General features: G+C 44.4%; 1 protein-coding gene across 3 annotated transcripts; it reads right to left on the bottom strand.

Moving 5' to 3' along the window:
* Positions 1-31,113: 31,113 nt before the first annotated feature.
* Positions 31,114-168,746, bottom strand: TAB3 (TGF-beta activated kinase 1 (MAP3K7) binding protein 3). 3 transcript variants are annotated; one of them, XM_077482567.1, is made up of 8 exons: positions 168,724-168,746; positions 92,874-93,063; positions 65,401-66,799; positions 60,503-60,663; positions 53,261-53,351; positions 41,633-41,713; positions 37,327-37,434; positions 31,114-32,781 (listed from the first exon to the last, which is right to left on the bottom strand). In XM_077482567.1, exons 2-8 carry the CDS (start codon positions 92,973-92,975, stop codon positions 32,642-32,644), a joined length of 2,082 nt encoding a protein of 693 aa, XP_077338693.1. In that variant the 5' UTR covers positions 92,976-93,063; positions 168,724-168,746; the 3' UTR covers positions 31,114-32,641. The 3 variants fall into 3 exon arrangements, with proteins under 3 accessions (XP_077338693.1, XP_077338692.1, XP_077338694.1); XM_077482566.1 differs by lacking the exon at positions 168,724-168,746 and adding an exon at positions 168,498-168,717; XM_077482568.1 differs by lacking the exon at positions 168,724-168,746 and adding an exon at positions 168,498-168,717 and having other exon boundaries at positions 92,943-93,063.
* Positions 168,747-237,096: the final 68,350 nt, after the last annotated feature.

The raw sequence follows: 237,096 nt of genomic DNA, 5'->3' as shown, positions 1-237,096 counted from the left end.
TTTTTCCGGGAGCAGTGATTTTAATAATGCTTAAAGTGAAACAATAAAACCGTAATATTTCTTTACATTTCGTACCTGGGGGGTGCCTATAGTATGCCTGTAAAGGGGCGCAAGTTCCCCATGTTTAGAACAGTCTGACAGCAAAATGACATTTCTAAAGGAAAAAAGTAATTTAAAACTACTCGTGGCTATAATGAAATGTCGGTCCGACAATACACATAACAGTTCATTGAAAAAAAAAAGGCATGGAATTTTCCCACAGGGGAACCCCGAATCAAAAAAAAGCGTGGGGGTCCCCGCTAAAATTCCATGCCAGACCCTTCAGGTCTGGTATGATTATTAAGGGGTACCCCACACCAAAATCTAAAAAAAAAAAAAAAAATGGCGTGGGGGTCCCCCTCAAAATCCATACCAGACCCTTGTCCGAGTACGCAACCTGGCAGACTGCAGGAAAAGAGGGGGGCGAGAGAGCGCCCCCCTCCTGAACTGTACCAGGCCACATGCCCTCAACCTTGGGAGGGTGCTTTGGGGTAGCGGCCCACCCCAAAGCACCTTGTCTCCATGCTGATGGGTAGAAGTCCTCATCCCCACAATCCTTGCCCAGTTGTTGTCGGGATCTGCGGGCGGGGGGGGCTTATCGGAATCTGGAAGCCCCCTTTAACAAGCAACCCCCAAATCCCACCCCCTCTGTGTGAACTGGTAATGGGGTACAAATGTACCCCCTACCATTTGACAAAAAAGTGTCAAAAGGTTTCGAAAACACAAGAAAAGTACTTTATTAATTTCTTATTTTTTCCACTTCTTCCATCTGGTCTTCCTTCAGTGTTGTTCTTCTCCATTCGCTCTTCTCGTCCCGCATCTTGCTCCGGCTTCTTCTCAGCTCCGTCCCCACGATCCACTTCAGTGGGAGTCTTCTGCCGTGTGACGCTTCTGTTCTTCTGACACTTGTTATAGAACAGAGGGTAGGGCCACCCGGTGACTGCACCCCCATCTGACGCACGGGAACTTCCCTATGGCTTTCCCCGTGTTGTCAGAGGGGTGCAGGGTCACCCGTTTACGTTTAAGGGGAGCCCCACGAATTTTAATTTTTTTGTTACATTTTGGTTCAGGGTTCCCCTGTGGGGAAATTCCATGCCGTTTTTTATCAATGAACTGTTATGTGTATTGTCGGACCGACAATTCATTATAGCCGCGAGTAGTTTTAAATGACTTTTTTCCCTTTAGAAATGTAATTTTGCGGTCAGTCTGTTCTAAACACGGGAAACATGTGTCCCTTTACAGGCATACTATAGACCCCCCCCCCCCCCACCGAGGTAAGAAATTTAAAGGAATATTACACTTTTATTGTTCCACTTTAAGCATTATTAACCACTTCCATACCGGGCCATAGTCAAATGACGCCCACAGATGGGATCTCCCATCCTGGTTGGGCGTCATATGACGTCCTCGGGCACGTACAGAGCGGCGATCTGGGATGTGGCTTGTCACCGTGACACAGCCCAACCCCGATCGCAGTAAAGAGCTAATGAAATGTTACAAGATGTTACCGGTTTCTCCTCACGCACTGATTGTGTGCAAGGAGGAGATTGGGATAACATCTCGTTACCGCCTAATGTACACACCAACAACACTGATTACCCCCCCAATAAAGAGGGCATGTCATCACCCATCACAGCCCATCAGAGTACCCGAGTACCTGTCCCAGCCCATCTGAGTACCCAAGTACCTGTCCCAGGCCAGCTGAGTACCCGAGTACCTGTCCCAGGCCATCTGAGTACCCGAGTACCTGTCAGCCCATCTGAGTACCCGAGTTTCTGTCAGCCCATCTGAGTACCCGAGTACCTGTTCAAGCCCATCTGAGTACCCGAGTACCTGTCCCAGCCCATCTGAGTACCCGAGTACCTGTCCCAGCCCATCTGAGTACCCGAGTACCCGTCAGCCCATCCGAGTACCTGTCCCAGCCCATCTGAGTACCCGAGTACCTGTCAAAGCCCATCTGAGTACTCGAGAACCTGTCCCAGGCCAGCTGAGTACCCGAGTACCTGTCCCAGGCCATCTGAGTACCCGAGTTCCTGTCAGCCCATCTGAGTACCTGCGAGCCCATCTGAGTACCTGCGTACCTGCCAGCCCATCTGTGTACCCGAGTACCTGTTCAAGCTCATCTGAGTACCCGAGTACCTGTCCCAGCCCATCTGAGTACCCGAGTACCTGTTGCAGCCCATCTGAGTACCAGAGTACCGGTCCCAGCCCATGTGAGTACCCGAGTACCGGTCCCAGCCCATGTGAGTACCCGAGTACCTGTCCCAGCCCATCTGAGTACCCGAGTACCTGTCCCAGCCCATCTGAGTACCCGAGTACCTGTCCCAGCCCATCTGAGTACCCGAGTACCTGTCCCAGCCCATCTGAGTACCCGAGTACCTGTCCCAGCCCATCTGAGTACCCGAGTACCTGTCAAAGCCCATCTGAGTACCCGAGAACCTGTTCCAGGCCAGCTGAGTACCCGAGTACCTGTTCCAGGCCAGCTGAGTACCCGAGTACCTGTCCCAGGCCATCTGAGTACCCGAGTACCTGTCAGCCCATCTGAGTACCCGAGTTACTGTCAGCCCATCTGAGTACCTGCGTACCTGCGTACCTGCCAGCCCATCTGTGTACCCGAGTACCTGTCCCAGCCCATCTGAGTACCCGAGTACCTGTCCCAGCCCATCTGAGTACCCGAATACCTGTCCCAGCCCATCTGAGTACCCGAGTACCTGTCCCAGCCCATCTGAGTACCCGAGTACCTGTCCCAGCCCATCTGAGTACCCGAGTACCTGTCCCAGCCCATCTGAGTACCCGAGAACCTGTTCCAGGCCAGCTGAGTACCCGAGTACCTGTTCCAGGCCAGCTGAGTACCCGAGTACCTGTCCCAGCCCATCTGAGTACCCGAGTACCCGTCAGCCCATCCGAGTACCTGTCCCAGCCCATCTGAGTACCCGAGTACCTGTCAAAGCCCATCTGAGTACTCGAGAACCTGTCCCAGGCCAGCTGAGTACCCGAGTACCTGTCCCAGGCCATCTGAGTACCCGAGTTCCTGTCAGCCCATCTGAGTACCTGCGAGTAGTGATGGACGAACTTCCGACGGGACGTTTCGCGAACGCGAAACGCGAACGGACACAAACGTTCGCGAAAACGACCGTTCGCCGCGGGCTCCATTGACTTCAATGGGAGGCGAATTTCGCAAACCTTTAGGTCGAATTTGCGGCCACGGGGTAATTATTAGGGGGTAGCACGTAGTCCCACCACCTGGACAATAGCATAATACATGTATGAGGTGAATTTGGGATCGATAACTACAAGCATTTTTTTTTTATTTGGGAAATTGTTCTGACAATTCAGGACTATGGAGCTAATGAAGGCAATGGAGGAGAGGGAAGGTCAGGGACCAGGGTAGGCAAACAAGAGGGTGCAGGAGATACAGAGCACTGACAGCAGCACCGTAATACAGAGCACTGACATCAGCACCGTGACATACAGCGCTGACAGCAGCTCCGTGACATACAGCGCTGACAGCAGCTCCGTGACATACAGCGCTGACAGCAGCTCCGTGACATACAGCGCTGACAGCAGCTCCGTGACATACAGCGCTGACAGCAGCTCCGTGACATACAGCGCTGACAGCAGCACCGTGACATACAGCGCTGACAGCAGCTCCGTGACATACAGCGCTGACAGCAGCTCCGTGACATACAGCGCTGACAGCAGCTCCGTGACATACAGCGCTGACAGCAGCACCGTGACATACAGCGCTGACAGCAGCTCCGTGACATACAGCGCTGACAGCAGCTCCGTGACATACAGCGCTGACAGCAGCTCCGTGACATACAGCGCTGACAGCAGCTCCGTGACATACAGCGCTGACAGCAGCACCGTGACATACAGCGCTGACAGCAGCTCCGTGACATACAGCGCTGACAGCAGCTCCGTGACATACAGCGCTGACAGCAGCTCCGTGACATACAGCCCTGACAGCAGCTCCGTGACATACAGCGCTGACAGCAGCTCCGTGACATACAGCGCTGACAGCAGCACCGTGACATACAGCGCTGACAGCAGCTCCGTGACATACAGCGCTGACAGCAGCTCCGTGACATACAGCGCTGACAGCAGCTCCGTGACATACAGCGCTGACAGCAGCTCCGTGACATACAGCGCTGACAGCAGCTCCGTGACATACAGCGCTGACAGCAGCTCCGTGACATACAGCGCTGACAGCAGCTCCGTGACATACAGCGCTGACAGCAGCTCCGTGACATACAGCGCTGACAGCAGCACCGTAAGCAGCCCCAGGAGGAAGTCAGCACAGCACAGGGATGGTGTGATCCCCTCATAATAAGAACCCCCAGGAGGAAGTCAGCACAGCACAGGGATGGTGGGAGCCCCTCATAATAAGAACCCCCAGGAGGAAGTCAGCACAGCACAGGGATGGTGGGAGCCCCTCATAATAAGAACACCCAGGAGGAAGTCAGCACAGCACAGGGATGGTGGGAACCCCTCATAATAAGCAGCCCCAGTAGAAATATGACACCGCTCAACCTCTTCAAAGAGGAGGGTAGGGGCATATAGTACGGTGTGCTTTTTTGGGTCAGGGAAGTGAGCCAAATGAATTAAGAAGGTCTGTGTGCTTGATTCCAAAAATTGTTTATAGACATATACATGGTCTACTGATCACATGTGTTGAATTCCTCCGAGATCCATGCCTCATTCATTTTTAGAAATGTGAGGTAGTTAACACTGTCGTGAGCTAGGCGAGTACGCTTATCGGTCACAATCCCCCCTGCTGCGCTGAACGTCCTTTCGGACAGGACACTGGATGAGGGGCAAGCCAACAGTTCGATTGCAAATTGGGCAAGCTCTGGCCAGAGGTCAAGCCTGCCCACCCAGTAGTCTAGGGGTTCATCACTCCTCAGAGCGTCCACATCGGCCGTTAACCCAATGTAGTCGGACACCTGACGGTCTAGGCGTTCCCTGATGCTGGATCCGGATGACACCTGTCGATGGGTCGGCTGAAAGAATGACCTCATATCCGAAGTCACCAACACATCTTCAAACCGGCCTCTTCTTGCAGGCGCTGTTGGATTGGTACCCGCAAATCCTTCTCTGGGAGTGGGAATTGCTCCTCTGCCAGCGCACGCAAAAGCAGAATGCAGCATTTCTCGAAGCAAGGCCTGGAAGTGCTGCATTCTGACAGCCCTCTGCGACGGCGGTAACATTTCCGCCATTTTGTGTTTGTACCGGGGATCTAAGTACGTTGCCACCCAGTACTGGTCCTTGACCCTCATGCTTTTTATACGGGGGTCCCTATTAAAACACTGGAGCATGAAGGCCCCCATTTGCACTCAAGCGGAAGGTATGTGGTGGTGGTGGTGTTGTTGGTGGTAGTGTCTTTGGGGGTGCACATAGCAGAGAGTGAAGAAGAGGGTGCAGATCGAGAGGATGAGGAGGGTGCAGAAGAATAAGGCTGAGTGAGCCACTCAACCAAGTCTGGTGCGTCCTTTAAAGTAATTGAACGCACCTTCTGCAACTTCCCACTTTGGCTCAAGGCTGTTGCTCCTGCCCTACCCCTACCACCCCTGCGGAAGGGCCTGCCTCTTCCTCTGCCTGTCATTTTTTAAATCACCCTGTGACAAAACTCTTAGTCCCTATACCGCTGAAGGACTGCTGCAGTATAGGGCAGCGGTCAGCAGTAGTGCACGTCAACCCTATGTATTGTGGACCGATAGCGGTCCTTACAGAACAGCAGACTGTACTGCACTCAGGCCTATGTACCGTAGCACCCTATACCAAGTTACCAGTCCTTATAAAAACTTTTGTGGACCAAGCAGGTTGTGTGTTAGTGATTAGCAGACTGTACGTCAGTCCCTATACCAATGAAGGACTGCTGCAGTATAGGGCAGCGGTCAGCAGTAGTGCACGGCAACCCTATGTATTGTGGACCGATAGCGGTCCTTACAGAACAGCAGACTGTACTGCACTCAGGCCTATGTACCGTAGCACCCTATACCAAGTTACCAGTCCTTATAAGAACTTTTGTGGACCAAGCAGGTTGTGTGTTAGTGATTAGCAGACTGTACGTCAGTCCCTATACCAATGAAGGACTGCTGCAGTATAGGGCAGCGGTCAGCAGTAGTGCACGGCAACCCTATGTATTGTGGACCGATAGCGGTCCTTACAGAACAGCAGACTGTACTGCACTCAGGCCTATGTACCGTAGCACCCTATACCAAGTTACCAGTCCTTATAAAAACTTTTGTGGACCAAGCAGGTTGTGTGTTAGTGATTAGCAGACTGTACGTCAGTCCCTATACCAATGAAGGACTGCTGCAGTATAGGGCAGCGGTCAGCAGTAGTGCACGGCAACCCTATGTATTGTGGACCGATAGCGGTCCTTACAGAACAGCAGACTGTACTGCACTCAGGCCTATGTACCGTAGCACCCTATACCAAGTTACCAGTCCTTATAAGAACTTTTGTGGACCAAGCAGGTTGTGTGTTAGTGATTAGCAGACTGTACGTCAGTCCCTATACCAATGAAGGACTGCTGCAGTATAGGGCAGCGGTCAGCAGTAGTGCACGGCAACCCTATGTATTGTGGACCGATAGCGGTCCTTACAGAACAGCAGACTGTACTGCACTCAGGCCTATGTACCGTAGCACCCTATACCAAGTTACCAGTCCTTATAAAAACTTTTGTGGACCAAGCAGGTTGTGTGTTAGTGATTAGCAGACTGTACGTCAGTCCCTATACCAATGAAGGACTGCTGCAGTATAGGGCAGCGGTCAGCAGTAGTGCACGGCAACCCTATGTATTGTGGACCGATAGCGGTCCTTACAGAACAGCAGACTGTACTGCACTCAGGCCTATGTACCGTAGCACCCTATACCAAGTTACCAGTCCTTATAAGAACTTTTGTGGACCAAGCAGGTTGTGTGTTAGTGATTAGCAGACTGTACGTCAGTCCCTATACCAATGAAGGACTGCTGCAGTATAGGGCAGCGGTCAGCAGTAGTGCACGGCAACCCTATGTATTGTGGACCGATAGCGGTCCTTACAGAACAGCAGACTGTACTGCACTCAGGCCTATGTACCGTAGCACCCTATACCAAGTTACCAGTCCTTATAAGAACTTTTGTGGACCAAGCAGGTTGTGTGTTAGTGTTTAGCAGACTGTGCGTCAGTCCCTATACCGCTGAAGGACTGCTGCAGTATAGGGCAGCGGTCAGCAGTAGTGCACGGCAACCCTATGTATTGTGGACCGATAGCGGTCCTTACAGAACAGCAGACTGTAACGCACTCAGGCCTATGTACCGTAGCACCCTATACCAAGTTACCAGTCCTTATAAGAACTTTTGTGGACCAAGCAGGTTGTGTGTTAGTGATTAGCAGACTGTACGTCAGTCCCTATACCAATGAAGGACTGCTGCAGTATAGGGCAGCGGTCAGCAGTAGTGCACGGCAACCCTATGTATTGTGGACCGATAGCGGTCCTTACAGAACAGCAGACTGTACTGCACTCAGGCCTATGTACCGTAGCACCCTATACCAAGTTACCAGTCCTTATAAGAACTTTTGTGGACCAAGCAGGTTGTGTGTTAGTGATTAGCAGACTGTACGTCAGTCCCTATACCAATGAAGGACTGCTGCAGTATAGGGCAGCGGTCAGCAGTAGTGCACGGCAACCCTATGTATTGTGGACCGATAGCGGTCCTTACAGAACAGCAGACTGTACTGCACTCAGGCCTATGTACCGTAGCACCCTATACCAAGTTACCAGTCCTTATAAGAACTTTTGTGGACCAAGCAGGTTGTGTGTTAGTGATTAGCAGACTGTACGTCAGTCCCTATACCAATGAAGGACTGCTGCAGTATAGGGCAGCGGTCAGCAGTAGTGCACGGCAACCCTATGTATTGTGGACCGATAGCGGTCCTTACAGAACAGCAGACTGTACTGCACTCAGGCCTATGTACCGTAGCACCCTATACCAAGTTACCAGTCCTTATAAGAACTTTTGTGGACCAAGCAGGTTGTGTGTTAGTGTTTAGCAGACTGTGCGTCAGTCCCTATACCGCTGAAGGACTGCTGCAGTATAGGGCAGCGGTCAGCAGTAGTGCACGGCAACCCTATGTATTGTGGACCGATAGCGGTCCTTACAGAACAGCAGACTGTACTGCACTCAGGCCTATGTACCGTAGCACCCTATACCAAGTTACCAGTCCTTATAAGAACTTTTGTGGACCAAGCAGGTTGTGTGTTAGTGTTTAGCAGACTGTGCGTCAGTCCCTATACCGCTGAAGGACTGCTGCAGTATAGGGCAGCGGTCAGCAGTAGTGCACGGCAACCCTATGTATTGTGGACCGATAGCGGTCCTTACAGAACAGCAGACTGTACTGCACTCAGGCCTATGTACCGTAGCACCCTATACCAAGTTACCAGTCCTTATAAGAACTTTTGTGGACCAAGCAGGTTGTGTGTTAGTGATTAGCAGACTGTACGTCAGTCCCTATACCAATGAAGGACTGCTGCAGTATAGGGCAGCGGTCAGCAGTAGTGCACGGCAACCCTATGTATTGTGGACCGATAGCGGTCCTTACAGAACAGCAGACTGTACTGCACTCAGGCCTATGTACCGTAGCACCCTATACCAAGTTACCAGTCCTTATAAGAACTTTTGTGGACCAAGCAGGTTGTGTGTTAGTGTTTAGCAGACTGTGCGTCAGTCCCTATACCGCTGAAGGACTGCTGCAGTATAGGGCAGCGGTCAGCAGTAGTGCACGGCAACCCTATGTATTGTGGACCGATAGCGGTCCTTACAGAACAGCAGACTGTACTGCACTCAGGCCTATGTACCGTAGCACCCTATACCAAGTTACCAGTCCTTATAAGAACTTTTGTGGACCAAGCAGGTTGTGTGTTAGTGTTTAGCAGACTGTGCGTCAGTCCCTATACCGCTGAAGGACTGCTGCAGTATAGGGCAGCGGTCAGCAGTAGTGCACGGCAACCCTATGTATTGTGGACCGATAGCGGTCCTTACAGAACAGCAGACTGTAACGCACTCAGGCCTATGTACCGTAGCACCCTATACCAAGTTACCAGTCCTTATAAGAACTTTTGTGGACCAAGCAGGTTGTGTGTTAGTGATTAGCAGACTGTACGTCAGTCCCTATACCAATGAAGGACTGCTGCAGTATAGGGCAGCGGTCAGCAGTAGTGCACGGCAACCCTATGTATTGTGGACCGATAGCGGTCCTTACAGAACAGCAGACTGTACTGCACTCAGGCCTATGTACCGTAGCACCCTATACCAAGTTACCAGTCCTTATAAAAACTTTTGTGGACCAAGCAGGTTGTGTGTTAGTGATTAGCAGACTGTACGTCAGTCCCTATACCAATGAAGGACTGCTGCAGTATAGGGCAGCGGTCAGCAGTAGTGCACGGCAACCCTATGTATTGTGGACCGATAGCGGTCCTTACAGAACAGCAGACTGTAACGCACTCAGGCCTATGTACCGTAGCACCCTATACCAAGTTACCAGTCCTTATAAGAACTTTTGTGGACCAAGCAGGTTGTGTGTTAGTGATTAGCAGACTGTACGTCAGTCCCTATACCAATGAAGGACTGCTGCAGTATAGGGCAGCGGTCAGCAGTAGTGCACGGCAACCCTATGTATTGTGGACCGATAGCGGTCCTTACAGAACAGCAGACTGTAACGCACTCAGGCCTATGTACCGTAGCACCCTATACCAAGTTACCAGTCCTTATAAGAACTTTTGTGGACCAAGCAGGTTGTGTGTTAGTGATTAGCAGACTGTACGTCAGTCCCTATACCAATGAAGGACTGCTGCAGTATAGGGCAGCGGTCAGCAGTAGTGCACGGCAACCCTATGTATTGTGGACCGATAGCGGTCCTTACAGAACAGCAGACTGTACTGCACTCAGGCCTATGTACCGTAGCACCCTATACCAAGTTACCAGTCCTTATAAGAACTTTTGTGGACCAAGCAGGTTGTGTATTAGTGTTTAGCAGACTGTGCGTCAGTCCCTATACCGCTGAAGGACTGCTGCAGTATAGGGCAGCGGTCAGCAGTAGTGCACGGCAACCCTATGTATTGTGGACCGATAGCAGTCCTTACAGAACAGCAGACTGTACTGCACTCAGGCCTATGTACCGTAGCACCCTATACCAAGTTACCAGTCCTTATAAGAACTTTTGTGGACCAAGCAGGTTGTGTGTTAGTGTTTAGCAGACTGTGCGTCAGTCCCTATACCGCTGAAGGACTGCTGCAGTATAGGGCAGCGGTCAGCAGTAGTGCACGTCAACCCTATGTATTGTGGACCGATAGCGGTCCTTACAGAACAGCAGACTGTAACGCACTCAGGCCTATGTACCGTAGCACCCTATACCAAGTTACCAGTCCTTATAAGAACTTTTGTGGACCAAGCAGGTTGTGTATTAGTGTTTAGCAGACTGTGCGTCAGTCCCTATACCGCTGAAGGACTGCTGCAGTATAGGGCAGCGGTCAGCAGTAGTGCACGGCAACCCTATCTATTGTGGACCGATAGCGGTCCTTACAGAACAGCAGACTGTACCGCACCCAAGCCTATGTACCGTAGCACCCTAGACAGACCAAGTTACCAGTCCTGATAAAGAGCTTTGTGGAACAAGTGAGTTGTGAATGATTAGCAGACTGCAGCAGAAGGGCAGCAGTCAAGTATAATATTCTTTCTATATTTGGAAGAAAGAATATTATACGTGTACAAGCCTATTACCGTACCACTGATACCAGTCCTGAAAAGAACCTTTGTGGAACTAATAGTAACAGCAAGTCTTTAAAATTATCCTCACTGCCTGACACACTGCTTCCTGCCTGTCCCTATACAAATTGGCAAAAAAGAGTAGGCTGGAACGATTAGCTGGAACAGCTCTTTTGTGGACCTGATAGTAACAGCTAATGATGATGATGATGATGATGATGAAGAAAGACTAATCTGGCTGAGCTGTCCCTAAAATAGCAGCATACAGCGCTCTGTCCCTTTATCTAAACTGACAAAAGAAACTCAGGCTGCTGACCTAACACCTATACCAGTCCTGAAAAGAACTTTTGTGTACCAAATAGCTAGCGTTTTCTCTGTCCCTACTCCACACAGGATCCTTTCCCTACAGTGACAGAAGAAAGAATGTAAAATGGCCACCGGATCGGGTGTATTTATAGGTTAGGGGGAATGTCCAAGTGTCCATGAGCTGTCATGTCTCAATTGGTTGTCCTGTAACACATGATAAACGTGTCACGAAAGGTTAAAGTTCTTGTATACATTAAACACGTAAGTCCGCCGGGGCGAACGACGGAAAAAGGCGTTCGAACCCGCGGACGGCGAAAGTCGGAAATTCGCCGCGAAACGACCGCCGGGCGAACCGTTCGGCCATCACTACCTGCGAGCCCATCTGAGTACCTGCGTACCTGCCAGCCCATCTGTGTACCCGAGTACCTGTTCAAGCTCATCTGAGTACCCGAGTACCTGTCCCAGCCCATCTGAGTACCCGAGTACCTGTTGCAGCCCATCTGAGTACCAGAGTACCGGTCCCAGCCCATGTGAGTACCCGAGTACCGGTCCCAGCCCATGTGAGTACCCGAGTACCTGTCCCAGCCCATCTGAGTACCCGAGTACCTGTCCCAGCCCATCTGAGTACCCGAGTACCTGTCCCAGCCCATCTGAGTACCCGAGTACCTGTCCCAGCCCATCTGAGTACCCGAGTACCTGTCAAAGCCCATCTGAGTACCCGAGAACCTGTTCCAGGCCAGCTGAGTACCCGAGTACCTGTTCCAGGCCAGCTGAGTACCCGAGTACCTGTCCCAGGCCATCTGAGTACCCGAGTACCTGTCAGCCCATCTGAGTACCCGAGTTACTGTCAGCCCATCTGAGTACCTGCGTACCTGCGTACCTGCCAGCCCATCTGTGTACCCGAGTACCTGTCCCAGCCCATCTGAGTACCCGAGTACCTGTCCCAGCCCATCTGAGTACCCGAATACCTGTCCCAGCCCATCTGAGTACCCGAGTACCTGTCCCAGCCCATCTGAGTACCCGAGTACCTGTCCCAGCCCATCTGAGTACCCGAGTACCTGTCCCAGCCCATCTGAGTACCCGAGAACCTGTTCCAGGCCAGCTGAGTACCCGAGTACCTGTTCCAGGCCAGCTGAGTACCCGAGTACCTGTCCCAGGCCATCTGAGTACCCGAGTACCTGTCAGCCCATCTGAGTACCCGAGTTACTGTCAGCCCATCTGAGTACCTGCGTACCTGCCAGCCCATCTGTGTACCCGAGTACCTGTCCCAGCCCATCTGAGTACCCGAGTACCTGTCCCAGCCCATCTGAGTACCCGAGTACCTGTCCCAGCCCATCTGAGTACCCGAGTACCTGTCCCAGCCCATCTGAGTACCCGAGTACCTGTCCCAGCCCATCTGAGTACCCGAGTACCTGTCCCAGCCCATCTGAGTACCCGAGTACCTGTCCCAGCCCATCTGAGTACCCGAGTACCTGTCCCAGCCCATCTGAGTACCCGAGAACCTGTTCCAGGCCAGCTGAGTACCCGAGTACCTGTCCCAGGCCATCTGAGTACCCGAGTACCTGTCAACCCATCTGAGTACCCGAGTTACTGTCAGCCCATCTGAGTACCTGCGTACCTGCCAGCCCATCTGTGTACCCGAGTACCTGTCCCAGCCCATCTGAGTACCCGAGTACCTGTCCCAGCCCATCTGAGTACCCGTCAGCCCATCTGAGTACCCGTCAGCCCATCTGAGTACCCGAGTACCTGTCCCAGCCCATCTGAGTACCCGAATACCTGTCCCAGCCCATCTGAGTACCCGAGTACCTGTCCCAGCCCATCTGAGTACCCGAGTACCTGTCCCAGCCCATCTGAGTACCCGAGTACCTGTCCCAGCCCATCTGAGTACCCGAGTACCTGTCCCAGCGCATCTGAGTACCCGAGTACCTGTCCCAGCCCATCTGAGTACCCGAGTACCTGAGTACCCGTCAGCCCATCCGAGTACCTGTCCCAGCCCATCTGAGTACCCGAGTACCTGTCAAAGCCCATCTGAGTACTCGAGAACCTGTCCCAGGCCAGCTGAGTACCCGAGTTCCTGTCAGCCCATCTGAGTACCTGCGTACCTGCCAGCCCATCTGTGTACCCGAGTACCTGTTCAAGCTCATCTGAGTACCCGAGTACCTGTCCCAGCCCATCTGAGTACCCGAGTACCGGTCCCAGCCCATGTGAGTACCCGAGTACCGGTCCCAGCCCATGTGAGTACCCGAGTACCTGTCCCAGCCCATCTGAGTACCCGAGTACCTGTCCCAGCCCATCTGAGTACTCGAGTACCTGTCCCAGCGCATTTGAGTACCAGAGTACCTGTCCCAGCGCATCTGAGTACCCGAGAACCTGTTCCAGGCCAGCTGAGTACCCGAGTACCTGTCCCAGGCCATCTGAGTACCCGAGTACCTGTCCCAGCCCATCTGAGTACCCGAGTACCTGTCCCAGCCCATCTGAGTACCCGAGTACCTGTCCCAGCCCATCTGAGTACCCGAGAACCTGTTCCAGGCCAGCTGAGTACCCGAGTACCTGTCCCAGGCCATCTGAGTACCCGAGTACCTGTCAACCCATCTGAGTACCCGAGTTACTGTCAGCCCATCTGAGTACCTGCGTACCTGCCAGCCCATCTGTGTACCCGAGTACCTGTCCCAGCCCATCTGAGTACCCGAGTACCTGTCCCAGCCCATCTGAGTACCCGTCAGCCCATCTGAGTACCCGAGTACCTGTCCCAGCCCATCCGAGTACCCGAATACCTGTCCCAGCCCATCTGAGTACCCGAGTACCTGTCCCAGCCCATCTGAGTACCCGAGTACCTGTCCCAGCCCATCTGAGTACCCGAGTACCTGTCCCAGCGCATCTGAGTACCCGAGTACCTGTCCCAGCCCATCTGAGTACCCGAGTACCTGAGTACCCGTCAGCCCATCCGAGTACCTGTCCCAGCCCATCTGAGTACCCGAGTACCTGTCCCAGCCCATCTGAGTACCCGAGTACCTGTCAAAGCCCATCTGAGTACTCGAGAACCTGTCCCAGGCCAGCTGAGTACCCGAGTTCCTGTCAGCCCATCTGAGTACCTGCGTACCTGCCAGCCCATCTGTGTACCCGAGTACCTGTTCAAGCTCATCTGAGTACCCGAGTACCTGTCCCAGCCCATCTGAGTACCCGAGTACCTGTCCCAGCCCATCTGAGTACCCGAGTACCGGTCCCAGCCCATGTGAGTACCCGAGTACCGGTCCCAGCCCATGTGAGTACCCGAGTACCTGTCCCAGCCCATCTGAGTACCCGAGTACCTGTCCCAGCCCATCTGAGTACTCGAGTACCTGTCCCAGCGCATTTGAGTACCAGAGTACCTGTCCCAGCGCATCTGAGTACCCGAGAACCTGTTCCAGGCCAGCTGAGTACCCGAGTACCTGTCCCAGGCCATCTGAGTATCCGAGTACCTGTCCCAGCCCATCTGAGTACCCGAGTACCTGTCCCAGCCCATCTGAGTACCCGAGTACCTGTCCCAGCGCATCTGAGTACCCGAGTACCTGTCCCAGCGCATCTGAGTACCCGAGAACCTGTCCCAGCGCATCTGAGTACCCGAGAACCTGTTCCAGGCCAGCTGAGTACCCGAGTACCTGTCCCAGGCCATCTGAGTACCCGTCAGCCCATCTGAGTACCCGAGTACCTGTCCCAGCCCATCTGAGTACCCGAATACCTGTCCCAGCCCATCTGAGTACCCGAGTACCAGTCCCAGCCCATCTGAGTACCCGAGTACCTGTCCCAGCCCATCTGAGTACCCGAGTACCTGTCCCAGCGCATCTGAGTACCCGAGTACCTGTCCCAGCGCATCTGAGTACCCGAGTACCTGTCCCAGCGCATCTGAGTACCCGAGAACCTGTTCCAGGCCAGCTGAGTACCCGAGTACCTGTCCCAGGCCATCTGAGTACCCGTCAGCCCATCTGAGTACCCGAGTACCTGTCCCAGCCCATCTGAGTACCCGAATACCTGTCCCAGCCCATCTGAGTACCCGAGTACCTATCCCAGCCCATCTGAGTACCAGAGTACCAGTCCCAGCCCATCTGAGTACCCGAGTACCTGTCCCAGCCCATCTGAGTACCCGAGTACCTGTCCCAGCCCATCTGAGTACCCGAGTACCTGTCCCAGCCCATCTGAGTACCCGAGTACCTGTCCCAGCCCATCTGAGTACCCGAGTACCTGTCCCAGCCCATCTGAGTACCCGAGTACCTGTCCCAGCCCATCTGAGTACCCGAGTACCCGTCAGCCCATCCGAGTACCTGTCCCAGCCCATCTGAGTACCCGAGTACCTGTCCCAGCCCATCTGAGTACCCGAGTACCTGTCCCAGCCCATCTGAGTACCCGAGTACCTGTCAAAGCCCATCTGAGTACTCGAGAACCTGTCCCAGGCCAGCTGAGTACCCGAGTACCTGTCCCAGGCCATCTGAGTACCCGAGTTCCTGTCAGCCCATCTGAGTACCTGCGTACCTGCCAGCCCATCTGTGTACCTGAGTACCTGTCCCAGCCCATCTGAGTACCAGAGTACCGGTCCCAGCCCATCTGAGTACCCGAGTTACTGTCAGCCCATCTGAGTACCTGCGTACCTGCCAGCCCATCTGTGTACCCGAGTACCTGTCCCAGCCCATCTGAGTACCCGAGTACCTGTCCCAGCCCCTCTGAGTACCCGAGTACCTGTCCCAGCCCATCTGAGTACCCGTCAGCCCATCTGAGTACCCGAGTACCTGTCCCAGCCCATCTGAGTACCCGAATACCTGTCCCAGCCCATCTGAGTACCCGAGTACCTGTCCCAGCCCATCTGAGTACCAGAGTACCGGTCCTAGCCCATCTGAGTACCCGAGTACCTGTCCCAGCCCATCTGAGTACCCGAGTACCTGTCCCAGCCCATCTGAGTACCTGTCAGACCATCTGAGTACCAGAGTAACCAAGTACCTGTCACAGTCCATCTGTGTATCCGAGTACCTGAACACCTGTCAGCCCATCTGAGTACCCGAGTACCTGTCACAACAAATCTGAGTACCTGTCACAACCCATCTGAGTACCCGAGTACCTGATACAGCCCATCTGAGTACCTGTCACAGCCCATCTGAGTACCTGTCACAGTTCATCTGAGTACCTGTCACAGTTCATCTGAGTACCTGTCACAGCCAATCGGAGTACCCAAGTACCTGTCACCAGCCCGGAGTAAACGAGTACCTGTCACCAGCCCGGAGTAACAGAGTACCTGTCACCAGCCCGTCGGAGTACCCGAGTACCTATTTGCAGACCAGGTCTCATAGAATACACGTTGAGGTGTTTTCTTTCCAAAATGGGGTCATTTTGGGGGTAATTCCATTGTCCTGGTGCTCCAGGACCTTCAAAAGTGTGATAGGTAGGAACAAAATGAGATGTGTAATTTATGCTCCTAGAACGCCTGAAGGTACTACTTCCATGTTGGACCTCTGTACATGGCCAGGCTGTGTAAAAGTCTCACACATGTGGTATCGCAATACTCAGGAGAAGTAGCAGAATGTGTTTTGGGGTGTAATTTTTGCCATATACATGCTATGTGTTAGAAATATAAATGGACAACTTTGTGTAAAAAAAATAAAAATAAAAAAAAATTTTTTTTATTTTTTTATTTTCTTTCCACGTTTTCTGAAGACTTGTGTAAAAAAATTAACCATTCAAAAGTCTCATAATGCTTCATAGAATATACTTTGGGGTGTTTGTTTTCCAAAATGGGGTCATTTCGTGGGTAATTCCATTGTCCCGGTGCTCCAGGGCCTTCACAAATGTAATAGGTCGTTAAGAAATTTGAGGTGTCATTTATGCTCCTAGAACACCTGATGGTGCTCCCTGCATGTTGGGCCTTTGTAGCCAGGCTGTGTAAAAGTCACACACATGTGGTATCTCTATACTCAGGAGGAGTAGCAGAATTTATTTGTGTAATTTTTGCTATGTACATGCTTTGAGTTAGAAATATCTTATAAACTGACCACTTTGTGTAAAAAAAAAAAAAAAAAAACAAAAAAAAAAAAAGTATGTTTTCATTTTCTTTCCAAGTTTTCCGAAGACTTGTGGAAAAAAATGAACTGTTCAAAAGGCTCATGTCTCATAGAATATACATTGGGGTGTTTGCTTTCCAAAATGAGGTCATTTTGTGGGAAACTCTACTGTCCTGGTGCTCCAGGGCCTTCACAAATGTAATAGGTCTTTAGGAAATTAGAGGTGTCATTTATGCTTCTAGAACCCCTGAGTGTGCTCCCTGCATGTTGGACCTCTCTGTGTGGCCAGCCTGTGTAAAAGTCCCACACATGTGGTATCGCCATACTCGGGAAGAGTTGCAGAATGTATTTTGGGGTGTAATTGGAAGTATGCATATGCTATGTATGAGAAATAACACATTCTTCTTGTTCCCAAGAATTGTGGGAAAAAAAATCATAACTTCAAAAAAACTCACCATGCCTCTTACTAAATACCTTGGCCTGTCTACTTTTCAAAAAGGGGTCATTTGGTGGGTATTTGTACTTTCCTGACATTCCAGAGCCTCAAGAAATGAGATAGGCCATCAATTCTCAATGATCAATGATCAATTTTCAATGATTTGCACCATAACTTGTAGACTCTATAACTTTCAAAGAGACTAAATAATATCCACTAATTTGGGTTACTTTTACCAAAGAGATGTAGCAGTATACATTTTGGCCCAAATTTATGAACAAAAATGACTTATTTGCAAAATGTTATCATAGAAACTAAAAAAAAAAAAAAAGGGTTTTTTTTCAAAATTTTTGCTCTTTTTTCACGTATTGAGTAATTGGCATTCAAAGTGCGAGAGCTCTGAAAGCTAAAAATTGGTCTGAGAAGGAAGGGTGTATAAATGCCCTGTATGGAAGTGGTTAAAAATCACTGAAAAATGTCAGTTTTTAAAACTTCTTTTTTTGCATTGATACATGTCCCCTGTGGCAGGACCAAGGTCCCCAAACACGTTTTAAGACAATAACATGCAGATATAAGCCTTTAAAATTAGCACTTTTGATTATTCATGTTCGTGTCCCATAGACTTTAATGGTGTTCGTGAGCTCAAACAAATTTTTTGCCTGTTCGCATGTTCTGGATGCGAACCAAACAGGGGGGTGTTTGGCTCATCCCTATTCCCGAAGCAAAAATACCAAATAATAAAAATGTGACTTGAGTGTACCTTCAAACACCGATTATTGGTATCACACAATGGACTTTTTATTCTAATAATTCAATATTCCAGTTGCATTAGATTATGTTGTTTGTACACAAATTGGTTACTTATATCTGAATAGGTACACATTACACCATTTAAAATTTTCTGGATCACCATTTTTATATTATCGCTTGTTCTCTGTACCTGTGTTCACACAGATATTGGGTACATATACCTTATAGTTTGCACATTTATTGGGTACTCACCTTATCTGGGCTGCCCCAACTAATTAGTACACTCATTCACATATTTAATGCGTTTCTTGCTGGATTTTATTCACTAGCTGACACACTGCTCGTCACATGTGGGATATTTCTCCCTTGTATCCCTTTACATTTACCACACGTTAGGCTCTCATATTTTGTCACACAGAACAGCGCCAATTTCTCTTTATATATTTATATTTGTTGATTTTGTGAAGTCTGTTTTGGGGAGGCATCAGTTCATCTCATTCCTAAGCGCGGAACTCTTGCTCATTTTAGTCCCGATTTAGGTCCAGAATTTCACTTACAAATCTGCCACCTGTCTGAGGTGACCTGTCTCATCCCTCCCCAGCCATTGTCTGGAAAATTTAAAGACAATTGCTTGTGCAATACCAGCAGATACAATTGAGTCAGCAGAATAGGGGGCTGTGAGATGGTTTGAAGAAATGTTATACAAAGACCAACCCTGGGAAACTTGATAATTCTCCTTTGCAGTAAACAGTAAAAAATAAGTCTGTATATGTAGTAAAATATGCTTGCTATACACACTGTGGAACCTAAGGGGATAACCCTGCACATTGTGTAAAAAGGCTGTTTAATCCTGTCTTCTCTGATCCTCCCCCGTCTTCCACAGTCCCCAATCCATATCCTTGCAGGTACTCTAGCAATACATATCAAACTGAGCATGTGCAGAGTTTTTTTTTTTTCTCTCCATTTTCTTTTTGGGAGAGTGCATGTGATCAGCACAGGGCCAGGAGTCATGCAGCCTCATAGGACAGAGGAAAATGAAAACTCTCCCTACAAAGCTTTAGACAGTGCTCGGCTGGACACTGATAGAAGTCACAAGACTGCTATATAGTGCTGATCAGTATTTAGCAGTTTATATTTAATAAAATAATTGCATTTCCAGGTTATGTGTACTGTGGGAGACCAGATATAGTGATTGGAGGGTCCTGGGTTTAGTAACACTAACTGCTCATTTGGGTAAATCTTTTGTGTGCTCACTATACCTAATCTTCCACACTGCTGGATCAGGCCCCCATCGTGTGTTCTCTGCTAAGCTCCAGCAACCTAGGGTCCTGACATCATAGAGACGCATGGGTCCATATCCCTGCACTGGATGACGACACCAAGGGACAGTTTACTGCTGGAACATACAGCATCGTTCGTAATGGAAGAGTAGTATCGGTACGTAAAAGTTATTTTACTCTACCTTAGAATAAACGAGCAGGTAACCCTTGCAATGTGGGGATTTTCAGGTTTCCTGTAGTTGGGCTTTTATGATATAAATGTATAAGTAAAAAGAGAAACATGCAATGAGAAAGAAATAAAAGTATATACGTATATATTTTGTTCAGGTTATTTTGTTAAGGTCCCATGTTTTGTAGGATTATAGGTACCACGTCTCTGGTTGTAACCTATGACCCAAAGCAACTGTGCAAAAGAATATTTTGGAACATTCAGAGGGAGCAGAAAATAGTTAAATTTGAGCAAGTCTTGTAGTTATTGGATGTTGAAATAAGCCCAATTTTAACAGACACTTTTTGCCAGGCCAGCCCAGCTAGTTCCCTTTTATTATTTTTTAATTTTGTTTGCTATTGAACACGTGATTTTTTTTTTTTTTACCATAAAAATACCATTACGATTAAAAAAATATATAAATCAGTAAACAATTAAAACAATCAAGATACAACATTCGCCAGGGATGTTGGTTACAATCTTTCCCTTAAATAAAATGACAAATCGCTAATCAGCTATTTTAGTAAAGTGTGGAATGCTACATAAAATAAATATTTTCAGTAATTCTCCTACTTGTCCTACAACCTGCTTAAAACCTTTACAAGGTCTACCTGTTTTGCCACTAATCAATTTCAGATACCAGGACCTCCAGGTGGATTTAGTGCTCATTTCTCCCAATACAAAACCTCTGCCCCTTCAGCACCCTCCACTGCCGGTTGGGAGTGGCTGCTGCACTAATAAAACATGTTCACAAATTCATCTTTAACCACTTCAGCCCCGGACCATTTTGCTGGTCAAAGACCAGACCACTTTTTGCGATTCGGCACTGCGTCACTTTAACTGACAATTGCGCGGTCATGCAACGTGGCTCCCAAACAAAATTGGCGTCCTTTTTTTCCCCCACAAATAGAGCTTTCTTTTGGTGGTATTTGATCACCCCTGCGGTTTTTATTTTTTGCGTTATAAACAAAAATAGAGCAACAATTTTGAAACAAAAGCATTATTTTTTACTTTTTGTTATAATAAATATCCCCCAAAAATATATATAAAAAAAACAAATCGCAATAAGCGATTATTGATTGGTTTGCGCAAAAGTTATAGCATTTACAAAATAGGGGATAGTTTTATGGCATTTTTATTATTATTTTTTTACTAGTAATGACGGCGATCAGCGATTTTTATTGTGACTGCGACATTATGACGGACACATCGGACATTTTTGGGACCATTGTCATTTATACAGCAATCACTGCTATATAAATGCAGTGATTCCTGTGTAAATGACACTGGCAGTGAAGGGGTTAACCAGTGGGTGGCAGTGTAGGGGTTAAGTGTTCCTAGGGGTGTGTTACTAACTGTGGGGGGCTGGGCTTTCATTTAGTGGTCTGGTCTTTGACCAGCAAAATGGTCCGGGGCTGAAGTGGTTAAAGATGAATTTGTGAACATGTTTTATTAGTGCAGCAGCCACTCCCAACCGGCAGTGGAGGGTGCTGAAGGGGCAGAGGTTTTGTATTGGGAGAAATGAGCAATAAATCCACCTAAACTTATTGTTTCCAAGCTGGAGGTCCTGGTATCTGAAATTGATTAGTGGCAAAACAGGTAGACCTTGTAAAGGTTTTAAGCAGGTTGTAGGACAAGTAGGAGAATTACTGAAAATATTTATTTTATGTAGCATTCCACACTTTACTAAAATACTAAAGTACTGATCTCTGCTCCAATCACATGGAGCAGAGATCAGCGTTACTAGTTGCTAGGCAGAACGGGGAAATGCTGTTTACAACGGCATTTCTCCGTTCAGCCGCCCCGTGAGACGATCGCGGGTATGCCCGCGGCGATCGAGTCCGCGGGACCCACGACCGGACTCACGGGGGTCCCGACCGGCACGCGGGCGCGCCGCCTCACTGGCAATGGCAGGGCGGCATTAAAGATTGGATGTACCTGTATGCCAAAATATGCCTGCCCATGCCATTCTGCCGATGTACATCGGCGTGCGCCGGTCGGGAACCGGTTAATGTGTATTTTCACTGCTGCTGTCAAATGTGAGAAACTCCCACTATATGTTTGCTGTGTTTTCTAATTTACACAGCATATCTAAAAAAGATAAAAAGATGTCTTACCTTTCTAGTAGCGTCTCTGGAGCAGAATTACACACAGAACTGAGAATTTTAACCCTTGGTTAAGATTGGCAGTGTACACAGCTACATTACAACTGATAATAAAGATCTGCTAGAAGAGTACAAACAATTTTAAAGAGATTGTAAAAACTTTTTTTTCTCCTCTTCTTCTGGGGTCCCCTGTCAGAGCTCCCGACACCCCCACTTCTGAGTGCCTCCATAGAAAGCCGCTTTCTATGGGGGCAGCACTCTTGTGGGCTTGATTCCGAGCCACCCTGTCTGTGTCTATGGACACAGGCAGGGTGGCTCTGCCCTGCCAAGTCACAGATTTTGATTGATCAATCTGCCCTGTGAGGAAGGATAGAGTGGAGAGAGCCACTGCTTTTGGGCAGCCCTAGACCGAAATCGGGCTCATGTAAGTATAAAGGAGGCAAGGGGTAGATCCTGTAGCACAAAAGTTTCACTCTAAATGCATAAAAAATAAAAATAAATTCAAGTTAGACTTACTGGTAACTTGTTTTCCAGAAGTCTTTCAGGACAGCACCTGAGAAATGGTGACTCCTCCCACCGGACCACAGGAAACACCTTCTTCCTCCAGATCTTTAAAGGGAGGCACCTCCCTACCCCACCCCAGTTGTAGATGAGAACCTCTGGCCCCGGCTGGAACACATAAGCACATACGTTAGTCACAGCACAGTACATCAAACTAATAGGGTGGTTTGTTGCTGTCCTGAAAGACTTCTGGAAAACAAGTTACGGTAAGTCTAACTTGAATTTTCCCAAGGTGTCTTGCAGGACAGCACCTGAGAGGATAACAGAGACTTACCCCTTAGGGCGTGACAACAGCCTGCAGGATCTTCCTGCCAAATGTCTGATCACTGGCAGATGCGAGGTCCAGTCTGTAATGTAGCACAAAGGTGCAGACATTTGACCAGGTTGCTGCCTTGCAAATTTGTTCAGGGGTGGTACCAGCTCTTTCTGCCAACGTGGTCGCAAGTGCTCTGGTTGAGTGCACAAATTCCCTCTGGTGGAGACAACCCTGCATGCGAGTATGCTTCCAGGATGGATAACTTCATCCATCTGGTTAATGATCCTTTAGAAGTCTGGCAACCTTTCTTGTTGCCCGAAAAAAATAAAAAGACAAATAACAAGCCTGTACGTCTCAAGTCCTTTGTAATTTCTAGATATCGTAACAAAAGCCCTTTGACATCCAATGTATGAAAAAAGGTCTCCTTCTCCCCCAATGGGTTGACACAGAAGGTTGGGAGCACAATCTCTTGTGAGATCTCGTGTGATTATATATAGAAGCTAACTTTGGTAAGAACTTTGGGTCTGTCCTAAAAATAGCTATCCTGAAATACTGACATGTAAGGTTTATAATACAGCGCACTAGGATATGCCAATAGGACAATAACCTGGTTCACTACTGGAAAGGGGGGGGGGGGATACTGGGAAAAATGGGCAGTGAAAAAAAAAATAAGCTGGTTCAATCACCAATAGTCATTGTAAAAGCCTGATGAAGGGACACGCATGTCCCGAACGCGAGCTCCCCGCCTACCCGACCCAGAAGTGACGTTGACCTGCTGCAGCAGTGCACGCCAAGGACTGCGTTCCACACCACCCAGAAGCATCATGCACCAGCGGTGTGCCCAGACTAGCGATCGCTCCCGAAAGCCTCCTTCACTGCTGAAATTACAGCTTATGGCTTCTCCTTCCTGTTCGCCACAGCAGATGATGCCTATACATGCCTAGCATTTCACAAAGTTTGTTTAATAAAAATAAAATAAAATTCACTCACAAAGACTTTTATACCAGCGGTTCAGAGGCCACAGATTTTTCAAACACCACCTATAGCGCTGCAACCTATACTTTCAAGGTACTGACTGCTAGTCCCCTATCTTCTCCATCTTGCAAGAACTCCAAGATAGAAACAAGGCTCCTTGGGTTTTTGGCAGATGAATCGCACCATGAATTATAGACCTTCCAGATAATAGTATAGATGGCCCTTGTTCCCCCTTTCCTACTTAATTGTAATGTTGTAATCAGATGGTCAGAAAAGCCCTTGCTCTTTAGGAGCTGATCCTCAGATACCAGGCTGCGAGAGATAGACTGGTCACTTCTGGATGATTTACTGGACCCTGGATTAGCAGACCCTGCCAGAGAGGTAGATGCCAACAAGGCTTGGTCGCCATTCCCAGAACAGTTGAGAACCAGGTCCCTTTTTCAGCCAAAATTGAGTAATTAGGATGACTGGTAGTTTTTCCCATTGGATATTCCTTAATACCAGTGGGATTAACAGGAACGGGGGGAAAGCGTAGCAAAGGTGAAATCTGCATGGATGTGCCAGAGCGTCTATCCCTAGCGATCTGTTGTGATTAAGATAAAGAACTGAGGAACCTGTGCATTCTCTTTTGAGGCAAACAGGTCCACCTCTGGCTGTCCCCACATACTGGCAATTGTTGCGAAGACCTCCAGACTCAGGAGACCACTCTGCTTCCTGAATGGGGTACCTGCTCAGGAAATCCGCCATTCTCTTCAGGGTCCCCTTTAGGTGGATTGCCGACAGGGATAGCAAGTGCTTCTCTGCCCACAGAAGTATTTCCGTTGCCAGTGCTTGTAAGGACCTGCTCCTTGTGCCCCTCTGTCTCTTTAGATAAGCCACAGCTGTGGCAATGTCCGTTAACACTTGAACATCATGAAACCGGAGACCTTCTGCAAATACTACTAGAGATAAAGTGATCGCCTTCAGTTCTCTCCAATTTGAGGAACATGTCGCCTCCTTCTTGGACCAACTTACTTGAGCAAAGTTTTTCTCTAGGTGGGCCGTCAACCCCCAATAGCTAGCGTCTGTTGTAAGTTCTTTTCGACTGGAAAGGCCCAATCAAGACCCCTTGATAGGATCTCCTGACTCGGGTTGGAATCTTCATCTTCGTTTCTTAACCTGTGAACCCATGACCTCAAGAGGAAAATTGTAGACACCTGAAGTGCAGTCTTGCCCACTGAATGGCCGGAATTGTTGAGGTCGGTACCTGTAATGCCGACATAACTTACCTTATTGTTGAGGGCTGGTTGGTCTGCAGCATCGACAGTGCACTGAACCTTGTCCCGTCTCCGGCCAGAGAAAAATCTTCTGTTCTATTGAGTTGATTTGACAGCCAGTTAGGTTTAGGGAGGATTTCTGAAGGTGGTTGCATGCTTTGGCTAAGCTGTCCTGCAACCTTTCCCTTGAGGGGGCAAAAATAGTAGGTCATCCAAATAGGGAATTACTGCGATTCCCTGAAAACGAAGGGCTAGAGCTTCCGCCATCACCTTGGTAAAGATCCGAGGTGAGGATGACAGCCCGAGCGGCATGGCCTTGAGCGGCAGATAAGGAATCGCCTTCCATCTTTACTGCTAACCTGAGATACTTCTGGGACTGGAGTGAAATTTTACATATGCAGGTATGCATCCCTTAAATTTATTGATGCCATGTAGCAATCTGGGGTCAGCAGGTTTCTGACAAAAAAATATATAAATAAAATCGAGTCCATCGTGGAACTTTCTGTACTTGACAGATTTTTTTCTGAGGTTTTAGATTGAGAATCAAATCTGAATTCCCCTGTTGGCTTTCCTACCAAGAAAATGTGACTAAAATGTGACTAAAAACCCTGTTGCAGTTTTTCTGGTGGTATTTGGATTACTACACCTTGCTGCATCAGTTCCCTTAACGAGGGCCTCATGGCCAGAGCTTTTACTGGATGCTTTGGGGTATTCATCACAAGAAATCTTCTTGGGGGGGGGGGGGGATTCTGTAAACTCTATTGTGTAGCCCTGAGAAAGAGTGGTTAGTATAAACTGATTTGATGTTATGCCTGACCACTGTGGAAGGAATTTTTTCAGTCTTCCACCCACCTGCAGGGTCGAGTCATTGGGATTTTTTTGCATAGGAGGATGAAAAAGAATTCCGTTTTTCCACTAGCTTTTTGTACAGACCAATTCTTCCTCCTCCCCTGGGACTTGTTGTCCTGCTCCTGAGCCCTTTGAGGTTGAAAAAAATAAAATAAAATAAAAAAAGCTCTTCTGGGGTTGTTTCTTCTTCCTATCGGCAGTCCTGTCTAGAATGGTATCTATCTAGATCAGGGCCAAGAGAAGGTCACCCGAAAAGCAATCCCAAAGAGTTTACTCTGATGCTGCATCACCTGGCCAAGTCTTCAGCCATAATGCTCTTCTTGCTGAATTTGTTAAGGCTGTTGATCTAGCCGACATTCTAATTGCTTCGACTGAAGCATCTGCTATATAGGCTACCCAAGAGGACAAGATAACAAAAGGAATCTAAAATCTCGTTTGGGTGAATTTGCTACTATGAGCTTTAAGCTAGTTAACCCAATACTCCAGGTTTCTGGCCATAGCTGGCTTTATATTGCTCATGAACAATTGCCAAGATCTCTTGAGCAAAAGATCCATATGCTTATCCATTGGATCACTTAGGACCTTAATGTCTTCAAAAAGCCAGGTTGTGGATCTTGTTCCATACTGCAGAGGGGTCTTCCTCAAAACGGAAAGAGTCTCTTGTGGGCTCTTGAGAAAAAAAGTTTTTTTCCGCTGGTTCGTGCCATTCTTTCCTTATGGAGTCCAAAATGACAGAATGAACCAGAAACGAACTTTAGGCTCACTTAGACCCACTTAAATGCAGCCGTGCAGAGTTAATTCCTGTTTTACTTCACTTAGGCCAAGGGTAACATGTATGGCTTTAAGAAGCCCATCAACTTCTTCCAGGGATAGCTTAAACTTGGAGGGGGCCACTTCAGCCCCTTCACCTTCCTCTTCTGAACTGTCAATGGAAGGTGTGGGAGATTGTTTATCCCTGGTAGAAGGACCTTCAGACAAAGTCTAACACCGGGACAGGAAGTGAACCCTGGGAAGACTATGATGTGGAGGGCTGACTAGCAGACAGACTAATGAGTCACAGAATTACTAAATGGTGGCATATAATTCCTTATTTACGGAGGCAACCAAGTCATCACAAACTGAAGCAGATTCCTCTTTGACTAAAGTAGTAATGCAAGTACTGCATAGGGCTTTTTTCCCCCATTTTGCATGAGGGGCATCGTTTTGGGTCAGAGCTTTTGGCCTGAGAGAGAAGAAAAAAGGGGAAAAAAACCTTTAGTGAGACCCAGTCTTCACTTATGGACCACCCAACAAGGTGCACTAAGGAGAAAACACAGCCACCAGGGGTAGAGAAAAAAAAAAGACAGGAAAACACAGCTAAAGGAAATGGGCACACTTAATCCACTACCCCCTACCTGAGCTTGATTAGGCCTGTCCCGCCACTGTAGACGCCGTGTCCTCCATAGTGGGTGTGCTGAGCTCCACTCGTGGCTTTGTGTTACATTGTGTGCTGACCTGCTATTAGGAAGTGTCACTTCCAGTGTGGCCAAGAACTCCTCTCGGCCAATGCAAAATGGCGGTGATGTGCGCGCAGCCGTCACTCCCAGGACACTCGAGCGGGCCACTGGATCTTCTGCGGCTCTCCCCAAGCACCTAGGGGGTAACAGGAGCCCGAACCTACCGCTGCCAAAGCCCTGGTAAAACGGGAGGGCTGAAGGTCTCTAAAAAGGAGGAGAAAATGAGAAGACCTTGTCTCTCAGGAGCACCTAAGAGATCCTGGCTCCCCACCAAAAGATGTTCCCTCTGGGTTGGATGAAACACAAAGACTGAGGTGTGGTAGGGAGGTGCCTCCCTTTAAAGATCTGGAGAAAGGTGTTTCCTGTGGTCAGGTGGGAGTAGTCACTATCTCAGTTGCTGTCTTTGGGAAAAAAAAAACATAAGGCTTTAGAACCACTTTAATTATGGAAATCACAACTTCCCCCTTAACTTTACATAAAAGGGGAAAGCTAGGTAGCAAGTGTCAGTAAGTAAAAGGTGAGTAGCTGTATAGCTGCCTAATCGCCCCCCTTGGACCCCTGGTATGTGCCCCCAGACATATTTTCCAAAGTCTGCTGCCCCATCTCAGGGCCCTGGACACATGGTAGGTGTCACTGGGTAGAAGAGTGCGAGACCAGAGAATGGATCTCCCCTAGCTAGAATAAACAGAAAACTACAAGTATTACAGCACTTCTAGGTTGAGATTCTGTGTTCTATTACCTTTAGTGGAACGCAGATGAGACATCAAGGGTCTAATAGACCCCCGATGTCTCATTAAAGAGGACAGGTCACAGTAATATGCTTTCACATAGGAGAATCACATTTTGGTCACCTATGTGATAAAAAAATCAAAATATTAGAAAAAAAATGCAAAAAGTTAAGTTTACACTGAAGCACTTAATTGCCTAGGATTCCAAGGTCAATGTTCTTTCAAAAGCAACTGGAAGCAAATCGGGAGAGAATATTGGAAACAGGCTTCGTATTTACAACACAAAATACTTTGTGGGAAATGTCTTGCATTTGATTTGTTATGGAGATGGTTTTGTTAACATTAACAATGACTTTAGCAGTTCAATTGCAGGAGACTAGGGCATGCTACTGAAAGAAAATGCAGCAACACACAAAAAACACAGCATTTTACATTCCTCTAAGCGGTTTATGTTTGAGATCATTTACCATGTGTTTACCTCATCACATAAGCCTATATGCACTAATCTTAAACTAGCCCAAACCCAAAAGAAACGTGAATAAAAAAAAAACTATGCCCACATACTAAAACCCTAAATACAGATTTTTAGTCAAACAGCTTACTGCAGAATTCATGCCATCTCTTTCTGTGGATATAACCACTCTACAATATTGCACTTGCATCTCTCAGAACATTGTGGAGTACAGCTTCAAAACTATTTACTATTGTCTGCATTTTGTTGTGGGGAAGGCACTGGAAATGGAAAAATCTGAACCTTGGGCCTGTGGTAGGAACAGAAAACCATCTTGCAGAGCATAGTCTGGGGGCTTTAGACGCAAAAAGCAATCCCACCCCCCCCCCCAACTGTGGCCCTCCCCTATTAAAGCCAAAATGCTGGCAGAAATAAAAGGCATAATATAATTTAATTAAACTCTGTAGCCCTTAATAAATAAATGCATGGCAAGACCTGAATTTGGTCCCTATACAACAAGACCTCAGACAGTGCCCATGTCCACAGGAAATGAGAGAAATGTTAAAGAAGTAGAAGCACAATCAGTCACTGCTTCTTCTTCCCCTGTTCACTCACAAGCTGGGATAGTTAGACTTATAGATTCTACTTAACTGTAGTAGAAAAAATAAAAAATAAATCAGGTCTCCTGCCATGACAGACAGGTCAGTGCCATGTGGTAGAGGGGTGAAAAATCTCAGGACTCGATTGGACAGAAATATAAATTCTTTAACGGGTAAAACAGCTCTCTTACATACAGTGGAGTAAATTATTTGGCCCCCCTACAGATTTTGTAAGTTTACCCACTTACAAAGAAATTAAGGGTCTATAATTGGTTATCATAGGTGTATTTTAAATGATATAGAGACAGAATATCAACCAAAAATCCAGAAAGAAAAATACGATACAAATATTATAAATTAAGTTTCAATTCAGTGAGTAAAATAAGTATTTGATCCCCTACCAACCAACAAAAATTCTGGCTCTCACAGACCGGCTACAGTATGTGCTCATGTGGTACACAGATTAGTCCTGTCATTTTAAGAAGGTGCTCCGACAACTTGTTAGGTGTATAAGAGACACCTGTCCACAGAATCTTTTCTATTCAAACCTCACAATCATTGGCAAGACCAAAAGAGCTGTCAAAGGACATCCGGGACAAGTTTGTAGATCTGCACAAGGCTGGAATGGGCTAAAAGACCATCAGCAAGAAGACAACTGGTGGGAAGGTGACCACTGTTGGAGCGAATATTCACAAATAGAGGAAATACAAAATAACCATTGATTTCATGGGTAAGGATGATCATGAGAAAAGTGAGGAATCATGGGTGGGGCTTGTGAATGATCTCAAGCCAGTTGGGATCACAGTCAAACAGACCATTGGTAACACAATACACTGCCATGGATTGAACCCTGCAGTGCCCACAAGGTCCCCCTATTCAAGAAAGCACATGTATGGGACTGTCTGAAGTTTGCCAATGAACATCTAAATGATTCAGAGAAAGGTTGTGAGAAAGTGCTGTTGTCGGATGAGGCCAAAATTGAGCTCTTTGGCATTAATTTGACCCGCCATGTTTGGCGGAAGAAATTACCCTAAGAAAAGACCCCAAGAACACCATCCCCACAGCCAAGAACAGAGGTGGAAACATTGTGCTTTTGGGCGGTTTGTCTGCTAAAAGTACAGGTCTGACTTTGCAGCATTGAGGGACCAATGGAAGGGGCTATGCATTGTAAAATCTTGGATGAGAACCTTCTTCCCTCAGCCTGAACACTGAAGATGGGTTAGTGGATGGGTCTTCCAGCAAGAGAAGAACCAAAAACATACCACCAAGGCAACAAAGCAGTGGCTCAAGAAGAAGCATATTAAGGTCATGGAGTGGCCTAGCCAGTCTCCAGACCTTAATTCTATACAAAATTTACAGAGAGAGCCAAAACTTCGAATTGCCAAGCCGGCCAAGAAACCTTAAGGGAGTAGAGAAGATCTGTAAAGAAAAGTAGACCAAAATCCCTCCTGAAATGCGTGCAACCCTGGTAACTACAAGAAATGCCTTACCTCTGCTTGCCAACATAGGTTTCTCCACCAAGTACAAAGTCATGTTTTGCTTGGGGATCAAGTACTTATTCTACTCCCTGAATTTCAAATCAATTTATAACATTCATATCATGTTTTTTTCTGGATTGTTAAAATACACATGATAAAAATGATAGACCTTTCATTTCTTTGTAAGTGGACAAACTTAAAAAATCTGCAGGGGATCAAATAATTATTTTCCCCACTAACTTAACATATGTATTTAGCTACATGCCTGGAGTCTAGTTTTAATAATATACTGAGAGAAAACTGGTTTTCTAGAAACCTGAAGTGTAAATACACCATTATAAATGTGTCCAGGTAATTTTTAGGCAGACAGAAGTTTTAACAATGAAGGTATTTTGGTAATGTTTGAGATTTAAGGACATTTAGATAACTCTGGGCAGCCGTAATCAATTTTTGTAGCTATTCATGCCTTGGGGAAACTGAGAACATGTATGAACCTTTACCCATATCACACCTATTGCATCTTAGATAACAGAACGTAAACAAGACATTTACTAAAATGCGAATATTGTGATTCACAAAACAATTGGGTGCTTTATTATTTCAGCCACTTGCAGGATGCAAACCAATCACCTTTACAATACAGGAATTTAGATGCATTAAAGTACCAGCATGATATTTTAAAACCATATATTCTTTTCAGTTTTATGTATTTTTTCTAACAAAAAAAAGTTAAAAATGATACCTTAAAAAATGCAGTGCACAACATTTCTAAATCTGCCTTCCCTTTTATAAGCAGGTTCATTAACAGTGTGCAAATAACACAGCTATTTCGACTCTGGCGTTTTCATTTTAATTGAAGTCAAGTGGGTCCATTGAGGGCACAAAGTACCTTCTGTGCTGTAAACATCGAGCAATTTTCACAAAATGGGAAGCTCAAGAGCAGGTTGGGAGGAAGAGACTGGGGGATACGGACAAGAGGGAAAATCAGGGAGGAAGAAAAATACACAGAAAATGTGCATGCCTGTGTATATGTGGATGTATAAACTCACACGCGCACATACATACATACACATATATATATATATATATATACACACACGCACGCAAACACACACAAAAGACTGGACAAGTCCACTTATCCGTGAATTATCACAACTAAGTGAACGAATTAAAAATAATAATGCTGCCCTATGTAAAAGAAGAATATGTGGCCCGTTTTTTTTTTTTTCACTCTTGTCTGGTAAGTATATATTAGTGTATACATTTCAATGAACGCACTAAAGTAAAATGAGCGTTTTGGCATAGGTATTGCAGACTCTTTAGGGAGTAATCATACATAATGGTCACATTGAATGTGACCAAGAACTTTTGGGAATCACTTCAACAGGAATACAGACTGAATACATGCAGTAAAATGTCCATCTTCAGCTTGTTATATATTAAATGTGTGAACATAACCAGTAGTCTGACAATATAGCTTTCTTGACACAACACAAACAGAAGAGGACTGCATTATTACGTTGGATGTGCTCTAAAAAGGTAAGGCTAAAACCTTGATTTCTCACAGCAACATTTAATAACAGCATATCGTTTTAATTTCATATGGACTTAATTACCCTGAAGAAAGCAGCAATTAGTTCTCTCTGAATATGCTTCATAAGATATCATATACTACAACACCATCTCCCCACCAAAGTCTTCATTCAGTAGGATACTTCTGGGAAGCAAAAAAAAAAAAAATACTATGTTCATCTCATCTGTCTTCCGCTTCATTAATCCAAACAATTGGTCTGCAAAATGTTGACTCCCGTCTGCCCCTCTGCTAGATCTCGTCTTCTGGAGAAGAAACCAAAATGACCAGCATTTTGAGACCTCCATCATTTACGCACAAAATGCAGAGAGGCGATCTGGTAGATTACAAACAGGGCTGACCTGCAAATTATGAGTCTTGCTTGCGAACAAAGCATTTCCAACTGCGGCACTGGAGTTGGGCTCAGCTTGCCGATACACTGAAGTAAGGTCCCTACTTTTCCTTGCATGCTAGATATTATCTGTATAAAACCTCAAGCAAAGTGAAGCAGCTGGCAGCAGATTCAGGTGAACCGAGGCATCTCGCACTGCTCGCAACGGTTTAGTGCTGGGTGATTGAGAAAAGTACAGCTATTGCAATTCCATGGAGACCCTTCAAAATCTTCATCTCTTCCTTGTCTCTGGTTGGGTCTGTGCCGATGAGCTGGAAAATAGGCACGTTTTCAATTAGCTCTCAATGAATTTAAGAGTCACAGAAATATCTCAATATCGTAACACAATTTTCAAAGTAAAGAGATCAGAATTTGTAGCTACAATCAGTGGTTAATTTTTTAAAGGTGGAAGTTTCTGGCCAATTATCCTTCTTCTGGCTTCTCTACAAAGTGTTCGCAGCCTGGAGCAAACTTGTGGGGTAGGAGTTAGGCCGCGTACACACGGGCGGATTGTCTGCCCAACTTAGTCCACTGAAACGTAGGCACGTTTTCAATTAGCTCTCAATGAATTTAAGAGTCACAGAAATATCTCAATATCGTAACACAATTTTCAAAGTAAAGAGATCAGAATTTGTAGCTACAATCAGTGGTTAATTTTTTAAAGGTGGAAGTTTCTGGCCAATTATCCTTCTTCTGGCTTCTCTACAAAGTGTTCGCAGCCTGGAGCAAACTTGTGGGGTAGGAGTTAGGCCGCGTACACACGGGCGGATTGTCTGCCCAACTTAGTCCACTGAAACGTGTTTCAGCGGACAATCCGCTCGTGTGTGGGCTTCAGCGGACTTTTTCAACGGACAGTCTGACGGACTTAGTCTTTCGGAATTTCCGTAATTTTGTCCGTCCAAACTTGGTTTCAGCGGACAGTCCGCTCGTGTGTAGGCAAGTTGGACGGACTAAGTATGGCGCATGCTCAGAAAGGATTTACCGAAGGTTGCATTGCAGTGTATTGGACGTCGAATTTCTAGTCCCGTCGTACGTGCCGTACACGTCATCGCGCAAGCTTTCGGCGGACTGTCTGTTCATCGTGTGTGGTCAAGTCCGTTCATTCGAAAGTTGGACGGACTGTCTGTCGGATTGTCTGACGAACTTAGTTGGCCAGACAATCCGCCCGTGTGTACGCGGCCTCAGAGTATTTTTTACTTTTGCAGTAATCTTCTTAAATGACATAGCAGAACTAAAACAAATAATTAGCAATTGCTACCTACTTATAGCGTACCTATCTTTTTCCTTCTCTTTAATGTTAAGGAGAGGGTTTTGGAGGTAGGTTTACCAAAATTAACCCTGTTTGTACTGTACTGGTAAATCTCATTATCAGTTGTTAACTACATTAGAACACAGTGGGGTTGATTTACTAAAACTGGAGGGCAAAATCTGGTACAGCTGTGCATGGCAGTCAGCTTCTAATGTCAGCTTGTTCAATTAAGCTTTGGCAAAGAAACCTGGAAGCGGATTGGTTTATATGCAGATCTGCACTAGACTTTGCACTCTCCAGTTTTAGTAAGGCTGGATTCACACCATCTTCGCATGTGGCTCACAGTAGGGATCTGGTGCATCCCTGTTTATCGTTTCAGGTCTGATTTCAGCCTGAATTTCTGGCTGAATTCGGACCTGAATTGCACCAAGAGATACGTGAACTGGCTCCATAAAGAGCCAGTCGAAAACTCCTGCTATTACGAACTGGATGCGGAGAACCAATAGTGTGAACCCAGCCTAAATTTGGGGGACACAGCAACCATGTGGAAGAAGGTGCTCTGGGTCAGATGAGAAAATGTAAAAATTTAACTTTTTAGCCTAAAAGCAAAAGGCTGTGTGTCGGAAAACTAACACTGCACATCACCCTGAACACACCATCCACATTATGAAACATGGTGGTGGCAGCATTATATTGTGGGGATGTTTTTCTTCAGCAAGGACAGGGAAGCTGGTTAGAGTTGATGGGAAGATGGATGGAGCCAAATATAGGGCAATCTTAGGAGAAAACATGTTAGAGTCTACAAAAGACTTGAGACTGGGGCAGAGGTTCACCTTCTAGCAGGAAAATTACCCTAAACATACAGCCAGAGCTACAATGGAATGGTTTCGATCAAAGCATATTCATGTGTTGGATGGCCAAGTCAAAGTCCAGACCTAAATCCAATTGAGAATCTGTCGTATTGCTGTTCACAGATGCTCTACATCCAATCTGACAGAGCTTGAGCTATTTTGCAAAGAATGGGCAAAAATGTAACTCTCTAGATGTGCAAACCTGGCAGAGACATCCCGCTGTAGCTGTAGTGAAAGGTGGCTCTACAAGGTATTGACTCGGGGGCTGAATACAAATGCATGCTACACTTTTCACATATCCTGTCACTTTCCTATAATGCATTGTTATGTGGATTGTGGAAATTAGCTGTCCCATGAACAGCTTCTTTGATCTCAGCTGTGTATATCTGAAACTCAAATCTTCTATCAACATATAAATGGCAAGCTGTTATTTTCTCAGCACCATTTATAAATGTGGATGGAGAAAATACCTTTGGATAGCTGTCGAGTCTACTAATTGCTGTGTGCTGAGCCATTATTAGACATCTCTTTCTAGTGTAGTGAGCCAATTAGAGTTTAGTACCTTGCGATGGCTGTTATAGTAAATCACAATGATCATGTGCTATGGTTTACATTTTTGATCCTAGTCCATTATGAATTGGATATGAATAAATGGGCCTGTAGTTTAATATGATATGAATAGATGGGCCTGCAGTTGAATGGGATAAGAATAGATGGACCTGCAGTAAAAGCTGGTGATCCATTTATTAAGTTCTACTGAATATGAGATATTTTTTTTAACCCTTTCACCCCCACCTCTCCTACAAATCTATCACCAACCTTTCTCTCTATGTGACCTGTACATTAACCCTGTGTATGACCTGTACAATAAATGCATCTAGTGCACCATTACAAAGCTCCAGAGACCCTGAACAGCAGTAAACCTTTAGGCTATCAGCAGATCTTGCTAAAACAAAGGAGGATAATAAGAGATTTTGGGATTGCTTTCATTACTGGTTCTACAAAGATAATGATCCAAGATTCTACCTAGCAAAAGACCAGTTTATTTATACCAAACCTCCTACCCTAAGGCTCAAATTGGCGCCTAATATTGTGGACCCTTCAAGGAAGTTGTGTACTTTATTGGATCAGGTTGGTTTCTTCAGCTGTGGGAGATGTGCCATTTGTAGAACATCTAAACATAGGTTGAGGAAAACCACTGAATTCACAGTCCGTTCCATGGGGGAGTCTTTTAAAATCAACAAGTTCTTCACGTGTGGCACTACCAATGTCATCTACCTCCTATCCATGTGGGCTGCAGTACGTGGGTAGGACCACTAGGGCACTGGGAGTGAGATTAAGAGAACATGTGAATAGGATTAGAAAGGATTATAAGAACCATAGTTTGTCCAACCACTTTAGACTTTTCCATGGAAGGGACCCTCGTGGTCTTACCTTCTGTGGCATTGATAGAGTGGAGGGACATTGGAGAGGTGGTAATCTGAAGTGAGCCATCTCTCGTAATGAGACCCAGTGGATCCATCGTCTCAAAACGATGAGCCCCCTGGGGTTGAACATTGAATTAGATCTGAATTGTTTCCTGTCCAATTTTTAATATTTTAAATATTTTATAATACACATTTTTATTGCTTTCATTGTATTTGTATTTTTTTTTTTCATATCTGATTTTATTTATTTTTTATGTATTATTAGTTCCAATAGAAAACCGGAATTGATGTTTATGGTTTCCTTGGAAATTGTTTGATGTGATCAAACCAGAAACATGGCGTTTTGTCTCTCCTATGGACATTTTTTGATCCTTAGGAGTGGCATTTTTACATTTATATCCAACCAACAATATGGCCGTTGCGCTCATGTTGACTGGGTATATGGAGGGGCGTTTACTCCTCTGCCCTTTATTTAAGCTGGCTCAGCCTACCGGAAACTAGGTCCTTGATGATGCCCTGTGGGAGGGCAAAACGTTGACGCTGTTTCTGGCGGGAATACGGACGTCAGTTTCGGTTGTTTGGAATGCATGCTACCAACGATGGTTTCATACGATCTGTTCCATGCTTAATGCTTGTTTAATCCCTTCATTTTGTAAGTACCCATCTTTTGTTTAAATAAATTTTTTGATGCTACTTCACTATTAGTTCCCCCTTTTCTTACTTCTGGGTACGTGTCTATTTGGCTCAAACTCTTCATTGAGGAATCCTGGATCTGCTGACCTGGCTTTCCACAAACCATCCTAAAGACATCCATACCAAGCCTTAACTGACCCTCCAGACTGAAAAGCTGGGGGTCATGTGGATCTGGTGAGTGGGGACTCTTAAGGGGGTGTTCTGCACCTGAAGTTTTTATTCATTCACTTTGGATTGGAGCACCTTCAGGGATTTGTTTTGGACTTTGAGTCGGTTCATCTTATATATAACTTTTTTCACATATATTTTTTTATTTCCATTCAGTATGTTTGCGAGCACTGTATTTATGTGTCTTCTGTCAGCAGAATGGCTTCTATATTTTCGGCACAGTGCCAAAAAACAGAGGAACTGAGCATGTGCAGAGCAGGGTGAGACAGTGTATTAGTAGCTTTTGAACAGTACAAGCACTTCATTTTTTATGTTTTACATAACTAACTGCAAAAGTGGCCAGCCTGAAGTGATCTAGCAGGACATAATTTTCTGACTAAAAGTTGCACTTTAATAAATGCTAGGAAAGAAAAGCAGCAGGATACATACCAATATCCCCAGCACCAGGATTAGGGATATCAGGGGGCTCAGTTTTTTTATTTGAGGTCACACTGATTCGTCTTGCTTTTCTTTCAACTGATGAAGAATCAGATGATTCTGAACAAAACATACAAAAAGATAAGTTACACCTAAAAGACAAAGCAACAATATCACATATGTTTCTTTTAAAAACCAAAAAACAACGCCAGATCTTCATACTCCCAATTGGGAGCACTATGGGGTTCATTGGGCAGAAAATCTCCTCACCGATGGAAAATCAGATGACCCAGACACTCTCGTAAGGTGGTTGTTGCAATACTTTTTGTCACACCGTATTTGCACAGCAGTCTTACAAGCTACACTTTTTTGAATAAAAAAAATAAGACAACAGTAAAGTTAGCCCAATTTTTTTCAATATTGTGAAAGATAATGTTACGCTGAGAAAATTTAACCTACATGTCACGCTTCAAAATTGCGCCCGCTTGTGGAAGGGCAACAAAACTTTGGCACTTAAAAATCTCCATTGCCAAATTTTAAAAACTTCTACAGGTTACCAGTTTTGAGCTACAGAGGAGATCTAGTGCTAGAATTTTTTGATCTTGATCACGAGGTGATACCTCACATGTGTGGTTTGAACACTTTCATATGCGGGCTTGACTTATGTATGCATTCGCTCCTGTGCACGAGCTCAGCCGGACAGGGCGCTTTCAATTTTTTTATTTTTTTATTTATTTAACTTTATTTTTACACTGTCCTTTTAAAAAAAAAATTAACAAAGAATTGGGTTCACTTTTAGTCCTATTACAAGGAATGTAAACATCCCTTGTAATAGAAAAAAAGCATGACAGGACCTGTTAAAAATGTAAGATCTTGGGTCAAAAGACCTCATATTTCATATTTACACTAAAATGCAATTAAAAATAAAATAAATGCCATTTTAATTTACTAAAAAAATTAAAAATAAATCCCCTTTAAGAGCATTGGGTGGAAGTAACGTCTGATGTCGCTTCCACCCTCCAATGCTATGGAGCCGAGTGGAGGCCATCTTTCCTTCAATTGGCGTCCAGGCTGTGAGGGGAGCAGATGCGATAGTCTCCGCTGCTACTGAGGGCTCCGGGAGGGGTGAAGATGACCAAAGCGCAGCGGGAAGGGGGCCCCTCTCCGGCCCTTGATAAAAGTGATCTTGCGGCGGATTTTTATCTGAAAGAGGACCGCTGGACGTTTAGGGGTTAAGGCAGCTAGCTGCTGTCATCACAACGGTGTTTAGCATCAAAGTACCATCATAAAACTATGGCACTCGGGCCTTATTACATTCACAATAGTCTAAATATTTCATTAAGACTATGAGCACACTAGATTTTCAATTTCTTTGTCTTTTAAAGTACAAAAAAGGTGTTCATTAGCAGTGGAGTTTTCTTGGAATTAATTTTAATGATCAACAAATGTTACATTGGTGAAGTCTACTGCAGCTGCTGATAGCGCTTTGGAAGCTTCTCTAGATACAATTATGCCTCATGCACACAGACGTTTTTACAGCCGCTTTTTTGAGCTTTTTTTGCAGCTTAAAAACGGTTGTCCATGTTAGTCTATGGCTTCATGCCCACCTAGGCGTTTTTGAGCTGCAAATGGCATAGGCGTTTTTAAGCTGTAAAAAAAACCCAGGACCAGTGCGTTCTGTGGCGCAGAGCTAGAGCTGTAAAAACGTGAATCGCGGAAAAAACGCACATAAACGCGTAACATATTTTCTTTGTTTTCTGTGGCATTGTGGGAAATTTGGAAGTGCTATAGCCAAGAGATGTGTTTCTTTAAAAAACGCTACTTAACGCTAAAAAACGCACAAAAACGCCAATGCAAAACGCAGTAAAAATCAAGTTTTTAACGCCGATTTTTCCAGGTGTCAGAGCTAGCTTTGCAGCCAGTTTTTTTAAAACGTCCGTGTGCATGAGCACTTATAGAAGGGAATAAGGAGAACATCTATTATGTTTTTGTTGTCTGTGTCCCTGAGAGTGTGATTTAATCACTTAAGTTTGCTTTGCTGCTGGAACCGGAATAGGAGGGGAAATTTTCCAATGAGGATTATGTTTTCAGATGAGAACTGTTCAGATATTTCCTTATTACTGGTTACTTAGACAGGAAACGAAGGGAAATCTTCCACAGACTAAAAAAACTGACAGGGGTTTCAACCATTACCCCATATATAAACAAGGGAAACCGCGCCAACTTCAAACTGGTGCAATAATGCATGCCAGTGCTGCTCCTAAAATTAGTGTTTACTAATAAATAATGAAAGGATCAAAAAGGGAGCTAACTGGACAATTTAGTCAAATGTAAACCACATTAAGAGAATAAATAACCTACCGTATTTATCAACATATAAACACACACTTTTTTACCTTGAAAACAGAGGCCGATACGCCGATATCTGTTTTCTTTTTAATCAACGGTCCGCCTCGGGTGTCAACCATTGGGAGGGTGTCAGGCCGACCGTCCGCCCTCTCCTGGTCCTGGGACAGAGCTGTCAGCACACCCCAAACTCCAGAAAACACCACTGCCAGCCCCTTCTACACACAGCTCCCCCATGCCACTATCAATGCAAATCCAATCGTCCAAATACCTGCACCAACGCTGCTCATTCTGGCCACTCTCCTCCTCCTGCTTTGCTCCCTCCTCAAGTGTAGCTTTTGATTGGAGGAGAGCAGTCAAGTGATAGTCAATGAAAGGAGAGCAGTCACATGACCGGGTTCACAGCACCAATGGAGGTATTCAGAAGCTCTGAGTGACACAAGAGGAGCGGCACACCAGAATGCCCTCTATACTCCAGAGCATGCTGGCAATGCCGTCGCAGGAGATTGGGGGTCTCTTGGGAGTGCAGAGAAGGAGGGGGGGGGGGGCTTTATAATGAAAGGGGTCCGTGTTATGCAGGGGGCTCAGAGTACCATGCAGGGGGTTGTGGAAAGTTTTTTTCCTGAAACTTTAAGAGGAAAGTTAAGGTGCATGTTATAAGCCAATAAATACGATAATTAAATTGATAGGTGAATAATTACATGAATAAACAAAACTAATATACAATAAAATTCATGCAATGAAATGTGCACAATAATCAAATTTCCAACCTATACAATGTGTAATAAATTATCATTGATTAAAGTTTATGATTTCTGTGTATGGTCACTCTGAAATTAATTCTCCAACACCATGATCCTAAAAAAGTGCTCCAATACTACAAAACAACAGTGCTCCACCCAAGTGAGATGTGAATTGTACTCATCAGATGTATCCGGCCATTAAACCATTAGACCATTAAAAGTGAGTATTAGAAATGCCAATTCAATCAACTCATAGGTCAATCACCATATTCGCCATCCACCTCTTCTCCTCATATGGTATATGGATGGAAACAGCCACAACCAGATCACCATCAAGCACGAGTGTGCAAGTCAAAATTCTCCAATTTAATGCATCATCCACAATAATCCATATTGTACACGTGTCTAAAGCCTCTCTTCTATACATTTCACGCAGTGCACGCATCATCAGGAAGTGCCTTCCTAAAGACGCATGCACCGTGTGAAATGAATAGAAGACAGACAGTCTTGAGACGCATACACACTGGAGTCCTTTACTTCTGATGGGTCGTTGGAACGCACGCCGCTAGTCAGACAGCGGTGCAGGATAGTTTTTTTTTTTTTTTTTACAGACCTCAGAGCTGCTAATGTGCCAATTCTCATCGTATTGTACACAGGTAAGTGCAGCTTTTTTTTTTTTTTTTTTAATACCAGTAATAAAAAATACTACACTATACCTGCCTTTTGTGGCTCATTTCACAGAGCCTTTTGATGGGAGGAGACTGATACTGATTATTGTGGATCACAGTGTTGGAGAATTTATTTCAGAGTGACCATACACAGAAATCATTAACTTTAATCAATGATAATTTATTACACATTGTATTGGTTGGAAATTTGATTACTGTGCACATTTCATTGCATGAATTTGATCATATATTAGATGTTTTAAGCTATTTATGTAATTATTCACCTATCAATTTAATTAGGTTCTCTTAATTTGGTTCACATTTCACTAAATTGTCCAGTTAGCACCCTTTTGATCCTTTTTCATTACTCCCAATATAACACACACACACAAAAAAGCTTTGGCTTTAGCTGTATACATTAATTGCAATCTCAGGAAAAGCGGTCTTCGAGATATGCCAACACTGAACTAGCAAGGAATGTAAACACATGTATTTCATTCATATAAAGGCAAAAAAAAAAAAAAAAAAAAAAAAGTAGAACTAAAGCAACAGGCCACTTACCTTTTTTACAAGTATTGGGGGGTACAGCAGGACCAGGAGCTATGTTATCATAGAAGTTGCTCAAATCAAGCTTTCCCACACCTATAAAACAAATCTGTTAACTACAATTTTATATGGCAAATTTAGCTCAACATCCAAAACAGAAAACAGGAATAAGACATTCCTAATTATAAATTACTCTCGTTTTCTAGACCTAAAGTCTTTCAATCCTTAAATATACCCACTGAAGTGACCAGCCTCAAGTGATACACAGAGATGAAACAAATCCTCTCACATAAGTTGTACCTGTTTATTTGGACCCTTTGTCCTCTATAGACTCCTAAAGCACACATTTTACACAGCATTTCTGAGCTGCAGAAGGCAGGGGGTGGGGATCTGATGTCACACAGCACAGCTCTGAGACTTGAATGGAGGTAATAGATGCACCCCCTCTACGAAGTCTCATAGGGAAATATGAATAGCTGAGGCTGTCAATCACTTGCGTGTGTTTGGGGCTGTCTCCTGATTGCCTGGTGTCCAAAACTCAGAAGTGACTCCTGCAGATAGCAGAGGAGTAAAAAAGGAGACAGAAATCACAGTAGGTGCCCTGGACCAAGGCAAGGATACACTATAGAAGCACACGATATGTTAATTTTTCATTTTAAAAGGTTTACCACTTTAAAAAAAAGGTAACAATATCATAAATGAGCAAGCTTTTAAAAAATATAATTTTAATGAATTCAGTTTAAACAAGTATATAAAAGGTTTAACGTGTAATGGACACTATACTGTATTTTGGACTACGTTGAAGAATAAGGCCTTCACTCCTACACCAAAAAAAGTCCATTACTTTGTCCTACCCCTCTCCTTCCCTGTCCCTACTGGGTCCATGTCACCACTCCAGTGCCGTCTCCTGCTCCAGTGCCACGCCTTCCTTCATACTTTCATAGGAGAAACTAAGGGAAGTGGAATTTTAGGCTGTGAGGAGGGAAGAAAGGGCACGGCTTATCGTCACTGTGTCTAGATGCACACATCTCGGCACAGGGCCAGATTGGAATATGCATGTCCCAGTGCTTCTTTAGCATCGTCCATGCTTCCTATAAAAGGCATCTCAAGGAGGGTGAGCCTAAAGCACCAATGGGGACTGTGAAAAAGAGAAGGAAAGTAATGCATTTGTGCATTATCTTTCTACAGACCACGTAAGCGTTACCTTTTTTTTATCTTTAATGTCTTTTTAAACCTGCCAATGCCTGAAAAAGCAGAAAAGGCAGATGAGAGCTCCCGGCAATAATTAGTTGTCAAAATATATAGCAGTCTACCCAGAAATAGGAAGAAGTGGTAGTTACAAGATTACATATTCCCCCACATTTTTTTTTATTTAATTTTTTTTAACAAGGGCATCTACTGATGCTGCAGATAAGACACCTGCAATATGCTCAACACCATCTAGTGGTTGACGGGAACAAGCACAGCCAATTGGGTAGGTATATGGGCAGCCTTTCTCAATTTTTTTACCCTTGAGGAACCCTAAAAAAAAAGGTTGAAAGTTGGACCTCTGAAATAATTTTCTAATCCATGTCTTATTATATACGTTTGTGTGTTCAGGGAGTTGTAAAGGAATAAAATAACATTGATTCCAGTGCAAAACCCACCAATTGTCATTATAACCTATCCTAGAGAAACTGAAATGTGGTGGAAAACTGCAACAGTTTTTTCTCTTGCTTCTACATTTAATTAACTGATAAAACCATGCGGACCATCGAAACACTAGACGTTTTCATATAAAGAGTGTGGTTGTACCCTTTGAAACTGCAGGCATACTTTGCTCAGGGTACAGTCAATAAATAAACAGTGCTCCACAGAGTTCTTCCTTACATCAATGTCTCCTATTAAAGCACCGATTTGGCCATTTAGTACTGGCTATTTTTCCATTCCCAATGTTCTTTATTAAGTTAGTGTCACTAGTCCCCTTGCAGGAACTTCCAGAAGAGTTTAAAGGTAAAAAGGTATTCTAATGTCAAGTCTGGCTGAAAGTAAAAGACTGTCTGCCCTCTGCATAAAACGAAGGCGATGCAAGCTTTAATTGTATAACTAAACTTTCACCATAAAAATATTCTTCTTCCTAAGTTACCCTTTATTGACATTGAAAACACTGACAGTTGTTGACAGTAGGCCTATGCTTCATATTGCTGCACATTCTTAAGAACATGCCCCGCTGCAATGACAGCTTTTTAACCACTACAGATCCGCGCTATTGCCAAATGACGGCATTAGCGCGGACCTACATTTCCGGGACTACGTCTATTGACGTAGTCCTGGTTACGAGCGGCCTGCGCGCCCCCTGAGGGGCGCGCGCGGCGCGCTCTGTGATCGGCGAGTCCGTGAGACTCGCCTGATCACCGATCCGTGTAAGGGGTCGATCCCGACCCCTTATCACGTGATCAGCTGTCAGCCAATGACAGCTGATCATGTGATAGAACGGAGCCGGTAATCGGCTATTATTCCTCCTCGCGCTGACAGCGCGAGGAGAGAAAAAAAAAGCCGATCGCCGGCGGCCGTGATCGGGACATCGGTCCCGATCACGGCCATGAAAAAAGGGACCACCTGCCACCTGCCTGTGCCCACCTGCCTCCCGCAGTGCCATCCTGAAATAAAATAAAAGCAAAAGTAAGTGCCCCCCGTCAGTGCCCCCCCTCAGTGCCCACAGTGCCCACAGTGCCACCCACAGTGCCACCCACAGTGCCACCCCACAGTGCCACCCACAGTGCCACCCAATCTGCCTCAAAGGTGCTGCACCCCAGTGCCGCCCATCAGTGCCCAGCAGTGCCGCCCATCTGTGCCCAGCAGTGCCGCCCATCAGTGCCCAGCAGTGCCACCTATCAGAGCCACCTATCAGTGCCACCTATCAGTGCCCATCAGTCCCATCTATCTGTGGTACCTATCAGTGCCCATCCGTGCCACCCATCCGTGCCACTTATCTGTGCCACCCATCCGTGCCATCTTATCTGTGCCCATCTTTGCCCATCAGTGCCGCCTTATCTGTGCCCATCGGTGCCGCCTTATCTGTGCCTATTAGTGCCGCCTTAACTATGCCTATCAGTGCCCACCGGCGCAGCCCATCAGTGCCCACCGGTGCAGCCCATCAGTGCCCACCAATGCAGCCCATCAGTGCCCACCAATGCAGCCTATCAGTGCCCACCAATGCAGCCTATCAGTGCCGCCTAATCAGCGCACTTCAATGAAGGAGAAAAATGACCCGTTTGCAAAATTTTATAACAAACTATTAAAACATGATTTTTTTTTTTTTTTTTTTTGCATCTTTTTTTGTTTGTTTAGCAAAAAATAAAACTCCGAGCTGTAACTAAATACCACCAAAAGAAAGCTCTATTTGTGGGAAAAAAATGATAAAAATTTCATTTGGGTACAGTGTTGTATGCCCGCGCAATTGTCATTCAAAGTGCATCAGCGCTGAAAGCTGAAAATTGGTCTGGGACTGAGGGGGGTTTAAGTGCCCAGTAAGCAAGTGGTTAAAGAACAGTCTCAGATTGTGCACGTTTCACATTTTAAAATCCAGCATTATGAGTAAGCATCCATCACCCAGCCAAGAAAATGCAAGCAAGTGGACAATTTATTATCACACGAATTGCAGACTTTTCACTGAAGGGCTTTTGAGACCATTACCTGCTGTGCACCAAATACAGACTGAGTGTTTAATGTAGGATGTTAAAAGATTTAACGCAAAGCCAGTTAATCTTAATGAATACTTAAGATTAGGATTTTGCAGTTCACTTGCAAATTAATTTCCTTTGACTCAAGTTAATAAAAAACAGTTTTGTAATCATTCACTAAGCTGTGCACAATTTCGAGTAATTCAGATTACATTTCTATACACCAGAACTGTTCAGATGTGTCAGAAATGCAGACACAGATTAATGTAATGCTAGAGCCAAGTGCAAAGAGATGGCAAACATTGGATTTTTTTTAAATAATGAAAATACATTTGCTTTGTAGCTTAAAAGGCTGCAAGCTAAAACTAGATACAGAAAATTCTGTGAAAATGGATGCGTTTGGAATGTTTTAAAAGAAAAAAAAACTTTTGCGTGTTAAAGTTATGCAGACTGTAAATATCTAAACAACACTGGTGTTAATATTTATATTCAGATCAGATGGGAAAAGGGACTGCTGGAAACTAGCTGCTATGAGCTACTTTTGTTAGGTTTGATGAATGCCCACCTCTGACACTACAATAATGACATCACCAAAACATTTGTAATGGTAATAAAATGCTGATCTGTTGATATGCTGATCTGTTGATATTTCTGCAAGCAAATATTTTTTTATAAAGCTATACAATGCTGTATTAGCATTGAGAAAGGTACAATTACCAGAATGTAAACTTTTTATTGCAAAAACAGTTTACTCTTTCACATAATTAACCGCTTGCCATCCAGCCACCGCAGTTGTACTGCAGCAACATGGCTCGGCTGCGCGAATCACCGTCATGTTACATGTCCGCCATAATGTCGCATAAAAATCGCAGATCACCGCCATTTATAGTAAATTAAAAAAAAAGGAATAATAAAAATGCCATAAAGCTATCCCCCATTTTGCAGATGCTATAACTTTTGCGCAAACCAAAATCAATATACGCTTATTGCATTTTTATTTATTTTTTAACAAAAATATGTAGAAGAATACATATCGGCCTAAACTGAAGGAAAAAAAGAAAATTATTCTATATTTTTGGGGGATATTTATTATAGCAAAAAGTAAAAAATATTGCATTTTCAAAATTGTCACTTTTTTTGTTTATAGCACAAAAAATAAAAATAAAACACAGAGGTGATCAAATGCCACCAAAAGAAAGCTCTATTTGTGGGGAAAAAAGGACGTTGATTTTGTTTGGGTGCAACATCGCACGACCACGCAATTGTCAGTTAAACCGAAGCGGTTAAAGAACATGTAAAGCCAAAATGTCATATTCCTGGTATGTGCCTGCTGTGCCATGTACTTGTATGAGAAAGTGTCCTGTTCTCTTTGTATTTCTTCCTTTGGCTTCATGCACACTATTGTTTAAGTTCTTAGAAGCAGTTATTAGCATTTTTTTTCCTGCTCCTAGACGCCAATATTGTTATGCTATTGTTATCCTATGCATCCATGCACATTAGGCTTTTAGTGTTTTTTTGAGCTTCAGGGTCTAGGAGCAGATAAAATAGAATTTTTTCATCATACTTACATGTAAAATCCTTTTCTTTGAGTACATTATGGGACACAGAGTCAGGCTAATATTCATTACCTGCTGGGTAATACTTGATCATCAGATGAATGGACACTGGTAGACAAAAGGTACTCAGACAGGAAGTGATCCCCAATATAACCCCTCCCATACAGGAAGTACTTTTGTAGCAAGCACTAAAGCCTCAAAAAAGAGGGGAGGGATCTCTGTGTCCCATGATGTACTCAAAGAAAAGGATTTTACAGGCAAGTATGACAAAAAAAAATCCTATTTTCTTTTTCATACATCATGGGACACAGAGTCAGGCCAATATTCATTACCTGCTGTGATGTCCCAGAGCAATAGCCTTGAGGGGAGAGAGTCACCCTGCCAAACAATAGCCATAAGAACTTTTGCGGCAGCCCACAGTATATTGTGGCAGAGAGCCGAATCCTCGGCTGCTCGAACATCCACTTGATAACATTTTGTGAATGTATGCACTGAAGACCAGGTAGCAGCCTTAGAAATCTGAGCCACAGACACCCAATGGCTAAAAGCCCAGGAGGTTCCTACACCTCTGGTAGAATGAGCTCTAACCCTAAAGGGAAGAGCTTTAGGTTTCAGACCGTAGGCCTGAATGACCAATTGACGGACCCAATTGGCAATGGAAGCTTTGGAAACTGCCTGCCTCTTCTTGGGTGCTTTTGGTAAAAAAATAAATAAAAAAAAATCCTAGATCTAGACAAATAAACCTTGACTGCCCAGATAACGTCAAAAGAATGCAGTTGTCTCTTTCCCCGAACAAGGCAAAATAATGTCCTGATTTAAATGAAAGGCCGACACCACTTTTGGCAAAAAGGATGGAACAGGTCTAAACGTCTCTGTCGTGGTGATGGATTAAGTATGGTTCCCTGCACGAAAAGGGCCGCAAACACCCTTTTAGCCAAGGTGATAGCCATCAGGAAGGCTAGCTTGCATGACAGCAAGTCTGGTTGTTTCTGTAACACAGACTGCACCAAGTTCAAGTCCCATGGACACAAAGGTGACCTAATGGGGAGAAGCAAGCGAGTTGCCCCTTGCATAAAGGTTCGGATCAGTGAATGGGAGGCTAAAGGCCTTTGGAAGAATACTGATAGGGCCGAAACTGGCTTTGAGTACAATCAGAGGTCAAATTTGATTTCCGAAGCTGACTGTAGAAAAGAGAATTCTCCCAATCACATATTTCCGAGGATGCCATTTTCTGGCTTCACACCAAGCAATAAAAGTCTTCCAGACCTTATGATAAATCTTCCTAGTTACAGCTTTTCTAGCATTCACTAGAGTAGACACCACTGGTCCTGAGATGCCATGGTCCTTTAACACCCTGGCTTCAATAGCTATGCCGTCAAATTTAGAGACTGTAAATTGGGGTGGAATATAGGACCTTGAGACAGAAGATCAGGATGACCTATAAGCATTCATGGCCGTCTATTGTCAGTCTCACAATATTCGGGAACAAGAGCCTTTTGGGCCAGGCTGGTGCCACCAGAATGACTGGAACCCCCTCTCTGAATCCTGTGCAACAAATGTAGAAGGAGAGGGATCAGAGGGAAAGCATAAACCGGGGAGTACTGGCTCCATGGAACTATCAGAGCATCTGCTCCAATTGCCAGAGGATCTCTTGTTCGAGGCACAAACTGCTGTAGCTTTTTGTTGAACCTGGATGGCAATTGGTCGACTTCTGGCCATCCCCAACATTTTTCCTGAAACACCTCTGGCAATAGGGCTCATTCCCCCTGGGCAGATCTGAGATAATCTGCCTTTCAGCTCTCTTCTCCCAGGATATGGGCTGCCCATAGAATTAGCACATGTCCTTCTGCCCAGGCTAGTATGTAGTTCACCTCTTTAAGAGCTGAGCTACTCCTGGTACCACCTTGGTGGTTTATATAGGCCACTATATAAGACTCATACAGAGCCAAAATAGAGGTTTGTCTGGTGCCCCTTATCCGACGCAACTGATCTTTCAGGGCACATATCCTTACGGATGGGCAAGAATACTCTTGCTTGGACCGTGTTTTAGGATCAAACCTAAATACTTTAGACTTTGAGCTGGTCTCAAGGTTGACTTTTCGGTATCTATGATCCAGCCAAAGCTTTTCAAATAGTTTACTGTGTATATTATGCTGTTCTAGAGCCTGTACGGAGTGATCTCTGAGCAGGTCGTCCAGATCCCCGAGCACCTAAAATAGGGCCAGTACTGGTGCTAGGACCATTGTGAACACCCAAGGAGCTGTAGCAAGCCCAAAGGGTAGAGCCACAAACTGAAAAATGTAGGCACCTCTGATGAGGCTGAAAGATAGGTACATGTAAAAACACTTCTTTTATATCGATGAAGGCTAGAAAGTCTCCCCTCTGAAGTGAGGTTACTACTGAGTGGGCAGACTCTGAAAGAACTGTATCAATAGTTAGTTTTTCAGGGACCTTAGGTCCAAAATGGGCCTTGTGTCCCTGTTTGTTTTCTGAACTGTAAACAGGTTTGAGTAAAACCCTGTGCCCCTTTAGAATACAGGAACCTCTACAATCACGCCTTGATGCACTAGATAATTTAGTGCCTGAAGCAAGAAGTTTCTTTTTGGAGGATCCGAGAGAACGCTGGATCTTAGAAACCTCTGAGGTGGAACCTCCCGCAACTCCAGCTTGCAACCGAGAGATATAATTGAGGTGACCCACTTGTCCTGAATGGTTGTTTTCCAAATGTCTGCAAAGTGCAGCAGCCTTCCCCCCACCCGATGGAGTAGGGGCGTCCCTTCAAAAGGAGGGATTGGTGCTGGGTTTACAAGAATTTTGGACCCAGGGCCTTTTCTGGCCCTAGAGCTGAGACATTTGAGGAATAAGTCCCTGGGTTTTTAAACGAGAGACGTCTGGTGCTTTGCTTTAAAGGAAGTAGAGAACTCTTCCCTCCAGAAATCTTTTGGATATATTTGTCCAAGTGATCACCGAATAAATGTTCCCCATGAAATTGGGAAACCTGCCAATAACTTTTTACAAGGAAGCTCGGCTGACCAGTTCTTAAGCCATAAAAGTCTGCACATACAGTGGGGCAAAAAAGTATTTAGTCAGTCACCAATTGTGCAAGTTCTCCCACTTAAAAAGATAAGAGAGGCCTGTAATTGTCATCATAGGTATAGCTCAACTATGAAAAACAAAATGTGGAAACAAATCCAGACAATCGCATTGTCTGATTTTCGAAATAATTTTTTTGCAAATTATGGTGGAAAATAAGTATTTGGTCACCTACAAACAAGCAAGATTTCTGGCTCTCACAGACCTGTATCTTCTTCAAGAGGCTCATCTGTCCTCCACTCATTACCTGTATTAATGGCACCTGTCTGAACTTGTTATCAGTATAAAAAGACACCTGTCCACAACCTCAGTATAAAAAGACACCTGTCCACAACCTCAAAACAGTCACACTCCAAACTCCACTATGGTGAAGACCAAAGATCTGTCGAAGGACATCAGAAAGAAAATTGTAGACCTGCACCAGGCTGGGAAGACTGAATCTGCAATAGGCAAGCAGCTTGGTGTGAAGAAATCAACTGTGGGAGCAACAATTATAAAATGGAAGACATACAAGACCACTGATAAAAAACAAAAACAGTGAGTAAAAATCCCAGAACCTCACGGGTGGGCCTAGTGAATGATGTGCAGAGAGTTGGGACCAAAATAACAAAGGCTACCATCAGTAACACACTACGCCGCAAGGGACTCAGATCCTGCAGTGCCAGACGTGTACCCCTGCTTAAGCCAGTACATGTCCGGGCCCGTCTGAGTTTTGCTAGAGAGCATTTGGATGATTCAGAAGTGGACTGGGAGAATGTCATATGGTCAGATGAAACCAAAGTAGAATTGTTTGGTAGAAACACAACTCATTGTGTTTTGAGGCGAGAGAATGCTGAGTTGCTACCAAAGAACACCATACCTACTATGGCATTGAAGATGAAACGTGGATGGGTCTTTCAGTATGACAATGATTCCAAACACACCCCCCGGCAATGAAGGAGTTGCTTCCCAAGAAGCATTTCAAGGTCCTGGAGTGGCCTAGCCAGTCTACAGATTTCAACCCCATAGAAAACCTTTGGAGGGAATTGAAAGTCCGTGTTGCCCAGCGACAGCCCCAAAAACATCACTGCTCTAGAGGAGATCTGCATGGAGGAATGGGCCAATATACCAGCAACAGTGTGTGACAACCTTGCAAAGACTTACAAAAAAGGTTTGACCTCTGTCATTGCCTACAAAGGATATATAACAAAGTATTGAGATGAACTTTTGATATTGACAAAATACTTATTTTCCACCATAATTTGCAAATAAATTCTTTCAAAAATCAGACAATGTCTGGATTTGTTTCTACATTTTGTCTCTCATAGTTGAGGTATACTTATGATGACAATTACAGGCCTCTCTCATCTTTTTAAGTGGGAGATCTTGCACAATTCGTGGCTGACTAAATACTTTTTTGCCCCACTGTATGTACAAACATGAGAGCCAGATAAGAAACCTGCTGTATTGAATCCTTTAATGCGTCAACAGCAAAACACAGCACTCGAGGAATACGGTATCTGTCTTACTTTCAGGAAGATCATCCTCCTGGTTAGGACTATCAGGCCATTTGACCTGATCCTTTACAGACTTTACAAATACTAATTGCGGGCTGAATAGCTGAACTGGACAAAGAAAATTAAACCTTTAATAACTGCAATTTCTTGTCTGGGTCTTTCAAGCCCTGTGCGTTATCAAAGAGACTGCTGCATCTACGGCTAGCATGCTCCATTTTTTAACAAACTTTTCATCCACGGGATATAAAAGGGAAAACCTCTTAAGAGGAACAAAAGTCCTGTCAGGATGTTTCCAATCATTGTACCTCTACACCCGCCTGTTCCAACAGGGGGTGTAGAGGGAAAGTCTGAAAGTCTGTGCGATCTGAAGAGGCCTCAGCAATCCCACAGTGGACCAGGGGGGCTCAGTCACCTCTGCAAGAGGCAACTTAAAGGCAGAATGAACCATTTCAGTGACTGAGAGGCAGACATCGACTGGATATCTTCTTGTCCAGATTGCTCAGAAGCAGACTCATCTGCTGGGCACTCCACTGAATCCTGAGCTTTAAGCTCTTCCCCATCCTCAACCCATTCCTGCTCCAGACTAGGAGACTATGGTGAGGGGGATCTATCATGCTTCCTGCCACCCTGCAGGATGGAGGCAATTATGCCAGCAATCCTGTGCTCTAACCTGGCTAGGGCTGAGGACAGTTTATCTTTGGTGATAAAGGGTAAGGCAGCAGAGTTGATTGTAGGCACAATCCAAGCAAGGCGCAGCAGCTCAGATTGCCCGGAAGCCTCTGGTCCTTCAGGGGATACAACACTAGGGATATGACTAGGTTTATCAGGAAATACTGGCGACATAGGTGTGCCCTTCATTGTGGTGTTAGTCCCACTCCTCTTTTTAGAAGACATTTAAAAGCCACAAAGAGTACTTGGGTGTAGTATTAAAACACCTCAGAAGGGAGACCCTTTAATAGGGCTCACCAAGCCACTATGCAACAATCCTGCCAAGCAACACCTCTGCAAGTGTCTGTTCAGAGCCTGCTCTGTGTTCCACAGCTGCCTTCTGGAAGCACCACATGCTTGGCCTACAAAGCTTAAAATAAGTCGGGTGTGTGCCGTAACGTTCTGTGCGTGAGTGCGCATGCGGTCTGGCCTTTCTATACTTGCTGAAAATGTTCTTAGACTAATAAAAACAAATGCAGCCAACAAATACAAGGACTGGTAAGCTGCATTATATTATGTTTTTGGATTTAAGCCTCATACACATGACCGGACTTTGTACAAACTTTCCTGTGGACTTTTGTACAAAGGGCGTTGGTATTGCATACACATGATCAGACTTTTTAGGCAACAAACACGAACGTAGTGACGTTTCAACATACTGACGACACTTCAAAAGACACTCCAGTGTCACCTTTGGTCAACTTCTGTATTGTTGTCTGATCTTTCGCATTGGTTCTGAGCATGCGTGTTTGTAATTTGTACAAAAGTCTGATGGTTTTGTGTACACACGATCAGACTTTGCTCCATTGGACTTATGTTGTCAAAAAGTTTGTCCGTTCGCACAGCCAACAAAAGTCAGATGAAAACCGAAAAAGTTTGTCTGATGGAGCATACACACGGTCGGATGTTGCTCAAAAAACAGCTAATTTGAATGTTTGTTGTCAAAAAGTCAGATCGTGTGTATGGGCCTTTAGATATACTTTAACCTATGTATCATCCCCCATAATGAAATTCTAGGTTGACTGCAATTCCATTAAAAAACAAAACAAACAAAAAAACAGACAGGCACCCAGAAAAAGGATAACAACATAGTTTCAGTGTTACACTTATTAGCGCTTTGAGCTTTACCCCTGGACTGTAGATCAACTTCTTTCAGTGTACAATCTATATTTATTTGCAGTTGCCTATTCAGGCTCCTCAGTCTGGTCATCTCCTCTGGCTGAAATCAAACAAAAACAAGATAACATGTGGTAACAGGAAATTAAAGAAAAATAATCTAAAAGTTAAATGTTAACACAAAGTCATCCGAATAGAATTTATGTACACAGGCACTCTGTTTTCTCTGCTCCTATAAGTGGCAGTAAACCTAAATTAAGCACCTGTCTAAAGGTGCAATTTTTTAAAAAATTTTTGCAAAATGTTAAAATCTGCATTTTTTGCTAAAAACTACCAGTAACCTCCCCCCATATTTTCTGAAGGCAGAGACCCTGGAATTGAAAATGGTGGTAGTTGCATTTTTTTTTATGTCACATTATATTTGAGCAGTTATTAAACGCATATTTTCAGTGGCTAAGTGGTTAGCAATTCCACCATCTAGGGTCATCAGTTAAAATCCCAACCACAGCACTACCTGCCTGGAGTTCAACATAAAGAGGAAAAACACACACACACACACAAAAACGATCGAGTGAGACTCAGCGCTAAAAAGACTAATGGTTTCAAGAATGGTGAAAAACCAACACACTCTTGATTATGATTAATAATAAAGAGGCATTAAAAGGAATAGAAAATGTTGACTAAAAAATAAAATAAATAATTTTGTTTGAAAATAAAGATGCAGATAAAAATGCAAGAAAGTCAATCTTGATAAAGTTCTAGGGGGTGAACCCCTTTAAATATGTCTTTGGTGTGAATAATGCAGATGGCTGCGAGGCTGCTGCGGGCGCAGGCTGGGAACCTGGAGACTGTAAGAAATAGGAAGCAGGAAAAAGAAAAAGAAGAACCAGGGCAGGACTAATGCAGCATTGAATCATTTTATGAAAAAGCAAAGTTTGAAACAAAGTGCCATGCACGCACATATTGCCAAGTTGCTGTCGCGTTGGGGAGGCGCCTACTGCTGTGTTGGCGAATCAGAATGCGTTTCGGAAGCTAAGCTACGCCTCCCTTCTTTAGCTGATCCTCTGACGCTGGCAGCAAGTTTAAATAGGGGGTGCGGTTAACCCAGAGTGTGACGTGGGAATGGCTTCACCTGGTTTTGTAATCACATTAAAGGTTGCCATTGCGGTCAGAGCACATGTATAAAAAACAATGACCTTTTTAGGTCATGATGGTGGGAGTAAGTTTTCATATGAAGTAATTATGTGTTCTAGATATAAAAGTCTAAGTCTCTAAGATGTGAGAAAATGTTATAAAAAAAAAAATGCATTAGTACTGCCCAGGGGCTTCTTTTTCTTTCTCCTGCTTCCTATTTCCTGCCTGGAGTTTGCATGTTCTCCCTGTTCAAGTTTCCTCTGGGTACTCCAGTGTCCTTTTATACTGTGTACAGACGATCGGACTTTCCGCCAACAAAACCGTGGATTTTTGTTCTAAGGATGTTGGCTCAAATTTGTCTTGCATACACACGGTCACACAAATGTTGGCCAACAATTACGAACGTGGGAACGTGGTGACGTACAAGATGTACGACGAGCCGAGAAAAAGGAAGAGTCAGTACGACTCTTTCCGCTTGATTCCGAGCATGTGTGAACTTTTGTGCGTCTGTCTTGTGTACACTCAATCGGAAATTCGGACAACAAAGTTTTGTTGCCGGAAAATTGGAGACCCTGCTAGCCAACATTTGTTGGCGGAAAGTCCGACAACAAATGTTTGATGGAGCATACACATGGTCGGACTTTCAGCCCACATCCAACATTTGTTGGTGGAAAATCCGAACGCGTGTACGGGGCAATACACTCAACAAAGTCATGCTGGTAGGTTAATTAGCTCCCGTCTAAACTGGCCCTAGTATGTGTATGTATGAATGTGAGTTAGGAACCTTCGATTGTAAGGTCCTTGAGGGCAGGGACCGACGTGACTGTATAAAAAATGTAAAGCGCTGCTTAAATGGAGAGTACTATATACAGTAAGTACCTGTAATAATACGAATATTTTCAAAGAAAAACATAAAAATGAATTTCAGTGCAAACACATTTTATAATATATATATATATATATATATATATACACACACACACACACACACACACACAGGTCATCAGTTTAGAGCAGGGATATGCAATTAGCGGACCTCCAGCTGGTTGCAAAACTACAAGTCCCATCATGCCTCTGGGTGTCATGCTTGTGGCTGTCAGAGTCTTGCTATGCCTCATGGGACTAGTTCTGCAACAGCTGGAGGTCCGCTAATTGCATATCCCTGGTTTAGAGTTAAACTCAAATTACTGCAATCACCCCAACATTTGCTGTGATAGCTCACATGTGGCGTAACTGATGTTTACATACACATGCTTGGCCTACGCTGTGCTTTATGGGGTGTGTTTGGGGTTGACAAGGGTGCTTGAACTTTTTTTATTTATTTTATACAAAAAAAATTTCTTTCACTTTGCTATTCTAAGTGTCCTAACAAGCCTTGCTGTTTTAGCATGGGCAGGTGACAAGTCTTCTTTATGGAAACATATGGGTCTATTAAACCCCCAATATCTCTCCTGCCCTGCCCTCTAATACTAAATTGCACTGGAATAGCTACATCCTCAGCTGCACTGCACAAGGAATGACAGCTGTAAGCCTAGACTAAATACAGTACTTTACATGCTAACTGAGTCACACAGGGGAATCAAAAACAGATGCTTTAAGGGGCCCCCCTTTTGAAAGCTTGGTAAAAATCACTTATTGGCATTTTCCTGCCAGGAGTTCTGGTGTTCAGAGGGTCTTTGACAGATGTCCTGTAAGCATGAGGTCTAAAGCTGGTCATAGACTGGTAGAATTTTGAACAAACTTTTTTTTTAAAATAAACGTTTGAATAAAGTTTGTTTTTCAAATCTTTAGTGGGTTAAATTGAAGTTTGTTTTTGACTGCAGTGACAAAAAAATTCTAAGGAGCATGATGGAAAAGTTGTTAGTGTATGTAGCAAGTGCTTTAACCCTAACTTGGCTTTGATTTCTGCTGTGGGCATACCCCGTAGGGGTTTTCAGAGACTGGCCAGACAACAGCGATGGACCTGCAGAGCACCCTGCAGATGACCCCATATGTTACATTATGCGTGTCAAGGGGAGTACTCACACCAGGAGCGAGTATAAAGCAGCATTACAGGTCAGCCCCACGTTTTCGAGCATGTGGGGTCCTGGTGTGGTCCCACAATGCTCTGCTGAGTAGTCTGCCAATCCACAAGTTGAATAAAAAGTCGCAATGACTATGGTGCAACTGAGTGATACGGGAAACATCTGGGGAGAGATAATTCAGTAAAAGGAATAAAAAAAACTTCCTTAAAAATAATCTAGTCTTGCCTTAGTAGAGATGAGAGGTTCATCACCTAAGGACACTAGGGGAAACACTATGGCTACCTTGAATGAGAGGTTATTTAGGTGGATGTCTATTTTGGCAGTATGCAGTCATCTGAAGGTAGCTGTACATGTTCAAGCCACAATAATTTAAAGAAGTCTGTACTGTACAATCAGGAAATAAACTAATGGCCAAAAATATTGGCACCCCTGCATTTCTGTAAGATAATGCACCCATTAGCATAGAAAATTGTTGCAATTACAAATGTTTAGACATTCTCATGTTTATTTCTTTTGTGTGCATTGGTATGACACAGTGGAGAAACAAAGTCAAACCTGACACATTCCACACAAAACTGCAAAAAATGAACTGGACAAAATTATTGGCACCCTCATTTTGGTAGCAGACCCCTTGGAAAAAAATAACTGAAAAATGAGTGGCTTCCTGTAACCATCAATGAGTTGCTTACACTTCTCTACCGGAATTTTGGACCACTCTTTCGCCAACTGCTCATCAGATTAGAAAGGTGCCTTTTCCCAACTGCTGTTTTGAGATCTCTCCACAGGTTCTCTAAGGGATTAAGATCTGGACTCATTGCTGGCCAGTTCACTGCTCTCTAGTTGTGAGTTAAACCATTTCTGGGTGCTTTTTAAAGTGTACTTTAGGTTATTGTCCTGCTTTAACTTTCTGATACTGGGCCCTAATACTGTACCCTAGAATTCTTTGGTTGTCTTCAGATTTTATAATGTCATGCCCACGGTCAAGGCATCTACTGGCTAAAGCAGCAAAGTAACCCAAAAAATAAATTAGTAATCCTTAACCATATTTGACTGTAGGGACTTTTAGAGGCCTCATTTATTTTTCTGAAAACAGTAGAATCATGGGCTTTACAAAAAAGCTGTAAATTGTGTTTCGACTGTCCACAGCACATTCTCCCGAAAGGATTTTGGCTTCCTCAGGTAAGTTTTGGCAAACGCCAATCTAGATTTTTTTGTGTTTGAGTGTTGGCAGTGGGGTCCTCCTAGGTCTCCTACCATAGCATCCCTTTTCATTCAGATGGCGATGTATAGTGTGAGCTGAAGCCAACGCAGTTGTACCCTGTGCCAGAAGGTCAGCTTGAATTTGTCTGGAAGTTGATCGAGCTTCTTTATCAACCATTTGAAACAATCCTTTATTGCAATCTGATCAATTTTTCTCTCTCGTCCACCTCCAGGGAGATTAGTTACTGTGCCATAGGCTGTAAACTTGACAATGTTGCGCACAGTGATCGCAGGAACATTAAAATCTCTGGAGATGGACTTCTAACCTTGAGATAGTTCATGCTTTTCCTAAATTTTTGTTCTCAAATCCTCAGACAATTCTTTGTTACATTTTAACTGGTTGCTGGTGATTTCTATAGTCAGCCCTTGTTATTTGATACAGGCGAGTTTAATCACAAATTACAGGAGCATCACAAACTTGGAATGCAATTATTTCTTACAATTTTGAGAAGGTGCCAATAATTTTGTCCAGGCCATCCTTGGAGTTTTGCGTGGATTTTGTCAGATTTGGCTTTTTGTTAATCCACTTTTGTGTCGTGCCAATACAAACAAAAGAAATAAACATGAGAATGCCTAAACATTTGTAATTGTAACAATTTTCTGGGCGAAGTGGTGCATTATCTGATGGAAATGTAGGGGTGCCAATAGTTTTGGCCACAAGAATGAATGAATATATATATATTTTTTTTTTTTGCATTGAAGTACTCTTTAGTTTAAAGTACACCTCAGTGGATTTTGCATCTTTTAATAAAGGAGCCCAAATACTACACATATATTTTAGGAAAATAACCAGAAGTATTACTCGTTTTAATTTTGTCCTAAAAGTCTGGTATCGGTTCTCTAAAATTGGCCCTCTTCTTCTTAAGAAAACATTAGCTGAAGAGTTTTGCTAGGGCTATTTAGGGATTTTTTTAATAAATTTTTAGCATCATGTATTGTTTAGAAGCTAAGGCTCAGGACAGGAAATGACACTACAGGAAGTAGGGTAGGGGAGAGAGGACTTGAACAAGCCATGCCCTGAAGAAGTAAAGGACAGTTGTGCTGTGCCCTGTTGCCTATAGAGATCGTGAAGCACTATAACCTGAGCTAAGTAACTTTTTAGCATATTCTTATTGTATAGATAAGTAGTATATTTGTATGTCAATTTTGTATTGTATTCCTATAAATTGTAATAGTTTGTGCAGCAATTTGTTTAGTAAAAACACAGTAATACACTACAGAGGTTACTTTCAATGCAAAGAACCTTTAAAAGACGCAAAGCAAAAGTGGTCCCAGCAAATCAGAGAAAAGGACTAGCTTTTCCTTGAGAAACAATGCCATTGACTTGATGGAAGAAGAAAATCAGTCTGTATATGCAGTAAAGCTTGCTTGTTATACGCACTGTGGAGCCCAAGGGGTTAATCCTCTGCATTGTGTAAAAAGGCTTTATCCTGGCGTCTGATTCCCCCCTCCTTCCACTGTCCAATATCCTTGATATTTTCCTGATAACACAGAGCTTTTATGTGACTTTTGATGCAACGGATCCAAAAAGTGTAACATTGAATCAAAGCTACAATCAGTCGCATCAAAGTTGCACTCTAAATCATGCAGCTTTGTGGTTGCAATAGTGGAAACACGACTTGCCATGCGACTATGTGTCCAAAGTCGCTTCGCAAGTCACAACTCATTGATTTTAAATGGTATCTGTTCCCATCTATGTGACTTTGAAAATCAGTCACTTTGAAAGGGTACCTGCAATGCTTTGATGCGACTTTGATCCAGTGAGTGCAACGTTTGATCAAAGTCACTCCAAAGTCGCACTCTAGCCTTAGGCTACGTTTCCACTAGTGCTACTCCAAAGCTGTGCGATTTAAAGTGCAACTTTGAATACAGCTTTGATTCAACTTTTACACTCTAGATCAAAGTCGCATCAAAGTAGTGCAGGCACCTTTTCAAATTTGGATAGATGGCAATGTTTGCCGTTGAAATCAATGGGATGTGACTTGTCATGCGACTTTATGTGTCCAAAGTTGCATTACAAGTCACACTAGTGGAAATGGAGCCTTAAACTCATCTGTAGCTAACTTACTCCCATGCAGCTCCATCAGCTGGGCGTGTGCCACACCATCATAGTGCCCATCACAATGCCATGCAGAACCAACCACCTGGTTGTACACTGTAGAAAATCCGCAGCGTGTTGCATTGTAATCTTATAGTTTCAAACAGAACGTACTTCCAAAGCCTGCCCTCCACCTCTCACAGGAGAAACTGCTGGCCATAACAAGGCTATGAAGACCAGCGATCTCAGGAGGGATGGGGGTGGGGCTGGACAGGTCTAGGCATGCCTGTCTAAAAAGGAGAGGAGGGATGGGGGTGGGGGCTAGAAAGGTCTAGGTATGCCTGTCTAAAAAGGAGGGATTGAGGTGGGGCGTGTAGAAGAGAAGGACAATGTTTTCAGGAAGTGAGAGGCCCCCCATGCAGAATGCAGAAATAAGGTTGTCCCTGAAGAACAGGAAGAAGCCGATTGACTGGCTTTGATTATACTTTCTAAGCGACACAATCAGCAATACAGAAAATGAATAATGTCGAAAGATAAAGATATTTTACATATAATTAATAGAAAAATGTTTTATTTTTGACTGGACTTCCACTTTAATTATACATGTAGGAGCCAAACACTTAAAGTAAAGCAAGTAATATTTTACTAAAAACGACTAAATTTTTCACACACTTTCAACTGAAAAAGGAATACTGACCTGGTATAATAAAGTAAGGGCTGGCGTAAGATTTAATTTAGCCATGAAAACAATCAGCTTTTGTATGCCTCCAAATAGTACATTATTCTAGTTCGACTTACAGTTGGAATTGCTGTGGTGCAGCTCACTCTTCTGAGGCGTCTTTGCATCAGATCGTGTTCCATTCCATTCACTTCAGCCTTCAGCAACTCTAGCCCTTCTTTTTCAAGTTTCAGCTCTTTTGCAAGTCTTTCCATCCTTGCCCGCTGGTGCAACAATAAGGCTTTGAACAACATATGTTTATTAAAAACTAGCATGGTAGACCACACTTCACAGATTTTGTTCAAAATTGTAATAAAACTTAGGAGACTTTAACAACTTATATAAAAACCAGTGTCCTGCGTCTCACTCCAGAATTGGTTTCCGTTACTACTCAACAACCTACCTACAAACCAAGGAGCAAGTAAACGCTTCTGCTTGGAAATACCACCTCGAAAGACATTCTCAAGGCAAAAAACTACACAGTTGTGTACTGCCCTACCTGCCAAAGGATTTGTATTGTTCAGCAAGGGTAATTCACAAAATCTGCCACCTGGAAAATATTTAAACCAAAATTGTATTTGCTCCCATAAGCCAATGTATAACCAGCTTCTGTCCCCATTTAAAACCTGCAATTAACCCCAGGATGTGTTGTCTAAATTCAAAAGTTTAAAAGAAGTTTTTGGGAGTTTTTTTTTTTTTTTATTACAGCCCGTAAACTCCCCTCTAGGTTATCCTATGTGTCCATGCACACATGGACGTTTTTTGGATGTTTATCAGTGGTGGAATTTATGGGCTGTTTTCTGAATGGCATAAAAACGCATTTAGGAGTCGTTTTTCTGACCACAAAAAACACCAAAGGCTCAAACGTTGATAAACACTCAAAAACATGGCTCAGAGTTTAAAGTTTTTGATGCATTGGAAAAAAAAAAAAACGCAATTGCAAAAACTTAAAAAATAATAATTTAAAGGCTCATTGCAAAGCTACTGACGTTTTTATAATGTTATTTTAAAGTTCGGTGTGCATGGAGCCTTATATGTAAGCTGTGTGAGGAAAAAACAAACCTATCCATCCACACACAAACAATTTTACCAATATATACTGTAAACTGTGTAATGTCATATTAAAAGCATTGAAACAGAAATAATGATCATGTACAGTAGGGTTGCACTGTTACCTATACTAGTATTGCTGCCCATACCAAGCATTTGCATGAGTACTTATTCTCGTGCAAATGCTTTGATGCCCAATCCGATACCTGGGCTGTCAGGGGATGATCGGTGCAGCGGCAAGGCCATTACAAGTACCGATCTCCCTGTATAGATTTCAATAAAGCAGCTGACAGCCGCTGCTTCTCTCCCTCCCACAGCTTTCAGCTGTTTTATTGAAAGCTATGCAGGGAGATTGGTGCTTGTAACTGCCCCCACCGCTGTGCTGATCGTTCCCAACTGTCCCCCATGTCTTTCTCTGCTCCCCCTCCGTGTCCTCCCTGCCTCAGATCTGTCAGGATGGAGAGCGGAGGAAAGATCCAGTAAATCTGTCCTTTACAGGCTCCTTTGTTTTTCTGAAGGCACAGAGTCAGTGATCACTGACTTTATGAATGCAGTTTATGAATGAATATGACCCTCTGTCTCCTGTCCATTCATTTTTAGTGCAGCTGAGGCTGCAGAAAAAGGGACTGGAGGAACCAGTGTCCTCAGTCCCTTTCTCTGGCTCCAAGGGGAAAGGCCAGGGGACATCTCACCAAAGCATTGTGGGCTGAAAGTAAGAAGCATGCATTTTTTCCCATACCGAGAAATGAAAAAACAGGCAGTACATGTAAAAATGGAAAACGTGGAAAAATGTGAAGGAAAGTGGTATGTGCTAACATCTTATGACTGTAGCTGCCTGATCTTTTGGATCCTAAAGCCTGGTACAATTTTTTTCCCATTCAGCAGGGTTGAATGAAAGAACAAAAACAAAAAAACTGACAGCTCAGGAGGAGCCACTGTACTAAGTATCCGACGTACTGTTGTGTTCTGACAGGGTGCCGGCCCCCGCAGAATGGCCGGGTTCTGTCAGGTCTACTGTAGTACACATGAACCGAATGTCAGCCGGTTTTTGTTGAACCAGGCTGATGTCGCCCGACACTTAGGGCTTGTGTACTAGGCTTAAAGCCCGTTACACACAGGCCGAATGTGGGGAGACCGTCTTCTAAAAAAAAAAAAAAAAAAAAAAAAAAAAAGTCTGACATTTTGCCTGTGTGCATGTCAGACGAGCATGCAGAAAAACCAGCAGCTGACCTACTCCTGATAAGCGCTCTCAGCCTATGGCAGAGAGTGCTGATCGGAGTGTTCTGGTGGGGGGCTCTCCCCCTGTTCGAACACAACAGCTCAGTGGGGGATATCGCTGTACTAACTTTGCATAGAGAGTACAGTGTCTCCGATCGGAGCAGTCAGGTTTTTTAAGTTCAACCCTCTGTGTTGAACGAAAAAAAACACGTGTGTCCCAGGTTAAGATTCCAGAGGTAATGCAATTTTAGTTTTCAATCTCCCCCCCCCCCCCCTCATGCCAACTGCTGATTAAAGGGTAAATTAACCCTATCAGAGGTATAAAAAAAGAAAAAGTATGAAATTAAATCTCTGAATGTAAAAAGCCTGAAAAGTATATATGGCTGCCTGTCTTTTTTTGCCAAGAGCAATGCCAGAGACTGGAATCGTTCCTTCTGAGAGGACTTCAGCCAAATCTACATGCTCACAGCAGGATCTTGGCTCATAAGATTTGCAAAGCATTCTGAGCAGCAGGTGGGGTGCCGATCTAACTGCACTCAGCACAGACTGATGCATGAAAAGTTTGGCTGGCCTCTCTAAAAGTCAGCTGCAGAAACTTTTCACTGTATTTGACAGTCGGTTTACTGAACCTGAATGGGGGGGAAGTTTCGATTAACATAACCAATTAAGTTGATCTGGTTACTATGATTACCAATGTCACTTTTGCACTAGTTTATTTTGGGGGGGGGGGGGATGATGGGGGCATTGCCCAATCTGAAAGGAGACATTACCAAACCTTCCAATGAAGTTTGACTTGCATTCTATGCATTAAAGTAAAAAAAAAACAAAAAAAAACCTTCTGGGTGCAACTCCCCCCATATACTTACCTGAGCCCCATCTCAGTACAGCTATATGCAGGAGTCTCCTCACTGACTCAATCACAGCAAGTAAACCAATGAAGATAGAGCAGGGGGTAGGGTCGAGACACCGCTCTGTGTGTGAATTCATGGGAGCGCAGCTCAGGAGCAAGCCTGCTCGAGTGCCCCTACAACAAGAGGCTTGCAATTGAGGGCACTTGGAAGGGAAAAGGAGCCAGGACCCCTGAAGGGGGACCCAAAAAAGTTTGGGGCTACTCTGTGCAAAACCATTGCACAGAGTAGGCAAGTATAAAAAAAATTCTTTAAATAAACACCACAAGACAACCTTTAGAATCACTTTAAGCCTACTTTCACACTGGGGAGTTGGGGGGCAACGACGGTAAATCGGCGCTAGTCTTAGCGGGAATTTACCGTCTTTTTGAGGAGCTTTTCGGCCGCTAGTGGGGTATGTTTAAACCCCGCTAGCGAACAAAAAAAGTGTTAGAACCGCCCACAAAGCGTCAGAGGTTCAGTGGCACTTCCCATTGAATTCAATGGGCAGGGGCCCTTATGTATACACCGTTAATGCAGCATTGCAAAGATGCAGCTTGCAGGACTTTTTCTACCGTCCTGTAAGCGCAACGCTCCAGTGTGAAAGCATTCAGTCTTTCACATTGGAGAGGCTCTTTACAGGCGTTATTTTTAGCGTTATAGCACCTGTAAAGCACCTCAGTGTGAAAGTAGCTGCAGTCTCATTGGCTGCAATAGCCAATTTAAACCCAATCAAAAAAACCAACACAACTTAAAATTACAGATCATCAAGCCCAAAGGAAGTATAGATTCCTATTAAAGCAAGTATTAACATTTTAAAATAACTAAACCTATTTTTTCCTTACAAAACAGTCTCAAAAAGAGAAAGGCATAAAAAAAACAGCTTGCTTTCCTTTTATAAACAGTGTTTAGTTTTCAGCTGCAATGACTGCCATCAACGTAATACTAGATAGATGTCAGCGAGTCTCCGACAAAACTATTTCAGCATCTAGGAGGGAAGCTCTTGTTTGAAACCCACTCGTGCTCCGACAAATCTCTCTTCGAGCATCAGAGCTGCTGTCCAATATTCATCACAACACAAACAAATCCATGTCTTTAGCAATAAACCAAAATACATACCCATTATATCCACCCGAATCTCTTTAGCACAAATGTAATTCATATTTATTTTCACTGTGCATACATGATAATGCATTAGTGGCATAATCCCACATGGATTATGGATTAAGGAAAGCGCATACTTCTGACTCACTGGAAACATTACACAGCACAGACACACCACACAAGCACTATAGAAACATAACAAGTTGCTTGTTGAGTCAATAAGAATCTGAACTCTTAGATCAATGCGTATGACATTTTCAGAACTGAAATAGATTGTAGAGATGTTCTTCAGTGGCACAGCAATGTACATTCCAGGACATTCAAGGATTATATTTTGTAAAATGGCATTGGTGAAGTAAGCATAGTTAACTATTTTCCAAGCTTCTGGTCTACCTCTATAAACCTATCTACTGGGTTTTATGTATTGATAGTGCCTATAAAATAAGACTTTATTACGAATAGTCAGTTTCTCCATTCATATTGCTAAGGCAAACTGGAAAAATGACTAGGAATTATGGACAATGCAGAGTCCTCCTTGTAAGCAGTTACCATAATCTGGTCTTGTGTTGAAGACAAGTAAAAGAACCAAAAAACAGTAAGGCAGCCTGAATATGAAATCAATAGCACAGCCCTACCAGAGAAATCATGCAGAGATAGGAGAAGGAAAACAGTAGTGTCTCTCTAGGACTCTAAGGTGTAAAATAAAAAAACGACAGTACCTTGGGTATATGCGTAATCATCTGATCCAGAACTGGAACTTCGATGGTATTTGTGAACTCCCTTTTCAACTCCTGATGATGGCATCAGTGAAATTGGCTGTATAGGTTCTGGAGCACACGGATGCTGCTCTTGGTCCACAATATTTAGAAGATTTTCAGTAGGAGCCCGTGCAACAGTAATTTTAAAAACAGTTGGGTTTGATGGAGACATCAGTACACGAGGAGAAGGAGTGGGAGAGCCACAGGTGGTCGGTGGTTGCGAATAGGTAATATATAAGGGATTAACACCATATGGAGTCTTTGGCTGGCCTTGTATCGCCCTTGAAGGTGAACCTGGTCGTGCACTTGAGGCATATGCAGAATGTGGACTCCGCTGGGAGGGTTGATTACTAATTGGCGAAGGACTTCTATTTATTGCATTTCCTGGTCTTTGTTGAGATTCAACTGTAATTTCTATTTTGTTCATCCCAGGAGCCTTGTTCATGCCAGAACCATAGGGAAGATAAGATACAGAATGGCTACTTTGCTTTGGATAGGGAGGTGGAGCTTGTGAATAAGCATGAGGAGAAACTGTTGAGGGACTAGGGGGCATGAACACATGTGAAGTCTGGTGACTAAGCGGATTAGGCTGCACTTGATGCTGTGGGGAGCTATAAGGAGACGAACATTGTGACGTAGGAGGGGAACGAAAAGCAGACTGTGGCATTTGAGGCTGTTTAGGTGAATACTGTGTAGGTTGGTAATTCTGAGGAAACACTGGATGAGGGCAAGGACTGTAGTTTGGGTGAGGAACTGGAGAGGACTGGGGCCATGGTGTGTTTTGTGGGGTTTGTCTTCCTGGAGAATTTTGGGAAGACTGTCTAATGTAAATAGAACTTGGAGACCCATAAGGATTGCTCTGCACTTGAGGAAGAATTTGTAAAGCTCTGGGCACATTGTGAGCAGAGGGTATATTCTGTGATACTGTTACAGTTATAGGATTTGTACTGTAGCGAGGTATGTGCATATAATTTGGCAGGGAAGCTTGCATAGCTGACGCATTGACACTTTGCTGCTGAATAGGCTGCGGGGGAGGAGTTGGCGAGTTTCGTTCATTCAAGAAAAATTGATTGTAATTTTGTGGCACAACTGCTGGGGCAGAATGAGGCTCCTGAACCAAACATATAAGCTTTCCAGAAGCGCGCTGAGGATCAATATGCCCATCACTTGAGCTATGAACCATTGGACGACCATTCATTTGTGTTACTTCACCATGGAAATTGGTGCCTGGGTGAATGCCAAGATTGATGTGCAAAAGATTGTTTGTTCTAGTGTCTTCTGGATTGTGCCCCTCCATATAAAGGTATTTACAGCTCTCTTGTGTCAGGGCTCGGCAGCAGGCATCAATGTTGCTGTTATTCTTCATAAAAAAAAAGATAAAAAAATTATAATAGGAATTCGAAAAAACGTAATAAAAAAAAAAAAAAAGAAAAGCAGATATTAAGCACGTATGTGTATTTTATGCCAATTAAAGGATACCTGTACTGAGTAAAGACTGCCATTACCAACCTTCTAAAAATGCTAGTTTCCTACCACTGTTTGGCTTCAATATTTTCTGAATCAGAAACCTGGAACCTGCATGCACACACCAGAAGTCATACCGTTTATACACAATTGTTCTCGGTGGGTGCATGACGTTATCAATATGCCTTTTCCTAAAAAAAATTTAACTCGATGGATCAAATAAAAATGTTAACTTGATCATCAAATGGTGATAATGTAAATAAGCTGCATCCATGCAAACAAAGACTCACCCCATGAAGACACTGTATACCGACAGCGGATGGATCTTTAAAACATTTTTCAACATGTCCCTTCAACCGAAGTCTATTAAACCTCTCACTGCCATCAACATAAGGGATACAGCAGCACAGAACTGCAGCTGGTCAGTATCATTTACCCAGCAGTCTCAGCTGCAGTTTGAGCCCTCTCATCTCTGCTATAGGTCACGTTCTGAACCCCCCCCCCCCCCCCCCGTCTTCCCATTCCCTCGCTGTCTTTGTCAACTTCTCCCCCCCTGACTGTGGGCACACAAGGGCAAATTGGATCAGGTCAGGATGGCAAGCAATATTTACTGGCTTCATAAACACACAGGAAATGCTCTGTATAGAGCACTTCGAGTTAATTCATAGGGAAGGACATAGTAAACATCAGTCACATGTTTACTAGGTCTTCCTGTTTTGTGAATGAACACAGAGTGCTCTATATAGAGCATGCCTGTGTTCATTACAGTGGTGCAGGAGAGAAGGAGATCCTCAATATCTTCCTTTAAAGCAAAGGTGAAACATACAGTATGTATTTAGACCTCTGATATTTACACAAAGTCCCCAGTACTGTAAAAATATAAAATAAAGCACAAAAGAAACAAAAACAGGAATACACCCCCCTGCACACACAGACACACAATGTGGTAATGCATGCCATGCGTGCAGGGCCAATATACACCACTGGGCATGCATTATGGTGTGTACACATGCACTGCAGTGTGCTGTTACAACACAGTGCTTATTTATTTTTTTAAATTGCAAGCAATCATTAAACTCTATGCAAAGGAGCACATTGCAACACATTGACAGACATTGTAACTGCTAAGTGCTGCATCACCAAAAAAATACATGCCTGTAATATTTTTTTGCAAAGCACAGTAACACAGCACACATACAGCACTGCACATAGGCCATTATCACAGCACATAGGTATGCGTTTAAAAGTGTAGCACAGGGCCTGGCAGCAAAAGGGAGGGGGAGCCCTCACACTCTAAAATTGTCAGATCCATGCTGGAACACCTGAATTTCCATCAGTGTATGGACAGCAAGATTTGGTATAATTGCTATTGTGCTTCTCACTGTTCTTGCTAAAGGCTAGGAACTTGAGGTGGCAAACCTTTGCCTTCACTGGGATGGTTGCAGACAGAAATGCTAAAGGGATGTTTTTCAAAGAGATTTCTATGCAAAATAAAGCATGGAGACATCGATGCTTCATGTGGCATTTGTTTCTCCTTAGACCACTTTCACACTGAGGCCCCTTTCAGGTGTTTTAGCACTAAATAGCACCTGTAAAGCACCTCTCATGCCTCCCCAGTGTGAAAGCCTGAGCGCTTTTACATTGGGATGGGGCACTTGGAGGATGGGAAAAAAAGTCCTGCAAGCAGAATCTTTGGGCAGTTTGCTAGCGGGTATACACCGCTCCCAAAACGCTCTGCCCATTGAAATGAATAGGCAGCGCTGTAGTGCCTGCAAAGCGATTCTTCAGCGCTGCAACATGGGTGTTTTAAACCCATTCTTTGGTCGCTAGTGGAAGTTAAAAGTGCCCTCTTAGTGGGCAAAATTTGCCGCTAAAGCGGTGCAGCCTTTATTTTACTAAAAGCCTTTCTTTTACAGAAATGTAAAATGAAAAAAATAAAATAAAAAAGGATTTTTAAAACAGCTTACCTGTAAAACCCTTTTCTTTGATGTACATCAGGGGACACAGAGCCATAGTACTTACTATGCGAGTTATAGGGCCACTGATAGGTGATGGACACTGGCACGTCCTAAGACAAGAAGTGTACTTTCTATATAACCCCTCCCACTACTGGGAGTCCTCAGTTTTGTAGCCAAGCAATAAAAGTGTATAACCAAGAAGGGAGGGACCGCTGTGTCCCCTGACGTACATTAAAGAAAAGGTTTTTACAGGTAAGCCGTTTTAAAAATAGGATTTTTAAAACAGCTTACCTGTAAAATCCTTTTCTTTGATGTACATCAGGGGACACAGAGCCATAGTAATAACTATGTGGGTTATATTGGCGTATCAGGTGCTAGACAATGGCACGCCCCTTAAGGCATGAACTTCCCCCATATAACCCCTCCCATTACTGGGAGTCCTCAGTTTTATAGCCAAGCAATACAAGTGTATAAGAAGAAGAAGGGAGGGACCTCTGTGTCCCCTGATGTACATCAAAGAAAAGGGTTTTACAGGTAAGCAGTTTTAAAAATCCTATTTTCTTTTCTTACATCAGGGGACACAGTGCCATAGTAATAACAATGTGGGATGTCCCATAGCAATGGCAACTGAAGGGGGGGGGGGGGGGGCAAAAAACAGGAGGCCAAAGGATTCGCACTGCAGCTGTACCCAAGGGCAATATCCTCATGACTTTTAATATCGATTTGATAAAATCAGATAAACGTATGAACAGAAGACCATGTCACGGCCTTACAGATCCAAGCCATAGAGGCCTGATGATGCACCTCCCAAGATGGGTGTGCTCTTAATATGAGAAGGAAGAATTTTCTTCTTTAAGCTGAAGCTTGAATAATCACTTGACAAATCCATTTGGAAAATAGTGGACCTTGACGCTGCCTGTCCACATCTTGGACCCTCTGGCAGTACAAACAAAACCTGTGTTTTGCGAACCTGAGCGGTCGCCCTTAAATGGACTCTGATCACTTTTACTACATCAAGAGAATGTAGTTCTTTCTCTTCCCCAGATTAAGGCTCTGGGGAGAAAGGAGGAAGAATAATATCTTGGTTTAAATGAAAACCTGTTGCCACTTTTGGTAACAATTCAGGATGAGGACATAAAACCACCTCATCCTTATGCATGATGAAATATGGCTCTTACAAGACAGAGCCATTAGTTCCGAGCAGAAGAAATGGCAAGCAATAAAGATTATCTTACTTGTCAAAGAACCAAGGGAATCTCTCGTAAGGTTCAAACGGCTGATTTAACAAAGCCGATAAGACCACTCTTAGATCCTAAGGATTTAGAGGTACCTTGATAGGGGGGAATAAACCGTGTTACCCCCTGAATAAGCTACACACCAAGAGTGGGAAGCAAGAGGCCATAGGAAAAGACACCAACAAGGCCTGGATCTAGCTCTTGATAGAAATCAAGGCCAGCTTCAGATCCCATACGCAAGAATCAGGAATCCTGTCTATTGATATACTTCCTGGTGTGCCAACCCCTGGATCCATACCAAGAAACCTATGCCTTCCAGATTTTAAAGTAAGTGATTCTGGAAGCCGGCTTCCTGGCATTAGTCAAAGTAGACACAAATAAAAGGGGATCACCCACAATCTTTTATAGAGTGGGATTCAACAGTCAAACCTGTTAAACTGTTTGTCCATAAGGTAGGATGAAATAGCGGACCTTGTGCAAGAAGGTCTGGCTATAATGGCAGAGTCCAAAGGACTCCTACTGCCATCTTTATTATCTTGATAAATTAAGATATTCTGGGGCCGCCAGATTCACCTCCTTTTGTTCCTGCTTAATCCTGCGGAGAAGGCTCGGAAGTAGCAGAACTGGAGGAAATGCATAGATCAGTGAAAACTGATCCCCTGGGAAGACTAATGCGTCCGTTCCGCCTGCTAGTGGACCCCATGTTCAACATAAAGTTGTCGACCTTATTAATGAATCTGGACGCGGTAGGTCCATGTCCGGAGTACCCCATCTGACATATTGCTAGGAAGAGGTCAGGGTGAAGAGATCATTCTCCCGGAAATAATTGTTGGCAGCTCAAGTAGTACGCCTGAAAAATTTGAATTGCCGATAGGCAAGGAGTGTTGTGTTCTGCCAAAGCTAGAACATTATTCACCTCTTTTTGGGCTGCACGCCTTCTCGTGCCTCCTCTGGTGATCGAAGTAAGCCACCATCGTGGCCCTGTCAGACTAAATCCTGTCAGAACAGTCCCGTATACTGACCTCCAAGATTCTAGGGCCAGATGTACTGCCTAAAACTTCCAAAAAAGTTGATAGGCAAGGTCCTCTAACCTGGACCATCTCCCCTGGACAATCTTCTTCCAGGGCTACTCCCCAGCCTAGAAGGCTGACATCTGTTGTTAACACCTCACAGGATAAAGATTTTTCCTCCTGCTGGATAAAACCACCAATTTGGGCTCTGACCTATGTCGGGAGCCAAGCATATTGGAAAAACAAGGCCTGAATTTTCTTTATTCCAGACCGACAGGATGGTGTCTTGAAGCAGTTTTTGTTTAAAACTGCGCGTAAGGGACGGCCCTGAAAGAGGCCACCATTTCTCCCAAAAATCTCCTGCAGCCAAAATAATGAATTTTCCTTTATCCTGATAAGTTGATTTAATCCTACAATGGAACAGATTCTCGTCTGGGTTAAGAATACCTTCTTCTGTATGGTATCTATAACCAGCCCCCAAGTAACCTCCTTGATGATTTTAAGGAGAATCTTCCTAGGCTGAGAATCCAACCTAGAGATTTCAGATATCTACAGCGGAGATCAGACCTGAGCCTGAATGATCTATTAAAAAGTAGATCTTCTAATAGGCTAGGACCGTTACGCCTTGAGCCCCTAACCTGGCTAAAGGAGGTGCCATAATTTTTCAGAACACTCGTGGTGCTGTGGCTAAGCCGAATCGCAGTGCCACAACTGAAAAAAATAAAATTATATTTCAAACCACAGAAATTTTTGGTAAGCGGGAACCTTTGACACATGGAGATATGCAACACCCCTCCTTGCAGGATGTACACAGGTGATTGAATTATGAAAGGATTGGATGTTTAAGTGCCGATTCAGATCTCTGTGATCTAGAATGGGTCTTACCTCTCCGTTTGGCTCTGGGACCTTAAAAGGTTTGAGCCAAAAAAACACGTTCCACTAAGGGAATCTCTGATATCACCGACTGGGATAACAGCTGATCCAGAGGCCAGAGAGAGAGAGACATTTTTTTTTTTTTTTTAACCTTAGGAGCATTCTCCGAGGAGACAGACACTCTTGCATAAAGACTGCTGCATCAGCAGCCCCAAGGACCCCACAGGCAGCACCCAAACAGGACCCAAACCCTGGACCCTCAGATCCAAAGCCAACCGAGCCATCCGGGCTCTTGAAACTCTAGATGTGAGCTAGAGAAAAAAAAAAAAAAAAACGCAGAAATCCCTCTGCTCTTAACATTGTTCCTGCCAGACTTTAAGAATCGCAGGACCTTTCCCCTCACCCAAACGAGTGGGGGTGCTCCTTCATGAGAAGGCCTTAGCATTCTGCTTTATGGGCCTTCTGCCCCCAAGATCCTGGTGCTGCCCTTGGGAACTTTCTCCTGAACCTGACGATTGAGACAGTCGAGACTGCCTAAAGGCAGATGCCCCAGGCATAGGAAAGGCTGCACGATTAAAGGAGAACTGTTTGAACCTCCTTTTACTGGTAAAGAGAGCTTTACCCCCTTTTGGATGTACTTATCCACTCTAAATAGTCATACCCCAGGAAGGGACACAGACTATTTAACCACTTTCAGACCGGACCATTTTGCTGGTCAATGACCAGAGGTCTTTTTACAATTTGGCACTGCGCTGCTTTAACTGGCAATTGCGCGGTCATGCAATGTTGTACCCAAACAAAATTTGCGTCCTTTTTTTCCCACAAATAGAGCTTTCTTTTAAAGGTATTTGACTGACTCTGCGATTTTTATTTTTTGCGATATAAACGTAAAAAGACCGCAAATTTTGAAAAAAATATGATATTTTCTACTTTTTGTTATTAGAAAACTCCAATAAACTCAATTTTAGTCATACATTTAGGCCAAAATGTATTCAGCCACATGTCTTTGGTAAAAAAAAAGTCAATAACTGTATATTTATTGGTTTGCGCAAAAGTTGTCACATCTACAAACTAAGGTACGTTTTCTGGAATTTACGCAGCTTTTAGTTTACGACTGCCTATCTCATTTCTTGAGGTGCTAAAATGGCAGGGCAGTACAAAACCTCCCCAAAATGACCCCATTTTGGAAAGTAGACACCCTAAGGAAATTGATAAGAGGCATGTTGAGCCCATTGAATATTTTATTTTTTGCCTCAAGCGATTGAATAATGACAAAAAAAAATATATATTTTTTTTTTTTTTACACAAAGTTGTCACTAAATGATATATTGCTCACACATGCCATGGTTATATGTGGAATTGTACCCCAAAATACATTCTGCTGCTTCTCCTGAGTACGGGGATACCACATGTGGTCGACTTTTTGGAAGCCTAGCCGCGTACGGGGCCCCAAAAACCAAGCACCGCCTTCAGGATTTCTAAGGGCGTACATTTGTAATTTCACTCCTCACTACCCATCACAGTTTTGAAGGCCATAAAATGCCAAGATGGCACAAAACACCCACAAATGACCCCATTTTAGAAAGTAGACACCCCAAGCTATTTGCTGAGAGGCATGTTGAGTCCATGGAATATTTTATATTTTGCCACAAGTTGCGGGAATATTACAAACTTTTTTTTTTTTTCACAAAGTTGTCACTAAATGATATATTGCTCACACATGCCATGGGCATATGTGAAATGACACCCCAAAATAAATTCTGCTGCTTCTCCTGAGTACGGGGATACCACATGTGTGGGATTTTTTGGGAGCCTAGCCGCGTACGGGGCCCCGAAAACCAAGCACTGCCTTCAGGATTTCTAAGGGTGTAAATTTTTGATTTTACTCCTCACTACCTATCGCAGTTTTGAAGGCCATAAAATGCCAAGATGGCACAAGCCCCCCCCCAAATGACCCCATTTTGGAAAGTAGACACCCCTAAATTTAGGGGTACACTAGTGAGACTCACAGGTAAAAAAGCACCTAGGCTGTCAGCGACTGTATCAAAACGCTACAAAAAAAACTGTTAGCGATCGCAGGGATCAAGCCCGACTCTGCGAACGCTGCAGTTATGTGTGTTGTGTTTTGTAAGTGACAGTGATCGATCGATACTGCACCTGGTCTGGGCTTGGCAGAGGGGCTAAACGCAGGTGCTAGCAGGTATCTGGGCTGATCCCGCTAACAATGCGTTTGGGAAACCTAAACTGCTGGCGACGCTAATCAAGATCTGATCAGATACTATATTACTAAGGGAGGTGTATGCTTTGCGCGTGGGTGTTAGCGGTACTGGCACTAACCTGACGCTGCCTAGGGCGACGCAGACCTTATCTGACCCTCAAACTTATATCACCCGCCGGGTGATCAGGGGGTTAAACCTTTATTAGGTAATAATGGCGGGTGCCCTGAAACTATAAAAAAATAACTAACCAACCAGCGTCACCTGTAACAGTTATATGGTGATCACTGGTGAAAGGGTTAACTAGGGGCAATTAGGGGGCTTTATGCGGTAGTATATGGGGGTCCCTGGCGCTATAAAAAGCTGCAGCGAATCTAAATACCTACCTGCCTAACTAGCGTCACCTGTGACACTAATACAGCGATCAGAAAAACGATCGCTTATTAGGCTGGGTTCACACTGGAGCGATGCGGGAACGCCACGAATCCGCGGCGGGTTCCCGCATCACACTGCCCTATGCGAACTGCTGGGAGTGTCAGTGAAATGTTAATGACACCCCCAGATCAGTTCGCATATCGCAGTGCGATCTGCAAACTCGGACAGGAATCGGATCACATGGTGTGAACACCCATGTGATCCGATTCTGCTGCGGACCAAAAAAAGGGTCCCGTGCGAGTTTGCGGCGGGTGCGACGCAAATTCAGCCATACTATCTGTATGGCTGAACTCGAATCGCACAGAGATCGGATGTGATTTGCACTGCAGTGCGGTGCGAATCACATCCGTTCTCATAAACAGCTGCAATGTGAACCCAGCCTTAGTGACACTGGCGACGGGGGGTGATCACTGGGTTAAACCTTTATTGGGGGGGTTAGGGGGGTACCTTAGAACTAAAGGGGGCTAACACTAACTGCCCTAACAGTTATTAGTCACAAATGACACCAATGCAAAAAAAAAAAAAAAATGCAATTGGTGTCACTGTGACTGGGGGTGCAGGGGTGATTGGGGGGTGAAGGGGGGGTGAGTATGCCTGGCATGTTCTACTGTACGTGTGGTGTGTTGGTGCAACTCACCGGTCCTCTCTCCTCGGTGCCGGAACGAAAAATACCGACACGGAGGAGAGATTACATCACTTCCTCTGGGATGTTTACATTCCTTGTAATAGGAATAAAAGTAATCAAATGTTTTATTTTTTATTTAGTGTCAAACTAAAAAAAAGTAAAATCAAAAAAAATTTAATAAAATTTAAAGCGCCCCTGTCCCCGTGAGCTCGTGCGCAGAAGCGAACGCATACGTAAGTCCCACCCACATATGAAAACGGTGTGCAAACCGCACATGTGAGGTATGGCCGCGAACATTAGAGCGAGAGCAATAATTTTAGCCCTAGACTTCCTCTGTAACTCAAAACATGTAACCAGTAAAAAAAAAAAAATTTAAAGCGTCACCTATGGGGATTTTTAAATACCGAAGTTTGGCGCCATTCCACGAGCACGTGCAATTTTGAAGCGTGACATGTTGGGTATCTATTTACGCGGCGTATCTTCATCTTTCACATTATGCAAAAAAATTGGGCTAACTTTACTGTTTTGTTTTTAAAAGCATGAAACTTTTTTTTTCTGCAAAAAATTGCTGCGCAACTACCGTGCAAGATAAAAAGTTGCAACAACCGCCATTGTATTCTTTAGGGTCTTTGCTAAAAAAAAACATATATAATGTTTGGGGGTTCTATGTAATTTTCTAGCAAAAAAATGATGAATTTTACATGTAGGAGAGAAATGTCAGAATTGGCCTGGGCACGAAGTGGTTAATAGCTGGAACCCCACATTTCTTCATAGAAATGTTCCCATTCAGAATACATAGCTATGCATGAATAGGAAAAAACATCCCCAGGTGGGGGAGATTTCAAATGAACCTTATTAGAGATAGATACCTCAAGAGCCCGTGCTGCAGGCAACAAAAGTGTTAAGGGAGTAGACAAACACCTGACTTGTGCGGCTACTGTTAGGATCCTCCAAAAAGGAAAGACAAGTATCTTCCAATATTTGGGAAGATCTACCTGACCCCCAGCCTCCTGCACCTCAGCAAAAGGGCCCAGCGGACTAGATGAGAATCTGCTATGTTTAGTCCTACTATGGAGAGACATCAAAGCAATAATCTTTTAAATGGTAGAAGAAAAAACCTGTTTGTATGAAATACACAGGGACAGAAGTGTTCTACCCTTGACGGCTCATCTGACTGGCCGTATACCTCCCAGGGGAGGATGACATTTTTGGAAGGGTTTTTAGTTTGTTGTATACCATTAACCCCTTAGAGGAGTTTCTGGTCCCTTTGTCACTCATAGCTTACAGTACAAAGAGGCACTACCAGCAAAAGAATGTTTCACTTGCTAGGCTATAGTACATGTACGAAAAATGCTATTAATCCTAGCTATACAGTACAAAGTTGTCAAAAGGGAAATGCCTGTTTCACCAAACCTGACCAGCAACCACACTGCTCTGTCCCTCCACCACCAGGCAGCAGCTTCTCTTGCAGAGCTTTAAAATACTTCCTACACGTGTGGCCGGTGTCTAACGCCGTTTAGCCACACCCCCCTGCACGGAATACCGCCCCCCTTCTCTTTCAAACAAGGAAGTTGAATCTCTCGCACGAGCGCCGGAATCGCCAAAGCGCCAATCTGGGGGCCCAGGAAGTGATAAGAACCCCCTTTCACTTACCTGAGGGTCTGAGCTGGCTTAGACGGAGAGGAAAGTGGAGCTTCTGCTGTTTCCAGCATCAGAATGGTGAGTGCTCCAAACAGCCTCCAGTGGTGACACAGACATGACAACACAATACATGGAAGGAGAGATTCCTGAGAAAATCTCCCCTACCTTATCCTCGCAGCAAGGTTTTATCAGATGAAAACCCAATCTTCGTCCTTCACGGTAGGCTCCGAGACCTTAAAAGGAAACCTTCAGGAATCAGGGAACACTCAGGTTGACCCACAATCCTGGACCTGTGAGAAGACCCTGCCAGTAAACTTTTATTGGCCTTACTACCAAAAAGTACTGGATCCCAGGGCCCAGCTCTCAAAGCATTCGCAAGCAAAACCTTGTGTCTTCGGATTACGAGGTCTGGGTACCGTTCATTTAGTCCATTACGGAGACATCAGAATGGATCCAGTCAGGATGGATAGCTCTCATCAAGGATTACTGCCCACAACACATCCTTACACGTGCCCAACACCTTAGACACCGGCGAAAAAACTGAGGACTCCCAGTAATGGGAGGGGTTATATGGGGGAGGTATACGCCTTAAGGGGCTGCCAGTGTCCAGCACCCAATACGCTGATATAACCCACATAGTTATTACTGTGGCTCTGTGTCCCCTGATGTAAGAAAAGAAAATCCTGTTTTCTTTTCTTACATCAGGGGACACACAGCCATAGTACTTACTATGTGGGATGTCCCATAGCAATGGCAACTGAAGGGAGGGAGACAAAAAACAGGAGGCCAGAGGACTCATACTGCAGCCTGCAGTATACTGCACCCAAAGGCAATATCCTCATGACCTTTAATATGGATTTGATAAAATCCGATAAACGTATGAACCAAAGACCAAGTTGCGGCCTTACAGATCTGAGCCATGGAAGCCTGATGCACCACCCAAGAGACACCAATTGTTCTGGATGAGTGTGCTCTAACATAAGAAGGAAGAATTTTCTTCTTTAAGCTGAAGCTTGAACAATCACTTGACAAATCCATTTGGAAAATAGTGGATTTTGACGCTGCCTGTCCATATTTTGGACCCTCTGGCAGTACAAACGTGTTTTGGAAACCTGAGTGGTCGCCTTTAAATAGACTCTGATCGCTCTTACTACATCAAGGGAATGTAGTGCCTTCTCTTCCCTAGATTGAGGCTCTGGGGAGAAAGAAGGAAGAATAATATCTTGGTTTAAATGAAAACCTGTTACCACTTTTGGTCGAAATTCAGGATGAGGACATAAAACCACCTCATCCTTATGCATGATCAAATATGGCTCCCTACAAAACAGAGCCACTAGTTCCGAAACTCTTCTAGCAAGAGAAATGGCAACCAGAAAGATTATCTTTCTTGTCGATAAGAACCAAGGGAATTTCTCGTAACGGCTCAAATGGCTGATTCTGCAAAGCCGATGAGACCAATTTTAAATCCCAAGGATTTAGAGGTGCCTTGATAGGGGGATTAATCCGTCTTACCCCTGAATAAGCTACGCACCAAGAGTAGGAAGCAAGAGGCCATTGAAAAAACACTGACAAGGCCGGGATCTGGCTTTTGATAGAAGTCAAGGTAAGCTTCATTTCAGAACCCATTTGTAGGAAATCAGGGATCCTGCCTATGACATACTTCCTGGGGTGCCAACCCCTGTATCTACACCAAGAAACATATGAATACCCAGACTCTATAGTAAATAATTCTGGAAGCCGGCTTCCCGGAATTAATCAAAGTAGACACTACCGAAGGAGATCACCCACGATTAGAGGTCGACCGATATGGGTTTTTCTCTGGCCGATGCCGATATTTCGAAATCATGGTGGCCGATAGCCGATATATGATGCCGATTTTTTTGGGCCGATATGTTAGGCCGATTTTATTTTATTTATTTTTTTCCTTTATTTTTTTTTTTTTTTTTTAATCCCCCTTGATCTAACACACCTTTCCCACTGGGGCGTTTTTCAGGCGCTTTTGGGCTAAAAATAGCGCCTCTAAAGTGCCTGCAAAATGGCTCCCCTGCAGTCTGTGTGAAAGACAGAGTGCTTTCACACTGAGGCGATGCGCTGGCAGGATCTTAAAAAAAAGTCCTGCAAGCAGCACGTTTGGAGTGGTGTATACTGTTCCTCCACCACTCCTGCCCATTGATATGAATGGGCACCACTGCCGAAGCGCATGCAATGCGATTTGGCAGCAGTGCTTCATGGGCGCATTTAACCTCTTCCTTGGCCGCTAGCTGGGTTTTATGTGCCCCACTAGCAGCCAAATAGCACCGCTAAAATGATGGTAAAGAGCCGCTAAAACTTGCGTTTTACCATCAACGCCTGCCTGCTCCAGTGTGAAAGCGGCCTTCATAAGTGATACAGAAAATGTCTTACATTTAGTGCCCGTTCACACTACCGCGACTTGTCAGGCGACTTAGCCGCCTGACAAGTCGCGCTCCGTTCTGTACTATGGAATCGTTCTAATAGGAGCGACTCAAGTCGCTCCGACTTAGAAAAAGGTTCCTGTACTATTTTTGGGGCGACTTCAGGCGACTTGCATTGACTTCTATACAGAAGTCATTTTGCAAGTCGGCGCTGAAGTCGTGTGCAGGTCGCGTCTGTGAGTCGCGCTGCAAGTTGCGTCGCCCCTGTGTGAACGGGCACTTAAACATTTATTAAACAAAACAAACCTCCAATCAGTTTACTTGTATGTATGATTTAGATTAAAAAAAAAAAAAAAAATAACCTATGTATTAAATAAAAACAGGTAGTCAAAACTTTTGGACGAAAAAAAAAAAAATGGGCTAACTTTACCGTTTTTATTTTATTTTTAAATAGTGTATTTTTTTCCCAAAAAAATGCATTTGAAAGACCTCTGTGCAAATGCCGTGTGACATAAAATATTGCAACAACCGCTATTTTATTCCCTAGGATCTCTGCTAAAAAAATATATATAATTTTTGGGGGGTCTAAGTGATTTTCTGGCAGAAAATACAGGATTTTTACTTGTAAGCAACAAGTGTCAGAAAAGATTTAGTCTTTAAATGGTTAAACTGAGAACTTCTACACACAGAGATGACTTCATTCATTCAAGTGTAAACATTGTATCATTTAGTTCTTTTCTTGGCAGTCTGCCCAGAGAGGAGGAAAGTGTTGCTATGACGACTCAGGCAACTCACACTGACTTCTTACAGAAGTCATTTCAACGTCCCGCTGTAGAATCGGCTTTTTATCAGAACAAATCGGCCGATGCCGATTATTTAAAAAACGCCAAATATCGGCCGATATATCGGTCGACCTCTACCCACGATCTTTTATAAAGTGGGATTCAACAGTCAAACCTGTTAAATTTTTTGTCCGTAAGGTAGGATGAAACTACTGGACCTTGTGCGAGAAGGTCTGGCTATAATGGCAGAGTCCGAAGGGCTCCTACTGCCACCTTTATGATCTCAGTAAATCAAGACCCACCGGGGCCACCAGAATCACTTCCTTTCGTTCCTGCTTAATCCTGCGGAGAAGGCATGGAAGTAGCAGAACTGGAGGAAACATAGATCAGTGAAAACTGATCCCATGGGAAGACTAATGTGTCTGTTCCACCTGCTAGTGGAGCCCTTGTTCTTGACACAAAGTTGTCGACGTTGTTGAATCTGGACGCGAGTAGGTCCATGTCTAGAATACCCCATCTCTGACATATCGCTAGGAAGATGTCGGGGTGAAGAGACAATTCTCTGAGAAATAATTGTTGGCGACTCAATTAGTCCGCCTGCCAATTCTCTATTCCTGAAATGAAAATTGCCAATAGGCAAGGAATGTTGTGTTCTGCCCAAGCTAGAACATTATTCACCTCTTTTTGGGCTGCACAACTTCTTGTGCCCCCGTGGTGATTGATGTAAGCCACCGCCGTGGCCTCGGACTGAATCCTGACAGGACAGTCCCGTAGTCTGACCGTCCCAGATTCTAGGGCCAGATGTACTGCCCAAATCTTCCAAAATGTTGATAGGCAAGGTCTTCTAACCTGGACCATCTCCCCTGGACAGAATCTTCTTCCAGGCCTGCTCCCCAGACTACAAAGCTGACATCTGTTATTAACATTTCCAGGATACAGGTAGAAAAGATTTTCCCTTTTGCTGGATAACAGCCACCAATTTAGGCTCTGACTTGCGTCGGGAGCCAAGCGTATTGGAAAAAACCAAGGCATGAACCACCATTTCCCCTAACAATCTCATGCACAGACGAATGGAAGGATTTTTCTTTGTTTTGATAAGTTGAATTAGTCCTACAATGGAACGGATTATTTTCTGGGGTAGGAATACCTTCTTTTGTACGGTATCTATAACCAGCCCCAAGTACTGTAATTTCCTTGATGGTTTTTGAGGATTTTTCTAGGTTGAGTATCCAACCCAGAGATTCCAGGTAGTTACAGCTATGATCAGACTCTGGTTTAGACCTGAGACTGAATGATCTATTAAAAAGGTAGACCGTCTAAATAGGCTAGGACTGTTATGCCTTGAGCCCTTAATCTGGCTAAAGGGGGTGCTAGAATCTTTCAGAACACCCGTGGTGCTGTGGCTAAACCGAATGGCAGGGCCACAACTGAAAATGATGGATTTGATATTTCAAAGCGCAGAAATTTCTGGTGAGTGGGAAATATTGGCACATGGAGATATGCATCTTTGATATCGATTGAAGCCAAAAACTCCCCTCCTTGCAGGATGGGCACAACAGATTAGATTGACTCCAATGCGAAAGGATCGGATGTTTAAGTGCCGATTCAGATCTTTGAGATCTTTGGGGCAGCACAGTGGTGTAGTGGTTAGCACTCTCACCTAGCAGTAAGAAGGGTCGCTGGTTCAAATCCCAACCACAACACTACCTGCCTGGAGTTTGCATGTTCTCCCTGTGCCTGCATGGGTTTCCTCTGGGTACTCCGGTTTCCTCCCACAATCCAAAGACATGCAGGTAGGTTAATTGGCTTCTGCCCGAAATTGGCCCTAGTATATGAATGGGGACCTTAGATTGTGGGCTCCTTGAGGGTAGGGACCAACATGAGTGTGCAATGTATAGGGATAATTGTAGACACTCACTCAGGTTGAACTGGATGGATTGGTGTCTTTATTCAACCTAACTATGAAACTATGAATAGGTCTTAACTCTCTGGTTCTGGAACCGTAAAAGGTTTGAATCAAAAACCTGTGCCCTGCTTCATTAAGGGAACCTCTGATATCACCGACTGGGATAATAGATGAGCCAGAGAGACTTCTTTTTCTCTGGATCCTTGGGATCATTTGCCCATGGAACTCTAGTTGTAACCTAGAGAAAACTGCAGAAGCCACCCATCTGTCTTGACATTATTCCTGCCAGATCTTTGAGAAATACAGAGGCATCCTGCTTTGTGGGCTTTCTGCCCCAAGATCTCTTCTGACCCTGGTGCTGCCCTTGGGGTCTTCCCCTTGAACTTGACGGTTGAGGCAGTCGAGACTGCTTAGAGGCTGATGCCCCTGACACGGGAGAGGCAGCATGCTTAAAGGAGAAATATTTGAACAACTTCTTTACTGGTAAAAGGAGAGCTTTTCTTATTAGAGATCCTTTGGATGTATTTTATCCAGATTGTCTTCAAATAGCCGTTCACCATGAAAAGGGGAAACTAGGAGCTTTTTACAGGGTGCTTCAGCTGACCAATTTTCAGCCATAGAACTTTGCGAGAATGCACTAGTCCAAGCATAAGCCATGAGGCTTAAATGATAAAAATCTTTCTTATCTGTGAAACATAGTGCACCTGATACGCCAGCCCATTATTGGGCCTGCTGATAAGGCAGACTCTTAAGTATCTGCAAAAACTGTTCCTTACTGGACTGGGATACACGAATTGCAGCAAGAACCGGTTGCACTACTGACCTTGCTAAAGACATATTGCTTTTAGAAAGAAGTTCTTATCTGTTGGATTCTTTAATATCAGCACATTATCCAGTGGACATGTGAGATTCTTGCTCACTGAGGCGATTGCAGCATCAATTGCTGGAATGCTCCCCCATTTTTTTTTCCATAGAAATCCTCTTCCATAGGATACTGTGGAGAATTTCTTAGGAAGATAATGTGTTCAGAACGGATCCGGTCAGCATGGCTAGCCCCAGTAGGGAAGCTTCCAGTGGAGCTCAGCACAGCACATCTTTACTCGTGACCAACACCTTAGACACTGGCAAAAAAAAAAAAAAAAAAAAGGGAGGACTCCCAGTAGTGGGAGGGGTTATATAGTGAGTATACTTCTAGGCTTAGGGAGTGCCAGTGTCCATCACCTATCAGTGGTCCTATAACCCACATAGTAAGTACTATGGCTCTGTGTCCCCTGACGTAAGAAAAGAAATATATTTTTTTTAAAACAAGTTTCCATAATATGCCTTCCTATCTATTTATAAATGCCATCAGCATAAGGATAACAAATACCATGGTGATTGAGAGAGTGAAGTTCCACTTTAAAAGCGATGGTAAAAGGATCAAATTTTATTCGTTTTTTTTTTTTTTTTTAAACAAAAACATGTTATACTTACCTGCTCTGTGCAGTGGTTTTGCACAGAGCAACCCCATTCTTCCTCTTCTCGGGTCCTCTGCTAAAACCTCAGGCTCCTTTCACCTGCAAGCTGCCTACTAAGGGGGCACTCGTGCAGGCTCGATTCCAGGCTGTAATCTGTATGTCCATTGACACACAGGATGGCTCAGCCTCTTCCCCCCAGGCTTTTTGCCTGTGATTGACAAAAACAGGAGCCAATAGCTCCCGTTGCTGTTTTTAAGCCTATGGAGGAGGGAGAGATCGAGTTCAGGTGAGCATAAAAAAGGGGGTAGCTACACACAGAAAATGTTTTACCTTAATGCAGAGAAAACATTATGGTAAAAAACATTCAGCCATTAAAACCACTAAGTATTCTTTAATATTGGAACCGATAACATGTACTGTAGGAAGAGTAATTAGTGACACGATTCACTTTATGCCAGATTGGAATAGAACCATGACATAAATGTTATACTATGTAGCATCACCCTGAATTAGACTCTTACATGGAATGACACTAGTATGCTGCACAGCAGAACAAGTGTGATATTACACTGACTGATGTTTTCTCCATATTCGTATATAAAATCCTGAAGAGCAAACACAGCACTTGGCACAGAATCAATACATACCTGCAACTAAAAGGAGAGAGCCTCATGTATCATAAGTGTCTGCGAGGAAACCGTGTGCTAAAAGCCTTCAACAGTTTCCAACTATCATTTTACAAGTACAGCTTAGTAACACAGACACTTTCCTTTTGCCTGGGTTCACACTATAGCGATGCGGGAACCAGCGCATTTCCAGCGCTGGTTCCCGCATCGCATCTTTCCCGCAGGCAGTTCAGCACTGCCTTCTGCGAACCGCTGCGGGTGTCAATACAATGTTAATGATGCTGCCAGATCGGTTCACAGATCGCAGTGTGAACGCACCAATGCGATCCGAATCCATTGCGAATCAAAAATCGCATTTCCCTTTCTGATCTTCAAAACAGCATTTTAGGATTCTAACAAGTGCAGAGTTCTCACAGTTGAAAAAAAATATGAAAAAAAAAAATCCAGCCAGCCTGCCGAGTTCCATCACAACATCCTGGATAAGTATAAACAAAGTAACAGTTCTTCTTAGATCAAAGGAATGAACTTCTGCCTGTAGATGAGGGGAGTTTAACCACTTAAAGACTATGGCTTAATGTACACGGGACGTTTTTACAACTTCTCCTGAACGATTTAATTTGACAGATAGTAACCCACATTTAAAATGTCAGTTTTGCTGCATTTAAATGCCGCGTTTGTTATTTTTATTTTAAAATGGCCAAAAATGAAAAACGCCTATAAACGGAACGCGGCTATACGTGGGTTACCGCGTTTAGCTTCTGAAATATCAGAAACTTCGGTGTCTGAACCCTTTTTTGTTTTAGAAGAAACGCTGTTAAACGCAACCGCCCAAAAACTTCAATAAACGAGACCATGTACATGGTCACACAGGATAACATTGAATAAGTTCAGGGGCAGTTGAAAAAAGCGTCCAACTGCATCTGAACATGTGTATAGCAGCGTTCCATGTACATGGGGCTTAAACCTTTTTCTGGCACTTGCTGCTTAAAAGTTAAAATCAATATTTATTGCTAGAAAATTACTCAGAACACCCAAACATTATACAATCGTGCTCATAATTTTACATACCCTGGTAGAATTTATGATTTCTTGGCCATTTTTCAGAGAAGAACACAAACATTTCTTTCACTCATGGTTAGTGTTTGGCTGAAGCCATTAAAGAGGAAGTAAACTATTTCCCTGCAAAGGTAGAGCATAATGATCATCGCATAGCAGCCCATTATGTGTCACTTACCTGACACCGAAGCCTGCGATGCCTCCGTTGTCACCACAAGCAGGGAGTGTCCATCTTCGCCTCTCTTCCTTCTGGGGCCGCAAACTCCGGCTCTGTGACTGGCTGGAGTTGGGTGACGTCACTCCCACGCATTCACGCAGAAACTGCCAGTCACGGCATGACCCCCCATTAGAAAGGGCGCATGCGCCAGTGACATCGGTACGCATCTTTTTTAGTAAATTTCTCCTAAACCGTGGAAGTTTAGAAGATATTTCAAGCGCCTACAGGTAAGCCTTAAAATAGGCTTACCTGTAGGTAAAAGTGGTTGTACAAGGTGTACTTTAAATTATCAATCAACTGCGTTTACTCTTTTTAAATCATAATCACAACAGAAACTACCCAAATGACCCTGATCAAAAAGTCTACATACCCTGGTGATTTTGGCCTGATAACATGCACACAACTTAACACAAAGGGCTATTAAAGGTAACCATCCTCACCTGTAATCTGTTTGCTTGTAATTAGCGTGTGTGTATAAAAAAGGTCAATGAGTTTCTGGACTCCTGACAGACCCTTGCATCTTTCATCCAGTGCTGCACTGATGTTTCTGGATTCTGAGTCGTGGGGAATGAAATGAATGAAAAGAATGATGGGCTGCATGGTCAAGTCGCCAGAAGAAAGCCATTCCTACGCAAATGCCACAAAGTATACCGCTTACAATATTGCCAAACAGCATAAGACTAGCCTCAAACCTTCTGGCACGAAGTCATTTGGAGTGATGAGATGAGACCAAAATTGAGCTTTTTGGCTACAATCATAAACACTTAATTTGGAGAGGAGTCAACAAGGCCTATGATGAAAGGTACACCATTCCTACTGTGAAACACGGAGGTGGATCGCTAATATTTTGGGGATGTGTGATCTACAAAGGCAAAGGAAATTTGGTCAAAATTTATGCCAAGATGAATGCAGTATGTTATCAAAAAATACTGGAGGAACATTTGCATTCATAAGCTAGGAAGCTGTGCATGGGACGTACTTGGACATTCCAACACGACAATGATCCAAAACACAAGGCCAAGTCGACCTGTCATTGGCTACAGCAGAATAAATTGAAGGTTCTGGAGTGGCCATCTCAGTCTCCTGACCTCAATATCATTGAGCCACTCTAGGGAGATCTCAAAAACGTGCCGTTCATGAAAGACAGGCCAAGAATTTACAAGAACTGGAGGCTTTTTGCCAAGAGAAATGGGCAGCTTTACCATGTGAGAAGATAAAGAGCCTCATCCACAAAAGAGGTAAAGCTGTCATTGATGTTAAAGGGGGCAATACACAGTATTAAAGCGGTTGTATAACCACACAAAAAACAACTGTAAGGCAAAGGCATAATGAGCTAGTATGCACCGTATACAGGCTCATTATGAAATACTTACCTTAGAATAAAGCAACAGCAGCTGGTCCCGGTCACCGCTGAGGGAGCCGGCATTTCCCCTCAGTGTGTCTTCCAGGTTCGTGGCTCCGGCGCCGCGATTAGGAGATATTCCTTTAACCTACAGGTAAGCCTTATTATAGACTTACCTGTAGGTAAAAAAAAAAAAGAAGGTATACATCCACTTTAAGAACTGGGGTATGTAAACTTCTGATCAGGGTAATATGGGTAGTAACTGTTGTGACGATTTAAAAAGAGTAAACACAGTTAATTGATAATAAATGGCTTCAGCCAAACACTAACCATGAGTGAAGTTTGTTTCATCATTCAAAGGCTCTAAAAAATGGCAAATACATACATACATTCGTACATTCTGCCAGGGTTTGTAAATTTATGAGCACAACTGCATATATTATTTTTTTTAACAGAGACCATGGTGGTTATGGCAATATTGTATGTCGTACTGTATTTGTGCAGCGGTCTTTCAAATGTAATTTAAAAAATAAATAAATACACTTTAATGAATTAACCACGTGACCACTGGGCACTTAAACCCCCTTCCTAACCAGACCAATTTTCAGCTTTTCGGTGCGCTCACATTTTGAATGACAATTACTCAGTCATGCAACACTGTACCTATATGAAATTTTTGTCCTTTTTTCCACACAAATAGAGCTTTTTTTTGGTGGTATCTGCTGCGTTTTATTTATTTTTATTTTTTGCGCTATAAATCAAAAAAAGACTGAAAATTCGGTTAAAAAAATAAAGGGCAGAGTATGGGCACTACATATCCAGCCCACAGAGCTGCTGCAATCTCTCCCCCTCTCCCCTTGCACTGTACCGATAAGTACAGAGAGGGGAGGGAGGAACTGGCGTCATTACATGGCGCCAGTTTGTTTAAAAGTGATCGCTCTGTCATTTGACGGAGCGTTCACGTGGTGAACGGGCACTACCAGCGGCGGTTTACCGTGATCCACCGGGTCTTCCGGACCCGGCAGTCATGGATGTTTGCGGGAGCGAGCCCCAGGGGGCACGTGAGAGCAAGATTCTGGGAGGACATCCATGGATGCCCTCCCAGAAAAACACGACCGCTCTGTAGCTGTCTTTCTGCTATGGCCCTGTCGACAAGTGGTAAAAAAAAACAAAAAAAAACAAAAAAAAAAAAAAAACGGTAAAGTTAGCCAATTTCTTTAAAAACTGTATGTATGTATGTATGTATATTTATATATATATATATATATATATATATATATATATATATATATATATATATATATACACATACATATACACATATACACACACACACTAAAACTCGATCCTCAAAATTTTTAAAAGTAACTTAACTGAAATATCCTCTAGGGGCTCAGAAGGGAATTCTACCAGAGTTTGCAGCATCAGGGACAGGTCCCAGGTTGGATAACTTCTAACCACTACTGGCCTGGACCTAGAAAATGATGAAGAATCTAGCTATATAGTGGGATTTCCCAAGAGAGAAAATTTGAGAAAAACACAGATAGCTGCCGCCTGTACCTTTAAGGTACTAACTGAAAGACCTTTGTCGACACCCTCTTTAAAAAAAATCCAAAATTGAAGAAACATCACAATAATCATTAATCTTTGATTTTCAGATAACCACGAGTTAAATTTCTTCCAAACCTTGGACTATATGGCTCTAGTGACTGGTTTTCTGCAATTTACCAGGGTCTTGACTACTTTGTCAGAGAACCCCTGGGCACTTAGTATCTTTTCTTCATATACCAGGCCATCAAGCTTAAAGGAAACCACGTGTGGGTGGGACACTGGACCCTGAGATAAGTCTTCTCTCTTCGGAGGAGTCAGTGGAGGCTCCGAGACCAGAGTTTGTAACAGGGAAAACCATGGCCTCTTGAGCAAGAAAGGGGCTATTAGGAGATCTGTTTTTTTCCTAGAAGAAACTTCCGGAATTAGCCCGATCGGCAGGAAGGCGCAAGAGGCCAAATGGCCACAGATTTGCCAGAGCATCAATCCCCAACGATCAATCCGCTGGGTTCAGAGAAAATAACTTCTCTGCCTTGCGATTGTTCTGATCTGCGAACAAGTCCGCTTCAGGACATCCCCATCTGTCGATGAGACCCGCAAAGATTTCGGGACAGAGGGACCAATTGTCTCGACATACCCAGTAGGGGCTTAGATAATCTGCCAGACAGTTTTGGAAGGAAGACTTTTCTTCTTTTTTTTTTTTTTTTATTAACCAGCCTAGAGATTGAAGGAAGTCCTGTACAGTCTGGAGATCTGCTAAAAACTTTTGGTATAACTCTGCCACCACTAGAAGGTCAGGGAAGGGTAAGGGAAGGTAAGGGATAATCATTAAAGCCTTTAACCTTAGCGGAGCCAGTGCCTCCCCCAAACACCTTTTGTAAAAATGCATGGAGCTGAGAAAAGACTGAAGGGGAGGGCTTGAAATGGAAAGTGCCGAATCTCTGTTCCCATCTTGACCGTTAGTCTTAAGAATCTTTGGAAGGATGGATGGATAGGGATGTGCAGATAGGCATCCCTCAAATCCAAAGTGGCCAGGAAGCAGTTTGGTTAAACCAGCTTTTTGACTGATAACACAGTCTCCATACGAAAGTGCTTGTACCTGACCGAACGGTTTAGAGACTGGAGGTTCAGGATAAGCTATTTTCCTGACTGCTTTCTGATGACAAATATATGGGAACAAAATTCCTTGCCCTGATCTTAATGGGGAACCGGAATCAGGACCTTTTGATCTAACAAGTCTCCAATTTGGAGATCCAGGGCCCTCGTTTTAAAGTGGGAGTCCACCGGGACTCCGCGTTTTTTTTTTTTTTTTAAAGCCAGCAGCTACAAATACTGCAGCTGCTGACTTTTAAAATAGTGACACTTACCTGTCCAGCGCGCCCGCGATGTCGGCACCCGAAGCCGATCTCTAGATCGTCTCTCGGGTGCTGCCGCCGCCATCTTGGGTATGGGAATCAGGAAATGGAGCCTTTCGGCTTCATTTCCAGGTTCCCTACTGCGCATGCGCGAATCGCGCTGCGCAATAAGGACGGTCCCCGCTGCCTCTGGGATCTGTGTGTTTCCCAGCAGGCAGCGGGGCACTTGCGGAAAGGGGCGGGCACTTGCAGAAAGGGGCGTAATCTACGCCCCTTTCCGCAGAGAGCTATCCCGGAAGTGGGTGCAGAATACCTGTACTGTACAGGTATCTGCACCCCCCTCCCCCCTGAAAGGTGCCAATTGTGGCGCCGGAGGGGGGGAGGGTTCCGATGAGCGGAGGTCCACTTTAGGGTGGACCTCCGCTTTAACCTGATCTTGGGAAGGGAACGTGACCAATAATCGCTCTGGTAGCTGGCAAGAAAATTCCAGCCTGTACCCATTGGTCACTAGGTCCAGGATAACTGGGATTGAGGGGACTGCTGCTCACTGCCTCGATCTTCCTCCCATTGGGACACACTAGTCACTGTGGCTTGGCGGGTTGTTGAGGAGGGTTAAACAAGACGCCCCCTTTATCTCTGCCTTTGTGCCCTGTCCAATGTTTTTTGGGCCTATCGTCCCTTTCCCTAGGACCTTGCTGCCTACTTTGGCCACAAATCTTTTTTCTGGCTGTCGGCTTTTTCTTATTCTCGGGAAAGGCCTTTTTTCTATCGGCCATGCGTTCCAGCAACTCTTGCAGACCTGTGCCAAAAAGATGATCTGTTAAGGGAAGACCACATAGGCGTAACTTTGAGGCAGTGTTGCTTGACCAGGTTTTAAGCCATAGGCTTCTTCTGGCCGAATTCACTAAGGCTGAGGCCCTAGCTGTCATTCTTACCAACCTGCGTAAGAATCAGCCAAAAACCCCACTTCAGGAAAGAGGCGAGGGAAAGATTTTAGAATCTGCTCCATACTTCTTTTTTCATTTCTGGCTACACAAGTGGAGGCCAGAGCTGGTTTAAGTTTCCCAATGGCTGAGTCACAGGCTCTGTGAATAAGGTTATCTCCTGTTTTATCCATCAGATCCCTAAGCATGCCCATAATGTCAAAGAATAGGTTCGCTTTTTTTCAACTTTTGAGGTGCGTCTAACTTAGGATTCTTGTTCCATGGCTGCGCTGTGTCCTCTTCAAATGGAAACCTTTTTAGGTTACCGGAAAATAAAGGTTTTCTCTCTGGATTTTCCCACTCCAGCTTGATAGTATCAAGAAGGGAACTACACACGGGAAAAACAAACCTTTTTCTTATGCAAACCTTTGTACATAAGGTCATGTTTAGACAATTGTACCTTCTCTTCTATATCAAGTGTCATATAGATAGCTTTTAATAAGTCATCTACATCTTCCAATGATAACTTATACCTTGAGCACCTTGAAGATTCTCTATCCCTGGGCCATGTATCTAACCCTGATGCTTCCAGAGAAGAATGGGCAGAGCCGGCTTCAGCCTCAGAGTCTTCACTCTCCGCACTCTACTGTGGAGCGCTAGGACAGGCTGGAATCTTAACTGGAGATGGAACCTCTGAGGGGACTTGCCAATTAGAGTATTAAATTAACTAAACGTAGACGTAAGCTCATCTCTAACAGAAGTCAGCATTTTCTGACAGGAGAAAACAGTCATCCTTAACTAGGCTGTCTATACAGGTGCGGCAAACTGCTGTGCTCCATGAGGAGCTCAATTTGTTTCTGCAAACCGCACATTTCCTTTTTGGTGCCTGTGCTTGGGCCTTGCCTGAGTCTTGACCTGCAAGAGAACAAATGACCCCAATACATTTTACACCACAAACTCGATAACACCCTGGGCAGGAGAAAAGGAAAATATGCCCCCTTCACCTAGTCCCTACTGGTTACAAGGAGGAGAGCACTCACAGGATGTGCAAGGAAGTAGAATACTCTTCAGGCTTACCTGTGATGTGCTAGTGTTAGGGCCTGTTTCCGCCGCCTGTGCAGGTATCGCAGGGGAGTCCATTCTGCCCCTGTAGCAGTCCGCAGCCTCTGCTGGGTTTCACTGGTTTTTAAAACCACCAGCCTCCCAGTTCGTGCCGCTCAGAGACTGGAACGTCTTCAGTACCCGCTGATGACGTTCACATGCCCCTGAAGTCACCCTGCTGGGCACTTCCTGTGGGCCAGCTTGGAACGCCAAGTTACGCCCCTCCACGCTCACGGCCTCCTCTGTTCCACTGCACATTCCAGCCAGGTTGTTTGGCAGGGAAAGCTGACTGTCGCCATGCGACTCACGGGCAGGAGCTCGGACGCACACTATGATGCTGGCATTCACCATGCACTGATACGCAAAGACAACAGCCCCAAACCTACTCCCCTGGTGGATGTGCCGCTCTGGGACCTAAGATGAAGGTAGGAATACCACCCCATTGCCACAAGAGCCACGCTCATGAGACTTAGGGGAACCAGTTCCATGAAACATATTACCTATTATCCAGGTTAGATACACACACCAGTCTGGAGGAAACACCAATACTGACATGGAGCCTGGAGGACCGCCCTATTATCTGGTGGGGGTTAGCGTGTTTCCTGTCCTGGTAGGAGGAGCCCTAGGTCTCATGGGCTGTCCTGGAAGAGGTGTAGAGAAAACCAATTTACATTGATCCTGATCTACACGGTTTCAGAATATTATATATATATATATATATATATATATATATATATATATATATATATATATATATATATATATATATATATATATATATATATATATATATATATATATATATATTTTTTTTTTTTTTATATATATTTTTTAAAAGCACACAAAGCTGACCCAGCTCAGCTTCCAGGACCTTGGTAAAAAAAGAAAGAAAATTACCAAAGCTGGGGAATCTCTATTCGTAAGATTCAAGAAAAACAAGCACATTTATTGCACAGAGAACACATTTCATGCTTAATTGAGAATTAATTTGTGTGAATTATATATTACCGTAGTAGTTCTAGAATTATCCTAATATTGCATACATGAATATAATTCCGCACATGCTGTTACCTCATTTTCAACCACTGACTCAATAATGCCATAAATGATTTTGTTTTTTGAAGAAGATATTATTTTGTTTAGCTAGCCAGTAGGAAAAGGGGTTACAATTTGTTAGGCTTTTTTTTTTTTTAAGGTACAAGGAGCTAGAGCGATTGCTAGATAGTTAAAGCAAACAACACACATAATTAGTTTGTCACTCTAGCACATACCTGCATCATGCACTGAGATACCACTTCCAGTGGAATCTCAGGGAAGCGTTGCTGAAGATCATTTAATACCTGGATGTCAAGGGGTTGACTGCTTTGCGCCATCTCCACATGGATGCAGGACTACGTTGTAATAGGAGGGGACTCACAATGCCCTCCAGTGGTTGTGATCTTCTGATCCTTCTTGCATTTTCTGCATAAAAACACATTAACATTTAATCGGTTAAAAGACAGGACACGTTTAGTCAAATGTTAAGATAAAATCTGTATACATACCTTCTCTGCAGGCGATCTGACCTTATCTCCAGCCGTGGAAGCGCTGATCCCATGCTGAGCTGTCAGTCGCAGCTTTACTGTGTGGGAGGGAGGACACGTCCAGAAGCCCCATAGTAACGCTATGGGTGATGTCACTTCCCATTAATTTCACAAATGTTGGACGTGTACTCAGCAGAGCTTCCCCCACTGGAGATCAGGTCAGATTGCCAGCAGAAAATGTATGCAATACTGATTTTATATTTACAGGGCTAGATAGTATATAGTGTTAGAATGTTGGTGGCTATAGATGTAGGGATTTTAGTTTTAGCATGGACCTCCACTAAGTGGAAGTTGTAAACCCTCATGTTTTTTACCTTAATGCATCCTATGCATTAAGATGAAAAAAACACCTGGCAGTGACTGCCTGGGGTTCTGGGCTCTTGATTGGATAGATTGATAGCAGCACAGTCATTGGCACCCACTGCTGTCAATCAAATCCAATGACGCTGGAACCGGGGGAGGAGGGGCCGAGTCCAGCACTCGTGTCTATGGACGCAAATGCTGGACTCTGGAGCGCACACGCAAGGTAACCCCCCAGAAGAGTGCTCCTCTGATGTGGCGAGGAGCCACCAAAAGGACCCCAGAAGAGGATGTCCGGGGCCACTCTGCATAACAAGGTGCAAAGTGGAGGGAAGTATGATACGTTTGTTATTTTTATTTTTAAATGAGCCTTTACAAGCACTTTAATTACTCCACTGAAAAATAATATATACAGTAAATAGAAAAGCCAACTGCTTATATGTGTAGATCAACGGTAAGTCTGCATAACGTCAGATAAAGTAAACATACACACAAACATTTTTTTTTTATTGAAAAGTGTTTTCGGTCAACCCTGATCAGCCACAATGATCCCCTCCCTTGCCTCTTTTAGTGTTAAAACTTTATTTAGGCAACATACTTGTAATGCAGTGGTTGTCAACCTTTCGGACCTCGTGGACTACTAAACTCACAATTTTGAATCCTGCGGCACATCATGAATTATACATGCTTTATACACTCAATGCTTCTGCTCTCTGCCCCCTCCCTCCACATCACACTGCTGCCTTACAGACTCATCATTGGATTTCCCCTCAGCATCCGGCAACATGCTCAAGCTCCCTCCCACAGTCTGATCAGCGCTGCCATTGGAAGTCCCATTTTTCTCTATCTCCCTCTCTGCACTACTCCCAGCGCCTCCCTCTGAGTTCACAGGAACTGGAGCTACAGAGAAGGCATTGGGTATCAATGCACACTGACAGTACTGATTGTCAGCAAACATTGAGAACAACGCTGGGAACTAGATTGAGTGGTATACATCTGCCACAATTTTTTTTTTTTCAAATAATTTTTATTGGGAGCTAGAACAATACAAAGGCACATATAAAAAAGAAAAATACAGATCCAATGCATTTTCTTAAGATATCGTGAGATACAAAAGACGTTCAATAACAGCAAAGACAGGGATAATAAAGTACAATACGGACCAGACTGGATGGATCAGTGACTGTCTTGAACCCTAACAGTAGCAGGCGCTATAAACAGGCTCAAAAGAGATCTAAGGCCTAGCCAGGAATTATCAAGCAAGTTCTTGAAACTAAAAAAAAAAAAGTAAGGGGAGGGAATGAAAGAAAAAGAAGAGGGGGAGGGAGGGAGAGGAGGAAGGGGGGAGGAAGGGGGTTGGCGAGGTATAGAGAAAATTGCGCTGTGAGGGGTTAGTTTGTAGTGTCCATAGAAAAGAGTCCTGGAGAAGGGCTTTGAGATGACCGAGCCTATGGAGGAGGTCGGATAGTAATATCAGAAGGTGTACGACCTGTTGTATGTAAAAGAAAATTGTTCCAATGCATGTTGATCAGTTGGTGACAGAGTTGATGCGATGAACATTTGCCACCTAGAGAGGAATGCTGATTTTCGTTTGACGTGGGAGAAGTCTGTCAGAAGCCGTTCTTTGTACAAAAGAGAGAGAAGTTCCTTGTGGAGTTGTTTGACTGGAGGGCCAAGTGGAGATAGCCAGTGCTGGAGTATAAGACGTCGGGCCAAAAGGAGGCACAGCAGAACCCAGTCCATAGAGGCGCGAGGCGAGTCCCTTTGGGAGGGGTAATTCCTGAAGGTGCAGACCACGGCAACAATAGGGGGTCCCAATAGCCGAAGATTAGGAGCAGAGGTTCCTTGGGTAATTTCAGTAGCGTGACATCAAAAATAAAAGCCAAGACATGGTCCCAGAAGGTAGAAATAGTCAGGCAAGACCATAGGCGGCGAGAGAGGGGCGGCTTTCGTTGTTGGCAATGGGGGAAAGACGCACCGTCTCGATTAGATTTGGGGGACAGGAAAGGGATATAGGCCCCGTGGGCAATCTTTAGCTGGGTTTCCCTCCAGGTTTCATTAGGGGTTAGGCGCAGAACCTTACGAAGCCCGAGCAGGACAAGGTCGGGGCCTGGGAAGGCTGAAGTTCAGTTTGCAATGGAAGTTGAAGATGCGGGGGGTGTTGATCGTTGCAGGAGGGGTTTATACACATTGGAGATTTTGAAACAATCATCCTGTATCAATTGGTCCAAGAAGCTAGGTTGAAATCTTAGAGTCCTCTTTGCAGGTTTGTGTAAGAAAGCTGATGCATTGCTGGTAGTGGAAGAAGTGTGAAGAGGGAATCGCGAAGCAGTCCACCAGTGTTTGAAAGGGTAATGGTTTACCAATATTCAGGTCACATAAGGATGAGAATAGCGATAGGCCCCGTGCGTGCCAGTCCGAGAAAGGTTTACATTCAAGTCCTGGGAGGAAGCAGGGGTTTCCCTGTATCGGCAGATGTAGAGAAATATAGGGAGGAAGCCTGGCCAGTTTCCTAGACTCTCTCCATGCTATTGCTGTGTCTCTGAAAACAAGGTTGTATTCATGAGGGGAGGGGACAGATTTCCATCGGCTGTGTAAGAGGGCAGTCAAGGAATAGGGATGAGCCATGGCGGATTCCAGTTCATAGTTAGAATACCTAGATGAGTGAGTGATCCAATCTAAACTGGTTCTAAGTAAACAAGCTAAATTATAGAAGGGGATATTAGGTAAACCAATACCCTCATTGCCCCTGGGAAGGTTCAGTTTTTTGTATGCGATACGGGGTTGTTTGCCGTGCAATAAAAATTTGGAAATAGAAGAGTTTAATGAAGTAATATCTTTGTGCTTTAGCAAAAGTGGAAGAGTTTGCATAGGGTATAATAATCTAGCAAAGCTGACCATCTTTACAAGGTGCCACAATTTTGATTTGCAGTAGAACCCTTTTGGGGACCAACATTTCCTCGTGGACCATCGGTGGTCCACAGACCACTGGTTGGTGACCGCTGCTCTATTGCTCAATAACTTGCAAAAGGGTGCATACATGCAGCTTTTTATTTTGTTACAATTCTGAGAAAGCACAATTATACATTGAACCCTGACTTTTCCATTCAGCAATCAGAGAAAGCACATCAGGACGTATGCCAAAATTCTTAAAATTAAAGAAACTAAAAAAAAAATGTAAAAATTAAAAATACATATTTATAGTATCTTCAAAGCTATTTCCTCTGTTCCCAACAAAATGTAAAGCAAAACTAAACTCTTAATCAAGATTAAACTTTTTTTAAATCCTTATGCTACGATCATTCGTAAATAGATAGGAAGTTATATTATATTTTGTTTTAACTTTTTTATCTAGGTTACTTCCTGGTTTCTAGTTTGGGCCAAAATGTCATATATGAAGAAGTCTTCACGGGCATTTTTTCTTTCATCTGGACAAGGAGAGCAAAGGCTTTCTCAGATGAGCACACCCTCCTGCCTGCATGCCTGTTTAACCACTTAAGGACCGCCGCATGTAATTATACGTCGGCACAATGGCACGGACAGGCACAAGCACGTACCCATACGTGCCTGCCTTCCCGCTGGCTGCGGTGGTCCTGAAGTGAAAACGGAGCGATCAGGGATGAGGGGATGGCTATTGGTTTCTGGCCATCCCCTCTCGATCGCTCCTGGCGAATGAGAAGCTTCCCCTGTCTGTGTAGTGTAAACACAGGCAGGAGGAAGTGATGTCACTCTCCTCGTGGTGGTCTTTTTGACCGGACAGCGAGGAGAGAAGACATCATAGTAAGTGTACCAACACTACACTGGCACGTAGGTACACATAGGCACACTTTCACCCCCAATCACCCCCCACACCCCCCCCCAGTCACAGTGTCACTGATTGCAGTGATCATTTATTTACTGATCACTGCATTTAGTGTCAGTTGTGACTGTAAAAAGTGTCAGGACAGTTAGTGTTAGGTCCAGGGTAGCCCCCTAATTGCCCCTAGAGTTAACCCTTTCACCAGTGATCACCGTATAAGTGTCACTGGTGATGCTGGTTAGCCAGTTAATTATTTAGGTTCCCCATCAGGTTTTTATATAGCGTCAGGTACCCCCCATATACTACCTAATAAAGGTTTTAACCCCCTGATTGACCCTAGTTAACCCTTTCACCAGTGATCACCGTATAAGTGTTACGGGTGACGCTGGTTAGTTAGTTTGCTTTTTATAGCATCAGGGCACCCACCATTTATTACCCAATAAAGGTTTAACCCCCTGATCACCCGGTGGCTGATATCAATTAGGTTTTAGGGTCAGATAGGGTCTGCGTCGCCCCAGGCAGCGCTAGGTTAGTGCCATTACTGCCAACACCCACGCGCAAAGCATACACCTCCCGTAGTGGTATAGTATCTGAACAGATCAATATCTGATCAGATCTATACTAGCGTCCCCAGCAGTTTAGGGTTCCAAAAAATGCATTGTTAGCGGGATCGGCCCAGATACCTGCTAGCACCTGCGTTTTGCCCCTCCACCAAGCCCACCCAAGTGCAGTATCGATCGATCACTGTCACTTACAAAACACTAAACACATAACTGCAGCGTTCGCAGAGTCAGGCCTGATCACTGCGATCGCTAACAGTTTTTTTTGTTAGCGTTTTATACAATCGCTGAAAGCCTAGGTGCTTTTTTACCTGTGAATCTCACTAGTGTACCACTAAATTTAGAGCCCAAAATGGCAAAGCGAAGGTACACGAGTGAAGAGGCCTACACGTTTCTGAGCATGACAGATAGTGAAGAGGAAGTCACTCATCTGTCAGATTCAGACTCAGTGAAATAAAAAATGAATGCCCTTAGAAATCCTGAAGGCGGTGCTTGGTTTTCGGAGTCCCGTACGCAGCTAGGCTCCCAAAAAGTCCCCCACATGTGGTATCCCCGTACTCAGGAGAAGCAGCAGAATGTATTTATAACTATGGCATGTGTAACATATAACTATGGCATGTGTGAGCAATATATCATTTAGTGACAATTTATTTTTTGTCATTATTCAATCACTTGGGACAAAAAAAAAAAAATTCAATGGGCTCAACATGCCTCTCAGTAATTTCCTTGGTGTGTCTACTTTCCAAAATGGGGTCATTTGGGGGGGGGGGGTTTGTACTGCCCTGCCATTTTAGCACCTCAAGAAATGAGATAGGCAGTCATAAATTAAAAGCTGTGTAAATTCCAGAAAATGTACTCTAGTTTGTAGACGCTATAACTTTTGCGCAAACCAATAAATATACGCTTATTGACATTTTTTTTTTACTAAAGACATGTGGCTAAATAGATTTTGGCCTAAATGTATGACTAAAATTGAGTTTATTCGATTTTTCTTATAACAAAAAGTAGAAAATCTTTTTTTTTCAAAATTTTCAGTCTTTTTCCATTTATATCGTAAAAAATAAAAATCGATGAGGCAATCAAATACCAATCGGGACTTCCGGTTCCGGCGCCGCATGAGCTAGCAGCGCACCCGCCTAGCTCCCGCTCCAGAGCCCCTCAAACCGGCTTCTAAATTCAGCCAAAAGCGGCCCCAGTGCCCCATCCAGGCTCCGGGTGACCCCCCCCGCGATCCACGCTTCATGGACCGCTTCCTCGAAAAGACGGGTCCCCGTTCATACGCGGCCGCAGCGGCGCTCGCGGACCGCCCGCAAATCGAGCCCCCGGCTTCGGCCTACCAGGCTCCGGCGCAGGCCGCGACACCTCCTCAGGCACCAGCTTCTGACCGGCCGGACACAGACATGGAGGTAAGCGGGGTCAACACCACATCACCCCCAGCCACCACAGGCCCACCACATCACCATGGGCAAGCCGCTCAGCCTCCCCATAGCCTGGCCAGCGACCCTCACCTCACTCCCTCAGTTGATGATGGACATACTAGCCGCATTGCTCAGGCTGTGGCGGCCTTGCTATCCCCTATGATTACAGCTTCTGTGGAAAAAGCTGTGCAAGCGGGGATGCAACAACTCAAGGCCCAAATCGCACAGCATGCTACCAGACTTGATGATCTTGAACATAGGATATCAGAAGTGGAGGATGATCAGTATCACTCTCAAGCCACTGAGAGGTCTCAAGAAAAAGCGCTTCAATATGTCTTCCAAAAGCTGGACGACTTAGAGAACAGATCCAGACGCTCCAATCTGCGTTTCGTTGGCATCCCTGAGTCGCTCCCCAACGCCAACCTAGGCGACTTCTGTGCGAAGCGCGTCCCGGAGGCCCTGGGCCTTGCAGGCCCCTTCATGGTGGAAAGGGCCCACCGCATAGGATCCTTCAACCCAGAACGCAAGTCTCCTCGGCCTATCATAGCCAAATATTTGAATTACGCTGACAAAGCCGCAGTTCTCCAAGCATTCCGGCAATCCCCCTCTGTGCAAATCGATGGGGTCAAGATTTTAATCTTCGCAGACTACTCTATCGAAGTTTCAAAAAAGCGGAAAGCTTTCCAACCCATCTGCTCTGAACTGTTTAAATTACAAATTAAGTTCTCCTTGGCATACCCTGCTGTGCTCCGCCTCAAATCCCCCAAGGGAGAGCAGCTCTCATTCCAAGACCCTTCTGAAGCGGAAGCTTTTCTACGTTCACTTCGCCCGGATTCCTCTCCGGCTACTCCCTCCAAATCTTCCGCATCTCTCCGTGCCTTGGACCAGAGAAGCCCAAGAAAGGACTCCCCTAAACGCTTCCGTGCTTCGGATCCGGAGCATCCTCGGCATCGCAACTTTCCCCGCTGAAAATCCTCTTTTCATTTTTACATCAGTTTGACGTGTTATTTTTTTTTTTTGTCCCCCCTCCTTCTTCCCGGTTTGCTGGCATCGATATGCCCAGTGTCAGCCTTTTACTCCTCGTGCTCGGGGTGTGTTGTCCACCTTCCCTTCATTCCCGCCTTTGAACTCTACCTCATTGCACACCGGGAGCTGACACTATGCCGGCCCAGAAGGATCCTGATGTTAGTCGCAACGCGCTTCGTTCAGCAACTGAACTTCTCTTCTTCAACAGCACACCCACGTATATGGTCAACTAACCAGGTTGTCTTTGTTTTCTCATTACGCATCTACTCAAATCTTACTGTTGATCTGTTATTTAAATTTATGGTTTAAGATTTCTGTATTGTGCCGGCTTTGTTCCTTTGTTCCTCCACCCGGCTCTAGGATCTTGCATGCCTCCACTGTGTATCAACGCGTCCCCATGCTATTTACTTTTCCCAACGCTGGGTCGTTTACCCCTAGCCCGGCGGGCTTTAAGCAAAAACCTTGGCACTGCCCGCGTTTTCTCCTCTGATTTTAATGGGGCTCTGCCGGGGAGTGTTCCTCCCACCTATACACAGTGAACTCATGCGGAAAAAAGAGAAGTACACGCTTTGGTTTATATGTTTGGTTATTACCCTTTTCTTATTTTTGTTTAAATCCCCATCCCCCTTTTCTATCCCCCTCCCCTGGTTCATTCCCTGTGACTTAATGGGTTCTCCCCTCTACCAGTCCAGAATCCCTGGTCCTCACTTCCTGTCTTGTATCACCGATACCCCCGGACTAGGCAGTTTACATAATCTCAGGCTCCTGTATGCTACATCCTGCTGCCCACACCCACTGATTGAGCTCCACTTAGAGTAGTCTCCTGGAATGTCAAGGGTCTCCGTTCTCCCCAAAAGAGAATGAAGATTCTTCGCCACCTTAAGAGGCTCAAAGCAGACATTGCCCTTTTACAGGAGACTCACCTACTCGCATCAGATTTTCCACGTTTACAGAAGATCTGGGTGGGGTCAGTCCTCGGAGCCGAATCAGTGGGTCGGAAGGCTGGGGTTTTGCTTTTAATCCACAAAAACCTCCCTTGCACTGTTCTTTCCACTTTTTCGGATGATTCAGGACGCTTTTTCACTGCTGAGGTGCGGATAGGCACTAAAGAATTGTTCATTTCCAATGTTTACGCCCCCAATAATCCTACTAAACATTTTTACTCTGAACTTTCGGTGTGGCTACTTAAATTCACCCGCCTGCCCCATTTGGTAGGGGGTGACTTTAATGATGTTATGCATTCCTCGATCGATAGATCCTCCCCAAAACAACGCCCGCAAGATGCCACCTTGATGACTCCTTCCATCTTTGCCTCCACTATGGACTCCCTACACATGACAGACCTTTGGCGCCTTAGTCACCCAACCGACAAAGAATTCACGTTCTACTCTAACCCCCATAAATCCCTTGCCCGCCTTGACCATTTCTTTGGGACCGACGACCTCATTCCTTTGGTTTCTGAGACTGAAATTCACGATATAGCGGTTTCTGATCATGCCCCTGTAGTTGTCTTACTAGACAGACTGGATCTTCCCCCACATCCCAACATGTGGCGTTTTCCAGCTTTTTTAGCTGATAATGCAGATTTTTTGAAGTTTTTGGATAAGGCCTGGCTGGAATACTCTTCCGCGAACGCCTCGCATACGGCGGATCCGAACCTTTTTTGGGATGCGGGGAAAGCGTACCTTAGAGGCCGGATAATTTGCTACGCCACATCCTTCAAACGTAATGCTCTTAAACGATACAAATTGGCCAGTGCTAGACTACATACTGCCCAAAGGCAGCTCTCGTCCTCTAACTCAGCCACTCATCACGACGAGTGGGTTTCAGCCAAAGCAGCTTTTGATACTTGGGCCGACGCTGTCGAACGATCGAAAAAAGCTCACTTGGATGCTACCCTTCACAAGTTCGGCAATAAGGCAGGGAAACTCCTCTCCCGACTCTGTAAAGGGGCCCATCGCCCCACTCACATCACCTCCCTTCGCGACCACACGGGACAGACACATTCCTCCCCCCAGGCTATAAACGAGACCATGTTAAAATACTATACTGATCTCTATGCTCCAGATCCTATAGTCCGAGAAAAAGCTCAGGCCTTCCTTGACAAAGTGATGCTCCCCACTTTAACTACACAACAATTAGAGACCCTTAACGCCCCTATTACCCTCTCTGAAATTGAATCCACCATTCGCCACTTACATTCCAACAAGGCTCCAGGCCCTGATGGCTATACTAGTGAATTTTACAAAAACCTCATTCACACCGTAGCGCCCACCCTCCTTTCTGTTTATTCTTCCATCTGGGCAGGGGGTTCTTACCTTCCTTCCGGGAACCAAGCGGTCATTAAGCTCCTCTCTAAGAAAGGTAAGGATCCGTTACAACCCGGCTCCTACAGACCCATCTCCCTCCTAAATTTGGATGTGAAAATTCTCTCAAAAATTGTCGCTTCCAGGCTAGCTGATATTCTTCCCCATCTAATTCACCCAGCCCAGTCGGGCTTTGTCAAAGGTCGGACAGCCACTCTAAATATACGAAAAGTTCTGCTCGCCCTTGAATCGGCCAAACAGAATCCTTCTGGTTCATATGCTATCATTACCCTAGACGCTGAGAAAGCATTCGACAACGTTAGCTTTGACTGGTTATCTATGACCCTGTCCAAATTAGGTTTCTCAGGCCCCTTCAGTCACCTTATAACCTCAATGTACTCCTCTCCAACCGCCCGTCTGGTAGCAGCAGGTCTCCTTTCCCCTGATTTCCCATTACACAAAGGCACCAGGCAGGGTTGCCCCCTCTCCCCTCTACTTTTTAATTTAGCCTTGGAACCCCTTTCTAGATATCTATCTTTTTCAGCTCCTCTACAGGGCATAGAGATTGGAGGAGTGGAACTCCGCTCATCTCTATTCGCTGATGACATCCTTATTTTCACCTCCAACCCCTCCCTTGATATTTCCACCATCAAAAATACCTTTGACGAATTTAGATTGTGTTCTGGGTTGCGCATTAATTATTCTAAGAGTGAAATTTTACCCATTGGATCTCTTTCCACCCCACCCTGGGCAAGCGGCTCCTTATTCTCGGTTGCTCCCTCCTACATCACCTACCTGGGTATTAAGATTGGTAAAATGCCTTCCTCCCTGTATCAGCTTAATTATCCTCCCTTGTTTACTAAGTTATCTCAAGAGTTACTTAACTGGATGGATCTGCCTCTCTCGCTCCTGGGTAGGTGCCATTTGGTAAAAATGGTCAGTTTTGCCAGACTTTTGTATCCCCTGCAAACCCTTCCTCTTCTGCTCAAACACAAGGATGTTACCTCTTTGGAATCCGCTATTTCTAAATTTTTATGGCACGGCAAAAGACCACGCATTGCTTTTAAGAAGTTGCACCTTCCCAGGGGCGATGGGGGTATAAGTCTGCCTAACATTAGGTTGTATAACTTAGCCTGTTTACTTAGAACTAGCCTGGACTGGATTACGCACTCGTCCAGATACTCTAATTTTGAATTGGAATCCGCTATGGCTCGCCCTTTCTCATTATCAGCCTTGTTACATAGCCGCTGGAAATCCGTACCCCTCCCTCACCAACATAATCTAGTCTTCAGAGATACAGCTATAGCATGGAGAGAATCTAGAAAATTGGCCGGTCTTACGCCTTTCCTTTCTTTACACCTACCTATCCAAGGAAACCCCTGCTTCACTCCAGGACTACACTGTCAAGCCTTCTCAGAATGGTCAGAACGGGGTCTGTCCTTGTTCTCGTCTCTATGCGACCCCTACAATGGTAAACCGCTCCCCTTTCAGAAAGTGATGGACACATTCCTGATTCCTTCCTCCCATTTCTTTCATTACCAACAATGTCTCAGCTTCATCACGCAGACTTGTAAGGAAGCATCTCGTCGTTTTCAACCAAGCTTTCTAGATCAGCTGATACGTAACGACTCCTTCAAAATTTCAGATATCTACAAGCCGCTCTTGCAAAGATCACGGACACCCGCATCAACCTCTTCTATTGCAAACTGGTCATCTGCTTTCCCGGACTCAAATCTTATTCACAAAATTTTGCTCGGTCTCAATAAAGTCCACAAACTGACGCCCAACGAAACTTGGAGGGAATCCCAGCTCAAGATTGCCCACAGGGCCTACATTCCCTTTTTATCCTCCACATCGAAACCAGATGGGGCAGTCTGCCCACAGTGTCATCTTCCGAAGCCTCCTCTCGCTCATCGCTTTTGGTCTTGTCCTGTCATCTCCTCCTTTTGGGACCAGGTACTAGCATTTATTTTTGATGTAACTCTGCTGAAACTACCCAAAGACCCCTTTCTCCTGATCTTTGGCTATTGGGATCCCATCCTGTTACCGTGGTCCATCTCAGCAGGCAACAGATCTGTCTCAGGATCTCCCCCCACCCGAGCCACGGTAGACTGGACCCTATTGTGCCTACTGCTGGCCCGCCGCCTCATACTACGCTTCTGGCTCCTGCCTTCTGGCCCCCCAGCCTCCCAACTTCGAACAGACCTTCTTTCTCTCCTACGCACAGAGAGGCTCGTCACGGACTTCTCGCACGGCAAACAAAAAGCTGACTTCCTTGCTAAATGGAATTTGTTTATGACCACCAATCTGTCAGTACAGGACCAATGCGAAGTGGAACAACTCTCTTTCGTCTACAAGGACCCGCTCCCCTCCTGATTTCAATGCGAGTCTCTTATCCCGAAGCTGCCTTCCACACCCCCCCCCCATTCCATTCACGTCACATCTCAACTTTTCCTCAGTTGTACCTCTTGCCAGGACATTTTACTCCGAACTTTAACATTGAACCCCCCCCCCCCCCCTTACACCCCCTCCCCCCCCCCCCCCGTCCTTAGCCCCCCCCTGTCATCCCATTCCCTTATATTTTGTTTTCTATCAACATTTTGCTCTGTAACTTGTGATTAGGTATTTTGCCCCTGGGGCACTGGCTTTATTAGCATTACTTGCATTATTTAAGATCTTAGAAGGTCTCTGATCCATCCAGTGTGGTCTTCATTGTTTAGTTCGTTTGCAACTTAACTGTCTTGGGTCTCTCCTTTTATCTTTTATTTTGTCTTATGCTTCTTCTTTTTCTTTATGTATGCCTTATGGTTCTCTGGTACCCCAGGGTGTGACCTGGTTATGTATCTTGCATTTAATAATTGTGCCTAATCGTATGTATTTCTTTTTTGTATTTTCCTTATCTTTTCCAATAAAAATTTATAAAAAAAAAAAAAAAAAATACCAATCGGAAAGCTCTATTTGTGGGAAGAAAAGGACGCAAATTTCATTTGGGTACAACATTGCATGACCGCGCAATTACTAGTTAAAGCAGTGCAGAGCGAAATTGTAAAAAGACCTCTGGTCTTTAGGCTGACAATTGGTCCGGGGCGTAAGTGGTTAAGGACCGATGGATTACAGGAAGTAAATTCTACATGAATCGTCTGCCCTTACTCAAGATGGCCACAGCTAGAAATACTAGAGCAGTGGTGGCGAACCTTGGCACTCCAGATGTTTGGGAACTACATTTCCCATGATGCTCAACTACACTGCAGAGTGCATGAGCATCATGGGAAATGTAGTTTCAAAACATCTGGGGTGCCGAGGTTCGCCATCACTGTACTAGAGGGTTGCTTACTCAACAAAATAAAGCATAGAGACATGGATGGATGGGTGAGTTTGCTCTAAATATTAAAAATGAAGTAAATCGTGTTTTCAGCTTGTGGTGTTCATACACAATTTAGTTCTGCTTTAAACTAGCTTTTAAAATTAAAATACTCTAATTATATTATATCCAAACTAGGTACAGTACAGTTTTAGATTTGTTCCTCACTGTATTTCTCCAGCCTAATCATTGTAGTTGTGCAAGTTTGATACAGGTTCCAGTGATGCTACTTAAATGGGCATATTTAAGGTAAAGAAAAAAAAATAGCTGTTCGTCCATCAAAACTGCATGTAAATTTGTTCTGTGCAAATTAGACAAAGTCAAATGTTTGCAGGCTATAATTTCTGAAGAAATTCTGGTGGCACCCTGTGTACCCTACCCGTACCCTCCATCTCCTCACTGGCATAGAATGCATGAAGGTAAAATAACCTTGTGACTGCCTTTACAACCACTTTAATTTGCAGGGATTTCCTCTCACTTCCCATTTGGCTATGGGACAGGAAGTGAAAGTAAATCTCCCCAACAGGACAAAGATGGCAAAAATAATCCTTACAGGGGTTTTATCCCCCACCCCCCCCCCCATTACTGTATCCAAAAATAAAAATAAATAATGTTCTGCCTATAGTTCTACTTTAAATGTTGTGGCAAAAACTATGAATATGTTTTTTCTTCCGTCTGGAGAGAGGACCTCTTTTCTGCTAAGACACTAGGGAAAAAAAGAAAGCATGCTGGGAGTTGGATGGTTTATTTTGGGCTGTCCTTGTAGCTTTAATTTTGCCAATGTTCAATTGCCTAGAAGCATAGTCCAATGTACCTGAATACTCATCCCATAACGAACGGCTACTAAAATGTACTTTCCAAAATGCTAGTTTGAATCTTACAGGTGCCTGCGAGACACTTCTTAGTGCTTATATGTAAAAATGTTTTGTGAGCCAGCAAAGAGCCTCCTGCATCAATAACCGGAGTTCAAGGATCAACAGATCGCCAACAAGAGACAAAAACAATTAGGTATAGTCTATGAAACTTTTATTTGCACCAACATCCAAACTTGCAGAACCAGCCACTTGGACCTTGAAGAAGGGGGTACACCCTGAAAGCTCAAACATTAGTTTTTGTTGCAAGTGCAAAAATGGCTACAATCACCTCAACAAAAGGGGAGTAAGGTGCCTAAAGCCAGCCATACTGTTCGAATCCTGGCCAGTTCAGCAGGAACTGGCTTCGATTCGAACCATGTATGGGCAAGCTGAATGTACCCAAGTCGAACAACTTGGGTACAACCAGCCTGTCAAATTTTACATGTGATTATTGCTAGCAGCTATTATAGCCGCTAGCAATAATCCATAGTCACCTCCTGGGGGGGGGGGGGGGGGTTTCTTCACAATAGCTCCGTGTGAGAACACAATGACTCCACACTGGCTGTGTTGATGGGGGGACTGGAGAGAATTTTTTCGTGGTTGCAGAAAATAAATGTGCTCAGGTTTTGACCGGCATAAGTAAAAAAAAAAAAAAAAAAAAAAAAAAAAAAAAAAAAAAAAACTGAAAATGTACTCTTTGTATGCATTTCAACTGCAAGTACGTTTAACCACTTGTCACCCACCATATAGCAAAATGACGTCGGTACAGCGGTTGCTATATCCTCATCGGACATCATATCACATGGTCAGTATAACAAGCCGCTGTACGCCCCCTCTCTGATGGAGACTCTTTACCATGTGATGAGCCGTGTCCAATAACGGCTGATCACGATGTAAACAGGAAGAGGCACTTATCGGCTTTTCCTCACTCACGTCTGATAGGCGTGAGTAGAGGAGCGCGGATTGGCTGCTCCTCTGACGGGGTGTGTCTGCGCTGACAACCCAGCCCCCTTGGATGCCCACCAAGGACCACCAGGGATGTCACCAGGGATGGCTGCCAATAATGACTACCAGATATGACATCCCTGGTGGCCATGGTTGCCCACACATGATGCCAATGTGTGCCCACTGACAATACCTGCCAGTGCCTCCTAATCGGTGCCGCCCATTAGTGCCACATCATCAGTGCCTGGCAGGGGAGGAGAAAACATACTTATTCACAAGATTTTATAACAAAGAAAAACTTTTTTCAAAATGTTTTTTTTTTTTATTATTTGTTTAGCAAAAAATCAAATACCACAAAAAAAGAAAGCTCTATTTGTGGGAAGAAAATTATAAAAAAAATTGTTTGGGTACAGCGTAGCATGGCCGTGCAAGTGTCATTTAAACAGCGACAGTGCTGAAAACTGAAAATTGGCTTGGGCAGGAAGTGGTTAAATGAGCAAAAAACAGCACAATAATCTAAAAAAACTGATGGTCACATACAATAGGAATATTTTCACTCCCCATTCCGATTGACAATTAAAATCATCTTCCAACAGCAGTGAACAAAACATGAAAGTGACAGGTGTATTGTTTTGTTACCTTTGATTGTTTATGCATCACACGAAATTCATTAAAGTATCACTTACACCAAAATACATGGTCCTCATAGTTGGCAGTTCTCCAACGCTATGCACACTCTTAAACGTTATAATAAAAGCAAATTGCTTAACCATTTAAGAAAAATATGTCAGTTTGTTACTATATGGATATCACTTTGTCCTTTTAAGCTCTGTATTTCCTCTGTGAGCATCTTATGTGTCACAAGGCTTTTTACAGTGTGATGGAATGTGCCCTCTCTAGGACTAAGAAATCTCAAGTAACACATTCCTTTATCTACAAATAGCGATTGGCACCCCTAAATAAAGCAATGAAGGGAGAAAAAAAGTGTTAAAGATTATTCAGCAATAGCCATAACGGAGGAAATTTGAACTTACTAGATGTAGTAGTAAATTTTAAATGGAAAATAAAATGGTTTGGGGCCTTTTTGTTTTCCCCCTTCAGTTTCTATACTTTTAAACTGAAGTAATTTGTATATAATTAAAGTGGAGGGCCACCCTGAAAAACCAAAAATTTTTAAAAATTAGAAAAAAATCTAAAAAAAAAAAAATGAAAATAAAATTTTTTTTTTACTTCCAAGAAATGCCTGTTGCTAGGCACTTTATCCTAATCTTCCTCTTCCTCCTCCGCGGAGATCTTCTGTCTTCTGTCTTCGTCGCGGTGTCTTCTGGGTAATGGTTCGCGCTGTGTTCTGGGAACTGTGTGTTCCAGAACACAGCGCGTCCCATTCGGGAAGCGCTGCGGGACTCGCGCATGCGCAGTAGCTGCGGGACTCGCGCATGCGCAGTAGGAAACGGACAGTGAAGCCATAAGGCTCAACTGCCTGTTTCCCTTACAGGGAATGGCGGCGCCGGGACCCGAGAGCCGAGGGACGGGTCGGCCTCGGGCGGCCGACATCGCGGGCGCCCTGGACAGGTGAGTGTGTTTATTAAGTCAGCAGCTGCAGTGTTTGCAGCTGCTGACTTTTTTTTTTTTTTTTGTTTAACCGGCCCTCCTCTTTAACCACTTGCTTACTGGGCACTTAAACCCCCCTCCTGCCCAGACCAATTTTTTTTAGCTTTCAGCGCTGATGCACTTTGAATGACAATTGCGCGGCCATACAACACTGTACCCAAATTAAATTTTTATCATTTTTTTCCCACAAATAGAGCTTTCTTTTGGTGGTATTTAATTACAGTTGGGAGTTTTATTTTTTGCTAGGCACAGATAAGGCGGCACGGATGGGTGGCACGGATGGGTGGCACGGATGGGTGGCACGGATGGGTGGCACGGATGGGCACTGGTAGATGACACTGATGGGCACGGATATGTGGCACTGAGGTGCAGCAATGTTGTTGAGGCAGATTGTGGGCACCGATAGGTGGCACTGTGGGCACTGATGTATGGCACTGCTGGGTGGCATTATGGACACTGATGGGTGGCACTTTAATTCTCTGGGGGTTACTGGCAGGGGGGAGGTGGGCACTGATACCCTGGCCGTGATCGAGACTGATGTCCCGATCACGGCCGCCGGTGATCAGCTTTTTTTTTTCTTTGACAGCGCGAGGAGGAAAAATAGCTGATTACTGGCTCCGTTTTGTCACATGATCAGCTGTCATTGGCTGACAGCTGATCACGTGGTAAGGGGTCGGGATCGACCCCTTGCTCGGATCGGTGATCAGGCGAGTCTCAATGACTCGCCGATCACAGAGTGCGCCGCGCGCGCCCCTCAGGGGGCGCGCAGGCCGCTCGTGCACGGGACGACGTCAATAGACGTAGTCCCGGCAAAGGAGGTCCGCGCTGTAGCCGTCTTTCGGCTATAGCGTGGATCTCAAGAGGTTAAAGAGACCCTATCCTCAAACTATTCCAACAGAAATATTACCAGAAGGTTATAAGTGTATTTATAGCCCAATCCGGGCAGATAAAAAAATATTCCATGCAGTGGAGCTGTGCCTGCAAGGGTTATCTACTTGTTTTGTCTAGGGGAGAGGAGAAAAGGTTTTACTTACCTGATCCTCCGCATCCCACAGCAGGAGGTGCTCCGCCACAATTTAAGAGTTGACTGTCCCTCAACATCCTCATGTCTCAGGCAGGGTTTTAGACTCTAGGGTCCTGACGTCATCAAGACCAGTGCAAACTGGTAGAACGTGGGGGTGCAGAAGCTGCCGAAGCTGTGGGGAGGAAAGGATGATCGGGTACGTAAATCTCCTTTTGGTTCTCCAATGCATAATGGATCCATATCCCCCTGCAATGCAGGCACAGCCCCACTGCAAGGGATAATTTGGTATTTGCACAGAGTTGGTATACATTTACCTGTAAAAGGCTCCCTTATTTAGACATCCAAAAAGAACTGAAACTGCTGCAGGGAGCCACCATCTTTGATATGTCAGAAGCCTCAGAGTTGTCTCTCAACTGACACTCCTTGACAACATAAAAAGTTAGGGCCCTTTCACATGGGTGGACCTATCGGGTCTACCTGTCAGTTTTTCAGGTGAACCCTCCAATCTCCTCTATGGAGGGGCAGGTGTCAACGGACATCTGATCTGGTTTCCCCATCCATCTGATGGATTGGACAGAAGTCAGGTATAAAATGGTCAGGCGTTTCGTTTGACTGCCCATAGAGGAAAGCGAGCAGTTTCTGTGTCCGCTCTGCATAAGCGAAGTGGACACGGACCAGCCATCTGCTGCTCAGCGGGGATCAGCAGGCAGATTCCCCGCTGAGCAGGAGGTTTCCAACGGAACCGGACCCATGTCTTGAGAGCCTTATGGCCTCTCAAGATTGGATAAGGATTCTCGTAGATGAAAACCTACTGCTGAAAATAGCTAGCCTTCTTAAAGACAAACAGATTAAAGTGTTACTAAACCCACAACAGTAAAATCAGTCTGTATATGCAGTAAAGCATGCTCGTTATACTCCCTGTAGAACCTAAGGGGTTAATCCCCTGCATTGCGTAAAAAGGCTGTTTGATCTGGTGTTCTCTGATCCTCTTCTTCCGCTGTCCCTAATCCATCTGGTGACAGAACAGCTCCCTAAGGAGGCACTCTACACATGCTCAGTTTGGTGCGTTTTTTTTTTTGGAGGGTGCATGTAATCAGCACAGGGCCAATAAGCACTATCCAGAGAGGATCAGGGGTCATGCAGCCACCTAATACAGTCAGAGGAGAATGAAAACTCCTCCTACAAGCTTAAACCAGTGCTTGGCTGGACACTGACAGAAGTCATAAGACTGCTATACCGTGCTGATTAGAAAAGTTATTTAGCAGTTTATATTTACTAAAACTATTTAATTTGAATTTTCTGTATACTGTGAGAGACCAGATATAGTGAATGCAGGGTCCTGGGTTTAGTAATGCTAAAGTCTGAAGAAAAAAACTTGGACTCCCTGACTGAGCTACTTGCAACCATCTGAGTAGAATTGACATAACATGGCTGGGACTGGGGCCGAAGAAGGGCAACTTTATATTTATACCATCCCCTTTCCTTCTTTTTCTTTCAATTGGCTTTGCTGTTCAGCTCTCTCCTGCTGATTTTTTTTTTTTTTTTTTAAGGCTTTTACTGCTTTAAGCCAGCATCGAGCCCTACATGACAGAGGTCTAAATAGAGGACGCTATGCTTTGCCATTATAGTGGTAACCAAGGATTTGACTAGGTCCATTAGGTATTGAACAGAGAACTATGGTTAATATTAGCCTCAATGCATCTTTTCTCTTTAAGGATGTCTAAATGTAAAATGTGTTTTTATGGCGAGTATTCTCTTGTGTTTAGTTACATTCCGGATGGCACCCTCCTGTCTACAAAAAATACTTTATGTTCTGTTTTTTTTAATGGAAATAATGCAAGCTGGATTGTTTATGAAAAACTGCTCTTTATTATTATTAAAGATAATGCAACAGAAAACCTATTGTTGCAAGGTAAAATAGCCAATATACTAAAAACATAACTATGTTAATTCCCTGGTTCTTCTGGCGCTTCATGATTGATTACTTCCAAAAGTTAGGTTCTTATGGAGACTCCCTTCACATCTATACGACCAGAAATCACAACCTGGCGCCTAAGCTGCCACAAGCCCACTCACTATTGATGCCTCAGACATGCAGCGCATTAACACCGACTGCCGTCCTCCTCCCTCCTCCACACTCAGCGGCTCTGGCAAGCATCAAGCGCCGCGCTAAATGTGTGAAACTGAGAAGCAACGGAGAGAGGAGGAAATGTCAGATTTCAGCTTGATGTCGGGGGTGGGCGGGACCCGGCCGGAGTGGGCGGGACCCAGCAGCTATCAAACACCAGCCAATGGGATCTGGGTGGGCCGCTACTTGTACGTGTGGCCCTGCCCCTTTTCTTAAGCAGCCCAATCGTTGGCTGATGTTCGATAGCTGCTGAGTCCCGCCCACCCCGGCCGGGTCCCCCCCCCCCCCCACATCAAGCTCCAATCTGACAGAACTGCCTCTATGTTACTTGTCAGTTTCACACCCTGGCTGGGTCCCGCCCACCCCCGACATTAAGCTCAATTCTGACAGCTCCTCTGTTACTTTTCAGTAACTGAGTGCTCAGTGTGCCACTGCCAATCAGTGCCACCTGCCAGTGCCACCGCCAACCAGTGCCACCGCCAACCAATGCCACCTGCCAGCGCCGAGTGTCACCTCCTGCCAGTGCCACCTGCAACTGCCAATCAGTACCACCTGCCAGTGCCACCACCAACCACTGCCACCGCCAATCAGTGCCACCTGCCAGTGCCGCCAATCAATGCCACCCGCAACCACCAACCAGTGCCACCTGCCACCAATCAGTGCCACCTGCTACCACCAACCAGTGCCACCGCCAATCAGTGGCACCTGCCAGTGCCAACCAGTGCCACCGCCAATCAGTGGCACCTGCCAGTGCCAAGTGTCACCGCCAATCAGTGGCACCTGCCAGTGCCAAGTGTCACCGCCAACCAGTGCCACCTGCCAGTGCCAATCAGTGCCACCTGCCACCGCCAATCAGTGCCACCGCCAATCAATGCCACCTGCAACCCCCAACTAGTGCCACCTGCCAACCAGTGCCATCACCAATCACTGCCACTGCCAATCAGTGCTACCACCAACCAGTGCCACCTGCCAATCAGTGCCACCTGCCAGTGCCAAGTGTCACCGCCAATCAGTGGAACTAGTCAGTGCCAAGTGTCACCGCCAATCAGTGGAACCAGCCTTACTCTTTCTGGTCAGCCCATAACCCTGATGTAACAGTGTTACATTGGAGTTATTGACTGGGTGCTCCGTTGTGAGTTAGGGATAGGGGGTGAAAATGACTGGCCTTATCCCGGGAGCTGACAATCCATACCACTCAAAAAAAAAAAAAGAAAAAAAAAAGGCTCCTAAATTCAAAGCACATTTGTCAACCCCTGACAAAGGATGAATCCTTTAAAGGTGTTGTAAAGGCAGACGATCCATCTTAACCACTGGGCCATTTTGCTGGCTTAAGACCAGAGCACTTTTTGCGATTCAGCGCTGCAAGGTTTTAATGGACAATTGCGCGTTCGTGCGATGTGGCTCCCAAACAAAATTTACGTTCTTTTTTTCCCACAAATAGAGCATTATTTTGGTGGTATTTGATCACCCCAGGGGGTTTTATTTTTTGCGCTATAAAAATAGCGACAATTTTGAAGAAAACACATTTTTTACTATAATAAATATCCTACAAAAATATCTCTTAAAAAAAAAAAAAAAATTTCCCTCAGTTTAGGCCGATACGTATTCTTCTACATATTTTGGTTAAAAAAAAAAAAAACGCAATAAGCGTTTGTCAATTGGTTTGCGCAAAAGTTATAGCATCTACAAAATATTTATGGCATTCTTATTAATATATATATATATTTTTTTTACTAGTAATGGCGGTGATCAGCAATATTTATTGTCACTGCGACATTATGGCGGTCCACGTCAAACTCAGAATTTCAATATTCGCTAGAGATGAAATTCAATGAAAATCCAGTTAACCACTTGACCACTGGGCACTTAAACACCCTTAATAACCAGACCAATTTTCAGCTTTCGGTGCTCTCACATTTTGAATGACAATTACTCAGTCATGCAACACTGTACCCATATGAAATTTTTGTCCTTTTTTTCACACAAATAGAGCTTTCTTTTGGTGGTATTTAATCACCTCTGTTTTTTATTTTTTGTGCTATAAAAGAAAAAAGACCGAAAATTCTGTGAAAAAATGAATTTTTCTTAGTTTCTGTTTTAAAAATTAGCAGATTAGTACGTTTTTCTTCATACATTTTGGCCAAAATTTATACCACTACATATCTTTGGTAAAAATAAGTACAAATTGGTGGATATTATTTGGTCTTTGTGAAAGTTATAGAGTCCACAAGCTATGGTGCCAATATCTGAAAATTGATCACACCTGAAGTACTGATGGCCTATTTTAAATCTTGAGACCCTAACATGCCAGAAAAGTACAAATACCCCCCAAATGACCCCTTTTTGGAAAGAAGACATTCCAAGGTATTTAGTAAGAGGCATGATGAGTTTTTTGAAGTTTTCATTTTTTCCCACAATTCTTTGCAAAATCAAGATTTTTTTTCCTTTTTTTTTTTCCACAAAATTGTCATATTATCAGTTTATTTCTCACACACAGCATATGCATACCACAAATTACACCCCAAAACACATTCTACTATTACTCCAGAGTACGGCGATACCACATGTGGGAGACTTTTACACAGCATGGCCACATACAGAGGCCCAAAATGCAGGGAGCGCCATCAGGCATTCTGGAGCACCCAGGACAATTCTGACATTTCTCTCCTACATGTAAAAATCATCATTTATTTGCTAGAAAATTACACAGAACCCCAAAACATTATATATATTTTTTTAGCAAAGACCCTGGAGAATACAATGTTGGTCGTTGCAAATTTTTATCTCACACGGTATTTGCGCAGCAATTTTTCGAACGCGTTTTTTTGGGGGAAAAAACAGGTTTTGTGCTTAAAAAAAAAAAAACACAGTAAAGTTAGCCCAATTTTTGCATAAAGTGAAAGATGAAGTTATGCTGAGTAAATAGATATCGAACATGTCACTCTTCAAAATTGCACATGCCCGTGGAATGGCGCCAAACGTCGCTACTCAAAAATCCCCATAGGCGACGCTTTAAATTTTTTTTACTGGTTACATGTTTTGAGTTACAGAGGAGGTCTAGGGCTAGAATTATTGCTCTCGCTCTAACGTTCACAGCGATACCCCACATGTGTGATTGAACACTGTTTTCATATGTGGGCGGGGCTTACGTATGCGTTCGCTCCTGCATGCGAGCACATGGGGACAGGGGCGCTTTAACATTTTTTTTTTATTGTTCATTTTACTTTATTTATTTTAGTTTGACATTTTTTTCCCCCCCAAAAAATTTTTGATCACTTTTATTCCTATTACAAGGAATGTAAACATCCCTTGTAATAGGAATATGGGATGACAGGTCCTCTTTACAGTGAAATCTGGGGGTCAATATGACCCCACATCTCACCTCTAGGCTGGGAAGCCTGAAATAAAAAAAAATAAAAAAAAAAAAAAGATTCTGGCTTTGATCGTATTGGCGAGTTGGTAGAAGCACCGGAGGGCGGTGAGGGGTGGGGTTCGTCTATGGCTGGGTATTGCAGGGTATCACCGAGTATGGCTGAGTATCTCCGAGTATGGCTGAGTATGGCAATTTATGGCAGGGTACTGCAGAGTAATGGCAGGGTACTGCAGAGTAATGGCAGGGTACTGCAGAGTAATGGAATGGGGGGTACTGCAGAGTAATGGAATGGGGGGTACTGCAGAGTAATGGGGGGTACTGCAGAGTAATGGCTGGTATTGCAGAGTATTTGCAGGGTATTGCAGAGTATTTGCAGGGAATTAAGGGGTTAAATTCGGTGAGCAGCGATGTGGGCACTGCAGATGCAGCCCACATCGCTGCTAACACCGATCTCTTTCCCCTCCGCTGTACCGATCGGTACAGAGAGGGGGAGGGAGGAACCAGCGTCATAACATGACGCCGGTTTGTTTACAAGTGATCACTCCGTCACGCGACGAGCGGCCGTTTACCGTGATCCGCCGGGTCCACTGGACCCGGCGGTCATGGATGATCTCGTGTGCGCGCCCCAGGGGGCGTGCGAGAGCAGAATTCTGGGAGGTCGTTAATTAACAGCCTCTCAGAGTTAAACAACCGCCCTGAAGCCGTTAATCGGCAATGGGCGGTTGTTAAGTGGTTAAATAGCATCCAACGTTCTTCACACCGCACTACACCATGTGAGAGTGTGCCACCACTTCCCGTAAACTCAGAAAAAGAACTCATATAAGGTAAGAGAGGAACACTAACTGCATTTTCATAGAATTTCAATGTTTGCCAGAGATGAAATTCAGAGTTTCACATGGACTTTTCTTTGTTTTTTTGTTTCATTCTTTATCCAAATAGTCTAAGAAAAGTCCATGTGAAACTTTGAATTTCAATATTTGCCAGAGATGAAATTCAATGAAAATTCAGTTAACCGTTTCAGCCCCGGAAGGATTTACCTTCTTCCTGACCAGAGCAATTTTTGCGATTCGGCACTGCGTCGCTTTAACTGACAATTGCACGGTCGTGCTACGTGGCTCCCAAACAAAATTGGAATCCTTTTTTCCACACAAATAGAGCGTTCTTTTGGTGGTATTTGATCACCCCTGAAATTTTTTTTTTGCGCTATTAAAAATAGCGACAATTTTGAAGAACACACATAATTTTTTACTATAATAAATATCCTACAAAAATATCTAAAAAAAAAAAAATTATAAATTCCCTCAGTTTAGGCCGATACGTATTTTTACATATTTTTGGTAAAAAAAAAAAAAAAAAAAAAAAATCGCAATAAGCGCTTATCAATTGGTTTGCGCAAAAGTTATAGCATCTACAAAATATTTATGGCATTCTTAATATATATTTATTTTTTTTTAATTTTTTTTTACTAGTAATGGCGGTGATCAGCAATATTTATTGTGACTGCGACATTATGGCGGACACATCGGACAATTACTGTAAAAATGCCACTGGCAGTGAAGGGGTTAACCACTAGGGGGAGGGATTAAGTGTGTCCTAGGGGAGTGTTTCTAACTGTCTGGGGGATGGGCTGTGTATGACGTGGACACTGATCGCTGCTCCTGATGACGGGGAGCAGAAGATCAGTGTCCTGTCATTAGGCAGAACATTGTGAGTTAGGGATAGGGGGTGAAAATGACTAGCCTTATCCCGGGAGCTGACAATCCATACCACTCTTAAAAAACAAAAAAACTGGCTCCTAACTTTTTCAACTGGCTCCTAAATTCAAAGCAAATTTGTCAACCCCTGACATAAAGGATGAATCCTTTAAAGGTGTTGTAAAGGCAGACGATCTATCTTAACCACTTTCAGACCGGACCATTTTGCTGGTAAATGACCAGAGGTCTTTTTACACTTTGGCACTGCGCTGCTTTAACTGGTAATTGCGCGGTCATGCAATGTTGTACCCAAACAAAATTTGCGTCCTTTTCTTCCCACAAATAGAGCTTTCTTTTGATGGTATTTGATTGCCTCTGCGATTTTTATTTTTTGCGATATAAACGTAAAAAGACCGCAAATTTTGAAAAAAAATGATATTTTCTACTTTTTGTTATTAGAAAAATCCAATAAACTCAATTTTAGTCATACATTTAGGCCAAAATGTATTCAGCCACATGTCTTTGGTAAAAAAAAAGTCAATAACTGTATATTTATTGGTTTGCGCAAAAGTTGTCACATCTACAAACTAAGGTACGTTTTCTGGAATTTACGCAGCTTTTAGTTTACGACTGCCTATCTCATTTCTTGAGGTGCTAAAATGGCAGGGCAGTACAAAACCCCCCCAAATGACCCCATTTTGGAAAGTAGACCCCCTAAGGAAATTGATAAGAGGCATGTTGAGCCCATTGAATATTTTATTTTTTTGCCTCAAGCGATTGAATAATGACAAAAAAAAAATTTATTTTTTTTTTTTTAACAAAGTTGTCACTAAATGATATATTGCTCATGCATGCCATGGGCATATGTGAAATGACACCCCAAAATAAATTCTGCTGCTTCTCCTGAGTACGGGGATACCACATATGTGGGACTTTTTGGGAGCCTAGCCGCGTACGGGGCCCCGAAAACCAAGCACCGCCTTCAGGCTTTCTAAGGGCGTAAATTTTTGAGTTCACTTCTCACTACCTATTACAGTTTTGAAGGCCATAAAATGCCAAGATGGCACAAAACCCCCACAAATGACCCCATTTTAGAAAGTAGACACCCCAAGCTATTTGCTGAGAGGCATGTTGAGTCCATGGAATATTTTATATTTTGCCACAAGTTGCGGGAAAATTACAAACTTTTTTTTTTTTTTTTTTTTTTTCACAAAGTTGTCACTAAATGATATATTGCTCACGCATGCCATGGGCATATGTGAAATGACACCCCAAAATAAATTCTGCTGCTTCTCCTGAGTATGGGGATACCACATATGTGGGACTTTTTGGGAGCCTAGCCGCGTACGGGGCCCCGAAAACCAAGCACCGCCTTCAGGCTTTCTAAGGGCGTTACAGTTTTGAAGGCCATAAAATGCCAAGATGGCACAAACCTCCCCCAAATGACCCCATTTTGGAAAGTAGACACCCCTAAATTTAGGGGTACACTAGTGAGACTAGGTAATAAATGGCGGGTGCCCTGAAACTATAAAAAAATAACTAACCAACCAGCGTCACCTGTAACAGTTATATGGTGATCACTGGTGAAAGGGTTAACTAGGGGGCAATTAGGGGGCTTTATGCGGTAGTATATGGGGGTCCCTGGCGCTATAAAAAGCTGCAGCGAACCTAAATACCTACCTGCCTAACTAGCGTCACCTGTGACACTAATACAGCGATCAAAAAAACGATCGCTTATTAGGCTGGGTTCACACTGGAGCGATGCGGGAACGCCACGAATGCGCGGCGGGTTCCCGCATCGCATGCCTCCCGGCGGCAGTTCACACTGCCCTATGCGAACTGCTGGGAGTGTCAGTGAAATGTTACTGACACCCCCAGATCAGTTCGCATATCGCAGTGCGATCTGCAAACTCGGATCGCATGGTGTGAACACCCATGCGATCCGATTCTGCTGCGGGCCAAAAAAAGGGTCCCGTGCGAATTTGCGGCGGGTGCGGCGGGTGTGGCGGGTGCGGCGAATGGCTGAACTCGAATCGCACAGAGATCGGATGTGATTTGCACTGCAGAGCGGTGCGAATCACATTCGTTCTCATAAACCGCTGCAATGTGAACCCAGCCTTAGTGACACTGGCGACGGGGGGTGATCACGGGGTTAAACCTTTATTGGGGGGGTTAGGGGGGTACATTAGAACTAAAGGGGGCTAACTCTAACTGCCCTAACAGTTATTACAGTCACAAATGACACCAATGCAAAAAAAAAAAATGACATTGGTGTCACTGTGACTGGGGGGCAGGGGTAATTGGGGGGGTGATCGGGGGATAAAGGGGGGGTGTGAGTGTGCCTGGCATGTTCTACTGTGTGTGTAGAGTGTTGGTGCAACTTACTGATCCGCTCTCCTCCGTGTCGGAACGAAAAATACCGACACGGAGGAGAGAATACATCACTTCCTCTCCTGTGTTTACATTACAGGAGAGGAAGTGATGTCACCGGGGATTTCTATTCGTCGGGAGCGATCGCGAGGGGGTGGCCATGAATGAATGGCCGTCCCCTCGTCCGGGATCGCTCCCGAACGAATACCGACCGCCGCAGGCACCGGGCGGGGGCCCGATCGGGCCCCCGACCCGCGGGAGGCAAGGGACGTACATGTATGTCCTTATGCCTGCCCGTGCCATTGTACCGACGTACATCGGCGTGCGGCGGTCGGCAACTGGTTAAGCCCCGGGCCATTTTTCTGGCTTAAGACCAGAGCACTTTTTGCGGTTCGGCACTGCAACGTTTTAACGGACAATTGCGCGTTCGTGCGATGTGGCCTCCAAACAAAATTGATGTCCTTTTTTCCCACAAATAGAGCTTTTTGGTGGTATTTGATCACCTCTGCTGGTTATTTTTTGCCCTATGAACAAAAAAAGCAACAATTTTGGGGGGAAAAAAAAACGCATTATTTTTTACTTTTTGCTATAATAATTATCCCCAGAAAATATATAAAACATTTTTTCCCCTCAGTTTAGGCTGATACGTATTCTTCTACATATTTTTGGTAAAAAAAATAAAATAATCACAATAAGTGATTGATTGCTTGGCGCAAAAGTTATAGCGTTTACAAAATAGGGGATAGTTTTATGGCATTTGGTGGTGATCAGCGACATTAGGCGGACACATCGGACATTTTTGGGACCATTGTCATTTATACAGCAATCAGTGCTGTACAAATGCACCGATTCCTGTGTAAATGACACTGGCAGTGAAGGGTTAACCAGGAGGTGGCAGTGTAGGGGTCAAGTGTGTCCTAGGGGCATGTTTATAACTGTGTGGGGGGGGGGGGGTGGCTGTGATTTACAAAACACTGCTCTCAGCTCCAATCACAGAGAGCAGAGATCAATGGTACTTGTTGCTAGGCAGAACAGGGAGATGCATGTTACATCGCGCGAGTGCCGCCAGATGGCACGGGGTCAATTCTATATGGACGTACCTGTACGCCAATTTGCCTGCCCGTGCCATTCTGCCGGCGTACATAGTCATGCGTGCCTCGACCGCCTGGGGCTCTTACTCCTGATTGGCAGAGACACAGCAGCTTCGCCATTGGCTCCCATTGCTGTCAATCATACTCAGTTGGCCAATCAGGAGGAGAGGGACCAGGAGCTCCAGCTAGGGACCCGAGAAGAGGAGGCTTTGGGCTGCCCTGTGCAAAACCATTGCACAGACCAGGGAAGTATATTAGTAGAAAGGAAAACTAGACTTTACAATCACTTTAAGACCAACCTCAAATTGTGTGGGTTTGATTAAGACTATCACAAATCTATTTATAAAACAGATTATATTCTCTAGTGGGAAACAGGAAAGTCACTCTTGCAGGGCAAAAAGGCTTTTACTACAGTTTAGAGAAAACTGTCCTATGTAGTTATTTAGAAGCTACCCTGTTTCCCTGAAAATAAGACCTAGCGTGATTGTTGGTGATGGCTGCAATATAAGCCCTAACCCCCAAATAAGCCCTAGTTAAAGTCCTTGTAGGTCTTATTTTCAGGATAGGGCTTATTTTCGGGGAAACAGGGTAGGGCTCATTTGGGAGGGTAGGGCTTATATTGCAGCCATCACCGACAATCACGCTCGGTCTTATTTTCGGGGAAACATGGTAGCAACAAGGCAATAGAAACTTATTGCAAGACAAGCAGTATAAGAGAGGCCTGAATTGCTAAGGGCCGGTTCACACAGCGGGCGATGCGAGGCGACACGACTCGCCTCGCTCCCGCAAGTCGCCCCCGTTCTGTACAATGGAACCGTTCTGAGAGGAGCGACTCGAGTCGCTTCGACTCAGAAAAAAGGTTCCTGTACTACTTTTGGGCGACCTCAGGGCGACTTGCATTGACTTCTATACAGAAGTCATCTGCAAGTCGCCGCTGAGGTCGCGGCGAGGCAAGTCGGAGACGCCTCGCCTGCTGTGTGAACCGGCCCTAAGGCTAAGTGTCAATATTTATAAACTTGGTAACAAGCGAGATGGCTACTTTTCAGACTTGTTCGTAGACAATGCCCCACTCACCACATTACTCAAATATTTGACATTCAGGGATTGATCGAACACATGCCATCTGATATTGCTTTTGTATTTGCTTATTATACTTAGATAGCCAACCTTGTATTCTGAACAGAAACTGCGCTCCTAACAACAAAAAAAATTGAAAAACATGAAAGCTACACAAGCAGCGGCTACTAAAGTGTGATGCACACCAAAAATACAAAGAAAAAGAAAAAATGTAGCTGTGCTAACAATGATTATCCTCCTTAAGGGGAAACCTCAATTAATATGTGAATCTCCCTAATGATTAAACATTAATAAAAGGTGATAAAAAAAATTATTACATTAATAAATCAATAAAAATGTATTATAATAAATTAATATAAATGACAATTCATATAAATGTACATAATAATACAAATAAATTATATGTACATATAAGTAGGGATGCACCGAATGGGTTTTTTGGTGCCGAAACCGATACCGAAAATGAAAAATACACTAGGCCGAAAACCGAAACAGCACCGATACCGAAAATGACTGTTTTAAAAAAAAAAAAATTTATACAGGAGGTGGTCAGAGACTGGCGACATGGTTCAGGAGGTGGTCAGAGACTGGCGACATGGTTCAGGAAGTGGTCAGAGACTGGCGACATGGTTCAGGAGGTGGTCAGAGACTGGCGACATGGTTCAGGAGGTGGTCAGAGACTGGCGACATGGTTCAGGAGGTGGTCAGAGACTGGCGACATGGTTCAGGAGGTGGTCAGAGACTGGCGACATGGTTCAGGAGGTGGTCAGAGACTGCATGCATGGTTCAGGAGGTGGTCAGAGACTGGCGACATGGTTCAGGAGGTGGTCAGAGACTGGCGACATGGTTCAGGAGGTGGTCAGAGACTGGCGACATGGTTCAGGAGGTGGTCAGAGACTGGCGACATGGTTCAGGAGGTGGTCAGAGACTGGCGACATGGTTCAGGAGGTGGTCAGAGACTGGCGACATGGTTCAGGAGGTGGTCAGAGACTGGCGACATGGTTCAGGAGGTGGTCAGAGACTGGCGACATGGTTCAGGAGGTGGTCAGAGACTGGCGACATGGTTCAGGAGGTGGTCAGAGACTGGCGACATGGTTCAGGAGGTGGTCAGAGACTGGCGACATGGTTCAGGAGGTGGTCAGAGACTGGCGACATGGTTCAGGAGGTGGTCAGAGACTGGCGACATGGTTCAGGAGGTGGTCAGAGACTGCATGCATGGTTCAGGAGGTGGTCAGAGACTGCATGCATGGTTCAGGAGGTGGTCAGAGACTGCATGCATGGTTCAGGAGGTGGTCAGAGACTGCATGCATGGTTCAGGAGGTGGTCAGAGACTGCATGCATGGTTCAGGAGGTGGTCAGAGACTGCATGCATGGTTCAGGAGGTGGTCAGAAACTGCATGCATGGTTCAGGAGGTGGTCAGACTGGGGACATGGTACAGGAGATGGTCAGAGAGAGGACGTGGTACAGGAGGCATCCCCCATTTTGCAGCCTGTGTCCCCCATTTTGCAGCCACTGTCCCCCATTTTGCAGCCACTGTCCCCCATTTTGCAGCCACTGTCCCCCATTTTGCAGCCTGTGTGCCATTTTTCAGCCAGCCTGTGCAAGGAAGAGAGCCGCCTCCGCCGCCTGTTTGATCACAGCGCCGGGAACATCACAGCTTTCATTTCAATAGCTGTGTGTTCCCGGACGCGTGCCGTCACACACAGCCCCTCCCCCTTGTCCGGGCACTTTGATGGACAGATCATCCGTCCAATCCTGCGGATGATCTGTCTATCTAAGTGCCCGGACAAGGGGGAGGGGCTGTGTGTGACGGCGCGCGGCCGGAAACACACAGCTATTGAAATGAAAGCTGTGATGTTCCCGGCGCTGTGTTAAAACAGGCGGCGGAGATGGCTCTCCTGCGCTATACACCCCCCCATAATGGGCGTCACCAGGGGCGGGGGGCGGAGCCCCGTCCCCACCCAGGCCACGCCCCATTTTCGGCTCCATTATCGGCCGTTTTTCTCTTTCGGCAAATTGCCGAAAAGGGCATTTTCGGCCGATATGTTTCGGCGGCCAAAATTTCGGTGCATCCCTACATATAAGAGTGAAAAATGAAAATAAATCGTGACAAAAATGTCCCAAAACCCAAAGTGAATAAATTCAAATTATAGTCCAATCAATATTTAAAGCAGAACGTGCAATCTTCCATCACCAGAAAGTGCAAAACACCACTAAGAATGCACGCTTGCCAGAGGGCAAGCGTTAATAGCTCACACAAAATTTACAGCAGGGTCTCCGAGGTGGGTCTCAAATTGCTATTCAAGATTAGACTGGAGTCGCACCCGGAAGACTTTCACATGTGAAGCAATGATCTCTCAAAAAATATAAGCAGAGGGACTTCCCATAGTGCAAATCTGGTATACAGCTTTATTAAAAAGTAAAAGTAGATATACTCACAAACCTAAACATTAAAAAACAGCGTATATGCCGGCCAGCGAGCGCCCGTTCGCTCAGATCCTACGTGACTGCATCCGCACGTCCTAGCCCTGCATTCTTGTATTCTGAACAGAGGGGAACAGCTCAACAGCCTGAACCTACCTAAGCTACTACAACAGATTCTAGGTTTTGTTTTTATATAGGTATCTCTAGCTAAAATAGGATTTTTAAAACAGCTTACCTGTAAAATCCTTTTCTTTGAAGTACATCACGGGACACAGAACCATAGTAGTTACTATGTGGGTTATAGGCCACCTTCAGGTGATGGACACTGTCACGCCCTAAGACAAAAATTGCACTCCCTATATAACCTCTCCCACTACTGGAAGTGCCTCAGTTTTGTAGCAAAACAATACAATACATGTGTACACCAAAGAAGAGAGGGACTCTGTCTCGTGATGTACTTCAAAGAAAAGGATTTTACAGGTAAGCTGTTATAAAAATCCTATTTTCTTATCGTACATCACGGGACACAGAGCCATAGTAGTTACTATGTGGGATGTCCCATAGCAATGGCAACTGAAGGGAGGGAGACAACAAAAGTAGGGTACCAAGAGAGAAGAGGACCTATACTGCAGTGCACTGAGCCCAAAGGTCATATCCTCCTGACCTTTTACATCTATTTGGCAGAGTCTGGTAAATGTATGGACTGAAGACCAAGTTGCAGCCTTGCAGATCTGAGGCATGGAGGCCTGGTGATGCACTGCCCAAGAAGCACTAACAGCCCTGGTGGAGTGCGCTCTAATATGAAAAGGAGGAATTTCCTCTTTAAACCATAAGCCTAAGCAATCAATCACTTAACAAATCCATTTGGAAATAGATTTCGATACTGCCTGTCCTCTTAAGACCATCTAGCAACACAAACAAAACATCTGTTTTGCGAATCTGAGCGGTCACCTTTAACTATACCTTGACCGCTCCCACTACATCAAGAGAATGTAGTGACACCTCTTCCACAAAACGAGGTTCTGGAAAAAAAGAAGACAGAACAATATCCTGGTTTAATTGAAAACCTGACACTACCTTCGGTAGGAATTTAGGATGAGGATGCAATACCACCTTATCCTTATGAATAATCAAACATGACTCTACAGGAAAGAGCCGCCAACTCCGATACTCTTCTAGCAGAGGATGTGGCAACCAAAAACATTAATTTCCTCATCAAGGGGACTAAAGGAATATCCCATATAGGCTCAAAAGGCCATTTCTGTAATGCCAACAGGACTAAATTCAAGTCCCAAGGGTTCAGGGGTGTCCTAACTAGAGGATCAATCCGTGTTACCCCTGAATAAAGTTACGAACCAGAGAGTGAGAAGCAAGTGGTCATTGAAAAAACACTGATAAGTCCAATACCAGGCCTTTGATAGCTTCATTTCTAATCCCATCTGTAGGAATTCAAGGATCCTACCTATGACATATTTCCTGGGGTGCCAACCCCTGGATTCACACCAGGAGACATATACCTTCCAGACTCTATAGTATATGACCCTGGAGGCCTGATTCCTAGCATTAACCAAGGTAGAAACTACTGAAGCTGACAGCCCACGATCTTTTATAATGTGGGACTGTAATAGCCAAGCTGTTAAATTTAGCATTTGTAAGGTAGGGTGGAATACCGAACCTTGCAAGAGAAGGTCTGGCCATAGTGGTAGGGTCCAATAGTCCCCTACCGCCATCTTTATGATCTTGGCAAACCAAGATCTCCTGGGCCACAAGAATCACCTCTTTCCCTTCCTGCTTGATCTCGCAAAGAAGGCGCGGAAGCAGCAGAACAGAAGGGAACGCATAGATCAGTGAAAACTGATCCCATGGAAAAACCAAGCCGTGTGTTCCGTATGCCATCGGATCCCTTGTCCTTGACACAAAGTGGTTGACCTTGTTGCTGAATCTGGACACAAACCGATCCGGAACACCCCAATCTTTGACATATCAGAAAGAAGTCAGGGTGAAGGGAACATTCTCCCGGAAACAATTGTTGGCAACTCATGTAGTCTGCCTGCCAATTTTTAATCCCTGGAATGAAAATCGCTGATAGCCAACGAATGTTGTTTTCTGCCCAAGACATAACATGATTCACCTCTCTTTGGGCTGCACGACTACTCGTGCCCCCTTGGTGATTTATGTAGGCCACAGCCGTTGTTGGATTGGACAGGTTAATTTGGTTGGCAAGTTGAGCTATGGAATTGTTTTTGTCTTACATGTATATGCCCTCCATGTGTTCCTTACTGTGAAGGCCAGTTATGGGTGTGGGCAGTGGCCAGTTTTTTGTTACTGTTCGTATATATGGTCCGGGGACACACTGGGCACCTTCACTGCCATTGTGCTCTTGCTGGGTGTTCAGTGTGCTCCTGTTTTAAGAGGGGGGGGGGGGGGCCTTGGGCAGCCACCAGGCTCACCTGTCTCACATCTATCCATTCCATGCATGTGCTTCCACTGTGGAGACACTTATAAATTTGTAGTTTTAGGACTGCAAGCAACACAGGGTGCCCTGACGAGGCCTTGCAGCTTTCACATGCGTTTACAAATGTGTGCTAACTAAACCCTTGCTTTTAACAGACGGTTAGACAGGTTAATTTGGTTGGTTAGACTGGTTGGTGAGTTGAGCTAAGGCCAGACGTACTCTACCCGAATCTCTAGAATATTGATGGGCAAGGTCCTGATTTGGACCACTTCCCTTAGACAGATGCTTCTTCCAGGACTGCCCCCCAGCCCAGAAGGCTGGCATCTGTCGTTACCACTCTTCAGGCGACTGGTAGAAAAGATTTCCCTTGTTGAAGTTTCCTGTATATCAACCATCAATTGAGGCTCTGACACACTTTGGGGGATAAACGTATGGGAAAGTCCAAAGCTCGGATCTTCTTGTTCAAGTTGACAGAATACTGTTTTGCAGCAGTCTTGAAAGAAACTGTGCATAAGGAACGGCCTCGAAAGAAGCCACCATCTTTCCCAACAACTTCATGCAAAGCCTAATAGGACTTTTTTTTTGACAAGCTGAATCGGTTCCCTTATGGAACTGATCCCTTCTCTGGAGTAAGAACACCCTCTTCTAAACTGTATCTATGATCAGCCCCAAGTACTGCAATCTCCTTGACTGCTTTAAGGAGGATTTCTCTAGGTTGAGAATCCAGCCTAGGAATTTTAGGTAACCTACTGCAGTGACTAAACTTTGGTTTAGGCGGGTTACAGACTGATCTACCAAGAGTAGATAGTCTAGTCTAAAGAGGCTAGTATTGTTATACCTTGAGCCCTTAAACCTGGCTAAAGGAGGGACCAGGATTTTTGTGAACACTGGAGGTGCCGTAGCTAGACCGAAAGGCAGAGCGACAAACTGAAAATGAAGATTTTCTACCTCGAAGCGCAGAAATTTCTAGTGAGCGGGGAAAATTGGCACATGGAGATAAGCATCCTTGATGTTGATTGATGCCAGAAATTCTCCTCCTTTTAGGATGGAGACTACTGATCGGATTGACTCCATGCGAAAAGGAACGGATATTCAAGAACTGGTTTAAATCCCTGAGATCTAAAATGGGTCCGACCTCCCCATTTGGTTTTGGTACCATGAAGAGCTTTGAATAAAACCCCAACCCTTGTTCTTCTATGGGAACCACTGATATCACCTTTTGAGATAAGAGATGATCCTAAGTCAGAAGTCTTTCTGGCTTTGATCAGAGAAAACAAAGACGGGAATTCTCAGAACGCTAGTTTGTAACCTAGAGAAATTGAAGAAGCAACCCATCTGTCTTGACATTGTTCCTGCCAGATCTTTGAAAACTGTAGAAGCCTTCCACCCACTCGAGCGAGCGGGGGAGCCCCTTCATAAGGAGGCTTTAGTATTTTGTTTTGCGGGTCCTCTTTTGGCCCTGGGACTGACCCCAAGGTCTACCTCTTGAACCTGGCGGTGGAGGCCGTCGATACTGCCTGGAGGCTGATGCCCTGGCACTGGAAAAGACACGCGTTTAAAAAGGAAAAACGCTTAAACTTCTCCTTAACTGGTAAAAGAACTTTTCCCATTAGAAATTATTTGGATATACATATACAGATCGTCTCCAAATAACCATTCACCAAGAAATGGGAAACTGGCCAAGAGCTTTTTACATGGTGCTTTGGCTGACCAATAATTTTTCAACCATAGGATTCTATGCACATGCAACAGCCCTAGCATGAGCCAAGAAGCCTGGAGAATAGAATCTTTCATAGCGCCTACCGTGAAACACAACGCTTCTGATATAACGGCCAAATCCTGGGTGCGCTGATCAGGAATAACCTTGAATACCTCTACAACCTGGTCCTTAAAGGACTGAGATACCCCAATCGCTGGAATCCCCCATTTCTTATAGATTTCTTCATCCATAGGATAAAGTACAGAAAACTTTTTAGGAGGAAAAAACTGTTTATCTGGGTGCTCCCACTAAGAATACATAAGCTTCTTTAGCCATAAATGGATAGGAAAGGCATCAGATTAGGGAGGCTTTAGTGACCCCAAACCAGAGGTGGGTTCATTGACTGACAGTTACAGGCAGTAAAAAAGTAGCGCAGACCAATTTAGTGAGAGAATGTACCAACAGTCTTTCCTGTTAAGCTGATCCTTCCATATTAGGATCTTTGGAAGAGGAGTCCTCAGCCTCTTCCTGTTCTTTTGCGAGAAATTATCTATCTCTCACCCCTTGTTCCTCAGCATGAGGGTCCTGAGAAGTGGACGGGGATCTGCTATGCTTAAGTCCACTCTGGGACACGATTAAAGCATCTATCTTTTGCTCCAAACTTGAAATGGTAGAAGAAAAAACCTCCTTAGTGATATATATAAGGGCTGCAGGGTCAAGAGTAGCTACAACACCAGCACCTCCTGATGGCTCACTCCGACCGGTCATATCACTCTCAGAGGAGGATGCCATCTTTTTTTAGATGGCTCTAGGCTGTTGTGTGACAACAGACCCCTTCCGCTCATAGCCCGATGCACAAAAGTAGAGGTACTACCAGAAGGAATGCATTCACTGCTTGAGCAATAGTCCAGCTCTGCTGCTATCAATGTGCAGCCCTAATGCAAAGGTAAAATGTGTCAAAGGAAATGCCTGTGTCACCAAACCTCTTAATGCCACCTTTGCTCGTGTCCCTCCACAGCCTGCAACACCACAAATGGTGCCTTTTAAACCAAGCCTCCTGGTGTTGGACATCGGAGGACACCATCGCTGTGCTAAGCTCCACCCCCCACATTGCCTACGGCTCTTCTCCTTACATTTAAAAAGAACCCTTTTCCCACGCGAGTGGTGGGGTCCAGGTTCTATGTATCCACGGGATGGAGCAGAATGGCGTGGGGGCATCTGAAAGCCGCACTGCGTTTTTTTTTTTCAAAAAGACCTACAGGGCTCTTCCTCAAGAAGAGGGGAAGACAATAAGCACAAGGGGGCATCGGGTGAGGAGAACCCCCCCAAGCATACCGGAGGCTCTTGTCTGCTGGAGGAAGCTCTCCAAGCATGAGGCGGTGAGTGCTCAATACAGCCCCCAGTGGTGACGACCATGCATTACAGCATTTATAGATTTTTAAAAGGAGACATTCATAAGAAACATTTCTTAGAAAAACTCCACTTACCTTTCCTGCCGCAGGGTTTTCTGTGGAAAACCAACAGACCCAACCTTCACTCTTCACGGTGGATTCTGTTACACCTTCAGGAGCTGGGGATACTTAAGGAAACCCACAATCCTGGACCTGCAATAGCACCTCCGCCAGTAAAACTTTGATGTGTTATTCTTGTTACAGTAGTGTTATTATGTCACATATGATTATTTATTACTTTTGTATGTAAGCAAGGTGAGGGTGGTATACTACTGTGGGCTAGAGTATTATCACCCCTCATTAGGGTAGTGCCACTCATCCCAGCTCTCTTTTATATTACTTGCAAGCTCCTTATAAGAGCCTATTGGAGGGGGGCAGCAACCCATTTTGATCCTAAGCGCAGAGTTTAACACTTTCTTAAAGTGGAAGTAAACCCTTATATCGTTTTCAGACAAGGAAGCTGCCATCTTGGCCTCTGTCTAATCTTCAACTGTCATGATGCTGCACATGTGATCAGTTAGGACACCAACCATTGGATGGTTTGACAGTTTGGTTGAGAGCACAACCAATGTGACAGTTAGAATTTCCGGCATGCCGGGGATGTAACCGTTTTTGAAACTTTTAAATTGATGGGTTTACTTCCACTTTAACCACTTGCCGACCGCCGCACGACGATGTACGTCCTATTTTTGAAGAGGGATATCTCGGTAACGGCAGCAGCTGCTGCCACAACCGAGATATCCATCTCTTCAGGCGGCGGTCGGCTGTACGATAACGGTGGTCTCCGCGGCGGATTCGCCGCAAGATCACCGCTATCAGCGGCGGGAGAGGTGCCACCCCCTCCCGCCGCCCTCCCGCACCTCTCGCCGCTTACCGGAGCCGTCGGTAACGGCAGAGGCGATCGGGTCCTTTCATCTGCTGGGCAAAGAGACAAGTGAGGCTAAGATGGCCCCCACTCGTCTCTATACCATAGGAGGGCGGAAGCGACGTCAAAACGTCACTTCCACCCATACCTCTTAAAGGTATATTTTTTTTTAAATGTCAGATTTTCTTTTTTCTTTTTTTTTGCATTTTAGCCCAAATATGAGATCTGAGGACTTTTTGACCCCAGATCTCATATTTAAGAGGACCTGTCATGCTTTTTTCTATTACAAGGGATGTTTACATTCCTTGTAATAGGAATAAAAGTGATCCATTTTTTTTTTTAAAACAGTGTAAAAATAAATAAAATCAAATTAAAATAAATAAGAAAAAAAAAAAAAAAAATTTTAAAAACACCCCGTCACGACGAGCTTGCGCACAGAAGCGAGCGCGCGCACAGAAGCGAGCGCATACGTGAGTAGCGCCCGCATATGAAAACGGTGGTCAAACCACACATGTGAGGTATCGCCGCGATCGGTAGAGCGAGAGCAATAATTCTAGCCCTAGACCTCCTCTGTAACGCAAAAAATGCAGTCTGTAGAATTTTTTAAATGTCGCTTATGGAGATTTTTGAGGCTAAAAGTTTGACGCCATTCCACGAGCGGTCGCAATTTTGAAGCGTGACATGTTGGGTATCAATTTACTCGGCGTACCATTATCTTTCACAATATAAAAAAATTGGGCTAATTTTACTGTTGTCTTATTTTTTTTATTCAAAAAAGTGCATTTTTTCCAAAAAAAGTGCGCTTGTAAGACCGCTGCGCAAATACGGTGCGAAAAAAAGTATTTCAATGACCGCCATTTTATTCTCTAGCGTGTTAGAAAAAAAAACAATATAAAATGTTTGGGGGTTCTAAGTAATTTTCTAGCAAAAAAAACTGTTTTAAACATGTAAACACCAAGTCTGAAAAAGAGGCCTGGTCCTTAAGTGGTTAAAGAATGAAACAAAAAACAAACACAGTCTATGAAAAGTCCATGTGAAACTCAGAATATCAATATTTGCCAGAGATTAAATTCAATGAAAATCCAGTTAAATAGGGTCCAACATTCTTCACACCACACTACACCACGTGAGAGCGTGCCACCACTTCCCGTAAACGCAAAATAAGAACTCATAAGGTAAGAGAGAGGAACAATATTTAACCACTTGCCGTCCACTGTCGACATATATACGTCGGCAGAATGGCACGGCTGGGCAAAGTAACGTACCCATACGGTACTTTGAATTTCCTGCCATGCGCACCTGCCGTGAGCTCTGTGACCGTGCCCGCGGGACCCGGGGATACCCATAATCATTTCACAGAGCTCAAGAATGGGGAGATGCTGATGTAAACAGCATCTCCCCGTTCTGCCTAATGACAGGACACTGATCTTCTGCTCCCTGTCATCGGGAGCAGCGATCAGTGTCCACGTCATACACAGCCCATCCCCCGGACAGTTAGAAACACTCCCCTAGGACACACTTAACCCCTCCCCTCCCCCTATTGGTTAACCCCTTCACTGCCAGTGGCATTTTTACAGTAATCGTAATTGTCCGATGTGTCCACCATAATGTCGCAGTCACAATAAATATTGCTGATCACCGCCATTACTAGTAAAAAAAAAAAAATATATATTAATAAGAATGCCATAAATATTTTGTAGATGCTATAACTTTTGCGCAAACCAATTGATAAGCGCTTATTGTGATTTTTTTTACCAAAAATATGTAGAAGAATACGTATCGGCCTAAACTGAGGGAATTTTTATTTATTTTTTTAAAGATATTTTTGTAGGATATTTATTATAGTAAAAAAAATGATGTGTTTTCTTCAAAATTGTCGCTATTTTTATAGCGCAAAAAAAAACCGCAGGGGTGATCAAATACCACCAAAAGAACGCTCTATTTGTGGAGAAAAAAGGACTCCAATTTTGTTTGGGAGCCACGTCGCACGACCATGCAATTGTCAGATAAAGCGACGCAGTGCCAAATCGCAAAAATTGCTCTGGTCAGGAAGAGGGTAAATCCTTCGGGGTTGAAGCGGTTAACTGAATTTTCATTGAATTTCATCTCTGGCAAATATTGAAATTCAAAGTTTCACATGGACTTTTCTTAGACTATTTGGATAAAGAATGAAACAAAAAAAACAAAGAAAAGTCCATGTGAAACTCTGAATTTCATCTCTGGCAAACATTGAAATTCTATGAAAATGCAGTTAGTGTTCCTCTCTTACCTTATATGAGTTCTTATTCTGAGTTTACGGGAAGTGGTGGCACACTCTCACATGGTGTAGTGCGGTGCGAAGAACGTTGGACGCTATTTAACTGGATTTTCATTGAATTTCAACTCTAGCGAATATTGAAATTCTGAGTTTGACGTGGACTTTTTGTGGAACATTTTGTTTCATTCACCAATCATACACTGGGTGATTTATATGTGTGCACATTGTTTTGAGGCATTTGTAGCTTCATCTTCATTTTTTTCACGTTATCGTTTATATCATCAAATGGCGGACCAAGCGATGCTCCTATCCGGACCGTCAGGTTGCCAGTGTCTTCCTTGTTTGGCAGTTTGCAGAGATACAGTGGCTGGTGACCGAGTGTGTGAGAGGCTGCGAGAGCTATAAGAGTCGGAGGGCAAAAGGAGCCGAAGTTGTTAGTGAGGCAAGCCTGAACCTGCAGCCTGTGACAGTGAGACAGGCACAGTGGAGTGCCGAGAACTGGAGCTGTGTTAAGCCTTCTCCTAAAAATCAACAAGTGAGGAGCGGCGTGTGGCATGTCTGGGGCCCACAGCCTGGAGTGTCTGGAGTAGAAGGAAGCCTGGAGTGTGGCAGAACCAGCTGGTGTAAATGGGTCACTATTTTGACACCAAAAAGAAAACAGTGATCACCCTGAGTGTGGAGAGTTGTAGGAGCCGTGACCACCGTGAAGGCGCTAGTAAGCGGTGATCACTGCTGCGGATTGCTGGGAGATCGCTGTCTAAAGCCTACATCTGGTGTCTGCTGTGTGGGATTGAAGGCTGCAGCAGGCATTGAAAAGGATCAGAATGCTAATTATCAGTTTGCTATAGTGCTGTTTATTCTCGTATCTCCATCTTAAGTGCCACAGCTCTACTCTAGTCATTGGCTGATGCCTCTTACTATGTTAAGGGGCACTTTGATGGGCACGTTTTATTTTCAAGTGGTTGTAAACCCTTACAAACCATTTTGACCTACAGGCAAACCTAGATTAAGTCTTACCTGTAGGTCCAAGAAATATCTCCTAAACCTACACGGTTTAGGAGATATTTACATAAAGACAGGCACCGTTGTCTACGGCGCGCAGACGCACTGAGCACACCACAGACAAACGGTGATATGCCCCTCGTGGCGGCTCCCGTGCGCATGCGCGGGAGTGACGTCATCACGGCTCTGGTGAATCACAGCACCGAAGCAGCGAGACCCGGAAGTCATACATGGCAGTGGTGAAGATGGAGAAAGGTTTCGGGGGCTTCGTTCTCAGGTAAGTTATTCATAATGAGCTAGTATGCTATGCATACTAGCTCATTATGCCTTTGCCTTGCAGGTTGCATTTTTTTTTTTTAAGTGTCAGTGCCTTTACTTCCTCATTAAGGGGCACAATTTATGTTAAGGGTCACTCTGATGGGCACATGTTAGTGGGGGCACGTTTATGGGCACACCTGATGCAAGGTGGCACTGTGATGGGCACACCTGATGTAAAGGAGCGCATTAATGACGGCATCTAATGTAAGGGGGCACAATGATGCGAGACACCAGATTAAGGGGACCGCCTTCTAATCAAGAAACCTACTGTAAGGAGGCACTCTGATGGGGACACCTGAGAGTGTACCCCGATGGTGGCAACTGATTTATGGGGGCACTCAATGTAATTTACTCTGGTAGGGACACCTGATGTAAGGGGGAACACTACTGGGGGCATTCACATTTACAGAGAATTACCAGAATGTGCGGAGAAAACGCTAAGAAAAATCGCCAGAAAACCTGGCTTCACCAAAAAAAGGAAAGTAGATGCGTACAATCTTTCATGGCACAGACTTAAGATTCCGACCTCGGGTGGAATTAAATTTTAGTGGCCGGACCTCTTTGAATTTGAATTCACTACCCCTGGTTTATATATTCACTTAGTGCTGCTATTTACCTGTTAGAGTTCTGTTATACGTGAATTTTATTGAAACGTAAAATATTGCATGTCCACTGAAAAAAACTGGCAATGTTGGTGTGCAGGAAAGATAGGCATGCCCAGTTAGACGTCTTTAGCGTTGCCAAAGTTTCCTGGGTGTTCTATGAGAATGGTCATCGACAAGACCGATACCATACAGAACTTTTGCACTCAAAAGGAAACTGCTGAGGGGCTTTAGATCTAGAATGGGATGAACCCCTCCATTTGCCTTGGGGACTGTGAAAATACTGAAATAAAAACCCAGTAACCGGTCTGGTTCTAGAAGAGGGACAGTTTCTCTTTGAAGTAGAAGTTGCTCCAGGACAACAAGGTCTGTCTGCCATTGAGGAGATGTAGGCAAGTTTGAAAACATGCAGGCAGAGAATGAAACTCCAGTTTGTAACCCCTGGACATGATGTCCTGGACCCACTTAGATAAGTGGAAGCGTACCTTCATTGAGGGGAAATAAAGACAGACAATCAGTATGAGGCCAAATGCCTTACAACACAGGCTGAAGCAGTGGGTGTATAGAGATCTTGCGGAAAAGGCCTCTCTAAGGAGCACATACTTTTGGCAAGGTCAATGAAGGTAGCTCTATTTTTTTACCTACTAATTTGTCAACAATAGAAATAATGTTATTGAACTTTCACTGAATACCCATCGACCCTTCTTGTGCAGAGGAGAACTGGATGTGGCACCATCCTCCTATTTCTCATCAAGGAGCTTGAGGGCAGGCAGGGGGAAGGCAGACTCTGGAGAAGAGGATGAAGGACTTGTAGTCCCATAAATGTAACCCAAAAAATGATCTTCTTTTGGGTTTCATTAAAGACAAGGATTGGAGCAAGTAAGCACTGAGACCCAGGCTGCATTCTTCAGAGTGACACAGTGGGAGCTACCATAGTAACCTCTCTCAGCACTAGTCTCTGCCTCTCTCTAAAAAAAAAAACATCAGAGTGCCGCATCTCTGTCATGTTTCAATTTTCCCAAAAATTCTGACGTACTTGCAGCAAATTCTTCTCTAAATAAATAGGAGAAAGAGACAGATTAGCAGAGAAAGCGCCAAGCAGATTGCAACAGTCCAGATTGACGCTTATTGGAAGTGTTTGAGAACTACAGTAGTGTTTGGTGTTTTTTTTTTCTTTCTTTAATAGAGTTTCTAATTATATAGACAACTTTAGGACAGTACAGAAATAGCAACTGTAGTACAATAAAGTCTAAAGTTGCTTGGCTGCCATGATAGTATTGCTGGTTGATCCAAACTGACAAGTGCGTTTAACAGTTTAAGGTTATAATATTACTTACTGAAAGCAATGTAATAGTGTACAAGCTTCTAACTGTGATAAAGAAACCATCTCTACATTTTGCAAATCTGTCATAATTTCCTATGTTACCCTGAGAAACATGAAAATTTGATGACACTGAAAGCATTCACAAATAACCATATTAAATATTGAACACCTTTCTACATGAAAAAAATAAATAAATAAAAGCACATGAGAGCAAAAAGTTGCACATTAGTTATGAGGTCTGTAGTTCTCTTACACACCCTTCCCACCATTGTTTTACAAACAAGCACAACCAGGAAGTATTCTCTTACACTATATTTGTCCAACAGCCTGAAAAAGGCACATGCTATAGTGTTTATCTCCTGCAGGTTCAGCACTATAATCCTGTATGCCAAGGTACTGTGTAGTATTAGTTTATTAGTTATACTGCCAGATAAAGCAACTACTAATCATGAACACAGAATTTAAGACTAGGTTCACATCTTTGCAGGCACGGGAGTGAATAAAATCGCACATGTACCTGCATGCAGCTCCACAAAAAACATGCTGCTTTTAAGATTAATTTCCGAATGGCATACACTAAAAAAACATGGTGCTTATTTGCACACAGGGAAACACATGGTGTTTTTTGCAGCATCCTTTTAAAAATGGTTAAAAGGCCTACGTGAAACACCGGTACAGGAGCCCAGCCCATCCAAATAAATGAGCTGTTGTGTCTGTACAAACTCGGCATGCAGAACCACAAAAATGTGAACAGACGATTAGAACAAATGTCCGTGCAAGAGAACAGGCAGTATGTAGAACCAAAATATTATTTGAGAATTCTTTTTAACCACTTGGCATCCGCAGGCCGTCATATGACGTCCTCGGCTTTGTGGGGTTATATTTGAATGATGCCTGAGGCTACAGATATTCAGATATCGGCATTTTCAGCTGCCGATTCTCTACACCATAGGAACGATCATAGCGGCTGTTTAGTCGCCCGTAAGAACGATCAAGTGGCGGAAGGGGACGCCCCCCCTCCCGCCGCCCTCCAGTGCTTCTACCAACTCACCACAGCAATCGGTGAGTCAGACAGAGGATCCGCCAGCCCCGGATGTTGATCATAGAGATTTCCGGCGGACCAGATGGTCTCTATGATCGTCGGAGGCCGGGCACGATGTTCTGACCTCATGCCCGGCCTCTGAGCTCAAAAAACCGGCGCCGCCTCAGCTGGGAAGGGGTGATCTATATTTTTTATTTCAGGCTTCCCAGCCTAGTGGTGAGATGTGGGGTCTTATTGACCCTACATCCCACTGTAAAGAGGTCCTGTCATGTCATATTCCTGTCACGTCATATTCCTGTCACGTCATATTACAAGGGATGTTTACATTCCTTGTAATAGGAATAAAAGTGATCACTTTTTTTTTTTTTTTAAAGTGTAAAAATAAATACTATGTAAAAGTAACAATAAAAAACAACTTTTTTTAAAGCGCCCCTGTCCCCGTGTGCTCACACGCAGAAGCAAACACATACGTAAGTCCCGCCCACATATGAAAACAGTGTTCAAAGCACACATGTGAGATATCGCCACGATCGGTAGAGCGAGAGCAATAATTCTAGCCCTAGACCTCCTCTGTAACTCAAAACACGCAACCAGTAAAAAAAATTAAAACGTTGCGTATGGAAATTTACCGTTTTGTTTTTTTGTTTTTTAAAAGCATGAAACGGTTTATTTTTCTTTTTTTTTTTTAAAGTGTTTTAAAAATTACTACGCAAATACCGTGCGAGATAAAAATCAATAAGCTCAATTGCATTGTCTATGGTGTCTGCTAAAAAAATGGAATTACGTACCGGTAATGTCCTTTTCCAGGAGTCTTTCAGGACAGCCACCTTAGAGAGACACCGGCTCCTCCCCTCTGAGGAAACACCGCCTTCAATTTCATAATTTAAGCCTCCTCCTCCCTTCGTTCCTCAGTTCTTCCAGAGTACCTCCGGCCAAACTGGGGAGACACAAGAACACGTCAAACAAATAAACTTTTTAAGTCTTACCTGACGATCTCATGCAATGAGTTCCCGATGATCTGCAACAATTTGGGTGGGAACCGGTGCTGTCCTGAAAGACTCCTGGAAAAGGACATTACCGGTACGTAATTCCATTTTTCCCCAATCGTCTTTCAGGACAGCCACCTTAGAGAGGATAAGCGAGTATATTACCTTAGGGTGGGACTACTGCCTGTAGCACCTTTCGACCAAAGGCTTGGTCTTTGGCTGACAGAAGATCCAGTCTATAGTGTCTCACAAACGTAGAAAAACTGGACCACGTTGCAGCTCTACAGATCTGTTCCGGAGACGCACCAGCCCACTCTGCCTGAGAAGTTGCCACGGCCCTGGTTGAGTGTGCTCTAATGCCCGCTGGAGGATCTAATCCCCCTGCCACGTATGCCTGCCCAATGGCTAACCTTAACCATCTAGCTATGGTACGTCTAGAGGCTTTGGAACCCTTCCTGGCCCCTGAAAATAAAACAAAAAGTGAATCTGTCTTTCTGAACTGACTTGTGCAGTCTAAATAATAAAGAACACATCTTCTAACATCTAGTCTGTGAAACATGTGTTCCTGTTCTCTAACTGGATTTGAACAAAATGTAGGTAGCACGATCTCCTGCATCCTGTGGAAACTAGAAGCTACCTTAGGCAAAAAGGCCGGATCTATCTTCAAAACCAGACGATCCGGAAAAGCCTGAAAAAAGGGAGCCCTGACAGAAAGGGCTTCGAGTTCACTTACTCTTCTTGCTGTAGTGATCGCTACCAAAAACACCGTTTTGAGAGTGATCAGCTTTAATGAGCAAGATTCTAACGGCTCAAAAGGTTCCCCTGTGAGAACCTGTAAAACTAAAGAAAGATCCCAAACCGGGAAGGGGGAGCTTGAAGCTGGTCTTTGCCTACCTAGGGCCCTGAAGAACCTTACGACCCAAGGATCTGACGCTAGATGTTTCTCTAAAAACACGCTCAAAGCGGAAACCTGAGCTTTTAGTGTTCCAAGCGCTAACCCCTTATCCGCCCCTGCCTGTAGGAACTCTAGAACGGCTATAGGGCTATGCACGTTGAAGGAACCCTCTGAACACCAGCTGTTAAACCGTTTCCATACCTTTAAGTAAATGGACTGGGTTTCCTTTTTCCTACAGTTTAGAAGAGTGGCTACCAACCGGTCTGAGAAGCCCTTGGCTTTTAGCAATTCTTCCTCAGAAGCCACGCTGCCAGGTTCCATCGTCCTACCTGAGGGCAGAACACCGGACCTTGAGACAGGAGATCCTCCTGCACTGGGAGAATCCAGGGGGGTTCTACAGACAGGCCCTTCAAGATCGAGAACCACGGCCTCCTGGGCCAGTGAGGTGCAATTAGAATGAGGGTAGTGTTCTCCACCTGAAATTTCCTTAATACTGCTGGAATGAGCACTGGAGGGGGGAAAGCATAGCACCTGGAGAAACCCCAACTCTGTGCTAGTGCGTCCACCGCCAATGCCCCGTCCCCCCTGTTTATGGAGAAGAACGTTGCTACCTTCGCATTTTCCCTTGCGGCAAAGAGATCTATTGCAGGAATCCCCCATCTCCGGGTGATCATTTCGAATATTTCCTGCTTGAGAACCCAATTGCCTTCTCTCAGAGTTCTCCTGCTGAGAAAATCTGCCACCTGATTTTGTTCTCCCTTCAAGTGGACTGCTGAAAGGGACAGGATATTTGCTTCGGCCCATCTGAGGATGGCTTCCGCTAGGGCCCATAAGGACTTGCTCCTGGTGCCCCCCTGTCTGTTGATGTAAGCTACCACCGAGGAGTTGTCCGACCTTACCCTTACGTGATTCCCCCGAAGCTCCTTCTGAAAGGTTCTGAGAGCTAGATCTACTGCCCTCAGCTCCCTCCAATTCGAGGATCTCCTCGAGTCCCTCTTTTCCCAAATACCCTGTATTAATTGGGAGTCTAGGTGTGCCCCCCAACCTGAGCTGCTTGCATCGGTCGTGACCACCCTGGAGGTTGGCATGACCCACTCTAGACCTTGGGACAAATTTGCTCCCTTCCTCCACCACCAGAGGGATCTCTTTACCTGATCTGGAATCGAAACCAGAGAATCCAAAGATTCCTGGCTGTGATCCCAAACCTTCAGCACAAATAATTGTAGAGGGCGGTAATGTAACCCTGCCCACTGAACCGCTGGAAGAGCGGATGTCAGCAACCCTAGCGCTGACATGATCTTCCTTATGGAGATCTGGTGGTTGCCCTGAAGACACAACAGAGCCCTGTCTATCTTTTGAATTTTTTCCAAAGGAAGAAAGACCCTTTGTACTGTTGAGTCCAACTCGTACCCTAGGAAAGTGACCCTCTGGGAAGGGATTAAGTTGGATTTCTCCAGGTTCAGGAGCCAACCCAGGCTTACTAACAGGTTTCTTGTGACCTGTAAATCCTGAATTAATTGTGCTGGGGAAGGGGCAAACAGAAGGAGATCGTCGAGATATGCGATCACCGAGATTCCCCTGAGACGCAGAAATGCCAGAACTTCTGCCATCACTTTGGTGAAGATTCGGGGGGAAGAGGATAGTCCGAAAGGAAGCGCTCTGAACTGAAGGTGTAGTACTTCCATTGGAGTTCTCACTGCCAGTCTGAGAAAACGCTGGTGGGACTCTGCGATTGGAATATGCAGGTATGCATCTTTCAGATCTATTGATGCCATGAAGCAGTTCGGAGGTAGGAGTGCTTTTACTGAGTAAACCGAATCCATCCGAAACCTTCTGTAGGTAACTGAGACATTCAGGGGCTTCAGGTTCAGGATGAGCCTGAACTTTCCCGAAGGCTTGCGAATCACGAAGACGTGAGAGTAGAAGCCTCTGCTTGTCTCTCCTTCTGGAACCCGTACTACCACCTCCTGTTCTTCCAACTCCTGAAGAGAGGAAAGAAGGGCAGATGATTTTTCTGCGCATTTTGGCAGCTCGGTGACAAGGAACCTCAGAGGAGGGAGTTCCGAAAACTCCAAATGGTAACCTCCTCTGACGATCCCCAAGACAAACTGATTGGAGGAAATCATTTCCCACTGTGGGAGGAAGGCCCCCAATCTTCCTCCCACCGTGACCCTGTCACTGAGATTTTTTGGGCTGTTCAGGAGGGCGAAAAATTGCTCCCCCGGGTCCCTTGCTTTTGAGTCCCCAACTTTTCTTCTGCTGAACCGTACGGGGTGGTACAACCCTTTTCTGGGGACGAGTCTTTCTTTTGGCTTGTTCCCCAATTTTCCTTTTAACAGGAAAGGCCTTTCTTTTGTCTGCTGTGCGATCTAGCACCGCTTCAAGGCCTGGTCCAAACAGTAGATCTCCTGTAAAGGGGATTCCACAAAGTTTAAGTTTGGATGCATTGTCTCCAGGCCAGGTCTTCAACCATAAGGCTCTCCTGGCAGAGTTGGTCAGGGCCAAGGACCTTGCCGACATCCTCACGGATTCCGCCGAAGCGTCCGCTATGTAGGCTATCCCTTTAAGAAGCATGGGAAAGGAGGATAGAATAGTCTCCTTTGCTGTCCCTGCTTCAATGTGTGCGCTAATCTGGGTGAGCCAATACTCCATGTTACGGGCCACCACCGTGGATGCCATGGCTGGCTTAAGATTTCCCTGTGACGAATCCCAGGCCTTCTTAAGAAGGTAATCCATCCTTCGATCCATAGGGTTAGACAGTACCCCCATATCCTCAAAAGATAGATCAGTGTGTCTGGACACCTGGGAAAAAGCAGCGTCTAGTCTGGGAGATTTATTCCAGACGAGAGTCTCTTCCTCCGAAAAAGGAAACCTACGTCTTAATGCCCCAGAAAAGAAAGGTTTCCTTTCGGGATCCCGCCATTCCTTCTTGATGGTATCGATCAAGACGTCATGCACTGGGAACACCCGCTTCTTTTGTTCCCCCATGCCCTTGTACATCCGATCATGGAGTGACAATGTCTTAGTTTCTTCTTGAATACCTAAAGTGGTATGAATCGCTCCCAAGAGCTCATCCACATCCTCCAGGGAAAGCTTATACCGCGAGATTCTGCTGGATTCCCCATCCAGCATCTCTGCGTCAGACTCCCCCTGGGAGTCTGAAACGACACTGTCAATTTCCTCCTCAGCTTCCTCCCTGGGACCCTCTGAATTCTCTCCCCTTGCAGGAGGAACATCCACAGGGCTGGATGGTACACTCTGCTGCGCTGGTGTAGGAGTGCTCGGAGGCTGGGGCCACTGAAAACTGGAAAAAAAGTTTTGGAAGGACTGAAAGGTACCAGAGAGTTCCTTCATAGAAGCTACCAGATCTGCACCCTGCTCTACTGCCTGTTCCTTAAGTAAATCCTCAATACATTGTTTGCAAATAGCTTTAGACCAAGAGTCTCCCATAGACGTTCTACACGAAGGGCACTTCTTCTTAGAACCATGGGGGGACTTGCTCGTGGCTTTCTGAAAGACACAAAATACAGGAAGGGGCAGCATGAGCCTAAAAAACAGCAACACCAGCGCTACATAGAGGACCACCGGGAGTGCCCCCCCTAGGATCAACCATCACCAGGATCCCAGACACACTACCCTTCCCCCCTACCACCAAGGAGGAACACCAGTGGAGCTACTGGATACAAGTAAGGGAACACCTCCCCAGGTTTCCTCTTACCTTCGAGTGGCTGGTGCTATTATCTCCAGGAGTTTTTGAAGCCTCTGCCTCGGACATTCTCCCGTTGAGGAAGCGTGGTACGAATGCGCCTCTAACAGCTACCTGTGCAACTGTGAAAAGAGAGGCCGCACCAGCCGAACGCTAGGTTCCCTTTCACGTGCCGCGTCCGGAACCGGAAGACGCGGATCGAACGAAGGGGTCCGCCCCCACCGGAACTGACGTCGCCCGCCTACCGGTCCGGCTTCCAGCTCCCAGCCGGCTGCGTACACAGGGGGGCCCTGGACGCCTTCGTTCAGCACCCCACTGGGCGAAACGCAAGGATGAACCTCTCCAAAGACTTCCTGCTTTCCCCAAGCGAAGATTGGAGTGCGTGTAAAGGTCAGTCGAGTATTCAGCTTCCCCAGCCGACTGGACTGTTTGTTCCGTTGAAACCCCCGCGGGTGAACGAACGGACGACCCCATAAACTTCCCGCTTTCCCCAAGCGGAGTTTAGGGTATATGGACAGTACGAACACTTCAGCTCCCCGCTGATAGGACTGTCCTGGACCGACCGATGAACGGTCGGATAGCCGAACGGGGCCAGGGCTCCGCTCGGGTGGCTTCAGTTTCACCAACCGAATTTAGCCTAAGGTTCCTTGGCGATGTCTCCCCGCCGGAGGAAACACCATAACTGAGGAACGAAGGGAGGAGGAGGCTTAAATTATGAAATTGAAGGCGGTGTTTCCTCAGAGGGGAGGAGCCGGTGTCTCTCTAAGGTGGCTGTCCTGAAAGACGATTGGGGAAAAAATATATATTTGGGGGTTCTATGTAATTTTAGAGCAAATAAATGATGATTTTTACATGTAGGAGCGAAGTGTCAGAATTGGCCTGGATGAGAAGTGGATAAAAATATTGTTAGTCATTCCTAAATGAATCCAAAAAAAAAAGCTGAAAGACAAATTTACTATATAATCTAATCTTAGAATTGATTACCAACATCCCCCTTTAACCCATTCTCTCCGCAGACTGCAATGTATTTTCTGCTGTCTCTTCTCTCTCTTGTGGCAATAAAACACAGCTATGAAAACGTTATATTTAGAACACAACTCTAGCCAATTTTTTTTTCAGTTTTGGATGCAGAAGGCTCCATGTCCCATTAGGGAGATTTCCCTTCACTTCCTGTCCTGCTGACATTATCACTGTCACTAGAAACCAGGGAAAATCTGTAATAGGAACACTTATAGCAATAAATGCCTCTTACCGAGGAAAAAAAAAAAATTTTAAATTAAAAAAATTCACTGCCATTGTGTGCCCGTTGAGATAAATTTTCCCTCCCTTTCTGTCCAAGTGACATTTTACTTTGCAATATCTTTACTGAACACATGGATTAAACAATGAAGGTCACTGATGGAAAAAATAAATAAATAAATAATAATACGAGAGTCCCTAGGATATTTTTTAATCAATTCAGATGTTGGTTTGACCTGCTCTACTGTACCGATCCTTTGATATTTCAGAACGATTTGAAAAGCAGGATAGTTCCTGAAGTCAGACTAGAATGGGCTGAAAGGGATTGCTTAACCACTTGCCTACTGAGCACTTTTAACCCTTCCTGCCCAGACCAATTTTCAGCTTTTAGCATGGTCACACTGACAATGACAATTGAAATACTGTACCCATATGATTTTTATATATTCTTCTCACACAAATAGAGCTTTCTTTTGGTGGTATTTAATTACCACAGAAAAAAAAAAATCATATTTTCTTATAACATTTTGCAAACAGGACATTTTTCTCCTTCGCTGCTGTGTGTCGATGAGGCTTGCACTAATGGGCACTGTTGGGACTGCACTGATAATCAGGACACTAATAAACAGTGCCCTGATTATCAGTGTAGATGTCCCTTTAACATAAGCCAATTACCAACTCTCCTCACACTGTCAGCGTGAGGGAAGGAATGCTGATAACCAGCTTGTGTTTAAATCGTGATCAGCTGTAACTGGACACCGCTGATCACTTGGTAAACAGCCATAATTGAATCCGTCCCCATTTTGTCTTAAGGAAATAGCTAACAAAGAGCACGCTTCCCACGGCTTCGTCTCCATCCACCTTGGGCAACGCCTATTGTTACACCTGGGCCTCATTTCCCTGGACTCTAAATCCACTGCGAGCCAAAAGAACGCAGGATCGGCTAAACGCCCATCTCTGCCGAGCCTGATCGTTCCAGTCTGGAAGAAGCAGCAATCCAAGCACTCAAAAGAATCTCATGCCTCGTGAACAGGGTCCTCCAAACTTCACACATTTTTCCTGCTCACTCAGGATGTTCCCCTCTCCGTCATCTCACACATGCACGCCGGGAGTGCGCCTTTCAAAGAGGTACATATCTTACTTGACATAGGCCTGACTGTCCATTGGGTGGGGGTCCGGGAGGTGAAGATTTTTTCCGCTCCTCCCTCCTGGCCACCCCGGTAACCACTTTATTCACTTCATTCTACTCATATCTTTGCAATAGTTTCAGTTGATACAGTTAAAAGCTTATGGTTTAATCGAATACTTTGTTGAGCTCAAACTTGCTGTTTTATTATTCGGATGCTCCGCACCTGGGGGGGGGGGGCAAACATGGCCCCTGTGAGGGGCGGGTTTGCCCTTGTGGGCGCTACTGGGAGTGGAGTATCCTCTGGGAGACAGGGAAGCGGGGGGGACCTCATCAATGCAATGACTGAAAATGTTATAAAATGTTGGGCCCCCATCCTACTAAGCCTTCATAGGTGGTCGGCAGGGACGTAGTGCGCCTCCCCCTGCCCTCATGTGAAGGCAGGTTCCTTGCGAGGAGGTGGTAGTTGATCTGCCTCCCCGGAGATCGCATTGTCAATACTTGTCAAGAGGATGAGTGGTCGAACCTGCTCCTCTCTTGCGGGTCTCGAGAAGGTCTACGATGGGGATCCACTGAGGCCACCTCGGTCCCTCACGACACTACTCATAACCTTTCCCTTTTCTTCCCCATCTCGCCATACCTTTACTTTTACAGGCATTGGAGAGAATCCATGCACAAGTACCTTAAAAGAGTACTCCCTCTTCTTGGGCTACAATAGCTCCTGTCTGGAATTACTAGGTGGAAGGTAGGTCTCCGCTCAGTGAAGCATTTTATCCCCCCCTCTGATCTACGGCATCACATGATGGGAAAATAGCATCCATTTGCGTAGCTACCCATAAACATAGAGGAACTGAACTAACTACTCACTGAAACATAAAAAATATTTCCAAAATGCTTCATCTATGCAGACGGGGGTGCTTCTCCTTCAGAAGACTCACTTTCCCTGATCATATAACCTTCATTTGTCCACCCTAAATTCCTGCAATTCTTTCTGGCAAACACAGACAGGAAGTTCACTCCCTCTATAACCCCTCCTGGGAGTACCTCAGTTTTTGTAGCAAAGCAATACTCGTGCATCAAAAGAGGGGAGGGACCTCTGTGTCCCGTGATGTACTCCAAGAAAAGGATTTTACAGGTAAGCTGTTATAAAAATCCTATTTTCTTTACAGTACATCACGGGACACAGAGCCATAGTAGTTACTATGTGGGGTGTCCCAGAGAAATGCTAACTGAGGGGTGAGAGACGCAACAAAAGTAGGGCACCATCAGACCAGAGGACCTATGCTGCTGTCTGCAGCACACTGCGCCCAAAGGCGGTATCCTCATGCCTTTTTACATCCACCTGATAGAATCTGGTAACTGTAAGGACTGAAGACAAGTAGGGCTGAAACAACTAATCGATTAATCGACAACTAATCGATTATGAAATTAATCGATTACTATTTTCATAATCGAGTAATCGGCCAGGAACAGAATGGGGTTAAAAAAAAAAAAAAAATGAGCCCTTTATAGTACAAAAATATAATCACTACTGTAAATATTACTTTGTTTTCTACAGTAAAAAAAAAAATAACCCCTTCCAGTAGTGATTATCTGCTTTTTTGTACTATAAAGGGTTAATTTTAGTTTTTTCGACCCCATTATGTTACTAAACGTCTTAGACCTGGTTCACATCTATATGTTTATTGGTGCTTTTTGCAGAAACGCAATACAGTTCATTTACATGGTTTGCTACGGGACACGTTCATATCTGTGCTTTTTTCAGCCGCTGCATATTTGGAAAGGTTCGGGGACTTTTAACGCAAAACTGTGCTTTTTTTGGTTCAATATACTTCAATGGAGAAGCTACAGAAAAGAATGTAATGTGTTTTTGCAGCAATTTGTGTTTTTTTTAATTTGCCCCAAAAAAAAATGCAAAAAAACGCAAATTGCAGTAAAATCACGTTCACAAAAATCAAAAACGTACAGCAAAAAGTACTGCAGAAACAGATCAAAAGCAAACTGCATAGGTGTGTACCGAGCCTTATGCTGACCACACCGATCAATTTTCAGGTCAGAATATTCAGATGAAAAATCTTTGTACATTCGCTGAATGAAAGAATTTTGTTTGAAATTTTCACTTAATTTCTGAACAAAAACCACATGCAGTGTCTGAAAATTCCTTTGACCAAGAAGTTTTCTATCATTTCCAAATATCCCCGTACTATGGTTGAAAATGAATATAAATTTTACCCACTTTTTTTTTTTAAGTTTATTAACCGATTAATCAAAACAATAATCGGCCAACTAATCGATTATGAAAATAATCGTTAGTTGCAGCCCTAAAGACAAGGTTGCGACCTTGCAGATTTGAGCCATGAAGGCTTGGTGATGCACTGCCCATGAAGTACTAACAGCCCTGGTGGAGTGCGCTTTGATTTGAAAAGGTGGAATCTTCCTCTTCAAACCATAAGCTTGAACAATTACTTGCCAAATCCACTTAGAAACAGTAGATTTCAATGCTGTCTGTCCGCTTTTAGGACCTTCAGTCAAGACAAACAAAACATCAGTTTTTCGAATCTGAGCAGTCAACTTCAAGTAAATTTTGACTACTCTCATCACATCAAGAGAACGTAGTGACTTTCCTTCCGTAGAACATGGTTCTGGAAAAAAAAAAAAAAAACGAAGGCAGAACAATATCCTGGTTTAGATTAAAACCTGACACTACCTTTGGTAGAAAGTTAGAATGAGGACGCAATACTACTCTATCCTTGTGAATAATATGGCTCTTTACAAGAGAGCAGACAACTCTGATACAGTACCCTTCTTGAAGAAGATATGGCTATCAGAAAAACTAGCTTCCTTGTCAAAAGAACCAAGGAAATATGCCGTATCATCTCAAAAGGCTGTTTCTGTAATGCCGACAGAACTAAATTCAAGTCCCAAGGGTTCAGGGGTGACCTAACCAGAGGATTAATCTGCGTTACCGCCTGTATAAAGCTACGGACCAAAGAATGCGAAGCAAGTGGTCACTGAAACAATACCAATAAGGCCGAGACATGGCCTTTGACAGTACTCAAGGCCAGCTTCATCTCTAACCCCATTCGCAGAAAAGGCAGAGGCACCCCAGACTTTACGTAATAAAGAGTCGGCCTTGCTACCCATCTGATCCTTAAGGACTACAGAGTCCTCAAATTAAAGATCTGACTTTTTAGATACTTGCGACATAGGAGCATCTAATCTAGGACATTCGAAAAAAACGTCCTTCAAAATCAGACTGAAAGGCAAACCTTCTCATGTCCTCTACACTGGAACAGCCTTTTTTTCAGATTGAACTTGCTGAAGCATCTCAATCTGTTCAGAAGTATATATTGACTTTAATAGTTTGTCAATATTTTCAACTGGAAAATGATACCTAGTTGAGCTAACAGTATCCTCATCCTCTGATGCAGACTCCTCATCAGACGTAGATACTAGATTCTCACCTTCTTCCAGGTCATAAACATTACGTGAACTGCTGGTCTTTGATACTAAAAGAGGTAGAGACTTAGAAGAGACTGAAGGCTCCTGAATCACAGGTTTAGAAGTGGAAGGCCCTAGCCCGGCTACTCTGATGTTAAAGGACCGAATAGAGGCCACTACCTCCTTCATAGAAGTCATCAACTCCTTAAAAGAGGCAACACTGAAGAAATGGCCGGACTCCAAGATCCATCAAAATTCTTGTTTAATAAGCGAACATCCCAAGTTTTACAAACAGTTCAAATGGTAGACGCGTTTCAAACACTAACAGGTGCGCTTATTCATTACTCGTAATGGATGTTCGTTTATTAAACAAGAATTTTGATGGATCTTGGAGTGCAGGCACCTGTGATATCATTATGTCTCACCTGGAGCAGCGGGTTCTTTTGTTTGGATAGCCTTAAGAGGCAGTAGACTCAGACCCTGCCTTTGACGGAATACAAACCTCCCAAAATTGTTTTACAACGATCAGAAAGCCTGGCTCTACAGTGCTCACGTTTTTTTTTTCCTTTACAAGTTTGTCAACCTAGAAAAAAAAAAACAAAAAAAAAAAACAAAACCATGAAAAGCCTTATACAGACTCCCCTGCAGCAGTAGCTCTTTATCCAAAGACAAGGGCTTACTTTGGGGGCAGTATTGGACCCGGGTGCCACCGCTGGCTCAACTCGAGCATGTGCTCCATCCTAAGTCCTGTCCTTAAGCTCCATAGAAAAGAACGTAGTCTGGTGAGACACCTCTGACCGCCGCTGCACTGCTAAACTAGCCCGTGCTGCATCTGGCAGACTGTTTCCAAAGCAGCGAGTCCCTCGCATTGTACCACACTGAGATCCTTTAGGAAAACAGCGTCCCGGAAGCGCGTCATGTCACTTCCAGTGCCATCTTTCCACGACACTGGAAGTCCTCCGATGCCATTTTGGTACACCCAATGTGGGGGAGACACAAGGAAGATGCTTATCCACACAGCTAGATGCTGGACCTGGAAGGGAGTTGCCGCTGCTAAACCACCAGAGAGGCAAGTAACCAAATGGATACATGGTGCCCTTCCTGGTCTAAAAAACACCCAAGACATGGCCACAAACAGTCCTGGATATCACCACAGAAGGAGGGTCCACCAACCACAGTTACCAGACCTATAAAAAACAAACAAACATACATTACGGTGTGTTCCTGGAGGGTCTGGAAAACAAAAACAGTCAGGAGAGGGATGGGCCTTTTAACCACTTAACAACCGCCCATTGCCGATTAACGGCTTCAGGGCGGTTGTTTAACTCTGAGAGGCCGTTAATTAACGGCCTCCCAGAATTCTGCTCTTGCGCGCCCCCTGGGGCGCGCACACGAGAGCATCCGTGACCGCTGGGTCCAGTGGACCCGGCACATCACGAATCACGGTAAACGGCCGCTCATCACGGCCGTTTACCACGTGATCGCTCCGTCAAATGAGCAACACTCCGCAACACTCCGCAACACTCCGCAACACTCCGCAACACTCCGCAACACTCCGCAACACTCCGCAACACTCCGCAACACTCCGCAACACTCCGCAACACTCCGCCAATACCCTGCAACAATCTGCAATGCTCTGCAACACCCGCCAATACCCTGCAACACTCTGCAACACCCGCCAATACCCTGCAACACCCGCCAATACCCTGCAATGCTCTGCAACGCCATACTCTGAGATACCCAGCCATAGTCGGTGATACCCTGCAATACCCAGCCATAGACATCCCCCCCCCCCCTCCCGCCGCCCTCTGCCCTCCGGTGCTTCTACCGAATCGCTAATACGATCAAAGCCAGAATCTTTTTTTTTTTTTTCAGGCTTCCCAGCTTAGAGGTGAGATGCGGGGTCTTATTGACCCCACATCTCACTGTAAAGAGGACCTGTCATGCCATATTCCTATTACAAGGGATGTTTACATTCCTTGTAATAGGAATAAAAGTGATCAAAAAAATTATTTTTGGGGAAAAAAATGTCAAACTAAAATAAATAAAGTAAAATGAACAATAAAAAAAAGTTTTTTTTTAAAGCGCCCCTGTCCCCATGTGCTCGCATGCAGAAGCGAACGCATACGTAAGTCCCGCCCACATATGAAAACGGTGTTCAAACCACACATGTGAGGCATCGCTGCGAATGTTAGAGCGAGAGCAATAATTCTAGCCCTAGACCTCCTCTGTAACTCAAAACATATAACCAGTAAAAAAAATTTAAATCGTCGCCTATGGGGATTTTTAAGTAGCGACGTTTGGCGCCATTCCATGAGCGTGTGCAATTTTGAAGAGTGACATATTAGGTATCTATTTACTCAGCGTAACTTCATCTTTCACATTATGCAAAAATTGGGCTAACTTTACTGTGTTTTTTTTTTTTTTTTTTTTTAAGCACAAAACTGTTTTTTTCCAAAAAAAAGCATTCGAAAAATTACTGCGCAAATACCGTGCGAGATAAAAAGTTGCAAAGACCACCATTGTATTCTCCAGGGTGTTTGCTAAAAAAACATATATAATGTTTTGGAGTTCTATGTAATTTTCTAGCAAATAAATTATGATTTTTACATGTAGGAGAGAAATGTCAGAATTGTCCTGGGTGCTCCAGAATGCCTGATGGCGCTCCCTGCATGTTAGGCCTCTGTATGTGGCCACACTGTGTAAAAGTCTCACACATGTGGTATCGCCATACTCGGAAGTAATAGCAGAATGTGTTTTGGGGTGTAATTTGTGGTATGCATATGCTGTGTGTGAGAAATAACCTGATAATATGACAATTTTGTGAAAAAAAAAAAAAAAAAAAAGTAAAAAAAAAAAATCTTGATTTTGCAAAGAATTGTGGGAAAAAATGACAACTTCAAAAAACTCATCATGCCTCTTACTAAATACCTTGGAATGTCTTCTTTCCAAAAAGGGGTCATTTGGGGGGTATTTGTACTTTTCTGGCATGTTAGGGTCTCAAGAATTGAAATAGGCCGTCAGTACTTCAGGTGTGATCAATTTTCAGATATTGGCACCATAGCTTGTGGACTCTATAACTTTCACAAAGACCAAATAATATCCACCAATTTGTACTTATTTTTACCAAAGATATGTAGTGGTATAAATTTTGGCCAAAATTTATGAAGAAAAACGTACTAATCTGCTAAATTTTCTAACAGAAACAAAGAAAAATTCATTTTTTTACAGAATTTTCGGTATTTTTTCTTTTATAGCACAAAAAATAAAAAACCCAGCGGTGATTAAATACCACCAAAAGAAAGCTCTATTTGTGTGAAAAAAAGGACAAAAATTTCATATAGGTCCAGTGTTGCATGACTGAGTAATTGTCATTCAAAATGCGAGAGCACCGAAAGCTGAAAATTGGTCTGGTTATTAAGGGTGTTTAAGTGCCCAGTGGTCAAGTGGTTAAATTGTGTCCAATTTGTGTTTCCTGTAGAAGGTGGAGCGCCAAACATCTCTCAAGTAGCTGTCCTGGAAGATGGGGGGGGGGGGGGGGAGGGGGAATACTGATTTTATTATTTCTCCATTTACTGCACTCAGATGTTTGACATTCTTCATGGCATTTATTTTTTTAAACTTTTGGACATGAATGCAGCTAGAGCTGATAAGTACACTATAGTGGAAACTGAAAATTAAAACCTGAACGTTCAACTCTACCTCCTTCACAGGGTAGGCTATTTTTACTTGCCTTTCTTTTAAACTTTTGCACAGTAGTGTAAAGCTATATTAGTCACTTAAAAAAATAAATGTTGGATTTCCAAAAAAAAAAAAAAAAGAATTCTCTACATTAAGACATTCATAGCTGCGTGCCTACAGTCTTTGCTATCTGCAGCTTTCAGTGGGATGATGCAAACACATCATAAATGAATAGGGTGGATATACAGTGCTAAATGCAGTGTTATCTAAGTACAACAGCAGTAGACTTAACATGATTGCACAACCAAATTTATAAAGATCCGTCTCATCCTACTTGCAATTTTTTTTAGCGGCTTGATCTCTGGAAGGTTTTATCCCCTTCATGACCAGTCAATTTTTTTTCTATTCAGCACTGCACTACTACCGTATATACTCGAGTATAGGCCGACCCGAATATAAGCAGAGGCCCCCAATTTACCCCCAAAAAAACTGGCAAACTTATTGACTCGTGTATAAGCCGAGGGTGAGACATGCCTGTCCATCCCTGTGTGTGTGTCCGTCCCTGTGTGTCCGTCCATCCCTGTGTGTGTGTCCGTCCCTGTGTGTCCGTCCATCCCTGTGTGTGTGTGTGTCCATCCATCCGTCCATCCCTGTGTGTGTGTCCATCCATCCATCCATCCCTGTGTGTGTGTCCATCCATCCATCCATCCCTGTGTGTGTGTGTGTCCATCCATCCATCCATCCCTGTGTGTGTTTGTGTCCATCCATCCATCCATCCCTGTGTGTGTGTGTCTCCATCCATCCATCCCTGTGTGTGTGTGTCTCCATCCATCCATCCATCCCTGTGTGTGTGTGTCTCCATCCATCCATCCATCCCTGTGTGTGTGTGTCTCCATCCATCCATCCATCCCTGTGTGTGTGTGTCTCCATCCATCCATCCATCCCTGTGTGTGTGTGTCTCCATCCATCCATCCATCCCTGTGTGTGTGTGTGTGTGTGTGTGTCCAGCCTACCTGTGTCCCGAGCCTCCGTCCCGTGCCTTGCCTCCTTGCCTCCGTCCCGTGCCGTGCCTTGCCTCCTTGCCTCCGTCCCGTGTCGTGCCTTGCCTCCGTCCCGTGCCGTGCCTTGCCTCCGTCCCGTGCCGTGCCTTGCCTCCGTCCCGTGCCGTGCCTTGCCAGGATCGCCGCTCTTCGTCGGCGCCTCGGCGGCCATACTACAATTCGAAAGCCGCGCCTCCGCCTCCGCCTGTGATAGGCGGAACACTGAATTTCCCAGCAGCCTGTGTTCCGCCTATCACGGACAACGTCTCATCCTCGTACTACGGACGAGGATGTGACGAGGTCCGTGATAGGCGGAACACAGGCTGCTGGGAAATTCAGTGTTCCGCCTATCACAGGCGGAGGCGGAGGCGCGGCTTTCGAATTGTAGTATGTCCGCCGTCTGTCTGCTCGATACGCTGATCGAGCAGTCAGACGGCGATGACTCGAGTATAAGCCGAGGGGGGCACTTTCAGCCTCAAAAAAGAGGCTGAAAATCTCGGCTTATACTCGAGTATATACGGTAAGTGCCCGTTCACACTACCGCGACTTGTCAGGCGACTTAGCCAAGTCACGTTCCATTCTGTACTATGGAACCGTTCTAATAGGAGCGACTCAAGTCGCTCCGACTTAGAAAAAGGTTCCTGTACTATTTTTGGGGCGACTTCAGGCGACTTGCATTGACTTCTATACAGAAGTCATTTTGCAAGTCGCCGCTGAAGTCGTGTGCAGGTCGCGTCTGTGAGTCGCGCTGCAAGTCGCGTCGCCCCTGTGTGAACGGGCACTAAGTGTATATTAATTGGTTTGTTTGAAAGTTATAGCATCTACAAACTACAATATATAAAACACATTTGAAAATTGATCAAAGCTGATTTATTGACGAACCATCCCCTTTCTTTTTCACAATTTTTATTTTTTACATACTGTCACCAGGGCAGTACAGCGTCATAATGACTATTGTGGCGGTGATCAGGGACACTGGTTCCCGTATGTTAAATTCATTTTTTTGCTCAATTTTTTGCTCAATTTTTTACTTTTTACTACTATTTTTTATTTTTATTTTTTTACATGCTTTCATCACAGTAGTTCAGTATCACCATAGTGACAATGTACTACTTTGGAGGAGGGGAACAATTAGGGATTTTTTTTTTCTACACTTCGATTGCGGTTACAGTGATGATCACTGTAACAGCAATGTTTTGAACTGTCATGAATGGGTTATATTCATGACAGCTGTGATTTACTATTGTGTACAGGGTGGCGATTGGCCTAGGTAGCATGTGATAGTTGAGGGCCAATCAGTGCATTACTGTAGGATACACAGCTATTCATAACAGCTTTGTTGACAATGTGATCGTGTGATTGCATAATCTCCTGGCTTATCAAAGCAGCTGGGTACCAAGAAGCCGAAATCTGTGCGGTGATCGGGGGGGGGGGGGGGGGGCCGGATTGGAGTCATACTTTTTTGCTCTTCTGCATCAAATAAAACAAAACTATTTCAAACGTATAATTAACAGATAAAAATGGGAGTAGTTACGTTTCTTGTTGGGCTTTACATACATTTTAGATGTAATACAATAGGTTTACTTTAGTACCCATTCATACCTAGCCAATACACATGATGATATATATTTTACACACACACACACACACTTGAGGTGTATGCATATAAATATCTATATCATAAGTGAAAACACATACAAAATAATTTGTAAATGTAATCAGTTTTAAACTAATATGGCAAACAGCAAAGGGTGCTATAAAAATGTACAAGTCTCCCAATGTTAGTTTGGAGAGGAGCAACATAATTAGAAATGAGTCAGACTAATAAATCTGCATTTGCACAGTTGTGTGAAACTGACCCCAGCATTTAAAATGTCTAGAATAAATCATGCAAGAACAGCAAATAACAATAGCCCTTACTGGATTCACCTCGCTTGCTACATACCATTTGGCAAATGCAGTAGGCACCGGAGTACCCAAAATACCAGGAAGGCACACATTTACATAGACTTAAAATAACAGCAATTCATCAGAGGCCGTCACCTCATTTCCAAGGCCTGCCAGCCACCGTTCATCACTCTGATGACCCTTGCTTATGGGTATTTGCCCATTAAAGGTTTAGTGAATGAGAAAGAATAAAACATGTCATAAGTTGACATTCAGGGAAAACCGGTAGAATGTGTTGCTATATTTAGAAGTGGCAAGAATAGCTATAAACCAGGTAGCGGTTTCAGCACTCACACATAACTGCAAATACCGGTAAACAAATAAAAAAACATTTTATTGATCAGTGCATAAGTAAACGTAGCAAATTATAGTAGAAGACAAAGCCTACATGTGTTTTCTAACAGTAAGGATTTCGTCATAATTAATATCCTAGTGGAAAGTGACAACTATCATTCTCAAAACACTCATAAAAAACTTCAGGCAGACCATAAATTCAACATGTGCTATTAATTCTCTAATATTTGCGGAGCCTGGAGAACATCATACCAGCATTTCACATTTCAAGACATGGGCTGCTGCAAAGGTAAAGACAGCTTACAGACACGACCCCATAAAGGTTGTTGCTCTCACTAGAAGCACTATTCCTTCTGCTCATTTTAACCCTGGGGCACCGTTCCTCCCACTAACACCAACAATTATTATCTTTATTATTATTATTATACAGGATTTATATAGCTCCAAGAGAATGCACAGTACTTTACAATCTAAAAGGAGACACGACAGTTACAATACAAGAGTGTTAAGAGGACCGTGCTCATAAGAGCTTACAATTTAATAGAACAATGGGGCATAATTTGTCTGATACCAATGATGGGGCATGATTCCTACCACTACCCATAGGTGCTATATAATTTATTTTTCACTGTCATGGACCACCAAGCTTGAGATATTTTCTACTCCAACTTGCCACAGTCCAGGCCCCCTGATGTCTGAAGGGTAGTATACTAGCTCTTTGTTTAGGAAAGGGGTCTCCAAACTTTCTAGAGTAAAAAACCTAATTCAGTCATTTTCGGGCAACAATTCACTTTTGCTGGTTTACTTTTCTCAAGCTTTTATGGACAGTATGGACCCAGTCAGACTATGTGCTACATTAATGCAAGACATTATCAAGTATTAGGTCATGCTGTATTAAAGCAGCCCGTTCATTTTGAATGTACCATTCCCCTTGGTACATTCGTACCGTTCCTTTTGAATGTACCATTAATGCAATGATGCATTAAGGTGAAAAAACACAAGCAGAAGTTCTTTTTTTATCTTAAAGCATTCTATGTATTATGATGAAAAGCCTTCTGCGTGAAGAAGCCGCCCCAGCATCCCCTAATACTTTCCTGAGGTTCCTCTCTGTCCAGCGCTGTCTATGAATGTCTCAGCTGTTCGAGATAATCCTACCTGATTGGCTGAGACACGGCAGTAGCACCATTGGCTCCCGCTGCTGGCAAAGTCAGTTAGCCAATCAGGAAAGAGGGGGCGGAACCGTTTCGGGGCTCCATGTCTGAATGGACACCGGGAGCTGTGACTCGGCTCGGGTGCCCCCATAACAAGCTGCTTGCTGTGGGGGCACTGAACAGGAGGGAGGGGCCAGGAGCAGAGAAGAGGCACCTGAGGAGGAGGATCTGGGCTACTATCTGCAAATCCAGTGCAACAGAGCAGATAAGTATAACATGTTTTTAATGTTTTTTTTCCTATAAAAATAATAAAACAAGTCTTTACAATCACTTTAAAGACCAAGCCTTTTTTTGACACTTGTTGCTTACAAGTTAAAATCAGCCTTTTCTGATAGAAAATTACTAAACAGTAAAGTTAGTCAATTTTTTTGTAGAATGTGAAACATGATGTTACGCTGAGTATCGTGATGCTCTACTGTACCACAAAGCAAAATGGTTCACATCTGTTCACAATGAATGTTGAAGTGCACTTGCAAGGAATGGCACCACACTACCATGATGCACTGTGGTAACAGATGGATATATGTTTTTTTGTTTTTTTACCATGTATTACCACAACAGATGAGTGAGAATGGGCCATTATAACAATAAACCCAGGACCCTGCATTCACTATATCTGGTTTCCCAAAGTACACAGAACATGGAAATGCAATATTAGTAAATATAAACTGCTAAATACCTTTTCTCATTAGCAGTATATAGCAGTCGTGTGACTTCTAGCAGTGTCCCTCCCGGCATTGATTAAAGCTTGTAGGAGACATTTTCATTCTCCTCTGACTTTTCTATGAAGCTGCATGACCCCTGACCCTCTGATGGACAGTGCTGATAACATACAAACTCCCCAAAAAAAAAATGCTCAAGCAATACCCAAACGGAGCATGTGCAGAGTGCCTCCAATGGCTCTATGCTATCAGCAGATGGATTAGACTTTAAAAGAAGGGGATGATCAAAGATAACAGGATCAAACAGCTTTTTTTACAAAATGCGCAGGATTAACAACTTAGGTTCCATTGGGAGTACAATAAGCACACTTTACTGCATAAAGCAACTGATTTTACGGCTGTGGGTTTAGTAACACTTTAAGCCAGGTTCACACATATGCAAACTGGATGAGGGTTTCCCCGCATCCAATTTTCATGACAGGAGAGTGTGACCGGCTCTCAATGGAGCCGGTTCACAAAGCTCCAAGACAGCCGCAGTCCGCATTTAAAAAGGGTCCTGTGTGTTTTTGGTTTCTGAATCAGGTGCGAATTCAGGCAAAATTCGGACCCGATTCGAACCTGAATCGGTGAACAGGGACGCACCGGACCCCATGCTGTAAACTGTGACCAGAGCATATGTGAACCCAGCCTGAAAGATTTAATTAGCTCCACATTATACAGTTTATACAAAAATTGTGTATTTGGGAAAGTAGAATCTAAAGAAGCAATGAACAGAAAATGAAGAGCAAAACTAACTTGGTGCCACTGGTTCTGTTTACTAGTCCAATGTCAGAAAAATGAGTAGTATAATACAGCTGCAAGATTCTGTCTAAAATGAGAATCACAATTGGCTCACAATTCTCATGGGGCAACATCATCTTTCACATTATACAAAACAAATAGTTTTGCAATTTAATTAAAATTTGTATTTTGTTCCCCCCAAAAAATTGCGATTGAAAGAAGACCGCTGCGCAATTACAGTGTGACATAAAATATTGCAACAAGAGAGGGTGAGAGAGAGGGAGAGAGGGAGAGAGGGAGAGGGGTTTGCGGGTTCTAAGTAAATTTCTATCAGAAAAGACTGATTTTAACTAGTAAGCAACAAGTGTCAAAAAAGGTTTAGTCTTTAAAGAGGAAGTAAACTCTCCCACTCTGATGCTTCTTTTCATTTAGTCCATTATAATAAGTAATTATCAAACTATAGCCACTGTAATCCAGCCCACGTTACATATTACTTACTGTTTAAAGAAACTTAAAAAAACTAAAACAAAACTTGTTTCCAGGGGTTAGGCAGCGCCATCTTAAGTATTGTTTTCTGAGTCCACAGTAGAGTGTATTTCCACCCTTACATTGAGCATTTCCTGTACTGTTCACCAAGCCTCCTTCTCAGTCCAACATTTCTATGGCAACCCTGGTTCCCTGTTCATAGCCGACTTGTTTTATTTCATAGTATTTACTTGTGCTGATTACCTAGTGTTTGCCTCTGTGAGTCTTATCAGCTTCAGCTAAGACTGCAGTAATGCTGTCCCATGCCCTGCTTTACACTGCATGTGATGTCACATGGTCACATGGGGTGTAGGAGGAAGCTCTGAGTGATTATGGAGTCCTCCTGGGATATCAGTGCTGTGTGCTGTAGGAAGTCCTGATAACAGATAGATATGCACAGAGAGTGTGCCATAAATCAGGGGAGATCTGGGCATGTTCAGTTATGTCAGTCTAAAGAATAAAAAGGATTACAACAATACTAAGCAAGTAAGGAGATATCTACAAGCAGTGTTCATTCAGGTTTTTTTTATGCTGATTTGCATTGGGAAAAAGTTGTGGGGGAGAGTTTACATCCACTTCAACTGCTTGCCGTCCGGCTCATGCCAATATACGTCGGCAGAGGGGCACGTACAGGCAGATTAACGTACCTGTACGTTGCCCTTTAAGAAGCGGTCTGTGACTTCCGTGAATGTGATCGTGGGTCCCGCAGACTCTATGTGTGCGGGGATACTCGCGATCGTCTCACGGAGAGGAAGAATGGGGAAATGCTAAGGTAAACAAGCATTTCCCCTTTCTGCCTAATGACACTGATCACAGCTCCCTGTAATCAAGAGTGGTGATCAGTGTCATGTCACACATAGCCCCTCCCCCCACAGTTAGAATCACTCCCTAGGACACACTTAACCCCTACAGCGCCACCTAGTGGTTAACCCCTTCGCTGCAAGTCACATTTACACAGTAATCAATGCATTTTTTATTGCACCGATTGCTGTATAAATGTAAATGGTCCCAAAATCACGCCAAAAGTGTCCGATCTGTCCGCCATAATGTCACAGTCATGATATTTAAAAAAAAAAAAAAAAAAAAAAATCGCTGCCACTACTAGTAAAAAAAAAAAAAACAAAAAAAAAAAAAAATGTATTAATAAAAATGACATAAAACTATCCCCTATTATGTAGACTAACTTTTGCACGAACCAATCAATAAATGCTTATTGCGATTTTTTTTTAACCTTTTTTAGATTTTTTGGGGGGATATTATAGCAAAAGGTAAAAATGTGTTATTTTTTTTCAAAATTGTCGCTAATTTTTGTTAATAGCGCAAAACATAAAAACTGCAGAGGTGATCAAATACCACCAAAAGAAAGCTCTATTTGGTGGGGGGGGGGGGGGGGAGGACGTCAATTTTGTTTGGGAGCCACATCGCAGGACTGCGCAATTGTCAGTTAAGGCAACGCAGTGCCGAATCGCAAAAAGTGCTCTGGTCTTTGGGCAGCCAAATGGTCCAGGGCTTAAGTGGTTAAACTGGCTTCATTTACAGACAGAAGTTCATTCCTTTGATCTAAAGCAGTGGTCTCCAAACTACTCCCTGGGAGGCCAAATGCTGTTCTTTGCTTGTTTTTATCAGGCCCTTGGGGCACTATGCCTGCCACTAACACCAATGGTGAGGCACTATTCCTGCCACCAATGATGGGGCACTATTCCTTTCCTTAATACCAACGAGGGGACACTCCCACTGACACCAGGACTTTTTCTACTCCCACTAGCCACACTCTGGCCCCTCTAAAGTTTGAATGACAATAAACTGGCCCTTTACTTAGAAAGTTTGGAGACCCCTGATCTTAACGAACTATATGTTACAATGTTTATCTTTATTTCCGTCTAAGTCATGTTGTGAAAACCTTGGTGGGCTGGCCTTTTTTTTTTTTTTGGTTTTGTTTTGTTTTTTTACAGCTGTCGGCTTGAGCAGAGAACTCTCTGCACTGAATCGAGAAAATGCTTTAAGGTTGGGAGGGGGGGGGGGTAGAATCGTGATCTCAATTCTTTAACGATTAATCGTGCAGCTGTAGAGTATAATAAGCATGAAGCATGAAAGCTTAGCTGTAAAGTTATTTGGGAAAACATCAGTGCAAGTAGTTCTATCCTAAAAACTGTAATCTATGTCAATGGTAGAAGAATTTATTTGCCTTTTTTATACCTGACTGCAAAAAACAAAAAAAACACAATGTATACAAAGGTGTCTGTATATAAGGCGCACAGATAAGTTCTGACACATTCAGATCCTAAGAATGTGAGCGAGTCCACCATGAAGCTGTCACCTGTACTGGGCCAATCATATGTAAACATACCCATTGTTTATGTGTAGATGTGCGGTGGGGAATGCTCCTACACAATGGGTTTGTTTACATGAGGCTGCACAGCAGAGTGCCTCAGTCGCTTATGATTGGCCTAGTACTGGCGACAGCTTCCTGGTGGGCTCTGACTAGGTTCTGAATAAGTTCAATGCTTATAAGAATAAGTTTACTGGATGGTGAACCTTATACTGCAGGTTTACATCAGTTTTTTAATCTCATCTATATATTCAGCATGTTCAGATGTATGGATGGATATCAGTATACCAGCCAATTTAGAATAGTCAGTCATGTTGTAATGCCAGCTTGCCGAGTGATGGGTAAACCTCACAGCCACCCTTACAGATTGTAAGATCACATGAGCAGAGCCCTCCTAACATTCTTGTATTGACTTATAGTGCAACAGTACTGTCTCCCTATATTTTGTAAAGCTCTGCACAAACTGTTGGTGGGAGAACACTCCTGTATAATAATAATAATAATAATAATAATAATAATACAGCCGACATTAGAATTAGAATACGGTACCCAATTTTTTGGATAAAATATAAGAGCCACGCATAAATAGATACCCAACATGTCAAACCTTAAATTTTCCATGAGCCCGTGAAATGGTGACTAATTTAGGTACCCTATATTTTCTATAGGTGGTGCATTATATATACCCTATACGTCATCTATTTAGTGTTACAGTAGGTCTGCTGCTACAATTATTGCTCACATTCTGGCATGCAACGTGTATCGCAATCAGTTTTTTTTTTTGGGGGGGGGGGAGGTTTTATGTGCTTGGGTGTAATGTTCATTTTTTTTACAACTAAAACATTATTTATTTTTTTACTTAAAGTGGTGTTGCCACTCAAAAAAAAAAAAAAATTGCTGAAAATTCATAAAAAAAGTAAAAGGGGGGGGGGGGGGGCGGGGGGCTTCGTTCCCCCGCATCGCTGGACCCTGGGACAGATAAGTGTCCAATTATTAAAAGTCAGCAGCTGCAGTATTTGTAGCTGCTGACTTAAAAAATATATACATTTTTTATTTTTTTATGGGGCACCTCACTTTAAATTTTTTCCCTAAAAAAAAAAAAAGTCCCCTATGTGATGATTTTTATTTTTTGGGTGACAGGTTCTCTTTAATGAGACATCCAGGGTTTAAAAGACTCTGCATGTCTCCCCTGTGCACCCCTTAATGCAATGCAGATCACATTACATTCTTTCCCAGCCTTCATGGGCAGGGAAACTCAACAGGGACCCAGAATTGACATTACTATGGTCAACAATAAGGGGAGGAGAATGGACGTGTCCGCTCTCCATCCTCCTCTCTATGCAGTGGCACGCACTATGCCGGTCCTGCACCATGGCGAAAAGGAGTTTTTCAAGCCCTGCACTCCAGTGACACTGAGCTACTCTGATGAAAGATGGGGGAAAAAAAAAAAAAGGAAGGTGGTTTTTATTACATACGGTCATCAGTCAGTATACCTGACCACAACCACACCAGTCATATTATGATGTTGCACTGCACTGGTGACAAAAAATGAAAAAAAAAAAATGAAAAATGAAAAATACATTTTATTTAATTTTCTAAAACTTTACAAATGAGATTTGATTGTACTGAATATGTTTTACAACGGAAAGTAGAAAAAAAAAATTCTCAATTTTCTGTCTTTTTTTTTTATATAGTAAAAACTTCAGTGGTGAATACCACCATAAGAAAGCTCTAATTGTCTGAAAAAAATAAAAAAAAATGGGGATATAAAATTTTATTTGTGCACAATGTTGCGTGACCGCACAATTGTCAAAGTAGCAGTGTTGAATAGCAAAAAATTCTTTGGTCACGAATGGGTTAAAACCTTCCAGAGGTCAAGTGATTAAAGTAAATATAAAACCATATAAGCCTTCACTGTAAAAACAACTTCAATAACACCAATTCCAAAAAAAGTTGGGATGCTGTGTATAATCTACCTAAAAACTGAGTGCGACTTACAAATCCCATAAACTAATTTTTTTACCCACAACAGAAAATCAAAAACATATCAAATGTTTAGAGTAGTTGTAAACCCATATAACAAAAATGAAACTGATAATTTGTGCACAGTCAAGCAGGGAAACAAGCAGCCCATCATCGGTAATCCTCCCCGCTTTGCAACAGATAAAAAAAAAAGTGTCACTGCGCCCCCTCTCCTTTGATTAACAGACATGCAAAAGAGACTCATTGTGAAGGGGGAGTGGCTCTTGAGGCCTCAGTCTGACCAAGCTCAGCGCGCCTGTAATGTCACTTTCTGCCCACTCTTCTGGACTATGACCATCATAGTTGTCAACCTTCCCAAAGTTCCAGGCACATTCATGGACTCTTGACAGCTGCCATGATCAGACCTTCTCCCGGGCCGAGTCCCGGAAATGAAGGTCTGTCATGGACAGCTTAGTTACCCGCTGTGAATTTACTGCATGGAGTGTGCAAAGCTGGGAGGGGAGTGCAGTGACCTCATGACTCCACCTCCTGAGCTCCAGACTGTAGACACACACAGATGCAGACATTTAAAGGCTGCGACAAGAAAATACAAAAAATACAAATGGGGAAGTACACGTTATGCGCTTTTCAGGTTTATAGGAAAAACTGTCAAATTATGCATGTCTTTTATAATTGCTGAACATGGGGTTTTCAACCACTTTAAAATTTACCATTAGGCTGGGTTCACACTGCTGCGGGGGGAGATCCGGATGTGATTCGCACAGCAAATCACATCCGATCTCCGTAGCACTGCGAGTTCAGCCATACAGATAGTATGGCTGAACTCGCAGCTGTCCCGCAGCAAACTCGCACAGGACCCTTTTTTGGGTCCGCAACGGAATCGGATCGCATGGGGGTTCACACCATGCGATCCGATTCCTGTGCGAGTCGGCAGATCGCACTGCGATATGCCGACGGATCTGGGGGTGTCATTAACATAACATTGACACCCCCAGCCGTCTGCATAGGGCAGTGTGAACTGCCGGCGGGAGGTATGCGATGCGGGAAAACGCCGCGGATTCGCGGCGTTCCCGCATCGCAATAGTGTGAACCTAGCCTTAAAGCAAAAAAAAAAAAAAAAAAAGTAATGTGGAAATTGATGGCAGCATTACGTCTCAAAGTTAGGACAGGGGCCATGAATACAATGGTGTAGGGTCCCCTCTTCATTAAAGCAGAGTTCCACTCAAAAGTGGAACTTTCGCTTATCTGATTCCCCCCCCCCCGGGCACCTTTCGGGGGGGGGGGGGCGAGTACCTGTTTTTGACATGTACCCTGTCCCTATTCCCGTCAGACCTCGACGCAGTGGAGATACGTCAAAAGTACGACCCCCTCCTCCCCCTGCTACCGGGCCAATAAGAGCGCAGCGTGCTTTGCGCATGTGCAGTAGGGACATGGCGGTGAGACCGCAAGGCTTCACTGCCAGGTTCCCTTCTTACCGGCAATGGTGGCGGCAGCACCCAATAGCGGATGGAAGCAACAGCTGGTGTGCAGACATCACTGGATTCCAGTACAGGCAAGTGTAATAATATTAAATGTTAGCAGCTGCAGTATGTGTAGCCGCTGACTTTCAATTTTTGGAAGGGGAGGGGGGGGGGGGGCAGAATACTGCTTAAACAATACTTTGTAAATGTCTGGGAACACAGGAGACCAGTTTCTAGAGTTTTGGGAGAGGAATGTAGTCCCATTCTTGCCCAATATAAGACCCCAATTGGTCAGTATTCCTAGGTCTTTGTATTTTTAATTTCAGGATGCTCTAAATATTTCCAATTGGTGAAAGGTCTGGACTGCAGGTAGGCCAGTTAAAGTGGTTGTAAACCCTTACAAACCACTTTGATCTACAGGTAAGCCTAGATTAAGGCTTACCTGTAGGTCCAAAAAATATCTCCTAAACCTACATGGTTTAGGAGATATTTGCCAAAATACAGGCACCGCTGTCTACAGCACACTGAACGCGCCGCTGTCAACGGCGATATGCCGCGAGTGGTCGTGGCTTCGTTGAATGACAGCGGCGGAGCAGCGAGACCCACCGAGAAGATGGATGCTCCGGACTACAGGGGACAGCGGTGACTTCGCTGGCTCCTGTGTCAGGTAAGTGACACATAATGGGCTACTATGCGATGCATAGTAGTCCATTATGCTTTACCTTTGCAGGGAATCAAAGAGGAAGTAAACCCATCAGGGTTTACTTCCTCTTTAAGCACCCAAACACTTCTACTTCTAAGCCATGCTGTTGTCATAGATGCAGTTTAGCATTGTCCTGCTGAAATATGCAAAACCTTCCCTGAAAAAGATGCCTGGATGGGAGCAAATGCTGCTCTAAAACCTGGATATGTCTGTCTTTCAAAATAGATGGTGCCTTTCCAGGTGTGCAAGCTGCCCATTCCATACCATCAGAGATGCAGTCTTTTAAACGGAGTGCTGATAGGCTTGAAGGTCCCTCTTTTTAGTCCAGAGGTCGACCAATTGTTGCCAAAAAGAATGTCAAATTTTGATTCGTCTGACCAAAGAGCGGGTTTTCCAATTTGCAACAGACCATTTTAAAGGAGCCAAGAGAAGATGGCACATTTCTGGATGGCGTTCAGATGGCTTCCTCTTTGAATGACAGAGCTTTCCCTTGTATTTTTGGATGACACAGCAAACTTCATTCACAAACAGTGATTTATAATTTTTTTTTAAGTTTTCTTGAGCCCATGCGGTGATATCCATCAGAGAATCATGCTGGTTTTTAATGGAGTGCTGTCTGAGGGCCTGAATATCACAGGCATCCAATATTGCATTCAGCCTTACCCCTTTCACACAGAGATTTCTCCAGATTATTGGAATATTTGGATATTATACACTGTAGATTAGAGTTGCCCAACCAGTGGTCCGGGGGCCACATGTGGCCAGCGGAGCCCTCTGATGTGGCCCGCGACCTCCTGCTCTGGGATAGAATTGAAAGAATACTCTTATTAAAAGGTCAGTTTATTGCTAAAATCACAGTACATATATGGGCATATCTTTTCTGCAATGGTTACTGGGCTGCTTTCAAACTGATCCGCAGGTGCACTGAGCCATAGACTTCTATTATTACCTGCGAGTTTGGTGAGCTTTCTGAAAGTGCACCACACCTGCAGAATATAATAGAAGTCTATTGCAAACTGCAAGAAAGCCAAAGGTACACTGCGTTGCACAAGTGTAAACCGCAGCGCATCAGTGTGAAAGCAGCCTTGGACTGGATCTCCTATTTAAACATTTTAAACGTTTTCTATTGTGAATAAAATACATGTTTTTTGAGTCAACGCATTCTGTTTTTGGGCCAGTTCACACCATAGAATCGCAGCATCGGAAGCATTCCAGATGCTTTTCTGCATATGCATGTTTGATGCAGCCCAATGCATTTCCACCCTCTTTCTTGACCTTAAATAAGGATGTGTGTGTTCCAGTGAGTTTTTCATGCTTTTTACAGCGTTCCAGTACAGTCTAGTGCAGGAAAAAATGCAGCACGTTCTACCTGGAACTGGAAAGCCCTGGAACAGACTGCACTGGTGTGATGCCATTGGAAATCATAACTTTCTTTCCATGCATTTTTTATGCAGAAAACAAACGCACTGGACTGCATGTGGCGTAAACTGGCCCTTTATGTAGTTTTTACACAGCATCCCATTTATTTATTTTTTGGACTTGGGGCTGTATTTACATTTGCAGCTTTCGTTAAAGCAAGGTGGATGTAATCACAGGGATGAACCAAATTTCCCTACATAAAAGTTTTACATGTATATCTGCTGTCTTCAGATCTATATATTCTTTAGAAAGTGAACATTGTGTTAAAAATTTTCTCTTCCTGTTCAAACACGGAGTGGATTCTTGGCATACAGCTGATTTGGAGGAAAGGCACATACCCCCAACTCCAAATAGGCAAAAGGAAGGAAGTAATGTGCAGAGCTCTGCTGTGAATAGATCAGCTCTCTGCTAATCTATTTATTGCAACCTCCCACGACACATATTTTAGCCTGGTTTTATCTTGTTTGTCAGAGAACTTGTCAGAAGTTATCATGCTGATAACAGAGCAACAAAATAGCAGAAAGACACAGGACTTAGGGCTTTGTAAAGAGATAAGAAAATTCTACAGATATATGTGCATAGGTCAAATTTCATGAATCGGGTTTACATCCACTTTAAGTGTTCCTGCTATAAAAAGGTTCTTCTGTATGGATTTTCTGTTATAGGGTGACAACACTCTGTCCCTATCTTTCGCCTAACGGTACCCCCAACGGTGACCACAAACAGTTACAATGTAGCACAGACCGAGCGTCCTAAGAAATGATGATCAGCTGTTCTTGTAATGCAGGGGGAGGCAACCTCAACACACTGGGGTGAAACTAAAAATCCTTGCACACCTGTGGCTGTCAAAGTCTTCCAATGCCTGCCACTACCGCAGTGCATGGGGCAGGAAGTGGCTGCAAAGATGTTATAAGAGATCAGCGGCACCAAGAGGCACATAAAAATATCAGTAGAAAGGGTCGCTGGTTCAAATCCCAAACCATGACACTACCTGCCTGGAGTCTGCATGTTTTCCCTGTGCCTGCGTGGGTTTCCTCCCACGCTCCAAAGACATGCTGGTAGGTTAATCAGCTAATGTCTAAATTGGCGCTAGTATATGTGAGTTTAGGGACCGATGTGAATCTACAATGTATATGTAAAGCGCTGCGTAAATTAACAGCGCTATAGAAATACCTAAATAATAATAAAATACAATTATATATATATTTACTTATATTAAAAAAAGATGGCCTTTGATATATATATATATATATATATATTTTTTTTTTTATTGGGGGTAACATTCCAGCAGAAGTTTGAATTTGTATTCTAAAACTATACATATGAAGTAGGACTTGTTAGATACATCATAGAAAAGGTAAAGTTGAAATAAAGAAGAGCCCTATGTAATGATGTGGCATTCACACTCTGCCCTGCTTGGTCCATGATGTAGCCCCCCATTCAGTCTCTAGGTTATATCCCCCTGTCCCACAGAAAACAGACTCCCCTCCCCTCACCTCACACCCTACCTGTACGGGGAAGAAGCTCACTGCTCTCCCATGTCGGTGTTGCAGCAAGCTGTCAGTGCTCCATGTCAGGCCAGTGCAGAGCGGTCCAGCCGGTCCCCAGCCTGCGGCAGGACACAGGCGGGATCCCGGGCCCGCTGAACGCCGTGTGACGTCAACCGGCCGGAGCTGTCACAAATCGCTAGGATGATGATGTACTGAGCCTCTCCAGCACAGAGAATACACTCACTTCCTACATCCGGTCCCGTGGTCTCGTGACGTCGCCAAGACAGAGCTGGAAAGGGCAGGACGGGGGCTCTGACTGGTTATCGCGAGAAATGACGAGAGGGAGCTGAGAGTTAGTCATGTGGTTCGCAAGCGGACTCGTACAGTGGGGATTGTAGTTATTGATAGTTATTGTAGTTCGTGTATTAACATATATACATCCATATCTATATACACTCCAGTCTTATAGGGGCATTTTATGTAAATATATATGTATGTAAAGATATATATATATATATATATATAGATATAGATATATATATATATCTATATATATGTAGCCGCCATAACCCTTCGTAGGGCGGCCTTAACTTATTGGAATTACCGGTTACTTGTTCTTCCACGTCTAGGGGTTTCCAGGGTTGATACCCAACGACTTGGACGCTGACACCAATAAAGTCCTTTTGAAAGGTTTTATTTTGCAGGGGTAACATCCAACAACACAGTCTCGTATAGGAACACAGGGCAAGGGTGAAGAACTCAGGCACCTTGAACTGCAGACATAACAAAGTCTCTAATATCACCCAGAGAGTAGCCACTCGCAGATGGGCACTTCACAGCTGAACAGATCTCTAGCCAGAGACCATGGCAATCAGTACATTGATTCAGAACTTGTCAAAACCTCTGAACGTGTACAAGTTATAACTGAAAGTGAACAGGAACCTTTTTCCTCAGTACCTGGAACGTTCTCTGTCTCCTTGATATTACTGGAAAAAGTGTGGATTCGTCAATGTCCTTCCCAACTCAGTAACCAGGCACTTCTCAGGACCTAGCGTGGTCTAATGCTGCTGTCATCCCCTCCTGTGCGCCCCCCCCCCCCCCCGCATGATCCCCCATCTTTACGGACATTTTGGGCATTTGCATAGAGACTTTCTGTTCAGTCCTCTCACTAGACTGGTGCATTTTCTACTCAGAGCTCCCTCTGCTGGATACTACCGGAGACTCGCTCCTTCTGAGTTCACCTATGACCTGGATAGACTCAGGATGTGTGATCCATGAGACCCATGCTGCATAACGTTTGTGTGACCGGCAACTGCTCCGCTTCACTCGGAATCCGCTCGTTTGTCTCTGGATGGTGTCTGAGCCGATAGCGGTATCGTTCCACCAGGACCTCCATTGTAGTCATACCAGTGAGCGTTGTATATTCGACCAAGAAGAGCGTGACACTAGCGGCACACACTGGGTCTCTGTTATCCTATATGATTGCACCACCAGAAGATGGACGATACTTGCACTTTCAGGTAAATTTGTTACAGCTATGGACATATACCTGATCATTTGGATCCCTGACTTTATACATTATATGTCACAATCTGTGGAACTTATTCCTGATTGCACATCCATTGAGCCTGATACGGCTTACATAAAGGACATTTCTCTTATATTCACCGACCGGCACAGCTCCTCTCTGTAACTAAATGGGTTTGTTAGCCTGCCATTAGGAGAACTAGGCAAAATTGTAACACAATACACAGAACTTTCAGTACCGACCCTGGGGGCGGGCCCTGTGCTAATAACCCTCCCTGCTGCCCCAACAGACTCAGTTTTATTTTGCCCAGTGAAGGAGAATGACCTAGGAACCCTGCGGGCCCTTTGGTCCATTTTTTTGATGCAGGATTGATGCTTTTGCGCAAGATATAAGATCCTGGAATCTTCTATCAACTGCCGGCTGGGTGACAGGCTGGTTAAGTTATCCTTGTAGTCCCCCCAGTCCGGCCATCGAGCGTGTGCAGGTCACAGCTAAGGCTCGGCAGGCCAGGACATACCTCAGCTCCAGAGGTGGTCGGTGAGCTTCAGTGCTCTGGGGTATACATATGACCAGGCTACAGATGTCTGGATCACAGTATACCGGGCCAGCAGCCACCCTGTAACTGCGCAGGAGTGGGTCTGTGATTGAATGTCTCCCAGCTCTACAGGACTGGTAAGTACAGCTCTCCCTCCTCGGGGGGTTGAGCAGCTGGGCATTCCCTGGGAGGTCGATTCGGGGGCCACCTCACCTCCTTCTCTTCTCTCCCACGTCCCTATCTTCCCTCCTTTCCCCCCCCCATGTATGGGGATCGATGGGTCTCTCACCTGTGGGGGGTCTGTGCGGCTAGCGATGGTCCTGGTCCCTGTGTGGGGGGTCCCAAAAGGTGTGGCTGCATGTATGGGGATCGCTGGGTCTCTCACCTGTGGGGGATCTGTGCGGCTAGCGATGGTCCTGGTGGGCGGTCCCAAAAGGTGTCTGTGGGGGTATTCTTGCTGGTTCAAGGCAGCACTGTTTGATGATTTTTCCTGTCACCGCATGGCGCCGGTCCGGTGGCCATTTTGACTGAGGGCAGAGCAGGTTCCCCTTGTGAGCCTCAGTTGCCATTTTCTGGGAGATTTTCATATTAGTTGCATTGGCGGCTATTTTTTTGAAGCCCGAGCACTCTTTTCACCGCAGTTCTCTTGTGACAGCATTACATGTGCTCTCACATGCTGTTTCCTGTGTCCACTGTGTATACAGGACGCTGGATGGCCATTTCCTGAATGCTGGTGCAAGCTCTGCAGATGGTTTCACAGCTATTTTCTACAGCTGCTGCTGACACAGTTTCCTCACTCTGCACTTGGGTAACCTCCTGGGCACTACAGGCAAGGCTAGTGACCATCACAGAATGCCCCAGAGTGGTGAGTCTGGTGCTAGGAACAGCCCCCCCCCCCCAGGCGGCAGCAGCAGCAAGAGGGAGGGACCTTCACTGTCCTAAGTCCGCTTGCAGGTGGTGGGCAGGGTAGGGTCAGCATGGCTTCAGAAACTGGTGTTTCTTCCCCCGAAATCCAGGCTATTGCAACCGGGTCACCTGCGGATAGCGCTGTGCCCATGGACACCCTGACGGCGGTCCTTAACTCATTTGTTGCAAAAATAGAGGCGGTGCATGGAAGGAAAGGTGCGTGTAAAAGGCCCCTGCCCCCCGTCCTCTGGGGAGAGCTCTGATGCAGACTCGGGCCCTGCTGCGGTTAGTGACCCCTGCTCTGACCTATCAGACGAGGCTGACCAGGACCATTCGGACAGTGAGGATGAGTCCCCGTCCGGGTCCAGGCGCGACTAAGCACTTGTTGGAGCACTTATCACAGCTGTGCATGATACCCTGAAGATCCAGGAGCCAGCGGATCCCTCTGCTGATGTATCGGTCCCTTTTGGGTCCAGCAAGCCAGCACGTTCACCTAAGGTGTTCCCGTTTTTGACTTATTTTGACAAGTTCATCTACAGGGAATCAGGTCGGCCGCAAAGGAGCTTTTCGGTCCCCAAAAACATGGTGGTGTGTTACCCCTTTCAGGAAAGCCTTCTCAAGAAATGGTCGGCTCCTCCGGTCGTGGACCCCCCAGTATCTAGGTTAAATAAAGTAACCACAATCCCGGTTGAGGGGACTCCTGCATTCAAGAATCCCACGGATAGGAAGGCAGAGACGGTGGCTCGTTCCTTGTTTACGGTTGTGGGGTCAGCCGTGCGACCAGTACTGGCATCCACACTGGTGTCACAGACACTGACTGAGTGGGCAAAACGTTTGCACCGCTAATTGGCAGAGCAAAAGGCCTCCCCTGTCTGCGTGGAACTAGCAGACCAACTAGTGCAAGGCCTCGAGTACGTTTGTGACGCGGCCCTGGATACTCTCCCCCTGTTATTCATGGCTTCAGTGTCAGCTGAGGTGCCTGATTTGGCTAAAATGCTGGTCTGCTGACAAGGCATCCAAGAAAGCCCTGACGGATCTTCACTTCCTTGTCGACCGGCTCTTTGGAGCTTCGTAGGATGACATTATTAAAAATGCCACGGGTTGTAAGAATACACTACTCCCACAGGCCAGGAAGGCTAAGGAGCCACGCCACAGGCAAGGGCCCTCTTTTTCCGCTCACAAGCGGCTTTTTCGTCCGCACGGTGCTTCGACAAAACATTCCCAGCCCAACAGGAGGAATAATAGCCGATTACCGGCTCCGTTGTATCACATGATCAGCTGTCATTGGCTGACAGCTAATCACGTGATAAGGGGTCGGGATCGACCCCTTGCTCGGATCAGTGATCAGGCGAGTCTCATAGACTCGCCGATCACAGAGCGTGCCGCACACGCCCCTCAGGGGGCGCGCAGGCCGCTCGTGCACGGGACGACGTCAATAGACGTAGTCCCGGCAAAGGAAGTCCGCGCTGTAGCCGTCATTCGGCTATAGCGCGGGTGTCAAGTGGTTAAGGGGAACCCCGTACCCAATTTTAAAAAAGTAAAGGCGTGGGGCCCCCAGGCCCTATATACTCAGAACAGCAGTATACAGGTGGTGCATACAAGACAGGGACTGTGTAGGTTTGTTGTGTTAAGTAGAATCTGTTTTGTAATTTTGAACTGGTACGTTTTTAAAGTGTAGCTCCAGTCAAAAAATCTTTTTTTAAGCTTTTTGGAAAACCTAGGGAAGGGTATAATTTTTTTGGGCCGTCCGTGTTTTTTCATCTCACTTCCTGTTGTCTCCTTCTGTTTGCAAGTAGAAGACTGTCACCTATCTGGGGTGACCAGAGCTGTGTGGACAGCAACAGAGGAACAAATGCAGATAAGGTGAAAATATATAATTTATTAAGATAAATGAATAAACACAACCGCCTCCAAAATACTACAACGTGCAACCAAACAATCACCAACAGAAACCCACAAATAGTAACAGACAAATATATACAAGTAAAGGGGAATACCGGAATCATAAACAGGGCCAAGCCAGGGTCGACAACGGGGGTTCAGCAGCTGGGGGTGAAAGAGAAACAGGACAAGGAGAGGATGGATGGTTCACAGGAGGGACAGATCAGGTACAAGGCTCAGAGTCCAGGGTTCAGGAAACGAACATGTTCAGAGCGCAAGGAAGATACCAAGGCAAGCATAAGTGTGTCTGTCGGGTACTTATACACACCTCCTGCAATTACTCAGGTGACGTCTAATTGCAGGAGATGATGTTGGCCTCACACTGCCAGGAACCACCCGCTGGTGGACACCAGTACTGCGGCCCAAGGATCATATGATACTATCAACAGGGGAAGGCTCCCCAGGCAGTTCCAGACTGCCAGGAGACACCTGCTGGTGGACCACAGTATTGCACGCCAAATGTCAGACAGTATCATCAGCGGGTAGAACCTTTCCTGACAGTACCCCCTCTGAAAGGAGCGGCCTCCGGACGCTCCAACTAGCTGTTGCCGAGAAAAATCCATGATATCAAGCCGGACAATGGAGGGAGTTACATCAAACCGGGCAACGGGCACATCAAGATGGGTAACAGGCAGTGGCAAGTCTGGCTCAGACTGGGAAGCAGACAGGAACGCATCGGACTGGAAGGCCGGGACATCAGACTGGCAGGCATATCGGACTGGAAGGCCGGGACATCGGACTGGAAGGCCGGGACATCGGACTGGCGGGCATCGGACTGGAAGGCCGGGACATCGGACTGGCGGGCATCGGACTGGAAGGCCGGGACATCGGACTGGCGGGCATCGGACTGGAAGGCCGGGACATCGGACTGGCGGGCATCGGACTGGAACGAAGGGCTGGGATATGGCAAGGAAGGGGGAACAGTGGCCAGAGGAAGTTTTTCTGGGGAAGTTGCAGGTAGTAGAGAAGAGGCAGGTGGGTTTTTAGTAGCAGGTCTGGGTTGTGGAGAGCTGACAGAAGCTGGGCATAACAGGTCTGACCATGGCTGAAGTACAGGTAGCACAAAAGTGCGCTCACATACCCTCTGTCTGACCAGGGACTGCACTTCATCTATACAATCTTTCAACAACTGCTTGGGACAAACTGTATAGTGCTCAAAAAAGGATGCAGAGTCATCCTCCAACAGCCATACTAAGGACACAACCTGGTGAATGGTGAAGGGGGGAGAAAAGTCATCATGGCCCTTTGGGATACAGGGCAGAGCCAGCTCTGTACACATTCCAATCAAAGGCTGAACATCCTCAAACAGTACACTGCCCTGATCAACCACAGAGTGAGCTAAATGAATAATCTCCAGCAGCTGATCACTGGACCACCCCTTCAATGTCTGGCGGAGATATTCAGAACTCTCTGTTGCCAGCAGAACATAATAAACAATTATATCTGAATCCATCTCAGCAGTGTGAAACAGAACCGAAATGGTTCCTCTGTGCAGCCACTTCTGGTCAGGAATGGCCTTGGTATACTGTCACGTATCTGGTGTGACCAGAGCTGTGTAGACAGCAACAGAGGAACAAATGCAGATAAGGTGAAAATTTATAATTTATTAAGATAAATGAATAAACACAACCACCTCCAAAATACTACAACGTGCAACCAATCACCAACAGAAACCCACAAATAGTAACAGACAAATATATACAAGTAAAGGGGAATACCGGAATCATAAACAGGGCCAGGGTCAACAACGGGGGTTCAGCAGCTGGGGGTAGAAGAGAAACAGGACAAGGAGAGGATGGATGGGTCACAGGAGGGACAGATCAGGTACAAGGCTCAGAGTCCAGGGTTCAGGAAACAAACAGGTTCAGAGCGCAAGGAAGATACCAAGGCAAGCATCAGTGTGTCTGCCGGGTACTTATACACACCTCCTGTAATTACTCAGGTGACACCTAATTGCAGGAGATGATGTCGGCTCCACACTGCTAGGAACCACCCGCTGGTGGACCCCAGTACTGCGGCCCAAGGATCATATGATACTATCAACAGGGGAAGGCTCCCCAGGCAGTTCCAGACACCTGCTGGTGGACCACAGTACTGCAGCCAAATGTCAGACAGTATCATCAGCGGGTGGAACCTTTCCTGACAGAGACGTTTGTAAGTTGGATGTTTCAAAGCAGGGGCCTGCCCTATATGCTCTGCTGAAATGTGGGCCTAAGGTGTTGGTGTTGCCACAACACTGTAAGCCCTCAAAGTGACTCTTGGTGGGCGCTGGAGCGCCCTGCTGTGAACGATTATATCAAGAATTGTAATTACATGCCATTGTTGAACAGTGGTAGAAAAATTAGGCCTGTGGTGGGGGTGATGCTGGTGCCACAACACTATAAGTCCTCACAGTTACTCTTGGTGGGCGCAGGAACGGGCCCTGCTGTGAAATTTTATATCAAGAATTGTAATTACATCCCTCTGTTAAACAGGGGCTGAAAAATTGGGCCTTAGGCACTGGTGCTGGTGGCACGACACTGAAACCTCTCCCAGATACTCTAGTTGGAGTGAAGGAATGAGCCCTGCTGCAAAGTATTGCATTAAAAATTATTACATGCCCATGTTAAACAGCGGCTGAAAAATTGCATTGGCATTATATGATCGGCGGAAATGCACACAGACTTTCCTGGCCTGCCTCAGGACGTCCTGTAAGCCCAGGTACCTGCCAAGAACTGCTGCACCATCAGGTTAAGGACGTGAGCCACACAGGGCACATGGGTCAGTTGTCCCTGTCGGAGGGCTGAGAGGAGGTTGGTGCCATTGTCACAAACCACCATTCCTGGCTTAAGCTGGCATGGCGTCAACCACCTCTCGGCCTGCTCCTGCAGAACTGACAAAAGTGTGGCTCCTGTCCCCCAAACAAACCAGCGCAAGCATGGCATGGCATCTTTTTCTTTATGCCTGCGTACTTGCATAGCCCCTTCATAGTTTCATAGTTAGTAAGGTTGAATAAAGACACCAGTCCATCCAGTTCAACCTGAGTGAGTGTCTACAGTTGTCCCTATCCCTGTACATTGCACACTTACATCGGTCCCTACCCTCAAGGAGCCCACAATCCAAGGTCCCCATTCATATACTAGGGCCAATTTTGGATAGAAGCCAATTAACCTACCTGCATGTCTTTGAATGCCTACAGAGCACTGCTGGTTCCGAGGACAAAGCACTGGAAGAGGCCATGGAGGAAGAAGAAGAGGAGGGGTGGAGGAGAGAGGTGCCACAACCAGTAGTAGTATTTTGGAGGCGTGGTGGTGGAACAAACTCCAACACTACTGCACCTTGTCCTGCATCCTTCCCAGCTGCCAGAAGAGTGACCCAATGGGCTGTGAAAGATAGGTAACGTCCCTGTCCATGCCTGCTGGACCATGAGTCAGTGGTAATATGTACCTTACCGCTGACCGCCCTGTGCAGCAAGGCATGGACATTGCCTTCCATATGCCGGTAGAGAGACGGAATCGCCTTCCATGAGAAAAAGTGGCATTTGGGAACCTGCCACTGAGGAACCGCACATTGCAAAAACTCATGGAAGGGGGCAGAGTCTACCAACTGAAAAGGCAGCAGTTGAAGTGCTAGCAATTTAGCCAAGCTAGCATTCAACCACTGGGCATGTGGATGGCTGGGAGTGAACTTCTTTCGACGGTCCAGCAGCTGGGGCAGGGAAATTTGCCTGTTACAATTGGACGTCGGTGTACTACTAGCAGAGTGTCCGCAAGTACTTGCTGTGACACACCTAATTCTACACCTTCATTCCTCTCAGTGTAGGTTTCAGAGAGGACTGAAGGTCTAGTAGGGTTGGAGATCCCAGCTGATGAGGAGCAAGGAGAGGTCCACTTTGTTCTTTGGTGTGGGACTTTAAGGTAAGCTTGCCAACAAGCTGCATGGCAGGTCAACATATGTCTGGTCTAGCATGTGGTGCCCAAGTGGCTGATGTTTTAGCCACGCGAGATACGCTTGAGACATATGTTGCAAATAGCAGTGGTGCGATCTGATGCACTTGTCTCCAAAAAGGCCTACACCAAAGAACTTTTGGAATAACGCACAGAGGCAGCGCCCTGCACAGGCGGAGCTCTGCGGTGTGATTCAGTCGGTGTGCTGCCCCTAAGCTGGCCCCCGGAGGGCATCCTGCCTCGTTGGAGATGTGCCTCCTCCTTCTCCTCCTCTCTCCTATCAGGCACCCATGTGGAGTCAGTGACCTCATCATCCCCTCCCTCTTCATCACTAGAGCAAACCTGGTAGTATGCTGCAGCTGATGGAACATGACTGCCAGATTGCTCTCCTTCTTGAGCATCCCCTCTCTTTGCGCTCATGCTACTGCCTTCCTCTAGCTGGGTATCATCATCAGAGCCTTCAAAACGCTGGGCATCCTCCCATCCACCCAACACTGTGCTCAAACAGTTCGGGGGACTTCTCAGGAGGACATGGTGGGTCTAGGGAAGGAGTGGCTGATGACATTGAGATGAGGGAAGAGGACGCATTGGCAGCTGCTTGGCTAGCACCTTGAGCCTGGGTGAGAGAGGATGAGGAGGGCTTGGTCATCCACTCTACTAAGTCTTCGGCATGATGCGGCTCAACATGTCCAGCTGCTGAAAATAAGGACAAGCGTGTCCCATGGCCACGCGCTGATGACGATGCACCGCATCCACGACCAGCACTGTTGTCTCTAGACACAGAGCCTGCTTGCCCTCTCTTATTGGCTTGTGACTGTCTGCCTCTCCTTGTTGGCTTTCCAGACATATTAATGGGCTGCAGGGAGATGGGAAAACCAGCAATTGGGTAGCTTTAGTTGCACACTGAGCAGATGACACAGTATACCGACTGTAATTACTGCAGCTGCCTGTTTCTGTTACAGAAACGGAACAACACCAGAAATAAGGGGTAGCTTCAGGTTTATACTGTGCAGGAGGCACACAACACCCACTATAAATGCTGCAGATGCCTATATTAGAGAAACAGAACACCAGCAATAAGGGGTGATCTTCAGGTGTATGCTGTGCAGGAGGCACACAACACCCACTCTAACTTCTGCACTGCAGATGCCTGTATTACAGAACACCAGTAATAAAGGGTATCTTCAGGTGTATACTGTGTAGGAGGCACGCAACACCCACTTTAACTGCTGCAGATGCCTGTATTACAGAAACAGAACACCAGTAATAAAGGGTAGCTTCAGGTGTATACTGTGCTGGAGGCACACAACACCCACTTTAACTGCTGCAGATGCCTGTATTACAGAAACAGAACACCAACAATAGAGGGTATCTTCAGGCGTATACTGTGCTGGAGGCACACAACACCCACTTTAACTGCTGCAGCTGCCTGCCTCTGTTACAGAGACAGAACACCACCAGAAATAAGGGGTAGTGTCAGGTGTATACTGTGCATGAGGCACACAACACCCACTGTAAATGCTGCAGATGCCTATATTACAGAAATAGAACACCAGTAATAAATGGTATCTTCAGGTGTATACTGTGCTGGAGGCACACAACACCCACTCTAACTTCTGCAGATGCCTGTATTACAGAAACAGAACACCAGCAATAAAGGTTAGCTTCAGGTGTATACTGTGCTGGAGGTACACAAAACCCATTTTAGATGCTGCAGATGCCTGTACTACAGAAATCGAACACCAGTGAAAAAGGTTATCTTCAGGTGTATACTGTGCTGGAGGCACACAACACCCACCCACAGCATCCTGCCTGTGGCCAATTATGGCTCTCCTCGCTGCCGGCGCTGTGATTGGCCAAGCATGTGGGGGTCACAGTGCATGCTTGGCCAATCATGAGCCAGCAATGCACTGCGATGGTGTAGTGCATTGTGGGCCGTTCGCACCACACGAATATGGTGCGAATGGTCCACAAAGTTCTGAATTCTCCGAACAGGCGAACAGCCGGTGTTCGAGTTGAACATACGTTCGTCTTGAACACCGAGCTCATCCCTAACCATAATATATTAGATATTTACTGAAGGGGTTATTCTTCCAGATCCCTCTTTCCAGAAGCCCATAAATAAATTGGTGTAACATGGAGCAAAATGGGCTCCCATAGCTGTTCCCGATTTTTGTAGATAGTAAGTATCTTGGAACAGAAAATAATTATGTTCCAATGCAAATTCTATACAGTCACTGATAAATTGAGCTTGAAGAGGATTACATTGTTCTGTGCTAAACAAAAAGTGCTTTAGAGCCTCAATGCCAGCTGTATGGGGAATAGAGAACTCACGTCTAAAGACAGCCATGTGTACTCAGGGGACCAGTTGTACTGTTCTAATTGTTCCAAAATATGTGATGAATCAAATACATAAGCTGGAAGGGATCTCACTAAGGGCTGCAAAAATAATCCATATATTGGGAAATATAACATGTTAACCGCTTGCCGATATACATCGGCAGAAGGGCTCGTACGGGCAAACTAACGCACCTGTACGTGGCCGTTTAAGAGGTGGCCGCGGCAAACTCCATGAGTCGGGTTGCAGGCCCTGCGGACTTGATCGCCGTGGGGATATCCGCGATCGCCTCACGGAGAGGAAGAACAGGGAGATGTGTAAACAAGCATTTCCCCATTCTGCCTAGTGACAGTGTCACTGATCTCTGCTCCCTGTGATCAGGAGCAGAGATCAGTGACATGTCACAGGTAGCCACGCCCCCCCACAGTTAGGAAAACTCCCCAGGGCACACTTAACCCATACACTGCCCCCTAGTGGTTAACCCCTTCACTGCTTTTGTCATTTACACAGAAATCAGTGCATTTGTATAGCACTTTTGTATAGCACTGATTGCTGTATAAATTACAATGGTCCCAAAAATGTCAGATATGTCCGCCATAATGTCGCAGACACAATAAAAAAAATCGCTGATTGCCACCATTACTAGTAAAAAAATAAAAATAAAATGAATAAAAATGCCATAAAACTATCCCCTATTTTGTAAACGCTATAACTTTTGCGCAAACCAATTAATAAACGCTTATTGCAAATTTTTTTTGGCCAAAAATATGTAGAAGAATATGTATCAGTCTAAACTGAGGAAAAAAATGTTTTTTTTTATATATTTTTGGGGGATATTTATTATAGCAAAATGTAAAAAAGTAATGTGTTTTTTTTTCAAAATGGTCACTCTTTTTTTGTTTATAGCACAAAAAATAAAAACCGCAGAGGTGATCAAATACCACCAAAAGAACGCTCTATTTGTGGGAAAAAAAGAACGTCAATTTTGTTTGGGAGCCACGTCGCACGGCCGCGCAATTGTCAGTTAAATCGACGCAGTGCCGAATTGCAAAATGTGCTCTGATCAGGAAGGAGGCAAATTCTTCCGGGGCTGAAGTGGTTAAACCATCCATATTGGAAATAATAGGTCGTCCTGGGGGATTTTCTGCATTCTTGTGTACTTGGAATATGGTAAAATATGGGGTTTTACCGTATATACTCGAGTATAGGCCGACCCGAATATAAGCCGAGGCCCCCAATTTACCCCCAAAAAACTGGAAAACTTATTGACTCGTGTATAAGCCGAGGGTGAGACATGGCTGTCCATCCCTGTGTGTCCGTCCATCCCTGTGTGTGTGTCCGTCCATCCATCCCTGTGTGTGTGTCCATCCATCCATCCATCCATCCATCCCTGTGTGTGTGTCCGTCCATCCATCCCTGTGTGTGTATCCATCCATCCATCCATCCCTGTGTGTGTGTGTGTGTGTGTGTGTGTGTGTGTGTGTGTGTGTGTGTGTGTATTCATCCATCCATCCATCCCTGTGTGTGTGTGTGTGTGTGTGTGTATCCATCCATCCATCCGTGTGTGTGTGTGTGTGTGTGTGTGTCCGTGCAGCCTTGTGTGTGTGTCCAGCCTACCTGTGTCCCAAGCCTCCGTCCCGAGCCTCCTCTGTCCCGTGCCTCCTCTGTCCCGTGCCTCCTCTGTCCCGTGCCTCCTCTGTCCCGTGCCTCCTCCGTTCCGTGCCTCCTCCGTCCCGTGTCGTGCCGATGGATCGCCGCTCTTCTCGGCGGCCATTCTACAATTCAAAAGCCGCGCCTCCGTCCTCCGCCTGTGATAGGCGGAACACTCAATTTCCCAGCAGCCTGTGTTCCGCCTATCACGGACATCCTCTCATACTCGTCCGTAGTATGAGAATGAACGGATGTCCGTGATAGGCGGAACACTGACTGCTGGGAAATTCAGTGTTCCGCCTATCACAGGCGGAGGCGGAGAAGGAGGCGCGGCTTTTGAATTTTAATGTCCGCCGTCTGTCTGCTCGATACGCTGATCGAGCAGTCAGACAGCGGTGACTCGAGTATAAGCCGAGGGGGCACTTTCAGCCTCAAAAAAGAGGCTGAAAATCTCGGCTTATACTCGAGTATATACGGTATAATGCTCTTATTAGAAAATTATTTTCAGCTTTGTTTACCACACCCACTTTATATGCCTCATCCACCATGTTATGCAAAAGTGGTTTATACGTCCCTAATGGATCTCTATTTAGTTTTTGGTAGGTAAATGTACCGACAGTAACCTGTAGGCTTCCTGTACATAATCCTTCCTATTAACCACTTCACCCCCGGAAGAATTTTCTCCTTCCTAATCGGAGCACTTTTTGTGATTCAGTACTGCGTCGCTTTAACTGACAATTGCGCGGGCTCCCAAACAAAATTGATGTCCTTTTTTTCCCACAAATAGAGCTTTCTTTTGGTGGTATTTGATCACCCCTGCGTTTTTTTTTTGCGCTATAAACAAAAATAGCGACAATTTTGAAAAAAAAAATTGTGACACTGTTGCTAGGCAGAACGGGGAGATGCTTGTTTACTTTAGCATCTCCCCGTTCTTCCTCTCCGTTAGGCAATCACGAGTATCCCCGCGGCGATCGAGTCCCAGGACCAGCGACCCGACTCATGGAGCTTCCCGTGGGTGTGCCCCCGCCGCCTCTTAAAGGGCAACGTACAGGTACGCGATTCTGTCTGTACATGCCCTTCTGCTGACATGAGGAGGTCAGGAATCGTTTAAGGATAACTACAACCCACCCTTGTCAGCCGTATAATCTATTACTATCTACTAATCTCTCCCTCAGAAAGGTGGTGTGCAGACAGATTGAAAATCTCTAAGTAGAATTGGGCTCCCTGGTTTCCCTCTTTCTTACATGAAATCAGACCAAGACAGAAGTACAGTTCAATCACACTTGTTTAATAATAAGAGTAAAAAGAACAAACGTAGTCAAAACATAGCCAAAGTTCAGTAACCAGAATGGATAGTCAGCCAAGCCAATCAGGGATCAATGTAGTGGAACAGCAAGCAGGATCTGGAGCCAGAAGGGATGTCAGCAAAGCAAGTCTAGAATAGGATTGCAGGAAATGGTTTCTGTGATTTTGACCAAGGCAAAGACAGAGATCCTCTGGACTGGACTGCTTAAGTAGGCAGGACTGACGAGAGGGATATAATCAACAAAATAGAGATAGGAGCTGGCAATTAGCCGACAGCTGAGTGGCCAGCTGAGAGAAGGAAGGGCTGAGCCCAGCCCTGACAACTTTCCTTTTTTCTGGGAAGACAGTTTTCAATAAAAAAAAAAAACTCTGATTGGTATCATTACTACTAATACTAGATATTGCTACAGGTGGATCGGAGTGTTGAATATCCGTCTCCAGGATTTGAAATAAATTAGAGACCACAACATTGTATTTAGCTATTAGGTTAGCATCTACAGCAGATTTGCTGCATAAATTAGTTTCAGGTTCATCAAATCTCCCAGAGCAGAAGTTTCTGATGCCTGCATCACCACTAGAAACATGGGGAACCGCCCCAATTTGTGTGTTACTACTATTGGAATTTTTATCCTTATTATTCCTAAATGGATATGTTTTTTTCTTTTTAACATTCTTATGACCCTTAATCTGATCGAAATGTTTTCTGGGAGCATGTTCTCCATTGTCATCTGTTCATTTTCAGATGCTTTATTTCCAGGCCACATACTATGTGCCTTATATTGATGGGGACGGGGATCCTGGCTGTTTAGATAGGATGGGTCACGAGATATAGAATGCATATTTCTATTCATATTGTGATTATTGTGTGGTTCTGCAAGGAAATTATTATTTTGCTTTTTCCAATTGAGTATGCACCCCTTGTCATAGTCATCCAGGTCTCTAGTAAACTTTTTTGTTTGACCTCAATTAACTCCTCCTCATATTGAGTCCTGTGATTTTTCAGAATATTCATGCATCGGAAATAACTGGGCACATGTTTATAGGTTTTCAAACTTTCTACCAGCGCTTTCAGTTTCTCCTTATTTGATGTTAGCATGCGTTATTTTCGTATTCACACGATTTCCATCCATTGTGCTGTACATAAGGATAAAACGTTATCCCAAGTGGATTGGAGATCCTCATCCAAGAAGTCTCAGCATTTGGCATTGGGCAAACGCCTTGGTGCAAGACCTTTAGATAAATACGTTTTAAGAAAGTACATATCCCACCACTGTGTAGTGTGATAGTTGTATGCTGCCTCTAATTTCCTACATAATTTCCAAAAATCCTCCTCCTGCAACTTTAATGCATTCACCATGGCAGATGGTGATCCTATAGTCTGCTCATTGGTGGGATCAGATGCAGCTTTAAAAATAGTATGTACCTTAGCACTTTTAAAAAGTGAGAAAAAAATTGTCGTAGACCCGCTGCTTCTGTGTGCATCTTCCTCAATAAAATCCTCTAAATCCATTATATTGAGAGATTAAAAAATAAATAATAAATAAATGGAATATATACAAAACAAACTACTATAAGTGAACAAATAATATCAAGCCACATAAATAAATAAATCCTTGGTGCAAATTATTGGATTCCAAAAAAACTCAACTGCAAACTGTATACCCAAATTAGAAACGACAAAATAAACAAAAAATACAAGATAGCGCTAAAGAATGTAAGGAGTCCAAAAAGCAAAAAAGGTGAAATGTCCAAGGAAATCCTTCAATGAAAGGGTTAACATCAATAGATTATCTCACACCACTCTCCTTGCAGCTCTGTGATCAGCAGAGAACTGACAGAAGTGTAGCTAGAACATAAGCATCTAGAATCCGCCTGTATGGAGCCCTAAACAGGGTCAAATCCAAGCGCCAAGATAGATGGATCGTCCACAGGATGGATGGATGAGTAAATCCACAAGCAATGGTTAACCACGCAGCTACCAACAGGCTGCAAGGATGCCACTCACTGACTCCAGGTGCTGGCCGGTCAGGACGAGGCTGTGGAAGCCTCCACCACATAATCCAGGGGGAGCTTCTGATGGAACAGAGGGCATAGCCTCCTTCCTCAGGTCCCTGAGGAAGGAGGCCATGCCTTCTGAAACGCATTGTCCTGGCAACTGTATTCTTCCTCAGCTTCCTCTGTCAGTCTGTTCCATCAGAAGCTCCCCCTGGATTGTGGAGGTACTCATCCATCTCTCTTGGACGATCCATCTGTCTTGGCGTTTGGATGCAACCCTGTTCAGGGCTCCATACAAGAGGATTCTAGACGCTTATGTTCTATCTACACTTCTGTCAGTTCCTCACTGATCACAGAGCTGCAAGGAGAGTGATGTGTGATAATCTATTGATATTAACGCTTTTGCTCAAGGATTTCCTTGGACATTTCACCTTGGACTGTTTTTGTTTTTTTGCTTTTTGGACTCCTTACATTCTTTAGCTCTATCCTGTATTTTTTGTTTATTTTATGGCATCATGTACAGCTCTCTCTCTCACTCTCATGAGAGTTTGACAGGAAGGGAGAAGAATGAGTCATAAGAGGGCCAATTTGAGCTGCAGAGCTGGAGGTGTGCCTCTGTTTGTCTGTGTAAATACAGGAAGTGAACAGGCAGCAGCTTCATCTGCCCACAGTTAAAATGGATGCAGCCAGTCTCAGTGGACGGAGATTTCTGCAGCATATTTGGCAAGTACAGAATCGCAGTATATATAAAATAATATGCAAAGTGGTCGGAGGGAAGCTTCAGAACGGCAAGGATGTTTTTATTACAAAGCAGATTGCAGTTCCTCTTTAACCTCTTCAATACCAGGCACTTAGACATTTTCCTGCCCAAGCATTGGCATTTCCTACATGATTAGAGGCAGTGCCATCTGGAAAGTGGGTTATTATTATGATACAGAGAGGATGGGAAGATTTGAAAGAAGTGGGTTAACAACCACTTTAACAACTTCAGCCCCAGAAGGATTTGCCCCCTTAATGACCAGGCCATTTTTTCTGATACACTGCGCCGCTTCAACTGACAATTGCACAGTTGTGCGACGTTGTACCCAAACAAAATTGATGTCCTTTTTTCCCACAAATAGAGCTTTCTTTTGGTGGTATTTGATCACCTCTGTGGTTTTTATTTCTTGCGCTATAAACAAAGAAAAGAGCGACAACTTTTTGTTATAATAAATATCCCCTCAAAAAATATAAAAAAACAAATTTCTTCCTCAGTTTAGGCTGATATGTATTCTTTTTGGTAAAAAAAAAATAAAAAAACGCAATAAGCCTATATTGATTGGTTTGCGCAAAAGTTATAGAGTCTAAAAAATAGGGGATATATTTAAGGCATTTTCATTATTTATTTATTTATTTTACTAGTAATGGCGGCGATCTGCAATTTTTATTGGGACTGTGACATTGCGGCCGACAGATCGGACACTTTTGGGACCATTGACATCTACACAGCGATCAGAATTAAAAATAGCCGCTGATTACTGTATAAATGTCCTTGGCAGGGAAGGAGTCAACACTATGGGGCGATCAAGGGGTTAAATATGTGTCCTAGGGAGTGATTTTAACTGTGGAGGGATGAGACTGCCTGGGGGAGGAGACCGATCATTGTTCATACTTAGTATGAACAACAATACAGACTCCTCACCCCTCACAGAATGGAGATCTGTCTGTTTACATTGACAGATCTCTGTTCTGCCTCTCTCAGGAGTGATCGTGGGTGCCTAGTGGACATTGCGGCCGCCAAGCACACGCATCGGCTCTGTCGTCACGCTTCGGGCATGTGCCCCCTAATGGTCTTAAATCGGCCGACGTATAGCTATGGAGATTTGCATAGGAGAGCCAAACTGCCACAGTATAAATGTGCTGGCTGGTCCTCTAGTGGTTAACTACTGTTATTCAGAATACTGCGGGTGTTTAACCCTCTCTCTCAGTGTAACGGTATTATTGATACTGCTGATGGTATTTCTTATTGATTGCATAAGTGAACTTGCCAAATCTCTCTTCCTTTTAGGCTGGGTTCACACTGCTGCTGGATGTGGCTTGCAGAAGGGTTCCATTGCGTTCCTGTTCTCTGTTTCAGGGATGAATCAAGTTTTACCTGAGAGCTACCACAGAGATGTGTGAACCAGCTCCATAGAGAGTCGGTCAAAATCTCCTGCCATGCAAGTTTGATGCAGGGAAACTCGCATCCAATTCGCACTAGTATGGACCCAGCCTCAGACTATGCTTGGCCTAATAAATTCTTTAAAATGTGTCGGTAGTGCTGAGTGAGTGAGGTGTGTCATCTTCAGATGCGCCTCATACATATACCACAAAATGCACCACAAAGCACAATATGCTGTGTTTCCAAGAATAACACCAGTACTTTTTTTTCCTGCATTGAGCCTTTTTTATTATTATTTTAAAGCGAATGGGATAGCTGCTCTTTGTACAGTACACTGGCACACTAATGACCCGTATACATGATCGGACTTTCCATCAACAAAACCGGGGATTTTTGTTCAAAAGATGTTGGCTCAAACTTGTCTTGCATACACACGGTCACACAAATGTTGGCCAACAATTATGAATGTGGTGACGTACAAGACGCACGATAAGCCAAGAAAAAGGAAGTTCAATAGCCAGTGCGGCTCCTTCTGCTTAATTCAGAGCATGTGTAACTTTTGTGCATCGGACTTGTGTACACACGATCAGAAATTCCAACAACAAAGTTTTGTTGCTGGAAAATTGGAGACCCTGCCAGCCAACATTTGTTGGCGGAGAGCCCGACAACAAATGTTCGATGGAGCGTACACACGGTCGGACTTTCAGCCAACAAGCTCACATTCAACATTTGTTGTCGTAAAATCTGATTGTGTGTACGGTGATAACATGTGTTTAACACATACAAAAGCTATGAATGGCCCTTTATCCATGCATTCCTTATCACTTTTCCAGTTTCTCATTGTTTTTAATTATATTTATTTTGTCAGTTTTTTACATTTTTTTTTTTTGAATGTTAGTCATATATTAATAGTACTGCAGTTAAATAGCAATCAGAATGTGATCCATATTATATGTTTAGCAACAGACCCTCTTTTATTGCTTTTGACCTCCTAGATCTGGATCAATGTATGTGGAAGACAAGAAGAAGAAGAGTTGATTTTCTACCCGTTAAATTTGTTTTCCTAGTGCCTCAGAACACATTTAGCTGAACTCTATGGTTTAATTGGTTATTGATTATAAGTTCCGTTAAATAGTTCTTGCAAAAGACTCTGTGGAGTTCCAGCAGCACAGTGGGTAGTTAGCAAATGAAGAATTATTATTTCCATTGATTGAACTATTGTTTGTGGGTGTGAATATAGCACCCTTAATAGAAAACATCAACATTGGAATGCCAAGTTTACTCTAGTTTAGAACAAAGCATTTTTTTTTCCAAAGCCAATTATTAGTAATAAATAACTTCCATTTTATTATGCCAAAAAGGTGTTTTGCGTTCTTGTGAATAAACTGGAGTCAGGAAATGACATTAGTACCACAATAGGGGAAATAATTAGCAGTTACTCTCACTTGGTTTTTAACTTTGAAAATGGTTGTTGGCCGATGGAGTCAACACTTATTGACTAAGATGTAATTCACAGTAAACAATATATTTTATTTTAAAATGTATTGTGTCCGTTCTAATCGTTATGTGCTATTGTTACCTAATGCCCTTGGATTATAATCCTCTAACAATAAAACACCTTTTACATCACATGAACCCGCTTCATAAAGCCACAATGTCCTCAATTGACTAACTACAAAGACCAAAAATCTGTATGTGTTAAAAAAAAAAGGCTTTCAAGCCTGGTTCAAGAAAGTTTTTTTCTGCATAGTCTTGCATGTTCCTTTGCCAATATAGTTTGCACACAAACATTTTCCCATATAAACTTTTGTGTGCTGAAATACCAAAAGCATAAGGGTCTCCATGTGTTTTTCATGAGCTCAAAAAAAAGCTAGAAAAAAATGCAGGATGAAAATTGCTGATAGTAGCATGTTTGTGCAAGTTTCTAGTAGCATTTTAGTAGCTTTAGAAGCATTTAGAAGCTTTAGCATTGAGGAGCATTAGTGTTTTTGCAGTACACGAAGAAGAAAAAAAAAGCTGTTATTAGCATTTTAGTAACATTTAGAAGCAGTTAGAGGCATTTAGATGCATTCTATCTTGAATGCTGCTGCCAGACTTATCCACCTTACCAACCGCTCAGTGTCTGCCAACCCTCTCCTCCAATCCCTACACTGGCTCCCAATCACCCAGCGAATTAAATTCATAATACTAACCACAACATACAAAGCCATTCACAACTCTGCCCCGAGCTACATCACCAATCTTGTCTCCAAATATCGCCCAAATCGCCCCCTCCGTTCTTCTCAAGACCTCCTACTCTGAAGCTCTCTCGTCTCCTCCTCCCACACTCGTCTCCAGGATTTCTCCAGAGCCTCTCCAATCCTCTGGAACTCGCTACCTCCACTGGTCCGGCTATCCCCTACTCTTGCTACCTTCAGGCGATCCCTGAAAACTCATCTATTCAGGGAAGCCTATCACGTCTCAAACTAATCTCCTATCACTTCCATCAGCTCATTCCCGACAGTTATAACCTTTTGTACCACCTGCCCCACCCTATTAGATTGTAAGCTCTTCTGAGCAGGGCCCTCTTAATCCTCTTGTATTTTATTGTATTGTAACTGTATTGTCTCCTTTTATATTGTAAAGCGCTGCGTAAATTGCTGGCGCTATATAAATCCTGAATTATAATAATAATAATAATAATGATTCAGATTTTTTTTTCTGCTGGAAAAATGCTCCAAGAAACTCTACAAAAACGATATATTTTTTTTTAATGCTCCTAGATGCTGAAGCTCAAAAATTACTAATAGCTGAAGTAGTGTGCATGGACACATAAGATAACACTGTTTAGCTTCCAGGAGCAGAAAAAATGCTAATAATAGCTTCTAGGAGCTTAAAAAAATGCTAGTGTGCATGGAGCCTTATGCAGCTAGACAAGACAATGCACAGGAGCTATTATATCCTGCATTGCATACCGAATTTTGCAAATTAATACAAAATGGGATACAAGTCAGAACATCAATACCTATACTGAGGCAAATCTGTAGGAGGCTATAGATTCCCTTCTGAAGATGCTGTCTGCTTGGCTGCCCTACTGCCCGTCTTCTCCTATAGGCAATTGGATGCCTGATAGACGTCCAATCACAGCGTCTGTCGTTTCAGCCAATCAGGTGACAGGTAAAAGACCAGAGCACCCGTTTGACAGAGAGGTGGTTCAGTGTTAGGAAAGCAAATATTTATTCGCTGTTCTAACGCACCCAGGTGAACCTGCGAGTGCCAGGCTTGGCGCATTACAGCTGTGAGCAATTTTAAATAAAAATTTTTCCTTTAAAAATTAAATTTTTCTATTCTATACATGGGGAAAATGCACTACATTACAGGTAGACTAAGGCCCCTTTCACACTAACGTCCCGTTCAGGCCCGCCTGTCAGTTTTTCAGGCGGACCTGAACGGGTGCTCCATAGAGCTCTATGGAGCGTCGGATGTCAGCGGTGACATGTCCGCTGACATCCGACCCGCTCCGATCCGAAAAAGTGTGACGGAGGAAAAAGCTATTTTTCCATCCGTCTGCGGATCGGATCGGATGACGACGGGCACTGCGGTCCGTCGTCATCCGATCTCCCATAGGGGAGAGCGGCGCTGTGACAGGTCCGTCCCTGCGCAGTGTGCAGAGACAGACCTGTCATCTCCCTGCTCAGCGGGGATCGGCGGAGTGATCCCCGCTGAGCAAACGGACATCCACGGGGCGGATCAGAACTGATCCGCCCCATGTGAAAGGACCCTAAGAGGGAACCCCCCCCAGCACGATATTTAAAGGAATATTGAATTTTTATTGTTTCACTTTAAGCATTCTTTTTTATTGAAAATTGTTTGTATTGCAATATTTTAAGTATGAGGTACAAAATAGAGCCTATTGGGCATACCAAGGCTCGAACATAATGCCGCGTACACATGACCAGACTTTCCGTCAGACTAAACTTCGACGGTCTTTCCGACGGAGTTCCACTGAAACGGACTTGCCCACACAAGATCACTCCAAAAGTCAGACTGTTTAGAATGTGTGATGTACAACACGTAGGATGGAACTAGAAAAAGGAAGTTCAAGACCCAGTACGCCACCCTTTGTTTATCTCGTGTTAGTAGAAGTTTGGTTAGAGATGATTCACGCTTTTCAGACTCCAGCTTATTCCCATCATTTTACGGTGGTTCAGTTTGTGCTTGTGGGGTTTGTATCTGGTTTTCAGTGTGTGTTGGTCAGTTCGTACCTGTATATCAGGGCGTTCTGGTCCGCTCGTTCCTGTTCTTCAGCTCGCTCTTCACAGGCCTTGCTGTTCTTCAGTGCATTCGTTTAAGTTATTTCGGACCAGCCGACCTTTTTGAAACCATGGTGCATGGACATACTCGTTCTCGAGTTCATGCTGTGTGGGGGCTTGGTGTTGCGGTTAATACTTTGACCCGAGCAGGCAGGCGTCATGACGTAGGACGCAGGCTCTGAGGGAGGAGGCGGTGTAAGGCTGGCCGGAGCGAAAGACGGCGCGTCGTGCGGAGGTCAGCTGGAGAGTGAGAGGCTCCGGCTGGATGAGACACCCCTTCCAATCGCCGCCGCTCCGGAGACCGCCCCCCCGCCGGATGCCACGTGAGAGACGGATAGGACGGTGATTTCGGCGTGAGCTTACCCCTGCCGTATCCCCCCCCCCTTGCCGACCGGATCCCACAAACACCTGTCGTTGGACGGGGTTTACAAGTTGCGCAGCCACAACACCTCCAGAAGAGGGAGAAAACTGATAGAGGAAGACCGGCCAAGGAATGATCCCAGCAGCAACGTGGAGCAGATAAGCACTATAAGTTTGGGAACTGTGATGGGGCTGTTTTGACTGTGATGAATGGGATAGGTGGTTATTGCTGGTGTTGCTTGATAAGGAGGTGATTTAGTATCCCAAAACAGGAGGAAGTGATATTGTACATACCAAGAGTTGGCTTGTGAATACTGCAATGGCAATGTTGATTAATTTGATGCTTTGAGTGAAATCCCAGCCTGGGTAGGCAACACAGTTATTAGCTATATTAAATTTATGGCGTGCAACTAGCCCTACAGAGCCTGAAAGAACAAGAAGCATTGGAAAGAGGTGACATTTAAATGTTATTTCTTTTTTTTTCTTTTTCTTTTTGTTCTCTTTTTTTTTTTTTTCTCTCTGGTAACAGGGACATGAGGATGTGAAGGAGTGGGTCAGGTGGGACTGCGGGGTTGAACGACTCTCTTCGGGGTTTCTTGGTCTAATGGGGTGCTGATAAAGGGTTAAATTTACTTGGCATATCCATTTAAACAGTACCGAGGTGACCTATACCCTACCTAGGTTGCTTTAAAACCCCTCTAAACCTGGTAATACGAGGGATAGTGGAAGGCCCTATCTGAATGAAGATCTAATATTGATGCGGCGATCTGCATTAATGTAGGTGATTGAACCAGGAGTATACCCCGGAACCCATTCATTTTGAGATAATCCAAAACAAGTATATCAACTCGATACAAAATGAATAAATCTTCTAAACAAAATGGGCGGGGGGGGGCCTCAAAACCCCAAAAAATACAACAGATAGTACAATTAAACAATATCTGACCCATGGGGGAAGCCCAAAAGGGGAGGGAGTGGAAGGAATACCCCCGAAACCAGAGAAGAAGAAGGGGCAAGATAAAAAACATGGGAAAACCAGAGACCATTCAAGGGAAGACCTGACAACCGAAAGTGAAATGGACCTGAGTAGAGATGGGGAGTACCAGGGAGCAGACTTGCCTATTACACAGCAAGTGCTGAGAGAAATGCTATTAAATCTGGAAGTCGCAATAAAATCAGAAATCACTTCACTGCGAGGAGATCTGGGACATCTGTTGAACAGAGTGGAGGAAGTGGAGTCCAATGTGGAAAGGCAGGCCCAGGAATTAGAACGCGTGAAAGACCATATTAAATTAATTAATCAAGATCAGAGGAAAATCCTGTATCAATTAGAGGACCAAGAAAATAGAAATCGTAGACAAAACTTAAGAATACGCTCTGTACCTGAAAGAAAGCAAGAAGACCTGAAGGAAATCATTAAAAATATTTTTAATCCACTCCTGGGCAGAGGAGAGGACGGATTTCCAAAGATTGAACGGGTCCACCGTGTAGGTAGAATAAGGAACGAAGGGACTAATAAGCCTCGAGACATTATCGTCAGATTTCGATTCTGTGAAGATAAAGATGAGATCTGGGCAAAGCTAAAGGGGAGAGAGGTCTTAAAGTATGCAGGGACAGACCTACAAGTTTTCCCAGATCTAGCCTCAGAGACCTTGACCAGAAAGCGGCTGTTGAAACCTTTGGTAGATCTGATGAAAACGGAGAATATACGTTATAGTTGGGGATTTCCGGCTTGTCTTATAGGATCTAAAGATGGTAGGACTGCTAGGTTGCGATTCCCAGACGAGTTGCTGAAATTCTGTGAGAGTTTGGGTATCCAGGTCCCGGATTTGCCGGGTTGGATAGACGGGGATCCGGGGGTTCGGGGGGAGAGGGGGGGGTTCCTGGGAGGGAAGGAGAGAGTTATGTGAAGCTACACTATTGTACCTATGCGGTGGCGGGGGGTTGGTCAGCCCCCCACCTCCCTCTCCCTAGTAATATCTTGGGGGAGAGGAGAGGAGGGGGAGGCTGAATACGGTTCTCTACCTTGGACTCTATAAGACTTATCGATGGCCGGGATTACCGGACCATTCAGTGAGTCAAGGGCCAGATTTAGGCCGGGGGGAGGAGGGAGGCGGGCAAGATTGGGGGGGCGAGGGGAGTGGGGTTGGTTGAGGGGGGGGAGGGAAGGGGGGGAGGAGGTGGGGTGGGGGGGGAGGGAAAGAAAGGGAAACCTATGGTAGAGAGGGAAGTGCCCGGTGTAGATGCAGGAAGGAGTTTTGTTTTTGTTTTTTGCTCTAGCCATTTAAGAGAGTCAAAATGCAAGCCATAAATTTTATGACATATAATGTCAAAGGCTTAAATACGCCTAGTAAGAGGCATAAGATATTGAAGGAACTTGGGTATTATAAAGCAGAAGTGATTTTTTTACAGGAAACCCACTTTTCTCATAGAGCTAACATTAAGTTATACTCAAATGAGTTCCCAGTGTGGTACTACGGAGATGCGATAACAAGTAGAGGAAGGGGAGTGGCTATAGGATTTTCAAGGAAGGTTCAGTTTAATTTAGAGGAAAGACTGGTAGATCCGGAGGGAAGGTACTTAGTCCTAAGAGGTAAACTGAGAGAAACGGAATGTACTTTGATCAACATTTATGCCCCTAATCGGGACCCCACAAAATATTTAGAGGGCCTGCTGGGGAAATTAAGAGATTTTGGGAAAGGGCCAGTAATTTTGATGGGGGATCTGAATTTTTGCGTCGATCCGGGATTGGATAGTACATCCGGGGCACAGGGGATTAGTAAGGTGCAATTAAAAAGAATAAAACAAAAATTACATACCTGTCAACTAGTGGATGTTTGGAGAATACAGAACCCAAACGAGAAAGACTTTACGTTCTATTCCCCTGTGCACAGGATGTACTCCCGGATCGATTATATCTATGTAGATCACAGAATTTTGGAAATGGTCGAAGAGACCTCGATAGAGGTTGTCACACTCTCCGACCATGCTCCCGTTAGGATGAAGCTGCGATTAAGGGGTGGGGAGCGGAAGCCCTTCACCTGGAGGTTAAATGAAGGATTAATCCAGGATGTAGAAGGGGAAGAGAAGATTGGTAAAGAATTAGAACAATATTTTATGATTAATAACACCGAGAGTATATCATGTCAGAACCTATGGGAGGCCCACAAAGCTTATATTAGGGGGATCCTGATATCAATGGGAGCTAGAAAAAAAAAAGAGAGATCGGAAAAAATTAAAATATTGATTGAAGAAATATTTAGAATAGAGCAACTACATAAAAAACACCTGAATCAAGATAAGGAAATCTTCCAAAAACTTGTAATTAAACGGGATGAATTAAAAACCTTGATGGAACAGGAAACTCAAAAAACGTTTAATCAATTAGACAGGGATAGGTACTATGGAGATAACAAACCTACTAAATATCTAGCAAGAAGATTACAAAAGGTAAAGTCTAGAAATTACATAGGGAAAATTCAGACAAGTAAAGGGGATATGGTACATGGAACAAGTGAGATTGTGGAAATATTTAAGAGTTATTATGAGAAATTATATGCAGTGGATCAGCCCATAGGACTAAAGGTAGAAGAAAAGGACTTAAAAATGGGAGAGTATTTGGAAAGAGCGCGATTATCAAAAATTACTGAAATAGAAATGGAAATATTAGAAAGACCTATCTCTGAGAAAGAATTGGAAAAGGTTCTAATGGATTCTGCCTCGGGTAAAAGTCCGGGCCCGGACGGGTTTACTGTATACTATTTCAAGAAATTTAAGAAAATATTAATACCCCACCTATGCAATTATTTAAATAGACTTGGGCTAGAATATGAAATGAGCGAAGAAGCAAGGACCGCATCTATAACGGTTATACGGAAGGATGGAAAGGATGAGACTTTATGCTCTAGCTATAGGCCTATATCCTTATTGAACGTCGATACAAAGCTGTTTGCTAAAGTTTTAGCTAGCAGAATGAAGACCTTAATGAATACATTAGTTCATCCCGACCAGGTGGGTTTTATATCCGGAAGGGAGGGAAGGGACAACGGAGTGAGAACATTACTCCTTCTGTCCCAAGAAGAGGAGAGAGGGAGCCCCAGTCTACTCCTGTCGATTGATGCCCAGAAGGCCTTTGACAGGGTAGACTGGGGATTCATGGTCCGAACCTTGGAGGCAATGGGCGTGGGGCCCAAAATGGTTCAAAGGATTAAGACACTTTACTATCACCCAATCTCAAGAATTAAGATTAACGGAACGTTGTCCCCACCCTTCGAGTTGAAAAACGGCACAAGGCAGGGGTGTCCTCTTTCACCCCTGCTGTTTGTGCTGTCCCTAGAGCCTCTGCTTGCCTCGATCCGTAAGGAGCCACTGATCAAAGGAATTTTAATAGGACAAGAAGAGCATAAATTGGCTGCTTTTGCAGATGATGTGCTATTCTATATTAGGGAACCAAGTAATACGATGCCCAAATTAATAGAGGAATTAACACATTATGGCCAACTTTCGAACTTTAAAATCAATCAAGCCAAATCTGTGATATTGAATATCAATACGGGCAAATTGGAAAAAAGCCGGCTGCAAAAAAAATTTTGTTTTCCTTGGCGGAAAGAATTAAACTACCTGGGAATAAAACTTACAACCCCATTAGAGAAATTATTTAAATTAAATTTTGTACCATTGCTAGATGAAATTAAGAAAGAGAGCAATAGATTGGTAAATAGATCACTGTCCTGGATAGGACGGATTAATAGTCTGAAGATGTACATTGTACCTAAGATCCTATATAAATTCCAGATGATCCCCATAGAGATACCGAAGTACTACTTCAGGAAGATCAAGACTTTGTTAGGGGAATTCATATGGAATAAGAAAAAACCTAGAGTCTCCTTCAATACATTGAAGCGAAGCAAAAGCCAAGGGGGACTAGCTGTACCCGATATACAAAAGTACTACAATGCTATCGTGTTGTCGAGATTAATAGAGTGGGTAAAAGAAAATAATAAGGAAAAAAGATGGGTAAATATAGAGAATGTGATGAGTAAAACACAGTTGAGTAAGATAGTTTGGAATCCGCCTAAACACAGGACACTTGACACAGGCACAAACATATTGACACGAAACACACTTAGGATCTGGGACAGGGTCTATAAGCAACTAAATGGGCAATACAATTCTCCACTTATTGAATTAAAAGAGAATGAATATTTTCCTCCAGGGTTAAAAATAAATAGTGGGAACTGGTTGAAAGAGAAGGCACAGGTATGGGACTTTATAAAAGAAGGAAAGATTTTGTCACTACACGAGTTAAAACACAAAGGGGATTTAGGAAGAATAGACGAGTGGCGGTATCTCCAGCTGGCTCACTTTGTGAGAAGCCTACCACAACCACTAAAAACGGAAGAGGACTGGTCACCTTTTGAAAAGCTTTGCTTAGCAGAAAATTCCAAAGGGACAATCTCTAAGTTGTATAGGCTCCTGACTGAGGAAGGGGATCTGGAGAGCCCACCTTATATGCAGAAATGGGAAAGGGAAGTGGGCACACAATGTGATAAATGCACACAGAGTAAGATTTTTAAACTTATACATAGTTCCGCAGCCGATAGCAGAACAACGGAAATGAATTATAAATGCATTTCTAGATGGTACGCTACCCCAGATAAAATCCACAAATTTGATCCAAGTAAATCAAGCGACTGTTGGAGAAGGTGTGGGGAATCAGGGACAATGGCTCACCTATGGTGGAATTGTCCTAAAATAAATGAATACTGGAAAAGGATCTTACAATATATAAAAGAAATTACAAATATCTCAATTCCCGAGGATCCATGGGTAGTACTATTTCATGGTACTAGAGAGGAAATGAAAAAGTATCAGAAATCATTGGTGCCACATCTTTTAAATGCAGCCAAAAGATTGATACCAAAAAATTGGCAAAAAGAGGAAAGTCCAGCAACATGGGAATGGATCGATGCGGTGGAAGAGACCTACCGTATGACTAGGCGAAGGGAAAGTCACGAGGACAAGGGATCGTCAGTAGTAGATATATGGCTAGAGTGGAAAAAATTTAAAAAATCATGGAGCTACACCGAGCATATAAGAATAGGAGAAGGGTTAAATTTCCACGCATAGGTGGTAGGGGGGAGATGGGGGGGGGGGGGGTGTAAGGGAGATGAGAAGGGGATAATTTGGTAGGGTGGGTTTGAAATAGTTTTCTTCTTGTTTGTCTGCATATTTATTTCCCTGGATAATTTTTGTCTTAAAAAAAAAAAAAGGAGGAAAAAAAAAAAGAGAGGAATCCTTGTCTGGGATATGAATTAGAAAAATCAATGCTACAATGATGTGAAGATGAGGAGAACGTATATGAACGTTAAACTGATTGGACCTCATGAGAATTCGCTGAAGTGGCAAAAAAAAAAAAAAAAAAAATACTTTGACCCGAGCCCGGTCCATGAACAGGGCGAGGAGGAGTTCATGGACCAAGAATTGGTTACTCCAGCGTGACCAATTCTCGCACATGCCTTTGCTTCGTGAGATCCAGGAGAATAATTCTGAGGATTTCAGGATATCTCAGGATGATGGACCCCGTTTTTCCCCATCTGTTGGCTTTGCTGACCCCTTATATCAGCAAGTAGGATACCTGCATGTGGCAAGCCATCACTCCAGAGCAGAGGCCTGGTATGGCTCAGGAGGGGGGGGGGCACTCGCTCGTCCCCCCCTTTCCTGGCCGGCCGGGTAGCGTGCTTGGACAAGGGTCTGATGTGGACCTGGGGGGGACCCCCACGCCGATTTTTTCGGTGTTGGGGTTCCCCTTTAAGTCCATACCAGGTGGCGGGGCCAGCGACGCATCCTTCGCGGGCCCCGCCTACCTGGAGACGTGCTCAAAATGAGCGGACTTTCCTCCGCGTGTGTGGGCGAGTCCGTTGCTTTCAAAAGTACGGCGGATAGTCCGGCAAACTTAGTACGCCGTATTAGTCTGCTGAAAAAGTGCAGTGTGTGGGCAAGTAGCCCGTTCGGAAAGTCCGGCGGACAGTCCGGCAGGAAGTCCGCCAGATAGTCGGCTACGTGTGTATGCGGCATTACAAAGTTCTACGTATAAAAACTGAAGGCAATATCAGACATTATAGTGTCAAAAATGTCTTGATATTGCCTTCATCAGATGGGGTGGAAAAACTGAAAATTTTATACTTGCCTGACGGTAATTTTCCTTTCCTGATGCAAAGCATAACAGCATAGACGAATGGGATCGTGTCATGTATCAGATAAGACCAGAACTGTGTGGACTGCAACAGAGGAAACCCAAACGTGTATAAGTGAAATATAATGATTTATTAAGGAAAGTGAATAATATAAATACAACCACACAATGCAATAAATCAACCAACAGAGACCCCCAAATAACAACAGACAGATATGTACAATAAATGGGAACTACCAGGATCATAAACGATAGGCAGGCCAGGGTCATGCACAGAGAATCAGTAGATAAACAAGGGCAGTCCATACATACACGGGGAGATCAGCAGATGGGGTAGGAACACAGGACAGGGAGAAGATGGACGGATTAGACTGCAGGGCAGGGATGATGGTAACAGGTGGGACAGGGTAGGGACCAGGACAGAGAAACAACATCAGAAACATGGGTCACAGGTTCAGCGCACAGTAACAGGTTCAGAATCAGGCTCAGGCTCAGGCTCAGGATCAGGATCAGGATCAGGATCACACGCAGCAGGTCAGGGCACAAGGCCAATACCAAGGCAAACATGTGAATGCTTGCCAGCTATTTATAGGCCTGTGATTGGCCTCAAATAACACCTGATTGCAGGAGGTGCTGTCTGCTCCACACTGCCAGGATCCATCCGCTGGTGGACGCCAGTACTGCAGCCCAAAGATGACCTAACATCAGCAGGGAAAAGCTCTCCTGACAGTTCGAAACTGCCAGGAGACACCTGCTGGTGGACCTCAGTACTGCACGCCAAAAGACAGATATTATCAGCGGATGGAACATTTCCTGACAGATAGGCTCGGCCTCTATTGCTGTTTCCATGTCTCTACGAAGGCTATCGCATCCTCCGCTGGCAGACTGGCACTTCTGGCTGGTCTGATGAAGATTACTTAGCTTGGCCAACTGCCTCTTCAGTAAGAGTTGGGCTTTACAGAGGGGATCTTGCATCTTCTGCTAGCATGAAGACACATCTGGCCAATCTGTTGAACACTCTTTGGCCTGCTGTTTTTAGAGGCAGGAGTTACCCTTTAAACAGACTCAGCTGTTTGATTAGCTTAGTACCTGAGCCTTAGCGACTAGAGATCAGCCCAGTCAATTTTCACTTGTGTAAACACATCTGCCGTTGTGTTTTACTGCCGCCTGATATGCAACTTGGCATAGCATCTTGGCGTGCACGTCAGCTAACCACACTCCCCCCATTCTGCCCAGGATGGTCCTTATTATGATTTCTTTTAGCCTGCCCCTTCTGACAGCACTTTGAATGTATAGCTGTTTTTAGAGCCAAACAGGACCTGTCACTTTTGGAAGAACAAATTGCCACTTATCCTTTGGGGAGTGGTGCTGGTATTTAAGGGCTGGAGAGTTTTACAATCCATACTGCCCACGCACTCTGTTGGAAGAACAAGTTGCCACCTTTCCTTTGGGGAGTGGTCCTGGTATTTAAGGGCTGGAGAGTTTTACAATCCATACTGCCCATGCACTCCTTTTATATATGAAAGCATACCTACCTGACCATCACCTTATTGATCGTAGCTGGTCTCTGGGTAAGCTTATGGCTCAAGATATGAGCTGCAGGTTTGTGGTCATAATAAATACCTGGAAGTACTGGCTAGGACATAGCCTTAATACAATATCAGTGGCCATCCACACACCCATTTGCAGACATTGAAGCAGCAAATGGATCTATATGCTGTGAGCAAGGGTTAAACCCTTTTTGCAGAAGCAATTGCAGATAGTGTACTAAACCAATTCCTTAAGCAGGACACTGAAATTTATTTTTTATTTATTTATTTTTTTCCCGCTTGCATTTAAACATAACAAACAGATTAATGCATAGCAAACATTAAACACATTGCACCCAAAAGCAGACCTTACAACGCATAGCAGCATCAAAATGCATAGCAGTGGCATCCATACTGAAACATAATTTATGTCATCATAAGCAGCGCAATGAGTGGTTAATATACCTGGCAGGATCAGCTACAGTAGGAAACTGCCCTGTAAAGGTTAAAAACAGCAAATCCAAGCATTAAAGCATTGATACAGTGATCCAAACCTGCAAAGCCAGACATTGCTGAGTTAATAGGAAATACTCAACTTTGCAGCAAAACACCTGATATACAGTATCAGTTCATGCATTAATAGTCCTACAGACAAACAATACCTGTGAGGCAAAAGAAACAGACAAAACTATACACAGCAGTTTAACCTACTTTGACAGCTTGTATATTAACATAATGATTCAGACACGCCATGACAACCCTTCCCCGACTGGATCTAAGGTTAGGATGGGAGAGGCTCCATACCTGACAGGTGGACACCAATCCATTTCCGGGCAGCCACCTGGAGCTCCTGGCCACTGCTACAGTGAGCCAGAAATTACCCAAATACCTTCTTGCTGCTCCCTGCTGATTGAAAGCCACATCCAGTCACAGGAAACAGACAAGGAGCCATCTTGGAAGGGGGCAGCCCGAACCACAAAAAAACTTCCAGCATCTTTGCAAGGGAAACCAACATATCCAAAGCCAAACAAACAAAATGTGTGTGTGTGGGGCCACAACTCACCAGGGAGGAGAGACTGGATCAGTCCCAACTAACCACAAGACAGAACTGTTTTACCTGCATCCAGAGACCAGTATCCCAGCCCCCCCAGTATCTGGACCTGGGTCTCCCTCGTATGGAAGTTTCACAACCAAACAGAGGGGCTTTGTCACAGGAAAGAGACTGAACCTGGACGGCTAGCCAGATGAATCTGGCAGGTGAGGGCAAAAATAAAAATCTTCATTAATTCACAGTTATAACCAGTTGAGCATTTGAGGAAAAAAAAGAGAATGCCGCCTAGGGGGAGGCGACTTATTTAAATATTGTATAACCAGTTCTGATTGGGCAAGAGGTGGAGCCTATCCCATTCGTGTATGCTGTCATGCTTTGTGTCAGGAAAAGCAAAATTTTGAAGCTGCACACAAATTGGGAGTCCAAATGGGTAATGTTAACATGTGCTATCTCCCATCACGGGGGATCAATGGATGTGTTTTGGAGGTGCAATCCCTTCTTATCACCTGCTAGAGTTATGTGGAAGGGGTTGCACCCACAAAACACGTACATTGGGATCCCCAGATGGCATCTTCAAAATTTGGCGTGGAAAATTTAAAAAACGTTAAAAACAAGAATGTGGTCATCTCCAAAGGAAATAAAGAACATGATCGATTTTAGTTTTAGGGAAAAAGGGATTATATTCTCCCCAAAACATCGATCATGTCCTTCATTTCCTGCTGCATGATGTCCAGCCGATTGCACATTGCATCAATCTGCCCATTCCAGGCCATGATCTTGGCAATGAGGGTTTGGGCGCTGGCGCTTGTAAATGGTTCGGCCGCTTCCCCTTCCACAACCAGAATATCACCTAAAATTGATGAAAGAATATTTTTTTTAGAAATATGCAGTCATATATAGATTACCTGAAGCTGGGGTGTCAGACCCTCACCTGGTGGGGTGCCCATGTTGCCTACTTCCTCCACCTCTCCTTTCTCCACATCCTCGGGGGGGGGGGGGGGGGGCTGGGGCTTAATTCCCATTCACGCTGACGAGGTCGGGGGTCCCTGGTATCCTGTTGTCTGTGTTTTTTCTCCTCTATGAGAATGAAGCAAAAGGTATACTTAGAACACAGATATTTGACTCCAGAAATAGAAATTTGAAACATCGCTTAGAAGTGGTGTACAATTGTCTGTTTGGGAACAGATCCAAGTTGAAGACATGATTCAAATTCCCTTTTAATCAAACTGCAATACTTACCTTTTTTGGCCAAGTTTCGCAGATGGAGACACCCTAAAAAATGTTCTCTGGTGTCCCACACTAGTGAGTTCAGATGTGTAAACAGCTGCTGAGTGTCCTCTCCTTACATTCCACTGAATCAAGTTTGCAATTCATTCTAGTTTCCAAGATATCTACACAACAATATCCTAAACTTCTTTTCATAGGACAAATTAGCATAACCAAAATGTAGGTATAACCCTGTACCAGAACGATGTTTCCTACAAACGATGTTTTCTATGAACAAATGCCCACGAACATGAAGGTAGCCATATCAAACTGTACAATAGTAAATAAAATCACACGGAGCAGCATACAAGTTAATTATCATAATAGGAACACACGACAAGTACTTACTTTTTTGAAGCTCCTTCTTGATATTGCGATACTGATCTGGCTCCCTCAGTTTTATGTCAGACCATAGCTTCCACAACTGCTCTTTTGACCGGTGTACCCCAAACGTCTGCTCCAGGGTGCTGACCACAGTTGACATGATGTCATCCTTTCTTCTATTCGGTTGGGTGTATGTACCATGTTTCCCATCATTATCCTCCCTCCTTAAAATCCACACCATCTCTACCATTTCCTCAAAGGCTATGTTGGTGGCCTTCAATCTCCTGGATCTGGATGTTTGTGGCTTCGGGCTTTCCTCCACGCTACTTCTACAATGTGTCTCTGCCATTTTTATCAATACACTCCTACTGCGCACCGAAGAGAGAAGGGGCGGGGAATAATCATCAAAAAGAATGCCAGGGACACAGGCGGAGTTTGACACACGTGCAGTGTATATAAAGCTAACACACATCGGTTGTATGTCCGATTTGTGTCAGACAAACGGCGGTGAAGAGCATCCTAAACGAAGGTAACATTTGAACTAGGCCCAGATTGAGGCCTATATTGGGCTATGATAATAATGAGAATTTAGATTGACATTGTTGTTTTGGTTATATCAAGCTAACACGCGTTGTACGTTGTACGTTGTACGTTGTACGTGCCCTATATTGGGATAAGATAATAATGAATGTTTGGACTCACATTTAGTGTTTTTGTCTTGTGTATTGTCTTACAGAAAAAATGTATCTGTTTAAAGAACACGATTTTTTGAGCATTTTTATTGACAAGTATAGGGAGATGAGGAATCTGTGGGAGGTCATACACAGTTTGTATTATAATAAGCAAGCAAGGAAGGCAACACTGGAGACACTTCTGGAATTTGTCAAAACTTGGGTCCCTGTAGCAAGCATTACGTTTTTGGAAAATAAAATTGGGATCATGAGGAACATGTATAGGTGGGAGCACAAGAAGATCCAGGCTTTCCTCATATCAGGAGCAGCAGCAGATAATGTTTATGTCCCTAAGCTGTGGTACTTACACAAACTGCGGTTTCTGGATGACCATACTGAAGCGAGGGAATCTCTTTCGACTCTTCCCTGCAGCCTTCCCTCCACCCTTCCCTCCACCCCAGCAGAGGCTTCCCAGGAACAACCGAGCCCTTCCATCCTTGAGGAAGTGTGTGCACCAAGCTGGAGCCAGGTATATTAGTTTTTAGAAATATTGATTGTCCTAATATTAATGATGTTAACTAAGATGTTATAATTGCTTATAAATCAATGATTTTATACCAAAAATGATGTATACATATCACTAGACAGTAGTGGCCAAAAATGTTGGTGACCAGCTTGAAAAACGCTGGGGTCAGAATGATAGCCTTTTCTATTTATTAACATTCAATTTGCAAGTCATGAGCTGAAAATTGTGTGTGATTGATGAAGCAAAAACTACAACTATATCACTTTTTTATACACAGGATGAGCTCAGCCAGGAGGAGGGTCTGGGAAGCGTCAGCAGGGAAGAGGCCATGCCCAGTGGCAGCCAGGAGGAGGCCATGACCAGTGGCAGGCAGGAGGAGGCTGTGCCCAGTGGCAGCCAGGAGGTGGCCGGGCCCAGTAGGAGCCTCACAAATCACTGGTGCCCCCCCCCTCCGCCAATGACAGAGGAGGCATCACTTGCCCTCATTTGGGAAGCCAGCAAGTTCCTGAGGAGTCCCCCCAATGCTGAATAGGCTTATGGCTGCTATCTGGACACCAGGTTGGTGGAATTGGAGAAGGGCCAACGCCTCCTCTGTGAGGGAATTTTTGCTGAGGCCCTTCAGAAGGGGTTGAGGGGCCAGCTCACTAAAAACAGCCATATATATGAGCAAGCCCCTACTCCTCCTCCTCCTCCTGCCACAAGTCCACCACCAGAGACACAGCCTCCAAGGAAGGCTGCAGGGAAGCATGGAGGGAAGGCTGCAGCGAAGAGAAGAAAGTGATGGCCTGGGTTCAGTCTAGTCTGACAGAAGATGCAGGCTGTTGTAGTACCGTAGCCTGAGGTCATCTGCTGCTTGTCCTGATCTCTGAGATTCCTGGACCAGATTGTGCTCCCTATTATATGGACTCCTGAAGATCCCAATTTTGTTTTCCACTAACTTGATGTGTGCTCTGGGGGCCAAAAGACTTCACAAATTCCAAAAGTTTCTCCAGTGTTGCCTTCCTCTTTATTTTGTTAACCAGAATAAATGGATATTTTATTTTCACCAAATATTTTCCTATGTGTTTTTATTCAAAAAGGACAGTTTGTTTGTGAGTAGGCAGGTACATTTCAAAAAGACTATGGAGGTTATGTACGAAAATCAAATCCACTTTGCACTACAAGTGTAAACTACTCTTGCAAAGTGCACTTGAAATTGCACTGCAAGTGCACTTGGAAGTGCAGTCGCTATAAATCTGAGGGGTAGATCTGAAATGAGGGGAAGCTCTGCTGATTTTATCAATCATGTGCAAGCTAAAATGCTGTTCTTTATTTTCCTTGCATGTCCCCCTCGGATCCACAGCAACTGCACTTCCAAGTGCACTTTCAAGTGCACTTTGCACTTGTAGTTTGCATTTGTAGTGCAAAATGAATTTACCTTTCGTAAAAAAAACCCTATGTCAAATTAACAAGGGACACCAACCTCCTTAAGGTTAATAAAAATATAAGATAATAATATTATTGTGGTAACTTAAACCTCAAAAAATTCTAATTATATGGAGATCACTAGAAAATAATTTTTAAGTAATTGTAAAATAAATATTGATGAAATAAAAAATTATAAAAGATGAGTATAAAAAATAATTGGAAATGTTATTTATGGAGATCAGGCTTTTAAAAACTAGAATATTAGTCATGAGATGAGGATAAATAGCGAAGAAAGAAGTTTGTGAGAACTCTGTGTGAATATGAGCAGCAAAACAACTTTATTGATAAAGGAGAAAAAAGTCCTGCGCAAAATATGCCAAAACTATATATATGTAAATAGTCCAAAAACTGCTGAGTGCAAACAAACGTGTAAATAAATCAATATGAGTATAAATAAAAAGTCCATATAATAATAAGCACCAATGATAAAAATATGATGAACAAATGGTGATATAGATTCAAACAGTAAGGGCTCCCAGAACTCTCACCTTAAGACAGAGAAAACAGGCTCATCACAAACACAGGGGGTCTCCCATTTCATTCCTCATATCCAGCCATCAAAAGAATCCAGATGAAAGATGCAGATTTCTATATTCGGCCACTAGAGGGCCATTAATAGCATAGATGCTTATACTGTTAATACAGAGGATATATTCCGTAGTGTATGGCTCAAAACAAGGGGGGGGGGGGGGGGGAGAAGGCAGAGAGAGAGGAGGCTCCAATAGTGTAGTATTTAAAAGTAATAAAATCAATTTATTAATAAAACATCAGACTCTCACATTATAAATGAAAAAGCACAGCAAGAAAGATAAAAATGGTGGCGTGGCGTCTTCCGCCAGTCCTACTCTACTTCCGGTGCGTCCTACAGCCACTCCCTTCGCGTTACGTCAGACCACGTGACTTCTTCATGGGGATCTGGAGATCGTGGTCTGACGTAACGCGTAGGGAGTGGCCGTAGGACGCACCGGAAGTAGAGTAGGACTGGCGGAAGACGCCACGCCACCATTTTTATCTTTCTTGCTGTGCTTTTTCATTTATAATGTGAGAGTCTGATGTTTTATTAATAAATAGATTTTATTACTTTTAAATACTACACTATTGGAGCCTCCTCTCTCTCTGCCTTCTCCCTCCCCCCCCCCTCTTGTTTTGAGCCATACACTACGGAATATATCCTCTGTATTAACAGTATAAGCATTTATGCTATTAATGGCCCTCTAGTGGCCGAATATAGAAATCTGCATCTTTCATCTGGATTCTTTTGATGGCTGGATATGAGGAATGAAATGGGAGACCCCCTGTGTTTGTGATGAGCCTGTTTTCTCTGTCTTAAGGTGAGAGTTCTGGGAGCCCTTACTGTTTGAATCTATATCACCGTTTGTTCATCATATTTCTATCATTGGTGCTTATTATTATATGGACTTTTTATTTATACTCCTATTGATTTATTTACACGTTGGTTTGCACTCAGCAGTTTTTGGACTATTTACATATATATAGTTTTGGCATATTTTGCGCAGGACTTTTTTCTCCTTTATCACTCTTTATGATAGTTTTGTGTTCACTATTTCATCTTGCTGCATTTTTTTGCACTATATATTTGCACGTGCACTTTGTGAATATATATTTTTACATATATATTTTTTTACATTTCTATATATTTATTCATTACTAGTTGATAAGATATTTATATACTTTAGTTGCATTTTTTACGTAGTAGCGCGAAGGCTCATCTTTTTCAAAACAACTTTATTATTCTAGAATTCTAAAGATGAAAATAATGCGCTGTATTAGAATTAGCAGCGTGAGGAATGTACTAGCTTCAATACAAACGCTAGTTTTACCACACCGAGTGCTTTCGTCTCATACTTGCTTCAGAGCATTTTTGGTCCGTCGGACTAGCACACAGACGAACGGTATTCCCGATAGAAATTGATTCCGTCGGACAGATTTGAAACATGTTCTATTTCTATGTCCGTCTTGAGTTTTTGAAGAAAAAAAGTCCGCTACAGCCCACACACAATCAACAAACATAACAAACAAAAACTAAAAGCAACAAAACTTGGTATGCTCGAACAATCTTTGCAGGTTGAAACATCCATGTCTTTCCAGACAAATCTTCAGAGTCTAGCTCACTGTGAAGATAAATACTCTCTCAGAACTGAGATACCCAGAAACTTATCTGCTAGTGTAACATGAGATCAAAGTCCTGTTAACTGAGAAACGTTGAATTACTATACGGAGTATATTCTAGTCATCTAGAGCGTCCACATTTGTAGATGGGGATTCCACCCATATGTCCCACATTTTGTGATTTTTTTTTTTAGCACAACCTCTGGACAAGTAAGGGGCCATGTACAATAGGAGGACAGAGTTCATTAATCATTTCCAAAGAATCAGATGGTGCAGCTGAAGATTTCCACCAGAGTACTATGGCCTTGCGTGCATAGTAGACTAAAAATCCTAGGAGGGATCTGACTGTATGACTATGAGCCAGAGGGTCGACAAGACCCATCAGGCACACCTCTACCGTCCGTGGGATCTGGATGGTGGTAACAGTGGAAATGGCCATAGCCTCCTGTTTCCAAAAATGTTTGATTTGGGGACAGGTCCAGAATAAATGAATAAAGCTCGATGATGGTGCAACACATGTCCAGCAAGAAGCTGAGATAGACGGATATATTTTATGTAAACATGTGGATGTGTAATACACTCTATGCATAATCTTAAACTGTATTAGTCTATCCCTTGCAGAAACCAATAGTGTGAAGGAACATTCCCATGCTTCTTCCCAATCCTTCGTATAAAGGGCAGGGAAGTCTTCCACCCATTTAGCCTTAAGAGAAGAATTAGGCAGGTCGTATATTTAACCCATTTTAACCAATCAAAGGTTTGCAACCGTCCCCCAGTACAAATCTGATCTACATATTTGATACCCTTAATTGCCCAAATACTAGGATCTGGTATTGACAGGAACTCCGACAGTGACGGGTTAAACCAAAGGGGATTGTGTGGTGAACTATGTCCAGAAGGCACGGGGCGCAGGGAAAGAGCCACAGACTATTCCCTCAGGACAGTCCTCCTAGCCACCGTCAAGTTAAAAGGTGCAGAGGGTCCACGGTAGATTAAGTTCCACAGCGCCTCATAGGAGCCCAAACAGGCTGCTTCCAGAACCACTGCTGCGTTGCACTCATCAGAAACTAACCAATTATGTGTGTGTGACAACTGGGTGGCCCAGAAGTATTTATGCAGGTCAGGACAAGCCAAACCTCCCTCCTTCCAAGGTGTCTGGAACACCGTCGGCTTGAATCTCGGCTGGCCTGTGCTCTAGAGAAAGGAAAGCAGGGTAGTATTTATTAAGCAGAAAACCTTTTTGGGTATCCACACAGGGGAATGTCTAAGAGCATAGAGAAAAGCAAGTAAGAGCTTCATCTTAAATACATGAATTTGCCCTATCAGAGAAAGGGGGAGATGAGCCCATACTTTCAATCTAGCTTTCATAGTTTGTATCAGTGGAGCTAGATTCAATGTATAGTAATCAGCAGTAGATGAGGGAATGTAGATTCTCAGGTATTTCATTTTGTTAGTCCATGCTAAAGGGAGATTTGGGGTCCGCCAAAGATTTTGCTGCAGTGTCAGTTGGCAATATTTGAGATTTGTCCCAGTTGACTGAGTCCTGATCAGTCAGTGAAACCGGAGAGAATGTCAAGAGCTTCTCGAAGAGAAGGACCAGGGTCATTCAGGAAAAGGATAAGCTCGTCTATGTACATGGCAACATTTTCATGCACGGAGTCAACCTGATTGCCCCTGACCATGTTCACTTGTCTATGGGCCAAGGTAAGTGGCTCCATCACCAAGGAAAGGGTTGCCGGTGACAACGGGTATCCTGCCTCGTACCTCTGCCAATTGTGAAGGGGGGTGAGAGGATGCCACCCAGTTTAGTCCATGATGTTGGGCACCTATATAGAATTTCTATCCACCTACGGAATTCAACCCCAAATCCCATGACTTTCAGAACTGAGGACATATAAGGCCAGGCCACTGAATCAAATGTCTTCTCTATGTCCAATGTCACCAGTACCTTAGTGGAACTCTCAGAAGAAGGCAATTAAAGGCGAGTGAATACACTGCGTAAGTTGATATCCATCGATTTTCCTGATATAAGCCCAGTTTGATCGATGTTGACCAAAGATGGGAGAATCATCTGCAACTGAGTTGCCAGAATTTTGGTTAATATCCTTAAAGAGGAAGTAAACCCTTTCAAACCACTTTGACCTACAGGTAAGCCTAGATTAAGGCTTACCTGTAGGTCCAAGCAATATCTCCTAAACCTATATGGTTTAGGAGATATTTGCCCGAAAATGGGCACCGCTGTCTACGGCGCATGCGCCGTAGACAGCGGCGCGCAGGCGCACTAAATGCGGCAAGTCCAAGAATGGATTTGCCTAATTTGTCGACTCCCGTGCGCATGCGCGGGAGTGACGTCATCACGGCTTCGCCGAATGGCAGCGGCGGAGCTGCGAGACGCGACTCCCGTGCGCATGCGCGGGAGTGACGTCATCGCGGCTTCGCCGCTGTGATTCGTCGGAGCTGTGAGATGCCACCAGCAAGATGGATGCGGCGGACTACAGGGGACAGCGGCGACTTCGCTGGCTCCTGTGTCAGGTAAGTGACACATAATGAGCTACTATGCGATGCATAGTAGTCCATTATGCTTTACCTTTGCAGGGAAAAAAAGAGGAAGTAAACCCATCAGGGTTTACTTCCTCTTTAAGTCCTAATTCAGTAAAGAAATCAGCCTGTATGAGGAACACTGGGATTTACCAGGTTTAGGGATTAAAACAATATGGGCCTGGTTCATGGAAGGAGGCAAGGACATCTGTTCTTTACAATCAGCATAAATCTGTAAAAGTTTAGGCGCTAGTAGTGTTGCATACGTTTTGTACCATTTACCAGGAAGGCCGTCTGGGCCTGGAGTTTTGCTGCTGGCAAACAACCAAATTGCAGCTTCTATTTCTTCGGCAGTAAAATCTTTATCCAGGAACTCATAGTCTTCCTGAGATAGAGTGGATAAATGTAAGGACTAAAGATACTCTGCAAGCTGCTCATTGGGCCAACTGGGGAGTGCTGTATAGAGATTTTCATAGAAATTTTTAAATTCATTCAAGATTTGTTTGGAATCAGAGATGACTGAGCAACAAATTTCAGACACCACTGTTTGCATTTTAAAGTCCAACCAAATTTGCCAGAAGTTTTCTATTCTTATCTCCAGACGCAAAGATCCTTCCTGCCTATGAACTTAGATCCAGGTGTGTGGCCAAAGTAAAATGGAGAGACAAAGCTCTTCTCGCCTCAGGCAGTTGACTGAAATGATCAGGAGTCAGGGAGTCAGAAAAAGCCTCTGCAGCTGCAGTTTCCTTGGATTCAAGCTGTTGCGTTTGGAAGGACATCTCAGTTTTTTGATAGCTGAGATGCACTCTTCCCTGGTAATGGCTTCAAAAGCTTCCCAGACCACATGGGTTGAAGCCGAGCCCTGATTGAGGTTCCAGTATTGTTATAATTTAGGGGAAACAATCTCCTCAACCTTCGAGTCTTGTAACCACTTAGCTGGTAGGCGCCAGTATTTCTTGCTCCTGTTCTCCGACAACATCAACTTAACCTCCAGAGGAGCAAGATCAGAAAGGCCCGCAGGTAAGTACAAGACCTCCCCCACTGCTGCCAGAGCACAGGTGTTGCCAAAGACCAGGTCAATCCTAGATCCCAATTTATGAGTAGTGGAGATGAGTCTAAAGATGGGTCTAAAGTGGAATTGAAATCTTCCACTATATAGAGCCTGGAGAATTGTAAAGTCGACAATTTTTCATACACCTTGTACAAGACCCGCTGGTTGAAAGGAGGAGGAACATATACATTGACCAGAGCATACACAATCGTCTTAATTTCCAACAAGAGAATAATATACCAACCCTCCAGGTCAGTCGCTAACTGAATGACCTTATATGCAAGGGACTTGGCCAGTAATATAGCCACTCCCCTTGCATAGCTAGAGTAAGTTGCATGGATCGACTGCTGTACCCAGGGCCTTTGGAGTGCTAGAATTTTGTTGCCCAGGAGATGAGTCTCCTGTAAGAACAAAATATGCGGTTTATGATGATTTAGGTAATTGAACATCAAAGCTCTCTTAATCTTGTCATTTAGTCACTTTAAGCATTCTTAAAATAACTGCTCATGAAAAAAGTCCATCTTAAAAAACGTTTTTGTTTGCATTGATACATCCCCAAACACTTTGTATTGCAATAACTTGCATATAAAGCCCCATGCACACTATCAGATTTTCTGCTGAGTTTTTCCTTCAGATTTACCAAAACAATATAATATGAGGTCAAACCTTAGGAGATTCAATGTGTTGCAATCGGGCAGGCCCTTGCACTACATGGCTTTGGTAAATCTGAAGGAAAAATTCAGCAGAAAATCTGATAGTGTGTATGGGGCTTAAGTCTGTAAAATGAGCACTTTTGATTTTTCATGTTCGTTTCCCATGGACTTTAACGGTGTTCGCACACATTTTTTTGTCTGTTTGCAAGTTTTGGTGCGAACTGAACCAGGGGGTGTTCAGATCATCCCTATCAGAGACTACTTAGTAACCAGCAACTGCTGAAAAGCACTCTGGTCAGAAGTATGTAATAACAGTGCAGGAATAAGAATATAATTTATAGAGTGCAATAATCAGGAGTACCTCATGTGCAGCCAAGTTACAGAATGCTGTGGTCAGAAGGATGTAACATACAGACCAATTTTCACAAACATGTAACATACAACAGTTGGGTAATGTAACATCCAGCATCTAGCACAGAGTATACTGGTCAGGAGTATATAATGTACAACAAGGTATAACCCCAACTGCCATATATTGCACACTGATTGTTGCACTCCCAGCATGCAGAGTAGTAGAAGTACTTTAATGGCTTTAATACAGGGCACTTTCACCTCTTCCTGCCCAAACCAATTGTCAGCTTTCAGCGCCGTCACAATTTAAATGACAATTGTGCAGTCATGCAATGCTGTACCCAAATACAATTTTGATAATTTTTTTTCACACAAATAGAGTAGGTCTAATAGGTGGCATTTAATCACCACTGGGTTTTTTATAAATGAAAAAAGAAAACTTTGAAAAAAAAAAGATTTTCTTAGTTTCTTTCAGTAAATTTTTCTCCTTCACTGATGTGGACTGATGAGGCGGCACTGATATGCACACTAATGAGCACTGATTGGTGTCACTGATGCACACTGATTGGTGGCACTTCTGGGCATTGCTGGGGCTGCACTGATCATCAGGGCACTGATGATCAGTGCTCAGATTATCTGTACAGTCTTCCCTGCAAGGAGATGCCGCTGATCGGCTCTCTTTGCCTCACACTCTGTCAGTGTGAGGCGAGGATAGGCGGCACTGATGGACACTGAAAGATAGCACTGATGGCCACTGATTAGTGGCACTTCTGGGCACTGCTGGGGCTGCACTGATCACCAGGTTTCCTGATTATCTGTGCAGTCTCCCCTGCGAGGGGATGCCACTGATCTGCTCTCCTCACCTCACACACTGTCAGGGTGAGGCAAGGAGAGCAGATAAACGGCACATCCATATTTACATGTGATCGGCTGTGATTGGACACAGCCGATCACATGGGTAAAGAGCCGCATCATCGGTTCTTTACCGAGATCGGTGTTGCGCCAAGTCACGTCATGTCAAGGAGCTCAGTCATAGCCCTGAATGAGTAATGTGTGTTCCAACAGTGACACCCATGCTTTCAGGCAATTACATTTTTTATTAGTAGTTCAGAAATGGCAGTCTGCATACTTCTGTCATAATATTTTAATTAAAGGAAACATGAAACACATAATGCAGTTACAGTCACTGCAGTTATTTTTTGCATGAATTAGTGACCTAACTCTTGTGAATAGTCAAGCTTAGTTTTATATTCAAGTTATGCTCCTTTGCAGGGATGTAAAAATAAAGTAATAAGGTTCGTCTATGTATAACTCCATATAATTAACCACTTCAGCCCTGGAAAAGTTCTACCCACTTCCTGACCAGGCCATTTTTTGCGATACGGCACTGCATTACTTTAACTGACAATTGCACAATCGTGCGACGTTGTAGCCAAACAAAATTAACGTCCTTTTTTTTCCCACAGAGATTCCTTTTGGTGGTATTTGATTACATCTGCGGTTTTTATTTTTTGCTCTATAAACAAACAAAGAGGGACAATTTTGAATTTTTTTTTTTACTTTTTGGTTTAATAAATATTGAAAAAAAATATATAAAAAAATACATTTAATCATATAGTGATGTTTCCTGCTATTGTAGAGTCTAAGCAAATGTTATAGAAAAGATTAAACGTGGCTGCAGTAAATTAACGTGAGCTGCTCGGCAAGTGGTTAAAGTCTTGTGTGGATGCATGGGGCAACAAATATATTGATGTTTCTGACTCTAAGGAAATGTTAAAGAAAAGATTAAACATGGCCGTTTTTGTTACTGTACCAGTTAAATGAGATATGTTAAAATATTATGTCTTGGAGTACAGTAATGATTAAATTAAATGGGCCCTCAATGTAATTCTCTTTAGGAGGCCAAGTTATCACTGGTAATATAAAAAAAAAAAAAAAAGCAGACTCAAATGTATTTAAAAAAAAATTATAAAAATCATTGTTTTATTTTTGGTATGCTGATGTATAAAATAAACCAAGTGAATATTCTTGTACAGCCAGACAGATCATATGATGGAGCACATTTTATACTTGGTGACAACTTGTCTTCCTATAGGCTGTGAGTCATACAGTGTCTAGAGTAAGCCACTAAACATGGTACAGTACTATTCATGTGGGTACCAGTAGCTGCAAGAGAAAAAGGATATGGTTCTGGGCCATGATTAACTGAAGTCCACAAACTCAAAAAAAATATACTTCTAAAATTGTACTGTAGAGTACTCTTTGTGAAGTACTGATCATTTTTATTACATAAATGTGCATTTAATCATGCCTTCCTTGTAATGTGTTGAAAACAGATCTTCCAGAACTTTAAATAAACTCCCCTAACTGATGAAAAACTGGTGTTTTAAAATATAAATTTTTCTCAATAAACTTGGAGTTATTGGTAAGTATACACCACCCTGTGTTCCACAGTTTTATGTTAATTTTTTGTTGTATAATGTCCTTGCTATTGCCTTTCTTTACAGGGAAACAATACTGTATTTTTTTTTTTTTTAATTCTTTATTTAAATTTTTCATTTAAGTTGCGTACAAAACATAATCAAGTATTATAAAAGAAAACCATAGGACCAAAATACATTCATGCCCTTCAATTTTTCACATTATCCTGGTTTTCTTTCTTTACTTCTCGAGTTCTTCTAAAATATCTCCCTCCCACCCCTCTCCCCACCCCTACCGACCCATTACCTCGTTAAAAATCATAGATTGTCTAAAGATTTTCCAGTATTTCCATTTCACATGGAATCTCTTTCTTTCTCTTTCTTCCTCCATTCCCAGCCCTTCAATACTATACATTTCCTCAACTTTTCCTAGCCATTCCTTTACTTTGGGTGCTTCTATTTCTTTCCATTTTTTTGGAATCATGCTTTTTGCCACGTTTATTAATGAGCTTGTGAGGGAATTCCTTTACTCCTTAATTGGGGTATCTACTGCATGGAATAGGCATAACCATGGGTTCTCAGGTAACTGTATTTTAGCTATTACTTCTATATATCTTATTATTTCTCTTCAATATTCTTTAATTTTGGGACAATCCCACCATATATGGGCCAAACTTCCCGTTTGTCCACATTTCCTCCAACATTTCCCAGATTGTCCCTCCTGGTACTTTGCCATTATATCTGGGGTCCTATACCATCTTACTAAAATTTTATAATTTGTTTCTATCATCTTACTATTTTCCGTGGATCTGTGCACCATCTTCAATATTTTTTCTATATTTTGGTTTTCACCCCGTGCTCCTATCTCTTCTTCCCATTTTTTAATGAAAGTTGGTACCTCCGCTTCACATTCCCGTCTCAAGACCTTATAAAACTGGGCAATACCTGCCCTTGGGGATTTCCCCTCACATATCCGCTCCAAGGCAGTCAAATTTTCTCCATCTCTAAGCGGTTGTGGTAGTCTTGAGACGAAATGTCTAAGCTGCAGGTATCGCCACTCATTCAAATCCATCCAATCATTTTCTTTCTGTAATATTGCTAGTGTTTTCAATTTCCCCTCTTTAATTATGTGTCGTAATTGCATATTATCTTGTTTTATCCATTTCCCTCCTATTGTACTTTTACCAGGTGCAAAAAAATCATTATCTTTTAAATAAATTAAAGGGGAATTATATTTCCACTTGTTATGTTTGTGTATTCCCTCCCATACTCTAAACACATTTTTTGTGACCAAAGGTGTTGTCTTCCCTAGTGATCTATATTTTAAAGGAGTCCAGATTTCTCTACCTAAATTTGTGCCTGATAAACTGTGTTCTATTTTTCCCCATCTTTTTTTACTTTCTAATTTTGCCCATTCCACCACCCGTGTTAACACTGCTGCTTCGTAATATTTTCTAAAGTCTGGGACATTCAGACCCCCCTTGTCTTTTCCCTTTTGCAAAGTCTTCAGTGGGATTCTAGGTTTCTTGTTGTTCCAGATAAATTTAGAAATTAAAGAATTTATCATTTTAAAATATAGGGGGGGGGGGATATATATTGGTAATAGCTGAAATTTATAAAGGATTTTAGGTTGAATAATCATTTTTAAGGCATTAATTCTTCCTAACCATGACAGGGGCTTTGTTCTCATTCTCCTTATTTCTTCTCTCAATTTTTCTAGAAGGGGGATATAGTTTATTAGGTAAATTTTTTCTATTGATGCAGTCAGTTTAATCCCTAAATATTTCATTTCTTTTTGCCATAGAAATGGGAATTCTCTCTTAATGTCAAGTTCTTCTCTCGGATTTATATTTACGTTTAAGATTTCTGACTTGCTTGGGTTGATTTTAAAGTTAGATAATTCCCCGTATTCCTGTAAAGCCTTTAACAAGTTTGGCATGGAGATTTGTGGGCTAGATACATAAAACAGAATATCATCCGCGAATGCGGCTGTCTTATGTATTTCCCCCTCTATCTCAACCCCCTTTATATCTGGGTTTCTCCTTATCGTCTCCAGGAGTGGCTCCAATGCCAGAACGAACAATAGGGGGGACAGCGGACACCCCTGTCTAGTCCCATTGTTCATTCTGAAGGCTGTTGATAGTACCCCATTAACTCTTACCACTGCCTTGGGGCTGTTATATAGTGCCTTTATCCACTTCAAAATTTTGGGACCAAACCCCATTCCCCTTAGGGTACCCATCATGAATCCCCAGTCTACTCGGTCAAAAGCTTTCTCAGCATCTATTGATAGGAGTAGACTGGGGATTCTACTCTCCTTCATCCTCTGAAGCAGTAATAATGACCTTACTCCATTATCTTTTCCTTCTCGCCCCTCAATGAATCCCACCTGATCTGCATGGACTAAGCTAGGCATTAACTTCTTTATTCTAGCGGCCAATATTTTTGCGAACAATTTAACGTCCGTATTGAGTAGTGAGATCGGTCTATAGTTTGAGCATATTGTATTCTCTTTTCCCTCTTTCAATATCGTGGAGATTGTCGCAGTGGAGGCCTCCTCGCTCAGTCCATATTTTGTACCTAGTCCATTATTAGGGATGAGCTTCGTGTTCGAGTCGAACGCATGTTCGACTCGAACATTGGTCGTTCGTGCGTTCGCCGAATTCCGAACGTTTGGGCCGTTCGCGGCAAAATTCGTGTGGCCCACAATGCACTGCGATGGCGCAATGCATTGCTGTCTCACGATTGGCCAAGCATGCACTGTGACCCCGCATGCTTGGCCAATCGCAGCGCCAGTAGCGGGAAGAGCAATGGTTGGCCACAGGCATCCTGCCTGTGGCCAATCATAGCTCAGACTGTGTAGTGCACGCCCCACACTATATAAAGCTGCCTTTCAGGCGGCCTCGTGTAGTGTTTGTTAGCATCTGAAGCAGTGGGTGTTCTGTGTACCTTCAACACAGTTACACACCAATCGTTTTTGGCTGATTTACTATTTTGCTCTTGTGTAGTGGTTACTGTCTGTGCCCTGACCGCAGTATACACCACTATATTCACCTCACCTATATAGCTAGTGATCTAGCTTTAATAATAGAGCTTGCAGTCAGTAGTGTTAGTGCGTGCTGTCTGCGCGCTCTGTACCCAGTACATACCACTATATACACCTACATAGCTGTTCTCTATTTGAGCCCGATTGTCATTTGCTGGAGTTATTGGAAGTTGTGTGTGCCTCCAGCACAGCACAGTATACATCTGTATATACCCCTTTAACTCTGCTGTTTTCTTGTTATTGTCTGCGTGCCCTGACCGCAGTATACACCGTGATATTCACCTCACCTATATAGCTAGTGGTCCATCTTTAACAATAGAGCTTGCAGTCAGCAGTGTCACTCAGGAGATAGTGCGTGCTGTGTGCCTGCTCTGTACCCAGTACATACCGCTATTATCCACCTACATAGCTGTTCTGTATTTGGGCCCGATTGGCATCTGCTGGAGTTATTGGAAGTTGTGTGTGCTTCCAGCACAGCACAGTATACATCTGTATATACCCCTTTAACTCTGCTGTTTTCTTGTTATTGTCTGCGTGCCCTGACCGCAGTATACACCACTATATTCACCTCACCTATATAGCTAGTGATCTAGCTTTAATAATAGAGCTTGCAGTCAGTAGTGTTAGTGCGTGCTGTCTGCGTGCTCTGTACCCAGTACATACCACTATATACACCTACATAGCTGTTCTCTATTTGAGCCCGATTGTCATTTGCTGGAGTTATTGGAAGTTGTGTGTGCCTCCAGCACAGCACAGTATACATCTGTATATACCCCTTTAACTCTGCTGTTTTCTTGTTATTGTCTGCGTGCCCTGACCGCAGTATACACCGTGATATTCACCTCACCTATATAGCTAGTGGTCCATCTTTAACAATAGAGCTTGCAGTCAGCAGTGTCACTCAGGAGATAGTGCGTGCTGTGTGCCTGCTCTGTACCCAGTACATACCGCTATTATCCACCTACATAGCTGTTCTGTATTTGGGCCCGATTGGCATCTGCTGGAGTTATTGGAAGTTGTGTGTGCTTCCAGCACAGCACAGTATACATCTGTATATACCCCTTTAACTCTGCTGTTTTCTTGTTATTGTCTGCGTGCCCTGACCGCAGTATACACCGTGATATTCACCTCACCTATATAGCTAGTGGTCCATCTTTAACAATAGAGCTTGCAGTCAGCAGTGTCACTCAGGAGATAGTGCGTGCTGTGTGCCTGCTCTGTACCCAGTACATACCGCTATTATCCACCTACATAGCTGTTCTGTATTTGGGCCCGATTGACATCTGCTGGAGTTATTGGAAGTTGTGTGTGCTTCCAGCACAGCACAGTATACATCTGTATATACCCCTTTAACTCTGCTGTTTTCTTGTTATTGTCTGCGTGCCCTGACCGCAGTATACACCGTGATATTCACCTCACCTATATAGCTAGTGGTCCATCTTTAACAATAGAGCTTGCAGTCAGCAGTGTCACTCAGGAGATAGTGCGTGCTGTGTGCCTGCTCTGTACCCAGTACATACCGCTATTATCCACCTACATAGCTGTTCTGTATTTGGGCCCGATTGGCATCTGCTGGAGTTATTGGAAGTTGTGTGTGCTTCCAGCACAGCACAGTATACATCTGTATATACCCCTTTAACTCTGCTGTTCTATAAAAAAGGCATCTGCAGGAGTTAGTGGGTGTTGTGTGCCTCCAGCACAATATAAACTACCCAACTACTGTTTTACCCAACTCCCTTCAGGCCATTACCATGTCTGGAAGGCCAGCAAGGAGAGGCAGACAGGCGCGAGCCGATAAAAGAGGGCAAGCAGGCTCTGTGTCTAGAGACAACAGTGCTGGTCGGGGACGCGGTGCATTGTCATCAGCACGTGGCCATGGGACATGCTTGTCCTTCTTTTCTGCAGCTGGACATGTTGAACCGCAACATGCCAACGACTTGGTAGAGTGGATGACCAAGCCCTCTTCATCCTCCTCATCCTCTCTCACCCAGTCTCAGGGTAGTAGAAAAGCAGCTGCCAACACATCGTCGTCCCTCCTCTCAATGTCATCATCAGTGACTCCTTCCCTAGACCCACCACGTCCTCCTGAGGAGTCTCCTGAACTCTTTGAGCACAGTGTTGGGTACATGCTCCAGGAGGATGCCCAGTGTTTGGTGGGCTCTGATGATGACACTCAGCTAGAGGAAGGCAGTAGCGTGAGCACAGAGAGAGGGGATGCTCAAGAAGGACAGCAATCTGGCAGTAATGTTCCACAAGCTGCAGCATACTGCCAGGTTTGCTACAGCGATGAAGAGGGAGGGGATGATGAGGGCACTGACTCCACGTGGGTGCCTGGAAGGAGGGAGGAGGAGGAGGAGGAGGAGGAGGCACATGTCCAACGAGGCAGGATGCCCTCCGGGGGCCAGCTTAGGGGCAGCACACCGACTGAATCACACCGCAGAGCTCCGCCTGCGCAGAGCGCTTCCTCTGCGCAGAGCGCTTCCTCTGCGCGTTATTCTAAAAGTTCTTTGGTGTGGGCCTTTTTTGAGACGAGTGCATCAGATCGCACCGCTGCTATTTGCAACATATGTCTCAAGCGTATCTCACGTGGCCAAAACATCAGCCGCTTGGGCACCACATGCTTGACCAGACATATGTTGACCTGCCATGCAACTCGTTGGCAAGCATACCTCAAAGACCCACACCAAAGAACAAAGCGGACCTCTCCTTGCTCCTCATCAGCTGGCATCTCCAACCCCACTAGACCTTCAGTCCTCTCTGAAACCTGCTCTGAGAGGAATGAAGGTGTAGAATTAGGTGTGTCACAGCCAAGTGCTTCCGGGAACTCTGCTAGTGGTACATCCACGTCCGATTATAGCAGACAAATGTCCCTGCCCCAGCTGCTGGACCGGCGGAAGAAATTTACTCCCAGCCATCCACATGCCCAGCGGTTGAATGCTAGCTTGGCTAAATTGCTAGCACTTCAACTGCTGCCTTTTCAGTTGGTAGATTCGGCCCCCTTCCGTGAGTTTGTACAATGTGCGGTTCCTCAGTGGCAGGTCCCCAAACGCCACTTTTTCTCATGGAAGGCAATTCCGGCTCTCTACCGGCATGTGGAAGGCAATGTCCTTGCCTCGCTGGACAGGGCGGTCAGCGGTAAGGTGCATATTACCGCTGACTCATGGTCCAGCAGGCATGGACAGGGACGTTACCTGTCTTTCACGGCCCATTGGGTCACTCTTCTGGCTGCTGGGAAGGATGCAGGACAAGGTGCAGTAGTATTGGAGGTTGTTCCGCCACCACGCCTCCAAAATGCTACTATTGGTTGTGACACACCTCTCTCCTCCACCCCCTCCTCTTCTTCTTCCTCCACGGCCTCTTCCAGTGCTCTGTCCTCAGAACCAGCGGTGCTCCGTAGGCGTTGCAGGGGCTACGCAAGTACGCAGGCAAAACGATGCCATGCCGTGCTTGCGCTGGTTTGTTTGGGGGACAGGAGCCACACTGGGGCGGATGTTTTGTCAGCTCTGCAGGGGCAGGCCGAGAGGTGGTTGACGCCACGCCAGCTTAAGCCAGGAATGGTGGTTTGCGACAATGGCACCAACCTCCTCTCCGCCCTCCGACAGGGACAACTGACCCATGTGCCCTGTGTAGCTCACGTCCTTAACCTGGTGGTGCAGCGGTTCTTGGGCAGGTACCCCGGCTTACAGGATGTCCTGAAACAGGCCAGGAGAGTCTGTGTGCATTTCCGCCGATCATTTAATGCCTGTGCTCGGCTGGCTGAGCTCCAAAAGGAGTTGAACCTGCCCAAGAACCGCCTTATATGTGACATGCCCACCAGATGGAACTCAACATTGGCCATGCTGCAGCGGCTGCACACGCAGCAGAGGGCCATCAATGAGTACCTGTGCGACTACGGCACCAGGACAGGGTCAGGAGAGCTTGGTTTTTTCTCACCACGCCAGTGGGGCATGATCAGGGATGCATGCACTGTCCTGTCACCGTTTGAGGAAGCCACAAGGATGGTGAGCAGTGACAGTGCATGCATCAGTGACACTATACCTCTTGTCCACCTCTTGGAGCATACGCTGCGTGGAATAATGGACAGGGCACTTGAGGCAGAACAGAGGCAGGAAGAGGAGGACTTCCTTGCCTCTCAAGGCCCCCTTTATCCAGACAGTGTTCCTGCTGTGCCACCCATCACACAGGAAGAGGGTGAGGAGGAGGAAGAGGAGGAGGAGGATGATTGTGTCAGCATGGAGGTGGAGGCTGGCACTCAGCATCAGCAGCAGCAGTCTTATAGGGATGATTTACAGTCCCAAGAAACACGTGGACTTGTACGTGGCTGGGAGGAGGTAGCTGCGGATCATGTTGTCCTTAGTGACCCAGAGGACTCCGGACCGAATGCCTCAGCTAACCTACGCTGCATGGCCTCCCTGATCCTGCAAAGCCTGCGGAAGGATCCTCGTATTCTTCGGATCAAGGAGAGGGACCATTACTGGCTGGCCACTCTCCTTGATCCACGGTACAAGGGTAAGGTTGCCGACCTTATCTTGCCATCGCAGAGGGAGCAGAGGATGAGACATCTCCGGGAGGCCTTGCAGAAAGCTCTGTGCAACGCGTTCCCAGAGACTGGGAGGTCACAAACTCCTGGTCCTGGACAACGTGTTGCTGAGGCATCAGTCAGAAGGAGCGGTGGAGAAGGTGGCCGTCTGACTGATGCGTTCAGACAATTTTTTAGTCCGCAGCCCCAAGGTATGATTGGTTCCAGCACCCATCGCCAGCGTCTAATTTACATGGTGCAGGAATACCTAGGGGCAAGGTCAGACTTGGACACCTTTCCCACTGAAAATCCTCTGGCTTACTGGGTCTTGAGGATGGATCACTGGCCAGAGCTTGCACAGTATGCAATTGAGCTACTGGCCTGTCCTGCATCCAGCGTTCTTTCGGAACGCACCTTCAGTGCTGCTGGTGGCTTCGTTACCGATCACAGGGTGCGCCTGTCCACCGAATCAGTTGATCGACTGACCTTCATCAAGATGAATCAGTCTTGGATCACCCACAGCTACCAAGCACCTGAAGCTGATGTAACCGAATAATTTTTTTTGAAATACCACATCCCTTCAAGACTGCCTATGCTGATGCTGAGTGACTGTCCTGTTATGTTGATTGTCTATCCTCTTCCTCCTCCGCTGATATGTTGGAAGAACATTTTTGGTTCTGGGTGATGCCAGCAGCCCAATTTTTCTGCCCCTGTTTAACAGGGGCGTTTAAGTACAATTTTTGATGCAATGCTTTGCAGCAGGGCTAATTCCTGCAAAAAAACTAGAGTGTATGGCAGAGGTTGCAGTGTGATGGCACCAGTGCCTAAGGCCCAATTTTTCTGCCCCTGTTTAACAGGGGCGTTTAAGTACAATTTTTGATGCAATGCTTTGCAGCAGGGCTAATTCCTGCAATAAAACTAGAGTGTATGGCAGAGGTTGCAGTGTGATGGCACCAGTGCCTAAGGCCCAATTTTTCTGCCCCTGTTTAACAGGGGCGTTTAAGTACAATTTTTGATGCAATGCTTTGCAGCAGGGCTAATTCCTGCAATAAAACTAGAGTGTATGGCAGAGGTTGCAGTGTGATGGCACCAGTGCCTAAGGCCCAATTTTTCTGCCCCTGTTTAACAGGGGCGTTTAAGTACAATTTTTGATGCAATGCTTTGCAGCAGGGCTAATTCCTGCAATAAAACTAGAGTGTATGGCAGAGGTTGCAGTGTGATGGCACCAGTGCCTAAGGCCCAATTTTTCTGCCCCTGTTTAACAGGGGCGTTTAAGTACAATTTTTGATGCAATGCTTTGCAGCAGGGCTAATTCCTGCAATAAAACTAGAGTGTATGGCAGAGGTTGCAGTGTGATGGCACCAGTGCCTAAGGCCCAATTTTTCTGCCCCTGTTTAACAGGGGTGTTTAAGTACAATTTTTGATGCAATGCTTTGCAGCAGGGCTAATTCCTGCAATAAAACTAGAGTGTATGGCAGAGGTTGCAGTGTGATGGCACCAGTGCCTAAGGCCCAATTTTTCTGCCCCTGTTTAACAGGGACATGTAATTACAATTCTTGATATAATATTTCACAGGAGGGCCCCTTCCTGTGCCCACCCAGAGTAACTGTGAGGACTTATAGTGTTGTGGCACCAGCACCACAACCACCAAAGGTCAATTTTTCTACCACTGTTCAACAATGGCATGTAATTACAATTCTTGATATAATCGTTCACAGCAGGGCGCTCCAGCGGCCACCAAGAGTCACTTTGAAGGCTTACAATGTTGTTGCAAAACCAACACCTTGTTCCGCCATTTCTGCAGAGCATATAGGGCAGGCCCCTACTTTCAAACATCCAATTTACAAACATCTCCTACTTGCAAACGGAAGGAGACAACAGCAAGTGAGATGAAAAAAGATGGACGACAAAACAAATTATACAGGGGTGATAACCCTTCCCTATGTTTTCCAAAAAGCTTAAAGATATTTTTTTTGACTGGAGCTACACTTTAAAAATGTACCGGTTGAAAATGACAAACAGATTCAACTTAACACAACAAACCTACACAGTCCCTGTCTTGTTTGCACCGCCTGTATACTGCTGTTCTGAGTATATAGGGCCTGGGGGCCACACGCATTTCCTTTTTTTAATATGGGTACGGGGTTCCCCTTAATATGCGTACAAGACCCAAATAGGCTGGTAATGGGCAGGGAGGGCTACCCATGCCATTTTTCTGAATGATTTTCAACCATATTGCAGGAACCAGATATAACATTAAAACCGCAAGCAGTTTTAAATGGTGTTATTTCCGTTTAATGTCATTTTGTGCAGGGACTGTTCTAAACACGGGAAACACGTGGCACTTCACAGGCATACTATAGACACCCCCCAGGCACCATATTTAAAGGAATATTTCACTTTTTTTTCACTTTAATCGTCATTAAAATCAGTGCTCCCGCCAAAACGGTAGTTTTTGAAACTTTTTTTTGTAGTGACCCATGTCCCCTGAGGCAGGAGGCAGATCGCCAAACCCTTTTTAGCACACTATCTTGCATATTAGCCGTTAAAATTAGCACTTTCCAATTCGAACGTTCGAGTCCCATAGACTTCAATGGGGTTCTAACGTTCGTGCCGAACGCGGGGGTCGTTCGCAAGTTCTGGTGCGAACCGAACCGGGGGGTGTTCGGCTCATCCCTATCCATTATAATATGCACATAAAATTGGGGCTAGTATGTCTCCAAACTTTTTTAGATATTCTATTATATAGCCATCAGGCCCTGGACTCTTTCCTCCTTTGGTCTCTTTTATTGCCTGCATTACTTCTTGGACTGAGATTGGATTCTCCAATTCCTGCGCCAATCCCCCCGGTATTTTAGGGATATTTGCTTGAAATATATAGTCTTTGATTTTTCCCCTTCTCTTCATCTCTTGCTTTTCTGTCTCTTTTTTTCTCACAGAATATAACTACCCATAATATTCTCTAAAAACTTCTGCTATTTCCTTAGTTTTATAGACCGACTCTCCCTCTTTATTTAATATTTTCTCTATATAATTCTTCGATCTTTTTTTCCTCAATATCTTTGCTAAGATCTTACTATTTTTAATGCCGCTATAATATCTCTCTTTATTAATCCTATTATATATCGTCCTCATTTCCTGTTCCATTAATTCCCCGAGTTCCTCTCTTTTCATAGCCAGTTTATGTAATAGGTCCACTACCTGTCCACTTTCCCTGCCATTTGCCTTTTTATGTTCTTGCTCTAATCCATGGATTTCCTCCCTCAACTCTCTACTCTTTTTAATACCTTCTCTCTTCCTATTTGTACCTAGTGAAATATATATCCCTCTTATATAAGCTTTATGTGTCTCCCAAATAATATTTTCCATATTCTCTTCATTTAAATTAGTGGTAAAAAAAAAACTCCAATTCCTTTCTAATTATTTCCTCTCCCTTCTTGTCCAACAGTTCCCTATTCAATTTCCAGGAAAAAGGAGATTTCTGAAATCCTGGGATTTTGATCTTCAGGCATATTGGAGAATGATCAGACAATGTTCTAATTCCTATATCTGTGGATATCACCTCGTCCAGAACCCTATGTTCCACTAACCAGTAGTCGATCCTTGTGTACGTCCCGTGTACCGGGGAATAGAACGAGTAGTCTCGTATCCTTGGGTGCATAGTTCTCCACGCATCCATAAGCTGATACTGATATAGCCTGTGTTTTATTATTCTCCTCTGCTCCTTCCCAATCCCCTGCACATGGGACGAACTATCCATTTGCGGATTGATACAAAAGTTCATATCTCCAGCTATAATTACTCTTCCTCTTTTAAAATCCCATAATTTCTCCAATATTCCTTTCAGAAAAACCGTTGGACTTCTATTTGGGCAGTATATGTTAGCGAGGGTATAGTCTACTCCCCATAGTTTCCCCTTCAGAAAGAGGAATCTACCCTCCGGGTCGACTAATCTTTCTTCTATTTTATAGTATACCTCCCGTCCTATACCGATAGCTACCCCTTTTGAGTTCCTTGAGTAAGAATCTCCATAAAACCACACCGGGAACCTAGGGGAGTATATTCTAATCTTGCTTTCGTATGATAGATGGGTTTCCTGTAAGAACACTATACCCGCTTCATATTGTTCTATTTCTTTCAAAATTTTAAACTGCTTCGCTGATTCATTTAGCCCCCTAACGTTATATGACAAACAATTAACTATAGACATAGATTTTAGTCAGGCTGGTTTTTCCTCTTTTCTCACTTAACGAGGTTCTCTGCTGTCGGGTCTTCTTTCTCCCCCCACCCCTCCCACCCCCCCTCCCAACAATACTGTATAACATTTACAGGTAATACGATAATAATTTGGATTAGTGGTATTTACATTTTTTTTAAGTGTATACATTTTAAAGTAGACAAAAACTCACCCAAGCTCTACAATGTTTATAGGATGATTATCTGAATAACTGTGCTCAGGCCATTGTGTCCCATACACCAAAATTGCAAAAAGAATGCCGGCAACTCGATTGCTTCTTAAATCTTTATTGAGCACAAACAGCAGTGCAAAATCAAAACGCTAACATGTTTCGGCAAAAGCCTTCCTCATAGCATACAGATTTACAATAAAATCAAGTTTATATAGGAAAAGGTGTCCGTTCCTCCAAAAGAAAAAAGGGGGCGGTACAATCCAATTTAAAATCAATTAACAATTAAAATCATGTGAGGTTGGTAGAACCAGAGAAAAGGGGAAGGAAAAGAAAGGAAACACAGACTGAAAACTCTAGAGCAAACAATTATTAACCCCCTGTGGAATCAAGTTATATTATTTTAGAAACAGGTTCACATCCATTCTACTGTTCATTCCACTAGGAAATCGAGTATTCAATCTGTGTGTTCACCACACCTCCCACTGAAGTAGGGTATGGTTTATATCCCCCCCCCCCCCAACAGATCTTCTCACCTGTTCCAGACCGCAAAACGATTCCAGATTACCACCATGAACTGTTCTGAAATGTTTAGAAACATTTGAAATATTTTTTGCATTGCTATTTAAAGTGTCATTGTAGTGTTCTGATATTCTAATATGTAGATTGCAGATAGTGCATCCCACATACTGTACTCTGCAAGTACTGCAAGTACTGCAATCATCTTTAAGTTACAATTTATAAAACTTTTTACTGGATATGTTCTACCTGTTGAAAAATAAATGACAGACTTGCTTTTTTTGTGTCTTTTACACTGTTTACAGGTGTTATAACCACAGGGATAGGAGCCCACTGTTTCCAACCATGAAATGGAAGGGGAAGTGGAATGAAAAAGAGAAGGTGAAAGCATAGTACCCAAAGTAGGAGCGTTTCTACTGGAAAAGCTGCACCCCTGTCTTAAAATATGATGCAAAGTTTTATCCGCATATAGGACAGGGAGGCAGTGTTATATGATAGAACAATCTGATTGTATTGTTGTGAATAAGTGGTCACAAAGTTAACACCTCCCCTCCCACTGGACCGTGCCTTCTTACTGATAGAAGAGGAATTCCCAATCAGATCACCACGTTCTCTATTTTCTGCCAATCTTCTGCCTCTATCTATTAAATGTCCACTATATCCTCACTCTCTCAACGTACTGGAAACAATGTTACATTCATTAACAAAATCCTTATCAGAGGAACAATTTCTCCTTGCTTTGATGAACTCACCCGTTGGCAATGCCCACACTGTATGCGCTGGGTGACAACTCAATGCCAACAGAAGTGTTACCTGCACACTGTTTCCTATAGGTTCTGGTAGAGACTATTCCATTATCCCCACATCCCACAGAAGTCAAATCCAGATAATCAATACTGACCGGATCTGAAGTGTGGGTAAACTTCAGATTCAGGTGATTGGTATTGAGATAAGCCAAAAATGAGTCCAATACATTGGCTGGCCCCTTCCATACAAATATAAAATCATCCAAAAAGCGACAATACCAATCAATGAATTCTCCATATGGGTTACCTTGGGAGAAGAGAAAAGTCTCCTCCCACCAACCCATATATAAGTTTGCAAGAGAAGGGGAAAATTTTGAACCCATTGATGCACCATGGCATTGTAAATAATATTTAGAGTCAAACATGAAATAGTTGTATTTTAACAGGAATCCTATAGCCATGCACAAAAATGTGCACAATTCCCGCTTATAACAACTATAACGTGTAAGGTGATATTTAACAGCTTGGATTGCCAAATGGTGTGGTATGCAGGAGTATAATGTTTTAACATCCACTGTGATCCAACAACTATTGGCCGACCATTTAATCTCATTCTTATGTGCCAATAAATGTCCTGTATCCCTAAGATAGCCAGGTAAGCATTTAACCAAGGGTTTTAAATGCTCATCCACCCTTTCACTGAGTCTTTCTAATGGGGATCCAATACCTGCTACTATTGGGCATCCCTGAACAGGGGATTGTTGCTTGTGTACCTTTGGAAGATGACGGAATATTGGGGTCACAGGCTTATCTGTTAATATGAAATCAAAAATCTTCTGTTCCATTCCCATTTCTCCACCATCATCCAAAAGTTGCAACAAGCCCCGTTGAATGCCATCAGTAGGATCTGAATCCAGTTGCCTGTAGTTGATGGTGTCGTTTAATAGTCTAAGAGCTTCTGACTTATAATATTCTGTATTAAGAATTACAACTGCTCCACCCTTATCTGCTTGACGGATTGTTATAACAGTTCTAACCTTAAGTTTTTGCAGAGCCTCGTGCTCCCCCTTAACTTATGTTTAACATAATGTGTGCGAGACTCTGTTAGCTCCTTAATTCTTTGACCTAGATTTTTCAGTCTGTGTTTCCTTTCTTTCCCTCCCCCTTTTTCTCTGTTTCTACCAACCTCACGTGATCTTAATTGTTAATTGATTTTAAATTGGATTGTACCATCCCCTTTTTTTCTTTTGGAGGAATAGACACCTTTTCCTATATAAACTTGATTCTATTGTAAATCTGTATGCTATGATGTAGGCTTTTGCATGGTAGCGTTTTGATGTCGCACTGCTGTTTGTGCTCAATAAAGATTTAAGAAGAAGCAATCGAGTTGCCGGTATTCTTTATACATTTTAAAACTGTTGTTTTATATTTATTTTTCTTTATCTATGTACAATCTTTGTTTTACAAGTAAACATTTAAAGTGGGTCTAGTTATTATCACAAATTGAAATGTAATCATGTGTATGATGTGAAAAGGAAACTGGAACTCCATATCCTTGCTGGGTAGAAGATTTCATGATATTAAATTTGATCTTGCATGAAAATACAAGGTCTTTTGTGCGGACAGCTCCCCCACTCCCCAAATAAAAAAACACTTTATAAAAGCTGGGGTAAATGGAACTGTTGTTAAAGCGGGAGTTCCGCCGTTTTTTCTTTTAAAAGCCAGCAGCTACAAATACTGCAGCTGCTGACTTTTAAAATAAGGACACTTACCCGCCCAGCGTGCCCGCGATGTCGGCACCCGAAGCTGATCTCTCGATCGTCTCTCGGGTGCTGTCGCCGCCATCTTGGGTATGGGAATCAGGAAGTGGAGCCTTGCGGCTTCATTTCCCGGTTCCCTACTGCTCATGCGCGAGTCGCGCTGCGCAATAAGGATGGTCCCCACTGTCTTTGGGATCCGTGTGTTTCCCAGCAGACAGCGGGGGACCTGCGGAAAGGGGCGGAAATATCCATAGATTCTGCGGATATCTATGCCGGAAGTGGGTGCAGATACCTGTACTGTACAGGTACCTGCACCCCCCTCCCCCCTGAAAGGTGCCAATTGTGGCGCCGGAGGGGGGGAGGGTTCCAATGAGCGGAAGCTCCACTTTAGGGTGGAGCTCCGCTTTAATTCAGTAGATTCCCATATGGTTTTATGGGACCGTCTCTCAGCACAAGTTAAAGAGGGATTTCACTGGGAAAAAAAATATTAAGAGCCAGCAGCTACAAATACTGCAGCTGCTTACTTTTAATAAATGGACACTCATCTGTCCCAGCATCCAGCGATGTCGGCAGCCGAGGCCGATCGCTCGGCTCTCGGCTGCTGCCGCCACCATTCTAGGCGAAGGAATCAGGAAGTGAAGCGTTGCGGCTTCACTTCCCGGTTCCCTACTGCGCATGCGCAAGTCGCGTAGCGCAATAGGAATTGTCCACGCTGTCTCTGGGACCCGTGTGTGTCCCAGCAGACAGCGCGCAGGGACAGGAAGAGGCATAGACTCCCGTGGGAATCTATGCCCGGAAGTGGGTGTAAATACCTGTCTTTGACTGGTATCTGCACCCCCTCCCCCCTGAAAGGTGCCAATTGTGACATCGGAGGGGGGGGAGAGTTCCAATGAGCGGAAGTTCCACTTTAGGGTGGAACCCTGCTTTAAGTTAGTTTCTGGGGTGGGGTGGTTACACTGGCATAATGGAGGTTGGCGAGGGATAAGGGCGCTTTGAAGGTGCACCTACAGTATACGTTAAGAATATAATGTGCGGTTTCAAAGACCACTGGGAATGTTTGGCATGTGGCTAGGGAGGGGCCAAGTTGGACAGCTAAGAAAATGTAAAGATTTGCATATAACTTTTTTTAATCTAGTGACCATTTTGATGTTATTTTTGCCAAAGGCAACACCTTTTTCATCATGTGTTCCCTTTAAATTGGCCAAGCGTATACCAGGTGTTCTTAAGATCAAGGTTATTCTTCACGTTAATACTGTTCTCATTTACCCCAGTTTTATGGAATGGACTAATTGTTTGTAAAGAGCATTGACTGTTTTTTTAAATAATAAGTGACAAAAAAAAAAAAAGATTTGCATTTTTGCTATACGGTACATTTAGCAAATCGCCAAACTGAATTTCCATTAAAACATATATGAACAAGGAATTACTTTTTATTTTCTTCAATTCCTGATGATTATTTAATGGGCTATTCTTATAAGACCCAAAGTGTATGATTTATAGGTCAAGTCTTCAGCGACTAAGGATGGAACTTTAAGTCTCTGATTAGGATCCCTGCTGATCTGAGTATCTTGTTAATAACATATGCATAATGAATCATATATAGTTCATAACTTAAGTTGCTTTTTAACATTTAATGTCATGCACTTTTAAGAGGTAGTATCATCCTCTCTAGGTGATGTGCATGCTGCAGTATAATCTGAAATGAACAAGCTGTAATGTGGTATGACAGAATGACATTACTTTCGACATATTTGGAAATGTCTTTGTTAACAATAGTAAGCAATGATATTCCATTAATCATTTGAAAACAAAAGAGAGAAGCCGCTTAGTTTCAAGACTTATTTTTTTAAACAATTTTCTCAAACATGTATGAAAAATGCCATTATCAGAACAATGGTCTATGCCTGATTTACTTGTATTACCAATGGGTGTCTATAAGAATGGTACCAAATAGAACCACATTTAAAAAAATATATATTTTTTTTTTGTAAAATTCTCTTTATTATTTTCAGTATACAATTACAATACACAAATAAAACATTTACTAAAACACCAAGCAAATACAAAAAGAAGATTCTGATGACAAACATATGTTTTATATGATTTATGAAGTTATTTGTAGAAGGCCATTTTCTTTATCACCCATGTATTCATGCAATCATTCTTGGACACATGAGTTGCTGCTTCAGAAGGTTTGGATGCTAGCAAACAAAAAAAACTGTTAGACTAGACCCCGCATAACCCCATTGCTAACCTCCATGCCTGAGTTCTTTACCCTGTTTCCAATGAGTTTGGACAGGTTTTTCCACTGTAAGATCAAAGTATAATTTTCAAATATATATTTTTGAATTCCATTAATATACTCTGGACTTCTAATGCCGCGTACACACGACCGGACTTTTCGAGGGACTAGGTCCGACGGACTTTCGGCGGAGTTCTGACAGAGTTCTGATGGACTTTCCGAATGAGCAGACTTGGCCACACACAATCACACCAAAGTCCGACGGATTCGAACGTGATGACGTATGACTGGACTAGAATAAGGAAGTTCATAGCCAGTAGCCAATAGCTGCCCTCGCGTCGGTTTTTGTCCGTCGGACTAGCATACACACAAGCGGATTTCTCGGTAGGAACTGGGTCCGGTGGAGCTCCGGCGGAAAAATTTGAAACATGTTCCATTTCTAAAGTCTGATGGATTTTTGCAAATCAAAAGTCTGCTGCAGCCCACACACGATCGAATGGTCTGCCAGAATCGCTCTGTCGGACCTTTGATGTCGGAAAGTCCGCTCGTGTGTGCACGGCATAAGATGTTTTTTTCTGAGCTGGTCTCTATACAGCAGTTATCCAAATAGGCATTTCCTCAGCAATAGCTTTGGAGGTCATACCTGGACTCTCTCTGATCACAGACTGTGGAGATCGCCTGGAATGTGACCTTCAGACACTGGACTCTGCTTGTGGTGCTTTCCAGACCATCATGTATAGTGTTAGTTAGCTGTAGAGCATCTTCGGGTGAATTCACACAATGCATAACACCACGATAATTGTTTTCTTTGCTACACTATACTGATTTTTCATATATCATCAGACAGATTGTGATGTATCTATTACAAAGGTACATCTATTGCTTTGGTAGATCTCATCCTTTTTATTCTGAAGTCCCTGCTCATTGCATTAGATCTTCCCTCACTCTGCTTTCTCTGTCATATAGGTCTGTATATAGCTACACCCCTTCCTTAGTAGGGACTTAGTACTCTACCCTTATTTGTTTCATAATGAAAGTCTCCTTACCTCCCTCCCTTTAGAATACTACTAAAAGCGCTGTTTTATTATGAATCCTCCCTTTCCCCGAAGTCAAGGATTATGGGTAAACTACCCCCCCCCCCCCCCCTTGCTGTTCACTACTTGAACTTTAGACATACTTTATTTGTCCAAATTTCCTTTCCCTGAGGTCAAAGGTTAAGTATCCTATGCTTTGGCCTTTACCTTAGAAAACATTCTTATTTTTCTAAACGCTTTAACAGTTGGTCTAAATTTTCGTTGATTGGTTGTCCTCCCCATTCTTCTCGAAGTTCATTGTTTTTTCAGTCTGTCCTGAGTGGTGTTACCTGCCCTGCTTTTGGTATACCAGATTATTTCTTAAAGCCTTTCATTTTGTTTTTTTTAGGCATAGCTTTCTTCCTATTCTGTTGCCTACCTGGAGCTTGGATTGTGTTTGGATATCTTATGCGTCCAAGAAATACTACATTCCTATGTCCGTTAATGGACTATAAAATATTAGGATTTTTGCATGTACCGTAAAATCCTTTTTTTAAAGTCCACTGAGGGACGCAGGTTACGTCGCTCTGTATTATTAGCCTTATGTATTGCTTGATCATAAAACTGAGGCATTGAAGGTTGGGAGCAGGGTTATACAGGGGATGATTTGACTTTTTTGTTTTGCCAGTGTCCAAACCCCCTGAAGGCAGCAATATAAACCACATCTCCTAGAATTCCTACAGTCCTATGTCCCTCAAGAAAAGGATTTTACGGTAAGTACAAAAAATCTATTATTTAATGAATACATTTAAATTAGGGTACGTCTGTGAAAATTATAATTTTTTTTAACAGAAAAGTTTTATTGGACAATTCAGCATTACAGTACAGAGTGATATAGATCCTTCAGTGGTAAACAGATATAAGCAAGGATAACCACCTTCATTCGGCAGTCACATTTTAGCTAAGTTCCCAACATTGTAGGTGTTACAAGCATCAGGCACATACATTCAATGGTACATGTCAGCAGTAAAGAAGTCTCTCGTACAGTTTATAGATATCTGACATCAGAGGGAAAAAAAAGAAAAAAAGGGGGGGGCAGGCACGATAGGTAGGAGGATGGGAGGTAGAATCCCCTGGTGGGACGGTGCTGCTGTCACGGCTAGGGGGAGGGTGGGCCAAGGCTGTCAGGAGCGTCCATCCAAGAGGACCAGATTATATCATACTTTCCTGGGCAACTTCTGCTTTCGTAGGTCAGCTTATAGAGGGGGAGCACCGAGGTCAACGTTCTCTGCCACGAGGCAAGAGTAGGGGGGGGGTCTTCCAGCTTCCACCTCAACAAAATGTGTGGCATAGTATAGTGAGAAGGTAATACACAGTTTACAGTATCTATCCCCCTCCAGATCCTCCAGGTGGCTTAGTAATAATGTTTGTGGGTCAACCTTAATGTCCGTCCCTGTCACTTCACTTAGTGTAGAGGTCACTGCCGTCCAGCATGGCTGAAGTTTGGGGCAGGACCAGACCATGTGCCAGAATGTGCCGACTTCCTGTTTGTATCTTTGACAGTTAGGGTCTCTCTGGGGGTATATGTGCACCAGTCTCTGTGGAGTAAAGTATGCCCTATGTAGGAACTTAAATTGTAGAAACCCGTCTTTCACGGGACACAGAGACTCAGTAATTACTGGTGGGTTATAGGGTATCACTAGGTGATTGGACACTGGCACACCCTAGACAGGAAGTTCAATTTCCCATATATCCCCTCCCCCTACTGGAGCTACCTCAGTTTTTTCGCCAGTGTCTTAGGTGTTGGTCACAAGTAAAGATGTGCTGTGCTGAGCTCCGCTGGAATATCCTTACTGGGGCCAGCTATGCAACCGGATCCATTCAAAGTGTCTTTTCCAGACTGAATTGGATGGTACCCGGGCCTTGTGTCCAAAGAAACTAGGTTTTACCTGTAACACTTCTCTTTTTAGAGAGCTGGACCCTGAGACCCTGGGACCCTGGGATCCAGTATTTGTTTTTTTCAGCCATATTCCTGGCAGGGTACTTTACGGGTCCAGAACTGCGGATCCCCCTATTCAAGGGAGCCCCAGTCTCTGAAGGTTTTTTCCTAAGGCCGCGTACACACGCGGGGACTGTTCGCTCAACTTTGTCCGTCAAACAGTTTCAGCGGACAGTCCGCTCAAAATTAGCATGGACGGACTTGCCCACACACGACGAACGAACAGTCCGCTGAAACCGTGCGCGATGACGTGAATGGCACGTACGACGGGACTAGAAAACGACGTCCTATACACTGCAATGCAAACTTCGGCGTGTAAATCCTTTCTGAGCATGCGCGGAACTTAGTTTGACGAACAAGCCTACACACGAGGGGACTGTTGTTTCAGCGGACAGTTTTTCGGAATTTCCGAAAAACTTTGTTCAGCAGACTGTCCGCTGAAACTGTCCGCTGAAAGCCCACACACGAGCGGACTGTCCGCCGAAACACTGTTCAGCGGACAAAGTTGAGCGAACAGTCCCCGCGTGTGTACGCGGCCTAACAGAGCCCACCATGAGAGGTGAAGATTGGGTCTGTTATTCAGACCCTGCAGCTGGATAAGGTAAGGGAGAATCCTCAAGAATTTTCTGAGTCGACTGTCCAAGGGAGATGGTCTAGGACCGAGAGGGCCTTACCCATCAACATTCTGGAGATCTGTGCTGCGTATCTAGCCCTAAAAGCCTGGACACTCAGGTTGCAGGGATGCCCTGTCAGGATCCAGTCCGACAATGCCACAGCAGTGGCTTATATCAATCACCAAGGGGGCACCAAGAGTAGTGCAGCTCAGGAAGAAGTAAACCAGATCTTAATCTGGGCAGAAAGACATGTGCCATGCATATTGCCAGTCTTCATTCCGGGGGTAGAGAACTGGCAGGTGGACTACTTGAGCCGCCAGCAGTTAGTTCCAGGGGAATGGTCTCTCCACCCGATGTATTTTTGGCCATATGCCAGAGATGGGGGGTTCCCGGATGTAGATCTCTTTGCGTCCAGGTTCAACAACAAGGTCGACAACTTTGTGTCAAGAATGAGGGATCCTCTTGCATGAGGGACAGATGTGTTGGTTACTCCAAGGCATCAGTTCTCTCTGATTTATGCGTTCCCTCCTATTCTGCTACTGCCAAGACTGCTTTGCAGGATCAGGCAGGAAAAGAAGTCGGTGCTTCTGGTGGCCCCAGCATGGCCCAGAAGAGCTTGGTATGCAGAAATAGTGAAGATGGCGGTAGACCCTCCTTGAACCCTGCCGTCCCGTCCTGGCCTGCTATCCCAGGGACCGTTATTCCAACCTACCTTACAAACGCTAAATTTAACGGTTTGGCTATTGAAACCCACATTCCAACGAATCGTGGGCTTTCGGGCCCTGTGATATCTACCTTGATTAATGCAAGAAAGCCAGCTTCCAGAATTATTTATCATAGAGTCTGTAAAGCATATGTCTCCTGGTGTGAATCCAGGGGTTGGCACCACAGAAAATATGTCATAGGCAGAATCCTCGAATTTCTGCAAAATGGGTTAGAGATGAAACTGACCTTGAGTACAATCAAGGGCCAAGTCTCGGCCTTATCGGTTCTGTTTCAACGTCCACCTGCTTCACATTCTTTGGTCCGAAGCTTTATAAAAGGAGTAACGGGCCTTAATCCTCCAGTTAGGGCGCCTCTGAACCCCTGGGATTTGATTTTGGTTCTGTCAGCTTTACAGAAGCAGCCTTTTAAACCAACACATCAGATTCCCTTAGTTCTGTTGACAAGGAAATTCATTTTTCTGGTGGCCATTTCTTCTGCCAGAAGAGTATCAGAATTAGCGGCCCTCTCTTGCAAATAACCGTATCTGATAATGCACAAGGATAGAGTGGTGTTACGCCCTCATCCTAGTTTTCTACCCAAGGTGGTCTCAGGTTTTCATCTAAACCAAAATATTGTTCTGCCTTCCTTTTTTTCCAAATCCCTTTTCTACGGAAGAGAAGTCTCTACATTCTTTGGATGTAGTGAGAGCAGCCAAAGCCTATCTGGAAGGGACAGCTCAGGTTTGCAAAACTGATGTTTTGTTCGTATTGCCAGAGGGTCCTAAGAGAGGACAGGCAGGATCAAAATCTACCATTGCTAAATGGATTTTACAAGTAATTGTTCAAGCTTATGGTTTGAAACAAAAGATCCCGCCTTCTCAGATCAAGGCGCACTTCACTAGGACTATTAGTGCGCGGTGCATCACCAGGCCTCCATGGCTCAAATCTGCAAGGCCGCAAC

The sequence above is a fragment of the Lithobates pipiens genome, unplaced genomic scaffold (assembly GCF_037356315.1).
Source record: "Lithobates pipiens isolate NorthernLeopardFrog02 unplaced genomic scaffold, aLitPip1_a1.2 Scaffold_16, whole genome shotgun sequence".
In the NCBI taxonomy this organism is placed as follows: domain Eukaryota; kingdom Metazoa; phylum Chordata; class Amphibia; order Anura; family Ranidae; genus Lithobates; species Lithobates pipiens.
This window is presented reverse-complemented; position numbering and strand designations above follow the sequence as displayed.

Bases quoted from the DNA above. Each gene is read 5' to 3' on its own strand.
- TAB3 (XM_077482567.1), bottom strand. From the start codon at position 92,975: ATGGCGCAAAGCAGTCAACCCCTTGACATCCAGGTATTAAATGATCTT. The intron at 60,664-65,400 runs GTACTGTCGTTT...TGTTGTTCAAAG, and splicing joins TGATTACGCATATACCCAAG to CCTTATTGTTGCACCAGCGG. The intron at 37,435-41,632 runs GTAAGTGGCCTG...TGTTTTGTTCAG, and splicing joins CCCCAATACTTGTAAAAAAG to AATCATCTGATTCTTCATCA.